The sequence below is a fragment of the Fundulus heteroclitus genome, chromosome 9 (genome assembly GCF_011125445.2).
Source record: "Fundulus heteroclitus isolate FHET01 chromosome 9, MU-UCD_Fhet_4.1, whole genome shotgun sequence".
Classification (NCBI taxonomy): domain Eukaryota; kingdom Metazoa; phylum Chordata; class Actinopteri; order Cyprinodontiformes; family Fundulidae; genus Fundulus; species Fundulus heteroclitus.
The window spans coordinates 4,600,756-4,833,118 of NC_046369.1; the positions used below are offsets into that span (position 1 = coordinate 4,600,756).

The 232,363-nt window shown below is 40.4% G+C and overlaps 5 protein-coding genes across 5 annotated transcripts; 3 read left to right on the plus strand and 2 right to left on the minus strand.

Moving 5' to 3' along the window:
* Window positions 1-11,371: 11,371 nt before the first annotated feature.
* Window positions 11,372-16,609, minus strand: c9h1orf52 (chromosome 9 C1orf52 homolog). The gene is made up of 3 exons (XM_012878072.3): window positions 16,316-16,609; window positions 12,345-12,555; window positions 11,372-12,178 (listed from the first exon to the last, which is right to left on the minus strand). Exons 1-3 carry the CDS (start codon window positions 16,607-16,609, stop codon window positions 12,024-12,026), a joined length of 660 nt encoding a protein of 219 aa, XP_012733526.1. The 3' UTR covers window positions 11,372-12,023.
* A 33,260-nt stretch (window positions 16,610-49,869) lies between these two features.
* Window positions 49,870-125,826, plus strand: LOC118564230 (collagen alpha-1(XXIV) chain). Its single transcript, XM_036141646.1, has 29 exons — window positions 49,870-50,465; window positions 64,173-64,243; window positions 68,468-69,843; window positions 77,647-77,700; window positions 81,644-81,697; window positions 85,281-85,334; window positions 89,420-89,473; window positions 93,686-93,730; window positions 94,480-94,533; window positions 94,811-94,855; window positions 97,977-98,030; window positions 100,011-100,055; window positions 100,817-100,870; window positions 101,456-101,500; window positions 106,316-106,369; window positions 106,498-106,542; window positions 107,035-107,088; window positions 107,513-107,566; window positions 109,393-109,446; window positions 112,311-112,364; window positions 112,440-112,493; window positions 113,317-113,361; window positions 113,462-113,515; window positions 115,959-116,003; window positions 118,790-118,843; window positions 122,051-122,104; window positions 124,188-124,241; window positions 125,543-125,645; window positions 125,729-125,826. Exons 1-29 carry the CDS (start codon window positions 50,413-50,415, stop codon window positions 125,824-125,826), a joined length of 2,934 nt encoding a protein of 977 aa, XP_035997539.1. The 5' UTR covers window positions 49,870-50,412.
* Window positions 125,827-126,129: 303 nt separating this feature from the next.
* LOC105936920 (collagen alpha-1(XXIV) chain) lies at window positions 126,130-168,778 on the plus strand. Its single transcript, XM_036140883.1, has 33 exons — window positions 126,130-126,249; window positions 126,586-126,639; window positions 126,835-126,879; window positions 129,830-129,874; window positions 134,746-134,799; window positions 135,453-135,506; window positions 135,647-135,700; window positions 135,921-135,974; window positions 140,803-140,856; window positions 141,177-141,284; window positions 143,024-143,077; window positions 145,183-145,290; window positions 145,515-145,568; window positions 146,264-146,317; window positions 146,776-146,832; window positions 147,340-147,393; window positions 148,720-148,773; window positions 148,923-148,976; window positions 150,469-150,522; window positions 151,208-151,315; window positions 155,540-155,647; window positions 156,845-156,952; window positions 159,769-159,822; window positions 159,928-159,990; window positions 161,207-161,260; window positions 161,396-161,431; window positions 162,085-162,120; window positions 162,414-162,440; window positions 163,526-163,591; window positions 164,411-164,582; window positions 165,037-165,146; window positions 165,369-165,605; window positions 167,386-168,778. The coding sequence occupies exons 1-33, from the start codon at window positions 126,145-126,147 to the stop codon at window positions 167,530-167,532; spliced, it is 2,496 nt and encodes an 831-aa protein (XP_035996776.1). The 5' UTR covers window positions 126,130-126,144; the 3' UTR covers window positions 167,533-168,778.
* A 2,050-nt stretch (window positions 168,779-170,828) lies between these two features.
* znhit6 (zinc finger HIT-type containing 6) lies at window positions 170,829-211,744 on the plus strand. The gene is made up of 10 exons (XM_012877947.3): window positions 170,829-171,025; window positions 171,470-171,535; window positions 175,409-175,515; window positions 176,096-176,181; window positions 177,423-177,526; window positions 193,101-193,169; window positions 193,303-193,383; window positions 195,224-195,304; window positions 207,691-207,815; window positions 211,027-211,744. Exons 1-10 carry the CDS (start codon window positions 170,943-170,945, stop codon window positions 211,482-211,484), a joined length of 1,260 nt encoding a protein of 419 aa, XP_012733401.2. The 5' UTR covers window positions 170,829-170,942; the 3' UTR covers window positions 211,485-211,744.
* An 11,389-nt stretch (window positions 211,745-223,133) lies between these two features.
* On the minus strand, window positions 223,134-225,840 carry ccn1 (cellular communication network factor 1). Its single transcript, XM_021324301.2, has 5 exons — window positions 225,624-225,840; window positions 225,245-225,473; window positions 224,621-224,965; window positions 224,312-224,514; window positions 223,134-224,191 (listed from the first exon to the last, which is right to left on the minus strand). Exons 1-5 carry the CDS (start codon window positions 225,669-225,671, stop codon window positions 223,889-223,891), a joined length of 1,128 nt encoding a protein of 375 aa, XP_021179976.2. The 5' UTR covers window positions 225,672-225,840; the 3' UTR covers window positions 223,134-223,888.
* Window positions 225,841-232,363: the final 6,523 nt, after the last annotated feature.

Sequence of the window (232,363 nt, forward strand, 5' to 3'; positions counted from 1 at the left end):
TGCCATCTCAAGGCACTTCCCAAAGTCAATTTCAGTCAGATTATACAGATTGGTCAAAACTATTTCCTCTCTATGGAAACCCAGCAGGTTACATGAAGTCTTAACAAGCAGCATTCACTCATCCTGAAGAAGCTTAGAGCCACAGTGCACAGTCGTCTGCATTGTTGATGGCTTTGCAGCAATCCCTCATACGTAGCATGCATGAAGCGACAGTGGAGAGAAAAACTCCCCTTTAACAGGGGGGAAAAACCTCCAGCAGAACCAGAACCTGACTTAGTGTGAACGGTCATCTGCCTCGACCCACTGGGGGTTAGAGAAGACAGAGCAGAGACACAACAAGAGAGACAAAAAAATAATAAAAATACCCACACACGCTTAATAAGCATGTGTATTATGTATCGTATTGTACCGTATGTATTGTACTGTATTATTATTACAGTAGCTGTACTTCTCTCCATCAGCATGAACAGTTTTGTTCTATATTCTTGCTGTCTTGTGTTTTCTTTGTTTTTTGTTAGTTTCGTCTTTTTGTAGGTGCTCGTGGTTGTCTTTCCCAATGGTGGCCGTAGGGGGCTTTTTCTGTAACAACGGACTGTTGGGTTTTGTCATTTTTGTTGCCACACCTTGTTCCACATGTTTTCTGTGGCCTTTACATGGCTTGTGGTAAATTGCAAGCAGGACTTCCTATGACTTTCTTTTAACCGAGGCTTTCTTCTTGTCACTCCTTCACAAAGGCCAGATTTTCCTTGCTCATAACTGAGCATCATCTGAATCCCTCCCCCATACATCTGAGACTTTCACAGAACAACTGAATTTATGTTCTGACTGTATTGCACTAATGTGGACCTGAATTTACTAATTAGGTGATTTCACAAGCCACTGGTTGCATGGACCTTATTTAGGGGTATCAGAGTAAAGAGGGCAGCATTAATTGGCTTCCACTTTAAAGTTATGCACAACGTTGTGCTTGTATGTCCCACAAAATCCCAACAAAACGCATCAAAGTTCATCACTGCAATGTGAGAAAATGTGTGGGTAGTTAAAAAAGAATCCAGAAGGCTGTTGCTGACAAGTCGTGAAAAGGTTAACGCGATTTTCTAATAATACATCACTATGGCAACACAAAAGCTGTCCACACGAAAAAGAAAATGCTGTATTTGTTTTCATGTAGGCAACATTCACCACATCCCATAGCCCAGGTGGTTCAGGGAGGAATTTGTGTCTCCCGAATCATCTGAGTATTTACAGAACCGGATGAGCGCCATAGAAGACAACGTCAATTAAGACTCCTCACAGCACTTCCAACTCAGAGCTCTGCAGTGAGAAATCTGCTGCGCGAGAGAAACAAGGCAAGTTTGTCCCTTTTGTTTTCCCCGTTTTATCGTCCATCAGTCACTTGTGTTCTTTGTGCAAGCAGTAGCAGAACATCTGCTTGGCTGGCCCCCTGGCCCCCTTTCAGACGGCGTGGCCAGGGAATGTACGAGGTAGAGAGCAGTGTGTGTGGGTGTGTGTACATGTGTGTGACAGAAAAGGCGAGGAAGAAGAAAATAAAAGGAACCACTGTGCAAATGTGAACTTACTTGCTCTTTTACGTGTCTGTAAGTGTATGTTGGGACTTGGGGTTTTGCAGCTGTTGGGGTTCTCCCCCTGATGATTGCCTATTGTTCCCCTAAGTCTTTCCCAGCTTGTTTATGGGCCTTCTGGTGTTTCTTTTTTTTTTTTTTTTTTTATTTCTCAGAGCACACCGCAGCTAAATTTATGCCTTGTGGACACAAGCCTTTCTCAGGGTATAAATTAGGCTGGAGGATCCTTGTCAGAGTGGCCTTGCCAAAAGCTTGCTGCTTTGAGTTCCAGACAGCAACATTATTTTCATTCACTTCCATTCAGCTAATCTAAAGGATCTCCAGTTTGTTAACCTTTTGCAGTATAACCCCAGAAACGTCTTATTTTTTTTCTAATTTTATTGTAGCTTTTAAAGCTTTTTTCATAGACAATTTTCACACAGTCTCTGGCAAAACAATTCAGTTAATTAATTATTATGAGGATATTAAATCCATTTGTACAGTGAAATAAGTTATTTGTTCTGCTTTTGTTTTAGGCAAAGTAATTACAGTAATATTACTGCGCCAATAGTTTTTTCCTAATATGTCAAATTGTTGATTTTACACTTTCATTTTGGAGATCAACAGGAACGACACAGCAATTGTAATTATGAAGTATTTTGATCAGCATATATTTTACTTCGTTGTGCTTTATTTGTCATGGTATCTACCATAGTTTACATATGATATGTAGTACAAAGATTTAAAATGACAAACCTGAACATATATGTCCTGCTGTTGTGCACATTGATAGCAATAAATTATAAAGCCTAAACATACTAGCTAGCCAAGCTATAATAAATGGCTAATAGTGGTGAAATGATGTGCAAGCGTCAAATCAGGTGATTCTTCATGTCCTATTGTAAAGAAACTGCAGATAAGACCCTACATCAACCCCTATAATCCTGCCAAACGAAGCTGGAATATTGAATAAAATTTGCTTCTAAAGTAAATACTTTTCATCAGTGTTGGTGAAAGCAAAGTTTTAAATAAGCAGAAAGTGTAAAACTGTTCAGAAATAATGTTTTTGAGGAAAAAGATACAAGGAGGTTTTTAACCCTAAAAAGACAGGTAAGGTCCCCCTTAGATTGGGCCATGCAAGGCTTAATGAAAGCAAGTGTAAGTGTAATGTAGGAGTATTCTTAATATTTAATAACGTAATACTGGATTGTGCTATAAAAAAATAAGGAACCAAAAAGTAGCAGTTTTTCTCAGTTTTCTTGCATAAATAAATATTGAATAAAAATGTGTCCGCTGGTACAAGGAAATGTCCCTTTCACAGTCATTTTTGTCATGTTTTAAAGTATACCCACCCCGCCAACCACACCTTCCCATTTCAGTATGTATTTTTGTTGTTCTAATACCTAAAAATAGAAATGGAAGTTGTTATTCTTTCATTGTAGCTGTCCATAAAACCTGTCATGCTGTTTTTGTCAGGTCATGTAAGGTATCTTTCGATGTGAACGTTGCTGACCCATGCATTAATCCAAAACGTAGAATTTGTAATGCACTAACAGAATCTGGAGACCCAGAGAATGAATGTTTTAAAAGGTTTGTTATTAATAAGCTGGTGTTGCTGGTACAGGAACTGACTGGAACACACGTTGGAACAATTGTGAGGAGAAGAGTCAGGGTTAGTGGCTGAGAACAACTCAGTGAAAGTGATAGTGCCTGAATAAAAGCCACTAACCTCCTCAGACAGCAGGAGGTTGTGCTGGCTCTGATGATTGATCCCAACGGCTCTGTCTGGGCGATTCGGATCACTGACTGATATAAATCATGACGTTAATTGGCAGGGAAGAGGCTGACGGGGAAAATATAGACAGTACTGGGGTCATACATGATGAGACGGTCCTAGGCAGAGGTTCCCAGAAGGTCAAGGCAAGGGGCAAGTCCGGGATTCAGGCGAGAGAATCGGTAAAGGGAGGCACACTCCGAGCAGAGGTTTCTAAATAGGGGCAGAAACAGTAGACAGGTTTGAGGTCCAGGCTTGGGTCGTTCACGAGAGGCAGGAGAATCCAGGCAATGGAAGAGGCAGGCAGGAGGTTAATGTCCCGAACACAGAAGCCAAGAGAAGAATCCAACAGCAGAGAGAAAGGGAGCAGAAATAACAGAATCGAGATCAGGCAGGCAACCGAGGAACGCACAAAGGCTTTCAAGAATCTGGCAGTTACACACTGGGAGAGTCTGGGATATGTAGTGATTTTCCTAGGTGTCGCAGCTCCACTTAATTGGAGATCCCACATGTGTGACTGCTCAGATCTTGATTACCTGTGCAACACAGTGATCAGGAGCATGAAGCGACGTCATGGAGACTGCAAACAAAGTCTTTTTAGGCAGGATCAGACAGAATAACGACATAATTAAGACTCCATGTGAAATGGCAAACTTGAATGGTTGCCACATAGAGCAGCCTGGGGGTTAGCTTTAGCTTGACGTGTCTCCTCAAGTGGTAAAACAGTGAAAAGTCCAGACTTACATGACAGGTTGTTGGTGCATTTAATGGGGTCCAGGTTGAAGAAGGTGTTGGGGTTAATCCACTTGAAGGTCAATGTTTTTAAATCCACATCTACAGGATGTGGCTAATCTTTATTTTTAAATTGTGAGGTGATCTTATGCTGATTTAAGTCCAGTTTTATCATTTCAAAAACATTGGGACTTAATGGCATGTACTCACTCTTTTCAAAGCCTGTCATGTACTGTATTGCACTACGGACAACCAGAGGACAAGCGGCTAGATAACTAAATTCTCTCAGCTCGTATCACCTCCATTTCTGACCAGTCAACTGTGTCCCCAAAGGCTAATTCAAACACAAACACAAACACACACACACACACACACACACACACACACACACACACACACACACACACAAACACACACACACACACACAAAGAGCCTGCGCTGTCTTAGCGTCTGGTTCATATCATTCCCAAGAGACAACTGCTGACATGTTTATTGTGAAAAGAGCTCAGTCTTCTTGTCACTGGCTACTGTTCTCCATTATCAGAGAATTGCATTTTACAAGGCCTTCCCTGAACGAGGGACATCTGTGTAATTACATGAATACTTTCTGTGTGAAAACTGCAGACATTGTCTTATTTGACCTCAATGTTTTTCCCCTTTGTTGGTGTTGTAGTTATAGGCATTAAAGGTATTCTTATGGACACTGCTGAAGGTTTTCCATTCCTCCAGGCAAATCCAGAGCTTTCCTTTTCCTTGAACATGCTCTCTAATGGATAGATAAGATATAAACTGTTGATTCTTGTTAATTTTATGCAAACAGAACTATGAAACGTTGTCTCATGTTCTCTGCACACACTCACGTTGATTACTGTTTGCAGCTACTGTTTAATCATTACTGTGTCGCTACTTCAAGCTTAATGTACATCCCAGGTGAACTTGGGTGGTATGGAAAAGTAAAACTTTCATGTCAGCATCAAAGAGGAGGAAGGGTTTGGAAATATTCGGCTGTAATCAGTAGCTCGTACCACAATGTTCCTGCGGTTTGCAGTATTATGTTCCTGTCTGACTACAGATTGGAAATTTCCATCCCAAAAAGCCCAAGAGAGAGGAAAAACTGTTGGGAATCCAAAAGTATTGGGAAAAAAAATTCTGAAGTTACTTGTGCTACACAGCTTTTTATTAGTATTTCAAACACGTTCTATAAAACATAGCTTTGACAGAAATTATAGTAACTTCATGCCAGTAATCCATGGGTTTCTGTTTTCCTGGGATATGAGTACGATGTGAGACAGAAACCTACTTCTTCTATCCACTTCAAAACAAAGAAAGGAGAAACATGGTTTGGAACTGGTTATAATGTGGAAAAACTCTCCATGCACACAGGTTGGTGGAGGGTCTGTGATGCTGGTTAATCAATGGGTCGCGCAATTATCCAAACATGGTCAAAACAACACAGAAAGGGTTTACCAGACAAAAAGTCAACTCCATGGATAAATCAGTCTGAAGTCCTCAACGTACGGAAAACCTGTCAAGTGAGCGGATGACAAGAGAGGATATGAGAGGATATGAGAGGATAGAGGACTCTGGACGATTTCGAGAGATTGAGCAAAGAGTCAAAGATCTTTTTGTTTGCTGCAACCCTTTGAAATGTTACTGAAGGAGACTTGAGTGCTGTTGTATTGTCAAAACACGGTTTGCACAAAGGATTGACGACAGCAGTGAAGTTATTTTTTTTAATCTGTAATTTCTTCCCTTCTGAATACATGTAATCAAATCAAAGATGGGATTTTACAGATTATTATGAGTGACACTATACTGCGGTTAAATATTCAATCACTTTGAGGCTTTTTACACACCTCTACCAAGGGTGCTAATGAGTGTGGAAGGTGCTGTCCCTGGCAAAGAGAAAAAGTATATATGACAGGAGAAGCATTTGTTTTCCCGCTCCAGAGAGGTTGTCTTTTCTCCCAAACATCTGTTTCACATGACCGAGCAGATTGCTGGTGTGAAAAACAACTGTTTGCCTCAAGACAACAACTCCGAATTTGTGAAGCAGCTTGGGATGTAGCCACGGATAAACACCAGCTGAGAGGACACCCAGTGTCTTGCAGAAGCGTTTGTACCCCTTCAACCTTTGTACGTCTGTATTTTTGGGGATTTATTGGGATGCTGTAGAGTTGAAGGAAACCTGAAGGATACCTGGCTTTTAATCAAAATACATCTGACTGTGGCAGGTGTTTTTTTTAAACTTTATTTTCACGATCAATTAATTGCCTTTGGATGCATAAGTATAAATAAAGCTGTTTTATTAGAGAACGTTAGAGAACTAACAGCATTATGAAGACCAAGGAACACAGCAGACTGTACGATTCAATTCAGTTTATGTATGCAGTTCCAATTCACAACATGTGATCTCAGAGCAATTTATAAAATCAATTCTATCAAAGCATCAAGACAGATTGGTTAAAAAGATTTCCATCTATGGAAACCCAGCAGATTGCATCGAGTCATTGACCAGCAGAAATCGCGCCATGAGCATGTTAGCCACAGTCGACAGTCGCTGGCATTGTGTAGTTGACTTTGCAGCAATCCCTCATATTGAGCATACATGTAAGATAAGAAAGACCCTTATTGTCCCACAATGGGGATACATGGGTATAAATCAGTAATGAAAAATTAGCAAATCTAAAGTTAGTTCTAAAGCAACAGACAATTAACTTATCAGAAAGGCAAAACTAAAAACAAAGTATTGCACATTACTGAATATGATATATTCAGATAAAATGAAATATTCAAGTTAAACAGAGGAAATATTGCAATATGCATGCTTGTACAAGCAACACCCTGACTAGCTAAAGCATGTGAAAACGTCTACATTGTCGTCAACTATCCAACTGAGCATGCATAAATCAACGGTGGGGAGGAAAACTCCCCTTTAACAGGAAGGCAAAAGCTCCAGCAGAACCAGGATCCGCGTGATCGGCCATCTGCCTCGACCAACTGGGGAGTAGAGAAGACAGAGCAGAGACACAAAAAGCACAGAAGCTCACACTGATCTTGGAATCCTTTCTATGTTAGAAGGTAATGGCAGATGATGTCACAGCTAATAGAATGCCAGACCAGATGTACCTACTATGAAGAGAAAAAAAAGAGAACAAAAAGTTAAAAGCTGAAACAACAACAAACAATGCAAATTGAAGAACAGTAGGAGAATTCAGCAGAGTGAGATAAATAGATATTGATGTCCTCCAGCAGCCTAAGCTTAAAGCAGGATAACTAAAGAGATAGCTCAGGGTAATCTAAGTCACTCTAACTATAAGCTTTGTCAAGCTTATAGTTAGAGTGAAAGTTTTGAAAGTTTTAAGCCTAGTCTTAAAAGTAGACAGGGTGTCTGTCTCACGGACCAAAACTGGGAGTTGGTTCCACAGGAGAGGAGCCTGATAACTAAAGGATCTGCCTCCCATTCTACTTTTAGAGACTCTAGGAGCCACCAGCAGAACTGCAGTCTGAGAGCGAAGTGCTCTGTTAGGAACATACGGGGTAATCAGAGCTCTGATATATGATGGAGCTTGATTATTACGGGCTTTATCACATGAGAAGATCCAGGAGCACATTCAGTGTTAGAGGGCAGAAAAAGGGTAATGGCAGGACTAGATCCATCGGTGGCTTTATCTGGGAATGAAACACAACTAAACAGGTTAGCTTTGAGCTGGTTCTCAGTCAATAGCTATGTCTAAGAGAGAAACACTCAAAGACAAGGCCATGTGTATCATCTGTAGCTATTATGAAAATAAATCAGAGAGAACATAAAGGTAAAAGTTGAAATAACAGCAAAAAATGCAAATTTGGAGAGTAGTAGGAGAATGTAGCAGAGTAAGGCAAAGTGGTAGTTATGTCCTCCAGCAGCCAGGCAAAAAGTTGTAGAAACATTTAAAGCAGGGTTTGATTAGGAAACAATATAAAAAATTTTAACCTTCACAGAACAATGTGCAAACAATGGAAAAAGTACAGCGCAACTGCAAACCTATCAGGGCATTAGCATCCACCTAAACATACAGACCAAGCATTCAACAGAAAATATCCAAAAAGACCTATGGTGATACTGGGATAGCTGTAGAGACCCACAGCTCAGGTGTTAGACTCTCTAGATGGGACGACTACTAGCCCGAAATATCTGGCCAGAAGAAAGGCATCTTTGAAATAAAAAAATTATAAATTACAGTTTGGCAAAAAGGCATTTAAGGGACACAACATGAATGTGGAAGTAGGGGCTCTCTACGAATAAGACACATTACATTAATTGGCCAACATTCTACCGATTTTAGTAACAGCCAGCTTTTTATTTAGCATCAACCAATCAGTTGGAAATGCAAATCCCATTAGTTTCATTTTTAAAGTCCACTAACAAGATCAGGTAGGGTCACTAGCTGAGTCAGGATTAAGTTTTTTAATAATCAGTAGCACAGAAAAAGTGGCTTTTTTAAATGTAAGAAAATGGAAAAACTAGCTCTGTTACATGAGACAAAAGCACCCAGCGTTTACGTGCAAGTTGCAGCCTTGTGTGAACTGTGTGACAATGTCATAAGTCAGACAGTAGCAGCTGTTGGCAGCCAATTCAACAAAGATCCCTGAAGACTTAGTGGAGATCATGAGGTCTTGACCTTCCAGTAAATATGTCAGACTGACAAAACATGTCTGTGACTCAGAAATTTCACAGCTCTTCAGGGAGCAAGGAAAACAGCCCACAGTTCATGTAAATTCATTTTCAATTTAGCACACAATCCTTGGTTGCTTTTAATCAAGTCACACCACAGTTTTTTAAAATTTGACAGAAGTGGAAGAGAAGACCGAGATGTTATCCTACTAAATTGGAAGAAACGCTCAGTCATGTGTAACATCCAGGCGGATGAAAATGCTTTCCTCTTGTGATTCGATCTGTACCAAACAAAGAGGCTACAGTCCAAGAATGCGCCGGGTATTGTATCAAAGACCGTAACAATTCACCACCAGGAAAAACAGAGCTCTCTGGGCCCGGCCCCGTTTTCAAAGCATCCATCTGGGAAGTTTCCAGCTCCGAGACTGACGCGGAGATGATTAATTCCCACGTTGGCCTCGCCGCCGGCCGCCGCTCATGCATTCAGTCCACGGAGGAGAGTTATTTGTTCGTAAATATGGCTGATAAAAATCACGCAGGCCCAGGTAGACAAGGCCAGGCACATACCCGGAGGGTGGAATTTTATCAGACGCATATTTACCACCGCTTCATGTCAACCTGTGATGACAGATACGGCAGGAATTCCTCTGATCGCTAAACTGTTGAAAAAGAGAAACTTTTTCAACACTTGGAAAACCATTACATTTACTCCAGTGGCTATAGAAATCCTGAGAATAGACAGGCAAATTATAGTCTAGCATGAACTATCAGGTCCATCGTTTAGGTTTTACCGTGTATGATTGTATAGTTTATCCTTCTAAGCACATTTTTTTAAATCTACTTTGTACATACAAATAATAAAGCTCTTAATTCATTAAGTCTTTAATGCAAACAGAGCAAGGTGTTTACACACACGGTGTAAAGACACCTCACCTCTCTCTTTTAGTCTGTTATATTAAACTGGACTGAACCTCTCAGGTTCTCTTTACGGAATGGCAAATGCTGAGCAAACATTTTTTGACAACTGGTTGAGCTTTCTTCAAATTCATTTTTTGTAGAATTCCTTTTAAACGGTTATACCTCAGCTCCAAGATTTTGTGCCTCCCTCTGCAAGTTTCTCTGTAGTTTTTGGCTGATTCCTGCAGAAGGAGCGGGTGTAAGTCACGCTTGTAGACCATTTTGTTCACTTTTTCACTCCAAAACATCAACTTTTATTATCCTTAAGCCACACAGTAAGTAATTTAGAGGTTAGGCTGGAGTCCCTTTCCAGCCAGGTTCTTATGACATCCTGGCTGACATCTTTTATGCTTCATTGTTGCTACATAATGTTATTTCCCTGTTAGGCGATCTATTTTGTGAAGCGCATCCGTTCGTGAGAAAGTGCAGCAAACCGCCCACACAACATGATTCTTCCCCCCTCATAGCACACAGTTGGGATGGCATCTTCAGGCTTGAAAGCTTCCAGTTTTTTCCACAAATTTTACATTTGTCATTTTGCCAAACACTTGAATTCTAGTTTGTTCTGGGGTTGACACACTAAATTTGCACCACAAAACAAAGATCTAAACATTTTATAGGTTTTAAAAGGTTTTTAATGACAAATGCATCATTTCTATGTAGAGTCAACAGTAAGTGTTGATCCTTGTGCCATACAAGTTTTTCCTTTCACACTGGAAAACAACTTCTGAGCCAATTCTTACCTCATCAGTGCTCACAGATGATCTTCGGTTTCTAACGGGGTTAGGATCTTGGGGGTTTGCTTACCACCATTGGAAAAATACGTTTACCACTTTGTAAGCTACTTTTTCCTTGATTGGGCATTGTTTATTGTTTATAATTGAAATGTTTTAGACATTTAAAACTTTTGTGCAAATCTTAAGGCAACCTAAATTTTGTTTCAAGGTTAAAAGTATATATATGAGTTTTATATCCATTCTTGCCTGTGATCCTGAGAAGAGTAATTCTGTTTTTCTATTTTAGACTAAATAATATATATATGTATGGAAAGACTGTTACTGTGAACCAAGATCTTCTTGCAGCAAGAAGGTTGAAGGTTTTCAAAACTCCAAACCTTTTCTTCATGGAGTTTGGATGTTCTCCCCGTGGCTCCATCCCACAGTTTAAAACCATGACTGTTTGATGAAATGGTCTTTCTCCACATCATCTCTAGGTCGTGAGGCCAAATGGTCTTCGGTGGCAGTCAGGTGGCTTATTCTTTCCAGTCATTGTGATGCAACGTGATACTTGGCTGCAAGCTTGTCTTTATAGGCAACAAAAGCAACTTAAAGAAGTAAAGACTATGGCGCAAATCCTCCATACATTCATATCTTTCACTCAGCTACCGGGACCGATGAAGAGATTTCACCTGTGGTTAAGATACGACTATGCTGAGATAAAGTTTACCGGTTGCTTTATGTCGTGGCAGAAAATTAAGAAATGATTTTGTTCCAAATTTTAAGAAAACATTTTTACTATACATGTAATCAGGCATAAAAACTGTTTTCAAAACAATGGCAAATCTGCCATAACTGCACATGTCTTCGCTGTATTTAAAGAGCCAAACTCAGCCTTAAGGCAGGGGGAAATTCTAATGCGTCTCAAGTGCGCCACCAGGTGTTCAGACAGAAAAAAAAAAACAGGTTTAAAACTGATTTTCACAAATTTATTTATTCCCATTTAAACATGTTTTTTAAAGAGCCACCATTCAGCAATGACAAGACGTTCAAGAAATGATAGAAATGACTAAATACAAATAAAGCCACAGCAGTCAAACGTTACAGTTTACTTACATAAAATACTGGAGACAGAGAAAACAAACTAGGTTTGGTGTTCAGCCTGTTAGAAGCTTAAATACGCCTTTAAATTCAGATATTTCAACTTTTCTGGCATTATATTTGCTGCTCAGAGCAGCAATATATCCATCTGCTTTACAGCCAAGTCCCATTAACTCAAAGAGGAGTAAATGTGTGTGCAATGTGTAAAAAGCTATATCCTAAAATTTGGATAATCTGCGTCGCAGGAAGCTGATTAAGGTTTAATAACCACAGAAAAACTGCAAATTACTCAAATAAGAAAAAAAATAAATCCCCAATCAGGTTTTGTCCTGGATATTAAAAACTGTCATACATATTCCTCAGTAACAGAACATTTGAAACCAAATTCAAGACAAACCTCTTAAAACTGACACGTCACGTCAGATAAATAGAAATGAACAAGTATGCTGCTTTCTTGTCCTAAATGGTGACATCTGTGAATGTTCTGTGGTGTAGTTAAATATTTAGATTACAAACCACTTGTGCTTCATTCTGCTTTTTGCCTGAGAATCCGTTTCTCCTCTTCTACAAAGTTCTTGTCAGAGGTGGCTTGTCCCAAATCCCGCTTCCTCTTCTCCTTCTGCTGAAACGTCTCCACTCGCCGTTTCTTGGTGGATATCGAAGGCTGCTGAGCTTCCTCGTCTTTTGAGGCAGAAGGACGGAAGAAAGCGTGGAATGTAATTTTTATAATGCTTTTTAGCTTCACATTTTTAATTTTGCAAAAAAAAAAAAAAAATCTTTTAAGTAAGTGTAAAGTGTAAAGTATGTAAGTGAAAAGCGGGAATGAAGAGTATCCTGCAGGACCCACCTGAGTCAGACGGCTGCTCCTCCTCAGGTAAGAACCGGGCTTTGCCAGAATACGCTTGGGGCTTGTCGTCGCCGTTGTCCTCGTACACGTTGGACCATTTTATCGCCATATCCATTCCTGGGGGAGGCCCCTTCTTCTTCTCGGGCTCTGCGGCGTAGCTCTCGGGAGGCGGCACGGCGTTCATCTTCCATGGCTTGAATTCTCTTGCAGCCTTGAAGAAACAGACCAAAAAAAAAAAAAAATGTAAAGAAAAAAAGCAGGCAAGGTGAAACAGGTAACCAAAGATGAACTGACACTTCAACTGCTACCCTGGCAGTGTTAGAATTGTCCACAAAAAAAATTAAAAAAAGCATTGCAATACAGCTGCAGCATGAATGAGGAACCTTGGAAGAAGCTATAATAGCACTTGGTCAGAACCGTAGCCTGGTGATAGAAATACCTCAGATGAGACCAGTGAGACTTGGTGGAGAGCCTCTAGGAGTATGGTTTGGATTTTTTATTTTTCATGCATCTTGATGCAGCTTCTCATTTGAAATTGTGTCCAGAATCAGTGTGAATCTGATCAAAACCCAATTCTATTGTACCACCCCGTATTTAGGGTAACAAGTAGGGCTGTGCTTAATAATCGATACAAAGATGAATAGTTTTTAAAAACGATGTAATATTGATATTCTGGCTTTTAATATCGATATACCTCCCAGCCTCTAGGTGGCGTTATTACAGCGCGCCATCACTGTTCACAGCAAGGAAGAGCAAGTGAGACAAATTTGCGGAACGGCTGACAGGATTTTAGAAGCGCCTTCGTCCCTAAAATCAGATGCTTGGGCACATTTCTGGTTTCTGGGATACGTTAAATGCATTGAACCAAATGCACTTTATTTTCCTGTTAATATATCAGTGTTCAATAAATTGAACATCAATATAATATTTGGCTGGTTTTGTTGATTGAATGACTCAATTTGAAAGTAATAAATATCGATATTGGAGTCAACTCAAATCAAGCTGAGCTATGTATCGTATCGGCTCATCCTAGATGATACCCAGCCCTAGTAACAATGTCCCACACTCGACTGGGTCCAATTATGAAAAGTCAAAGAAATTATTCCACGCGTCGGCTGTCAATCACAATATGAAGCAGCGTCCCCCGCCTCACTCATCAAATAAAATAGATCGGTCTTTGAAGACGCCAGACAGACAGACAGACGAGGGAACAGCAGCCAAGATTAATAATGTCTGTAATACTATCAATAACATTAATAATGTCTGTAATACTATCAATAACATGGCTTTTCGGATAAACTTGAAAATGAGGTAATGTTTATTTCTTCTTCTGATAATCATAGAAGAACTTTTTAAAATTTAACGGTCTTATTAAACTGACAAAAAGTGATTGTTTTTATTTTAAATAACCTTATCCTAATTTCTTGCTGTGCACTATAGGCAAAGCAGGGAGCGATTAACGTAACGTGAGACCTGTGTTAAGTTGAAATGTATGACGTCATCAGTGATGGTGTCCCACATTGTCCCTCATAAGCATCCTTAGTGTCCCACATTTGTTTTGTGTATTTTTTCCTCCGGTCTTAAGTCGTCTGCGTCCGCTTAACTGGCTTTGTTTCAACAAGCACCTCTCATCCGACCAGCCTCCCCCACAGCGTAATGCTGCCACTGCCGTGCTTCACCGTGGCCTCATCTGACTACAGCGTCTTCTGCAACACAAGGCTTCAGACTCAGACTCAGACTTCGGCTCTGTCTCATTCTGCCTACTTCTACACTTCGAACACTTAGTTTTAAGTATATAGTGTAGATAACACAAAAAGTCAGTGCACTGAGGGTACCCGGATGACCCCCTAAAAACGGTCACAAAATGCAGTGTGTAACGATGGACCCTACTCGCACTAAACGGACGCCATCTTGACTACAAAGCGGAAAGGGAGGGACTAGGGACGTCGGGAGGATGTTCCCATTTTGAAAATAATGGCGGACAATTCAGCCGGAGCTGCGACACCGCAATCATATAAATGTAAGTAATGGTGGTAATACGAGGCATCGTACTCTCGTCTAATGCATCACTTACAAAATACACGAACATACCTCATGTTCAGCCAATAGTAGGAGGATCCTGCGTTGACGTCGGAGGCGATGTATTTTCCACATGCTGTGAGTGTTAACCATTGGTTAAAGAACGTGTGTGTTTGTAAACAAATGACGGCATATAGTTTTGGCGGGCTGAAAATTCGCGTTCACGTGTGTTGCGTTCGTCACGTCATCCCGTCATTTCCGGTAAGCGTTTTAACATAAGGTTTTTTTATTATTATTATTATTATTATTATTATTATTCATAGACATAATATAAGAGTAGACGCGTCATTGGGCGGGTTCTGCCTATGCTGCGATGCGTCAGAGCGTCCGCCATCTTAAATGTGGCAAATCTGCAGTTACTCAGTCACTTAAACAGTATCAGAGGGACTTTAATCTCTGAATATATTTTGTATTCGTAGTATTTTTTTTGTAATGTTACAAGTTTATTTTCGTGTCCCTTCTGCTTCTTTCTCCTGAATTTATTCTCCTAAAGAATAAAAATATTTAAAATAATCTAACCTGGCCTACTCCAGGAGTGAAATAATTCTGCAAACTGTGATTATTCTGGAAATGTTCCCCCTTAATTATCATAATATGATGTTTTTATCATAACATTATCACTTTTGTGTTTGTTTGTTTGTTTGTTTATTTTTACTTTATTGACCTAGGACTTTTTTTTCTCATATTATTAATTTTACCTCTTTAATACTCCCCCAAAAAGTCTGTTCCTAAAGGTTCACATGTGACACGGTTTTATGAAATAACGGTTTTATGAAATAACGAAGACCACAATGTTTAGATCAATTAACAAATTGATCCGTATATTCATAACACATACAAAATAAAAAAAATAAAAAAATAATATATATATATATATATATATATATATATATATATATATATATATATATATATATATATATATATATATATATATATATATATATGCGTGTGTGCGTGTGTGTATTTATTGCAGCACAGGAATGAGGCATCTTCTCTGATCCACGTTCACAATAACAGAACTCAACTTCTTTCTGCCACATACAATATGGCGGTGACGTTGACGTGCGAACCTGCGCCCTATGACGCGTCTACGTATATGTCTGTGTTATTATTATTATTATTATTATTATTATTATTATTATTATTATTTATTTTTTTTTAAGCAAATCCAAAATACAATTTTCAAAATAGCCGATAAGTACAATTAAACATATGGCAACCATAACAGATTTTTTTAAAAGACAAAAAATAAAATAAACTTAAACAGTCACATTAAAGTTAAATCAAAAGTAAAAAGAAAATAAAACAAATAACACAGGGGTTTAGCTAAAGTATACTGTTATCAAATCTGAAAACTTTAAGGCTTTGTTATTTTCCAGTAATTTGATCGAAGCTTACAAATTCTTTACATCAATTTTGGAATGCTTGAAAATTTGGAGAAATTTAAAAAAAAAAATTGCATTTTGTTGTGTTTCAACATTAGTGTTCCTTTTGGAACAATACTAACGATCGAAAGTGGGCACTACGGCAGTAAGTGGTCAGTGCACATTAGCAGTGCACTGACGGAAGTATTCGGAATGAGACACAGCCATATACTTTAATGATCCCAGGAGGAAATTACTTTGGCTTGTGGCAAGCTGCACTTTTCACGCCTTTCTCTCAACTATGACTTTCATCTAGCCATTTTTAAACGACACTACCTTAATAGGCTTTTTTTTCCTTTATATCAATCAATCAAATTTTATTGTCAATTACAATTTGCATTGCAATCGAAAAACAAAAACACACATTTATCAACCTATAGTATATAAAACATAATTCAATAATATTTCTAGATTTCTAACGTTTTGATTTCAAGCGATTAATTGTAGCTTTCTGCTTTTTTTTACCTCTTCGGGGGGTTTGACAGTCAGGCTGTCCCAGTCTATCTCCTTGTTCAGGGGGTTATAGAGGAAAGTGGGCTTGGACACGGAGCTGAACAGCTCGTCGGGCCTGGGTAAGGCAGCTCCACCGGCTGTCCGCTTGGCCGCCGATCCGGAGGACGGTGCCCCGCTGCCCTCAGCCTCTGTCCCCGCTTTCTTCTTTCTGCTGTGTGCCTCCTCGTCCGAGTCATCGCTGCTGTCGCTTAAATCGTCGTAACTCGAGAAGAAGCCCAGCGAGCCCGGCTTGTTGTCATCTGTCATTTTGTGGGCGTTGCCGGTTTTAAACGAGAGTAAATATTTTCACGTTAGAGAGAGAGAGAAAGGCGGCGAAGACGAGAAAGGAACTGGCTTAAGTTGGCTTTGCTTAAGACGCTGCGCCGTGAGCTACTCCATTTTGAAAGAGCCTCCAAAACAGTCGTAAAGCACCTGGATACTGTCGCGCAGCGGCCGTAAAAGTTAAAGGATGGGAAATGAAACAGTCATGTTGCTTTTACTTTTAAACGCACCACGATGTTTGGATCTGCAGCGATTTTGCGTGTGTTTAAAAATTGTATTTCTTGCATTTAAGCCGTTGCCTTGAATTGTCAAAAAATGCTCGCCCGACGTGGGACTCGAACCCACGAAATGAGATTAAAAGGCTCACGCTCCACCAACTGGAGCTCGGTTAAAAAAGTGGATAGAAAATAAGGGAAGTTGTGGCTTCGATCTCGACAGTAGATCTGTTGTGTTTTAATGGAAACATTTTTAAGTGTTAATGATAAACCTAAAAGCATTAATAAATGTAGAAACCATGAGGGATTAAGCGGTTTGGAAAATGGACGGATGGATAATAAATGCAGTAGTTTGTGCAAACATGCAAAGAAAAAGGTCATCGACGCGGTATTTACCTGTAAATTGAAAGTACAGCATTCCAAAAAAAAGCTTCCTTTAAAAAAAGTTTATGTTATTAAAATAGTGCGTAATTTTGTTTTGTATTTCAGGGATCTGTTAAAATATATATATATATATATATATATATATATATATATATATATATATATATATATATATATATATATATATATATATATATATATATATATATTTTATAGATATACATTTAGATCCAACCTGGGACTGTACAATATAGGAAAAAAGCATATAGACAAAATAGAAATCATATTGATTGTTATAGATAATTATCAACAAATTCAAAACAAATGTTTTTACACAGTTGCTTAGCAATCTATTTTTTAGATACACAACACACAAACACTGAATTCAAACTCAGCCCTTTATTCCACCAACTTTTTACCAAAACTGCAAGTAAAAAAAAAAAAAAAAAAAGAATAATTAAAAACACTTGCTCTCTGAATTTTTTGAAGCGGCGGAGCTTGGTGACGGAGCGTTACTGGCTCTGCGTTTGTTATTGGTTGGTAGGATGTAATGACTGTAATATTAACCTACATGATAGGCTAAAATGCAAAAGGAAGGAAAACTGTTATTCTATTGAACTTTTTATTGGCCCTTTTATTTCTATCATCAATATACTTCTATCGGTCGATATATGTTGTCACTGAATTATCGTCCAGCCCTAATCTATCCTTCCATTTTGTGTACTTGCTTATACGTGCAGCGTTAGAGGATTGGTGCCCGGGTAGTGCCTGGACAATTCATACCAGTACATCTTAATGTTAATCATATCTAGTGCTTATCTTCATTATTCACAGCAAATTATCAGCTCAAAGTATTGTCTTTTCTGGATAGCAGCATGAGCAAAGAAGTTACAAAACCTCTGTACCAGTTGGGCCGAGCTGCAAGCCCACTGAAGCTATTATCATCAGCTGAGGCATTTTGGTGGGAGTAAGGAAAAGCCACCGCTGTGGACTTGGTTTTGTCCTACTGGTTGGCAGTTTTCTTTTTATTTTTGCCTGTCTAACATTAAATCAAAAACTAATAGACTTCGCAACTTCTTTCCTAAAGCTGTAAGGGTTATTGTCCCCTGCTGAGAACCAATAAACCACCAGCCCAGTTCATAATCTGTTGCATGTTACAAACACACTACTGGCTCCATATGTGATTGATCTGATGAGAATTATTATTATCATCACATGCAAATTTGTATTCACACGCTTCAATTTCTCAGGGATTGTCTGTTTGGACATTCATGCACATTGCACAGTTCTGTAACTTGAAGATCTAGATTTATTGCACACTACTATTGCCCGCTTTAGGCCTCTTAGGGAGTATTGTTAGTCAGTGGTCAATCAACTGAATGGGGGGTGGGGGGTGGTGGAAAGATTATGTCATGTTGTGTCTGCATGTTATGTTTAATCCAGTCTCGGTCTCATCAAAAACTCCATTAACATAACACATAATGTCAATAAAGGCTGTTGATTCTATTTTGGCAGTGAGAAGTGGGACAGCAGCAACAGCAGCTGGGAAGCTTTAATCCCTGTAACACAACAGCAGTCTCCTTTTATTATGCCACTGAATCAGGGTGGTGTGGCTTACATCCACCAGCTGCAAATCTGCTGCATGACAGCCCCATTTGCTAAAATGAGCTGCCCGATCCTAAGTCCTGAGACTGCGGCATTCCACCTTTTCTTTGGAGTGTGACGCAGAGCACAGAGGCAAACAAAATAGTCTCCACCTGTCGGCAGCAGCCTGGCAATTGGACAGATGGGGCTGTGGTGGTTAACGCGTGCCTCTTGACACTTTCAACCCCAGGAGTAAACTCATGCCCATGTTTGGGGGACCTAAACCTCCAGACCTTGTCGAACTGCTGCAGGTTCTGCTACATAGCAACAATGTTGCTCACCTAAGCAGGGAAATAAGACAATTGCACATGAGGACACAAAAACATGCAAGTGAGGAGGGTGAAGCAACCAGCAACACATGTTACTGTCATTCTGGTTGTTCAGTGTCCAAGAGGTTTTGTTCCTCACTCCCACCGGATATCCTGCCAAATTGTCCACTTTGTCCTGGTCTGGTATGCCTGAGTCATCTACACCTTATAAAAAAATAACCAACATAACCGATATTAGTGACTTAATAAATTACAGAGCTATATCTAATCATACCTTCTTATCTATAATTCTTGAGAAAACAGTTGCTATTGAAAAATGTGAACGTTTACACAGCAATGACTTATTTGAAGAGTTTCAATCAGGCTTCAGAGCTCATCATAGCACCAAAACAGCTCTGGTGAAGGTCACTAATGATATCCTCATGGCTTCAGATGATGGACTTTTGTCTGTACTTGTCCTGTTAGATCTCAGTGCTGCATTTGTGACAGTTGATCACAATATTGTCCTAGAAAGACTTGAACATACTGTAGTGATTAAGGAAAAAACATCACGCTGGCTTAAATCTAATCTGTTTCTATACCAGTTTGTTCATGAAATCTTAAAATTCTAGGGTCGCTTGTAGAGTACCACAGGGTTCAGTCCCTGGGCACACACACACACACACACACACACACACACACACACACACACACACACACACACACACACACACACACATATTTGTATATATATATATATATATATATATATATATATATATATATATATATATATATATATATATGGGATGGCTCCACATTTGACCCCGTCCCAAACCACGTGCTTCTGTCTGAGGGTTATTTTAAAAGGTAAATCCAACACAAGGTAATTATGTATGCTGACCAGCAGAGGGCAGCATAGTCACACAGATGTTTCAAAGGGACAGATGGAACTTGCGCTGACTTCATGAGTATTTCTCACATGTTAAATCACGAAACTGCTTATTAAGTTTCTTACATTGACATTACAACCCTTTTTTATGTGTGCAAAAAATTCGAAATGCCCACCAAAAAAAAATCCTTTAAAGAAGTTTTATGTTACATTGAATGGCTCGCCACACTATCTCAAACGTCCCAACTGTGACCTGACCATCTGCTAATTCTTTTAACCATTCTGACGTGCCTCTTCTCTCAGCCCTTTCATTTGATAATTAGGAGGTACTTAGGGGACCTAAAGTCTGTTTAGGTTCTTGTAGAGCCTAGACTAAGAGGTGCCAGGCTATGCCCTCGTTTTGTGCGCAGGTCAAACACCCACCGCAGTGTTCACAACAGACAATGAAACACAAATCTACCATAAATAAAGAACACTTTTTCTCTCCTCCAACTTCATACTTTCAACGTATCACAAATTCAACCTTCAGGACTTTTTTTTTTTAATCTTTCAGTTAATGAGAAAAGGTAAATCTTCATAGAGCATCTGTGCTCAGCTTTGGGAATCCCCTGATGGTCTGATCGTCTTGATCCCCTGGACTTTAAGGAAATAAGAAAAATAAATCCACAAATACAGAGAAAATATGTGATTGTCAAGTTGTTTATAAATTTGAAAAATGCCTGATACAAGTGGTATTTTATGCCTTGTTGAGCACAGTGAGGTTGAGGATCTACTGTTGCTGGTTCCTAAAAACCACATCACCACCATAGTCTGATACTTCCAAATGACCAAACACTTTCCTGATGTTTCCATTTCGGGCTTTTATGATCCTGTTATTTGCTTTTGAACGTCTTAAGGCTTCAGGTACTTCAAAAACGAAAGACCAGGACGGACTTCCGCCCACTGGCTGCTGCCATTGGCTCTTCCTTCCGCACCCTATTTTCCTCCAACTTGCATGTGAGAAATTCCTCATGGAGCCGAAGAACCGCTCTCCCTGCCTCTCTAACCATTCGTAATGTCAGCAATCAAGCACACAATCACTCATTCAGATTTAGATCTAAAATATTTTTTCCTTCCAACTAAGGGGTCCTCTTCTGACGGGAAATGAGACAGCCCTCAAAAATAAAAGAGCACTTTGACATGCCTTCTGCATGTGTCCACTGGTTTTTTGACGTTTTGCTTTGATTCATCTTTCAGAGCTTCGAGGTTGAAAGGCCACATTAAGCTGTGATGGACTGGAGACCTGTCTAAGAGGTTTTCCGCCTCTCACCAATGACACCCCCCCCCCCCACCACCACCACCATGACCCCGCATGGATAATAGTGGATGGATGGACTTTCTTCAATTCACACCGGGTCAACTCTATACTTACTGTCTCAGATACATGCATTCACACTGTATATGGATAAATATCGTTTGATAAGTTGCTTTATGGCCACAAGCTTGTTATAACATGTTATCCACTATTCATTGCAAACATGGTTAAACTCATTTAAATCGGCTAGTTTCCTGGAATGGAGCCAGCTTTTCTTTTTCTTCATATGTCCTCTTGGCATTTCAGCCATACCGTACAGAGAAGCTGGCTACCTATGTGCTCCAGGGCAGATCTGCTCTACAAAAATGAAATCTAAAAACGGTATCCTAAATGCATAACTAACTTTATTAAATAAAGCCTGATCCAGCATCAGACTAGAAAGAAAGCCCCACTGATGCAACAGCAACCTGGGTTTGTAGGACCGCCAACTATCTGGATTATTTGTGTCTTTTGTGTGTGTGTGCGTGTGTGTGTGTGTGTGCATGTGTGTGTGTGTGTACGTGTGTGTGTGTGCATGTGTGTGTGTGTACGTGTGCGCGCGAGCAAATGCATAGAACTATGCGTGTTGCTGTTGAGCGGCTGTATGTGAACGGGTTTGTCACCTGGAGGTGCGCATCTGTTGGAGTGCCGAGAACAGTAGAGGCCCCGAAGGAGAGGTGGACTCAGCGTCGGAAGGCAGCAGGGGTCCCAGGTCGACAGACACAAGGCATCACCCCAAGGAAGTCCCACACAGAGGTGGGTGATCAGTGAGCAGCAGCAGCCCTTAGGCTAAAGGGCCACAAGGTGAGATGTAAGGCACCAGGATCCTTCCTCCCCTCGATGACAAGGTGTTTGGTGTTATCCGAAAGGATATGGCAAGTTCCTTTTGTGCACAACTCTGCTCCTTAACCCAGACCTCTATGTGTCTTCTAAATGTGGCCTTATTTAAGATTAATTAGAGAAGCATTCCTACAAGATAAAAAAAATCTTTTTTGTGTGTTTAGTATATTTGAGCCTCCGTGTTAAGTTTTGTCCCTTTCCAGATCAGAGGAAAGTCATAAAAAACTAAATAATCCATTCGAAACCACAGAGCAACAGAACAACATTCATGTCAGAGACGAAGAGAAATATATGTTAATTTCTTTGTCTGATTCAGCAAAAAGTCGTTCTTTGCTTCTCGGGTTGAGCGCAATCACCTGACAAATGCATCGTTTTAGATGTTTTATTGCTGCACCTGCAAATATCTAATATTCTGGATGTTACTCACTGGGATCTTGGTTATGGACTACGTAATTAAGCGATCTCGAAGTTGCCAAACAACACCTGGTGGATAAAAATAAAAACAGAGGTTCGGTGATGTACTCGTAAAACCCAGATGTTCCCTTTTTATTTGAAAATCTTGATTTGCGGCCACTCGTGACTTCAGAATCAGACATCTCGGGAGTGAATATGAATAGTACAACTATTTTAGATCATTAAAAGATCAAAGAAGCCATAGGAGCGGTAGCAACATCTGGTTGATGCTGCTGACCTTTCACATGAAAGAGGTTAATGGAAAGAGCAGACACGTCGGCTCATGATCGGGTCTGAGTTCGCCGCACGTAGAGAGCAAAAAAAAAAAACGAGACTCAGCTGTTTGACTGGATGGAGAGTTAAGACATTCCTGTTAAAACATGCAGTGTCACATCCATAAACATTGCTTTTATTCCTGCTTCTGCAGACTTTGCATAAGATACCTTGTTTTAGCTTCAACATGTTTCTGTCCGTCCTTCTTTTTCCCCCCCACCCCCCCTTTTTTCGGCCTCCTTTGATTGCATTTCATTCCCCAGCCCGCTTGTTTTCGTGCCCCGCGGACACACGAGACTACGCATAGACTCCAGCATTGTGTTCTCGCTGGTCACCTAATACTGCTCTGTGCAACTTTAAACCGGAGAGGTGGCATTCCTTGGCTTCTTACACCAACTCCAGGCTCCGTTTGCACCGCGGCCTGTTTGGGCTTGTGGCTGGAGGCCGGAACAGGATCCAAACGAAGCGGCTAGGAGAGGAAAGGGAAAGGAGAGGAAAAAAGATGACCTAAGGAAAGGAGACGGAGGGTCGTGAGAAGGTGTGAGACATCTGGGTCAAAAGGACAGTCAGCGGGTGACTGGGGTGATCATCCTCGTCACGTGTCCCATGGCACCCTGCGGGGTGCACGTCTGTGGACTAAACACACACACAGCCCACTACATCCCTTGCTCTTCCTGATGCTATGATTCTTTTTTTCCCCCCCTGTCGTCTCCTTCCTCCGAAACGCTGCAGCCCGTGGAACGTTTCATTTATTAAAATGTGCAACTCTAATTGGACGACGTAGAGTCTGTGAGGATTGGAGATGACAGCTTCTTTTCCCCCCGCCAACCTTTACATCTTTGGGAGGATGTCAGAATGATAAATGCGATGGTATGAGCTAACCACACAGTCAGTCGGCCTCTGATTGACTATACATGTTCAGCTACTTGAAGACAGGCAGTGGAAAACTCCACACAAACAGACGCCTCCAAAAAAAAAAAATGCAGATATTTACCATAACAGCTGCACCCACAACTCGTAAACATTATTTCGCAGCTTTTGTCTCTTGTCTTTGCACTTTCCTTATTGGATTAAATGAAGGGGGGGGGGGGGGGATGACAATTTTAATTAAGTAAATCACAATTCCATATTTGTAACTGTGTATGTGCATTGCTTTTTGTTTGTTTTTTGTTCTGTGTCATGTATGATTCCGTGTGTCAGGGACCGCAGATGGAAATCAGCTCTGAGACCTAGAATCTGTAAGAAATGTAAAAGCAAAGGTTGTCCTGCTCCATACACACTGAAAAAAGAGAACTAAAAATAAGTAGAATTTTCTTGAAATTTAATGTATTTGCCCTTGATTTGAGCAGGTAAATAAGATTATCTGCCAATGGAATGAGTATTTTTACCCATAAAATAAGATAATTAGATATACACCACTTGAAATAAAATGATGGAGATGAATTGTCCCTATTGTAAGTGCAAAAATCTTATTCCATTGGCAAATAATCTTATTTACATGCTCAAATCAAGGAAAAATACTCTTATTTCAAGAAGATTTTTCTTATTTTCAGTTCTATTTTTGCAGTGCATGGTCCCTGTTCAGCAAGCCAAACAAACAAATGACCTCAAGGCATCTGTGAGCGTGACCAAAAGTAGCAGAGGGGTGCCGAGGGTTGGTGCCCATAGGCAGTGATGCCGGAGTTTCCAGCGAGCTCAGAAAGTAAAGACTTACGTGGAGGGCAGCAGGTCGAGGACCTCACAAACCGACGCTGCCTGTGAGGCAACACAGTAGTTAGTGACTGCTTGTGGCAAACAACGGTGATTATAAAAACCTGTGATTCCTGAAGCATTTGGGCGGAGGTTGCAATTTTTTGCTCCGGTTGGGACTGGTGTTGCTGCTCTGACGTGAATGGCCGTGAGCCAGCGGCCCTGACATCTTCCATCTTCGCCTCACCTGCCTACTTTATTTTAGGGAGCCGTGCCATATTTATGGAAGTCTCCCCTTCTTCTTCTTCTTCATACAACTGGTCTATGTTTTAATAATGAGAGTTTTGTTGTGCTACAGTAACGCATAATACTTTGTAAAACACAAGCCGATTTTTATTCTCAACAGACCGACAAAAGCATGGAACAGCACCCGTGGTGGTCTGGAAGCAAATTGTCGTAGTGACGGCACGAACTGCGTCTCCAGGTTTGCGTCTTTTCTTTCCTTAAATCTAAGATTTCAGTCGTTTCATGAGACGGAGGGAAATGGGGTTTCCAGTACTGAGGCCATTTATGGTGAGTCAGGAAGAGTCTGGCCTCTTCTCCTGCTATTTCCACGGAGCTCACCAGGGTTTCCTGTGAAGATGTTGTTTGGATATATGCTGCTGTTAAAAAGCCATGCATCCACTTGACAGTCCCATTTAAAAGGTAATTTGCTTATTTATAAGAAAAGCCTCTGGTTTTTGTAAGCAACATCAGACAGTGACGGGCTTCTATACGGTGCAGCAACAGAATTAAATCATCTTCCATATAAAGTATATATACTGGTGAAGATTCTCAGTAATCCAGGTCATGGTCATTCCAAAAAAAAGTAAAAACAAAGCAACTGGACTTGTTTTCCGTACGGAAAACAAGTCCAGTTGCTTTGGTTTTACTTTTTTTGGAATATAGTATGTATAGTACATATCTGGCGTTGTGGGTGTGACTTAAAAGGCTAGTTTTTGTGTCAAAAAATTGCATTTTAAAATGACTCAGTTCACTTTTAAAAGCAAAGCAAAGGAATATTTCATTTCATTGATGTTTCAATGAAAATGTGATGTTTGGCCTTTGAGTTTTGCTGCATCTCCTGAAATTATACATATAAAAAAGTCTTTATAGGCAAAACGAAAAAAAAAAAACGTCAGTATTTTGCTCTTTTACTGTAAACAGTAACATTTTCAGTGACATCGACAAAGTTACACTTCACCAGAGAGAATAGTCTCGAAGATGTCCAGACAGGATGCACGAGGGAGAAAAAAAAGAAGAAAAGTGCTCTGCAAAGCCCCCAGGTCACCGCATGGAAAAGCCTCCCTGTCTGCATGCTCTGCACATGTCACAGAAGAATGCTTTGAGCCGGAGCCAGTAACAGCTACTTCTCAACTGCATCATTTAAATTGCCCCATTAGGACCTCTCTGCCAATTATGTTTCCAAACAAAAGAGCATAATTTGGTATCAAGTGCAGATGGAAGGATATCGCGTTAAACGTGATCTTGTCGCTGTGCACTTGTGGTTTGTTTCTGTTGCATCATGGAAGTTTTCGGTTGCTTTTTCTTCCCCCTTTTATTGTTAAAAGACGGTCTTTGTTGTCAGTTACAAGACATAATTACAAATTTTTGCTTATAAAAAGACAGTCAACGAGAGCTCCAGAACGCCTTGTCTGTCTGAGCTAAAGGGAAAGCAGAATGGAAAAATATGAGCTGTGGTGGGTTGCAAATAGGCAGAGGTGTCAAGTAGCTAAGTACAACTACTTTGTTACCTTATTGAAAGTAGAATCTTTGTTTGTTTGTACTTTAGTAGAGTAATTAATTTTTAGCCTACTATTTAGTATTATCTGGACTTTCTGCTCCTTACATTTTGAAAATAGTCTCATTACTTGTATTTTATTTCAGCTTGTTTTAGTTCTGGCTTGTCAATAAAGAACAAAACAAAAACCAAAAATACTCAGATAAATAGCGCTACCAGAAACAGAGTGATTTTGATTGTGGTTGGAGGCAGTACTGCACCAAGTTGTTTGCCAAGCGCCCCAACAAAAACTTAAGAAGAAGAACAAAACGTACAAGAAGAGCACTGCACTTTTAGGATTATTTGTTATTTACGTTTTTTTCATTATTTTTCTATTAACCGCTATTATTAATCATTCGTTCTGACAACACTGTTTACTGTACACAGACGACCATACAATGATAACTGTTATAATAGGGTAATGCTCTCATTTTCACGTCCAATTTTGTTATCTTACATCTGTTGCCCTCATCAATTCCCGTAGCTACGCTTGGATGTCCATTACATTCCAATAATAACAAGTTAAAGGTTATTGATTAAATGTCTGTGAAGTTTGAAATCGGACTTTCTGCTCCATGAAACCCATGTTGACACTCATTGTTGCACCTTTAATATATTTGCATTGTACTAAATTGTTATTTTCTAATGGACTTATATATGTGGGTGAAACAGCCAATCCCATTTTTTTAATAAATATTAACATCATATTATACCATTATAGTGGTATGCGAGGGGGGGGGGGTTACTTCTACTTTAATACATTAAGTGGTTTTATATCTGGTACTTTTATACTTTTACTTGAGTTAAAGGTTTAACTTGATACTTCTACTTCCTCATAAGTATTGTTAAACCCCAGTATCTATACTTCTATGTGATGAATAGATTACTTTTGAAACCTCTACTTATTGGTCGTATTGGCAGTTGTCCAGGGCGGCATTAGAAAGGGGGCTGCGCAGGCATGAACACGTGAAACTTACACCCATGGGAGTGTATTGTTTGCAAGCTGTACTTCCCCTTTCAGCCAAGCATCAAAGAAAGAAAACATTCCCCTAAGGTTTGAAAGCTTACTGTAACAAGATAAATAGCATTTTCAAACATTGACCAAGAAATGTCTGCTTCCATCGCGCTATTTTCTATTCCCACTTGGAGGGGGCTGGTGAGTACCTTAAGCAGTTAACGGGCGAAGTACATCCTGGACGGGTTAACAGCAGATCACAGGGAAACAGAGTCAAATAGGTCAATAGGACCTGCAAGGAAGCCAGGCGACCCAGACAAAACACACTCATCCAAATGGATAAAATACAAACCTCACCCCACAAGATCCTGGCTAGAATTTTAAACCAGGATCTTGTTGAGAGAAAACAACGGTGTCAATGATGGAACCATTATACCGTCCAGTCCTGGGTTCCCACAATGTCAAGAGTATCGTCTCAGACTGAAATCAGTTCTTCTTCTCCTTCTACAGTGGTCAGAACCATAGCTTTCTGTGCCCGTACGTGTACCGGTGTTGCCTTGCTGTTTGATGAAGCTTGTAGAAAAGAAACTGGGGGGTGGGGGGGCATTTCACACCTCGGGGGCATCTTTTTGGGGGACTGACAGCTGGTGGATAAACAGAGCACACCTGGCTGCGAGCTTAAGGCCTTCGCACTGTCATGGTTTACAGATCAAAAGACTAAATCCCCTCTGCCAATCACGCACTCCCCCTCCCACACCGTCTCCTCCTTGAAGTCCTCAAAGTGCTTCAACTCTCCGGCACAGTGTTTGACAGCTTGCGAAATGCGCTCGATGAAACACTTCTCACCCTTGCTCCAGTGGATGCCAGAAGTACCTGTTTCCCCCCCGATTCCAACTGCGATCCCTGAAACCCTGATTGTGGGATTTTCCAACTCATTGGCTCTGCTCAGCCAAGTGGAGCGGCTCGCGGATTCCTTCCAGCCAGGTTCATCAACGCGGCTTGTGGCTCTCCCGCTGCGAGGTGACACGAGAAAGAAGGTTCCAGCCACTGGGCCCCGCTGCGACTTTGTTTAGTGTGAAATCAGATGAGAAGGAGGAGGACGAGGGGTGCTAATCGAAGGGGTTTGGATGCAGCGACGCAGCGCCTCACCTTAATGCGGTGCGGAGAATTAACACAGCTTAGCCATGTAGTTACAGGAGTGTTAACGCCTGTCAGTTACATGGCCGCTGGCTTTTGCAGCAGGTGTCCGGATTACCCTGAGCCTGATGCTCACTCAGGGTCCTGTCGGTCTGGACCGTTCAAAGGAAAACAGTAAATATTAAAGAAAGAGCAGCTACTTATAGTTGACGTTGGGCTATCGTCGAGTAAGGTGCACGTACGGTTCGGGCGCTGCGAGGAACCCAATTATTAAAAAAATCAGCGTGCACACTCTCATCAGCCACGCGTGGTTGTGGGGCTGGTTACCGAGGCCGTGCGGCGCTCCAGAAGATTCTCCAAGACGGAAGTTTGACAGGACGTTTGACCGGACCCCGGTCAAGCTCCCGAATTTTCCGATGCCACACAGGAAACGACGGGTGCTGGGCAGGATAAAGTTCCGGTGAATTTCAGAATTAAATCACCAACTTACGCAAACTTAAAAAGTGTAAACAAAGAGGCAAGACAGAAACACGAGGAAAGATAGGGTCTTTTGAGGATATCTCTGCACACGGATAGCAGGTTTTGCCAGATATTTATGCACAAGGATTATTATTATTATTAAGTTTATTTGGCAAGGACAGACACACATCGACATAGACAAACTGAACAAAACAGCAGTCCCATGTTTGCGTCATAGTGCAATAGCAACAGCTAATTCGCAGCACTTGTCCCTAGATGGGCTTTTAAAAAGTCATTTAAAATAGCACAACATAATATTGACAACATCTACAAACAAATAGCAACATAAAAGCATTAAAAATGGATACAGTTCTGTTTTTGACATGACCAGAGTTTTGTTTGTTTTTTGAACATACTAAAACTGGTTACAGAGTTTAAATCAACAGGAAGTGAGTTCCAAACTGCAGATCCCTTTCACGGACAGGGCACTTTGAGCAAAAGTGGTTCTTCAAAAGGGGACCTTACAATTTCTATCGGAAGCGGCTCTAGTGTTTTTGCTATTGCCCTGCAATCTCTGTATGCAATTGCTTAATGGTGTAGGTGCATATCCATTTAAACACTTTAAAATCAAATTTAAAAGATTATAATTTAAAGTCCAAAATGCCAAATTTAGCCAAAATGTGACAGTGGTGGAATCTGATTGGATTTTGATATAAAACCTTTAAAGGCTGGTTATAAAGACTTGCTTATGGTTTGAGTATAGTTTGGCTAGTCTGAGACCAGACAGTAGCTCCATAGGAAAAATGTGAAAGGATCATGGATAACAGGTTTTGCCCTAGAAAACAAAATCCATAGCTATTATTTAATCATTCATGAGAGATATCAACAGAAAGGACCACGTGAACTTCTGTTCTCATGAGCGGCCATTCCGTAGCTGGCCGCTGTTTCCCTAGGAGCAGTGTGAGTAAAGGTTTCCGTAACCTGGACCGTAGTCAGTGTGAGCCCTGGCTAAGAGTCTCAAGATGTTTATCACAGGTCCGTGGTATTCACAGCAGGATCGGTACTCAAACATTATGTTTTCTCACTCATAAAATTAAGACAGAGGTCCTGAATGTACTGCCACAAGCGATCTAACCTCTTAATAAATGTGCTGCAGTCTGAATGAATGATATGGCTGCAGAGGAGGGTATCAGAATTTATTGCTACATACTGAAACTTTGCAAATTAGCAGATTCTGGACCCAAACATTTTCAAAACTCATAGTAAGTACAGAGACTCAGTCCAGACATCCAAAGTCTTACCAAAGTATCCATGTCACAACCACACGTCTCCATGTATTTTACCGGGAGTTTACCTCTGACCATCTTCTCTGCCCCTGCTGAAAAAAAAAAAGCATCCTCACTAAATCACGCTGCTACCGCCAAGTTTCACCATGGCGAATGGTATTCAGCATTAGCTTAGCCTCTGGAGGTGGACGCTCAAGTCTTGGCAAGCTTGAAGATGTGCCGTGCTTTTTTTTTTCTTCATTTGGAGTATACCCTAATTCTACGTTAAATTTCTTCACCACTTTGTCTCTGACCTGTCTGCTTTGTTCGTTGGTCTTAGTGATCCTGTTTGTTTGCTCATGTTCCCCAACAAACATCCGGACCCTTAACAAAAATTTGCACTAAGATCAAATGAGACACTCTTTAATAACTCAGTGATGTTTGAAAGCAAGTATTTCTAAAAGCATCATCAAAGTAATGTCAAAATGTTTGGAAAATGGGATGAAAATTGGAGGATATCATGTTGTTGTAAGCCACAAAAAGGTTAATTTTGCCAAAGTTTTATATGGGGTTCTCATGATGGCATTATATTTCTATTTATTTATAGATGTATATTTAATTTTGCGGCCTACATGAATCAGGGTCAAGAGAGAGGGGGAAGCCGGGAGTCGAACCCAGGATGGCCACCTTGAGTACTAAGCCCCCCCACTCATATACTTTGCCTGCCACAGCCCCCCCTGCTGCACCCCGATGGCTTTATATTTCATATGGTTAAATCATGGGGGTAAATATGTTCCAATAACAGTTTACTTTTTTGCAAGATCTGTGTTTTAAACCCACATGAGGACAGAAGTGAGTCAGACCTTTCTATTTAGTCAGAGTTTTTATAGGCCTCAATGTTGAGCACTTAAACGAAGTACTTAGAGGGATTTGGTAAAGACCCGCATTTCCACGAAGACTTGGTCCAGCTTTGTGACTGGAAAGCTGACAGGTCAGTAAGTGCTAGACTGTAACTAGCATCTGAATTGGATTTCAAATCAAATTGGTTAAGCTCTTTATTTTAGTCTTGATCCAAAATTGCCAGATATGAAAGATTCAAGTGGTGTTTTCTTCCCCTGTCAAAGAAGCTTATGGATTTCCTTTTTTCTTGGATGAAACCTACAAGGTTTTTCTTTTCTGCTTATCCTAGAAGTACAGTCAATTGGTTGAGAGTAATATTAACTGGCTTTGAAACATAATGGCGTTGCATAGTGCAAAGAAATGTTGCCAACATGGCAATAATTGGCGTATTACCTATTAGTATAATTTTGCTTTTGCATGTTATATCGTGGAGTTTTTTTTTCCTCCCCGTGTTTGCATGAGTTTTTCCCTTTCTCGCTGCTTAAACCTGCAAGTTAGGTTAACTGGCTATTCTACCTGGAACCTAGGAATACATGTGAATGTTACAGGGGTCCTTCACCTGTTGAAGTATACTTTACAAGGATTACTACACATCCACGCTCCATGCTGGTGATGTTGGATGGAAGCTGAGTCGAGTGAGATAGACCAACACAAGGAAGTTTAAAATTGTAAAGTGGAAAGTAAATTATATGACTTCCAACGATTAAAAAATAAATAAATCTGAAAATAAAAGGACATGTACTTAGCGCCTTTGGATCAATACTTTGCAGAGCTATCTTCAGGTGCAGTTACAGCGGCAGTTCTTCTGGGGTATGTCTCTACCAGCTCTGCACATCTGGAGAATAAAAATGGCTGATTCTTCTTTGCAAAATAGCTCCACCTCAGTTAGTTTTGGCTAAAAAGTCAAACAATTCTCAATTGGAATTAGGTCTGTACTTTGACTGGGCCATTGTAATAAATGAACATGCATTGCGCCACTATAGGTCTAGCTGTATATTTAAAGCCATCCTGCTGGAGAGTGAACCTCCTTCCCAGTCTGAAGTCATTTGGAGCCTCTAAAAACACGTCTTTAAAGTGCACAACTAGTGCACTTTAAAGATTTTGCTATTTGAATTATAGATCTTTGCAGCTCCTCCATAGGTATTTTGGGGTTACATTACTGTTGCTCTCTGATGCTCTCATTGGTTGGTCTGTACATTTTGGTGGACAACCATTCACTTTCCATTTTCAGAGGACAGATTGAACAGTGCTCTATGACATATTAAGTGTTTTATAACTTAATCTAACCTTTAGCCTTTTCCACAACTTCCTCCCTGGCCTCTCAGGGAAGAAGTTCTTTGTAGTGCTTCTTCGTAGTGTTCAGTAACTCACCTAACAAACTTCTGAATCCTCCACAGAGGAATGTATTAAATTAGTCCATTATGGAATTAATAATAAGGCGTCTTCTGAAGACAAATGTTTAACAGGGTGTCTGTCTTGTCTACAGGGCAGACACCCTATCTACTTTTAAGACTAGGCTTAAAACGTCCCTTTTTTAAAAAGCTTATAGTTAGAGTGGCTCATGTTACCCTGAGCTATCTCTATAGTTATGCTGCTATAGGCTTAGGCTACTGGAGGACATCAGGGTCTATTTTTCTCACTCTACTGATTTCTACTGTTCTCCAATTGGCATTGCTTGTCGTCATTTTAGCTTTTAACTTTCTGTTCTCTCTCTTTTTTCTTCATAGTAGGTACACCTGGTCTGGCGTTCTGTTAGCTGTGACATCATCCAGGGAAAACAGATCACCCGCTATTATCATCTAATAAAGAACAGATTTCTGGGTCAATGTGTGCTTCTGTGCTTGTTTGTCTCTCTAGTTGTGTCTCTGCTCTGTCTTCTGTAACCCCCAGTCGGTCGAGGCAGATGACCATTCATACTAAGCCCGGTTCTGCTGGAGGTTTTTCCTTTCCGTTAATGGGGAGTTTTTCTTTCCGCTGTCGCTTCATGCTTGCTCAGTATGAGGGATTGCTGCAAAGCCATCAACAATGCAGACGACTGTCCTCTGTGGCTCTATGATTCTCCAGGAGTGAAGGCTGCTTTTCAAGACTTTGATGCAATCAACTGTTTCCTTAGAGAGGAAATTTTTTTGACCAATCTGTATAATCTGATTGAATTTGATTTTGGAAAGTGCCTTGAGATGACCTCCCGCTCCATCTTCCCCTCATTCGTGAACAAGACCCCAAGAGGAGTTCAAGTAACTTGGGGTCTTGTTCACGAATGAGGGGAAGATGGAGCGGGAGGTCGACAGGCGGATTGGTGCAGCGTCTGCTGTGAAGCGGGCGCTGTACCGATCCGTTGTAGTGAAGAGAGAGCTGAGCCAAAAGGCGAAGCTCTCGATTTACCGGTCGATCTACGTTCCTACCCTCATCTATGGTCACGAGCTTTGGGTCGTGACCGAAAGAACGAGATCCCGGATACAAGCGGCTGAAATGAGTTTTCTCCGTAGTGTGTCTGAGCTCTCCCTTAGAGATAGGGTGAGGAGCTCAGTCATCCGGGGAGGACTCAGAGTAGAGCCGCTGCTCCTCCACGTCGAGAGGAGCCAGTTGAGGTGGCTCGGGCATCTGGTCAGGATGCCTCCTGGACGCCTCCCTGGAGAGGTGTTCCGGGCACGTCCCACCGGGAGGAGGCCCAGGGGAAGACCCAGGACACGCTGGAGGGACTATGTCTCCCGGCTGGCCTGGGAACGCCTTGGGATTCCTCCTGAGGAGCTGGCCCAAGTGGCTGGGGAGAGGGACGTCTGGGCCTCCCTACTGAAGCTGCTACCCCCGCGACCCGACCCCGGATAAGCGGAAGACAACGGACGGACGGACGGACGGACGGACGGACGGACGGACGGACGGACGGACGGACGGACGGCCTTGAGATGACTTTTTCATGAATTGGTGCTATATAAATGAAATTGAATTTAATTGAATTAAACTTTATTTCAGATTATCAGAGAAAATGGAGCTGAATGTATTGTGTATTCACTTCACATGCCTTAGTTTAAAAAACAGTCCAGTTAACTTTTTACTGGAAATAAAAAAAGCAGTTAAATGCTAATAACGATTTTCCCCATGCATCCCAAATTTAAAACACTCTGCAGACATACCACGTTAGAAGAAGAAACTGACTGAGTTAGTTTTCTTTCTTCGGAGGCAAAACATCCTTAAAAATAGGCTCCAGTTATGAAAGCGCAGACAGACAAAGGCGGGTCATCTTGTTCCATTTAGGTTGATTCCCTACAATTCAGCTCTTATTCCCTCCTTGTTTTCCAGAGGAGAATCCACTCCGTGTGTTAAACCACCAGCAGGCAGTGTGCAACATGCAGGGCAGAGGTAATGGTTAGATGCCTTCACTGCCACAGGCAGCTCATTAGAGGATAATTATTCACAGATCGCTGTCTTCTGAAACAATTTGGTTTTTGACTTTGTACTTAACTTTGGAGCTGTTGTTGTCTTTTAGGTGGACTGCTTTCTAGGACGGTTGTCCACAATATACTTTTAATAAATTTTCTTAGTTTAGAGGTGACTATGCTTGTCAACGTGGACAGAATAAAGCCTTCTTTTTTTCATATCTGACATTTTAGCTAAGTATTTTAACCTTGGACACGAGGAATGTGTCAGGTTATGTGCGATATTACTGTGTCCTGAGTCGTTTCTTTTGTTAATCACAGAAAAAAGTAGCCTTATCACTGTAATGGCAAATTCCATGTAGACATACAAAGGAACAAATAAATGAAAGGTTCTACCGGTGAACATTTCAAGGGGAAGTTTATCTCACTTCTTTGCCTCATTAGATGATATGTCTACATCTGGATTATTAGTATGTGAGTTTCCAGTGTCCAGCGCAGCCAGTCACCTCAACACTGTGGAGGTCATGACGTTGTTGAACTCAGGTCGGATTCAAAGTTCTTGGTCCAACTCCCACAGAATGCCACTCCGGGAACTCCCCAGACAGTGGCCAACGGCTGCCTGCTGCTCCCTGAGGGATGGGTTAAATGCAGAGGACAGCTTTCATTCGATTGTATGTTGCAATGATTGTTTTTTACTAATCTCATGTTTACCTCTGCAGGACAATCGAGGTCTTCGTTTTTTCTGAAGTATTATCTGGCTTTTCTAACAGCAGAGATTGTGGGTGATATTCTCAGCACAAAGCCCAGCCTTTCCCTGAGTGGGCTTGACTCCGGTTGGGGTACCTTCGTTGATCTCAGATCTCAAAGCCTATTCATTGAGGAACATCTATTAGGAACTTTTACTTTCTGTGAATTTTGTGGTTCTGTTGACGTCCTAAACCCATAACCCTCAATGTGCACTGCACCGCACTGTTTGCAACCCTCTGTGGAGTGGTGAAGAGAAGTGTGAGGCTAGGGTTCTCAACTAAAACAAAGGTAGATAGCTCAATCTGGCTTGAGGGTCTTTGCTTCAAGTTTTGGAAAAAATATCTTGGTATCTTTTTCAAAAGATACGGTGAGGAGTGAGTATACTGTTCTGGTCTCGTGGTATGGAAGGAGCTGAGTAGAAAGGCAAATTGTCCTGAGATGTGAAACATGATCCAGAGAAAGAGATTCCAGAAACAAGTAGCTAAAATGAGCTTCCTTTCCAGGGTGGCTGGACTCAACTTCAGTGATATGATGAGGAGTTCCGTTATCTGAGTAACAACTTGGAGTAGACCCAACATTGCTCCATGTCAGCAAAGGTGATTTTGGGCATCTGAACAGAATTCCTTCAGAATGTCTACCTTAGGAGGATTGCTTTTGGGAGTGTGCGGCAGATCTGAACCCCTATGGAAGGTAATAATATCTCCTGCCATGGAAAGCCTGGAAATGCCTTGGGATCCTGCACCATGACATGGAGTGTTGCTTTGTAGAGGTGTATTCAGGTTACCCCAATGATCCAATCTTGGATAAGCAGAAGACAGTGGATGTGCGGATAGATAGACGGACAGATGGATGAATGGCTATATAAATAATATGAATGGTTTTGGTACAGTACAATCACTGAAGCAATTCTTAAAGCTATAGTTGGTAATCTTGTACAGAAACACTTTTTGTTTTACTGGGTAATATTGTCCTTCCATCCTGAAAGTAGTCAATACATTATCTATTCACAAAAAGGAGGTTAAAAAATCTTTCTCTGTAGGAGCAGCAGGCTTGTAAAAACTCTAACTAATCTTTGCTGCTCGGTCCGAAGGGCATGGAGTTGTCAAACTTTTGTTCTTGCTCTCACCCATAGATGTTATGTACTCACCTTCCTCTGTCCCTCAGGTTCCTGGGGTATCACCTTATCTATTGGTTGTCCCACATGCCAATCATCCTGACACGCTCACGTAACACCAGTGTCCGTGCTCTTTCCTTCCGAGTTTCCGCTTGCTGGCTGCACATGCGCTCTTCTAGTGTTTATGTCTCTGGCTAGCTTACCGGCTAGGTTAGCGGTTAGCCGTTCGTTGTAGCTCCACTGCTCTCACCGCAGACTTTAAACATGGCTGAGAGTCACTAGCTTTAACCTCACATTTTTACTCCAAAAGTGGAACGTAATCTTCGCTGCTCTTGCTTCTGTAAAACTGACACTGGCCCAGGCAGCCTACACATATGAGGTCATGATAATGAAGTCTTTCGCTGCAAGGCAGTCACACCAAAGCTCGCTGCAACCATGATAGCAAACAGATGAGGTAGTGGAGATTGTCCATGTGTGACTGTTGCCTGGCTTCTTAACCTGGGCTCTGGCTGACAGGTGGTCCAGCTTTGGTCTGTCAGCAAGCAGGGCAGGAAATCTGAACTATTTTTGCCCTGGTGACAACAGACGTTGACAATGGAGCAGCTGATGGATGGAGAATTATCTGATTGTGGAAACCACAGAGCCAAATCAGCTCATCTTTTTCTACAATGCTCCTAAAAGCTTCACTCTCTCCTCACTCCATGTTGCACCTAGGCTGACGACTGGGAACAATTTAGTTTGCTATTGTTTCTGATCTTTATTGGTACGCTTTGTTTTTTTGTTTTATCCCATGAGATAAAAAGACTGCCTGTTTTTAATTTCTTTTTTGTTGTAGTTGTTGTTCTTTTTTGTTTAAGTCTTCAACAAATACATTTGGACCCCCTAACTGTTTTAAAGATCATTATAAAAAAGATAAATAATCAGTCATCACTCCAAGTATTTTTTTTCAATGGTTATATAAAAATAACTTACTTTTTTATATATCTGAGCTTTTTGGCACAAGACGTCTTTTAGCCAGACTTTTTGATCTAAAGAAGTTTATTAAACCCAGAAACAGTTTTGCAAACCTCAAAAGAAGGCAGACCACTGTTGATCCATTTACAAATAGTAACCACAGCCAAGTGACTGATAGCTCCCATGTCCGATCATGATTTTTTTCTTCTATAAATACTTAGTGATGTGTCCTACCTTGCTAAAAGAAATAACAATGTGTTAATAGAGATAGACAACAGACTGAGAGAGCGGGTTGGATTTGGGTTGACCTTTGATGTAAAGCAGCTCTAGGGACAGAGAGGACATGTGAAATATTTCTGTCTCCCGTAAAGTGTGAGAATGGCAGCAGTAAGATGGTGTGAAGAGGTTTTTTTCTGAGCTGGAAACTTCCTTCCTTGAACAGGGATCACGTACTGCTGAACCCAGTTCCCAGTAACACCAACATTACTGCCCTGCAGCCCTTTTTCTGCAGTCTACTTTTGTCAATCTCATATCCGTGTCATCTCCTCAAACATATCCTGCCGGCATTAAACCTAACTCCGCAATCAGGTACTTAGGTATTAGAAAAATAACATCAACACCAGAGTTTGTCTTATTTTTGGACTAATGCCTCATTCACGGCAGACTAAGACCTTACCAGGACCACCAGGCAGGGCAAGGGAAGTTAATCACTGCAATGTCTTGAAGCAGGTTCTAAATTGCTTCAAGAAAGCAGTATGCTCCCAATTACTCAGCATGGAGCCTGTGAGTTCCCTGCCGGTTATAAGCATGCACCAAACAGAAATGTGTTGATGTTGTGGCATTAGATCATGGTCCAAGGGTCTCTGTGGAAAAAGCCTGGTGTAGCAGTGGTGGCATCCATAATATGGGTCTGCGAACGCCAAGGGGAATGGATCAATAGAAAATTTGACGGCATTAAGACAGTGGTACAACCTAATCTCACCCAGACTGGTTCTGCATTTTTCCAAACAATTCAGTTTTGGCTCTGCAACTGCATTGGATGTAATTAAAATGTGTAATTCAAATTATCTCACCAAGGAGCAGCTGCAGAAAATCCACAATCTCACAAGTAAATATAATACCATTATCACTTAAAGATGATTAAGCAGTAATGATCTCTGAGGCTGCTGGCTGGTGAGAAGCAGCTGCACCTCCAAATGACACATAGACTGTTTGGAGCTCAAATGCAAAATGTATCTGTTGTGTTTCTGTGTTTTCAGGTGCTGTTTCTTAACAAATTCATTTTGCAGAATATGTTACATTGGGGACAGGTGGAGATAGGCACCAGCAGCCCTCGCAACACCACAAGGGATAGAAAATGGATGGATGGATGGATGTTACACTGGATGCTGCAACCTGTAAATAATAGAGAAAAGCTCTTCACCGGCATCTTCTCCTGCTGGCAGAAGCCCTGATGGTGTTTCCTTCTCCGCATCAAAGCTGAAACTCACATTGTTGGTGCAGAAACATCCATTATGTGTAGGAATATTCTGTAGATTATAAACAAATATCTCAATGGAGATGTGACACCCAAAGTAGTAGTGGGAAGGTCAGGAAAGAAGGACAACGTATTTATTGTGCTAAAAGCGGGGCTTTGTTTGCCCTCACACTGGTCGGAGGTTTTAAGATTTCAGAATATCACAAGTCACGCTTGTGATATTCTGAAAACTAAAACTCAGGGGTGGATTTAGTTCAGTATGAAAGAGGCTTACGGCAGTACAGATGCTGGTTCTGTACTTAACTCGATTAAAATGCATGATGGAACTGACGTTCTAACACCTAGCTCATTGCTAGGAAACTAAACTATTTGCCTTACTCCATGGAAAAGTAATAAAATATGTCATTAAACACCTCAAAAATTAAATTTCCTAAAAGTAATATTCAGAAAATTATAAATCTTCTTATCTGTAAGAGCCCTTGTATTTTTATGGAAAGCGTTGCCAACTGCTCATTTATGCCAAACATAAATGTCGTCTGGATGCTGGCAATAGTTTCAGAAGGAATGTAGACACCGAAATGCAAATAATATGCATACGTGTGATAAGATCTGCCAAAAACAGGATATGGACATATGATAGATGAGCAGCATCCCAGAAAATGACACGTCTTTGACCCGCTGAGTCTTTATCATCACTTTATCATTGCATTAAGATTAGCATCATCAGCACTGGCATCACTTCACACACACACGCACACAAAAAGTCATGCTACTTGGCCAAAATTGCAAGGAGACTAATAGTATCACTGAGATCCGAGTCAACATGCCTTTCAAGCTGCTCTCTCAACCTTCCCCTCAAAAAAAAAAAAAATAAATGGGATTTTGTTTGAAGCACATTGTAATACGCAAGCATAAAGCCACTCTCTGTTCCATGGCCAGCTCCTCTGAGACTTCACGCCAGACAGAGGATGAGCCCCAGAGATGAAAGTGAGGTCAAGGTGCCCCCCCCCCCCCATTCGTCCTTTTAAAACCAGACTTCTTCTCTGACTGCTCCTCTCTTCCCTTTTAGCTTTAGAAAATGTTTGATCAATCAGTGCTAATGATGTAAAGCTGATCTTGACATTTCTTGGTCAAGTTCCAATTTGAAGCACCAGAAGTTTCTTGTTTACAAGTGGGACACATGTATCCTGTCAAATTTAAGCGTTTACCAAGTCCAGACCATTACAAAGAGAATCAATCAATCAGCAATGCTGACAAACGAAACAAGTTTCTATATTAAGTGACCATACAAAAAAGTAAAGAAATGTACGATATATGCAAAGGTATCGATTCTCTTTAAACATTTCCTATTTCTGTGTTAGGTCACAACAAACTGTAAGATTTCATTATGCGATATTTTTCGGACTTTAAGTCGCTCTGGAATTTAAGTCGAATCAGTCAAAAAATACGTCATAAAGAGGAAAAAAATCTACATAAGTCACACCAGACTAGTCGCATTTATGTATAAATTTCTTTTAATAATTCCAAGACCAAAAACTGACATTTAATCAGGCAAGGCAAATTAATCAATTGCATCCACAACAGGCTAAATAACATGGAACATACCTGTGAAGTTAAATGGGAAAAATTAGCACAAGTCAACTGGCAAATTACCGGGGTTCTCGCCAGCGCATGTCAACATACCGGCCCGTTACCCAGAAAATTGTCAAAATTAGACCGGGAGCTACGTGCTAAGCTAGCGGTATGACACGCATATTTGATAGCAACAAAACAAAAGTTAGTAAAGCTCTTGAACGTGCATCAACGAAGTTGTGAACCTCCCAGACACACAAGCTAATGCTAGCTTCTTGTTAGCTTCACAGACTGCCCAACGATAGGGTTCTGTCGCCGTCTGGACTCCCCTTTCTAGCTGGATCACCGCTGCCTGATTGGTTCTGAAGCAGCAAAACAACATACATATACATATGTTCAGTCTTTGTTGTCAATATGATCATGTTTTGATTACTTTTCAAGGGTTACAGGAGCAGCATATAGTTTTCACAAGCCTAGAGAGCGTTTTTGCAGCTATAGACAGTAATGTTTACTCCTTGGTCCATGTTGCTCGGTATGAATTTTCATTTAAAAATGTTATATACGTTGCACCTGACAATAAGTCACAGGATCAGCCAAACTATGAAAAAAAAGTGTGACTTATAGTCTGGAACTCGTTTGGTGTATGTCTACACCAGCTGTACACAAACAGACATAATTGTTCTTTGCAAAACAGCGTCTGGGAACGAACCAGTGTCCCCTGGAAGAAACATTAACCGAGCCATTAATATCTGTTCAAATCATTCATTGCATAATAATATTTATTTCCGTCCTCCGTGTCCCCTGAGCAGCCTCTGCATGTGAGTCAGGAAACTGCCGTAGAACAAGAGAAGATCTATGGCTGCGTTTAAAGGTCTTTGTTTGGCAAGAAGGTGAACATCCACCCCGGTCTGAAATACTTTGCCAGACTCTAACCGGTTTTCAGCAAAGATTATCCTGTATTTAGCTTCATCCGTCATCCACTGACCTCTTACAAACCCTGTCCCTGCTAAAGAAAAGCATAACCTGTCCTTGGGTGTTTGCATTTTAGTTTTGTTACGTTACAGGATTACAGTTATTTATCCTTTTTTGGGTGTGTTTTTGTACATTGAATATTTAATTATATTCAATGATTATATTTATTTTTATTTAATATGTGGATCTCTGCTGCTCTTCCAGAATTAACAGATCTGTTGGCTGCTTCTCTGATTGAAGCTCTCCTTACCCATCGGATTGGTTTAGGTGGATGGTCGCATATAGCTAATTTTGCACCTCTGTCATATGTTTTATATTCTCAAATGACTGATATATCCAAAGCTTGGCTAATTGTTTATAACCCGATCCTAAGCTTTAAACATTGCTTTCACTGTAAAAGTGGCTGAATACAGATGCACGCACAATTTGTCAGGTTTTTATCTGTTTCCGTCCCATGACATCCCACTTTTAAACCTGTAAGTTTGTCATTGCAATGTGACAAAATTGAGAGAAAGAACACTTTTGCAAGCCAGTGTACATGAAGGATGGTTAAGAGCGGTTTGTTGCCCGGTCAAACTAGGAAGAGGACAACTGTGGAACCTGGAAAAAAGAAAAGAAAACCACCAGACATTTAAAACTGGACAGAAACCTCTTTTAAGGTAAAACATACTTGACAACTGCCTCTATGTAAAAGCGGAAAAAAGCAAACCTCTCTGATCTAATGAGCCAATAAACTTAGAACTGGTGGAGATAGTATGATGGATTTGCTCAGCAGCCACAGCAGAGATATTAATTGAGATAAAAATAGGAATTAACTCATAACACAAATAGTTCCATAGAAAAAAATGACTACTGTGAGTCAGTCGTTCATTCATCAATACTGTGGTGACCCAAAGCAAACAGGCAACACTTGAGCAGCCCTGGGTGCCTGGAATAGAGCACAAACCTATTTCTCAAGATCATTGTGCTCATCAGTGGAGAGACCTGAATATGGAAGCCTGCGGGTGTTTCCCATCCCGTTTCAGGAAGCTTGGGAAGATTTGCCAGAAATAATTGAAGAAACAGCCAAGATTTAGCTGCGCAAAGCCTGTAGAGACCAAACCAAGATAGCTGCAAGCTAATGCATGATGCACATTGAATTTTATGAGAAACACTTAGCAGAGCAACTTTATGTTGAGGTTCCTCTGAATATGAAATGTGTTTAGCCGGGAGAAGGCAAACTTTTTCTTTACTCACCAAAGGTGGAGAAGCCGAGCTCCACTTTGGGTGCGGTCTGTTTTAACAACAGGTGACTTTAAAGGGGAAAATAAGTGGGGGGAATGAATTAATTACATCAACCGTAAAGCAAAAACATGTTCTTACTTTAATCTCTGCTGATTTTAATGTCAAGTATTTTTTTTGTTGTTTTATTAGATTAAATTCATCCGCAGACGCGGCTCTTGGTTTTCTTACAGCTGCTAATTAATGGCGTTGAAAAGCCGACGACTTATTAAACATCCAACATGAGCCGGGTTAATTTACGACGCCGTGGTATATGATTTTGGTTGGGCTCAGATTCCAAAGGTTTTTAAAAGTTGTTTTTGTGGGCTGGGGTTGACTTCCACTCGGCATGTGTAAAAGTAATTATACACGCACAAGCTTCTTTTCTGCTTCAGCTGCACAAAAAACGTCTGGAGAGCCGACCCGGTCTCGCAAACCCCTTACAATAAAAGAAACACCATAAAATATGTTTACGCTTAAACAAGTGGAGACTTTGAATGAGAATGGTGTTTATTTAATGAACCATCAGTGAAAGTGGCATTGTTTCTAGAAGTCATAACTGTGAAATCCATCCATTGTGCTTGCAAGGCGTTACATCTGAATAGAAAGGCGCCTGTCGGCGGCCGGCACGTGCTCCTCGTCTGTGGCCCCTCTCCACCCCTCGTGACCCCGATGGGAGCCCTCGCTTTCCCTGCATGCTTCCAAACGTTCTCCTTGCCTGAACACCCGCTTCGCCCTGCACTCCCCCGGCCCCTCTCTCCCCACTTACCCTGATCCCTTCAAAGCGCCTCTGCCCACCGCACTGCGTCTTCCTCGTACACGTGCCCTTAAATAGAACATTGTTTCAGCTATTGAGAGCTCCGTGTTTCACCATCTGCTCAGCACTCCCCCCAGCTGTTGGCCACTCTCTCCTCGCTCTCAGCAGAATGAGGGCCTTACAAGGCGGTGACACGCACGCAGGACAGAAATTACACACGGCCAGGCCTGCTAATTAGAGGCAGAGGCAGCTTTCGGATCTTGTCCGTCTGCAGGTAGTCGGCATTTAAGCAGACGCACACTGGCGTTCAAGGCACAGAGTTGCTGAGGAGACCTTGAGCTTGTAAAGCATATTTAAAATGTTTTTACAAAACAACAATTCACGGAGCGGCCGTTGCTACGGTGGCCCAGAAGTGCAAACCGACAATACAAAATGTGACAATTTGTGAAAGTGAAAACACTTTCACAAATCTTGAAACAAATTCCCATTTCAAGAAACATTTCAACAACGCACATTTTGCAATCATACATTTTATTGTATTTCAGTAGTTTATGTGACACACTGAGGCATATTCAATCGTAATTGCAAAGATGAAAAAACATTTCTATAAAAATCTGAAAAGTGTGGAATGCATTTGTTTTTTTTTTCCATCCCCTTTTCACCTGGTGCTCCTAAATGAAATCCAGTGGAAGTCACATAATTCGTAAATAAAAGGCCATCTGTGTGTAATCTAAAGTCCAACTTATTACATTTGTATGGTGAAGCCCTTAGATGTTTGTTGGAGAACATTCGCCATCAAACAACATCATGAAGATCAAAGAACACAAGGTACAGTTCATAGATGAAGATTTGGAGAAGTATTAAAGCAGGGTTGGGTTATAAAACAATATCCCAAGATATCCCAAGTTTTTAAACATTTTTCAAAGTACTTCAGTCATCTGAAAATGGAAAGAGCATGGCACAAGTGGAAAAACACGGGCATCCAACATCACTGACTTCCTGGGCATAAGGAGCATTTCATATGTGGAAACTGTGCTCTGGTCAGATCAGACCGAAATGTATCTTATTCTCTTATAATATCTGTTTAGTTCTTACTTTGGTGGATTTTGTTCTTAGTTCATTCTATGTACACCTTGTTGTATTCCCTGTTTCCCTTCAGCTCATTGCTCTCCTCTCTTCAGCTCATGTGTTTGATTTAGCTCAACAATTCCTTAGTTCTCTCCTGATTACCTGCACTTGTGCTGTCATGTTCCTTCTCCACTCCTTCCCCTTGAATATAAGCTGGCTGGTTGTCATTTCCCTTGGCCGGTTTCTCTGTTAACTTTCTGTCAATTTATGCTCTGTATTTCTCCTTTCACCTTCATTTCATCATGTGGTTACCGAGGTCCTACCTGTGCTTTGGCTCAGCGACAACCTCCCATTGACATGACACGACATGACTAAAACGTAGGGCTGGATGACAATTCGATAACAAAATATATCGATCGATAGACGTATATTGATGGTAGAAAAAAAGAGTAAATAAAAAGTTAAATAGAATAACAATTTTCCTTTTCTTTTGCATTCTAGCCTATCATTTAGGTAAATATTACATCCTTCCAACCAATCACAAACGCAGACCCAGGAACGCCCTGTCACCAAGCTCCGCCCCCTTCAAAGAGTTCAGAGAGCATGTGTTCATGTTCACTTTTTAAATACTTGCAGTATTAAAAGTTGGTTGAATAAAGGGTTGCGTTTGAATTCAGTGTTTCTTTGTGTTCTGTATCTAAATATAGGTTGCTACGCAACAGCATAAAAAGGCCAGGGCTGCACTTAAAATAAATGTTTTGAAGTTGTTGATAATTATTGATATTGATCAATATGATCTCTGTTTTATCGATGTGCTTTTCTTCTATATCATCCAGCCCTACAAAAACGTGCCTAAACATACAGCCATTGTATAGGTTAAAGCATTCCTGTGGTAAAATGGCCCAGTCAAAGTCCAGATCTAAACCCAGAAGAGAACACATGCCAAGACATCAAAACGTCTGTTTACAGATGTGGCGTTAAAAGTGTTAAAGTGAACTTTAGCTATTTTATAAAGAAGGGGAAAGGTTTCTCCCATTTTGGGGTTTGAGTATTGAGGGCCGAATACAAATTCTTTTCAGATTTTATTCAGTTAAAAAAAAACTTTTGAAAACATTATATTTTCTTTCTAGTTTATATTTTGTCAACCCTTTGTTGATCAATAACATGAACTCTTGAGTGAAACAAATTGTTTATTGTTGAAGGGGAATGAATACCAGATAGCATACTGGTTGTTTGAAGAAAAGTCTTAATAATGTACAAGTTACAGTATATTTCCTTCCAATATTACTATTTACATATTTACAAATAATATGTGATACATTAGAATGACATATAAGCAGTGGTACAACACTTAAAAGGAACAACAACACATTGTAAAAAAAAAAGTCTCAACGATGCGGAAACAAAAGTTCAAAAGCTGCCTTAAAATTGCAAGTAAAGATTTGCATATTCCCAACTTAATAAAAGTCAGGACGATTTACAACAATAAGTTTAACTTTGTAAAACACACAAACTTAAGTTTTGTGTCACAAACTCATTATAACAAGTTTAGTTTATAGGACAAAATACGGGCATTGTTAAGGCAGTTGTCCGGTTTTACAGTGCAGTGTCTGATGCGGCTCGTTGAAAAGACAAATGCACAAGAACACAACCAAAAAAGGCTAACATTTTCTCTCACAATTCACAACTGGCAGAGCCTCTTCTTTCCGCCATTCTTCTTTTTGCCTTTCCTCAGCTTGGAAGACTTCAAATCGAGGTTGAAAGTCAAGCTGCTCCTGAATTTACAAGCTGCATTTTGAAATGTTATTCTGAGAGACAGTACGCGCTCCATCCAACGCGTTTGGGTCGAGGCCCTCCAATGAGAAGCTCCGGAGCTGAAACTGGGGGACAGGAATTTGCATGTAGGAATATGTCCTCGCATCTGCCGGTACAGCGACTGAAGCCAAACCGTTTCCAAGAGTACAGATCGTTTTTCCTTTTTTTTTTTTTTTTTTCATAAATCTGGCACAGGCACATGGCAGCAAACTCAGCATTTAATAGCACACATTACACTGAATAGGGAAAGAGCTGTTTTACAATACAATTAATATCAAGGTTGTTATTTCTGAATTTCTTTCCTTCATCCGGATGTTTGGTGTTGTATTTAATCACATAGAGTAACTCTGTGACCACATGCTGATGTACCCGTAGTGAATTAGTCATGTCTGGACATTGTGCACTTCTAGAGATCATGTTTGTGACGGAACAGGTCCGCTTTAATTATGGAACATTTGCTTGCCACCTAACAGGGAACACCTCTGAAGCTTGTTTCAGAACAAAGGTCAGCATTGACTCATCTGCTTTTGGACGTTCATCATGAGAGTAGAATCAGACGTGAGCTGATTCTGATTATGGGCCACTCTGCGGGCCCGAGGCCCTGTTGCTCAGTGCGCGTCGGACTGATCAGCACACATCTGGAGGCCAGGAAAGAGAAGCAAATCACGTCGGAAAGTTTGTCTTCAAACCTTTTGAAGGATTCTTTTTTTTTTTTTTTTGGGAAAACATTTTATAATATAATAAAAAAAGGTTTTACACGGCCTCCTGGCAGCAAGACAATCTGTAACTTTCTCACAGTTTTATTGATATAACCCACATTGTTGCTTTATGCTCTCTTTTTTTTTTTCTTTTTGCATCAGAAAATTGTTTCCCGGCAGTGCAGACAAACATCTGCTCAGAACATTTCTATCCCCACATACAGGCTGATGGCAAAGCCAGAGAAAAGAAACAACCTGCGCACATCTTCTTCTGTAAAGAAGTACAGATATTTATGGATCCCCGCTTTATTTGCTGGCAACATAAAAGTTTTAAGTAGCCTCACTGTTTATACAGACAGCATGTTAGTTTGAAGTTCCTGTGTCAGTCTGACCTCTTATACGTTTGGCCATTAAACCTGTTTAGTCTTTTTGCTGTACCCAAATTGGAAAAACGAGTGCGGTGTGTTCCATTTGGCATTAGAATCAGAAACTGCAATATGGTCCCCAATGCTTCCTGAGCCGCAAACCATATGGACTGTCTCTGACTCCGGGATGAAGTTAGTGACGCTTCGGACATCCAGAGGAGGATGCTGAGCAGCGATTATAGTGTGTGTGGGGGGTGATGGGGCTCATGGGTTGGAGTCTGGATCTGGTTTGATGACTTCTAGAGCTCTGGTTGGGCAAATCTGCAGCAGTGTTCTGCAGTGATGTGAAAAGACATGATTAATAGGAAACAAAGACAAGCTATTTCAAAAGTTTATCAATGTCAGCGAAGAGATTTCATGACTCCACTAAAATGTAGGCAATCAGTGGAACTTTAATGTGTAAGTAGGTCCAATGTTGTATAGTAACAAAGTAAAAATACTTCACTACTGTACTTAAGTATATTTTGGAGTACTTTATACTTTGCTCGAGTATAACATTTTTTGATTACTTTTACTTTTACTTCACTATATTTCTGAACTTAATTGCATACTTTTACTCCAATACATTTTCAATGTTTGGTTTAGTTACTCGTTACAAAAAGAGAGAGAGAGACTCATGCACGCAAGTGTTTTGACCCTACCTAAATTCTGCCTGCACTTGGATGTGTACAATTTTAAAGTGTATTGCACTGACCTTACTTGAAGAAGGAAAACTGAAAGCTCACAAAAAGGTTGTATTTTCTGTCTAAACTTGGTCTAAATTTCTCCCGCACTTGGCTGTTTATATTATTTCAAGTGAATTAGACTTTCAAAGTTTACCAAAATCTAAAAATGTCATTCAAACTGCATTTGCTTTGTTTTACTTCTTACTTATACTTTTTATTACATTACTTTAGTACATCTATTTTTACAGTAATTCTCATACTTATGTACAAGACATTTCAGATACTTTAAGACTTTAACTCAAGTAACATTTCAGTCAGTGACTTGGACTTTTTACCAAAGTCATATTTTGGAGAGGTGCCTATATTTTTACTTGACTCCGAGATTTCAGTACTTTATACAACACTGAGTAGTCAAGCCCAAGGTCAAAGTCACTTTATTCGTACCTGAGGGTAGATTTGGTTGCAGGTAGACAGAGTGGGCTGCACACACACACACACGCTACACACAAACAACACTGACAACATTGAGGTAGGACATTATTTTGTAGTTTTGAAGGAAGCATATACATGGCCAAACGGTAACAAGCACTGTTGTGAGAGAATTCTTTTTTATTTTTCTTTACATGTAAAAAAGAAAAAAACAAGAATACTCACACGTACACACTGCTGATTCTACATTTATAACTAACTTCTGTATGCTGTGAGCGCTGTGACCGAAGTCTGTGAAGAAATGTGAAGCAGAGTTAAGTAATGTAAAAAAATAAATAAAAAAAGCCCTTTTCACTTGATAATCTTAAAATGGAAGGAGTTTGGCACAATTGCAAACTTCCATGGACTCGGCTGTCCAACCAAACTGACAGTCTGCGCCGGAGGGAATTAATGGTACAACGGAGATCCACAGGTCTGTTGGGAGAATCTGTTGACAGAGCAACTATTGGTCATGCACTTTATAAATCTGGCCTTTAGTAGGAAGATGAAACCTATTGTTGAACGAAAGCCATACAGCATCCTATTGTTAGTTTGTCACAAACCATGTTAGGGACACTGCAGATGGGTCAAATATGACCAATGTTAAACTTTATGGCTTACAAATAAAATGGCCAGCTCCAAGATGAAACATGGTGGAGGCAACAGCAGGATGATACGGGGCAACTCTGGAAGAAACCCCGTTAGACCCTGCAAAAGCCCTGAGCCTGATGTGGAGATTTTCACTTTTGTAGCATGACAAAAGTAAAAAAGCACCCAGAGCTACGATGGGATCTTTTAGATCAAAACACGTTTATTATTGACCCAGTCAAGGTCCACATCTATAAAAGTATGAGTTGAAAGTCGTGGAAATTGCTCTGTGCAGACACTCCCCATTCAGTCTGAACCATCTTGAGCTATTTTAAAAAAAAAGATTAAAAAAAGAATGGAAGAAAAAAAGATGAGTAAACTTTGAAGGATACGCCCCAAAACGCTTTTTTTAAATTAATAAATAAATTAAACCATGTATCATCTTCCACTTTACAATAATGCTATATTTGTGTTGTCTCTGACATATATTCGTTCTAAAATACATCAAAGTAGTACAAAAGATAAGATAATAATACTTGTTTTATATTAGCACAACTGGATTTGATTGAATCTCATGGTTTCTAACGTTTGCATGAGTCAGTTACCGTCCTGTCTGTTCTGACTGTGATAAAATTGATGCTTCTCATGGCGCAAACATGAAAGCGCACCGAGCGCCGGCTTAATGTAGCAGCGGTTTAATGAAGACATCAGACACCGAACAGCGCGGCCCAAGATCTCCGCGCGTGTGACGTCACGGGCAGGTCTGGTGAAACCCAACACCACCAGCTGGTCTAGAGTTGTGTGATGGGGTGAATGCGGGTCCACTCGCATCGCTGCAAGTCGAAGCACATAGCTGAAGCCGCCGCCTGGAGGAGAGGGCGCACAGCAGTCAGTCTCCTGCTGTGTTGGAGAGCAGATCCGGAGACATTTCCCTGTGTCCGTCAGAGCAGCCGCGTTGACTCGTCCGCAGATCAACTTGTCGCTGCTGTCAAAGCCGCTTTGCTTCCTTCCTCCCCGTCTGCGTGTGCAACTGTTGCGCGTCTTCGCTTAGGATAGAAACGGCCAGATTACCCTCCTGCGCGCCGCAGAGCGCACCAGCTTCTTTTCCTTTTTTTTTTTTTTCCCCTTTACTTCGTGAAAAGTGGGAGACATCTCACCTCGGGAGTGCAGGGCGATGGAGAATTTCTGATCTGGCAGCTCCGTCTCCGTTCACTGTAACGCTTCCTTTTTTTTTGGCCGCTTCCAAAGGGTTGGCCCATGCGCAGGCATCCCGTTGAGTGTGATTCTATTTTCGCCCAGATCTCTGCTTCCTGGACAAATGCATACAAATGCATTTAGGAGCCCAACGGACAAGGAGTGGACACGTTTCCGCGGCTGCAACGTAAGTTTCAAAAGACAGCCTCCGCGCACATCCCTGTCTGCAGCTACTTTATTTGATAATTTTTTTTCTTTTTTTTGTTCTGTAACCGCATTGGCATCCCCTCCTGGAAGTGGTAGCTGCACCATTCCCGTGTTTCTTGTAAAACGTTTTGTCTGACAATGTTTTATACTTGACAGCAGACGTCCACAAACCGCATAATCAGTGAGAAGCTGCAGAGCCGTGAGTGTGAAGAGTTGGAATAAAAACACAGAGGCGTGGTGCAGCAAGATGAATGGGGATCTCTGATGTATATTTAGCCTATTGATAAATAATTTGCATGAGTGTTTGTCTTGAAGGAGTGAAATGTGGGCAACCTTAAACCTAAAATTCCTCATGGAAGTGTTTGTTATCTGCGTTTGACATAGGCTATAGGTTTGGTTGTCCTGTTACATGTAGCTCTAGAATATTAGAAACTTGCAAGGCTTAAAAGGTCGTTAAACAGTAAATTCAATATTCTTTAGACTGAGTCCAACTTTGTCTTCCTGTATCATCTATAAAAGAAAGGTGAGCTCCCAAAGGCCTCTGTGCTTTCTGGGTTTTTTTCTGGGATAATTTACAGTGAAAATGAGCAACCTGAGATAACTGGGAGTAAGCGTAGACTTCCTTTAAATCACAGACTGTTAGTGTGAGTGTATCAGTCATTAACCAGCTTGTGTGGATCCAGAGGCATTGGTCCTCCACTCCTGGCAACTTTGTGACAACATACAGCCTTGCCAAAGTCTCATCAGTTAGCCAAACACTTGCAGATGAGATTTTTGACTCAAACATGTCTATCCATCCAGTGTCTTGATCAGTTTTTTGTGTGTGGGGGCTACAAGGAGCTGGTCTTTGGGCAAGAAATGGGGCATTTATTGTGCATTTCAGAATTATGGATGCATTTGTGTCTATTTTTTTATTTTATTTTACAACCAGAAACTCCAACATATATTGATTGCACTTTATTGCTTTATTTGATTCACCAACAGCAACTAGTACATATGTAGGACTTTTTTTTGTAGGACTTTTTTTTTTTTTTGCAAAACAAAACATCTTAAATGTGCGCTGTCTGTTGGTACTCAGCCCACTACTTTGTCCAACAACCTTCACTGCAACTAAAGCTGCAAGTGTCCAAGGATAAAAACTGGAATTTTTAACTCTTCTTCTTTGCTACGTAGCTCAAGCTCAGTCAGATTTAATGGACAATGTTAGTGCATATCAATTTTCCAATATTGCTACAGATACACCTGTGCATTTAAGTCCAGACTTTTTCTAATATATAAGTATACTTTCACCCAAAGCCTTCCATTGTAGTGCAGGCTTTACGTTTACGGTTGTTGTTTTGCCAGAAAGTCTTTCTGCCTGGTTTTCTTCCATGATTGTCCTGCATTTCACTCCATCAATCTTCTCATCACCTTTGACTGGCTTCCATGTTCCTGCTTGTGGGGTCTGTTCCCAGAGCATGATGCGGCCACCCTCGTGTTTCCCTGTGAGGATGGGCTGTTCGGGGAAGTGTGCAGTGTTAGTTTTCCACCACCAACCAGCCCGTGGCCAAATAATTGAATTTTGTTCTCCTCTGACCTGATGACCTTCTTCCACGTGTTTACTATGTCACCTGCATGGCTTGTGGCAAACAGTAAAAGGGACTTCTTATGGCTTTCCTTCAACACTGGCTTTGATTTGATCCTGCTATCATAAAATCCAGACATGTGGAGTGATAGTCGACTAATAGTCCATCAACAGATTCTCCCACCTAAGCTGTGAGTCTCTTACCATTGGCCTCTTGGCTGCTTCTCTTGTACACACTCGCTTTGTCTGGTGTGTCAGTTTAGGTGAATCAGCATGAGATTTTTATTTGTAAAACAACATGATGCCTGATTTCTTGTCCGTGCACTTCACAAAGATGCACTGGTTGGTCTATCACATGACATCCTATTAAAATGCATAGAAATGTGTGGTTGTAGTGGGAGAAAATGTGAAAGGTTCTAAAGTTTCAAAAAAAAAAAAAAAAAAAGCTTTGCAGGGTGATGTGGCAATGACCATGTGGTGATGAGCAATGATCATCAATGCACCCAAGTTCTCTCAACAAGACTATAAAGTGTCACCAAAGTTGTATAGTGACTAAAAACGGTTTAATATGTTTCATCTAATGCTGAAACGTCAATCCAGGCTTTTGTGATTCCAAAATAAAAAATTGAGGGAACAAATAAAATCAGTGCAGGTTTGAAAATAAAGTGCCATGCTTGGTAAAACTAAGGATAAAGTTTTTTTTACTACAGGAAGTACTTCTATTGTTGGGGCGACAGTGATGCAGGAGTTAGGGAGTTCTTCCTGCAATTGAGTTGCCAGTTCAATACCCTGCATTGACCGTCTCAGTTGTTGTCTCCTTGAGCAAGATACTTCACCTGGATTGCCTGCTGGTGGTGGTCAGAGGGCCCGGTGGCGCCTATGTACGGCAGCCTCGTCTCTGTCGGTCTGCTCCAGGGCAGCTGTGGCTGCTAACATAGCTCACCACCGTCAGGGGGTGAATGGGTGAATAACTGATTGTATTGTAAAGTGCTTTGGGGTCGTTGGACTTAATAAAGCGCTAAACAGCAGGGACTGCTATGCAGCAGGGAGAACAGTCCATGGTGGGGGTGTGAGAGGTCACTGATGATGTTACGGGCTCGGGACACGCAGCGCTGGGATGAAATGTCCTTAATGGAGAGAAGAGGAGCCCCGATGCACCATACAGCCATGTATGAGTGACTGATTGTAGTGTAAAGCGCTTTGGGGTTCTTGGACTTGATAAAGTGCTATACAAGTACAAGTATAAAGATGGTAACCATATTGGTAAATAGGAACATTTGTTTTTTGAGTTCATCAGTTGGAAAAACCTACAAAGAAACAATTGTTTTATATATCATGAAAGCACCTTTCAACAACAGTGCTAGATTACTTAATGCAAATCGGGCAACACAATCCAGTCACTGATGAGATGGAAAACATTTGTCTTTTTTTTTTTGGACGTAACCTGTCTGGTATTTTGAAAGCTTTTCCATCTTTGTTGCAATATATTTACCATCTACAGATTACTGTATGTGTGAATTCCAGCCCATCTGTGTAATTTGGTCTATTTAACCTTCCCCACATCTGCAGCTCCCGCTGCTTCTGGAAAGAAGCCAAATCAATAAAGATCAGTGGACGTTTACTCACAGCTCTTTGTCTGTCCACTGCCTTGTGGACAAAGTCAATCTTTGTCTTGGTCTGCGCTGACCCTTTGACTCCAGTTTAGCTAAGTGAATAATGAGAATATGGCATGCTGCTTCCTGACAATCACAATGATATTTGCATTTATTCATCACCATTTGCTGTTTCATGCCACTGGAGATGTGTCAGGTATGCAGATGTCTTTGGGGAAGAGCCGACAAGCTCATTTAGTTCTTTCATAATGAAGTACTTCAGATCTGGAGACGGGTACTGAAGCTGTCGTGCAGCCAGCAGGAAAGGGATGCTGGCTGGAGATCAGTTAGTTCTTCTTATCCTGGAAAGACTGCAAAACATGCAGCAGCAGAACACCTGATTTGCATGAGATGTAAATGGAATTTCTCTTAAATTCAATAATAATAATTCGATCATAATAAATACACTTCTGGATTTTCAACAAGAAAGCAGCCCCTGTTTCACCTATTCAAAATCTTGACATGGATGGGTTTAAGCTAGTAAATGTACAGCGGCCAATGCGTCTTTTGTGCAAAAAAGGCTGCACATTGGTGCAGCTGGTTGCTCTGTTGCCCTTGCAGCAAGAGGGTCAGTTAATTTCCCAGTCTGGGGTCTCTCTGCTTTGGATTGTATGTTATCTGTGTGGTTAGTACTCTGGCTTCCTCCTACAGTCTGAAAACATGATTGTTAGCTTAACTGGGCTTTCCAAACGCATGGATGTTTGTCCTGTGTGACTCTGTGATGCACTGATGACCCATCCAGTGCGGACTATGTCTCTTACACAATGACTTCTGGAGATAGGCACTTGCAACCTGCACCTGTATGAATGGTCTGAAAAGATAAAGATGGTAAATGTTTACATGGTCAGTTAGTTTTAATGATAGGAGTTCATGTCTGTCTCTGTCAGAGCACCATGTATAGCTACAACCAGATATTTACATACTCAGTATAAAAAGACACACCACCTTTTTTCCCCCTCAATGGCTGACATTCAATAAGAATGTCAGCCACTGACCAAATTTTACTTTTCCTAAATTTGGTCAGTAAGATTAACAAAGTGATTCATAAATTCTACATGCCAGAATAATGAAGCATTCCCTTAAACTTTATGACTTCAGCCAAAAGGTTTTGGGAATCCTCCTACAAGCTTCTCATAACATTTTGCTGGAATTTTGGCCCATTGCTTCTGAAAGTAACTCAGTAAGGTCTGATGGTCTGCAAATGCAGACAGGGCTGGAGCTCACTGGTCAGTTTTAAGCTTTTACAAGGAGAACTTAGCAAAGGCTAATGTTTTGACACCATCTCGCTTCACCAGAGTCAGGAGTCAAAAGCAACAATGCGCGTGATTATAGGGAACCTGAAACAGCTGTACAGAAATCATTGGAGAGAGGGCAAAGTCGTGTCATAAGACTAAGGGTCAGACTACATGGGGTTTGCGCAATAAAATCTGGCAAATGAGCATCCCCATTTTCTCCATTTGAAGGTTTGATGTCCAACATTTATGAAGTATAATAATAATGATAATAATGATTAAGCTACTGTTTTCTAGATGATGTGCAGATAGCCTTCATTTGAAGTCTGTAAGGCTACACATATGGTACCTCTTAAGTTCTGCTCCCAAATTTTCTATGAGAAAGGTTGGGGTTTTGTGGTGGCCTCTAAATAGCATTGACGTTGTTGTCCTGTAGCCACTTTGTTGTAACTAATTTGGTGGTGCGATTAGAGTCATTATACATTTAGAAGATCCATGGTCACTAATAGTTTAACAACCTGGCTGACAGCCAGTTAATTCCAGTATATTCAATTGTATTTATACAGCGGCAATTCACAACACATGTCATCTCAAGGCAATTTACAAAGTCAAATTCAATCAAATCAGACAGATTGGTCAAAAGGTTTCCTCTCTAAGGAAACCCAACAGGTTGCATCAAGTCTCTCCAAGCAGCATTCACTCCTCCTGAGAGAGCGTAGAGCCACAGTGGACAGTCTTCTGCATTGTTGATGGCTTTGCAGCAATCCCTCATACTGAGCATGCATGAAGTGACAGTGGAGAGGAAAAACCTCCAGCAGAACCAGAACCAGGCTCAGTGTGAACAGTCATCTGCCTCGACCCACTAGGAGTTAGAGAAGATAGAGCAGAGACACAGAAAGCACAGAAGCTCACATTGATCCAGGAGTACTTTCTACGCTATATGGTAATAGTGGATGATCTGCCTCCCTGGATGGTGTCACAGCTAACAGAACGCCAGACCAGGTGTACCTACTATGGAGAGAGAAAAAAGACATAACATAAGGTTAAAAGTTTAAATAACTGCAAACAAAGCAAATTTGAGAGTGAGAAACTCAGCAGAGTGAGAAATAGATATTGAAATATCACTCTAATATTTCCACAAAATGTTCGGTATCTGCTGCTGCAAGACACCGTATGCTGCTGCAAACACTGTTCTTCACAGTTGGGATGATGTTCTCAGGCTTGCAAGGCTTTCCCCTTTTTACCATTCATTAAATGTAACAATGATCATTATGGCCAAACACTTCCGTTATATTCCCACCAGATCACAGGACTTGTCTCCAAGACTTAGTGCCTTGCTTTGCCCCCTGAGTGCATTTACAAACTGTGATCTGACAGTTTGTTGATTTTATGTTGCGTCAAAATCGTGGCTTCTTTGTTTCTGAGTGACCTCTCTGCCCATGTTAGCAAAGGACTCATTTCACCATGGTTAATAACACTGTCTTCCAGGCTTCAGCCTGCATCGCTGCAAGGTCTTTTTTGACTTTTATCAAAATGCACATTTTGCACCAGAACCCGTTAAGAAAAGACACAGAACCTGTCTCCTCCCAGAAAAGCATGTTAGCTGGACATTGCTATTTATAGTTGGTAATTTAACAAAGCCATGACATCATCATCATCATCATTCCAGTTTATCAAAAGTTGTTTTAAGGCTTTGCAAACCTATTGGATTAAAAACAGGGAAAGTTTGTTTTGATTTATGTCAACAAGTTGGAATGGAAAGTATATGTGTTTGGTTTCAGCTTTTATTCTGAGTTATTGTTTCTCCTTCTTTTCTCTAGTTCATAGAGCCAAGTCCATTTTATATATATATATATATATATATATATATATATATATATATATATATATATATATATATATATATATATATATATATATATATATATATATATATATATATATATATATATATATATATATATATATATATAAAAACATTACCTTGATCAAATAATGACTGTGTGTCTATGGGAACGACTTCAGCAACTGTGCTGATTCTTGCAAACATACGCTGTACAGCAAATTAGGTTCAATTTGATTGGTGATTGGTCACTTTTTCAGACAGTACATGTCTTCATACAAATTAAAGAACGTTCACTATAAATCAAAGTAAGGAGAAGCAGCTGTTTCTGCCCCCAGCGCCCCCAACACCTACCCCCGACACAGATTGACAAAGATTTCACTCGTGTCAATTCCTGTTAAATGTCTCAGGGCTACTTGGGGATATATTAACAGATTAACATGCTTTGTTTCTCATTAACAGATTTATTTGATTGGCTGTCTGCTGAATCATACATCTGACCAACAGGTAGACAAACTGATCCCCTGATTAATGCAAAAAAATGGCTTTCCTTATGAGGGTTTTAAGCATTTTGGCTTTTAACCTGTTTCTCTTTTGAATGAATCGTTGTTAGAGAGCCAAGATCATTCTGAAAAAGGCGGTTAGTCACTTTTGGAAAGATTCTCTGCAGAAGGGGAGCTTAAAGTTGTGATTATTTATTGTCTTGACATGACACCCACTCCCCACATACTGGTATTTCCCTCAGTCAACAGAGCTCTGTCGGAGGAGCTCTGTCGTGCTTTCAGCAAAGACTGGGTAACATGCCTCACTGTTCATCCAGGGATTGCTTTCTATGCAATGTAACAGCAGCATCGATGATTCTGCATGTCTGTTTTTGTTCTTTCATTTTTATTGTTGGTAAAGTGTTATACACCAAACCAAATAATTGCTTCGTTATGTTTTTAGTGGAGGTTCTCGAGGATTTCTGACACCTAGCATGCATGTGTCACTGCAGTTGTGCTAAAACAATGACTTGAATTGTTTACTGCCGTTATTTCAAACCCACAAAATGGAGCTTATGTAAGAAAAAAACGGATCGGTATCAGATGGCCCCACACATTTAAAAAGCAATGTTCAGTTTTATGTTTGGCTTTTTGTTTTGCCTGCATTCGTCCAGAACCAGTTACATTTTGTTATTTTTTTTTTTAAACTTGATCCCCTGATTTCAGCAGTCGTCTATCCCCACTTCGGTGATCTTTATTACATTTTCTGGCTCTCCGTTGCCCACTGTGGAATGTGACACCACCTCCCTGAATGGGGAACAGGTGACAGCCAGTCGCTGTGTTGTTCCACCAGTCTAGGTTTCCTGTTGTCCTTTTCTCTCTTTTCCTGGCTTCAATTGTGTTTTTCCTCTCCCCCAAGTCCACAAAGCCACATTGATTTGAAACAAGCAAACAAAAAAAAACAAAAAAACAAAGGTGTCTGTATGTGGGTCTTCTCAAACAGGAAGCGTTTTTTTTTTATTTTTTTTTTTATTTTTTTTATTTTGCTTGTCAGTTTGAAAAGAGGATGCCTGTAAAAGATCATGCTGGTTGCTGATAATAATTTAGTGATTTACAGAGTTATAAAACCCAGTGACTTAACACTTCCTGTAGTCTGGCACAGATGCATTTCAGAACAGCGGGACTGCTGTCTCTTCATGTCTAATGAACATCTTCCACGCTGTCAGAGTTATAAAACGATGATTGGTGATCATAGCGAAGCTGACTTGTAGCCCGGGCAACACTCAATGTCTAAGGGATGGGTCAAAGGCAGAGACAAAACTTCCCCTCTGTGGGACTATGAAGGGAAATATTTGTTTTTTTTAGTTAACTACTTAAACTTGTAAAAAACTGCCGTTTATGATTGATTCGGTTACAATATGAATAATATTCTTTAAAGCTTTTCTGTTGATTAGATTTGACACTGGGTATAATATTGTGTAAAGGTTTTGAGTCATTCCTCATTGTTTTACATTTCCTAAAGATCTGTTGGAGTTTTTTCTTTTGAGTTTTTCTAAGTTCTCAGCCCAGTACCTGACCAATTTTCACCCATATTTTAAAGTAAGGTTGTACGTTTTGAGTTTTGACCTCTTTGTGGTAACAGTCAGCTAATAGATGCTTATCAGGAGGCTTACTAATAGTCTAAGTTGCAACACTTGTAAATTGTCAGCATGGCAGCATTTTGGGACATCTATCATAATCTGGAATTGGTGAAAAAATGACGGATGAGACATGAAGGATATTCTAAGCACTGTGAGAACGCTGCAACAGGCTAATAATTACCCACTAACAATACTAAAGTCAGTATCTTCTTCAGAGCCCTCTGTCAGTGCAGACAGGATTATTCTACTGTGTGGAAAAACGGGTCTTCATGTTTTTATTGGCAATCGGGCCACCTTAAAATTAGACAAGTATTAAGTTGAGAGAAGTTATTAGCTCCTCCAATGAAAATTTCATATTTTAAAGCATGTCTTAAGCTCTTTTAAAAAGAGAAACAACAAATGCTTTGTGGCGCATGTTTTTTTTGGCTAACAGCTTGCAGTAGTTTGCTCTTTTTTTTTTTAGAAGGAACACACCTCCTTAAGAATTCAAGCTCATTCTTCCTTAGCAGCTCTTTGACGATGTTTATCTTTAAAATCTTCCTACATTCTTTGTTCCTGGTTTCTTCCACCTTTACTGGATTCCCAGTGCCAGATATACTGAAATTGTATTACGGTGACATCACAAAATGCAGTCAAATCGGGTTTATGCGTCTTATTTCGTCATCTGCCACACAATGAAAAACAGTTTACCACAGATGACCATGGACACTACTGTTGCCTTCACCTTCCAGGCTCTTTCGAGTTCTTCCCTGAGACCTTGGTATTTCTCCAGTTTCTCCTCTTCTTTGTTCCTGATGTTTCCATCATTCGGGATGGCCTAATCACGACGGCTGTCCTCTGCTGCTCATCAATGATCACAATGTCCGGTTGGTTGGTCATTACCATTTTGTCTGTTTTAATCTGGTAGTCCCACAGGATGTTAGATCTGTCTTTCTCCACCACTTTGGGAGGTGACTCCCATTTTGACCTGAGGGTCTCCAGTTGGTCTTCTGAACAGATGTTTCTGTACACTATGCCAGCCACTTGGTTATGGCGTTCCATGTATTCCTTCCTTGCTACTATCTTACACCCTGCTGTCAGATGCTGGATGGTTTCTGGGGCCTCTTTGCATAGCCTGCACCTGGAGTCTTGCCTGGTATGGTAGGTCTGGGCCTCCATCACTCTGGTGCTCAAGACATGCTCCTGTGCTGCCATGATCAGTGATTCAGTGCTGTCCTTCAGTCCAGCCCTCTTTAGCCATTGACAAGAGAGATTTTTTACCCTCCTTCAGGTATTGGTGGAATTTGGGCAAACATATTTAAGTTTGGCATAATTAAGGGGGCGTCAAGTGTTGGCTGACAACTTGACGAAGCAGCTCCATAGCTCGCTGGGTGTTATCTTGACATGGCACATAAACAGCTATTATAAGGACAGAAGCCAAATTCTTGAGCAGAAGAAATGGTTTACACTGAAGCATCAGATTGTCAACCTCTGGTGAGCAATGAGTATATTTTACTGTAGCGTTTGCACACCACAAATTGTTAATAAAAATACAAAGGCCTCTGTTCTTACTGTCAATCAATCAACTCTACAGTCACATCTGAGCTATCGGCAGGTTTAGCGTCCGCTTCAGTGAACACCAGCGGTCATACTGTATTCCCAGCGACATTCCAGTCTGTTCCCTCTTGGAGTCATATTTATTTATTTTTTTACTGGATCTTGGATCATTCTGCATTGTTTCGCTGGGAGATGCTAACAGCCGTTAGCTGCTTCCTTGTTTTATCCCCTGCTGCACATGCATAGTTTTGTACTTCCTCTGTTATAAATAAACACAAAAGGCTTTATTTACTAATATATTGAGCAAAAACAAAGCATGAAACACCAAAATAGCAACTAATATGCCAGCAGGACGTGATAATCTTTCATAAAAACGTTGCATGCAACCAGAGCAAGCTACTGATGTATAAATGTTAAAAAGTCAAATAATGTCGCTATGCACCTTTAAACAAAAGCCGGCTCTTTGTGTGCTTTACTGATAAAAACGGCTCCCACATACTTGGCTGTGCTGTGCGCATACTGTGAGCTGTGCGGACTCAGTGCCGACCTTTTATCTTCATAGTCAAGCGTACCTGTTTTCTACATATCTTGTGACAAATGGGGGAAGGGATGGTTAAATTTAAATTTTAATGTTTAATTGGTATGCACAGAGAGAGGGACTGTGGTGCTGCGTGTTCTTGCGACCTTCTGCTTGGAGCGCCCCGGTGTATCAAGCTCTGTGTCACATATGAAACAGTTCAATGTGAAGACTTCTTGCCGCCGAGTAGTTTATAGTGTGACACCGCGTACGCAGACCTGGTCATAAAAACTGAGCTCTGCGCGTACCTGTCAGCGCGAAGCTCGCACACTCGTGTCTGTGCAAGTAATGCCGACTCACACATTTCAGTTCACAGAGGAATGTTGTTGTTTTTTTTAAATCAATCTTTGGTTATATGAATCAATCTTTAGGAATTAATATGAGAATTGATTCATAATTGGAAACTCTTTTTTTAACACAGGCCTGTTTCTTACAACTTGAAAACTAAACACTTTTCTGCTAAGTATTATTTTCTCTCTTTGATGTTGGAATTTTTATTTTTGCCATGCTTCAACTGATAGCATTCCCGTTTTGGGAAAAATCCATCATAGTCTGGAAGCAATAAAACTTGAGAAGGGGATGTTCTCTGCATGGCACTCAACTGCATATTCTTACATAAAAATGTCAAATTTAAATGCCTACAGAGTAAGATGAGATACTTTTCAGGGATCTACTGGTTTCTTTTTGTCACATTTTGTCAACTTTTTTATTTCTTTTCCATATTCACATATGGTTTGGTTATTTACTAGCAGCTTTGGTCATTAATAATGTGCAGATTGTAATACTGAAGAAAGACACTATGGCAATGTCCCATTGTGTTACTTTGTACTATCTCAGTAGGTCAGGAACTGAGAACCAATAGCAGTATAATCTGAAATCTGATGCTTACATTTTCTGCAGGTTTAACAGCACATATATAAGCCCTTTTATGTACATGTGTAATGTTGGAAATAGAAAAGGTGTGTTGTTGTAATACTGACACATTAAGAGATACTTAAGGTTAAATACCCATAAAGTTGAGCATTTATTTAATTGAAAGAGCAATGCATTTTAATCATTATTCATTATTTGCATTATGCTAAGCGTTCAGGTTTTCGTTTATCCAGTTTCTATCATCGGGTAATCCCAAAGATACAGGCAAGTTTCAGTTTTTCTAGATTGAACTGTGCCTCATGTGTAAGTACAAGCTTCACCAATGTGCATTCGCCACCATCCTAATTGAAAAAATGCTGCATTCTTGCAAAACATGCAGATGGAATAAGTCAATGCTGACAAATCTTAATGTACACAGATTCATTCATGAGGCAACAGTGTATTTGCTTTGTTTACTAGACATTCATCTCTATATCCTAAAAAAATCTGTGTGTCGGTTTCTTTTATCTGTTCCGTTTGATCTGCACCAAACAAATGTTCCTGCATCACCTACTCCCAGTATAAATTCTGCGCTCTTTTCATCTATCACAGTTCATGATTGGTTTTCTTTAGCAGCACTCTTTTCTTTTGTTTGTGAAGATTTTCATTTTGTTCATATAATCCTCTTTTAATTTAGTTTTTTTTTTTTTTAGCAGTTTAGTCTGGAGTCCTGATTCGGTAGACAAGTATTTTAATATCCTTTATTGTTCATTTTCATTTTTAAGGCATGCACGCCATCTATTTTCTGCCTGGATGCTTTGACATCTTGCTATAATTTGCCATTGTCCGATACCTCCTTAGGATCTGCATTCACTCTTTGAAATGCAAATTACATTGTATATTTAGGCTTGTGTGGTTTGCACATAAAAATATGTTTATATAGAAATGCCAGTTTATTGTTTATTCCACAATTTAGTTACTCTGTTTGTTCGGAAAACAAAGCTCTGTTAGGATGGCTTTATAAACAAAAATGACTTTTAAAAAGTACAAATTAAGTAAATGTACACAGTAAATCACAGCAGCTGCAAAGACAAAGGCTTCCTACACTGCAGATGTGTCCACTTTCCGTATTTGTAAAACATTCGGCATGCAAACCTGTAAAGTAAGCACAAAGAGAGCAAATCTCCACAGTCCAAGCTTTATTCCCTAATAATTAACTTTATATAATAAGTTTGTTAAATTAACATGTTCATTACAAACGAAAAGGAAATCAACATTCCTGCTAGTTTCTGAAAATATTTCTCTTTTGCACGTTGAATGAATGACAGACATGTTTCGACATGCCAGAAAAAACATAGCTTCCTTTTAAAAAACTTTCATTTATCTCTGTGCTTCCTCTGAATTAGTTTTAAACACCTTATTGTTTGTGATAATAGCTAATTTGGAACTTTCTTCACTCAGTAACAGCATCAGCACAGAGTGCCGGTGTTAGCGCAACCAGTCACTGAAATTGTAACGAAGTTGATGAACTTTCCGTCCAGTCGTTGAATTGAAAATGAAACGATTTCGATTCCCTGACAATTTTTCTGTGCATCTCCACATAACTGAGATGAAAAAGAATAAGAAGAATTAATAGGATTTAAAAGGTTTAGTGCCCTAAGTAAAAAAATTACACACATTGGTGTGTAAATCTTGTTTATTACCATGTCTGCTTTGTTTCCCTGCTTCCCTCTAAGTTAAAATGCTGCTTTCTTCTTTATTTCACTTTACTCTTTCCATAGTGTTGCACATTTTTTGCAATAAGCAATTTTTTCCACTTGGACAGCCTTGTCCTCTTCAGTGGAAGGTATAGCTTGTACAACTTTATCTGGTCCTGAGGTCTCCAAAGTGCTTTACACTACATTCAGTCATTCACTCACATATTCACACGCTGATAGTTATGTAGCCACAGCTGCCCTGGGGTAAACTGACAGAACCGGGACTGCCATACAATCGCTGCCACATAACCCTTTGACCACCACCAGCAGCCAAAGCAGGTGAAGTGAGGCAGTCGGAATGGGGGGGTTTGAACCAGCAACCCAGGACAGACTCCTAGCTCCTGGGCCACTCGCCCCCTAAGCAGTATAAGCAGTCACACATGTGTAATGTATTTCAGGAGCTAATAAAGTCTAACCCTTGTGAAACAGTCCTTTCAGAAAACCTTACAATTATTAGATTTTGAGCTTTGAGCATATGTGCTTATGTTTAACATGTTGTTGTTTTTATCATGCTAATCTGTCGTGTTAACAGCTGATTGTTTGCCCTTCTAGGTGGAACTTTCTCCTGCTCCTGTCAGTATGCTCAGCAGTACCCTCTGCAGAAGACAACTACTCTGCTCAAGGTAAACAGCAACACCTCAGATCTGATTATGCAGTTACATGTGCTGTAAATGGAGAGTTTTTTATATATTTTGTATTGTACAACGTGACTAGTTTGTTTGTAACTTCTGATAAATGATTATTATTTGTGCATATAAACACTTTATCTGTCTTATTTGCTTCAAAAATCACAAAACTACCTCAAACGTTAGCAAATGTTCATGATATTTTAATAAAAAAAAAAGACTTCCACAGTGCCTTTCTCACTTTTTCCTGTGGTAACTGGATTTATGAATGTTATCTGCATTGTTAGTAAAACGTCAAGCTAAGCATAAGTAATAACCCAGCTTCTCAAAGCCTTACATTTATGTTCAGTTTCCACTGCTGCTCTTACCGATTGACTAAAGTACCCCAAGGTTGCAGAATGTTCCATCTTGCATTGTCATTTCCCCCCATATCTAACATAAATCACATGAGCCCACTCCAGGAAAAAAAAAAATCAGTCCATCAGAATGCAGGTTAGAGGAATGCACACAGAGTGAAGGAGCAGCTTCTCTTAAAAGCATCACATGGGTCAATTGGGTTCTTGTCTAAAGTTGCCAACAGGCAAGGAATACCCAGGGCATGTTATGAGAAATACTTCTCTATCTGTGCAATGGGACTAAGTTCCATGTGAACCATGTTCTTTGTGTCTCTTTCCTGTTTATTGGAATTTCTCTCCTTCGTGTCCAACCGTGCTACTCTGAAGCGCTGCAGCTCTAACTGAGTTATTTTCTGTCTTCATCAAACACAGAGGACATGTACATTACCTTCAAAGATATTGGAACGTCTTGGATTTTTCCACATTGTCACAAAGACTTTTCAAGCATTTTGTAGTGCATAATGTAAGAGAAGGTTTTTTTTAATAAACAAAATATTGCCTTAGATCTGTGTTGGCTAAACAATGTTTACTGCAATCACCTGCTGCTGAGATTTTTTTTTGTCTTAAGCTTTTCTGTTTTTATGTAAACTGGATGCAGTAACTTGTTACAAGAACAAATGGTGAAAAGTGAAGGTTTTCTGTGTTTTTCGGTGAACAGGTTGCTGTTTTCTGTCTCCTAGTGTGTTTATAAAGCAACTGTTGAGGACAAAAAAAAATCTGTTTTACTTTGAATGATTTTACTTTTTATATAAAAATTGTATTAAGAAGCTAACTCTACAAGGATTGAAATTAATATCCCCTGAAGAGTTGAGCATTGTAAACTACTGTTGTTCAATAATGTGCTTTGTAAAGCTCAGAGTATAATAAATTCACAAGTATAATAATTTCCGTAAGGATTTGAGCTCTCAGCTGAGAAAACATCAGAAGAAAACAAAATCAGTATGGACTTGGAAAGAGGAGAAGCTGAAACAAAAAACTTTCAAAGCATTTTCGAGTGTCAAGAACTGGAGTAAGAGCTAGCATGAATTAACGTAGAGACCTGTAGCCCAGAACCAGCCTGATAGAGTGTGAAAGCAGAGGATTTTGAAGAGAATGGAGGGCAAACTTGTGACAGAGGTGTATAATAACCCCAGAACAGCTGGCCAGATGCTAATAAATGACTTGGCTGAGTCAGGAATTAAGAATAACCAGAGGTTCGCACAGGAATGGTCTAAGAAGTTAGCAGAGCAAGAAAAACTACACTTTTGCAGAGGAGACACCTTCAAGTCAGAAGTATGCTAACTAAAGACGCTTAAAATACTTAATTACTCTCACGTTGTCTTCCAAAATGACCATTATCCCAATACATACCTCAGAGCTGGTGAAGAACCTCCTGCAGAAGACCATAATGAATGTTATTGATTGACCCTCACAAAGTTCTGACTTGAATCCAACTAAAAAAAAAAAAAAAAAAAATCTGTGGGAACCAAAAATGAAAGTCCGTGCCAGAAAAACATCAGATCTGAACGAGCCTGAGAGCTTTGCCAAAGAAGTATGGACTGGGATTCTTCAGGAGATGTGTCAGACTCTCGTTGAAAACTACAACAAAGTGCTACAGGCTGATGGCCAGCAAAAATGAAACGCAAATAACCAAACGCATCGTGGAGTTAAACATGTTCTCCTCAGCTGTGTCCTCATTCGCTGACACAATTTCTGTTCTGTTGATGTTTGTGTCTCACATACCCCACCAGTCCATAGAGACTCCCAAGTTAGATCAATACAGCATGTGCTTCAAAGAAAATAAAAAAAATTATAATTTTGCTATGTATTACATTATTCGCTAAAGCAGTACTTAGTTATACTACAATTGTGATACATTGCACTTCCTGTTTGAGATATGTTGAGTTTTCTTTACTCTGTGCCAAAACTGACAAGCAAACCTGTCATTATGTAATGTTTTTTTTTTTTGTTCTTTTACCGAGCTGTTCCTCACCTTTAACAAATTAAGTGTAAATTATTCCTACATGTGAAGTTGAAAAAGAATGACAAGGCAGTTTTGTATAAATATATGATTACAGATTGTTTTAATAAACTTTAAAGACTGGTTCTCTGAATCCTTGTGCTGCCTCGTGCATTTAAAGTTCTTTCGATTCATCTGGACTGCAGCTGCGTTCAAGGGAAAAAAAAAAAAAAAACAGAAGTGGGATCATAAGAATCTGTGGGACACTGTAATTATAGCAGTGTGGTTGATTAACATCCAGATATGTAACATGTGACATGTCCTAGACTTAGATCCTGAATCAATTCTAAGCAATGTATTACAAAATGTTGGTTAATATCTTTAAACTGTAACAGAGTGAGCAAAAAGACAGTCAGCAAAGTCACACATGGACCAGTACTTTATTATCATGGTATAATAACCTTGAGTAGAACTTGAGTTTCACCATATTAAAGTCTTTACACAATAATGAAAATATGTTTCAGATGTTCTAATTAATTTATTTAAAACCAAATCCACAATTATTCCTAGTAGTGCAAAAAAATAATTAAAACATAAGGCCCAGTTAACCTGTACCATTGCTTATGAAAAATAGTTATTGTAATTTTTATTTAAATATGTGTGTAAAAAAGATATGAAAAGATCTTTTAAAAGATGGCACAGGGGTAGTGAGTATGACACATATACGGAGGCCTTAGTCTGGTTCGATTCCGGCCGGAGGTCCTTTGCCACATGTTTCCCCCCTCTCTCACACCCTCTTTCCTGCCAGCTTACAGTGTAAAAAAACGAGTCATAAAAAAAAGATATAAACTCCTGCTAAATGTATTTTTTATTTTTTCAAAACAAGTATTGTGCAGAATATTTTTCCTGTTAGCCGTTCTGCTCTTTACAGAGTAACACAATTTTGACAACCCAATGTTAGCGGGTTATAAGTATTTCTTATCATCGAAGCTCAGTTAACTAAATAATTATGGTGGTAGATCAATAGTAATCCTTTTTTTTTCAATGCCATGAGTGCCAATGTTTTCCTTTTTTATTTCTTGCCAGATGTGTCTAACTAATGTAGTATGCTACTTGAAAAAAAAAAAAGAAGAGATTTAGTGGATGAGAGGTATCTGCAGGGCCGGCGGGATGGGTGGGCATTTGGGGGGCCGTGCCCGCCCGCAGAGCCAGCTGTGCCTCCCCTGCATGGCAGCGAGCGGTTTAAACTGTACCACCACACAAAGTAATGGAATGCCCCCACCTTATTTTGTTTCTGCAGCCAGCTCTGGGTATCTGACAGAAAATCACAAGCGATGACCGTCTGCTACAGGGGCAGAGCTGTAGCAGTCAGTAATCGAACCCCAGAGGATGTGTCGAGGCCTCATAGCATATGTCTATGGGATACCTGCTTTACAGCTATGCCACACATAGTAGCTTGCTTATGGCCTTTTCCCCACTTGTTGGTGGCAACTAGCAGAAAAAGAGTGACCCAATGGTCTATACAGCCTAAAAGGAGTCTGGAGACTTTCATGCATTCTATGGTGTCTTCTAAATGACTTTTAAATGTTGTAATGGTATGATGTAACGTTGTAACAGTTGTAAAAGCATACCCGTATAAAAAGTTAGTATACCTGGATACTAAGAAATCAACCCATGCCTCAAATTGCTGACCGTAAAGGATTTAGCTTTTCTTGATTTCTCAATTTGAATTCAGTGTTATGAGTAAAATTTGCTTTAAGATATTTATTTGCCTGAATGATTAATTTTGAGAACAAAAGTATTTGGTTTTATTTTTTTTAAAATTGTTGAAATTATTTATTGAACTCATAACATGTCAATCTTACCAATTTCCTCTCTTTCCAACAGGAGTGGATATTCTCTATCAACTGGGACTTGCAAATCAAAGCAGAACAGACAATTTGTACGAGAGGACCACCTCCCCTCATGCCACTTACACCAATGGCCCCCTGCCTTCAAAAAGCCCGCTTCCTGGATACGGGGTGGTTTTCGACACAAACTCCCTCTATGAGATCCCAGCAAGCAGTCTGTTCCATTCAGAGTTTGGAGTTGAGTTTTCTTTTGTGATTAGTCTGAGCTCCTGGCGAGCCAACAATGCTTTTGTGTTTAGTGTTAAAGATGGCAGGGACAGACTGCGTTTTGGCATTCAACTGCTGCCACGAAAGGTGGTAGTCTACACTGCAGAGAAATCCTCCAGCTACTTCACCCACAGCTGGCAGGATGGACAGCAGCATGCTTTTGCTGTTGGTGTGCGAGCACGTTCGGTCTCCTTCTATGAGGCCTGTGGAGCGGTGCAGCAGCGAGAGCAGACCTTGGGAAGATCTCAGAGACTGGGAGAATCTGGGAATCTCTTCGCTTTGGGCAGGATGAACTCAAAGGCAGTTCCGTTTCTCGGTCGAATCTGCCAGTTAGACATCTATCCCTCGGCTCAAGCTGCTGCACACTACTGCAACTACCTTAAAAAACAGTGTCGCCTGGCTGACACTTATCGATCCCCGTTGCCGCATTCTGGTTTGGATTTCGAAGCTAATGACCGTCCCTCAAACCCTTCAACAATGTCCCCTGTTGGAGTAGCGGCTACCCACCAAGTTTCTATCAAAGCTACAACAGCTGAAAATGTTTTGCCAACTGGTCAAGTTAACACGCAGTCTTCAACTCTGAGCCCAACGACACAACTACATCCAAGGGAACAAAGCCACATTTCAACACTGAAACCCTTAGCCTTTTCCACCCCTTTTTTCCTTGAGCCTAACAGCCCCACACAGGCAACTCTGAGCAGACAAGCATTAGACTTTGCCCACAGTAGTACAGTTACCACTACAAAAAGCGAGTTAGCCAACGGAAGTCAACCCAAGGCAGAGTCGGACTACTCTGAGAACAGCACAGAGGAAGAAATCAGTTCTAGGAATCTACATATTCTAGAAGGTTCTCCAGCCGTTATTTCTCCATTCAGGCAAAGTCAAGTGAAAGAAGGACGTAGGAACACCTTCAGGGACTCTGGCCTCAGGCCTCAACAGACTCAACAATTTCTGGAGCCTCATCTAAAAGCCAATGGTACAACTTTGTACAGGGAAAACCAGGTGGAAACTGCAGAACATCACGCTTTGGATGGCAGCTATGAAGATGTAGACTATGGAGGATATGATTACGGATATGAGGAGCCAGACATCTTTTATGAGTATGAAGATGGTTTCCGTGGTCCCAAAGGAGAGCCCGGTCTGCCGGTAAGTAATTAAGTGTGTGATATGTAATTTTTGTGATTCTGAAGAGCGTTGTATCATGTCATGAAGCACAAAATGCGAGAAGATGTAAATTGGTTGAAGCTATCAAATTCTTATTGTAATGTTTTTTTTTTTTAAATAAACATCATTTAGCATAGAGTGGTAGTTATGAAGTGAGTACATCAAAACAGTAGTCTATTTTCATATGTGATATTTCCAATTATGACACAGGAGCATAATGTCATGTGATTCTCAAACGTAACCATACGCATATTTGTGACCATTGGAAAAGAAAAGACTCTTTAAATACTAAGAAACAACTTTATTTGCTGACTAACGAAGTTTGGCTTGTGGCCTTCATCAAAATCCTTACAACACACCAACCCTGATGAAGGCCACAAGCTGACACACGTTGGTCAGAAATTAAAGTTTTTTTCTAGTACTTCAAGCGTAGCTGGAGTCGTCACTTCACCAGATATTTAACCCTCTCCATGAACCTTGGGAGTCAGTGACGTTGTGCCCCAAACTTTTTGTGTAATTACTATTGGTTAAACTCTGTGAATATACAATGGCTTGTTACATAGTTGTAGGATGAACTGATGGCCCAGGCAAAAAGGATTTGGTATTTGCAAACAACTGCCTAGTATTCTCCGATAATGGATTGCCCCTTTTGTTTGGGTGTTGAAGATCCATTTTTGACGCACATTAGTCTAGTCCCTGTCTCTCTAATTTGCCTGAGGTATGAGTGTGTGTGTGTGTGCATAGTTCTATGTCCTGTGTGTCCCTGTGTTGCCCTTTGATGGACTGGGACATGTCCTGGGTGTACCCCGCCCAATGACCAGGTGTCAGGTGTGTTTAAGCAGATTCACATCTAACAGCTTGAGTACGTCGAACATGGAGGACGGGGGGTTGAGAAATCTGACCCCTGGTCTCTTTGTATATCCTGCTGTCTTTAGCAGGTTTTTGCTTGGCATTAGGAACTGAAAATGGGTCTTCAACCAGAATTTTGGCATTAAGTCTTATCTTAGACTTAGACAACTTCAGGCAACTAACTTCAGTATCCTCCTGCTAATGATCTAGTTATTGTGTCAGGTTTGTTTTAGCAGGTACAGATCTAACAGCCAACTAGCTTGAGACTAACAGAGCCATATGCAATGGTTCATTATTTGCTGGAACTAGGCATCAGAGATGGGTACATATTGCAATAGTTTTGCAATAATTTTGATTTTGATTAGACTAAAGTTTCCTCTTATTTCTAAACCTTCTTTGGGTCTTCCCATCATCTTTTTATCCTCACAACTCTCGGTGAGCTGTAGCATCCCAGCAGTGGTAGGCACAGTCACGCTAACCAGACGCCAGATAATTACCATGCTAACTTTTCGTTCATCGCATTTTCATTCACACTAAGTTTAGGAGCTGTTTTCCAACTGGTTAGCATACTCTTTATTTGGTTTCGATAAGTACAATAACAAAATTCAAGAGGCACACATACGTCAGGTGTGCGTGCAGGATCTTTTCTCTGAAGATGTGAGACACAGATCAAGTGACAGCCGTTGGTTAGCGGTTAGCGGCTAACATTAGCTTCCTCGAATTTCCTTACTTCTCATCGGTTTTATAGGTACGCTAATATTTTTTTTTTTTAGTTTAAGAAGCTTTTTGGTTAGCTGTGCCAACCACTGCATTCTGGTCACCACGTGTGTAATGAAAGCCAATGCAAAGTGACAAATATATAATTTGTAAGTAGCAGTGATGATTATCAGAAAAACATGTGTGGTGGTACTGTTGCTGTAACTTATGGTAGCAATGTTCAATGTAGTTTGGCCACAGCGTACGTAGAAAAAAAATGTTGCAATGTATTCTCCTGTAGTGAGATATATCAGCCTGCACTTCATCACAGTTTAAGTTACATGTTATTTTTTGTTGGTTGATCGATTTTCTTTTTTTTAAAGAATGAAGTTATTTTGACCCTAGAGCTTGTATGTTTGTCTTTTAATATTATCCTGTATGTCTTAGCTACTCTGACAGTTTAGCTGCAGGCATGTTTTGAATGTGGGGTCAGCTGCAGGTCAATGGTTGCCTCTGGGTGGTCAACTTGAAAGCATGCTGATGTGGAAGCATTTCACACTTCTGAAGGAACACACTCCTGCAAGAACAGCCGTTAGTATGCATACTACCTCTGGGTTCCCATCTAACGTTTATGGTTTTAGAAATCAGTTTTGTTTATTCAAAATAACGTTGGCAAAGACTACAGGTGACATGCTTGGAAATTTCTCATTTAATACATTGTTTATTCTGCAATAATAAGTGAAAAATAAAGAGACTGCTCAGAACCTTACCAAGAAGTTTAAATACTCACTATTTCCACTAGAACCATACAACAATAAATACTTGCGGTGTATATATATATATATATACGTGCATGTGTGTATGTGACTTGTGGTATATTTTGCCTAAAATATTTGTTATCCTGACAAGCTCTTGTCTCCTGTACATCAACATTTTTATTTTAGAATTCGCGAATCTCATTTTTTTCTCCTCTTCACAGAATATAGCAGCTCCCTCTGTTAAGGTGACTTGCATATAGGAAGAAATGCACTTCTTAAAAAAAGTTAAAGGAAGCCTTTTTGATCAGAATATAATATCTAGTCAGTCAAACTTCTGGAATATTGATCTGGTCAGTTCAGTAGCAGAGGGGGGTGTTAATCAGTCAGCCGTTCAAATGCTTATGAAACTAACAACAGGTTCACTAAAGGGGCAGTAATGATATAACCCAAAAACAGGAATGGTTGTGAAGGTGGAGGCCACAACATATTTATTTTCCATCCTCGTTATTATTTTTTTTAAATGCGTTTAAATAGTTTGCAATTTGACCAGGGTCAGTGTCACTACTGGTAGTAGGAAGCTATACCTGGACTCTACCGAAGTTACACAGGTGACCCAATTCCACCAGGATGACACATCAATATGTACCAATGACAGAAGGTTTGCTGTGTCTCCTAGCAAAGTCTCCAGTAGGTCTGGACAATTATTTCGCATTTGCAATATAATCATAGTTTTAAAAAACCCAGTTTCCAAATCGCAGAGGTCTGCAATTTTTGGCTTTGTAACAATTAATGCTTAAGACCCATCCTTTAGGTGTCGGTAATATGCATAAAGTGGGTTTGCATTAACATTGAAGGGAAGAGAGTTGCAGCAGTGAGATAATCTAATTTTATTGTTTTAGAGTTTATATAATCATACTTTTTTTTACCATAAACTTTCAGGAATCTCACCATAGCATTAAGTACTGGTCAAAGTGTTTAATACCCTGACCAATTTGCACTATATTGGGTCAATTATTTAACAATGTTCAACAAGGACTGATGTCCATCTCAACAAGCTATTATCTTGAATAATGATATTGTGATTAATAAAAACAGTTAAATTTCTTGTTTTTAAATAGTCCTTGTTTACAAACATCTTTATCTACAGGTCATTTATGTGGCTTGTGGTTAATGCAGAGAAACGTCAAAATTAAATCGCAATTATTGATGTGTTTTAGATAGAAAGAATGTATATATATTTTTAGACGTCTACTGTGTAATATTGTTTTCTTGTTTCCTTACCCCTGGGACTACAGATGGAAATTAAGCTTTGGCTAGAGTCTAGTGTGTTTACATTCATGTTGCTATCATCATGTATGTTCATTAACATGCTCTGTCCCTTTCAAATAAAATGAAAAAAATAATTATAAAATTTAAAAAAAATTTGAAATATATTTGGATTTTTGGCAAAATTGTACACCCCTAGTCTCAAGAGCATGGAGGAGATCCGAGGAGAAATGAAGTTACTCTAATCTAGGAGAGCTGGACAGGGCTGCAGGAGGTCCCTAACCCATCACCAGGTATCAGTATCTATATCAAAGTGCCATTTTGAGTTGCTGCAGTGTCCGTTAATCAAACTGGACTAGCCTGCCGCATCAGTGCTTCAGTTTTACTTTCTCTGTGACCTTGGATTAATTGTTTTATAGGTTTATAATTTTAATTTTCATCAAATGGTCTGGCATGCTTTTGTTCCAGACACTTTGCCCGTTTCATCTCAGTATGGAATTTTTCCAATTAAAATCAGTAAAATCAGATGTGGTTTCAAAGTGTTCCTTTTAAATTGTCTATCAGTGTATAATAAATATCATAATCAGTTTTTTGTTGGAGACATTTATGAACTTTTTTTGGAAAGCTTAAATTTAATATTCGATTTAGTTTTTTGGGTTGTTTTTGGTGTGGTCTTACAGCCAGAAAATAGCAGCTTCTTAAGATTATATAATGAATGGTCTCAATAAGTATGTTTACGCGGACAAAAGTAATCGGATTAAAAAGACGATTGAAATAAAAATGTGTCATGTAGACAAGCCAATCGGAATATGATGATCAGATTAAGCTCAATCGGAATTACATTGTAATCTGAATCAGAGGGGAAGTTTATGCAGATTGATAATATAATCATCATGCATATAAACGCATGCATGGTTTTGATAACTGTGCATGTCAGTGTGGTTATATATACGAATAAAGCCAGGTGCATATAAACGCATATCATGATCGGATTAATGGATTGTCTGCCCATATAAACGGTACAATCAGATTCTTTAATCCAAATACGTTTTAATCTGATCGTGAAATTTTGGGCATGTAAGCATAGCTACTGATTTGACTTAAACTGCACTAGAAATGTTTATCTTACTTTTCTTTGGGCATACCATTATGACTGCCTGTTTAAGAACTACTAAAAACAGAGAATCCTTGCTAAAACCTTTACAGAATTATTGACGCGTCTTACTCAATTTATTGCCTAAACTAATTTACATTAGAACTACAAACATTCTTTGGTTGTTTGTGTGAAACATGTCGACTCAGCAGTGGATTGACTGAACTCAGGCTATTTTTACAATCCAACCTCCACAAGATAGAAGGAAAATATTTCCGACTTTGTCACAAGGAAACCTTTTGGATTCCTATAAAAACTCCGGATCTTAGATGACCTATTGTTCCCAGCAGAGATGAGCTGAACATGACAGTATCATTGATAAAAGTCTGTCAGTCAGTCATCTCTCGCTGTACGGCGAAAAATGACAATGACAAAATTACATTACTGCTGGTTTCTCTCCTGCCAGTATAGCCATAAAAAAATTAAAATTATGACATTGCAAGGTAAATGTGTACTTTATAAACCGAATGGTTTTTTTATTCATTCATATTAAAAAGCTAGCAACTACTTCATCATGAAAGATACAACATATTTTAAAAGACTTTGTCAAGAGATCGAGCTTGTAGGTTTGTAATTTCCCGCACGATTATATATGAAAAAGCACCAATCTGGAATTTTTCACAAATTCAGAATGAAATAAAATCAAGCAATTATCATTTGACTATGTGAGAGCGTTTGTTTCCCTTGCCTGCACTGCTGTGGCGTAGGCGTGGTGCAGTGCTCACTGTTTCCATTTCTCTGTGTGTGGGAGTTTGAGGAACAAACAGCTGCTTCTTTACTGATGTGACCCCGGTGATCATTCACAGCTCTAAGAAATAATGTGAGTGCACAAGTGTAACCTGTTGGATTCCCTTGTTACTGCACAACTTTGAACATAGAAGGTCACACTATCTACTTAAAATCAAAAACATTGTGTATAGACTATTATTAGGACAATGTTCCTTTGTTTGGGCATTTGTTTTGGGGGGGGGGGTCTCTCTTTCTTCTTTCTCCCTACAATATACTGTCAGTGCACCATAATAATTAATTAATTAATTAATTAATTATATTATTAAGCAGGCAGACAAGTTTCTGCAAGCAGGACAGGTCATGAATAGATGGATGGTCAGTCCTGATGATCCTCTCTGCAGCTCTAATTGCTTGTTGCAGCTTGGACCCGTCAGGTTTTGTTGATGAACTGAACCACACAGAGATGGATGAGCACAAGACAGACTGAATGTTGGCACGTGGGAGATGATCACCTGCTCCTGAGGAAGGCTGAACTTCTTAAGTTGCCGCAGGGTCTGCTGGGCCTTCTGGCGGCTGGTGTCAATGTGCGGGTATCTTCTCAGGTCCTAAGAGAGAACCGGAAATGATCCACAGTGGTCCTAGTGTTGTTGAGGACAGCGTGTGTGTGATAGCGTGTCTCGTGACGTCTACCGTAATCTCTGTAGTCTTTGGCGGGTTTAGCTCCAGGTGGTTCCGGGCGCACCAGTGGACTAGTTGTCACCATCTTGGATCAACCCAATGACAGTCGTCTGCAAACTTTAGATGACACCATAGGTCCCCATATATCAAATATCACTGTGGATTTTATTATTAGTCTAAAAAATCGATATCAGGGCCAGGCTAGGAGAAAAATAATTTTAATTGCTAGAAATATTATTGACATGAGTATAAATATCACCCTTTTTGTCAACCACAAACATCATTGTAAGGGATTTTATGGGAGAAACCGTCGCACATCGCTACATTGTTGTGAGATAGAATGAAAAGGATGCATTCTTTTTTCACTGTTTTTCCATATGAATATCTGAGAAGTTTGACATGCAAAGGTCTTCAGCAACCCAGAGTCGCCTTCAGCTGATGTTACCTTTCCAAGTTGTCACTACCAGATTTGCACATCTGAAGACCTAATGTTTATCCCACACCTCGAGGCAAAGTAGCTCAAGCTCTATCAGGTTGGCAGGAAGGCAACTGTGAGCATCAGTCTTAAATGATTTCTCAGTAGGATTGTGTTCTGGCTTCCAGCTGTCCAAGCGATGGTGTGGTCCATCAGATGTGCAGTGTTAGTTTTCAATCACATTGAGTTTTTCTGGTTCACTTCTTCCACATGTCTGCAAACTATTAACACGTTTTAAAATAACCAGTTTTCTAGACTCCACATTGAATACTTACATTTTTTTTCTGAGGTATCTTCCGTCTGTCAAAAGATTTGCCCACCTGAGCCCTCACAGAACAACTTTATTGGTACTTAAACTTTGCATTGCAAGACTCTATTTACAGACTTCTTAAGGCATTTTGGTGGACTGGATTTTATTTAGGAGTATCTGAGTAAAGGGGGCTAAGTAGCAAAATAAAACCATGCAACCTTTTTGTTCTACTTCATAACTATGACCAACTTTGTGCTAATCTGTCCAAAACAATCTAAATAAATACAACGATGTGTGTGGTGGTAACAAAAAGTGAAACATTTCAAGGGGTACAAGTACGTTATTAAGGCACCGTCAAGAGGAGCGGTATGTTTTTTCCTGCTTTGCTTGTCTTTATGATTTTATTTTATTTTTTACACCTTTACAGTCTTTTACATTCATGTATTTACCGATCTACAAATTAGAAGTAACACGTAGAAGGTCACATTTTATAAACGGATCTTTTTTATTGACCGCTTGAACGATTGAATCAGTGACTTTTATTAACAGACTGATTTATAAATAATTTACAAATATCATACTTAGAATGAGTTACAGTCGTACCTTTCTTCCAAATGTAATAAATCTGATTATTTTATTTTTCAGTGTTTTATAAATATATATAAAAAACAGGACACGGTGTGCTTCATGACAACAAGATAGCCTATAGTTTAAAAAATAACTCATGTCTTGCTTTAACCTATAGAGTTATTACATAAGAGTGGAACATGCTCATCATAGAGGAGTCCTGAGCTGACGGGCTACATGTTATTGCTTGCCATTAACACACTCTGTCTCGTCTTTCTTTTTTTTTTCCGTTCACTCCCTTTCTCTATTGATGTTTCTTTCCAACATCTCAATCTTTCCCAATCCCTGTGTCTCCCTGGTTTAGGGTCCTCCCGGTCCGCCTGGTTTACCTGGTCCCCCTGGAAAGAGAGGTCTAAGGGTAAGTCATTCACACTTAAATGATGGCAAACTGCCAGCGATGCGTAAGGTAGATATAATTCATCACAGAGGAAGAAGCTTGCTGACATACAGCTATGTAGACGCTTTTGACTATTATGTAATTGCCATATTTTAAAGGTAAGTTATGCATTTCAGTCTGTGGCTGTATGCAGTTTATACAAAAGACATGCTATGTTTGATTGAAAATGTCGCAATGTACATGTTTCACTGTAAACAGCATTGTTGCCATTTCTGGTTTGCTTAGCAAATCTTGCTGACTTCAGGGTCGCGCGCTGATTCGGTGCAGACTTTCTGGTATTTTGAATTGCAGCCGACTGCGGAGCTGATTTGGAGCTGACGAATCACAGCAGTCGGAGCAGATGGGTTTTTTTTTTTTCGCTCTTGTAAAGGAGGGGCTGTTACTTCTAGCGGCTTCTTTTACAGGGAAAAAAAAAACTTAAACACATGGATGCAAGTAACAATCTATAAGTCCCAAACCCTGCCATCTAAAAGCATGTAACATTGCATTTTAAGGCTTTGGCATGTTATTACTTTTAAAACTGGCCTGCTCGAAATAACAGAAGTTTAAAAAAACAAAAAGAAGAGTTGCTGACGAAATGTTGACACGACTGAACTTAGGAAACAAGCTTTTGGAAGCTCGCATTAGCATGAGGTAATTCACATAATTCAGGGAGCATGAAAGTAGTTGGCTTGCTCTGAGCGTTAACATCAAAACGACCATAGTGTACCGGCTGCAACCAGTTGCTGCATTCAGGCTACATACATCTTCACTCTGATCTTTATACTACTCCTTAAGCGACTGCCAAGGCTGTCATGATGCTATGCTGAAATAATGCCGTGAGCCCCTGGGGGTTTCTTGGATTTAAACACGGGACGTTTTTGCTGAATGAAGAGGTTGCAGGGGACAATAAATAAGATCTATTAACAAGATCACCTTTGGTTGTTGCTCTGCCCCAAAACAGTAGCATCTTCACGGATAATTTACCTCAAGGAATGTACTGTAAATCTCTACATTCCACCAGTGAAGAACAACATTATTCTTTTGCAAACTTTACGATAGTAAAAACCCGCACCAGTGGCACGATTCCGTCATATTGTTATAAAAAAATGTCTTCACTGTAATATTTGTGGATGACTTCATTAGTGTTGCAAAATTAAAAGTATAAATATGGATGCAGTGATCTGCCAGTCTGCATGCAGGCATGATTTCAGACGACAACTTGTTAGTTTTATGTCTGTACGTCTGATGTCCCGCTGTGTTTATAAAGTAGAAGGCAGAGAGGCTGGTAGACAGGGAGCCAGAAAGAGCCAGCATACAGCAAAAAAAAGAAAAGAAAGAAAAACCGTTTCCTGCTAAAAGGCAAAGAAAAAATAATTATGTAAATAAATTACTTGGCTCCTACAAAGCATACTCTAAACCCCAAAGGCTAAGTGATAAAGTGGAACACAAGTGTGGCTTGAGATAATTTTCTTGGAAGTGTGCTGTGATATCTGATTATAAAAATTATCCAATTTTATGATTATAAGCAGATTATAGTTTATTTCAGTGGGTTATTAAACGTTGGAAAGTGTGTGTTACTGTCCAAATGTTACTGGAGTGGTCTACAGAATACATTTTATTCGTTTACTTTGAGGTCAGTTTCTGTTTCTGTTTAAAACTGTGATCTTGGCAAGATATAAAAATAGCATTAAATAGTTTTGGCAGCAGAGTTGACCTTAAAATACCGTATGGAAAAACTGGTGTTAAAACAGGGTTTAACTATTATTAAGAAGTAAGAATTAAGAAATGAATAAAATAAACACAAACAGGTTGAAAGCAGAAAATGATAAATCTCTGTACAACCTTCCTGTTATGTGTGTTACATCTTGTTTTCTCACAGCCTGAATGAAACACTGGCAAGTCCCAAGATTCAATAAAAAAATGCAGTTTCCTTTTAGATGCCCTCTTACATGACTATTATTTTGGAAGCACACCTACTGTCTTTACTTTTAAACACCTCAGCCATATTGAAAAGTCTCACACTGAGTCTTCGTCACTCAGTAAGATCGTCTGCGCCGGACTTCTTCATGCTTACCTGTGTTGCATTCACTTGTCTGAAAAAGAGCTGCTTTGAGGGTATTTTAACCAGTTAGGTCAGTAATCAGGGTAACACAATTAAATATCCTTGAATAAAATGACAAACATTTAATTCTATCGCAGTCTTAACACAAGAGAATAAAAGAAGAGTGTCTAACATGTTCTTGCTTCTTATAGGAATTATTTCTACTCTTGTTGAAAAATAACAGTTGTTATAATTCTAAAAAATAAATAAACAGCCAAATTTGTATTTTTTTTATAAGCAAGTGAAAAGTGTGGCACCCTTCTATCGTCTTCTTTCTCTGCAGCTCCGTTCTACTCTGGGCTCCATAAAGCCTTTAAGATGAAGGAATGGCATCACAAAACATATTGGAGATTTTAAAACCTTAACTTTTCAAATCTTTGGTATAGTTTGACAATGGAATGCAGACCATGCCTAATTGTGTTCCGTATTGATCCATTAAAAAAAGCCTAAAGGTATATAGCCATGTATTAAAAGACCAAAAATCGTTTGATCATAATAAAATAAGGTTATATAATCCAAGCCTCCATCTCAATAGTGTTTCAATGGTCCTTTTTGAAAGACAATTTGCTCTCGGATGCGATGAACAAATATAAACAGATGTAGCGCCAACTACCGGCAGTATTGCAAAACTATCATAATACTGGTTTAATTTATAAATCAAGTAAATAATGACAGACTGAGCCTGACCCCCTGCAATGCCTCTTAGTCATGACCACCAACATCATACTGTATTCCCAGCGACATTACAATCTTTTCCCTCTTGAAATCATATATTTTTTTGTGCTTTCTTTCCACTGGATCTTGGACCATTCTTCATTGTTTCGGTGGGAGACGCTCATAACCGTTAGCCAACTTCCTTGTTTTAACCCTTACGTACTTCCGGTAAAATCGTAAATAAACACAAAAGGCTTTATTTACTTACAAACTGAGCAAAACCAAAGCATAAAACACCAAAATAACAACTAATATGCCAGCAGGAATGGATAATCTTTCATAAAATAATTTGTATGCAGCCAGAGTGAGCTACTGACGTATAAATAAAAAAAGCCAAATAATGTGGCTACGCACCTTTAAAGGGTAACTCACCCCCAAATCAACTTTTTTGTTTACCAATAAATTGTTAACATAATTGTCTTATAGTGCTGTCTACATATACAAATTACTGCATACTTGTTGAAATCCTACTTATGTGTCTTAAACCACCAGTGTGGCGCCCTCCTAAGGTGGAACGGTTGACTTTCATTAAATTTCAAATCCGTATTGCTATTGGTTCAAACGTTATTGTGACGTCATTTGGAGAAACTGATGTCAGTAGCTCTGCTGCTGTGGGTCTAAAAGCAGCTCTGTCTTAAAAAAAAAAAAAACACAGCTCCGTCTAGTGCCTCCATAGTGAGCACTGTTGCACTTTTCAGACCCCTCTAGTGACTTCTTTTCACTAGAGGGCAACTAGCAACAAATCTAGTGACTTTTTATGTGTTATTGACAACTTTATGTGAAAGCACTAATTGTTCTGCAGTTAACTGTCTTGAGGCAGCACCGATGCTGGCATGAGCCCTTTCCTACTTCCCTACTTCACCTTCCTACCTCAAAAGACCAAACTGTGGTCTAACTTCCACCGTCACTCTGCTCACTCTTGATGCTCATTCTGCCCCCCCCCCCCCCCCCAATCCCCACTCACTTTTTAAAAATTTGTTTTGGGGGTGGGATCTTGCAGGATTAGCACTTTTGGAACATGTTACCCCACCTATGATGATTACCACCATGTAATATCTTCAGAAGTGAACAGAATTGACCTGTTTCTTTGTTTGTATTTTGGTCTAGGGTCCAACCGGTCCACCTGGAAAACCTGGACAACCCGGACCACCTGGTCCCAAGGTGAGAACTGCTAATCATGAGAACGAGAGAGAAACCGGTCACTCATTGGTCCTAGAAAATGGAATTTTTTTATGTCCATGCAAATGGTTTCCATTTTAATTCAATTGCTTCTTTATTTAACATGTGCAAACACCAATACGTCTCAAATCCCACCCATTGTAAACGCATTTAAAAAAATGCCTGAGCAAATTTTCTTTATTGTAGATCCTGTCAACAACTAGAAGAAAGATGAAGGAAATACGTTAGTTTTTTTTTTTTTATTTCAGGAGCTGACAGCCCAGGAAATGATTTTAGAGCACACGTGTCAGAGCAAGACTGAGGCAGCATCTGACAAACTTATTACAAAAGACTTTTTGTTCTCACTGTCTGACATTAAATCAGATTAAAGTTTCCTGTTTTGGGTCAGTTTGGATTACCAATGTCATATCTGCTAAATGTCAGAATAATTAGAGAGGGTTTCTATTAGATGTTTTACTACTTTGTAGAGTCAGAAGTTTGAAAAACATATCTTCAGTAGTTGGTCACTTTTCTCGCATGATTCATGTCAGAAAATAAAATTTACAATTTACAAGCTTTTCTCAAGTGATTCCTCCTGACAGAACTGGTGTAAAAGGTGCAAAAAATCTTTGCGTGTCTCCAAAACATTTGACTTTACAGTCTTTAAGCCATTTTGTCAACCATTTGGCACCATACTTGTAGTGATTGATCATTTGGAACAGTAGTGTGATAGAAATCCACTTATTTGCTCATGATACCATCTATTTTGTGAAGTGCACCAATTCCTCCTTTAAAATATCCACACAACACGATGCTGCCACCATGGCATGGTGGTCATTATAGACATACGTAATAAAATAGTCAGAACATTACAGTTTTACTGTCCCCAGATTACAGGACAAGCCTGTATTTGTATCTGTGTGGATTTGCAAATTGCTGTGGGACTTTTATGTTGCCCTAGGATTAGTGCCTTTCTCCGTCCCGGAGTGAGCTTTCAGCCCATGTGTCACCAACCTACAAGCACATAACCCGGTTTTAGAGCCAGACGCTGTGTTGCGCTTAAAATATTAAGCCTGGCGGTGCAGAGAGCAGGTTGCTCGTAGCAGGAAGTGACAGGCAGGAGATGAGCAGAGGCTGGAATCTGTTCAGAAGGACAGGCATGGGTCCTAGGCAGGCAAAGGCGGACAGACGAATCTGTGGGACAGGCTGAGATCCAGGTCGTGAGAACAGTCCAGGTCGTGTCCAGATAAACTGAAGGTGGAGTACATGCCCAACAGGCGCCTGCTAAGGCAGGGAAATCCATAAAACGAGGTTGTGGGCAGAAAATGAGGTCAGACATGGGAAAACAATGGATATATACCTGAAGCTTTCAAAAATCTGGCAAAAATCCAGCAATTTTGTGTCTTTTGCTTTTTGCTCTGGAGATGATTAGTAAATTTTGCAGTAAAGTAGGTTATTTTCTGGAACAAAGGCTGCACAGTGTGCCGGGCAGTAAATCCGACACTGTTGATATTAGCATATAATTGTCTGAACAGATTCAGGCACCTTAAGGCATTCGGAAACTCTAGCCAATGGTTAGAGGCGTGGCTCGTCATCATCTGGGCTTTCCCATATTGTTGTTGTCGCTACAGTTAATCTGAGCGTACGTTAACTTCTAAATTTGAAAGACGCCGATGACATAATTGTCTCTCTATATTTCCAGCTTTTAGCAAACAGAAAGAATTGTGGTAGAAAACGTTTAACCTAGAAAGAAAACATTTAATCTGTTTTAAAGTCAGACAATAAGCAATTGGTGTTAACTCTATATTTATTTTCTTGATTTCATCTTGCTGCCGTTGTCTAGCTGCATAGCTTATTTTTTTTTACGGACCTCTGCAGAAGAGCTCCACCTTGTGTTGCTTGTGTTGTTCTTAGCAGCGGTTCTCAGGCCCCGCTTTCCTACACGTTTTAGATGTTTCACTCCTGCGGCACTCTCTAAATGAATGGGTGATTATCAGGCTTCCACAGCACTTGATGTCACGCTGAGAAAGCATTGCAATCAGTTGAATTAGGTGCGCTGCAACAGAGATACATCCTAAACTGTGAAGGCCAGTGGGCCCTCAGGACCAGGGTTGAGAACCACTGGTTTGTATTATTAGACCACATCGTAGTGATGGCAGCGGGTCATTGAACTGTCCTATAAATCCTTCAGTCTAACAAAAATGTAGACACAGTTTTTATTGCGGTGCAAATGGCTTCAATTATGGTGACTGACGAGTTCGACACGCTGCTCCCTGAGGAGAAGAGAGCGTGTGCAAGTGGAATTAACCCAAACGCAGCCAGATGTGGCCAGCAATCTGAATAATGAGGCAACATGTTGTCAGAGTGTGACAGGAAAGGGAAAAAAAAAAAAAAACTTCTTGGTGGACCAGATTATAAACCTTCTAGGCAAGATCATGGTTACCCTTGTTTTAGCCACAGTGTATAAAGTCAGTTTCCGCTCCGAAGCCACACAGCTGATAAAACAAAATGAGGGGGAAAAAAAAGAAGGAAACATCTCTGGTGAGCTTTCTTCCAGCGTGGGATGAGATACAGTGTGTTGGTAGAACAAAAGCAAGGATGTGGGTAGCCCCAAGCAGATGTTTGTGGTAACAGTATTTCTAAATGACTGCCGCAGAAAGGATGCACCATGCAATCAGTGGTATATGAAGCAAGTCATGCTGCAGGCGGAGAAATAAAGGATAAGTGGGTGTTCCGTATCCTCGAAGTTATATGCTAAAAGTGATATATTATCGCTTTTAGTTTTTCAAATAAGACGTGTTTTGAATGTAGGAACTTTTAGCCATTTTTTTGAGGGGAGAGGGGGGCAGGGCTAGATGGTCTTGTTCTGCCTTTTCTGATATTTTATGATTCGCTACGCATATTTGGATTGACTTCACTCAGTTATTGTGCAATACTCTTCCACCTGCTGACTGGCTATTCTTGCCAGCTGTACGCCCACATTTTATATAGACAAGTATAAAGCTTGTCTGATACCGTAGTGGCCAGTTGATGAGTCAGTCGGATTCCCTGGAACCCGAGCAGGAATGGGATCTAGAGACTCTTTGACCCGGTTAGAGAAGCTATCACTCACTGCAATGTGTTCTGAACACGAGCAGATGAGTTAGCTGACCGTGTGAGATGTTTAAAGACTCCACTTTCAATGTAAAATAAATAAATAAAATGGGACATAATTTTGGATTTCGGGTGGTAATGTTGGGGTTAATCTTGTTTCAAAGGGGAAATTTTACCCATCATAAATGTGATGGGTAAATATGCACAGGTGTTCTAGAGAAGGTATTAAACATGGTTTGTGCATGTTTCTTTAAACTACTTTTGGATTTCATTTCAACCCCATGTTGATTACAGTGCAGTGCTTTCTAGCTTAGTGCTCAAGGAGGATACATCGCTGTCTAGAGTCAAAATGTGGTTCAATGAGTATTTATTGAGTGATTTAGTGATGCTTGTGTGGAAATCATGATGTGAATCTGTGGTCCTTGAAATTTTCCCACAGCTTGCTCAAAGCTTGCTGACTTTTTTTTTTTTTTACACCTTGTTTCTTTTGCAGGGTTCAAAAGGAGATCCAGGGCTGTCTCCAGGCCAAGCTTCACCAGGGGAAAAGGTAAATAAATCGGTTATTTTATGGCCTTTATCAAGATCCTTCTCAAGGCCCCCTTTTCAAAAGTGTAAGACTGCTCCTGCACACCAGCCAGAGCATAGATCCACCTCTTGGGGGTCATTAATATTATTGTGATGAAAGCATCTCGAGGTCCTCAGTAAGTTGTGGGGTAGCCTGGATGCAATATCTATTAAAAACACGTTGCTCTTAAAAATGAGACCTTGTGTCTAAATGAGATTTACCTGTATAAATATAGGTGAAATAAAAAAAGAACAGTGGTAGCTTGATCATGGAGTGGTGCTCCTGATTGTTGCGTGGAATGATCTGGAGAATTTGCAACGGGACAGGCCACACTGGCTTCAGGCCAAGACCGCAGCCTTATCCTGGCCACTGTGGGATGGAAACAACCCAACTAATTTATTGTAAAGCAGGGCAGCTGCTTTATTAAAAAAAAAACTGATCTTACCAAGCAGCTAAAATGAACAGTTCCCAAATACCACACCATTAAATCCAGGTCTACAAAGTTTGCAAGACCTAAAGATTGATATGCTTTGAGGTTCCCGTGAATGTTGGCACCAATCTAGTAGTTTATTTAGAATCAGCTGCACTTCATCAGTCATGGAGATCCTGGAGAAGGTAAGACAGTTTAAGTCCAAGGTTTTGACCCAGAAACTGGCTCAGAGCCTATCTGTTTAGCTTTATTTCTTTCCTAGACACAGCCACTATGGAGGTGCTCTGCCGTTGCAGAGGATTCCTGGATCAATGTATGCTTTTGTACTTTTTCTGTACTGTCTCTCCTCTAACCCCCACTCGGTCCAGACATATGGCCGTTCACACTGAGCCTGGTTCTGCTGGAGGTTTCTTCCTGCTAAAGGGGAGTTTTCCTCTCCACTGTCGCTACATGCATGCTCGGTTCGAGGCATTGCTGCAAAGTTAACGACACAATGCAAGACATGTGTTGAGATGACGTGTTGTGAATTGCCGCTATATAAATAAAATTGAAGAGGGGCCAAATGTAATGGATGGAGTTCTGAATGTTTCCAGTTACAATGAGAAAACAAGCTTTTCTGCCGCTTAATATTGATGTTTAGAAAATATTGTCCACACTTTCCCTGCTTCAATATGACCCATAACCTGTGCATCCCAATAGAAAGCAAACTAAAATATTTAAGATGAAAACAAAAAAAAACTAATATGCAGTGGCTGCAAAAGTCTGCAGGCATTGTTGTAATGATATGACTATGTTCATAAATAACCACCACATTCAAACTCATGTTAAATAGGAGCCAGTACACACCTACCATCAATCATAGAAATGCTTCTGCCTGACCCCAGTTAAAGTTCAGGTATTTTAGCCTGAGATTCTATTAGATGCATCTCACAGGAAAAGCAAGGGTCTGTAGAGAGTTTCCAAAGCATCAGAGGAATCTTATTATCAGTCGGGAGAAGGGTATACAATAATTTATAGTCCATTAAATAGACCATGAAACTCTAAAACGTTACTCAAAAATGGGTTTAAAGGTGATAGTAAAATGGTTTAGCAGGCTTCCAGGTGACCTACAGCAACTTTAAAAGTTCTGCTGAAATATTTGGCAAGTTTGACCATGTATGTATGACAATAGTCTCCTCTAGTCTTCGTAAGTCTGAGCTATGTCATAGGGTGGCAAAAGAGAAGTCTGTCTTACAAAGAGAAACATCTAAACCCAGATAAATGTCTGGGGAAAAAAAACACATTTAAAGTCTTCTAAATGCACGTAGGAAAGTGTGTTAAGGTCTTTTAAAAGCTAGGTTTAACTTTTTTGACCCATGTCCAAGATATTTCTTTGGTACTAAAACAACAGTGTGCATCCCCAAGAGAACACCATATGCACGATAAACTGTGGGAGTGGAGACATCATGCTTTGGGGCTGTTCTATTTTTCTGGAAGATTGACCTCAGTCAAGATGAAGGGAGTTGCGTGCCAGTCAGTGCTGGCACCAAACCTCAAGTTTCGGCTGAGGATGAATATTAAGAGTAACTTCACTTGTCAGCACAAAAATGAACCAAAGCACTCAACCAAATCGACAGTAGAATGGCCTCAACACAAGAAGATAAACACTAACTGAAAACACTGGCCATTTTTATGTGCCATGCTCATAGACTCCCCAAAAAATTATTAGTTTAAAGTAGGAATATGGGAAATTTCATTATTTTAGAGAGAAATAACTAAAGAGAATAGTGATGCGAAGAACTAAAAGTATCTTTTTGGATGGACTATGGTACGACGTCACACACCATCTCGCTGTGTTTTTCTCCAGCCAATTGTTTACAAAGCCGGGCCGGCCACGCGTGCACGTACGTGCACATGAACAGCTGCCACTCAGGGCTTAGCCCCTCCCTGCATATAAAATGCCACCGTCAGAGCAGTGCAGTGTAGGAGCAAAATGGCGGAGAGCGCGTCCAACAGATTGAAACATTCTACTATTAACGGCATTATGAAGTTATGAGTTACTTCTTCTCTAGACATGTTCCTACAAAAGGTGATGCTGTGTATTTATCCTTTGCAAATATGCGCATATGAGATGGGTGGTCTCATATGCGCATATTTGGGGGTTTGCAGCTGGAGTGGAGGTAGAGAGAGGCGTGGCTGGTCACATATCATATTTTTGTTTACAGACCTAGTGGTGAAATTTCACTTATTGCTCCTTTAAGGATATGCATACTAATGCAGCAACATTGTTTAACTTTTCCGTTGGGTTTCAGTTAGGTTAGAAGTTACATTAAACACAGAAAATGTTCTCAAATGATTTCAAATCTTATTTTATTATCTCAGGAAACCTAGAGATGTTAAATATTGGTGTTTATTGATATCCACCTTAACTAATCCATCATCATAACCAAAATCCAGCTTACCATTAGCAAACAGTGCAACACCCATAGAAGGAAAAAACACATTCAGATCCTATTTTTTTTTTTAAAGCAACAAAAGTTAGCTTATAACACATTGTTTTAGTTTGAGTTTACTTGGTTTGGTGCTTTGCAGCTTCTCCAGTTTGTTTGTGTGTTTCCTAATTCTTGTAGGAACGTCTTCCCTCATTCATGCATCTCTGAGTCATTCTCCTAACGCTGTTCTGTCTGGCGTCACCACAGCTGTCCTCTCTTATTCCGTCTCTCCATCCTCGACTCGTTTTCCTCCAAACTCTTTGATATCTTGAACTAATTACATGCATCCTTTCCCCATCAAGTTCAATGCTAATTTTACTTGAAAGAAAAAAAAATTACTGTGCCTTCTATTATTTTCTGAATAACAGCACATGAATGTTGAGTTAGTTTTAAACAAATTTTTTGTGTTGTATTTATTCAACGTTATATTGATGAGTCATTTTAGGTGTTTTTCAGGGATTTCCCTCGACCGTAAAACCCTCCATATGATTTAAAATGCTTACTCGGCACATGGTCTCCGTGGCACAGCAGGCACAGTATCAAGCATGCAGCACATTGCCGTAGCTCTGGACTTTAGGGGGATGAACAGTTTTAATAAAAGCAGGCTGTTTTGGAATATGAAACCCTCTGCACTCTCCTTGGGGTTGCCGTTGACCACTGTGCTGCATCGCTGGACCACAGTTAGAGACTGATGGATCGCTCAAGCTGCTGCTGCTGCTTAAATGTGATGGTCCTGCTGGTTTTTCTATTGTAGCTGGACTTTTCTGTTCTTTGACTGTTAAAAACCAGCAAATATTTCTGCTTCTCTTGATTACTTTCGGCATTTACAGTATCCAAATAAACCTTCACGGTTGCAGTCTTTTGCCGTCTTAGTTTTTATTTTCAGAAAAGCCAAATAATTATCCGTATGTTACTTTAATCAGGAGCAGCAATGTTTTAAATGGATACAGCACATGGGGGAATACTGGGAATACTGTAATTAGCTCTTTCTGTCCATGTTAATATTTTACTAAACAATGAATTATACGTTTTACTCTTAATTTTTCATAAGTAATCTGTTATTACAACATTCGTTTGCTCTGTTGCCTTTAAGTTTAAACAGTAATTTTTTGCATAATGTTAATGTGTTAATCGACTTTGTGCTACTCATCTGTTTGTGGCATTAGGGTGACAGAGGTCCACCTGGTCCGCCTGGGCTGAAAGGATTTCCAGGACCACCGGTAGGATTAAACATTTGTGGTTTTTCTTTTTGTGTGCAGCACATCATCTGCTATCTAGGCAAAACACCAGCCTTCAGATTGATGAGAAACTTTGATTAAAATTGACCTTTAGTTGTATGAAGCTACATTTAAAATGGTCTTCCCTCTTCCAAAAGTTTGAATTACCCTTAAACTTTGTAACCTAACAACTACAAACTGCAATGTTTTTTATTGGGACGAGACAGACTGACAAATTGTCTTTAGTTATGAAATGATAGGCTGAGATACATTGATTTACACATTTTTCACAAAAAAACTTTCTGAAATGTCTGGTGTACATGTGTCCTTAGCCCCCTTTACTTTGATACTCCTGATAATTAGCGAACGGACAGCATCATTAGGACCAAGCAAAGCAGGGTTAAGATTATAAAAAAAACACTACAAGCTTTGACCATCTCAAGGGACACTGTAAATCCAAAAATGGTAAAAATTATGGCACCACAGCAAAGCACTCAAGACATATTCTATTAGTGATGGTCTCCTTAAATCTAACCTTCATCAAAGAATCTGGAAGAAAGCTGATAAGAAATACACAAGATGTCCCATTTGCCAAAAGCCACGTAGGAGACATGTGGAAGAAGGTACCCAGGTCAGATTTAATCAAAATTATAGCTTTTGACTGGTTATATAAAACTCCTTTTTCCCCCAGAAACCAATACTGCACGTCACCCTGAACACGCCATCCCCATCAAAACATGATGGGAAGATGGCAAGAGCTAAATACAAGTTAACAAAGGAAGAAAACCTGGTTGAGGGTGCAGAAGAGTTTAAATCACGGTGGAGTTTCATTATCCAACAGGACAGCCACATGTATGATGGAACGGTTTAGATCAACAAATTTACTTGTGTTAGAATGGGCCAATCAAAGTCCAGATATATATCGTATTGGAAAGTTGCTGTATGGCAAGATTTGATGATTTCAAGATGTAGAAATTGATCTAAACAATAATGTAAAAGCTTCATGCTCCTTACCCAGATTTTGATAACCCATAACAATGTATCCCTGGTTGCTGTAATTCTGTTTGCGTTGCTATGCTACCCTCATATTCCGAGCTTTGGAGCAGGCATTTAGTGTGAGGAACTGCTTGGCCTCTCTTTGCACATTGCCAAAGCTTAAAAGTTCTGGGTCAGGCACAGTATTTTATTTTGACCAGATGTTGTCACAAGTGCTTGGGTCTTTTCCTTATGTCAACACGCATTACGCACAACTGACTCCCATTCTGATCTGTGAGTGCGGTCAGTGTCTTGCTTAGATGGGTTTAGTGTTGAAGTTGTTCTTGGCTTGCACCATGTAAATTCAGCTCGGTTCTGGCGACAGTAACCCGTGTTACTGCGGTGGGTTCCCGCGCCGCTCGCAGTCCTTCCCATGCAGCTGTTCAAGTGTTGTCGTATTAAAACCTACGTGAATGGTGTCTCCGCATGGCTTGCCTATTTCCTCGACCACACTGGTGTTCACCATCATTGAACTTAATCTATCCACCACATGAACTGTGTCGTGTCTGGTATTTTCAGATGAAATGACTGCCTCGGTGCTCTTTAACCCCACGCGGGTCTTTTTTACTGAGTGTGAAGGTTCGTGTGTCAGAAAGCAAGTCGGAAGCATGTGAGGACTCAGGAAGCTGTTATTACTCCAGAAATGAACTGACCTTCCAGGGATCTTGTGTTGGACGACAGTTTGTCGACAGTCGACCAAATAAAGGTTCCTAACAGCTTAAATGTTTTGATTTACACATTGATAATTCCTGTTTATAATTTATAAAAAAGGACGGATTCATTTAAATACCCACAAAGATTGATATCACTTAAAGCAGAGCATAGTGTGCTGCTAGTTGGAGGTTTTGTGTTTCTGTGATGTTCAGGATGTAATGAGATGCAAACAGTTAGCAGGGATGTCTTGGAAAAAAAAAACAATAAGGAAAATAGATATAAATCACAGAACTATTAAAGCATCTGACTGTGACAAATAAACTAATCTGGACCTAATTTGTACCATTTAAATCTTAATACAACAACCAAAAACATACAACTTTATTTACTAAGGGAATAAATGACAAACACAAGGCTGGTGGTGAAATGCACAAGTTACAACGTAGGTTTTAAAGACAAGGCAAGACTAGTTTATTTAAATGGCATTTTTCAGCAACAGGGCAATTCCAAGTGCTGTACATGAACAGAACATAAGAAAAAAAACTACAGAGGAAATCACATTGCAATCGAATAGTAGCAGCAGGTCAGATAAAGAAATAGGACAAGTTGGACCACCAACTTCAACATAAACATTTAAGGGCAACTCTAAACAAATGTGTTTTTAATCTTGATTTAAAGGAACTCAGGGTTTCAGCACATTTACAATTTTCTGAGAGTTTATTCCAGATAAGTGGAGCATAGGAACTAAATGCTGCTTGTCCTATGTTTGGTTCTGGTTCTGGTTCTGCAGAGCAGGCTGGAGCCAGAAGACCTTAGTGGTCTGGAGGGTTGATGCGCTGATAACAAGTCTGTGATGCATTTAGGTGCTAAGCCATTCAGGATTTATGGACTAACAGAAGTATTTTAAAGTCTATTCTCTGCGATCCAGGGAGCCAGTGTAAGAAATTCAGAACTTGGGTGATGTGATCTACTTTCTTAGTCTTAGTGAGGACGCAGGCTGAAGAAAGGTAGGCTGTGAACGACTGACTAAATAAATGACTGCAAGCATGATTTAGTGAATTTTTTTTTTTTTTTTAATATGTGCTTTTCTCAGAGTGCTGTGCAAAACAAGGTACAAAAGTTCTTAAATTACATAGGAAATATTAATATGAATGGACTAAAGATATATGAGCAAGATCATGGATTTTAATTCTTCAGTTTCCTTCGCACCCCAACCATAATGTACTGATTTTCCTTTAACAAAACCTGCAGTGGGTATGGTGGCCTAGTGGTTAGAGAGCAAAGTTCAATGGTTCAAAACCCAATCTGTCACTCTGGGTCCCTGAGCAAGACCCTTGACCACAGACCACTCTCTGCACGCCACTCAGTAATCGAATTTCTATAAATGTTTTTTAATGCGCATTTTGAAGTATCTCAAAGGGATTGATGGAAACGGCAAAATTCAAATTACCTCAATCAGTTAGTTGTACCAGATACCAATCCAAGTGAATTACAATTACGATTCTGCCAGAGCTAAGATCCAATACCATATTTAAAAGCTTAATTCTGACTACTCTGACTACTTTTTTAATTGATTTGAAAGATATATCTGACTTAAGACATTAAGTCAGATATATCTGACTTAATGTCAGATATATCTGACATTAAGCAGTTAGTCTTCATTATAGTCCCATACTGCTGGTGCTGATACTACTTTTACACACTGCTGGTTTAAAGTAAAAGGCTAATGTGAATAAAGTGACTCTTTTTAATATGACTTTTAAAAATAATTTAGCTCAAAACTTATTTCAATGCGGTGCAATTTAATTATGAGCAGGAAGCGGTTATAGAAACGTTTCTCCTGCTTCATAAATGTAATGCTATGTTTTGATTGTCATGACATTTAATGCCTAGGCTTTCAGTTTCTGGGCAGATTCTTACCGCCCTAACAGATTGTGGACATCTGAGCACAGAACGGGTCATGCAGTACAAACAGACAACCAGCACGGTCACTTTTTGACTGAGAATGTCCTTGTAAATATTTAGAAACACTTCAGTCGTTAGGGAGTCGTTAAGGATTATCATCAAATATGCTAATTTATAAATAAGTTCAATCAGTCTTGAGTTAGCTGTAGGATATGTCCGTAAGCTGTTCTGCTTTTATTTCACTTTAAAGAGTGCTAAACACTAACATCAGCTGCACACAGACTGTTTGGACTTGTACCTTCAGGCCGGCGCTACAGAGCGCTATTTTCCAAAAAACAGCCGCCACAGAGACAGTTTCTCCCCCCAGGCTGTCAATCTGATGAACACCTAACAGTCAGAGTGCTGAAAACGATACCATACTCTTTAGTTGAAAATCTATATTTTCATATTTGGAAGAAAGATATTTCCATTTACCTTTTTCACATACTGCACTTAAAATGTTTTAAATGAGATCAAAGTGGAACTGAAGTCCAGTCCTTTGTTGTGTGAAGCAACTTGGTGATTGAACCTGATTCTTATTCTAAGTCTGACCCTGAATGTTTTCTTTTTTTTATTTTGAAGGGTCCTAAGGGTTACCAAGGTACACCTGGCCCGCCAGGAGAACAGGTAAGTAATTTGCTTTTTATGTGACCAGAATTCGAATAAAAGCAAATAAGATGCAAAAAATGATGAATACAATCTGAAGGGTTGGAGGCACCAGATGTACTGGAAGAGCAGTTTCGTTTTCAGTGCACAATGCATTACTTTTGAAAGATTTTATTTGTAAGCGTAAGGTTAATACAGTTAAGGTTCAATTTCAGTTATTTCTTGATTGTACAATAACCTGTGGTAGGTGTAGCTGGTGAAATAGAACTAAGCTATCCAAAAAGTGTGGTTAATTACAGTTGATACTAATATAAATAAGTTCAATCAGTCTTGAACTTGGCTGTAATGCATTGAATTCAAGGTCTTGGTTCAGCTTTTTTTTCCCTGTTTGTTCCTTGGAGCTAAATATGGAGCCTTGAAATTTGAAAAATGTTGGCATGTTTGTCTATATTTAGACGAAAACCTTCCTTTGTTACATTTGAAATTCATTGTAGCAAAAAAAAAAACAACAACATGCAGACTCATGAATTTGTGTACATCGTTAAAACTCAAACAGGAACCTAACTTCATTAGCCCTTTCTCTGTCCCACCCTCAATTTATCCCCACCTTTCCTGGCTGGAAACACCTTCCAGCTAGTCAGAGTTCTAACAAACGAGGTTACTTGAAGTTGGATAAAAGAAACAAAAACACAGAGACGGGGCTGGGTTGGGTCGGGGCTTTGCAGGCGTTCACTTTCTCTCTCTTGTCGTCTCTCATTTTCTCGCTGCAGGGCATACCAGGACCTCCAGGGGAGTCTGGAGCTGCAGGTTACCCTGGCAGGCAGGTGCAGTGAAAAACACACACAAAAAAAATTTCTTCCATGAATCCCTTTTCCAGCGATCTGCTCTGCTGTTCTGTTACGTTGCCATTTGAGTTTGAGTCAAATTATTTGAATGCCGCTCTCTTTCTAAATGCGTTTTTGCCAATATCTGTAAGTTTTTTTTTAATATAGGGCTATTGAAAGTGTGGTTAAAAATTGGTTTCTCGTATAACATTGAGGTGGCATATTCTTTAAAAAAAAAATAAAAAATCTCTTGATCAAAACCTTGTTTTTCTTTCAGGGCTTAGCCGGGCCACAAGGTAGCCCCGGACCTAAAGGTGTCCGCGTAAGTAGCTTTCCGCTCTCATTCTTCCCTCTTTTCTTCTGCAGCTTTGGATTAAACACTTCATTTCCTGAAAGGATCGAGTCAGTGTCAGGTGCTTAGCTGTGCTCCACGGAGAAAGCTCAGGACAAGACTTGCATTTTCATCACGCTGCCTTAGGGGAGTCCTCGTGTGAGGGCTAGTGTGACATCGGGTTGTCACTTTGAAGCCCCGACTCGCTCTTCTCACTGCAGCCATTCTTTGCAGCGGAACGCCCCAGGGAAATACGCAATTTGCTGGGAGGAGAAGGGGACGGAAGAAACCAGATTAGGGAAAGTTTGAAAGCGGAGAGAGAGGACGTTTACATGAGCTGGTGAGCGAAAGGGACTCCGTGTGGAGAACTGCAACTGGGAGGAAAATGATAGCTAGGATTACGGTGTCAGGCTGAGGCTGGCATGGTGAAAAGGACAGACGGAGCTTTGATGAGGCCGAATGTGTAGGGGGGAAGAGACGCAGCGCGTTCGGTTCACACAGTGACATAGGCGGGAAAAAAGAACAATGAAAATGGAGGTTAAGATTTTCTTCGTTTGGGCAAATTGTTGTGTATTTCTTTCAATTTCGCCAATCGTGCAAGTTTTTGCTTTTCTTTTCCTCGGAAGTAAACATTGCATAACAAATTTTTATGAAAGATCAACACCAACTACCTCATAAATGTCAAGAGGAAGGAAAATAATGCACGCCTGCAGGCGAACTTAAAGATCTAAAAAGTGTAGGGTGCATTTATGTTAAGTCCCCAACACTCTGATACCTCTAAGTAAGTTTAGGATAACAGATCACAGAATAAACAGATTATTATATTAGTGAATATGTTCTATCTTTGTACAATAGTAATTTCCCTTGGTACTTGGAAGTACCAAGGGAAATGCCTAGTCAAAAGCTTGACAAGAATGGCATCGGAAATGGTGTTCTTGTGTAAAAAAAAAAAGAAAAAAAAAAGAGTACCATCGGAGTTTGAATTTGGGAAAGTTAGAGCCCGCATTGTAACCCCGGGTTCAGTGCCCAATATAGCTGCTCTCATACAGAATCCTGTAAAGCTGCTTGTTTATTAAAGGGGGCATGTCATGCCTTTTAGTTCCTCATTTTCACATTTAAACCCTTCAGTTGTTGACTATATGAAGTGGAACTGCTTTGCCTTGGCCTGAATTCCTCATTGTTGCCCCACAGGCCCTCGTTTACCTCTCTTCTGAGCTGCGTCTGAGAACAACTCGTTTTGGTCCTGTCTCTTTAAATCTAAAGGAGGCACTTTACTCCGCGCCCCCCTCCAGATCACACAGGCTCCACCTTTAAAATAGCTCCTAGCGCTTATTCCTTGCCCTTTCATGGGGTCAACAGTAAGAACTATATAATGGGAAGGAAAGGAGCTTCGGACTACTGTGCCGAATTCGGACAGCCTTTAACTCCGAAGTCGAAGAAAATGAGCTACAAAGTGCTCAATCTCTTCTCTCCAGATATTTTTGTTGACTTCCTTGAGGGTCCTGTGCTGATACGTCATGTCACGTAAAGAATTGTGGGATACCTAAAGGGTTCTTAGCACCAGTAAGGGAAGTCGGGGGTTCCTAGGCAAAACTAGCCACGGGAGGGAGCATACGGGCTACTTTTCCTACCCAAGGGTTTTCGGATTAAGCCAGAGCCTTTCAGTCCACCCCGTTTGGCTATTTTGGAGGCATGCTGGGGGACGGTGTAATGAGTTGTGCTGGTTAGTACACCCAACAACCAAACATTTTCACTAATACAGTTGTAGCTTCAGCATCCTTCAGCTTGGACTGAAAAATTACCGTGGAAAGATAATAATGGTGGATTTGCAAAACTGGTGAAATACTGTGATTTTTTAATTGTTAAAAATAAAACTTATCAGGGAACACAGAATACGAAGCGGATTGAAAAATATGACCCAAACAGAATATGAAGATATCTGTGCAGCTTCTGGACAGACCACATTGAACTTTTTTGCAATACTTAGCACAACATCAAACCATTTTTTTATTTTATTTTATTCCTTTGCTCAATATTTTCTCTGGTATTTACCCTTGTCTTGTACTCTTAGTATTTCTTTAGAGCTAACTTTAGATTTGCTCTTTTTTTCTCCTTCTCTTTTTTTCCCCCCCATTGCTATAACTGTGTGTAACTGTCCGTGCGTTTGCCACAATAAAGGAATTCCTATTCTCATTATAATTTTCTGACATGCAGCTAGACATCTCTCAACTCGTTCTTCCCAGCTCCAGGCTACAACTTCAGAGACAAATGGAGCCCAGCAATAATACAGCTGTTCTGCGACAGCCTCAGAACTTAGTTAGAGAGCCATAGGGAACGAACAGCATGGAAGAGTAGCGAATAGAAAGCCATTATTGAAAGAAAGTGTCTTATAAACCATCTTAAATAGGGGACGGAGTCACCATGTGGAGGAAGGTGCTCTGGGCAGTTGAGTCCAAAATCTAAGTTAATAGCTTTTATACACAGTGTGGCTATGTTGGTGTTGAAAATGAGCAATAATGCTGTGGCAGCACGATGCTGTGGGGATTGTTTTCTGTATCAGGGACAGCAACAGGGGCCAGATTTGATGGGAAGCTGAATGAGGCTGACAATCGATGAAGGAAATGTGTTAGAGGCCACAAAAAACTTGAGATCGGGACAGAGATTCACCTTCCAGCAGGACATTGGACCTGAACGTAAATTTGGAGCCACAATGGAAAGGTTTAAAATGAAAACATACAAATGGGATAGAATGACCTGGAAGAACAATCCAGAGCAAAATTCAAGTTTCATCCAACAATTGTTCCCGTCACAGATATTTTAGGCACTGTTAATCAAATTGCTGCTACGTGGTTTAAAAATCACTCCCAAACGCTCATAAATACTGCTTCTTGGCTAGCGATAGCCAACAGCTGTAAAACATACATTTTATTGCTTTTAAAGAATCATACTTTTTAAATTGAAAGCATATGTTTTTTAATATAAAACTTATTCATGTCTGTAATAAAAATATTCAGTTTTATTTCCCCAATTAAATATGTTGTAAAGGTGTTCATTTAGTTTGTTCATATTGAGCCAGTATTAAAATTATGAAGTTGTTCTTTTTTTTTTTAAGGGTTTTATTGGGCCTCCTGGTGTTTCTGGGCCACCAGGGCTGGAGGGGGAGAAAGTAAGTGTCTTTCTGTTGTTGCTGTTTTTTCCCCATTACTGTCCCTAAATCTATCCGTTACTTTGCCCAGGCTCATGAAAAAACTTTGTGGGCCTAAATATCAGACAGTAAGACGAAAAATAATTTGTGTATTTTTTACTGATGTGTAACGATCTGGTTTCTTTTTTTGCAAAATTTTGGGTAGCATGTAATCTTGTAAATTTGATGATTTATGAGAAGTAATTTTTTTCTTATATGGAGTTGAACACTGTGAAGTTGTTATCTGGTTAAATGGTGATATATAATGATTATAATTATGGAATTTTTACCATCTCAAGATATTTAAAACTTAAACAAGTAAGCATTTTATATATATATATATTAAACAATATATTCTGGAGTTTTATTCAAGGCTATGCATGCGATTATTTGTACTTGGAAGTTGAAATTTTCTAGTCTTATGCTGGAAAAAAAATAGACAAATCCAATGCTCACCAGATAATATTGTCTTCACAGAGGCCCCTCTAAAAGCTCATTGTTAGTTCAATCTAAAATATGTTCACTGAACATAATAAATGTAGTCAACACTGCAGTAATAAACATATATTAGCTTTACTGACATGATGTTTCATATGAAACAAGAGGTACCAATGCTCCCTTAGTGCAGTAGTGCCCAATATGGGCCCTTTAGGGTCGATCTTCTGCATGTTTTAGATGTTTACCTGCTTAAAATTTAAAATGACCCAAATCTCAGAAATTAAGAACAGGAAAATGTAGCTTTTGGTGTAAATCTACATTCCAGAGTTGCAGTTTTATATGCCTTGACTTTTACTGAGATGCATTTTTAAAAGGATATCTCTGCAGAAGGACATCACTAAAACAGAGTGGTTGCACTAAAGTTTTATGTTTTAGAATTTGCTTTCTGAAATACTTCAGAATTGCACAGGACTTCCTCTGAATTTAACTATAATGTATGGAATCTTATAGAGCACAACATGACCACCATAGTGACTGTTAAAAGGGAAATTAGTCCTAAATGTTTTCGTCTTTGGTCCATATATAGTGTATGGCGTATTTGATCATTTGCATTGTATACAAAAGATTAAGATAGAAGTTTCTCTCTTGCCTCAACAACAGAAGCCATTTGAATCAAATTAAGTTGTTTTAAACATGCAACCTAAAATGCTCCCAGGATTCTATGTCTTTATGTTTCACACCCTCCTGCATCTTTGTTTTAACTGGTGGTCTGACTCTATCTGCACCAAACCAGTGTCATAGCTGCACTTAGCACATCACTTATTTACCCAAACACTCCAAGGAGGGAGTGTTCCTCCTTCTAACTTCTGTGATCAGATAACCCTTTTATTCCAGTAAGATTATCAATAAAACAACCTTCCATCGTCTATCCTCAATTTACATCACAATCTTATTTGTGTTATTTCTGCAAATAACACAACTCTGCATTATATCGTCCTGAGAAGGTTTGCATTGCTGGTAAAAAAAAAAAATGTGCATAATAAAAAAAAGAAAGACATGATAATGTTCCCTGTTTGTGAACCTTTCCAGGAACAACTTTTATATACCTTTTCTGAGAGGATGATAATGATGATAGGTAGTAGTGAGTGCACAGGCAAGCATTTATTTCTTCAATCATTGGGATGGAGCGTGTGAAACCTTTACACAACCTTGCTAATTGATCCTAATATTTTCAAGCCCGAACGTTAAGGCTGTGTATTATTATTATTATTATTATTATTATTATTATTATTATTATTATTATTATTATTATTATTATTATTATTATTATTATTATTATTATTTATTCAGGCCTGATGAAATACATTCTCTTGCAAATAGCTTAATAAACCATTTAGACCAAATCCTTTCCAAATCCTGATTAGGATGGGTTGAACACACAGGTTTCATGTTTTCAAATGCCTTCCTTTATGTTATTTATATAGAAAAAAACATTGCTAATATCCTCTTGTTTATTTTTTATAGGGCATTCCTGGTCCTGTTGGGAAACCTGGCCCCAAAGGAAGACACGTAATACCGGCTCAGTTTTCTTTGTAGTCTGTTATTCTATTAATTCCTGTTTGTGATTCAGTCGGGTGCTCTCTACTGTGGGCTGGGAAATGAGAGAGATTGTCGAACTTAAGTTGAACACATCTTTGTAACACTAGAGCAATTTTTAGTTTACGTGTTTAAAATAGGTTGATTCTGATAGCCACTTGATTTGTAGGGCTTAACTGTGAAATAAATTCTGCCGTATTGTGATAGATGCGAATACATGTTATGGATTGGGTTAACAACTTAGCTAAAGGGTTCTGTTTAAGTTTGAGCTTTCATCTTCATCTTGGTCACATGTTCTCCTGTCTTTCCCTCATTGAATAGAGGCCAAAAGAAGCGAGCCTCACATATTTATACCAAACTGAAACAGGAAGTCATTAATTACCAATTAAATTACATATTTACAGTGTTTCGGTGTGCGATTATGCTGCTATATTATCAGTTTATTAATGCCTTTTAAACAGGATGTTTACAGTGAATTTGAAAAGTGTAAGATTATTAAACTTGTCCTTATTAGCGGTGCTTATAATAGATGTAGAGCGTTGTATATCTCGGTTGCCCACATCAGGTGCTGTCAATAATTAAGCATCAGGTTCACACAAAGTTCATGCAGAATCATTTAAGAAGGTGACCTAAATGCTCCTTGACCTGGTGTGATACACTTTGAATTTGAGGATGTTTTTAGGAATATGTTCCCTGAGCTTTGTGAAGTGAACATGGGCGTTCTTCTTCCACAGGGTGTGGTGGGAGACGTTGGGGAGAGGGGACCCCCTGGTCCAGATGGCAACCAGGTGAGAACTGTCATCTATGAAACACCTCTGGATGCAGATAAAAAAAAAAACATATTTAAAAATTTAGGTGAGATGAAAAAGGTGCTATAAAATTAAAAAAAATGTTCTTTAAAACACAATGTACTTAGTGGATTCTCTGCTTAATTTAACTATCCAATTTCAGGGCTGAACCGTAATTTTCCAGTTGGCATCAGTGTAGATTGCTTTAGAATCTGGTTCAGGGTTTTATTGCTGTTCTGCCTTAACCATCTTGTATTGTAGGACACCCTCTTTGTTTTCTAGAGTATAATTATGAAATAAGCAAGGTCAAGTGTGCACCCTTATCATTGGGTTTGTAAATGCCCAAGTTGCCTCTGTTAACAGATGAACGCACAGGACACAGCAGGATAACATCACGTAACATTATCAGAGCTAATTCATTGTTTTATTATTAGTCATTGGTGTGAGCGGCTTCAGAAATCAAAACTAAAATACTGTGGTGCATTGTGATGTTCAGTCTTTTGAATGTAGCGGCGCATGTTTTTGAAATGTTTCTCCAAAAGTCCTGTACGGCGAACTTAGGATGTTCCTGTTGTGTTTTAACAGGGGCCTGTCGGTGGGTCTGGAATCACCGGCTTTCCGGGTTTGAGGGTGAGCTTGAGCTTTGTCGTGTTCTCTTCATACTTGCAAACACTTTTATTGCTTGTGTTTGAAGATGCAATTGAAACCAGATATTTACACACACACGGTATAAATAGAGTCAAGCATTTTTATTCTTTACTGTCTAACATTCATTCAAACTATCCTTTCCAGTTTTGGGTCAGTTAGGATTAACCAAACTGTTTTTTTTACTTCCTAAATACCAGAAAAATAATAATAATAAAAATTATTACATTTACATTACTTATTACATTTTCTATTACCCTTGTCAAAGTTGGAAGTTTACAAACCCTACGCCACACTGAGATTTCTAGACATTTACATAATTCAGGAAAGCCCTGATGATGATGATGATGATGATGATGATGAGAATGATGATGATGATGTCATGGCCGTGCAAGTTTCTGAATGTCTTTTTCTCCATGTTTGTATTGGAAATATTCTTGTGGATTAAGGCAGAACCTCTAACAAACTGCTCTCTGGTGTGACATCATGCAAAAAATAAAATAGAATAGGCCAATTATTAGAAAGAGAAGTGTGGACCTCCAGAAGCCTGCCTCATGCGTCTGTGTGTAAATGATTTATATAATGCGCTTTACTTTGGAAATAAGTTTCTCAAAAGAGGAACTTTTCAGTAATATTCTAATTTACTGCATATTACTGTTTTATGGTTGTGAGCACAATTTATTAGCTTGGTGGCCTAAATCCTCCAAAGCGGTTTGGAAAAATAGATGATCATTCAGTTGTGTTAAAGTGTATATAATTTTTCTTTTTCTAAGATACTTTTCCACACATGAGGGCAGGAGCAACCTTAAGCACGTTGATGGATGAAATTATACAGCGATTGAGGATTAAAAAATGGCCTAAAAATGGGATTTTGTAAATTAAAGAAACATAATATACCAGTTGAGTTAACTAACAGTAAATGTTTCTATGGAAAAAAAAAACCCACGAAAACACCAAAAACATATACAACCTGTTGAATATGACTGGCTGGGAGTTATTCAAAAGGGAAAATACTCATTGTGAGAAAATGGCTTTTAATGAACTTTTATCTAATTGTCCAGCACATGCTGTTTCGCCAGTGTATATTGATTTCATGGTGCAGAGTTCATTTCTCTGAACAATTCTAAAAAACTGGAAAGACAAGAGAACATGCCGTTCAAGTAAGATTGATTGTGTATTGGTCTCGTCAGGAAATTACTTCCAAAAAGTAGCTATAGTAAGAGCAACAATTAAACAGTTTAAAATGCTGAGGATGAATGAAGACATGAGTCATCTTGTCCACACAGTAAATAAAGAAAATACCAAAAGTCACTGGAGCAAAGATGGCCGTTTTTGGGGTCGTAACAACCAGGATGTGTAATGCTGCTTGGCTTATTCAGAGGGCCCAAGTACCTTGTTTTAAAAGGGATGGTGTCATGAACATTAAAAATAACATTAACCTTGTCAGCAAGTTGAATTCTCGCAGTGTTTGTGCATTCACAAACTCTGCGAGTATTGTGTTGCTTTGCTCCCGCTTCACCCGTTTGTGACCGAACCAAAAACGGTTCAGGCCAATCACTTTGCAGTATTGTGGTTTAAGGCGGGACATACTGGTGCGACAAAAGCAAGAGCTCCCGAGGTCACAGCCAAACCTGGCAGTGCAGGAGGATGCAGTGTAGCTGCTGTTATCACATCTGTTTTATAAGCATCCACAATTTCTTTTTTGAAGAAGAAACAGCAAGAAGTGCCTTAACCTGCGTAACTTGTTGTGGTTTCTCATGATGCGTGCTGATTACGTTTTAATTTGATACCGTGATTGGCTAAAACCAAACTTTGGTAGGCGGGCACTGGGTGTCGCTTGGTCCAATCAGGTCTGAAAGTTCTGCTGGATGTCCCTCCTTTCCTCAATGGATTCAATTGGAGCAGTTCCAGATTGTTCTCCACATTATCAATCTGGCTGGTCAACATGAGGGTCGCGACCGTTAGGGGGGTTGCAGAGATACTGCAGGAGGGTTGTATATTTAGTCAATATTTTTGCATTATACATTATTAGCTAAAGACATCACTTTTAAATTTCTCAGTTTTTATTTTCAGAAGTGTGAAGGTCTCACTTTATCACTCGTTTTTTGTGTGACTTTAATAGCTGGTAATGATGGACACTTTGGTTGCTTACCTGCAGTCCCATGCAAAGTAACTGGCACAAGTGTTATTTCTTCCTTCTTTCGTTTCACTGCGCCAGTGCCAAAATGTAAATTTTACTATCTTTCAGCAACCTTTCCGTCGTGTTTGCCTTAAAACATGCCGCGCCATCATGCAGCTCATCACCAAAGTTTCTCTAGACATTTTGACTCCACTTTTGATTCATGGCAGTGCTTTCAGCAGAGTTCTATCAAAGCATGAGAAGCTGCTCCACATATTGATCGTATCAGGATGCTTCGCTACTGGCATCACAAATAACTCCATGTTCACCTTTTCCTCGCTAGACAAATGACTTTCCAGAAGCTGTCTCACTCACACACATGTTTTCATGAAATCAATGCTTGACCAAAAAATTGACTTTGTTGACCTAAACCCACCTGGGGGTACGCTTAGGGTCAGTGTTTCTTTGCATGCTTGGGTCCTAGCGCAGCCTCTCAGTCAATCAAGGGGGTTTCAGACTGACGAAGGTTTGAAGACTCCAGATCTAGAAAGATTGTGCAAAAGAAAAGTTGAAAGATCCCCCTCTCGCTATGCTCTTCCTTTTTGAAATGGTTTAGGTGAAGACTTTGTGCTGTTCTGTTGGCAAAATGGGGTTGTACAGATTATTGGCTCCAGGGGTCCAATAATTATGGCAACAGTGATTTAAAAGACTTTTTTTTAAATCTGGGTTTAATCTTTTTTTTAGACATGGAATAAATGTGGTTAAATTCAAGATTACATTCAGACGTTTTCAGTCTAAGATTATGTTACGGGGGTTAGAAATGAACTTATTTCAACGTTTATATCAGAGGTACCAAAACTATAAACTCTTAGCATAACACATTCAGATATTCATAAGTCTATTGGATCGTTTTTTATAATGCGGAATGTAATCTGGTGCAGCTTTTAGCTCATAGAGGGCTCCAGAGTCTCATGTCATGTAAACTGATACAGCTGTAAATGACTCCTGTCCTGAACCATGGCTTCAAACTTCATTCACGGCGGTAATTTGTTGTCATAGCATCGGATTTATTGGGCTCTGTGAGACAGAAACCAGAAATATAAGAGCAGCAAGTCAGTTTTCATTATCTCCCATTCTCTCATTACTGTTTATGTTATGTTTCCTTTAATACGACAGTTGGTTATTTCTCTTTGAAGTGCACCCTTGTCAACTCTCCGGTCACATTTGGCTAATTTTATTTAGGGAGTCAATCAGAGGTTGTGACCTTTGTGTCGGGTTAGATCAAGCTCACCCGGAGACAGGCTTGTTGTCCATGGTCTATAAAGAACAAGTGGTAACACAGATGTGCACTCTAGCATGCTTGAATTTGCTGCATTGCCACACAGTTCAATGAAATACATGATTTAGGATTTCAAAGAGTTTTATCGTCTAAAGCAATTTTAGTGTCTTTGATTCAAACTAGCAGGTCCGTTTCATAGACATTTAAACAACGCTTGGATAGATTCTTCAACCAGTTCCAGTGAAGACTTTACATACATTCATGTTGCACTTTCATATGGTTTTATGCTTTTTAACCACGCATTGTTATTCCTGGGAGGAAAGATTGTTCAACCTAACAACTTGAATATTAAAAAAAGGAAATTGAATTTAATGCGGATGTTGACGAATCCACACAGGCTGTGGAACAGGAAGCTTGCCAATGCTGTCAATTCGCTCCAAAAATCAGTTCAGCCTGGTTATAATGAAAAGTTCTTGTTTAGAGTTTAAAACTCAAATACTTTTAATCAAGTTCACAACTCCAGCTTTAATTAGTTCTTGTTCATTCGTCAGCTTCCCGCTGTCACATTTTGATGTTCCCCTGGGCAAGGCACCTAACCCCAAGTTGCCAATTTGCATATTGATGTGTGAGTGTGACTGGATGCCTGTGGCTATAGTGTCAAGCGCTTTCAGTGGCCTGTATGACTAGAAAAGTGCCATTTAAATTTTGTCAACTTATCATCTAGAAGCTGCACTCACCTTAAAAATACTATCTTTTCTAAATAGAAAAAAAGTGTCAGATTACATTTATTTTTTTAGTATTTGGTAAGGGTACCACTGTAGTGACTGTTTTATGAAAAACTGCTTTTTTAAAGTGTTTTTTCAATGTAAGATCAGGGTAAAAGATTTCGATGTTTGGAGGTTATTTAGACATATTTTCCAGTGATGATAATAATAATAGAGCCGTCCACAATAAAAATGGTGGCGTTTTCTGAATCAGTGTCATGCCACCATCTTTATTACTAACAACTGTTGCAGATGTGTTGAACACGGCCCAGTACGACACGTTTTCTTCCCTGAGGCACATTGTGGTGGTCCAACAGCCCTCTCTGGTTGTTTTCAATCCTGTCTGTACGGTCGGTGTAGCTGTTTGGGCTGTGAGCATAGAAGCACGCAGGCTCATCCAAGCCAGATGGGCATATTATTAACTCATCTTGTTTCTGTTGTTGGGTTCAAAAAATATATATATATATTTTTATTTTGTTGGAAAAACAAAAAAAGGGTTCATGTCAAAACACATTTCACATGGAATCAAACACATTACATCGTCTCAAGTGTTTGCCCGTAGCCTGTATCAAAAGCATGTCAATTTATTTTTCAGAGTTTTTAAAAAAGCTAATTCCCTTATCTTCTTCTTCCAACAGGGGGATCCGGGACCAGAAGGACCACGAGGACTTCCTGGTATGGTGGGACCTCTGGTAGGTTTGGTAAAGATGTTACAACTTAAGAAATAAGTTACATTAAAAAAAGTTTTGCCCCAGCATGCACTTTATTGTTTGTCGTCGTTTTTCCAAGCCTTTTCCTTTTCTTCCTGTTTATGTTGCAGGGCCCAGCAGGACACACCGGCCTGCCCGGATTGAAAGGTGATAAGGTGATTTAAATATTTATATTATTGCTGTGAACATGTGTTAAGTGTCCTTAGTCCAGTTCCTGTAATTACCCTGGATGCAACTACAAGACACCCTGTTGACATTTTGATACACACAACATCTACCACAAACTGGAAGAAAAGGCCAGAGTAGAGAAAATTGCAATCAGGGATTGGACCTGCAAGCTGAAACTGATGCCAAAGGGAATTACTTCTACGGGTCACAAGCTTCAAAATGAAATCAGACTGGAAACTTTTGGGCCTTGGGGTTTTATGTAAAAGGCTTGGTGGTCCTGCAGCTTTTTGCACAACATAACAATTGAATGTGCTTAGATGGATGTGTGGGAAGACTAAGGCTTTAAATCAGAAAAGTTTAGCAGAGCATAAAGCGCAGTACACATACGTTGCATTTTGTCTGTTTCCAGTCTGTCGTTGTATGATTACTATGGCAGGGCAGTGTTGTGTTATATCTTCTTCTGACACTGTAAAATCTAGGGTGAAGTGGGTCAAAGGGGTGAGCCAGGAGAGACGGGCTACCAAGGTGACAAGGTAAGAAGTGACAAGTTCTAAAAATGTTCTGTATTTTATCTCTCATACCAACATGTTACATTGAGTCTTATAAAGACGTGACATCTGTTAACATGTCTGCATGACTGTACGTTTTTTCCTTTAACCCAATTTATCTATCTATCTATTTATTAGATAGATAGATAGATAGATAGATAGATAGATAGATAGATAGATAGATAGATAGATAGATAGATAGAAACCATGAAAGACTTAGCAAATTAAGGAATACAGAATCCAAACAAGCTGAGAGACGTCATGTGTGTTCGGATAAATGCAGATGTTCGTTCATTAATCACATGAGATCATCGGACAATGCACATCCAGACTTGCACGCTGCTGCAATGCTACAAAACACGCTCAAAAAGCAAAACAGATTTAGCAGGATTGTGTTTGTATGTTTTAGGGTGCCGCTGGCGCTTCTGGTCCCAGTGGGCCCAGAGGGAAACCAGGACCACCGGTATGTTTCAGACATGTGCATTTATCTCTGGGGGAAACGGGGTTTGTGAATTGTGAGCAAATATTGTTAGTGGTGCGATGTTGCACTTTTTTTGGGCCAGGTTTGTTGAGTTTGGCTTAAATGTGATGGACTCGGAGACATGACTGCAATGAGAGCTTTAACTTAGTGTGTTTTAAAACTAAAACATCCTAATCAAGAAGATATGTCCCTAATGTTGGTCCAACTTGCTTAAGAATAAATATCATCCAATACTAAGTCCTAGTCCATTACTTCAGTAAAGCTTTGAAAAACTAATAGATAAATTGTTATAAACAGAGTTTCTGCAGGACAGCTGGTATGTGCTGCTCCAGCATGTGTTATCCTGGTTCAAAAAGCATCTACAATGTTCTGAAGTGTCACCTAACCCACATATAGCCCTGTCATTTGCCTCTAGAGATACACCAGACTGAACGAAGGCAGCTTCAATCTTTAACAAACTTAAGGCAAGGCAAGGCAAATTTATTTGTGTAGCACATTTCAATACAAAGACAATGCAAAGTGCATTGCAAGATTAAATAGGAAAATAAAACAGCATAAAAGCAAGTTGAAATAAAATGTAGAAACAAAATAAAACATTGGAAAATAGATACTAAAAGCAAAGATTAAAAACAGTTGGACTCATGTCTTGTTCCTGCAGACAATGTTTTTCTCTGGAGCTTAAGTATACCGCAGTGCTATGCTAACATTAGCATGTCTAGCCGCAGTTTCAAAATGACTCATTAATTAATTAATGCAACTTGCAGTATGTTTCAGTATGATTCCACTTCCTCAAATACAGGCAAAAAGTTCTCGATTCAGTTATGTTTCCAGGGTCATGACAAGTTTCACACTGTGCAGCTACCTGTCCAACATATAGGGATGTCTGTGAACACCTGAGTCTGGCAGCTAGTGGCGCTCACATTACGTAGACAAGGAGCAGCAGCCACCTCTGTCTCTCTAACTGTGAATATTAATCATTAACAGTGAAAAACACCCAAATTCAATCCACAAAGTAATGTAGAAAAAAAATAACATTGTTTTACACAGTGCACAAGAAAACCGGGTTTGACTTTTAAAAATGGAGTTTTGAATGCTACTCTGCAAACCATGATGAGGACCCCAAGTCCATATCTGAGATCGAATAAGGACACCCATGATTTATTTATTAGCATTATCAAAATACTTGTTTTTTTGATACTCAATCAGCAAGATATCCAATGAAATAGTGGGATAATTTTAGAAATACAAAATAGGATAAACAAATGATAAAATACTGGAAACATATATTACCCTCAAGCAAAAAACCTACTTAAAAGAGGACTCAATGTTCTATCATGTTTGCATTATTTGTAATGCATAGCAAAATTTGTAGTGAGGCATTCAATTTAAACAATGTGGAATGATGGGAATCTTCAATTTATTTCCGCTATGAAAAAAACCTAAGCATTTTCCGGTATGTGTTTTAATACAGTATTGCTCAAACACAGAGTCCAAAAACCCCGCAAGGTGATGCACAGTTCGTCGTTGTTAGAGTTTAATTCTGCCTGTTTATTCTCTCATCTCATAGAAACGGGAATTTTGCTTTTTTTCCCCTTAAGCTCATAAAAAATACATGTTCTGCTTTATAATGTGGTTGGTCTGTTGTTTTATACCTCCATGTGTAATTAAAATGTGTACGGAACGGAAAATATTTTTTTAAGTTATGCTTTGGCTGTGTCAGATCTTGATGAAAAACGTTTGCGCAAAAGAAAAAAAAACGACAAAGTTAAAAGCTGAAAACCAATGTGTGTCATTATTCTGCTCTAAAGGGGAGAATTGGAGATATTGGGACACAAGGACCACCTGGGCCACCAGGACCAGAGGTAGGAACTAAACAAGATTTTATGTTTAGGACGCGTTACGTTAGCAGGTTGAGATGTTTTCTGTAGAGATTTTACTGTCCCAGTGTTTATAACCAAATATATTGAAAGGTTGTCCTGTCTCCCTGTTAAGCAGATGAACTCTTTCCTGAAAGGGTTATATTAAAAAATACAAATCAACACAATTCAAATAAAAGTCAAGGTTTTCTGCTGATGACTTATGTTTACATGTGCATTTGTGGATTTTTTTTATATCTATTAGCATACAGAAGTAAAAAATATTAATATGTAAAACGTGTAATGTACAATCATATAAAATGAGAATTCAGATTATTGAACTAAATTCAACCTTTTTGGAGTCAACTAAATTGAATATAGTGCTGAAATGTATCTAATTGTGATATAAATGTATCAAATTGAGATTTTGCAGTTGGAAAACTGAAAGAATGACATAAACATATTCTATCAGATATCTTCAAGGAAACTGTTGATACCCTTAAGGAAACTCCTGTGCTGTGATTGAAGGATGTTGTTTGAGAGGGTTGAGGCGATCCTTTAAACTGTAGAAGCATTTGCTTCAAGATACACAGCTGTTCAATTAAAATACAGTACTGTGCACAGGATGTTTACTATTGCACAATATGTTTAGAAGCAATATTCTCCTGCGGGCTCCTCTGAGTATTCTTCCCCACAGGTAGTTTTTCTCTATTAATGTTGGCATTGTTACCTGCAGAGAAGAACAAGGGAATAAAATTCCGCCTTTTGATTTTTTTTCACCGTAACTGTTGTGCTAGGCTAAGAAATGCTGATGAACATGAATAACAGAATTAATGCTTAGTTTAAAAAAAAATAAAAATAAAAAAGAATTAATGCTTAGAAGCAGGCATTGAAACAGTGAAAGACTTGGAATAAATAGATGTGTACTGTGTGTCTGCCCAGACCAAAACAGCAATAAAAACCTGAGTTTGTTAAATCCTTACTCCAGCGTTTTCGGGTTGGAAGATAGACAATATATAAATTTATTTATAGATGCTTGCTTTCAGGATTACTGTTGAATGATAAGAAATGCAAGGCAAGATTGTACACCAGGCAAATGGCTTTACAGGCATTTTCGTAGCGTAAGAAAATAACAAAACCCTTACTTAACGTGCCATAAATGTACAAGTACTGCTTAAAAGAAACTTGTTAAAATGCAGATTTAAAAGGTAAAGTTTAATAGATATTAAAAATTAAATTGATTTTTAAAAGTTGATCGGATTCTAATCTTCCATCTCTCACTCCAGTTGCTCATTTGGCATTAGTCTGATTCCTTTATTGAAAGGTGCTGTAAAAACATGTTGACAGTTCTAGATTAAAAGATACTGAAGATTTTAGGCAGTTTTTGAAATCCAAACAGTCATGGTCAAAAGAAGATCCAGATAATTTACCTTGAGGCTACTATGCAATTTATTAAAATGTAACATCTAGAGGACAAAACCATACATCATATATTACTATAAAACAATCTTTTTTAATCAAACTAGTCAAAAAGGAAGTTGTTTAAAAGCTAGGTCTACCCTAAACACTCTAGATATGTGTAAATACAGAAAACACTGCAACGTAAAGGGTATGCACTATCTTATTTGGCACTCAAAATATTTTAGCTTCAGCACATGGTACTAACAAGCTTCATATAATTAAATCAAATATGACGTATTTGATAAAAGTATAAAGATGAAAAAACGTGTAGATTGCCAAGCATGACAATACACAAACACTAAGCCAATGAAACTCTTAACTCGTTTCAAAGAAAGCAAGCTACTCTGCTAGAATGGCCCAGTCAAAAACCTGACTTGTACCCAATAGAAACTTTATGAAAATTAAATGAAAATCTGTGTATAGAAAGGATCCCCAGAATCTCCAAGATTTAAAAACGGTGAATGTGGAAAAGTCCTATCTGAGAAACACATGCGTCAGATCCCTTTATATAAAAGAAACCTTGAAGTTGTCATTGCCTAGAAAGCATTTTCCACAAAGTAGTTCATACATTTTTTTCCCCATTAACTGAACTTAATTGTGGATTTGGTTGCTGTTGATTTCTGGAATTTTGTCAGTCAACCATGATTGAAATATTTAGCCATCTGATACTTATTTTACCAACTGGACCAGCTCTCTAAGTGCTCAAGATATATATTGTTAATCAGTCAAAACAGCATTTGGCATCCCAAGGAAGTAAACCTTCATTAGTGTAGACAGAGGATCTGCATAGCATAGCATGACAATAAGTAACATTACTAGGTCATTTGCACATCATTTGCTTAGCACTTATGTACATTCTATAACATTGGAGCATATGTGCAAAACAGAGTCAGAGTAGCAACTCAAGCTAGCTGGAGATAATTGCATGCATTAATGTCGTGATGAGGCTTTTGCAGTCAAGTCATTTAGTTAACTCAAGTTCCTTATGAATTCTGTTTGCTGTAGAGTAGCAATCACTGTTTTATACTCTTGCATTGAACTTTATAAATCTTTTCGTAGACGCAGATTGACTCACCTTTTCTGCACAGTATAATGTTGCTGTTGCATTATACAAGAAAGATAAAAAAAATGTCACACAAACCTTGCTTTTGGAACTATTTACAAAAATGCAGCTCCAGTTCATGAAAAGCCAGCATTAAATATTGTGCCGTTACAATATTTGTTTTTGCAAAAACAAAAACAAAGAGGTTTACTTACTGTTAACGGCTGCTGACTGCCTAAGCTACTTTGATACAATATTTCAATCTGTTAGTGGTCTCAACTGGAACTTGCCTTTTTAAAATGAAGTATAACATTGTCTATAACATTACAGCAACAGTATCTGTAATCTCTTTTATGATTCGTGTAAGGGGTTTCCTGGAGACATCGGTGTGCCAGGCCCCAATGGCCCACCTGGACCTAAGGTAGTAATGCTCAAATCAACTATAAATGCAAGCATATAGTTTATCCCACTGTATTTACACATTTAGCGGTTTCAGGGTTTACAGGGTGCAAGAGGGCCCCAAGGACCACCAGGACCAAAAGGAGTACAGGTGAGGTTGTTAACACTTAAAAACACCTAAAACATATTGCACACATTTAGACTAAGGCTTTATTGATCATAGGGTTACTTGTCATATTGGAATCAGTCACATCTTAAACAGTTGAAGCTTAGATCTGAGTTTTGTTTTGTTTTTTAATCTCAAGGCATGTTCCACCTGGTGAAGATATAATTTAAAATTGGATACGTATAAAAAACGACGTTAACATTTTTTCCAGTCCTGGAAAAATGAACAGGAGCCACTGGAAGGTGTACAACACACAAGTGTGCACGCGCGCACACGCGCACACACACACACACACACACACACGCACGCACGCACGCACGCACACACACACACACACACACACACACACACACACACAAACAAGCACTGTTTTGCGCTGTGTTGCCAGCATTGAGTTGGCCAACACCTGCCATATTCGGCTATAAAAGTTGAACTGAATTGCAGGTCTTTTCATTAAATCCAGTTATATTCATCCAGTTTGGTTTTTATTTAGAATTCCTTTCGAGATTTACTACATGTCCTAGAGGATTTTACTAACATTGCTCTTCGCTCTGTTTACGTTTAGGTACAGGAAACAGGTGCTGACAGCTTTATTGGCTGGGCTGGCATTAGTACTGCAGCTCTAATTATATTCCCCACATGTCATTACCGGCGTAAATAAGTTTTACAGGACATGTGCGTTTCTTTATATTGTGTGGCGTGCTTCTGTCAGTTCTTTGACAGTAGTTATGTCTGTAGTCAACGGTATACAGCTGTGTCTGTATGTTATAAATGTTTTTGTTTTAATGCCTGCACGGTGTTTCTGCAGGGTGATGAAGGCCCTCCCGGCCCTCCTGGCGGCATTGGCCCCACTGTAAGAACCCTCTTCTCACTATACACGTACGTATATAAACGATTTACATCTTGGATGGGTAAAAAAAAATGTCTTCTTCTTTTGAATGCTTTCTATAAAGGGGCGATCAGGGAGGAAAGGCTATGCAGGTGAACCTGGACCTGAGGGGCTACCGGTGAGTCTGTTTCACTCACACTGTGTAATTATTGTTTGTTTGTTATCAGAGAATAGTTAGAGAATCTTTAGTTGTGTTGTTGATACACCGATTGGTGGGCTTTGAGGAGGAGATGTTCACCAACAGTGGGTTAAACAATCTGGCTACTCCAACAATATGTTTGAGCAGTGTCCAAATCTGAATAAAAAAGCTGTGGACTGTGGCTGGTGCTGCATTGCATGGTTTGTTACACTCGCTGGCCACTTTATGAGGCTCAACACAGGAGAGCTACCTCCTCAGGTCAAGACTCTGCTGTCCACCTACACCTAAAGGACAAAGGACACTCTTTTGAGGACCAAAATGTTCACATTTTGGACAAAGAAGACAGATGGTTTGAAAGGGGTGTGAAGGAAGCCATCTACGTCAAGAGAGAAAGACCAACCTTAAACAGAGGAGGAGGCCTTATTCCAACTCTCAAAAACTTACAACACAGCTATAGGATTAATTCCAGCCAATCGTCAACTTAACTCTCACCCTCATTCAGGTGATTAAAACATTGTTCCTTTTAGCCAAGCCAATAACAACCCTAACGACTCCTCGTTACAGAGGAGTGGACCAGTTTCGGTCCATTCTGCTGGCTTAATGGCTTTAACGACCGCCCATTACTAAGGGGTGGTCCTGTTTCGATTGAATTTGCATGTTATCTAAGCCATTACAGGCCTTTGTTTGGTAATGGTATAAAGCTTGTTACTCCACATTACTCCAGACTTTTTGAATTGAGAAAGCTTCCGGGAGAGGAAGCGAAACGTCTTCAACTACGGAAAACAAGTCCAGTTGCTTTGTTTTTTACTTTTTTTTGGAATGACCATGACCTGGATGACTGAGAATCTTCACCATCTTTATGAGGTAGACCTAGCTGGTACTGAGCATTCCTCACACACTTTGGTCACAATAGTCCATTAAGGAAAGTGATAAAAATATTTTTTTTATTCTCTAAAAAAACTATTGTGGCATTTAGCAAATAAAAATGTGCAAAACCTAAAACAGAAAACAATTAGGCTACGTTCACACAGCAGGGAAATGCGGCACAAATTCAACGTTTTTGCCCATGTGTGACCCATATCTGTCTTTTTAACGGCAGTGTGAACGGCCTAATTCCGATCTTTTCACCTCAAAAAAAAAATCCGATTTGTGCCACTTCGATATGTGGTACTAATTTGGATATTTTTCTGTCTGAACGGTAACGTCTCATTATATCCGTCTTTCACGTCGCTCTCCTGTCTCTCACTACACATCCACACACAGTTAGCGCTCCACAGAAGACGGTTGTTAATAGCTGTGCTGCTTTTTTCTTACCTTACTTCGTCTTGCTATGATGTGGTCTTAATGTTATCGGCTCCCGTTGCTCAGCAGCTTTCTAATAATAGCGAGGAGAGATGCCGGCTGGTATCTGTTTTTTTTCTCTTTCTTTTCAAGTTTTTTTTTAACAAACTTTATTGAACACTTCCTGAAACATTCACCATTACCTCCGTCGTCAGTGCGGTGTGACGTCTCTTTCTATTGCCTGCACATGCGGGTCGCTTTGCGGTCTTGAACCGCTCAGACAGAAGTCTGATGGCGGTCGCATTTAAAAGTAGTCTGAACAGCCTCCTAAAAAAAAAATCTGATTTCAGCAAACTATCAGTATTGGACACCAAGACCTGCAGTGTGAACGTAGCCTTAGTCTAATGTAAAGTGAGACACTGAAAAAAAGGTTATGTTATATTTGTTCAGGGTATGAGCTGGTTTCATATATATTCGTGTGCCTATTTATGTATTCTTTAAAATAATTTTCTTTTATTCACTGTATGCTGGGGGGGGGGGGTCTCAACAGAGCAGTTTGCCTTTGTCAGGGCTTGAGATCAAACATGACTCAACTGGACGTTGACCAATTTAGCAAAATGCCACAGAGCTACGCCAAAGCTGGAAATCTTTACTTCACTAATAACATGTACATGTCAGAGAAACTTCATTACGTTCCTTCTGGTTCTTTCATTTTGGAATAATTTTTAGTTTTTGTGTGTTTGTGTGCTTCATTGTGTTTAATCAGCAGCAATTAAGCAATTAGCTTTTAAACCCCAAAATAAGAAGTTACATTACAGTGAGTAGGGTTTCTCTTTTTCTAGGTTGCCGTTTTGTTGTTATCTTGTGCTCGTCTCGGCTTCCATCACTTTAAACTCTACTGTGCCGCAAAGATGGTCTTAATTAAGAGGGAAAATGATTTCCCCCGTGGCCGTCATCATGCAGTGCATCACGGAACACCAAATCATTCCCAGGCCTTTGCAGTCCATGCGTGTGTTCCTTTTTACACCTCTTACAGTAATATCCTGTGAGCGTACCGCAAAATTAACAGTGGGTTGACGATGAGGATCTGTTTGACTGCATAGGCGAAATAGTTAAATTGTTTGATGTTTACTCCTTGCAGGGAGAGAAAGGGGACACCGGAGATGTTGGGAAAATCGGACCACCGGTAAGACAGTCCCACACCTTCAATTGCTTCAATGAAGGAGAACCTGCTGTGTTGGTTGCAGAGAAACTTTCTGATGTCTTTAAGATTTCCTGACCTGATATTATTGCAGGACAAAATGTGGATCCCAAATCTTAATTCTGTGAATAGATAAATAAAAATCTTGTATCTGTTAAAGATTTGAGAGTTTTAAAGCAGGAGGGGTCTCCTTTTGTGAAATTTCTAGGAACACAACTACTTCCAGAACGCCTGTCCCTCCAGCAGAGCCCTTAATGCTAATATTTGCATTCTGTGGATAGTAGAGGCAACCGATTGGGCCTCGCATGCTGGACTGGACTGTGTTGTTGCTGTGCACATATGAGAGGCATTAAGCACTTACTGAACAGAGGGCCCTTTGAAGCCAAACAGGAACCGTGGAGCTATGCAGTGAGAAAGAAACTCTTAAACATATGTTGGCTCTCTGATGAATCCCATTACATCACCTTTCAGATAAATAGGATGTGACCGAAACTGAAAAAAGGGTCCACGCAATGACGCTTTAATCTACCTGTCTTCACTAAGTGGCCCCTTATCCCTAAAACGCTTCCCATAAACTGTTTCAAGTGAAATTTTACTGACGCTTTTTAGACTTTCAGGCTTAGACTTGAAAGTTGCACGACTTCTATGCATGTAACATTAGTGGTTTTATTACCATTTCTGTAATCCGGGTTAGGCGTACTGCAGCCCCCCCTCACACACACACACACACACCCGAGCCCGATAAGCAAGACGCTGAACCCTTGTGTGACAGTGCTGTAACATAAAAGGCCTTTCTAAACATTTTTGTGCAGTTATAGGCTTCAGGCTGCCGTGTCGTCCCACTTTCTGTGTAGATTAAGGGATCTGAGGCGAATGAGGTGCTCTCGCTCTCCCATCTGCAGGCTGGATCCCATCACCGTCAGCCAGTGCTTATTTGAATTCAGCAGGGTAATCCTCCTACTGTGATGATATATGAGGAACATTTTATAGCTGTCAGGCTGCTTCACCAAGTAACAGAATAGCAAAAGGAACAAAGCTCAACAGTGTTTATGTTAGCGCTGTTTCTTGTCTCTTAGTTTGTTTCCTTATTAGACTCTTGTTTTTTTTTTTTTTTACCGCTTTCCATATAAACACACTGGGATAAATGAAAAACAAAACAAAAACAAGTGCGATTATAAAATGTGAATGTGAATTGTGTAAATCAAACTCTGCAGTGAAGCTCTGTGCAGTCAACAGAAGCCACTCAGTCTGACTACTGGGTCTCTACTCATATTAGTCTGTAATCAGGTCAGATTGTGAAATATTACAATAGCACCTCAAAGGAAATAAATCACAATTAACAAAAAATAAAGGCATTAAAACATCATATGTCTGTGTTAATCTATATGATGTGTGAACTTAGTGAACTGAGTTACTCAAATAAATTAACTTTTAAATAATATTCGAATGTAGCAAGAACTGTAAAACTGTTAAAAAACTGTACACTTGGTTAGTTTGTGGATGTGATCTAAGAACCTTTCACAAAATGTTCAGAGTGCAAGAACTGTCCCAGAGAGACTGTGTTAGTCGCTGCAGCTTCCAGTCTGTCTGTGTGAGATGACCGGTTCAAATGAAAAGCCTCAAAATGCCACGGAAAAGTGTTTCATAGGGGAAGCAAACTGCTTTTAGCCCCTAGAGGAAGTAAAAACACATGAGAGCAGAGAGAAGGTATGCTAGCGTGAGCCTCCCACTTCAGCAAAAATCCTCAGCAGAGGTTATGGAAGACTTTTAGACAAATGTCCCAAGTTAAATATTTTCCTACAAATAAAGCATAAAGCGTTTTAGGTGAAATACAACTTTATAGTAACTTTCTGAATCCAAGATAATTTCGTTTTTCAGAAAGATTTGTGAAAGTACGCACAGTGGCTCTTAAAAAAATGGGAACTGGCTAGTTTCTGTGTAATGCTGTTAACACAACTGATGAGTAAATAAAAGATACTATTATGTGAACCATGTGACGATAATGACATATGACAAATGTAAGATCCTATATGTTTTCAGTTAAATCTATTGATATTAATTAAACTTTTTTTCTTTTTTTATACTTTTGAATGTTAAAATGATGTATGTGAGCATCATGTATGCAGCCATGTGGCTAGATACATTTTCTGAAGACTACTTTTTAGTTGTCGAAATTAAATTCATACACTTTTGACATAATTTAAAATGCTTATTTATTCTTGTAGCTAAATGTATTTGTAAATCTCAAGCAGGATGTAGCCACATGGCTCTATTCTAATCCATAGCACCCATCATGTACTAATGATCTAGAAATCCCACAGCTCTGAAACCCTTTTTAGTTGAGTTTGTGGCATATTTAGTTCTTATTGTAGAATAAAATGTAACTTGTTCCTTCACTAATTCACACCTTATATTTCTACAGGTGTGTAATTTAAAGACTTAGAGTCTAATTTGCTAATACTTACAGCAAGTTTTTTTTTTTGTTGTCTAAAGAAAATTAGTCTTAAATTGCTTAAAATCACAACATAATTTAAAACATTTGCAAATAAAATTCTTGGTTTTCTGGCAAGGATTGTGGTTTTTCTAATATTTTGACTACTGGACTAATCAAACTCACCCAAGACTGTCGAAAGCAGCTCATTGGAATCTGAAGCATCTTGCATTCCCAGCATCACGACAGTTTGGGAGGTAACCCTTTGTACTTTCTCCTGACGTGTTTGTGTTTGACACTCTTTCCCGTTCTCTCCTTTGCCTCTCCTCCTTCTCTCCAGGGTCCGGCTGGCCTAATTGGGATGGCTGGGGTGATGGGAGTTCCCGGTGAAAAGGTAAGGGGTGTGTTTCTCTCTCATTAGGCTGTCAGGCGGCATCAGCTGCTTGCCTGTCAGCGGCAGACCCCTCTAATTAAGCCCACGTTAAAGCAGCCTTGACTTGAGGCCCCCAGAATGCATGCTTGTGTAAACACTCAACACGCTCACGTCCACATGAGTAACAACATTGTCACAGTCGTGTCATTGTTACCGCCTCCCGATTGCTCAGCTGTCCCCTTAAACAAGGAAGTTATGGTTGAATGTAAAATGTATTTGAAATAGCACATTTAATTGTGTCTTTTCTTCCATGCACTTCCAAAATATTTAAATAAATACCACATTCCCAGCTTACCAAGAAGCAGGAACCTGATGAGGCCTTTCAGGTGTTCTGCCTGTTTGTTATTTAGTCCTCTGAAAGAACACCCAAAGTTTAGCTTTCCATCCCCATTGTTCCCTCCCTCTATCCCAACCTGCTTGCCCTTTCTTTCCTATCCAGAAGGCCCGTTTGTCAGAACATGTTCTTGTGATGAGAAGCCATCTGCTTGTCAGATTCTTGCTTGTCCTCCAACTCCTCTCCCATAACCCCCACCCCCCACCCCTCCTGACTCAGTCTGTCAGCACCAGTCATACCCTGACAGCCTACAAATTCTTTTCACATTATGCATTTTTTTTAATGGTCTACCAATCCCATTTATAGACTACAATGTGCAAAACAATGAGTTTAAAGTGTTCAGCTCACTCACTCAGCTCACTTTAGTGTGCATCATGAAATTGGGGTCAAGGTGCATCGTGCATTTGTGGTGTTTACCTGGTTTGTGAAAAGAAATTGCATCATTTCAGTCAAAAAGGTTGTGTCTTTACTGGCTGTATGAGCAGACGCAAGTCTTTCTGTGGCTTCGATACAGCGTAATCAATGGGATTCAAACACATATTTGAGGTTGAACATTTAACCCTAATGAGGTCCTTTATTGGGGCTCCATCTTGGATCGAATAGCTCTGGGTTCAGGATTGCCATAGACAGAATATTTATTAAGAAATTTTTAATCAACGCCTGAAGTAGCTTCTGTCCTCACTGTACATAGCAATCTTTATGAACCTTATAAACGTTCAGCCATTTAATGCCAGTTTTAGCAATAAAAGTCTAATGATTTAAAAAAAGAACAAAAATATTGTATGCAGATTGGTAGATTTACATCCATCCGTATTTAACCACCAGTCCTAGCATGGTCGCTGGCGGGCTGGTGCCTATCTCCAGCGGCCATTGGATGAGAGGCAGGGTGCACCGTGGACAAGTCACCATGGACAAACAACCATGCATGCTGAGCCTTTTCTGGACTCGTTCAGCATAGACTGCTTCTAGGTCCTGTAGACTGCATCCCACAATTCCCTGTGCTGTCCTCACTACCTTTGCTATGTCCTTCTGTCACACTGAGGCACAAAATGCTTTCTATTGTAACTGTATAAAAGTTTTTTTAACAGCTTAGTGGAGAATCCAGTCTGTTTCAGTTTCCCAAAATGGAAAGCCATTGTTGCACCTTCTGTTCCAGGTGGGACGTGTTCACAGTCTAGGAGAGGTCAGGGGAGGTGTGAATGCCCAGGAATTTTACGCTGTCCACAATAGGGTGATGAGATGTCCCAATTCGTGCGGGACTGTGACTTATTTTCCCGCTTTGACTGTGGCAGAGAGCTTTTTGTCTGCCAAAGTTATTTTTCAATTTCAAGACAATGTGAAGCAACACTGTAGAAGCAAGTCCTGCTGATATATGGACTCGTTTTAACTCCAACCCAAAAACACCTTCCAGACAGCAGGAAAGATTAACTTAAACAATATTTAACTTTATGCAAAAGTTTATAAAGTTTTTTCTAATAAGCACATCCTGGAAAGGTCACCAGTTCAGTTCTAAAATGTAACACTCTTTAACTTCAAAAAAGTTAAATAATGACTTTTATAAACTTTTATAATGACTTTTAATGACAACTCGTGAGTTGTAATAATTCATTGTTGTCCAATAACAGACAAAGCAGAGACTGATTGTTTTAACGTGCAATCTGTGTTAAATTAAAATGTATGAAGTCATCTTAGCGTTGGTTATGTGTCCCACATTGTCCGTCGCAAGCATCCTGTTGTCCCACGTTGGGTTATTTGAGATCTAGTCACCCTAATCCACACACTCCACTACCTCCCCCTTTATGCAGAGTGGAGCGTGTTCAGTCTTCATGGACCTCCTGTAGTCCACCATGACCTCCTTGGTCTTGCTGTTGTTCAGGATGAGGTTGTTCCTGGAGCACCGCTGTGTCAGACTGCGGACCTCCACTCATCATTGGGGTGGGTCTCATCGTTGTTGGAAATGAGACCCACTGCAGTGGTGTCATACACAAACCTCACAACCATGTTTGTTGGGTGGATAGAAGAGCAGTCATGGGTGAAGAGGGTTAAGAGAACTGGGCTAAGGACACAACCCTGCGGCATCCCAGTGCTGAGGATCCGTGGGACAGACGTGTGTTTACCAATCCTCACTACCGAGGCCCTGTTGGTGAGGATGTCACTGATCCAATAGTAGAGCGGTTTCAATATTTGCACATTGTGGAGCTTCAAGGCCAGCTTGTCTGGAAGCACGGCGTCAAATGCTGAGCTGAAGTCCACAAATAGGATCCTAACATAGGTGTTGGGAAGCTGCAGATGAGTCAGAGCTGTGCCAGAGAGACAGCAACCTCTTTGGAGCGATTCTCCTTGTCGGTGAACTGGAGGCCAGCGGGGATGGCGTCCTTGATGTATTTTAGGAGGATCCTCTCGAAGCACGGCATGATGACTGGGGTCAGAGCAACAGGACGGTAGTCGGTGAGGCAGGTGCTGATTGTATTCTCTTGGGAACAAGCAAAATGATGGAGGATTTCAGACAGACAGGGACCATGGAGAGCTGCAGATCAAGGTTAAAGATGCCCAGAAAACCCTCTGCAAGGTTGGTGAGCACAAGATTTAGGGATCAAACCTGACACCATGTCTAGAAAAATAGCATATTCAAAAAATACATTTTGAATAGGAGTTCAATGAAGGAACACAGATTCCTCTATTAAGTTTAAAATAAAAAAAATAAAATAACTGGGAAGACTTGAAGTGGAAAACTGTGAAAATTAAGAATGACCAATTTTTTATGCTATTTGCATTAACACAACCAATTAATTTCCAGAATCCTAAATTCCTTCTTGTTTCTTGTTTTAAACCAGGGTGACCGGGGGCTACCAGGTCCAACAGGTCCTGTCGGAGAGAAGGGGCCAAGGGTGAGTAAACTCAAGATATTCCTGAAGCTTTAATTAGGTTCTGGTAGTTCCAGACATATCATACAGAAAAAAGGGACTTTTCATGATATATACCACCCCTTAAAATCAAGCTTGTGTGGATAAATATAGCCCCAGCGCTGGGCTCAATTAGCAGATGTAAACAGATGTGGTGCCACCTACCGACAGTATTGCAAAACTATCATAATGCCGGTTTGCTTAATTAATAAATCAAAATTAAATAATGCCAGACCGAGCCTGACCCTCTTTAATACCTTGCAGTAAAGCAGCAGCTCGGCATGATCAAAGACCAATTGTTATTAATTAAATAAACCAATCTACAAAAACTTTAAGAGCCTCATATCAGAACATTTACTCACATCAGTCAGCTCTGCGGTCACATCTGAGCTTCGGCAGGTTTAGCGTCTGCTTCAGTGAACACCAACGTTCAGACTGTATTCCCAGCTTATTTTTGCGTTATTTTTTTCACTTGACCTTGGACCATTCTTCATTGTTTCGTTGGGAGAAGCTAAGAGCCGTTAGCCGCTTCCTTGCTTTAACCCCTGCTGCGCATGCTCAGTACATACTTCCGTTAAAATCATAAATAAACACGAAAGGCTTTATTTACTAACAAATTGAGCAAAAACAAAGCATAAAACACCAAAATAATAACTAATACTCCAGCAGGACGTGATAATCTTTCAGAAAAACTTTGTATGCAACCAGAGTCAGCTACTGACGTATAAATAAATAAAAAGTCAAATAACTATGCACCTTTAAAACCCAAACTGCCCCCAAATAGCAGGCTCTAATGATAATATAAAGTCCCACAGCACAGGTTTGTCTGTGTTCACCGTGCTCTTTCATTCCAGTGTATTTTTATGGCCGACATTTTAAAAGTTGTTTGGCGGAACATTGAGTTCTGCACTTTAGTTCTGGACTTGATTATTGTGCATATGTCGGGTAAATAGGCATTTTAAACAGATTTTTTTGGCTTTTTTTTACAAATAGAAGGACCGTTGCACCCCTAACTTGGCTTATGTATAAACCTAAAAAGATGACAGCTTTATCCTCCCCACCCAGTTTGATATGCGTAGTAACAGTAAAATGTGCCAGGAAGAAATTGTTTATCGTTGTTGGAGATTTCAATGAAACAGAAAAGCCTCATTTATCAAGTTCGAGCGCTTCTTTTTAGCATCTGTGTCTGGAAAGTCTGCTTGTCCCCGCTAACAGGGACAAGCAGACTGGAAGAGTGTCGTGTTCTGTTCTACAGTATTGCAATTTTTGGATTAAAGCGATCATGCCTCATTGCCATCATTAAGTGCTTGTTCTCTGTTGAAGATCCGTTTTTATAAACCTTTAAGTGTTTGTAGAAACAGGATAATAGGTTATTTTTACTCGCTGCGGTGGGAAATTTGCTGGCATAGACATTATTTTGACTACTTTCGCCCATACACAAAAAACAGAGAACAGAATATCCACTGCTGCACTGTTTACGCCGTCAGCTGCAGAGCTCTGTGAGTCTTTGTGAGTGGTTGGCCTTGATCCCACACTGTCTCGGGGCCTTGGATTAACGCCATGTCTGGGGTTCTGGGCCAGAGTTCTGACCTCACCGGCTGTCCCAGCGGCTAACAGACTGTACGATGGGTGCAAGACGGGGAGATTAACTTGATGGTTGAGTGTAAATGTAAGGCTGGAGGGTTTAACGTCTCTATATAGTATTTGTGTGAGAAATGTGAGGAAAGAGGCAAAGAAAAATTTCTAGGAATTCTGTCAACTTGGTGGCATGTACTGTAAATATGATGAAACTGTTACTTTATAAATGACTGTGTGAAATAACTGCATCCACTTTGCCTATGGTGTGTTTTATTTAAGAAGGCCTAGAGTACCATAAAGATAACTATGAATACCTTTTCAACTGGACCCTGCTTAACTGTTTTGACATGACATTGATCAAGTCTGAACTCCTGTTGCAGCGTATATTTATATAAAGCCCACGCTATCTCTCTATAATGTAACAGATTTAAACAATGTCACAATGTTATCCACCTGTCTCCATCTTTCTTTTTTTTCTGTTTTGTTATAGGGATACCCAGGAATACCAGGAAGTCCTGGGGATATCGGCATGCAAGGTTTACCTGTAAGTTCTGTCTCATATTAGTAATGTGTATGGTGAAAACAAGTAATTCAGGGTAAAAAGTGGCACAAATAAATAAATAAAAAAGATACACAAATGAACAATGAAATCAAACTTTGTTTATTTGAAAAATCTTAAGCTTAAATGTCATTTTGAAAAAAGGTCAATGCTGTTGAGGAGACGTAACAGAATAAATACCCAGCATGTATATTTACTTACAGATGCTGATAATTATCATTTAGTTTTTTCTTCTACATATACCGGCCATTTCTGCAGTCTGTTGTCAGCTCAGGCACATTCCTACTCCAGATGGATCTCTAAGTCTAACCCGCCACAGTGGGTTGATCAGTCATAAGACAAGATTGGAATACCTTTATTGTTCTGCAGTGGGGAAACTCAGGCGTGACATTAGCAAACACACAGACAGTTACACACAATTATTAGCAATGAAAAAGAAGAAAAAAGACAAAACTAGTCTAATCTAAAATCAGCTCTAAAGAAAAGTTAAGAGCAGAAGATGAAAAGTAAATAAATACCACATTCCCAGCTTACATAACACACGATACTATGATATGTAATGTGCAGCATCCCGACGTAGCTAAGGCGTGTGGAAATTACCTTACATTTGGGGACAGTGTAAACAGTTAATGACTGGATCAGAACCTGTGCGACCATTAGCATTATGCTAACAGTTATTGAGTCTGTTAAGAGCAGCTAAGGTTATAAAGTCTGACTGCAGCTGGGAGAAACAACCTGCAGAAACGCTCCATAGAGACTCTGGAATGTAGTGGTCTGTCTCTTAAAGAGCTCTCCAGTTCTGCAAGAGCTCCATGCATGGGGTGGGAGACATTGTCCATCAGTGATGTGATTTACCTTACAGTCCTTCTGTCTCCCACCACCTGCATGGGTCAGGGGGGTATCCCAGGACAGACCTGGCCCTCCTGATGAGCTTATCCAGCTGCTTCCTCTCAGCTACAGATAAGCTGCTGCTCTAACAGACCACACCATAGAAGATGGCTGATGTCACCACAGAATGAAAGAAGGTCTTCAGGAGTGCCACCTGCGTCCCAAGAGACCTCAGCCTCCTCAGGAGATAGAGTCTGCTCTGACTCTTCTATAAAGAGAATCAGTATTATGACTCCAGTCCAGTTTATGGTTCAGGTGAACACCCAGAGTCCACTATCTCCACATCAGTTCCCTGGATGTTCACCTGTGTCAGGCAGGTGGGTCTGCATCCGCGAAAGTCCACCACCAGCTCCTTTGTTTTCCCTGCATTTAACCTGAGGTGGTTCTGCTGGCACCAGTCTACGAAGCTCTGGATCCACTGGCTGTACTCTGACTCGTCCTCACCTGTGAGGAGACCGACGATTGCAGAGTCATCAGAGAACCTCTGCAGGTGGCAGCCTGGTGAGCTGATGGAGAAGTCTGCAGTATAGAGGGTGAACAGGAAGGGTGCCAGCACAGTTCCCTGTGGGGCTCCCGTGCTGCAGATCAGCGTGTCAGAGACACAGCCCTGTGTCCTCACATTCTCCGGTCTACCAGTGAGGTAATCCAGGATCCACTGCGGCAGGTGGTGGTCCAGTCCTGACCGCTCCAGCTTGTCTTTCAGGAGTAATGGGCGGATGGTGTTTAACGCACCGGAGAAATCAAAGAACATGAAGGGGTTACGGGAGGCTGGCCAAACCTCAGGAAGTGCTGATTCAGCTTATTCATCCATTCCCACCACTTTATAAATACTCACATCTGCCGAGTGGAGACAGCTGATTTCTTCTCCTGTCTGGGATGCAGCAGAAAACACTCAGTTTATGTTCAAACATTTTAGTTTATGGCTGAAATACATATTTATGTAACATCGTTAGGACTCATAATGAAAACTGCTACTTTTTGTGAGAACTTACTTGTTGATATGGGTCATTTTTACCTCAATATTTATCATGAAAATTGTTTTGTTTTACAGGGTCCACAGGGTCAGAGGGGCAGTCCAGGAATCGGTGGGCCAAAAGGGAGAAGGGTAGGGCCATCACCTGACTATAATCGCTACAAATCTGCTCTGTAATATCTAAGTGTCCCTCTTTTCACCTAGCCAGAGACTATTTTTGTTGTTGTCAGTCAGATGACAACAAATTTTAATAATCACATTAGTGTGTGTTTAAATTTAGACGGTAGGCCTTTATAATTGAGTGAATCATTCGCTGGGCAGATAAAAAAGAAACAATGTCTAATGGATCATTAATCAATTGTTCAGTTCTCAATGCTCTAGCATGTCAGCTTGTGTGTGACGCTTTGAGGTTAAATGCCTTGCTAAAATTTAGCCGCCTCCTCAAATGTGTCGCATGTTGTCGTGCAGGGGCCCAGGGGTCCGGATGGCGCATCAGGAGAAGCAGGACCTGAGGGCACCAAAGTAAGCAGTATCCATATTTTATTCCCACAAACACCAATTATAAAACGTGTTGGAGGTTTCTACAAAGTGGGTTGTAGTAAAGTTCATGATCGACTTATTTATTCGTTCGACGTTAGGGATTTTTTATTGCTTTTTTTTATAGGGTAAAGAAAGTGAAATTGTATTAAAAACTAAGCTATAATGTTTTGTTTCCAGGGTGAAAAGGGTGATCCCGGACCAAAAGGAGAACCAGGATTCATAGTAAGTCCTTCGTAAATAAACATTGTTCATGCCATATTTATAGAGAGAAGTTACTTGGCTTAAATTGGTGAATGCTTATAATACTGTAATTATCTTTGTTTAAACATTTTCTGTAAGCAGATTTATTGAAAAAAAAGGGAAATATTTGCTCATCATTTAGGTAGCACTGTTTTTATAGCTACAGTACTTAGTCATCGATCTGAGAGAGATTATAAGGCAGTTTCTAAACTATTTGAATGGCATCATAAAGATATTTGACCATAATGTGCACCATAAAGTTTGGCAAAAATGAACGTGAGATCACCAAAACATCTTATTAACCATGATTTATTTGGTGGTAGAGGAGTGATGATTTGGATTTGTCCTTCAGTCACAGGACACATTGCAGTCATTGAGTCGCCCATGAAGTCATCTGTATATAAAATTATTCTAGAGTCGAATGTAAGTTCATCTGACTAATAGCTGAAGTTTGGCCAAAACGGGCTGACGGCAGTAATAAAACAATGTTGTATATAGAAAAGTGGGTCAGGCTTTTACAGCCTAACAAAGTCATAGATAAGAAAGGATTGCCACTGCAGTAGTTCCACAAGCTATTTAATCATGAGACATACTCTGTTTTTCTATTATATTCACTATTATTTCATTAATAATAACAGTGTTGAGTTTTTTGCTTTGTTTTGTGCACTTAAAGTTGGACTTAAATGATTTTAAGTGTGACACAGACCAAATCCTTTTTAGTTTATCCATAAAGGCAACGATTTACCTTTACATTTATTTGTATATTCAATTAACCTTTATCACTCTTTGTTTTTTATTTTAGCTTCTGTTGCTTGTATAACACAAATCTTATTCTTATATACTCATTGCAGGCTGGAAAAAAGCTACTTTTAGATAAATATACTATGGTAGCAGAATTAAATGCAAATGGTGCTTAACAGGAATGCACGTTATCGATTAATAAGTTAATCTAAAATTGATTGATCTCATAAACTCTAGTTTTCTCTTGAATTAAGAGAGTCTTTCCATAACATGAAGGGTTAATTTATTTATTTATTTTTTACAAATTTTAAAAGAGAGGAATCATTATATCTTAAGTTTGTTGTGGCTTATGTATTAAATACTGACTGAATAAACAAAAAAACGTGGTTTTCTCGTACATGATTAAACTTGAACAATATTTATAAAGTATAACAAAACAAGATTCTATTAGGTTACCGAATAGAAACGAATAGAATAAAATATATGAAACACTAATAATCCCAATGAAATCCCTCACCATGAACTGAGCTTTTGACATCATGTCTTTCTCTATCATGTTACCATTTATTTTTTGTAACGCCCTCCGCTTATCTGTCTTCGCGTCCTTACCTTCTGAGCACATCAGTGAGTTTTGGTTGAGAAACAGATTCTGCTCCGCCAGGCAGCCTGGTGTTACACCAGGTGTTTTCTGCGACACGTCATATTCTGCGACTCCAGAGCTTCTGAACGTTTATAATAAGTTTCATTCAAAAAGGAACAATGGCAGAAATACATGTAGGTGTGGCTTAAGTTGCTTATGATGATCGAAATGATCTAATTGAAATCTACAAACTTGTGCGTATCATAATGAACTGTCATAATGTATATACAGTAATTGGGCTTTTAAAACCCAGCCAACTTGGGTCAGACATGACTAACAGTACTGTTCAAAGGGTTTTAAAGTGCATTTCAGGCAGAGTGAATATGGAGCTCACGCACGTAAAGCGGTTTACGTTGATTGCATATTGAGGAGTCTGTGCACTTGAGGGTCACTACGTTTTTTCTGGTGGATGGCTCCTGGAATCGCAGATGGGTCACAGAAAGCGGTGTAACACCAGCCGTATGGGAGCTATTTAGCTGACAACTTAAGCTTGTGGGGCTTTATATTTAAAAACAGAACCCCATAAAGAGCATTTTGCGTCTTTGTTGTTATTAAATAGTGCAAAAATAATCCTGCACCGGATTCCGTTCATGTTGCGTCCGCCATGACAGTCTGGCTTCACTTTAGTATGACTGGCAGCACCCTTCTGTGGATGGCGACCATACTACAACACTGAAAAAAGGTCCGTCAAATCGGATGTTATCAGTTAATCGGAAAGAATAAACTTCAGTCCAGCCATTAATCTTCAATTAATCGTAAATCGATTACCGTATTTTTCAGGAATATACGTCGCATCAGTCAAAAAATACAAAGGGCTGTTACGCTGAATGTTGTCAAAATTGCACCTAAATTAGACCATTAGCGTAACGGTGCTACATGCTAAGCTAACAGTACGACACGGATGCTTCAGAGCAACATAATATCACGTGTATCAGTGAAGTTGTAAACCGCCCTGACAACAGACCTATAAACTAGCGCTAGCCCAATAACAGGGTTCTGTCACCGTTTGGGTCCCTCAAGCTGCACCACGCAACGCTCCGCTGCGTGAATGCAAATCGAAACAGCGAAACATCATACAAACGTGTTCAGTCTTCGGTGTCTTTAAGTTAATGTTTCAATTAATCTTTAAATGGTACAGGAAAAGGATAGTTTTCACAAGCCTAGCGAGCCCTCTTCTGGCTATAGACGGTAATGTTTACTCCTTAGTTCATATTACCATTTAAATTTGATATAGAAGTCGCACCTGAATATAAGTTGCAGAATCGGCCAAACTATGAAAAAAAGTGTGACGTATAGTCCAAAAATATACGGTATTTGTTTGCATCCCTAGTGCTTCAATCGCGTAGTTAAGTGAAACTCCAGTTTCATCCCTGTACGTATTTAATGTATGTATACAAGCTGCATCATCCTGTTAAAATGTTGGCAAATGTGTCACCATGCTAAATTTAAAACTAACGTCTTGGAAATATTTGTCTCATATTAAGGGGATCCAACATGACATGATTGAAACTATATTTTAATTGGTTTCCATCCTGATTCTTCTCTTCAAAGGGCAAACCTGGCATTCCCGGTGAAAGGGGCCCTCCCGGAAAGCCTGTGAGTAATGTTCAGCCTGTTGTAATTTTTCAGCAAACCTTTTCTTTTTAGAGAGATTTAATCACTGTGTACGCCTCACCGTTGCTGTAGCAACGGCGTAAAAACACTCATAAAGCTCCTCAGCATCCTGTATTCTCCCAGTCTGTAGATCCCAGTTTATCATAATTTGAGAGTTTGCTCCTGTCCTGTCATCCAGGAGGAAGTTTTTAATCAAAGAGAATACATGTCCTTTTGCTTTAGCTGTATGCTTTTAATCCCCATATAATTCTAAATTTCGCCTCTTTTATTAGTATATCTTGGTACTGTAATAAACAAAATGTATCTAAGTACAATTAAATATTCTACATATTAAAAATAAAGCTGAGGATGACTTACGGAGCCAGTCATGAGTTAACATATTCTATCCATGGGGTATAAATGCCTCATTAGATTTAGGCTTATATGATGCATTTGAACCATTATTTTATTTCTGGGTGAAATAAGAACATGTCATACAACTTGGATTTTAATACAAGCAGGTTCAAGATGTTCATTTACACCAACTAGGAGGTCCTGGCATCATTTTTGCAGCATGTCTAACCTGTTCTAGCATCAGCATTGTAAATGGATCGGTTAGATTGGATGGTTTCCTGGCACAGACCTACATTTAGGTCAGGTCAATTAATTATTTGTTTAGCACCAAATATTCACTACATATGTCATCTCAAGGCACTTTACAAAGTTCATTTTATCACATTGTACAGTTTGGTTAAAGGTTTTATGTCTAAGGAAACCTAGCAGATTGCATCCATTAACCTTTTGGTATCACATAGATTTTTTTCAAAGCAAATAAATAAATAAATAAATCATCAAATTAAAATGAACTACCGTTTCTGATAAGAAAGGTCAAATGTCCAGCCTGGATCATGAAAGATGTTTGTTGACGCCTTAAAAAAGTATGTTGTCTCAGTGCACTGTTTTGCCCCATACCACTAAATTTTAAAATGAATATGACAATGATCCTCATGATGATTGTATGTAAACATTCGCTGGTATTGTATATCAGTGATCTAAGCTTAATGTTGGGTATGATTTTGTCTTCGCAGCAATGAGTAGTAGTATTTTAAGACTAACACTAAGAAGTCCGCCCTTACTGCTTTACCTCCAAACACTCGTCCTTCTTCAACGTATATATTTTTTTGACTTTATTGTTTGTCTATTTTAGACCGCCCAGTCGTTGTCTCCTTTTAGCCGAGAAAAGAAGGCAATCTTAAAATGTGGCTTTACGAGAAACGGAGATCCAAATGCTTCTGGTACAGCTTCACCCCCACGGTGCACGGAGAGGGTCAAAGAGCTGGTGAAGTGAAGATGCTTGTGGCCTTCATCGCCTTAAAGAAGGCCACCAGCCGAAACTCGTTGGTCAGCAAATGAAGTTGTTTCTCAGTATTTCTGGCTTTGCTAGAGCCATTTTAGACCAGAAATAATGATCAAATAAAAACGTAGCTTGGCTGATCAACCTGGACAACTTTTCAACCCTGATTAAATATCGGTAGATGTCTTCATGTGGACTTCTTTTACTTTTTACACAGGCTGACATCCTCTTCTCAGTCCGTTTTTTAACAAAGTTTAGTTTGGGGAGATGTTGCAGTGACACAGATTTGACAGACTTTTCTCAGCTTCAAATTGCTTTATGCTGTAAAACTCTCCATTTTTCCAACTTAGCAGTTAATGGATTAGAATTCTCATATGCCAGGGATAAAACGTAAAAAAAAAAGAACGTTTTCCACAGATGGTAGAAAAATGCAAACAAAGATCAAGCAGAAAGCCAAAAGCAGAGCCATATGTACTGTGCAAGTGGTAACAGCTATGCTGCATCAGCAGTACAATTTATAGTTTTCATTTATTGGCTGGATCGTCTGCATAGTCCACATTACTGTGTCATATCCCTGTTTGCTTTTCTTTCCAGTGATTAAAAAAATAAAGAATTCTCAATTTTTGGAAATATCTGGATTCCTGGTAATTGCTTTTGCTGCTTTCAAGGCTGCTTCCTCTTTGTTTTTCAGCCAGGCGTCCATCAAAGCACATGCATGCATCTCTCCACTTTTCCTAACCTGCGTGTGATTAATGTTTTCGATTAGCTTGCAAAACTGTGATCCAGACATTTCTTTTTAGAGTAGCTGCAGATTTACTCTGGCTCCCCAGGGTTAAATCAGAAACACGTACAGCTTGTACACAACCGTAAACCGCATCTCCCTGAGAAAACGTGTGTTATGTGCTGCTGCCTGTTAGGAGAACGTGACCTTGTGTCAGATTTGCTGTGGAGTTATGGCGCCATCGTGTGTCGGATAACACATCCTTCCAAATCCTGCTGCATCTCAATATTCTAGGTCAAAAAAATAAATTAAATTAATTATTTGAGTAGTTCTTCCAGAGGACCTACTCATTGTTTTTTAAATCTCCTTCAAAACATAAGGTATATAAATTCTTGTGGTGTCTTAAAATGTTAGTGGTAAATGCAAATTTAAAGTTGACATACTTTGCGATGGTTTTGGCTTTTATCACAAAATGCTGCTTCTATGAATTTCCACAAGCGCTCTTGTCTCTCAAAATCTTGCTCACATGTACGTCCAACACTTACTCTTTTTATCGTGAGTCGTTGGACGTCTATTCTGACTCTTTTGTTCCGCCAAATCCTTCAGATCTTGACAGTATTTAGATAATCTTCCATTTTCAGATGAGCTTCCAGCAAACAAAATGGTACATCTCAAGTGGGAAAGACGGTATGAAAGTAGCAGAAAGTTTCACATTCATTTTTTTAGGATGTGTCGTAATTATTTGAGTCAACTTCTGAAATATTGCATTTTACACGCACAATATTTTCCTCAAGCTCAGAGGTATTTAGACTAGTCCAGCAGTTTTGTGCCCAGGTGGGATTTTCTTTGTTCAAAGCATCTCATTTATATTCTGTAAGAAGACAGGATGAGGAAAGATAAGGAAGCCATCATTACTTTGTAATGACAGACTTTAGGTTGCAGCCAAATCAACACCTTGCTACATCTTTATAAAAAAAAAAAAGAGGAATGTGCTGTTGAGCCAAGATACATAAAAAGGTCGCTGCAGAAAGTTTCCCTTACATCATCCTGCCAAGTTCAAAGTTATCTCAATGAATAGAAGGGGGATGACATAAAGGATTTGCCTGAAAAAATAAAAAACACTACCGGTGCACAATAAGTTAAATGCTAACCTTCATTAAAATATCTAATAATTATGAGAATAAATTCCTCAAACTGAAGGTGACCAGGTCCAGGCCTTTCAGTCCATGAAGCTCACAGTTGTGCTTGATCTCTTTGAGATATGAGGAAGTCCAGCCCTTTCATGCAAAGCGATCATAGAACTGTGCAGGTTTTATTTATTTTTTTCCATGCATGGGTGTTGATGATGTAGCTGCATTAAACAAAACTCATAAAACTGTGACGTGTCACTTCATGTACTGCCACTCACTGGGCAGTCAGTGTAAGTTCACAATTCAAACCCACTTGGCAGGCCGTCAGCTAGAATTCCCAAATTAGGCTGGACGATATAAAAAAAAATATCATATCGATGAAATAGAAATCAGATTGATCGATATAGATATCGATAATATCGGCCATTTTGTGCTGTTGCTTGATTGACCTATTTTTAGATAAAGAACACTGAATTCATATACAACTCTTTATTCAACCAGATTTTTACGAAAATTGTAAGTCTTAAAAAAAGAAGGAAAAAAAAGCATCAGCATGTGTTCTCTGAACTCTGTGAAGTTTAGTGCCGGAGCGTTCCTGGTTCTGCATTTCTAATGGGTCGGGGGGATGTAATGACTGTATTAACCTACCTGAGAGGCTAGAATGCAAAAGGAAAGAAAACTTTTCTTCTAATGAACTTTTGATTGATCCTTTTTTTTCTATTGAACCACATGTATATCTATCTATCGATATATATATTATTATTTAATTATCGTCCAGCCCTAGTAGGGAGGGTATAATGACTGTAATATTAACCTACATCACTAGAATGCAAAAGGAAAGAAAACTGTTATTCTATTAAAGTTTTTATTGACTATTTTTCTCCTATCATTGAAATACATCTATCCATCGATATATATATATATATATATATATATATATATATATATATATATATATATATATATATATATATATATATATATATATATATATATATATATATATATATATATATATATATTGTTACTGAATTATCATCCAGCCCTGCTTCCAAATATGTGCTGCTTGCAATGTACAAGTGTTGACCTCTTCTGTGACCACATTAGTCTTGGAAATATTTTTGAAAAAAAAAATTCCAGCTTCAGAATTAAATTGTGTGTTAAAGTTAGTATATTTTTAATTGCATAAGGCTGAAGTCCAGTGAATGACATCCAAAAGGACTGCGGCGCTAATATCAACTAAGTCGGACGCCATTAACAGTTCCTGTGGGTGTCTCGTAGAAAAGCAAGTATTAGGGATATACGGGAAGTGACTATGAAGCTGAGGAGCTAAGCAGTTGGTGAAACATAAATGTGACGCGTCCCTCACATTTTCACCCCAGTCACCTGTTGTTTTTTTAACATGCCAGCGAAATCAATATGGAAAGACGGGAAAATAAGTTAGAAAAGAAAGAAAACAACGATACAAACCCTTCATGAGGTCCATCAGAAAATAATCCTTGAAAGGGGTAGAATAGGAAACTTTTCTGTACAGGATCTAATTACGTTTAGGTTGCAAATGTATTACTTTTCTTTGATGTTTTACAGGTCTAATATTAAAGCTGTAATAAACAGTATAGCCATAAATCAATGAAATCATATGTCCAATTGATTGTGTTTTTGTTTCCAGGGTAAAGCAGGTATTCCAGGGAGCGCCGGCGAGAGGGGCCCTCAAGGGGAACCAGTAAGTATGCTCGTCTGTGGCAAGGATGCGGTAGTTTCAGGAAACTAGAATCAAACTACGCATCTACCATTCAGCCTGTCCGTGATCTGGAATGACTGCCGGAACGATGCGCAAAAAATTATAACTACTTTCAAATCCTTCGAAAAAAGCGGAAGTTGGCAGGGCTGGAAATATTTAATAAACAGTCAAGAATCTCTGTTGAGGGTAATTACTGAGAGCTAAACTGTTTATGTAGAAGATAAGTGGCCCATTAAACGTTTCACTGTGTTGCTTCCCCGCTTCCTCACACCTGAGTGCTCCCAGCCTTGCTTGGATTAATCTTTGAATTCTTGATTTTCCTGGAAATTCACCAACCGCTCCGGGGTGTAGCACGTGTCAAACAATCAGGGGCTGCCATGTTTTAAGGTGGGAGCATCCAGAAGAGCTAGAGGCTACGTTAATGTTATGAGTCTTATCTTGTTTTTGGACAATGTTCAACATCTTTATTCTTGGATTTCTCAGATTTCAAGCGACTTTTCCCAAATTACCTATTTGTTTCTTTTACCTATGTGCTCTTTTTTTCATTACTAAGTGAAAATGTCATTGAGTGTCAAAAGCATCGTTAAGGTATCAAAGGAACATTTCTTTATTTGTTGTTCTATTCATTTTCCTAGGGACCTAAAGGACCCACTGGGGAGCCTGGACCTATTGGAGAGCAGGGACTTGAAGTACTTGAACTTAACTTTTCATAACAAATCATCAGGCTGTCATCAGTTGACACTATCTCTTGAAGCAAGTTATACCTGCTGTACATCCAGCCTAAACATTTCCTGCGCTCCTCCTTTCTTTCTTTGTTCGATTATTTCAGGGTGCTCCGGGTGTAGAGGGAGGACCAGGTGCCATTGGAGAGCCAGGGTTGAAGGTCTGCGAGATTTTTGCCACAGCTTGTAAAACTGAAACAGAGGGTCTCCAATCAGAAATATGCAAACTCATGTTTGTCCCTGAAACAAAGTGTAGTCTGTTTTTTTTTTTTTTTTTAAAAAGCAGTTTTAGTTCCTGTGAGTGTCATGACTGCTGACACATACATACTTGGCGTGCTTGATGTCCAGCCATCCATGTGCTGTGTCTTGTGTTGACTGTAGGGTGATGTTGGGCTTCCAGGAGCCGAAGGGGAAAAGGGACAGGAGGGAATCAGAGTGAGTGTTTGAAAATCACGCATTTTTATCCTGTCCCATCATGTTCACCAGACCCAATTATATCTACCTTTTTTTACCTACATTTGTTGTTGTTTTTATGTGACCATCCTCTATATGCTGCAAATACAATTTCCAAAGAAAAACATTGAAGCCTTTTTTTCTAATTTGCTAAAGGACCTAAGTTAACGGCTTATTCTTAAGCTTGTGACCCTCACCGGTGACGACGTTAGATAACTCAGGTGTTCATGATGCACAGCTGCTGACTCTAAAAGAGTAATCCACAAACCAACAGATTACATAATGTGACGTGACATAAAAAAAGTTAAAAAATTATGCATAAATACATTAAAAAACATTGTCATCCCACATGTTGCTGGAGTCTCTAAAAAAAACTCAGGAGGATTTTCTCTAAACACAATATCCCCGTACATTTCAAACCAACAGGACCCTCAGACAGAGACTGGTCAATCCTAAGGACAAAACCCCCAAGCCTAAGATGAGAAGAAGTGGTCTATGTGGGTCAGTGCAGTGAGGAATGTTCTGATCTTTATTTTGGAGAAACCAAACAAGCTCTCCACAGACGCATGGCTCAACACAGGAGAGTTACCTTCTCAGGACAGGACTCTGCTGTCCACCTGCACCTCAGGGACAAAGGACATTCTTATGAGGACCAAAATGTTGACATTTTGGACAGAGAAGACAGATGGTTTGAGAGAGGGGTGAAGGAAGCCATTTACGTAAAGCGAGAAAAAACAACTTTAAACAGAGGCGGAGGGCTCAGGTTTCAACTTTCAAAAACTTACAACACAGCTATAGGTTTGATTCCTGCCAAATTTCACCACATGTCACACCTCTACACATGTGACCACAACCTTTCTCCTGTGAGCCAGGCAAACGATGAGCCTAACGACTCTCCATTGTTGGGCTGATCAGTTCCAGGTGAATCTACATGCCATCCTTCGGCTTTTCCCTTTCAGGAGTCGCCACAACGAGTCATCTGTCTCCATCTAACCCTTTCTTCTGCATCTTCTTCACTCACACCAACTGCATTCATGTCTTCTTTCACTCCTTTCATAAATCTCTATGATTCAGCATCCTTCTACCGATATATTCACTATCCCTCCTCTGTACATGTGTAAACCATCCTAGGCTTTACCTCCAATACATCTAACATGAGCTGTCCCTCTGATGTACCAGTTCATGATCCTACACATCCTTATCAGATCCCAAAGAAAACCTCTTCATCCTCATCTCTGCTACCCCTAGCTCTGCTTCCTACCTATTCCTCAGTGCCGCTGTCTCAAAACCAGACATCACTGGTCACACCGTCGTCTTGTACACCTTTCCTTTCATTCTCACTGATATTCTTTGTCACACAGTACACCTGACACTCTTTGTCCACAAGTTCCAGCCTGCTTTGACACATTTCGTCGTCTCTTTTCCACACTTGCCGTTGATCTGGACAGTCAACTATAGCCCCATTTACACTACCCTTTTTTAACCGTGCCGAGAACGGTTCGAGCTCGGTAACTGAGATAACTATCGAGTGTAAATGGAACGCGAACTGAACTAAACTGTGCCAGACACAACCGAACCGTGCTAAATCTAGACCAGTTCGATGGGTGGGCTCGGCCCGGTGTGTCAGTGGCACGGTTCTCTGATAACAAAGAGTGCATGAGCAGACCGCGTCATCTCCTTACAGTCAGCTGACTCATTTCTCAATTTCAGACATTCATAAAAATACTAGCTTCCCTACCGTGCCACACGGTTTCCAGTGATGATTCTGCTTAGCAGTGTGATGAACCTCCACGTCTGACATCGTTTCCTGCGTCTGTAAGCCCTGATTAGACGTTGGTTTGTCTTATCCACTTCCCAAAAGCCGACTCTGTCAAGTAAATTTACCAAAGGTTGCCTTCTTCGCCGGACTCTCCGCAAACAATGAAATATCACAATTATAACCAAACATAACTTCCTGAATGTTACGGGCGCCACCATTTTTATTTGCTTGATCTCCTCCTTCAATCCTAGAGAGCAGTAGTACCGTAGATCGTCACTAGGAGGCGAGGAACCGTGCTGGCTTGATGTGTAAATGGTCGTAAGAACCAAGCTCGGCACAGTTAACTGATTCAAGCTCGGTCCGAACTCGGCATGGATCGGTTTAACGAGGGTAATGTAAATGGGGCTTATAAGTCCTTAAAGTCCTCCACCTTGTTTATCTCTGCTCCCTGGGTTTTCAAGGCCCCATTCATTCACACATCTGCATTCTGTCTTGCTACGGCTAACCTTGATTCCTCTCCTTTCCCGGGCAAACCTTAATGTCTCTGGATTTTCCTCCACCTGTTCCGTGTTCTCACTGTAGATCACAATGTCATCTGCAAACATTATAGTCCATGGAGACTCCTGTCTAACTTAATCTGTTGATCTGTCCATCACTACTGCAAACAAGAAGGGTCTCAAAGCTGATCCTTGATGCTGTCCCACTTCCACTTTGAACCCCTCTGTCCATCCCTCAGGCACTCTTGCTGTCTAAGATCTCATTGAACAGCGTAGTTAAAAACTCTACTGCTGTCTCTTCTAGAAACTTCTGTCCCTTGACAGCATACTGCCTTTCCACTGTTCTATTCCAATGCCTTCCTTAGTTCACCATTACTAAACTTTACCAGTTCCTAATCCACAATGGTTTGTTCTTGCTCATTTTCCTCATTCATTAATTCTTCAAACTACTTCTTCCATCTTCCTACACTTGTTGCATCTGTCAGTACATTTCCATCTCGATCCTTATCACCCTAACATGCCAAACATCCTTTCCATCTCTGTCTCTCTTCCTCACCAACTTGTAAAAATCCATCTTTCCATCCTAACTGTCCAATCTATCATACAAGTCACTGCATGCATTAGCTACCTCTTGTTTCACTTTACTCCTAGCGACTCTCTTCAGTCCTTACAGTTTCCCACTTCTCTTTCTCTGAACACACTCCTGTACTTCCTCATTCCAGCACTAAGCCTCCTTGTCAACTTTTCTTCCAGAAGACATACCAAACACTCTCCTACCTGTCTTCCCTGATAGCATTAGCTGTGTTTTTTCAGCGATCTGGAAGCACCCCCTGGCTACCCAGATCCTGTTACGACTTCTCCCTCAAAGCCACGCAACTTCCATCCTTTTTCAGTTTCGAACACATTGTCCTCTGCTCTGCCGTTGTCTTCTCCATCTTCCTCAGCATCAGTCGTTCTACACACCGCAATCCTGTGCCGCCTGGCGACACTCTCACCTACTACTACCAGTCAGATTTCAGTCACTGGGTTCTTCAGGTTACATTGTCTACACTAGATGTAATCCACCTGTGTGCTTCTACCGCCGCAGTTGTGAGTCACCTCTGGCTGGTTCCTGCCTCTTGTGGAATAAAGTTATTCACTACAGTCATTTCCATCCTCTTTGCAAAGTCTACCACCATCTGTCCTTCTGCATTTCTCTTCTGGATAGCAAAACTGCCCATTACTTCCTCATCATCTCTGTTCCACACACCAAAGGTGTCCGTTAATATCTGCGCCAATCAACACCCTCTCATTTCTGTGGATATTTTGCATCACTGTATTTAAAACAAGACAGAACACTGTGCCCCCTTTAGGAGCTGTGTCCTATTTTAAAAACTAAAATATTAATTAACAGAATCACATGTAGAAACCCAGGGCTCCCAAAACCTTGACAGTGGCTAAACCTCCTTATGGAGTGGCAGTGACTGTCTGCTTGACAGCTGTGTAGTCATTAGTTTCCCCCATGATTGTGAACGTAACTTACATTTCTGTATCAAAAATCCTTTTTGTAAAGTTTTCATACTACTGGTTGATTTAAAATATTTTCCAGCTGAACTAAGAGGATTGTTTATGTTCAGAAATGAGACAGGCAACCTGGTTCTCTTGTCAATTCACTTAAAATGTATTTGCTGAATCCATTAAGTATGGAAATCTAACAATATGAAATACATTTAGCTCTTTTTCTCTCTTGTCTGGGTCAAGCAAAATGATATGTGCAGTAAAATGGGAAACAATAAAGAAAAACACAGTGCATATATGTAAGTACATTGAGAAAATATAACTCGAATTATCTTAAAGCATATATTATAAAATATGAATTCTTCTTGTAAACAAGCCAGAGCATCTGTAATAATTTTAAGAGCCAGAGTTCATGACTGCTTCAAGGCCACTAAATCATTGTTGGTGCTTTCTCAAATAAAATATGTCTTATAGAGCAGGAGTCCTTCACAACAGAGAGCAGAGTGGTCTACAGGTCTTCTTGCTGACGCACTAATGCACCAAATATCTTAAAGCAGGTTCTTACAATCCTCATCAATAACTTTTAATTTCCCTTTGGGATTAAAAAAGTATTTTGTAATTGAGTTGAATTGAATATTTCAAAGTACAATTGCGAATAAAGATGCTCTTTTGCGCTTTTTATTACCTCATTTGTCTACAGTCACCAGCAGCTGAGTCGGAAATGAAAGTTTCAATCAACTTAAAGCTTTTTACAGCGGGTGTATTATAAAACAGAGATTTACACTTATTATTATATTATTATTAGTTCCTCTAAAATTAGCTCTGGTCCTGTTGACATTAATTAAGTTATTATTGTGGCAGCACCACAAGGACTGATTTCCGACTCCTTTCTGTTTGGCTGTCTCACTTTTATATGTAAAGAGAACACTTACCCTCTGTCTTTACTGTACCTTATGTAAACCAGTTGAACTAATATCAGAATTGCACTGTAGCTGGTTTAGGCAGTAGATTTCTTTGCATTAAAATGTACTTGACTTTTATCAATATCTGCTCACAGGGCCCATCTGGTCCCCCGGGAGAAGATGGCCCTCAGGGGAAAGATGGAGTAAAGGTAAAAAGAGAACCTATTCTGTTTCATTAGCTTTTTGTCAGAATTTTACTTTCATTTACTGTCGAGCCCGTTGGAGCACCAAGCAGTGTTACGACATTCCAATACAGTCAAGTACATACTCCATCCATCCATCCATCCATCCATCCATTCATCCATCCATTCATCCATCCATCCATCCATCCATCCATCCAAAACTTGACAAAAAACAATAAGGTCCAAAGATTTGAGTGTGGGAAGTATGGAATTTATACATGAAAAATCTGAATCCTGGCATTATAACTTCCACCCTGAGTATGTATCATTGTCTCTATGTGTTTCAGGGTGAACCTGGTGAGCAGGGACCTTTTGGGGAGCCGGGAGAAAAGGGACCAGAAGGAGATCCAGGTCCCCAAGGACCAGCAGGAATACCTGGAAAACAGGGTTTTCGCGTAGGTTCTCTGTTGTTTTTCAAAGGTTACTGTCAGGTATTGAAAACATAATGAAAAAGAATAGAAATCAATGCACATACAGTGACTTTTGTTGTAATCTGTCAGAGATGCAAAGCTGCATCGGTCCTTTTCTGCTTCGATGACGCTTCCTTATGCCGGTCTAGGAAAGTAAGACAAGACTTGCCATCTAGTGTTTATATATACAAATTGCAGGCTGCAGTCACAATATGGGAAAATGAGGGTAAAATCCGGAACACTTAAATTTGGCTCAAAATATGGGACGTCCCGGCAAAAACCGGACAGTTGGCAACCCTACATGCCGCACCAGCGATGGTGACCTCAGCTAAGCCGTGGTGTCTCTGTAGGCTATGAATGTAAGACTCAGTGACATGCCCCTTTCTGGCTGTAATTGGCTAGCATGTTCCCTTCAGTCATTGATTTGTTTGATTGACAAATCGAAGATAGGACAATAGGAAGTTGGCCACTCCGAGGTAAAAAACAAAACCCAGCTTCAAGTCCAGGGTACATCCAGCTGGCTGTGTGGGCGGACACAGTCCCCCAATGCCCGCCCATGCAGCTGCGGCTGCTAACCCCTACCCATGTGCAGGGTATGGTCATTAGCGTTGCATATTCATGAATGCACACACACACAAAACTCATTATACACACGCAAATTTCTTTATACATCAGCTTTGTACAGTTTGCACGTCTTTTAATAAATGCAAACCTTTTGAAGATCAGGCCTTTAATGCAGAAAATGTTTTAAAGTTACTTATTGTGGTTTGATTTTTTTACATCACAAAGACCTGTTATCTTAACAGAAGTGTGTGTACTTTGGAGAACGTGTACATGGGGAAATAGAAGCTTATTTTCTGTTTATAGTTTGAAATACAATGTAACCAGATCTTGTGTTTTAAGGACAGCTAACAGTAATCTTAGCAGGGACTAGACTCCCTTTAAACAAAGACTTTCATATTTCAGAATCAGCATCAGCTTTATATGGCCATGTTTCTGTGCACGATTACAGATAGTGTTCTGTAGTGGCAACCTCAAGGTAAAAGGTCTTAACAGTTGTGTCCAAGGTGTCTGCAGAGATGTTAGCTGTCCTTTTCCTGACCCTACCCTGTACAAGTCCTGGATGGAGTGAAGGTCAGCTGCAATGATCATCTCTGCAGACCTAGTTGTTTGTTGCAGTTTGCCCTGTCCCGTTTTGTAGATGAGCAAAACCACAGCGTGATGGACAGACACTGGGTCAACTGAATAGAAGCCGTGTAGAAGATGGCCAGCACCTGCTGTGGAAGCTTGTAGTTCTATAGTTGCTACAGGTAGTACAGTCTCTGCTGGCCCTCCTTCAGAACAGTGTCTATGTGTGATAAGGAGCAGTGAGCTGCCACTGTGTGTTGAGGCTTTCTGGGGCTAAAGGTCTTGCTCAGCGTCCCAGAGTGGCAGTCTGTGGGTTTCCAACCAGGAACTTGCAGCCAACCCAGAACACATGTCTGCTGTAACCTCTAGGCACCAGTCCCTATTAAATTTAACATCATAGAGAATTCTTTTGGAAATAAAACTGTTACGATGGGCTACTTGATTGTTTATGCATCCCCATTAGGATACAAAGAATAGAAATGAGAGATGACAAAATATAAAATTCTCTCATGCAGTTAATTCAGTGGTTGTCGTTCAACGATCCAGTAATCTGTGCAGCTAAACGTTAAAAAATGTATTTGCTTTTGTTATTATAGGGACCAGAAGGAAAACTTGGTCCTCCAGGAAACAGAGGACGCCACGGAAAGAAGGTTAGGACCATCTTTGTTACCATATTTAAAGTGCCTTAAAAAACTGTTCTTACCCTTAAACTTTTGTTTACAGGAAAATACTACATGATGCCATAAGAGTTTTAAAAATACCAATCTTAAAAGCAGGTTACGTATTTGTATTCAGCCCGCTGCATCATTACTTAGCTGAAACTAAGCTTGTGTTGCCTTCAGGCAATAAATCACTGGCGTCTGTCTTTCCTACAGTTAAAACTGCAAATGGGGCAGAAATCAGGTTGTTGTGCTCATGGATTATAAACTTTCTTTCAAGCAGCACATTAACAAGCTTGTGTCGTAATTAGAATCTACGGTTGGTTTCTTTTACAGAAACAAGAGCTGCTTCTCGCAACCAATCCCAGATGACTTAATCTCATTAACATAGCTTCCTTATCTGGACAATAATAGAGGGTTGACTGACTGTACAGATGCTGCCATGACCATTGTGCTGGTTGTGGATATCCTGTTCACCGTTGTCACCTGCATTCAGCTGCTGGTCTTTCTTTTCTCTCTGTTCGCAGACAGACACACGTTACTTGTTGTCTTACTTGTTGCACTGGGACTATATCCCCTTACCTGACTGCTCTTATTACTGGGTCCCACACCCGGTATGGACTACGCTCCCAGGCATTTTATAATTTTTTTCTTCTCATAGTCAGAAGAGAACTGGATAAGAGAGCGTTTAAATACGCCTCCCACTCAGCCTGGAAGGATTTTTAGCAAAACTCTAAACCGGCAGATCTAATGGCACTTGAGGAACCAAAGACGCCACTGAAAGACCATGAGTAAGAGAGCTTTACTCACTAATGCCGCCTCAAAGGGGAAACGGTGTCCTGTGTCCTGTTTTGGGCCGGTTCTAAGCCCAGATAAATGCTGAGGGTTGCTTCAGGAGGGACATCTGGCATAAATCTTTTGCCAAATTTACAATGTGAGCCAATACGATGATCTTCATACTGGATTGGTCCAGGACCCTGTTGACAACAACCGCAGCTGGTGCTGGTGCTGGTGACCGGCAGGGTATGGAAATTAGAACAGGAGGAAGACGTTTCCATAAGCAGAGAAAGAAGAGGAAAGGCAAAAGTCTGCGACTGAGTGTAGGGACTTTGAATGTTTTTTATGCTTTTAAAACTTTACAAATCTAAGTATTGATATTTGTAAATGAAGCTGTTGTCTTGTCAGGTACCAGTTGGAAAAGATATTATAAATCTCAGAGAGGTTTTATCTGGATAGATAAAGGTTTCTATGACTTACTGTATACTTCTAAACCCTCTTGTTAAATGTATTGCAAGTATTAACTGTATTGTCTTTTCCATAATTTCATTCACAAACTGATATTTTTCCCATTGTTCTTTGCAAAAAGCTCAGTGTCAGTCAGTTGGACAGAGGGCTTCTGTGGACATCAGTTTTCAGTATTTTTCCTTATAGGCACAGATTACCAGTTGGACTTAGATCTGGGCCTAAGATCAACAACCTGCTGTCTCTTCCAGCTTCTCAGATTTTCTACCAGAACTGCCATGTTTTTTGCTTCATCCGTCATCTGATCAACTCTGCCCACTTTCCTCTATCCCTGCTGAAAATGAAAGTCATACCAACACCATAATGCTGCTGCCACCTCCATGTTTAATTTTTTTTTGGATTGTGTTTAGAGTGATGTGAAACATTAGGTTTCTGCTATGGATATGGTGTTATGAAGGCCAGAATGGTTTTGTTTGGTCTCATCTGACTAGAGCATCATCTTCTAATTTGCTGTGTCTCCTAGATGGTTTGTTGTAAAATACAAACAGGACTTCTTTTGGTTGTGATTCCACAATGCCGTTCTTTCGCTGCTCTCCCTTAAAAGCCATATTTTTGGAATGCACATGAGCCGTGGATCTCTGCAGCTCATCCAGCCTTACCATGGGTCTCTCACTGTTGTTTTAGAACCTAACCCTGCAGTACTACTTTTATTCATGATCAACATGTGAAAATGTTCGAGAGGGATGAATAGTTTTGCTTTGCTGTATAACAGAGGTGGCTTTGTTTATGGTCTGCTTTCTATTCAATCCTGCTTCACTTTTTTTGACCAGTAACGCAGCTTTTGATCTGTGCAGGGAGAGAAGGGTCCTCCGGGTCTTGTTGGTGAGATCGGCTCCCGAGGGGATATCGGCCAACCAGGCGAGCCAGGCCTGAAAGGTGCTCGGGGAACTCGAGGCCCACCTGTTAGTTCCCATTTGTTCTGTTTTTCCTCTCACTTTGGATTGCCTTAACGTCAGCCTGAAAATAATGTAAAGGGGTACAATATCATTGGATAGGGGGGAAAGGTAGCCAAATTATGAATGCAGACTTGGTTGGAGTCACGTTTATGATTCAATAAAACAAAATAAAAGGTTCATGCTAGTCCATCATGGAGTTTTTCACCATTTTTATTTTTTATTTTTTGCAGGGTCAACCAGGGGTCATGGGGCTTGAAGGGCAACCAGGACTACCAGGATATCCAGTAAGTTTTTCCATGTTTATTATATCACAAAAACCTGTTTTCAAGTGCATTCTTTTTGCAGATTCTATGCCTGAAGAATCCCACAGAGACAAGTTGTTTATGATAAAATATCAAATCTGGTTTATATAGAACAGCTAGGGTCAATATGTAGCCAGCTTATTTAATATTTATTTAATATTTTATAATAGGGCTGGACAATAATTCTACAATATATATCAATCGATAGACATATACTGATGATAGAAAAAAGGGTCAATAAAAAGTTCAATAGAAGAATGGTTTTCCTTCCTTATGCATTCTAGCCATGTAGGTTAATATTGCAGTCATTACTTCCTCCCAACCAATCACAACGCAGACCCAGGAACACTCTGCAGGAACAGATCTGCCCCCTTCAAAGAGTTCAGAGAGCACACGTTCTATTTTTCTTTTTAAAAACTTGCAGTTTTAGTAAAAAGTTAGTTGAATAAAGGGTTGAGTTTGAATTCAAAGTTTTTCTGCTTTTTTTTAAATCTAAAAATAGGTTGCTAAGCAACAGTGTAAAATGGCCAGTGCTGCACTTAAAATCTATGTTTTTTGAATGTGTTGATAATTATCAATATCGATCAATATGATTTTTATTTTATTGATATGCTTTTTTCTATATCGCCCGGCCCTATTTTATATTATGTATAAAAACCGATATTTGTCTCTTTTAGGGGCACCCTGGCAAACCTGGGCCCATTGGACCACCAGGACCTAAAGGTGAAAAGGTAACAGGATCTAAATTAGCGTTCCAAATGAAAATGCTTTACCAGTCAAAAGCTTGGACACACTTTCTCATTCAGTGGTTTGTCCTTATTTCTGTTCCTGCCTCTGGGGACCACCTCAATAAGCTCATTGAGAGAATGCCAAGATTGTGCAAGGCAGCAATCAAAATAAAGAATCTAAAATATGAAAGATGTTTTGAGTTATTTCACAATGTTTTTCTTTGCTACATCATTCTATAAATGTTTGCTTCGTATAGCTAATGTCTTCACTATGTATCTACGAATTAGAAACGCATAAAAAAGGAAAAGTCAATGAATGACAAAGGCGTGTCCAAACCTTTGACTGGTGGGTTATTTCCAAAGAATTTGAAGGTGTTGTCTAAATAAACTGGATTGAGAAGTTGTAAATATTATGTGACTTAAGTACATGTTTGATTGTTTGCTCTTGTGATGCATCTCAGGGTTATCCAGGCGAGGACAATAAGACTCCAGGACAGCCAGGGCCCTTAGGTGAACCAGTAGGTCTTGCTTTCCTTCAAACTCTGCTTTGTATGCAATCTGTATCCTATTTATGCAGTATAAAAACCCAAGGTTTTTCATCAAACCATATTTCTTGCTTGAAGCAAAAACTGCACACTTTTTTTTTTATTTTCCTTGCATTGCCATGGCTTTTTGTATTTGAAAGCAGCAGATGTCAGTGTGAGGCCTTTCAGATTGGGTTAATGCAAAATGTCACAAATAATTCTTAGATGACTGTGAGAATGGGATCATATAAGAGATTAGAGTGATAGGAGCATGACTTCAAATTTCCTATCAGTAAAATTACCTCTGAAACAGCCTTACTCTGCAGTCAGTAAATGCCAAAACAATGTGATCAATAAAGTGGCACTCCCTCTTTTGTTAAAGCTGAAAAAGTATATTGGGCTGAGAGATAATTGTTTTTCTTTTATTTAGGAATTCAGCCAAGGAGATGCAAAGCTGTTTATTTTACATGTTTTCATATACTTGCATTAATGTGTACTCAGGGGCCTCCGGGAGAGCGTGGGGAACGCGGGGAGCCAGGAGATGAAGGATACATGGTAGGTAAAACCACAGAAGCAATGGAAAAAAATATTTCATGCTATGTGTCAGAGTACAACAGCAGTAAAGTAGCTTACAGCAGTTTTCTTTATCTTTAGTTATTAATTAAACTTGTAAATCCAGTAACGAACTGTCACTAACGTTAATTTTAAACTTATTTCAATCACAGATATTTTCTTTATATTCTTTGTGCTGCCTTCCACTGCACATTGTCTTAATCAATCAATAAACCAACCAACCAATCAATCAATCAATCAATAAACCTATCAATCAATCAATCCATCAATCAATCAATCAATCAATCAATCCCCCCTCTGGGTTGGGGGTCAGTCTCTGCCTCAAGTGGACGAGTTTAATGATCTTGGTGTCTTGTTTATCAGTGATGGTGTAATTCCTGCAGGTATCAACAGACACAAGTGGCTTTCTCAACTGAATTAATTGAATCCATCTTGTTATAGATTCAAACACACCGTGAAAACTAAGATCACAGACAATACAACAATTAGCTTGACTAAAATAAAGATAATTAGCAAATAAAACTACTTCTACAACATAAACCCATACAAAATACCTCGTTAGCGGAGTACCAAGTAAGGAAATTAGGAAAAGACTTCTTTTCTTCTTGGTTTTGCTTCTTTTCTTAAACAGTTACAGGTAGGATCGACGTAATGCGGGTGCTGCTCTGGTCTGTTGCCATGAACAAAGAGCCGACCCAAAAAACAAAGTTCTCGATTTACCCGTCCATCTATATGCTGATCCTCAAAAAGGGTCAAAAGGTATGGATCGTGGCCGAAAGAGCGAGACCCTGGACACAAGTGGCCAGAATGGGCTTCCCTTGGAGGGTGGTGGGGCTCAGCCTACGGGGTGAGATCTCTGTTATCCGGGTGGAACTCAACATAGAGCTGCTCATCCTCCACATTGAAAGGAGTCAGTTAAGGCAGTTCGCACATCGGATCGGGATACTCCCTTTGGAGCTTTTCTGAGCATGCCCCTCAGAGGGGGACACCTTAGGATCTCCCAAAATGAGCTGGAGGATGTCTCTGGGGAAAAGGGTGGCTTGAGTTTGTGGCTTGCAGTAACATGTCTGTGATCGGACATTTGATATACAAGGACAAATGATTTTTCGACATGTTCTCACACATTTGTACTAGAATTTTGTAATCATTTCTGAAGAATGACCACAGTTGCCTTATCATGCTTTTGGATAAAGAAAATAAAAAAAAAACACCTTGACTAAGAAACTACCATTGTTTTGTCTTCTGATCTTGTGGCAGCTGGTTTTAAACATGAAGCAACATTGTCATATTTTAAACTCTATGTTTCAGGGTCATGTTGGTATTTTAGGACCTCGCGGGAGAATCGGACCACCAGGTCCACCGGTAAGTATACAGACTCAGTGGTAAACCTCTAAGGAATCAGCGGTGTAATCATGCTTTTATTGCACTAATTTCGATAATAGAGCATCAAATAAACATAATGTGAATACAGATAAACTGTTTCATTGTGTTTGTGTTCTTGCACGGTGAAGGGAGTCCCTGGTCGGCCTGGAGAAGTAGGCGTTAAAGGAGAAAAAGGACCTCCAGTGAGTAATTAAACATATTTACCTGCAGATTATCTTAAAAGTCAAACATTGACATGTTCGGAGTTACACAACGGTGGTAAGGGAGCAACTTGAGAAGCTTGTTATCGTGAAGTACAGTTTGACTTCTAAAAGATTTTTGTAATTTTAACCGGGTTTTTTTTCACCAGTTTTTACAAAGCTATTCCCTGCTAAAACAGATTTTAGACAGATTATAGCTCAGGGGTATGCAATCTTTACAATGATGTTATGTATAGAATTTGGTGTAAAAACAACAACAACATTGTTTCCAACCTAATAATGAGAAAATATTACTGTAGCTTTCCACATCATTCTGTTGTAGAAATTCTATGCAATTATTCAATTTAAAAAAAAACTGAAAAACTGCTTAAACTGCTTAAACTGCTTGCATCTGTAATTATATTTCTATTTAAATCATAAACATTTTGACATAGCACGAGATGTTCAATCGTTTTTTTTGACAAGATCCATTAAAAAATGATTAACAGCTGCATTCATTTGCATCCAATTTACTGTTATGTCTTCAACGGCTAAATCATTCAGTCATTTACAGTAAAAACAGAAGAATCCAGCAGTCTTTCCATCATGGACAATTTATCATCTATATTGGGAGCAGAGAAGGGTGTCCCCCATTTCCAGGGACAGTCCCCGTTTTCTACAACCTGTCCCCAGCAACTCCACAGGAGCTAATAAGTGACCTAGTCACGCTGCTGTTAGCGTTACAGAGAGAAACTAGTAGAAGAGCCAAGCATGCGAGATGCCCTCCGCCGCAAATAAACCAAGAAAATACCTTTTTTTTCTCTGTTAAAACTGCCATTATCCTCATACAGGTTACATACAGCCTTTTTATAGATGTTGGTTTTTGATAAATCTCACTTCACTCCAAATGTGAGGCCGTTTAGGAGACAAGCACTCTAGTTTTAACAGATATTACGGCAGTTTACTTGTTATTTTCTCCTCCTGGCTTTGGTTCGGTCTGACTTTTTGCAGTAGCTTTAGAAGCAACATCTGCAGGCATCTGTTAGAAATGCTCGTAATTTAATCTGACATGAAAAGATGGAGACTTTTTCTGGTCGGCTGTTTATGCCTGTTTCACATTAACAGCTTTGGTTGAACCATTCCATGGTGCAAACCTCTTCAGCTATAAATAGCTTTCAGGGATTTTTTTTTTTTTGGGTGTTTGGCCCCTCTGAATTGGACTTCCACGTAATAATGTATCGTGATATTGCTGTGCCATGTGTTGGCATTCAAGCCTCAGATATGTTTATTTGATTTGACCGAATATCATTTGAGAATATGAACCATTTACAGGGGTTTGTTAAACGTTTTACCGTCCAGGACGTTTGAAATATACAAACATTGCACAAAGTGAGTTGGTTTGAAGACGTGTAATCTACATTGACTTTGAGAAGAATCATGAATGTTTTATGAAAATTCATGTGTGCCTTATATCTCCTTTTTATTCACGTTTTAGGGCACAGCTGGAAAGAAAGGAGCGAGGGGTCTGAATGGAGCCCCTGGTGCTGAAGTGAGTGTCACAATATATCAAACTGTTGCCTGTCTTGGACAGAAAATGCTGCCAGCTTTGCCTGTGGAAAAAAAAAAAAACACATGGAGTCAGTTTGCCAAATAAAACTAACCGTAACTTAAAAATATTGGACTGCTGTCCATCAGTGTTCCTGCATTTTACTCTGCGCTGAACACCGATCGAAAGTAGCAACTCTTCTCAGGAAAATATGGCTTGAGTGAGGAATATTTTTCATTGAAACACTTTTATTTAAAAGGCGTTAGTTGAAAGTAAGGAAACCAAGGATTAGGAAATAATTACCACTCGGTAGTACACTTCTACAATGTTATATGGAGTTCCTAGACCCATTCCCTTTGCAGCAAGACTTTTTGCTATAAATAAATCTCAAATTTGAATGTTATTTAGGTTTTTGAGTTTACCTTTGTATTTTTAAAGAGAGCTTGTAAAACAAAAATTTACAAGGTTTATTTTAACACTTAGACTCCAGACACTTGTGTGTGTCACGGTGCCACAGCAATAACCCAGCCGTTGAAATGCTGATGGAGTTAGAAACCCATCAGCAATCAACAACCCAAAGTAATTTCCCTCTGGGATTATTTAAGTATGTCTGATTCTGATAAAGTGTTGGTACGTCCAAATGTCCTTCAATCTGAAACTTACTTTGAGAGATGTTTTCATTCTCCAGGGCCGAGCTGGTCCACCAGGACTCTGGGGGCTGAGGGGTTATCCAGGGCCTGATGGCCCTCCAGGACTGACTGGCTTAGTAGGTCTGCCAGGAAAACAAGGACGACAGGTAACAGTGGCCTTTTTACTACAAGCATTCTTATCTTCATGGTGCCTTTCAGGGTGGAAAGCTTTTAAGTGGGCCCTGGAGTTAGATGGAGGTCTCAGAATAGTCATTACTGAACATATATACTGATTAAGAACCCAGCATATTATGTTGTTGTCCAAACTTCAAATTGGTTACCTATTTGACCATGTAAGTGTTGTTTTTAGATGGTGTGGTGTGATCAGAAGATCGTGGCTTGTTTCATTGTTATTAAAGCTTTCCAGGGTGTTTAGAGAATGTTTAGAGAAATTCCTGTCTGGATAACCTGTACTTTACCACTTGATTTACTTAGTTAATATTTATATCATTCATACCTAAGCAAAATGAAGCTGGAGAAGATACACGAACACAAAAATAATCATCTAAACGTATACAAATGTTGGAAGATAACATCTGACCATTATGTTGTCACAGTTTTCTAATCTTACGTTACTGCATCTTTATACATGTAAGATTGTCACTTTGGTACTTTACAGGTATTACACAATTAGCAAAGCATCAGAAAAAGAAAAGTATCAGAAAAAGGATGACTAAAAACTCTTTAGATTGGCCAGTCACCAATAACAGTGTGTGTGTGTGTGTGTGTGTGTGGAGGGGGGGGGGGCAGATAAACACTTTCCTTATTTAGAGTGAGCTTTATTTGAGAAGAAGAGAAATTTGTTAAAAAAGTTTCATGTAAAGACTTCCTGCCGCTAGGCTCAACATCCTTCTGGATTCACATTGATTCTTCACTTTTTAGAGTGACACCACATATGCAGTCATACAAATTTAGCTCTGCATGTACCTGTATGCGCGGAATTCGCGCAGAGTCCGCACATACTCAAAGTTGACTCTGTCTGTGCAAGTATATGTGGGCCTTAAGTCTACAGTTCTCTCTGCTCTCCCAGATCTCCCTACTGCAGCTTTAAGTAGTAGTAGTAGTTGGATGAGTACTGAAGTGAATGAGGAAGATGGAGCACAGTTGAATGAGGAGGAGGAAGATGGAGCACAGTTGGCTGGGCTCTGTGCTCCTCTGGTTTTTGCCTTTAACGTCTGGCAAATTCATTCACTCTGACAGCCTTTTTACTGACACATTTAAGATTAACAAGCAGCAAATGTATACATTTTTCATTAATCCAGAAGCCATAAGTTGGAGGGACAAAACAACATTATAAAGTGAAATGCTGCCGTGGAGCAAACAAACAGTGTCGGCGCTCATACCTGCTATTCATCGTTTTGGTGTGGCTTCCCCTGCTGCTAATATTTGGATCACTAGTCCTAAGGTTTCCACAAAACGAGCCCGACAGTCGTCTGTACCATACGCCATACCTGAAGAACTTGGGATACGGACGTTTTGCCATTTACTATTCAATCCTGAAGTTTTGAAGTGCGCGTAATAGATTTAACACTCACCAAGATACACGGCTAAGCTGGTACGTAATCTGCTGCAGCAAGTGGACACGATGATGACTGGTGGAAATTCAGAAAGCGACAGCAGTGGATCGCGGTGCGGACAAACAGCTCCTGGACGCCTACACCAAATGGGAACTGCGCCTGTAGGTGGCCCGGCGGACCACTGGAGTAACCTGACCCAGAACTACATCTTTCCTACTGTGGATTCTGCTATTAAAGGAGGCGAGAAGGCCAAATTGGAGCAGGACTTAAAATGCGCACAACTTTTAATAACCACACTTTTTTGTATTCTTTCAAATGAATGGTAAACAGGACCACATCTATGCAAGCGAGCTTTGCTTAAAAGTAGACTTTTATGCACCCAAATCTGTTTTTAATAAATTCATTAAACGTGGCTAATAATTCCCTAATTGACAAGCATTGAAAAAAGCATGGAAAAAAAGAGTGATACAAATCCTGTAAAAATTAAACTAACAAGTCTTTTCATCCTAAAATAACTCGCAAACTGCTCCTTTGTGGTAACGAAGCAAATGTGCAAAACTTGTCTTGGATGTACAATGATTTACAGTCTCTTTCCAATCTGACTGCTATATTTATTTGCATTTTTGTGGTTTTATTTTTTTAATAATTGTGTACCATTATTTAACAAAGACAATTTTGGCCTGCATGAATAAAGTTTGGACACCACTGATTTATACTGTGGGGTCGTTTTGGAGAGTCAGGTTCTTCAGTGTGGCTTTTATTTATTTACTGAGAACATCTCTTGTTTTTTGGTAGTATGTCTCACAGAGTAATGCATATATTGCATTTAGTTAGACCCTTTCAAACATGTAAGCTACTGTATTCTAAGCTATAACTGTCATGTTTTTATATGTTCTCTACCTGGAATCCAGATTTTACACACTCCATGCAGGATATTTTACTTTATAAATGTCACTGATCACATTTCAGAAAATTCTACACCGTTGAGTCGGATGTGATGCCAAAAACCCGTGTTGATGGAACGCAGGAGCCAAATCTGCGCAGACGTTTAGTAGTTTCTCTAGTGAAGAGGTTGTCAAAGATGTCATCACATGTAATTTGAGTTGTAATGGGACACTGACTTCCCATAGTTGTACCACAACAGTGTAAATTTATCAGCCAACCACACAGGATCCTCTGTGGAGCAATTTCTATTTTTACCAAACCTTTGCGTATATTAAAAACCAGACGTGCGCTAAATTCAAGACAGCCCATAATGTCTCTTGCCTCTATGCTCAAGAAGACCTTGCAGTTTAGCATGTGTTTTAATGGGCACGGTGGGAACTGTGGGGATTTTTTTTTTGCTTTAATGCAGCACTAAATACTTACAGGATGGCCCCCCCACCCCATGTTTTGGATTCTGACCAACTCCGACCTCCAGCAGGACATCAGTCATTTTAGTCCCCCCACAACATTTCCCATAGCTCCAGTCTGCGTTATGCACATGTGTGAGATAAGTGCTAGTCGGTCCTAATTAAATCGTATGAAGTCAGCAGTTTCCACTGCTTTTATGGTTTCATGTAATTTCCATCTGGTTCTCAACTTCTCAACTCTTCCAAAATTGATAGACGAATAAAGGCCTTATCTGAGATGACAGTGACCTAAGTCTTTGTCTAAAATCAGTCTTTCCGTTCTCCAAGGTGCACATAGAGCAGGAAACCACTGTAAGCTACAAAGAGAGAAGGCAACTTAAGGAACAACTGAATTGTTTTAAAATGTTGAAAAACTAAGGAAAATAATTGATAGCAGTAAACATTAAGCTTTGCTAACTTTTAGCACGGCCACATGTATGGTAAAGCAGAATTGGGTGGTAAGTGATTGGCCGCTGGTGAGGTTTTCATGGCAACTGCTGGTGTTATTTGTTACAAGAAATTTAGCTATTCAGAAAAGAAGGAATAAGCTTGTTGAAGACATGGATGGAAATCATTTTTGTGTTCAAAACATTTAAAATGACATTACTTTGTGTTTTTGTGGCTTCAAGTATGCAAGTGTTGTTTATCATAAATATATGACGTTGATTTCCATTAACTTGAAACTAATTGAAACATTTATTATGGCTGACCCCAGGAAATATTGATCAGGACGTAATAATGTTGCAGTTGATCACAGCAATGATCATCTGTGACATTAATTCTTGTTATTAAACTGAATGCAAAAGTTTGTTTTTACCCTGCCAACTGTTTCTCTGACATATAGTTTATTCCATTTGATTTATTATCACATTTTCTTGCATGCAAAATTTATAGAAAGCCAGACCAAATTGCTTTAAATTCCAAAGTACCAGAGGTTTTGCTCCAGTGCTGATTGTTTGGGGAAAAAATCCCATCTGTGGGAAACTGGTAATAATTTAAACACTGGGAAAGAAGTGAGAAAGCCAATATTATTGATTTCAAAATGCCATTCCAAATATGATTCCTGAGTTATAGTCAGATGTTCCTCTTAAAGTTTTACGTGTGTACCTCAAGAGTCCTCAATCTTGGCAAGACCTGTTGCTAGCTTAAAATAAGCAAATACTTCCAATTTTTTTCAACTTTTGCACCATATGCGTTTTTGGCACAATTGTGGACAGCTGCGATCTGGTATAAAAACCGGCCCCAATGGCTCACATCTGGGCATGAATGCTTCTGCATCTGTTTTGTACAAAAAGAAATCAAAAGAAACAATAAAAAGCTAATTATTTAATGTACATTTATGGAAAATTATCAGTCTTACAAAGTGAAATAGCAATACGTGAACCATCTCTGTTTTCTGATCGTGCCTCTTTTATATTGACAGGGTCAGCGAGGCTCGTTGGGACCAGAGGGGCCTGCTGGACGTCCAGGTCCTAGGGGAGAGATGGGACTTCCTGGAGCACCTGGAGAAAGAGGACCATTTGGTCAGAAGGTACAACAAAAATTACAGAAAAAAGGGGGGAAAAAAAACTATTTATCTGAAGTTGATGTTTTATGTTAAAAGAGCGTAGTCACGTACCAAGACTTTGTGAATTTTTTACACTAGTAGCTCACTCTGGTTGCATACAAAGGTTTTACGGTTCAATTATTGCTCCCTGTTGGTTTATTATATTTTGTTTCTGTGTTTTACACTCTGTTTTTTTCTTTATTTGTTCTTAAAAAAAAGCACTTTTGTGTACTTTTCGGACCATAAGGCACATCGGATTATAAGGCGCAATAAATATTCTTCCTAAGTGTGTAATATCACTCCCCTCCGCGTACACCGCTCTCTCCTGAGAGGGACAGCTATCTGTCTCTGTCAGGACAGAGTAGTTGGACTACACTGCCCTGTTTCTAACATAAGGCCAAAATAAATATAACTTTTATATTGAATTAACTTACTTCGTTAATTGTTGCTAGCGTGTAGCGGGCTGCCTTACATAAATGCACTTCTACTTTCGACATTACAGTCAGGCAGTCTTGTAGACAGCTCAGGTGTCTTATCAGGTAGTGACACAGTGTACCATAATGCTTCAAATATCCATTGAGCGGAGCGGCTCCGCTGCTAACCAAAGTCGTGCTTACACATTTTAACAGATTTTTGAGCGCATTGTACCACATAAAATCAGTCAGTAAGCACAACTATAAATGCTTGCTGTGTATTATGGGGCGATGTGGCACAGAGGTTAGGGAGTCTGTCTTGCAATTGGCGGGTTGCCGGTTCAATTCCCTGCTCTGTCTGTGTCTGTCGTTGTGTCCTTGGGCAAGACACTTCACCCGCATTGCCTGCTGGCGGTGGTCAGAGGGCCCGGTGGCGCCGGTGCATGGCAGCCTCACCTCTCTCAGCCTGCCCCAGGGCAGCTGTGGCTACTAACATAGCTCACCACCGTCAGGGTGTGAATGTGTGTGTGAATGGGTGAATGACTGAACTGTAGTGTAAAGCGCTTTGGAGGTCGTCAAGACTAGTTAAAGCGCTATACAAGTACAAGCCATTTACCATTTACCATATTGTTTTATTCAAAGATGATTATATATATTTTTTGTGTTTTTTTTATTTCTGGTCAAAATACGTGACAAGGCTCCTTTAAATGAAGTATTTTTGGGCAGATCTACCACCGTTTTGATTATATTTCTCTTCATGGTGATTTAGGGAGAACTCGGTCTACCTGGAGATAGGGGGACGCCTGGAATCAAAGGGATGAAAGGGGCAGCTGGTGATCAAGGCAAGAAAGGGGATCCAGGACCTAAAGGACAACCAGTGAGTGAAACTCCAAAAACACAATAATCAATGCTGTATACAGAACCATTGATTCCACAAGGGAGCAATGGTGAAATGCCAATATTTTTTTCAAGGATACTGTTAACGTTGGAAATTTCAATGTGAAAATGTGCCTTTGAGTTTAAGTTTTGTGCCAAGTGGGTGTTTTGTTACCTTTTCCCCTCATATGTATTTATATTTCTCTGACAGCTATTCAGATGTCAAGAATGTGTGTTATTTGAAGATGCGGATGATCGATTCAAATGTGGAATTGTATTGTGGAATTGTCATTGTATTGGTAAAATGGGTTTACACTTTAAAGATAAAGATACAATGCATCACAAGGCAGAAACGCTGTGGAAGACAGGAATTACTCAATAAAAAAATATTAAATTATTCAATAATTGGTACAAGGTAAAATGACTAAGAAATGGTGTTAAAATGGTTAACAAATGGTTGATAAGAAACACAACACACTGAAAAATGGAAGCAAGAAAGGTCCAGTGTGGAAGCATTAATGACAAGCTACCTGAAGTGAGTTTTGATTTGCAGGTAAGAACAAATGAGACAGAAAAGAGAAGCAAGTTCAGTAAAGTAAAACATGTTGAGAAATCTGTGCACAGGATACGGTTCCCTGGAGTACAGGACAGAAAGATGCAAAATGCAAGTTAAAAACAAAGCAGATTCTCAAAAAAAAAAAAAAAAAAACACAAGGAAACTGATCTGTAGAAAAAGACAACAGCAAAACCCAGCAATCATACCATCACAATTTAGCTAAACTGATACCATCCTTGGAATGTTCTTGTCGAGCTGGATTATAAGACTGCTTATTTCCTTAAACCTCTCTCCAAATATAGCTTAAGGGCACATGTAACGGATATGTGTTCAGTTGAAATGTCTGTGCCTGATGGTTTTCCAGCCTGGGTAGAGCAACAAATTATTGGGGGCGAGACGTGAAATGGAAACATTCCATCTAGAAAAGTTATGTAAGAGCAGCATGCTCCCCTGAAAAAAAGAGGTGCTCCACTTTACTTATGTAACGCCTCCAAAAGAGAGAGAGAGAGAGAAAAGAACAACATTCAATTCCCCATCTCCCGTCGGTCCACTCGTTATCTCCAATAACATTTATGAAACAGAGGAGAGACTTTCACCCCTGGGTCAGATTGCTTTACACCTGTCAGCGAATGCGGCTTTCCTGCCAAAGACGCTGGTCTGCAAGCGGAGCTGTCCTAAGGATGTGAAAGACTCGCTGTACCAACACGCCGTTTGAAACACCTGGAAAGCAGACAATGCTCAGACACGGAAAAGGATGCAGACATTCCTCCTGAGAGTGAGTGTGTCTTGAATGGTATGTTGGTGGATGTTGGGGCTACTCCAGACCCAGTCACAAAGGCAGTATCAGTTCAAGAGATTTCAAAAACGTTTTTTTCAGAGCTGGTATACGGCTGTGTCTCTTATTCGCAGGGGGTTGTACGTACAGAAACACTTTGAAATGTCACATAGAGACACAAACTGATGAACATAATGCATGTTCTCATTTCATATGCCGGTTTAGTCTCACGGCTTCACAGAAGCTGCTTTACTCAAAGTTTCTTGTACTATTTTGATTTCCGTTGTCTCTGCAGCATCCACTGTAGTGGTTCTCTGGTATGTTAAACCTACTTCTGACACTGGGATCAGAGTATTTTAATTAACCCAGGACCTATTCTCTTTCTTTTTTTATATATTTTCCCCCGAAGTCAAATAATCAGGCAGTTTCGATGCATCTTATCACTTCTATGCATGATATTTAGCTCTACTGTTCTTTTAAGCTTACTGATTAACTGACTGTTTAATGTTGTCTTTGATAAAAAGTAGCTCTGTGACAACTACTAGCAGTTGAATTTTAATAAGACTGAAATCTTAATTGTGGCCGCTGAGAACTTTTATTTTGGTGTTTTAGCCTGCTCTGTCAAACCAAATGTCAGACACCTGGGTATTGTTTTTGATTGTGCCATGCCATTGAAGAGCCATTTCATGGACTAATCAGGGACAGTCTTTTTCAGCTAAGAACTATTTCTAAGCTTCAAAACTCTGGTGTCAAAATGCATGTCAGAGATGATTATTTCTTGATTACTGTAACAGCATTTTTATGAGTTTGAAAAAGGAAGATTTCGACTCCAGTCAGTTCCAAAATGCTGCTGCAAGACATTTAACCAACCACCAGTCCATTGACTGTTTTAATCTCTTTACAATGGCTTCCTATACATTTTAAGATGAATTTTAAAATGTTAGTCTTTACTATTAGAGCCCTGTGTGGTCAAGCCACAACCTATATACCTTCCAGAGCGCCACACTTCTTCTTGCAGTCGAAGAACTTCCTGTCAAAGGCTGTTAGTGGTTCCACGAACACATTTTTAGACCAAGGGGGCATCTTCCACTGTCTTGATTCTGTTGATTCTTTTACGAGGTAGATAAAGACTCATTCTGTGCTCGGCCCTCTGCTGTTCAGTCTGTATGTGCTTCGCCTTGGAAAGATTATTGGTAGCTTTGAAGAAATATATCATTGTTATGCTGATGATATCCAATTCTATTTATCTTTTAGTCTTCATAGGCCAGACAAAAGGTGCTAAATAAATAAAGTTTACTTACTATTATTTAGAATGGCTATTAACTAGTTCTATGCTGCATGATGTTACACGTGTACTGTTTTTATCTTGTTTTTTCATGCTTTATCTTCTGTATTTTTATGCTTGTTCTTATTGTAAAGCTTGTTGTGGTTTGTGACCAGTGAAATCTGCTATATAAATGAAATAGTAATAACTATGTGTCTGTAGGGAGAGTCTGGAGACTTGGGAATGGTTGGTTTACAAGGCTTTCCTGGGCCAAAAGTAAGGAACATCTCAGTTGTCAAATAATGATTTAACATATTAAAAAAAAATCTAAAAAAATATATTAACATCATAACATCAACATTTATATTTTCCTGGAAACAGGGCCCAAATGGTGACTTGGGAATGAGAGGCATCCCTGGCCCGAAAGGACCTGTAGGTTCTTTGGTAAGTTTAAATGTCATGTAGATAGTGATTTACTGTCATTTTATATATGATATCAAGCCAAGTTGGTAAGTAGGGGTGTCTTCATTAATACATTTTCAAAGGATCAGTGTCATTCCCTTATTGGTTTACAGTATGTCAGCCACACCCCAGTGAGACATGCTTAGAGTTGTCTCTAGCCGTGTTTTTGTGTTGTAGACGAGATTATGTTTCCCCCCACCCCTCCCAACCAGAGACACCTCTTCTTCTTGCTATTAATCTAATGGATGTTTTTGAAAGAACACATTGTCAGCAGTAACAAGACACAAGCTTTTTTTTTTTTGCACGCTGTATTGCTGTCTGAGTTGAGTCGGACATACACATTGGCTGGTCACCAGATGCACGGTGCGCCAAGGTTTTAAAAATGATGGTTTCACATATTATTGAGACCAGGTATCAGCAAATTTTATAGTACTTGCATCGGTTTTACTGTCAGGTTTGGTGTTGTAGTTACAGGACTTAACCGCAGACACGAGCTAGGGAGCAGCGTGTTGAGTAGTGACAGCTTATTAAATCCAAGACAACATAACTTACAGGCAGGGTAGGTGAAGACGATAACCATAAAAAAAAAAATACAGATGCTAACAAGACTTAGAGGTAGCATGACAGACGATCCGACAAAGGGGGAGAGGAGACTGGCAGTTTGAATAGGGGAGAGAACAGAATGATCTGTAGGTGGGAGGAATCAGCACAGGAGACAGAAATGAGAATGATTGAGCTGAAGGAGAGGGAAGGCAATGAGGTGGCAGGAGACAGGAAGGATAGAACATAGAAACCACAACGAATAACCAGAGTATGACAAAATAAACTCACTAGCTAAACTAAAGACAGGCAGACAGGGAAGTAAGGATCTAACAAGAAACAAGAATAAACAACTTAAATCATAATAAGCAGCAAACTAATGACAGGAGGCAAGAAACCAAATCTACAGACAATAAACAATATTAAAGAGGGGAAGATCACAAACAGACTGCACGATCCCCAGGAACCTAACAATAATCAAAGACCAGGAGATCATGACAATTACAGCTGACAAGAGCCTGACTGGCACATTCACAAAATAAAAATGTACCCAAAGTACATGCATGTTTTTTTCTATGGCGGCTAATGACGAAAACATTGCTTTGTAATTGTAATCAGTATGTGTTATTATGATGTAAAACTGTATTCCATCTTTCAGGGATTTGCTGGACCTGTGGGCCCTGAAGGACTGATTGGTCCACTAGGGAAGCCTGTAGGTTTTAACTTGCTTAAAGTCATTTCTAAACATTTTTTTAAGGAACTTATAAAATCAGTTTATTACTTCGTATTTGATGATACAGTGAAAGGTGTGTCACCAATATTTCTTCTTTTTTTCTAATTGCTTTAGGGCCCAAAGGGTCCAAAAGGGAGCAATGGGGAAATGGTGAGTATGTTAAGACTGTGCCAGTGATTTTGTGCTATTCAAAATATATTGAAAATAGATCCTCTGCATGATGCAACCAACGTCATGCATAACATTTGGTACGTTCCAACTTAGTCATAGCCATTGTACCTGATTACCTCAATCCTGGTTTTATCTGTTCATAAATACCTTTTCAAAAGGCATTTGGCTTGCCAGTTGTGGCCAAGCTGGAAATGTTTGTTTCGTGTGAAGAACAGTGACACTGATGTTTCAACATCTTCTAGTTTAGGAATGGTTTTAGCCAAAGCTGTTGATGGCTTGTTACCAAAGATCCTGACTAATTTCGTTACGTTGGAGGTAGTTCTTTGGATCAGGTGATTCAAACTTGGGCACATTGTGTGTTCCAACAGAAAAGTGATCCCAAACACACATCAAAACTTGTTTAGGAAAAATAATTCATGCTGATATTAAGGGTACTGTACACACTGGAGCCACTGTGTGTTGTTTTGACCCTGTGGGGATTAAGGAAAGTTGCCCTAAGTTCAAAGCTATGTACCCAATTTTGGTTTTTGAAATTATTTTAGTAAGAATTCTTCATTGGAAAAAGATTGGATCAAAATCAATTCAGAACCTGTAACACTGTAACCACTTTATGTTTTATGGTACAATTTCAGGGACCTCAAGGACCACATGGAAGTCCAGGACCACAGGTAAGTGTTAACTTCAATATCACATGACAGCCATACAAATATTGTATAGAATTTACAGCATTGAAATTATGAACTGCGGTATTAAAAACCTCTAATACTTAAAAACACCATTTTATACATATGTTTTAAGTATTAGTTTTCCAAGTCTGGATAAAGCTGTAAAATCAGTATCTTCTAGTTACTGCAAAGAGAATATATTAGTACATAAACAATTGACTAAACCGGAAACTGAACAGAATGGGATCCTTTTCTGCCTCCAACTCATGTAGCCTTTATTTTTCTTTCCTCCTTAGGGACCCCCCGGCCCCCCTGGCCCCACAGTAAGTCTTCTGTGTACACCCGCATTTACATTAGTTTGACACAGGAATCAACAACCTTTACATTATGCCATCAGTCCAGCTAAAGAAAATGTGTTAAAAGCCACAAAAGCAACAAATTCAACAAAACCCATTGTTTCTATAATGCCTATTATAAGAAATGCTTCGATTTTTAAATTATAAAAGAAATATTTGCTTCTTCCTTTCAGATTTAATACACATGCTTAAATGAAACATTGAAAATTAGGTCATAAAAGTGCATAGTTTGTAACCTATTTCCAAAGATAATTCATTTAAAAAAAGAATATTCCTTACATGTATGGTGTCATTCTCCGTGCAAATGTTATGCATATATTGTATGAAAACACCTAAGGGGAAAACAAAGCTAAACCCAGCAGTTTTACTACCTTTACATTTTAAAACTTTGCCCAATTCTTTAGTATTTTTGGCCAAAGTTATTAAGAATCACAGTGGAGTGTCTAAAGTACCACATGCGGCTCCGCAGCGGCAGGTTGCAGACCCCTGGTTGGACAGTATAAAATGGAAAATGCTGAATTGGGAAACATGCATTTGGAGGTAACCAGGTTACAATGTTCCTATGTCGTGTTAAAATATGGTCCTTACCTCTAGAGACTTTTCAGAGAGAAGGTCAAAATGAAACTAAGAAACTGTCTGAGAGCGGAGGGGGTTATCGCTTTGCTCGGTCTACATTAATCAACATTTTGTCTTTTAGCACTTGCCAAAAGGAATCATTCGTAAACCGCAAGATTATTTTTGTTTCCATTTGGCGAAACTCTTAGAAATACAATCAGTTTAACAAATGCCTCTTGGTTTGCATAAATTAAAAATCACCTGTAGTGTTTATGAAGAGCGGATCGTTCTTTATTCTGCTTTGATCGTGAATATGAGAGCCCATTTAGACTTCTACTGTTTTTCTCTAAAATGAAAATAAATGGTGACTGTAGAACTTCTCTTCAGACTGAGTGTGACTTGCTTCTTTTTTTTTTGTCAGTGAAGTAGGTCACAGCAAAGCATCCAAATCTGTTATGGTCTGAGTGTCGCTAATAATGTTGCTTCTGAATCTACAGAGATACATTTACGATGACTCGGATTTCCACAGTCAGTCGGACGCCGATGCTGCCCTCAGGACGGAGGTAAAGAACGTAAAGAGAGCTATAAATAGATTAGAATATCATTGTAGGGTAATTTGTTTCAGTAATTATATTCAACAATTGAAGTTTATACGGTCCTATTATATAGTTCCTTAACTCTCTGAGGGATATATTTTAAATATCTTAATATATTTTGCCCATTAAAATCAATTTGGGTATTAAATAGGACCAATTAATGACAGCCTACTGTACAATACGTGAACTTAATACATTAATAAGGCTTTTGCATGAATTACTGCCTCAATGCAGGCTGTGGTTCTGCTGAGGCATTAAGGAAGCCCCAGGTTGCTTAGAGAGGATCCCTGGGCTTGTTTGCAGTGTTGGGTCTGGTGTCTGTTTTCTTCTTCTTCACAGTAGATTATCTGTTGGGTTTAGGGCTAAAGGGCTTCACAGATAAACTGAATTATTATGGTCGTCTTAATGATCAATCCTAGGGTGTCAATGACTGTCAAGTCAAAAGTCTTCTCCATGTTTGGAAAGGCCATACCCTAAGATTTCTGCTTTAAAAATACTTTTTTTGTAGTCTCATGTAATGTTCAAATTTGTAGAGAAATTGAGTTTTTGGTCTTCATTACCTTTAGGCAATAATCCATCTATATATGAATGTCACTCTGTGAAAATAACCTATAATTTTAGACAAGTTTCCCTTTTTTAACTGAATTAGTGCCGTTACCTTTCTGATGATGCTCGAATTTACTGAGGTGCAGCTAATACAAAGGGACGAGTGTGTTATTTAAAAGCATATTTCAAATGAAGGTCTTGGATTCTCAATATTCTCCTTTGTCTTCCGTCCATAACCAGACCTTTCAGAACATTCAAATGAGCCTCCGAGACCAAAACATGGAGATACTTAAAACCCTGCATTACCTGAGCGGCGTGATTGAGAGCATCAAAAAGCCTCTCGGCACGAGGGAAAATCCGGCTCGCGTCTGTAAAGACCTCCTGGACTGTCGGCACTTACAGCTCAAAGATGGTAAGCTTTTTGGGACACACACTGGAGAGATTAGCCGAGATTACACGATACATTAACGTGCGTGGACTGCTCTCCCTGGGTCCGCGATCAGGTCTCTGCTTGAGTTTTTGGTTTTATGGTGTCGTTTTCACAAGTAGCGTTGTGCAGGAGATGGGTAGATAGACTGAGCCCTTGTCTGCAGCGATGTTGGCGCTGCTCTGATTTATCCTGGGGATGAAGAATCCTTGATAAATGTGTCTCGGTTTCAACCTTTACCTGTTGTCACGAGATATGGATCATGAAGGAAGAAACACGAGCCCGCATACAAGTTGCTGGACTCTGCCTTAGAGATGGGGAGAGGAGCTCCCCACTGGATGAAGTCGATGGACCGATGTTAAGAAGATTTAGTGGACTGACATGTTGCATCTCTGTGTCATTGAACATTTTTTTTCCCCCTTTTAATTGGGACTTTCAGATTGGTTCTGGATTGATCCAAATCTTGGCTGTACGTCTGATGCCTTCAAGGTCTTCTGCAACTTTACTGGAGGTGGACAGACTTGTTTACACCCGGTGGCCTCCAATAAGGTGAGTGAAGAAGTGAAACGGTAAACATAAAGTAAATTAGATTGAGTAAACGTAAAAGGATAAAATCTGCATAAAGATCTCCTCTGACTCTTTGCTTCTGGATTTACCAACAAATGTTGTTCCCCTTTGAGGGCGTGTCAGGAAGTTTGTGAAAGAGATCCCCTCTCATTATCTCTTTGTGCTTATGATAACATGGTCATGCTCTCTGCTCCTCTTCCATAGCTGGAGTTTGGAGTTGGGAAAGTCCAAATGAAGTTTCTCCACTTGCTGAGTTCGGAAGCAAGCCAAAGCATCACGTTTCATTGCCTGGGTGATCCAGCCTACAGCTCTGACGACAAATTGAGCTCCACCGGACCCAAGCAAAGAGAAGAGTCCAAGCCCCGGTTTATTGGTTGGAATAAACATGTATCTGAAAAAGACACACTACTTGAACCCAAACTGATTCAGGATGAGTGCGAGGTAAAGAGCTGGATTGAAGGGATCAGGTGGATTTAGCTTAACCCAGGCCATGGCTGTTTTCTCCATGGGGCAATCATTAGAACGTTTTCTTCAGAACCTTGGATATTTCTCTATTAGTGGATCTTTTCTGGTGGAAAATATTATAGTTGAGCGAATTAGTTGTCATATTTGAGAAATTGTAGTACATTGCATACTGAGCGTCCACACTTATTGGTCCACACGATTAAAATTTGTTTAACAGCACATTTTGTTTAATAGCAATATCCAACATTTAATTTAAAAAGATTCAACATTTATTCAGTGGGCAAAGCAATTCAACGTCAGGATGTAAAGGTTGTTGTTTTTTCCAAGTCACTGGTTCCACTTTTAATGGTGCCACAATTCAGAAAAAAAAGGATGTAGCAGAATCAGTTTATCTATACTTTCCTTTTAACGCAGAGGCCCATTTTTAGCAGAAAACAAGGATCAAAGTTTATCTTACCCAGAATGCTCAGGAGGAAGGATGGTGAATGAGGACGAAATACTCTCAAGATTCCCCTCACCAGAAGAAGTGATTTCAATTCAATTCAATTTTATTTATATAGTGCCAATTCATGAAACATGTCATCTCAAGGCACTTTACAAAGTCAAATTCAATCAGATTATACAGATTGGTCAAAAAAATGTCCTATATAAGGGAACCCAGTTGATTGCATCAAGTCCCGACAAGCAGCATTCACTCCTCCTGAAGAATCATAGAGCCACAGGAAGAGTCGTCTGCATTGTTGATGGCTTTGCAGCAATCCCTCATACTGAGTATGCATGAAGTGACAGTGGAGAGGAAAACTCCCCATTAACGGGAAATAAAAACCTGCAGCAGAACCAGGCTCAATATGATCTGCCTCGACCGACTGGAGGTTAGATAAGACAGAGCAGAGACACAATAAGAGAGACAAACAAGCACAGAAGCAAACATTGACCCATAAATCTGTTCTACATTAGATGGTAATAGCGGGTGATCTGTTTTCCCTGGATGATGTCACAGCTAACAGAACGCCAGACCAGGTGTACCTACTATGAAGAAAAAAAGAGTGAGAACAAAACGTTTAAAGCTGAAATGATGACAAGCAATGCACATTGGAAAACAGTAGGAGACCTATGCCTGGAAGTTATTTGCATGCAAGGAAAATACTTTTTTTATTTTCCATCACAAAAATAAATATTTTGAGATTACCAAAGGCTACTGCCATTAAGCGCTTTGGTTCAAAAGGACCTCACGTAAAGTGATAATGGTGTCGTACTGTGGCCCTGGGAATATATAAACTCATGAACTCTTGAAATACCACAACATTTAAAATAAATAACGCAATAAAAATAAATCTAATTAGTTTATTTATAACATACTGGCAACCTGTCCAGGGTGTACTCCGCCTCTCGCCCATTTGACAGCTGGAGATAGGCACCAGCAACCCCCGCGACCCCATGAGGGATAAGCGGTTTGGAAAATGGATGGATGGATGGATAGTTTATTTATATAGGGCCAATTTCCAACACGCCATTGCAAGGCCCTTTACAGAGTCAATGCAATCAAATCAACCAGGTTAAAAAGTTTTCTAAGGAAACTTGCAGAAATGTCCTGGGTTAGCATGTAGTGACAGTGGACACTTATTTTAAAGAACTGTGGAGGCTTCTGTAAATGTGATCTGAAAAATTAAAATCCTTAGATTTGTTTCTGAAGTGCTGCAAATATCTGAACCATGGAAAACTGAACATATCAATCTTTTTTTTTTTTTTTTTTCAGATTCAAGACGGCAGCTGGCACCAGTCTCATTTCTTCTTCCACACTCAGGACAGTCGTCAGCTACCTATTGTAGACATCCAGGAATTTTCTTCTTCACTGCTCCGCTATCAACGACACATCGAAACCGGTCCTGTCTGCTTCCTCTGACCCCAAACGTTGTCCTGTCGCCTGCTCCCGTTAAACCACTCGAGTCCGCAGAAGCTCAACCGCACCTTCCTTTCAAAGAGATGTCGTCTCAGCTCCGTCGAAGGATGGGTTCCACTAGAGTCGGTTGTTTTTATTGAACAGCGTTATCGAAGACTTTGTGAGAGTAACAGAATCCAGGTGCCGAGAACTCAAACCTGGTGGAGCGTTCGTGCCAGCTAGGCCAAAAGAAGAACTGTGCTTTCAGATATTTTGTCGAAATGTGCAAGCTCTGGTGTGTTTTGACATTTTTATAGTGCTTAGGATCACTGCATATGGGCCTAAATTAATCCCCAAATACTGGGAACGGGCCTCCCAACGCAGCTGCCAACCAAATTGCAAACCTTACACAAAAAAAAGCACACCAAGACCATCCTTTGCAGGGGTCAAACCAGAAGGATCGCGCCATGCTTCTGCACTGAGCACTGTCTTACAACAGTGTATGCATGTGCAATAGTGTGTGGATACTATGTGACTGCTTTAAAATGCAAAGTCTCGTCTGAGGCAGAGTTTTAGATGGCCCTTTTGCTCTTTGGTCTTGCCCAGTTGGACTTTTACATCTTGACCAATGGTGCTCTACCTCTCCCTGGTTATTTGCCTCCTAGACTAGTCGCTAATGTCAAAAAAAGTCTTTATTAACGCTGTGTCGTATGTACCGGTTACATCAAGATTTTCTTTATTTTATTTTTTGTGTTATATGAGTACTTATGTTGGTTTGGTCATTTCTAATTTATGAACCAATTTCGGATAACACAACACATTTTTGTAGCTTTTTTCTCTTCTTGGTAGGTCCCTGTGAACCTATCATCGGTGCTGCGACAAACAACAATTCATCGATAGTTTCCTGTGTATATATTGTCAGCATATTTTTATTTTTTATTTATAATCTTGTTTTTTTGTTTTTTATTCACATTGCTGTAGCACGATAAGTTATACACTCTCAGAAGAACTGTTTGGCCGATCACAACTCAGTTATTTATGTCTAAAAGGTACATTTGAGAGTTCACTCGTGTGACTGTTTATCAAACTGTTGGTCACGTTGAGAGGGGGGGTTTGCTGACTGGCAGCTATATTTGGCCACAGGCAAACAGTCACAATATTCTTAAGTTATATTACCTTCACCGAAAGTGTTCTGTAAAGTTTGTGGAGGATAACGGCGGATGGAAATGTGTAAATAAAGATTTGTCAAATAAACAAATGGTACATTTTATCTACGGATGGTTTGCTGCTCTTTTTGGACAAATGAAATACGTGCATGATAAAGACTGACAAAACAAGGTTTCCACATTACAAAAAGTATGGGAAATAAAATTGTATTTGCAGTTTGCTCGTTTTCTTATTGTCAAATACTTTTTTAAAACTAGTATGGCTTTTAAACTTTTTGTTTTGCATAAATTAAGTGGATTAAATAGTTGCATGTATATTTTATCAGCATAATTATAAAAAAACATAATTATACTAAGAAAATGTAAACTATATTTTACAGATTCTCTACTTGTAGATTGATTACTGTTTTTTTTTAATACAATACACTTTGACATTTATGCAGTGATTTAAAAAGTCAGCACCACAGTTGAAATGTAATTTTCTGAGAACGAACCAAGAATAAATAATTTTAGCGTTTTTCCTCTACATTTAACGGGACCTAAAACCTGGTCCAACTCAACTGAAGGTTAAAGGTCCTTTTTTTTAAAGGTTAGAAATAAAGCAGAGAAAATCTGGCTGTAAATCCACTAAATATTGTAGTTGCTTAAGTTTGCACACCCTCTGAAAACTGTCGCTGTGTTTCTAAAATAACCCCTGGCTGTCATTTAAAGGTCCTCTGATTAACCCCAAATAGCGTCAAGTGTTATGAATATTGAATACTATGAAAAGCCATGGTCTGGAAAGAACCTTCAAAGCGTCAGAGGGGTCTCATTGGCAAATGTCAGAAAAAGGTTATATCATAATTTCAGACATTAAACATGTCATGGAGCATGGTAAATACACACATCATCAAGTTGGGAAACTGTGACATCACAGTGAACTGGACGTTTCCCCAAAATGAATGAAACAATGAGACAAAAACTGCTCAGCAGGCTGCTATGGAACCTACAGCAACATTGAAGCCTCATTTAGGTCTGTGCTTCCTCAGCTGGAAACGTGCCGTCAATCAAGGTGGAAGGGATTATGAACATTTTCAAATACAGTACCGATCCATGATGACACAACACCTTCAGGCTTCTACTAGAAAGATGCAGGGAAGATTTGTAGACGAAAAGGGCGTACGACCCAAAGCACACATTTAACTCAACATAACCTGGGAAAATACAGAGATTTGAAATGGCCCGGCCAGAGCTCAGTCCTGACACTGAGACAATTTTATATATAGGGTGATCTGAAGAAGGCTTTGCTCACTTTTCAATCTGAGGGATTTAGAGCTTGGGCTGTTTGCAGTGAGGCATCAACAATTACCGTCATGTCAAGATGTACTAAAATGTTCCAACTAAAAAAAGACTGAAGGCTTTAATGAAACTGTTAAATCCTTTTAAATTCCCTGTATATGAACAGTGCAGGAACCTTGAAATCCACTTGAGCGTAACATGATTAAATAACTGTTACTGTAAATAATAACTTATTGAGCGGCAATGTAGATCTGCATGGGAGCTTTCTGGTATAAAAGCATGCGATCATGAATGTGGTGCAAAATGTAAAAAAAGAAATAAAAATCACAAGCCACTTTAGTGGAAAATGCTAAAAACAAATATTAAATCTCTATCTGAAATATATCTAAATATACATGTTATCTTACACAGTGAATTGTTTTTCAATAACTGTTTACATTCAGACCCCATAATTATGCAATCATGAGTTTGACTTAATTTAATTTAACAATAACTATGGCGGGGAAAAAAGTCCATAGTGGTAAAGGGATATAATCAAATGTTCCTTTAAAATATCCCTGGTGACTTTTTTCATCAATCTTCCATCCAGTTTATCCAAGTAAATCAGATGGAGACCAACTCCTTTTGTACTTGTTTAATCTAGTTCAGTCAATTGCTCCCCAAAGTCTTATTAGGTCCATTGAAATAAAATAAAAAAGTTGACTTGTTAATCTATTTAGTTTCACTACCACGCTATTTAGTCATTAAATACTGTCCAAACACCCCATTTACAGGACAACTTTGCACTTTGTTTGGACATAACTTGATAAAGTTGTAGTTCTCCTCACCAACACAAGAGGGCACCAGTGAAACTTCAAACCGGAACTTGTTTCCACGTGCTCCATCGGCTCGGACGGAAGTGGGTTTGTTTTGATGCCGCCGGGAGCCTGAACAACGTGCTGTTGCGTTTTTCCTGCTTTCCAAGCAGTAATCTCATAGAAAACACATAAAATGTCCACCGAGGAGGGGGAAATCGACAGCTGCTGTCCAGAGGAGGAACAGAAGGTCGCGAAACGAAAGATTTCTCTCTCGAAGTAAGTAAACAGGCAGCTGGGTCCTCGGTGCAAGGCTTGAAACAGCAGACTGTACATTTGAGCAACTGTTTTTAATTTCTTGAACGGGGTTAATGGTTATTTTGATATATCTAAACTGTCATATACTCATGTCTTGTTTTTTGTCGTTGTATCCCACCCTAAAAACACTAAACTTCCTTTTACAGCTTTGCTTCGAAGCTATAAGAGACACTCCTTTTGACTCTAATTTTGCCTATTTTTATACTTGGGTTGTGAAATATTATCAGTAAATAACCCTACATATTATCTGAAAGATATTCCTGCTTCCATCTCTTTATTAGTTTTATCTGATAATTAAAACATGATGGCGGATGCATTTTTAGGCACGTTGTCATGTTTTGTTTTTGATGCACTAAATACCTGCAGTTTGCGTGCTTTTTGACTAATTGGTTGTTTCTGGTTTAGTTGTGGAGTCTGTGGCTCTGAGGAAGCGAAGTATACATGTCCTGCCTGCTTCAAACACACTTGCAGGTGAGTTATTGTTATTTTACCTGCGAGTGGTATTTGTTTATCTACTGAAGTGAGTTATGTTTTTAATTTCCCAATTATCTTTTTTGAAAAAGGCAAAGACAAAATAAAAAAACGTATCCGAATGTTAAAACGTACAAAATTCTCACACTCTCAGTTATCTGGGTCACAGCGACAGCAAACAGGCTTACGTTGGAGGCGACATTCCCTCTGTCACACTGGAGAAACTAAAAAAGAACACAAATGGGTCAGGAACTCACTCGAACTGGGTGTTTGTCAAATCGGCCAACAAGGGTGACAGAAAATTAACAAACACACTGTGTCAAACACAGAGGAGAAAACGGAGAGAAACAAAACCCTTATTGTACTGTAATATAGAATATAACAATTTTTGCATAGTATGATAAATATATATATAACATTGGTTTTCAACTTGGTTAGAAGCGAGACCACGATAACCCCTAAATTCTCTTAAATAACAAGAGTGAAACTCTGGCATTGTACAAAGCTTTGGGTGTACGGAGGTTTTTGTGGATGCGGGGGGACTCCATGTCTCATGGAGTCTGTGTCATACCACCACACTCAGATTATCTAAACCAACTTTAAATGACTTCTTCTAAGGTGTGAACTGATGGATGTCATCTTATATTACAGCACATTATTGCCACTTACTGAAATATTGTCCCATAATGGGGAAATTTGAGCATGACAACAGCAAAAATACATAAACAGTTACACTCTATATCAATAATAAAAAAAACAAGCTGATGTAAAGTTAGTTCTAAATTAACAGAGAATGAACTTATCAGAAAGGCCAACAAGAAAGTAAAAATAAAATAAGTATTGCTTGATATGGTAATTTGATTTTTTTTTTTTTTTATGATTTTGATGTTTTGTTTAGTACCTTTTATTTTAGCTTTAGTAACCTGTACCTGATAATATTTCATAATCTGTGTAAACACTCTGGAGCAAAAGTATCTTTTATTTTATACTGCAGAGCTTTTTTAAATGCCTAATTGTATATACGTACTTTTTTTTTTGTCACAATTCTTTCTCCAGTACTTCCTTCATACTATGTTTATGCCTTATGATTCAGCAGCATAGGAAGACTGGTTGCCGTTGGAAAACAAAGCTCAGCGGGCCTCTTCTTACAGCGCATTTGACACTGTAACATACAACATTTCAGCACTAGAATAGCCGACTGCGACAGTTTGTTTTGGACATGTCCAAATGTTAAGCTGCATGAACGTCAAAGCTCTCTCACACCACGCGTAGCTTAAACATGTACCACTGTCATAGAATCGACACAATATGGCAGCAAGATCATAGCAAGACGTACAACATGACATAATATTGCTGAATGTTACGATGACGATGTGTTGCAATAGATATATAATTTAAAAATGTTAATGTCTGTGTGCTTCAGCAAGCATAGGCTTAATTGAAAAAGTTTTTGTCTTTGAAACAACTTAGTTTCTTAATGTCTGGACCATCCTTTGACCTCTTTGCCACCTGAAACCTTTCATGCTGCAGTTAAAAAGTGGTGCTAATATATTAGAGATTTAACAAACCTAAATGTATGGTACTTGAATAATTAGCTAACGCTCCTAACAGTTCTTTCCAATATGCATATTGCATTCAGCGAGATTGCAATAACACTAAATTTGTGTTATTTTGTGCAGCCCTAGCAATGAACCAATAATGACATAACGGGATCTCATGCAACACTCTGCAGATGCTCGGTCTGTGTCGGTGAATATTCTCTTACCTTAACACGGAAACTAAAATGTATTACCTGCATCATGATTGATCTGGCTAACAATTATGTGACCACTTTGGGGAACACTCATGGAGCATGGAAATTTAATTCCCAAACAGTTCAAGTACAAGTCAGGTTTATTTTCATTTTGACACATGTTAAGACATGAGGTGGAACAAAATTTGTTTGGCTGGTCCCAGTGCAAGTTCAATATCAGCATCAATAAAATGTATAAAGTGGAATAAAAGGAGCTAACTACGTATAAGTACAAATAAGCAAGCTAGAATACCCAACAAGCCAACTAGGTAATATAGACAAAGGAAACCAAACAGTATGGAAGTATATGGACAAAGATAAAATGGTGGTGATACTACTGATGCAGCACAGCTTTGTGAATTCCACACCATTAACTGCAATATACTTGTTCATAATGGGAGCACATCAGAACTTCCCTTTAAAGATGTGACTGCATTGGATAATACCCCCCCACCCTAAAAAAACAAAAAAAACAAATAATTTCCTCGTGTTCAGTTCCGTGCTGCATTTCTTTCATTACCCCTCAATAAAAGGCAATATATGAAACACTGACAGCAGTTTGAAAGAAAATCGAAATATCTTCAGCAAAAAAAATGTAAGCCTCAGGGTGTGAAAGTATATATTGGTGATTGCAGCTGTCTTTCTATGGCTCCTGTTTTGTGTCGATATTCTGTGTTCTCTGTTTATATTTGCGCAGTTAAAGCAGGTATTTACTGTTTTTGTCAGAATCTGACTTCAAACTCAGCTTACGGAAGATTTGGTGCCATAGCAGCAGTAGAAAAGAAGGACATATTTGTTGTGTTCACCATGAACGATTCACATTAGACTTGCATAACAGCAGTCGATAAAAACTCTGCACCTTTTTTGTGCGGAAACCTTGAATTTATGATCAACCCCTGGCCGTGTTTTTGTTTTTTACTGACTGAACTTTGATCCATGTCCAGCAACGACCTGCCAGTGGGAACGATTCACGGCCTGTTCCTAGAGTTCTGCGAATGCTGAAGTATTTATAACCCAACCCTAAAAATGGCACTGGAGAGGTCCTACCTGAAAGTTTCATTTGGCTAAGGCGTCCTATCAAATGTCCTTTCCATCTCTCCTTTTTGCCTGTTGGTTTTGGGTTCTGTTCAGCAGGCCCTATTGCAGTTTTCTAAGGATACAGGCTCTGTTTGACACCAGCCAGATACCTGAATGTCTGTAGTAATCTGACCACAGTGTTTGTATTATTAGAAAACACTCAGCTGTGACTGGAGCTTTCAGAAGATATTTCCCACTTTGCCAGTGTTTTTTTTTAACAGTGGTTATGGTTGATAAAAGTAAGAAACTGCAGAACCAGACCTTAAAAACTTGTCCTAGGTTCTGTATTCTCTAGTCCAGGGGGTCCCAAGGTGGGGGTTGGGACCCCCCGGGGGATTGCGAGACATTTGGGGGCTGCGAGATGATCCAAACTTTCTGACTTTAAAGATATACCTATTTTATTATAGCAAATGTATGTCTTTAGTAATGGGGGGGGGGGGGGGGGGGGGGGGGGGGGCAACTTTTCAACATCAAAAAATATTTTTTTTCCACAAATATGAGAAATTAATCTAAAGAAATTTACTCCTCCATCTCAAATACTTTATTTTCTTTTATCTAAAATGGCCATAAACCAGTTTTTTTTAATAAAGCCATAATATTAGGTGTACAAAATTAAGAATATTTCAAGAATAACATTGCATACAAGGATAAAGTTGTAATATTACCAGAATAAAGGCACACAGTTGTTTGCACAATTGTTACAAACAGGAATCCGACAGGTTCAAACCGATTACATGCGTTCTAACTGATTCCAGTTACGCGTATGAAATGGGAATTAGTAAATGTCCATCCAGGGAAACCATTACTCATGCTAAAGGTGTCGCGGAGGTAGCGCCAGTGTGAAGCACCTGAAGTCAGCATTACATTCACACGGTCGTTTTCTCAGTATTTATCTGGACGTCTTGTTTTTTATGTTTTGAAATTATATTGCTTGTCTTTGTACTCTCTGCTTGCAACAAACTACATTTGTGTGAGTAACTTTATTTTGTGTATTTACTTCCCAGTTTGCTGTGCGTGAAGAAACACAAGGACGACTCGGGATGCAGTGGAGTTAGGAATAAAACAGCTTTTGTCACGCTGTCTCACTTTGACGAAATGGCACTTCTCAGCGGTGAGAAATGTTATTAACAGTTATTAATGAGTACGCTGACAGAATTGTCCACGTACAGTACCTTGCAATAGCTTTTGTAACCTTTGATCAACAGAAAGTAGCACATAATTGCAAATTGGAATGAAAAAGATGGATTAGTTGTAGTATTTTTTCTTTTTTCTTTTTTTTTTTACCAATAAATGAAACATATGCAACATTTCTTATGTACTAACTTTATGTTGGTTTGTTAAATACAACCCTTTAAACCTTTAAAAGCTTAGATTTTATTTAGGGGTATCAAAATGGAGAAGATATGGATGCCCCACATTCAGATTATTTGGAAAAAGTATTAAAACCCACATTTGTCTTGTTTTTCTACTTCAGAATTATGTGCCTATGTGTCATATAGAATCCAGATAAAATCTGGATTTTCTCTCCATGAACCGAAGCTGCAGTCGCCGTGTGTTTAATGGCTTTTAATAAGGCCTGGACTCAGAAAGACAAACAAAAAAAAGACTAACAATAACCGATGTTTGTTGGCTGCATGGTATTCCAAACCCACGCTGATGCAGGTACTGTTCCCCCTCTGCCTGCCGTGTAGATTACAGGTTTCTGGAAGACACCGGCAGATTTGCTGATGGCGCCACCAGAGACAATCTCATCCAGGCACCGCGTACAACTTCCAAAGTAAGTCTGGGATTCTACATTTCCTTACGCCATCCTTTATTTTTACAGCCACCGTGGGTAAATATGAGTAAAAAGGCTTGAAATGCATGAATATTTTACTGAAATATAGTTTTATGCTGAAAACATTTAAAAAAATCCATGTTTCGAATAGATTTATTACACTTGCATACACCCCTAAAAATTGCAACATGATAATGCAATTATTTTTGTGATATAAACTTTCTTTATATTCACCAGTGTCTCTGTGCAACTTTAATTATTAATCCATGTCTTTCTGTTTCCCTTGTTTATTAATATGACTTGATACAGTTGTCCATTTCACTAAGTTGTGCTTCAAAATGGGAAACACGACAGATAAACAATAACTACAAGAAAAATAGCTACTCTTCCTAAGCAATAATTAAACAGTTTAAAAACGTGACAGGAAGTTAAAAAAAGTCTCCAAAGCTCACTGGAGCACAGAACGACATCTCTGGGTCCACAAGTCCACCATAAAACCACATTTTTAAGGTTTTTGCACACATTATTACCAGGAGCACTTTTACAAACTAGGAAATATTCTAAAAAAGTATTAAAAATCAACTTCAGATTTGCTTTAATTGAAAACCTCCGCTGAAAACTCAGAACAGAGAGCTTTCAGGGTTTGTGTTGGTGAGCAAGTAAGACTCTAAAATAGTGAAATAATCAACTGTTCATGCAACATAAAGGCTCCACTTGATCTTTTTAGGCTTCGCACCAAAGCCAGTTTGGTTTAAACAAAGTATAGGAGCACGATAAAAGAAATCCGTTTTAAAATCTAGTATTCTAGTGTGAGTATTTAGTGTAGGAGATCAGAAGGTTTCAGTTTTTTTTTCAATTTCTTAAACTTTTTATCCTGCAACATCTATTTTTATTGCGCAATACTTGAGGCAAATAAATGCAAAACTCAAATTATCATTCAATGCATGGTTTTTGGGTTGTCTCCTAAACAGTAAACTGAAACTGCGTGGCTGACAACTGTTTGCAGTAAAATATTTCTGAGGTCAATATTTCTTTGACCTAAATGAAAGTGACGGGTATGATAAACCCAGCGCCATGTTAGTTCCACTAATTGCTTTATACTGTAAGAGGAGACTAAATAGTTTATATCGAGATGATCTATGTTGCGTTATAATTATACTTTGATGTATTCCACTAGGTTATTTGTTAATGTCACTAATTGCTTTATAGGATAACAGAATATTTGATCTCCTTTTGAACAGGCAAAGAAGCTGGCCGCCCAGGCTAGAAAGATGAACATCACCCTGAAATTTCTCCCTGTCACCTTCAGCAAGAGCAAAGAAAACTCCACCTACTTTCTTTCAAAGTAAGAAAACGTATCACGATAAAGCTGACCTTAAGAATGTTGTTTTTAAATGTTAATCAAACCCACAGGAAACCTTCATCAGATGCAGACACTTATTAATAATGGTTAATACTACATGGAGGAGCAGCTACTTCAGACTTTCCTATCCTCTCTACTAATTTATCGTCTCCGGATCTTAAATGTTCAACCGTATTCTTTTTTTCTTTTAAAATGAATTGATGGTGTTTTCATAATCCTGTTTAAAACAAATAATGGACTTTTGTAGGTGCCGTCATATGCAGGTGTTCTGGTTGCTGCTCCTAGTAAAAACACAACAGCGGCGAAGTTCTTGCAGTTTTATGTAAACATTATTTAGGTATCCACTCAGTCACCTGGAGGACATAAAATCCCGACCCATGTGTTGTATTGCCACATGATGGCACTCTTGTTAAGCCGTCGGTGTTCTGTCCTAGCTTTATACTGCAGCAGTCTTCTGGGTGCTGATGTTTCCATGTCTGCAAATATGTATCATCTATTCTAGGGTAATTGAGCAGTGGTTGATGTTATCAGCTGTTGTTATTTCGTTATTGTTAGTGTGGTTTGTCTATTGAACCAGAAATGAATTGGCTTTAAAAGAAGAGACTTGTCAACTCTGTTATTGTTTTACTTTCTATTTTTAGTCGCGTCATTTTGACGAGCACTTTAAAGGACTGATGTGGACCCTAATCACCAGCTATACCCTCATGTCATGTTGGCAAAGACAACACAATATTTCTGTCATGGAGTTTTAATCAAAATGATCAGAGTAAAGGTATTTATTCCCTTTTTAATCAATTTTCTGAATTCTTACTGGAAATAATTATTATTAGTAAATATAGGGGATATCTTTACATTGATCATTGATCAGAGGGACTTTTAGTTCACAATGTGTCATTCTTTAAAACCCAGCAGCTTTACAAGTCCGTAAAAGAACAAACTACATTTAATCAGTCTTTTTGTATGGCTGACTGATTCAGCAATGTCTTTCAGTCTCTGCTGTCCATATTTCTGGGCTGCTGGTGGCCGCTGATGTGAATTCTAAGGCAGAAACACCAACAAGAAACATCAGGAGTTCAGTTTAATCAGGACCTTTGATGTGCAGTCTTAAAATGTCATGCTTCTGATCATTATGTGATATTTGGGATCAGATTGTGACTTCACAGTGAATCATAATATAAGGAACCTAATGTATTGATGACTCTAACTACGTGTTTTATGGATCCTACATTTCTGCATCATGTCCTTCGGCACATTTTTTGCATACATTTTTGCTGATGACCTGGTTAATTGTAGCTAAACTGCATTCATTTGAATTTTGTGACGGATTTTTAGCTTTTTTGCAAAATGTTTTGCAAAAAAAAAATAGGACAATTCTTTGCAGCGTTGCGACTGAGCTGAAAGTAAACAGGTGACAACTCATTTACTTTCACATTAAAGGCGGCCGCACGCTCTGTTTTACTGGGCACAACGCAGACTCTCTGCGGACATTAAAAACTTCATAGCCGAGCGCACTTATTGGCTACATTTCTTGTGACCAACTACATTTCCCACAGCAGGTGTCCACCACACACCTGTCGGTCCGTGGCACAGAGGCTGACGCCGCAGGTGCTTGAGTCACATCAACTTCCTTGGAGCAGCTCGATGTGAAGACTTCTTCCCGCCGAGCGGTTTATAGTGCGACGCCGCGTACGCGCTCGTAAAACTGAGCCCTCTGCATACCTGTCCACAAACTCATGTTTGCCCTATTATGTGGGAGCTCAGCGACAAAAATAGCTCAGGATGCAATCTGGTGCTATTTAGAAAGGCTAATAATTTACATAAAATCAACTGTGAACACGCACAGGCGTATAATAATTTACTACATGCTGTGATGTCCTGGGGGGGTCGCTTGTAGAATGGCAGGAGAAACTCTGATGCCCACAGAGCCTTAAACCAAATAATGAATGAAATAATGACAAACTAACTACAATAGCTACATATACAAATTCCCAAAATGAATATGAATTACAAATGACATAATAATTTGAAGGAAAGTAAATCTAGCAAGAAGAAATTAATATGAACCATAAAGCATACCACAATATAGATTGAGGCTCCTACACTCACAATGTCTTTTAAACGGCCGTGTTTCGTTCAGAGGCCAGCAAATGAACATCCAGTCTGGGACAGAAAGGTAGACAATTATCAGGCTGGGATTATGTGAGAATGTGCTTCAGAATGTACCAAGTACATAATATAAGAAGCAGATGTGGGAGCTGTGTGACTGCAGCTGTTTAGCGACCTACTCATGCTACGTCCACGGCTGCCAGAAGAGGATCAACCCTGACAAACAGCTGAGTGGAAGGCTTTCATGCCTGGCGACGCTCTGTGTGCGTGAGTTTGTGTCCTCGATTGAAATGCTACATGATGACGGTGCATCTGCTTTTGCTTTTATTATTGTTTGTACCGGCATCTAACTTTTAAAAGGTCGTACAAACCAAAGCAAGATTTACAGACTGGCTCCCGGTCCAGCCTTTGGAGGGTAAGTAAGTATATAATGGCTGGCATTTGGCAGAACATTGGGAGTAGTTGTGTTAGGTTGGAATGGTGTGTTTTTTTTTTCTGACTCAGCCTGGCATAGCTGGACTTTTTCCTCACAGACAGCCTGAGTGGACTTGACAACACATTCCAGCAGCAGTAACTGTGGGTAATAACTGAGCATATTTCTATAATAACTTGAGATAATTAGCAATATGAGCTGGTGTGGTTTTGTGGCCTGCATATTATTTTCCTGTATATTGGAAATCAGGCCCAATTAACCAAGCTTTGTGGGCTAGAGGCAAACTAATTTTGTTTCCAGTTATTGACAGGTGTTGAACACCACCAAACGGTAATTTTAAGTAGCTTTTTATTCATAGAAGTGGAAAAAAATAGAAATTAGTCAGTTCAAAGACAGATTTGCACACTTCAAAAGTATTGTGGTGACCCAACAACATATTCCATTTTTTTCCTAAAAGTTACACTTCAAAGACGTAATAGCTATTACTATTGCAGCTCAAAATCTGTGACAGAAAATCTCTTATTTATAGTTATTTACATCATTAAATCCTTTAATCCTTTCTTGTAAGTATAAAGGAGCCTTAAGCAGCCTTTTTTTTGCTGTGAGCTGTAAATATTTATAACAAAACCAGAGGCAACATCATACCATTGATGTGAGAGGGAGCTGGTTGTGTGTTACACAGCTCTGCAGTTACAGAGGATTTAATTTGCATTTCAAAACAAAAAATGCTAGCCCTATTAACTGTAAACATCAGTCTTTTTATGTAATCCTGGTAGAGTTTTTAGATCCTTTGCTAAACTGAGTGATTTACCCCCAGAATTTCCTACATTTCCTGAACCTGCATGTTCTGAGACAGAATTGCATTCTTCAGATGGATGAAATAAGGCAACTGTTCTCTAATATGTTCAGCTTCTTTTTTTATTGTCTGACCAACTGTGTAAAAGTAGCAACATGAAGAAATGGCCGATATGGCCCCGTTAAAAGAAAAAAGTGTCTATCACCCTTTGTTCTTCCTATGCCTTCGTTTTCAATTTCCTCACAGATGACAAAAATGCATCTATGCATCTTCTTTCCTTCAGAACAACTTCCACACTGAAGAGTGTTGTCAAACCAACTCATTAGGAATCAGATATCATGCATTCCCCAATTCTAAAAAGATCCCCGGTCCAGGGATATAATCGTCCAAGTCCAGTCACAAACTCATTTCTTAGCATGTCCTTAGTGCATGCATTACATGTTAAAATGCTAAATATAGAGATAACAGATGCCACCTTGGTTATCTGCCATCAGAGAGATCAAATAGAAAAACACGTTAACGGTACTTTAGTTTGTAAAACACCAAATGCTAAAATAAATGTAAGAAGCACATTACCCTGGTCCTGCACACATTCAAGAATCATTTTACAGTCCAGTGTGTCCTTTCTAAGCTTTATGCCATACCATGTGTGGTTGCCAGTGTCATTTGTCAAAGTTTTCACCAAAGCTCAAGTCAATTTAAAATGCATTACATCATTAAATGGACGCTTTTGTTGCCCAGGGCACACTTGCTGCCATTCACATCATGGCGTCACTCCCATATTTGCAATGGAAATACTGTAACACAAGGGCAAAAAAAGCAACCCATGAGGAGAAAGGCTTCAGCAGAGTTCATTACATGTCTTAAATGAGCAGGTTAGTGTCTACAATGCTAAATGTTGCTGTTTCATATTACTGTCAGGCGTAGAGAAAATATCACAGATTTGCAGTTATCCTTTGCAGTGGGCATGCTGTGGAGGTTCATATGCGCATTTTAACAGCCAAGCCGTAATTTTGGCACCTCCATTAGACCTATTAATGCAATTTCAAAAAAAGGGGCTTTAGTTTGGTTTAGTTTTGACATTCATCAAAGGTTTTTTTGAAACTTGCATGCCGGGTGAATGATTTCATGTGATGGATGACTGCACAAATTGATTAAAGCGTAAAGAAAAAAAATCATATTTTTCCCTGTGATTGGCACGCTATGAATATTCATCAGTTCCCCCTCATGCGCGCTATTAACTCTACTTTCCAAAGACTCAGTTTAACTTTAGTCAGTATTGGTAAGCTCTCGCAGACTACATTTTGGCTTTTATTGGTTGATGCAGAGCAGTCTCTTTTAGCTGCTGTTGGAGGCAAATCTTATATCAGACCGACAAACCTAGTCGGTCTGATATAACTGGCTTATTGCCTACAGTCCCAGTGCTTTCTAAACTGAATTAACCAGGAATTTGTCCATCTTTTCTGTTTAATCAGAGGGCAAAAAACATACAGTGTTGTTAAGATACAAAAATAAAAACATTTAAATGTTTTTTACATTGATTTTCATGTGCTTAGGTTCAAAAATATTTTCTTTTGAGATATCTATAATGAAAATATACCATGACAGCTTAATTTAAATAACTGCAACGTGGATGTGAACCTTGTGTAAAAACTTCCCTCACTTTTTTTTCATCACTGTTCCTTTTGATTCAGTTGAATCCCATTAAGTTTGTGTCTACAGTGCCAAATCACAACAGATGTCATCTCAAGGCACTTTACAAGCGAGTTCAAATTTTATACACAAACTAGTTCTGTCTTAATTAGGAATTCAATGTAATTCAATCTAATCCAGCAGACCCACAAGGAGTAAAATTAACTTAACTAGGTCTTTAGTTGCGCCTTCATTTATCATTTAACCTATCTCTTTCCAGTCTTTTTAAGTTGTGTCCACACCTTAAAAAGACTGGAAAAAGACTATTCCATTTTCTTTTTGTCACTGCTACGTTCGGGTTTTCTTTTTTTTTTAAGCAAAGGCCTCAAATCCCACCATGTTTTTCTATTAGCACCCAGTTTCCACCCAAATCCTGGCTTGTGCTTTAGAAAAGAGGAAAGCACAGCACAGCACACAAAGCTGCACGTATAGCAGCATTCTCGTTGGATCTGTCCTGTCTTTTATCCATCCAGATGGATTTCAGCTCCCGACTGCCAGATTTCCAGTCAGACCTTCTGTTCAAGTGATGATGGCACAAGCAACTCCAATTACTTATTTAATCAACAGTGTGTGCTCTTGTTAATGAACTCATCCATCTTCGTCCGAGCCTGCTTTATTTCTTAGACAGTTTTGTGGCACCCAGGACGCAACCGTGGCAGCCTCACTAAATTTTAGCTGAAATTCTTCTGGGTTCAACACGCCTAATAAAAAGAAGTTTAAATAATATGTCCATGTAATAAAACAAAATCATGTTATGTGGTTGTTATGCTGCCTTCTACAAAAGCAGGGAAACAACTAAGACGTGCACAAACCTAGCCCTAAAGGAGAGGAACTACCCAGCTCAGGTCTTCTAGATATTCTCTACGAGACAGCAAGACAAAGATTTGTAGACGTTGGATTCTAACAGTGTGTATCTTCTCTGTAACACTGGAAAAATATGTGAATCCATGGTTATTATTATTATTTTAGGTGACTTTCATGTTTACATTTTATTGTTCTTGAGATGGTAAGTTCTTCGTTACACTATCTTAAGCATCGGGGTCCCCCTGGGGTGTGTTTCCCCCCAGACTCCTTGTCCCTATGCACAAATGACTGCACCTCATATGGCCCGTCTGTGATACTCCTCAAGTTTACAGATGACACCGCCGTCATTGGTCTGATCCAGGACTGTGAGTCTGCATACGGACAGGAAGTATTGGCCGGTCCACCGGTGCCGTCAAAACCACCTGGAGCTTAACCCACTCCAGAGGGTGGAGACGTCAGTGGACTTCTGGAGAATTTCCCCCACACTACTCCTCCTCACCGTCCCCTGGATCACTTCCAGTTCCTAGGAACCACCCTTTCCTGGGAGCCGAGCTCGTCCCCGCGCATAGACACTGTTCAGAAGATCACCCAGTAGAGACCAGGCTTCCTGTGGTAACTCAACAGGACAGGTCCAGGCTACAATGAACAATTAGGTCTGCAGAGAGGATCATGAGGGCTCACCATCCCTCCATCCACGACTTTTACACGTCTAGGGTCAAGAAAAAGGACGCAAACATCTCTGCAGACCTCGTACATCCAGCGATGTGACGATCACCATGTTATTTCTGGACAAATGATTTCTCAGATAACTAGGCATAAGATTCATAAAGAAATAACCTTCAGCTGTTATTTCTTGCCCTTCCAGCGGAGTTTTGGTGTTCCCTGTCTTGTGCAGAGATCAGGTCTTTACTGTCCTTATCAAAAGGCCATTGCCAGAAATCTTAGCATTAGTCTGAGCGCGCTTGCACCCACGCGCCGCTAACGTTGAGAAAGCTCGCCACTGGTTGCAATATGTGTGCGAGGAGAAGTTCCTGGCTTTTCCCAGACAGGAAAAGGATGCCATGGACGCTTTTTATTACTGCAACCGAACTTCTCACCTCATGAAGACGCGGGAAACTGTTCTTTCATGTGCAGAAATCTTAGCAGCTATATCAGTCAATCAACATTCAGTTCACCGTATATGTAGGACATATAGATGAATCATACTGCTGCTTCCCTTTCTCAAAAAAATTTAATGATTAAAACCGAAAAGAAGACTAGGGTGAAAATCCAGCGGCAGGGATAAGAGGGGGAAGGTAGGGAACAGAGTTTAGCTTCCCGACAGCCCGGTGGATAAAGCTGTCCAGGAGTCTTGAGGTGGGGACTCGGAGGCTCTGGGCCCTACTCCCTGAGGGCAGGAAGTTGATGAGGAGGTGGGACGTCACCGGCATTGCTGATGGCTCTGCGGGTGAGGCAAATGTCAGAAGTGTTCATGAGTGAGAGCAGAGTGGAGTCTGTGATCCTGCTCCTTGTTCGCTACATGTTGTACCGCCTGGGAAGCACACAGTGATGCAGCCAGTAATGACGCGCTCCATGATGCCCTGGTAGAAGCAGCACTGATGGAGGGGGTCCTTCTTGGCCAGCATTATGTGTTAGTCCAACAGAGATCCTGAGAAATGTACTCTTCCAGAAACCCGGGGCTGCTTAGCCTCTCCAGCAGCGCTGACGATGGTTAGTGGGGGGTGATGGGGAGAACTTTTTAAGTTTCTTGGCATGAAACAAATAAACAATTCCTCTAAGCAAAGCAATGATCAATGGCAATGTTGCCAACACAAGAAGATAACGATTTTAAGTTTATCTACCACTTGTGTAGCAATCAGTGTTGTAATTAGAGTGATATGGATTTTGCTTTACTCTTCGTGGCTTCATGTGTAAAGTTGGCAGATATTTTTTCTGACAGGGTAAAATACATTTATGATTTTTCTTTTTTCATGTTTTGCTTTAAAAAATAAATGTCCTAATTATGAATGAATGCAAATTGAATCACTCTTCTCACGGGTTAAACATGAACTGTCGTGGAAAATAAAGCTGCAAAGTTGAAAAAGCGCAGTGTTTGCGCCGCTACCAATATCTGTGGCCATAACTGTAGAAAACTGTTAAACATGTTTGTATCAGGCAGAATGGCTGACAATTGATCTTTCGGTCATGACTCGGGGTTACAATAATGACTTTTCAGTTGCAAAGTAATCAGTGACATCCTATATAGTTTATAATACACAGCTTTAAGTGGAAGTTTTTATTGGCCTGTCAGTTTTAGAAATTGGTGATAAAACTTTCAGAACACTTCTAATAATTAGAGGTCAGATAGACCTCTAAATATTTTGCTTCATAGAAGGTACACCTGGGGTCCGTTCTTCGTACGCAGCTAACTCAGTTAGCAGGATTTCATTGTTGACGATTTGGCATGATCTTGGATCGATTGGTTCTTCGAAAGACATCCTGCACTTGTTGTCATAGCAACATGTGCGCCAGCTTAAGCCTGCTCGAGAGCAAGCTTATTTCATGTAAACAAGATTAGATCACGGCTGTATACGCGGAGGAGATAGGGAAGTCTGCCATAGCCATGTCCATTTATACGACTGCGACCTGTTGCGGAAGATGCAAGAATAATTTGCAGAGTTTTTCGAATTAATTGCGTATTGCGCAATAGACAGGATCCTTTAGCGCAGCGCGACAGTGTAATTGTAGAGAGATTTTTCTTGGTGGCTGTTATAAACAGACAAACACATCATTTAACATTGGCTTTTAAAGAGGAGAAAGTGGTGTTGGAGCCATAAATCTAAAATATTTAAGTTATTTGTATGATGGTTTGCTTTTTATTTTTATCATATTCAGTAAGTACGTCATATTATTGTGAAGTTTAGTTTACTTTGAAAGGCTTGCTTCCTGTCGAGCCGTATATTGTATTAGAAAAAAACTATGGGTGGATTATCTAGCCACGGGGCAATACAGTTTTTGACCGTGTAAACTGTGGATGACTTGGAAAAGGAAGATTTTCATTTTTTATGGATAAAGATTTTTTTTGTTAAAATTCCCAGTTTGCACATGTCCTTTACTTCCCGTCTCTAAGGAATGACACTGAAATTTGGATCTCTTGACATAACAAGTGCCTTTTTAAAATAAAGTATAATAATTAAAGGCTACCATTTTGTAGAATATTCTTGTACTTCACTTTTACTTGTCCCCATGTTCTAGTGGGTTCTGTGGAGGCTCTGATATAAAAGAACAAAGTAAATATGAAATTATTAAAATGAAAAAATTCATACTGTAGAAAGTGATAGAAACATCTACCATGGACAGTATTTACGCATTAATTTGTCTGCTGCTTTTTGCCAGCCCTCTCTCCTGGCTTTAACAGATTTTGAGGTGTTTTAATGGGGTACCGCGCGCGAGCTATTTTTAGAAACACAACGTCACGATGACGTCACATCACGTGGTACGCAGTGGGGCAAACTCCGGAAAGCCGCCGTTGTTTTGCTGTAAAAGAGACGTGCGTTACCCTTGGTTTTACTCGGTAAACGAGTGCTTTTTCCAAATCTAAGACCATGGTTTTTAAACATTGTTGCTATGGAACGTGCAACAGCGACTCGAGTTACGCTGATCGGCCACATATGAAGGATGTTTTCTTCAAGACTGCCAAGGAGAAATGTGTGCGCTTGGAACACCGGGGCGGTCGGCCTACACAACAGTTCAACCCGGAAAAAGTTACCAAATTCAAGTACATATGTAGCAAGCATTTTGTCGGAGGAAAGGGCACAACCGAAGAACATCCTGACCCAATTCCAGCGACATCAAGTCAAGGTAAGAGTATTTTGGTGGCCGACATGTTAATAAAGTAGCGCCTGCTACCATGATAGCATATAGGCTATCATGGTAGCAGGCGCTAACATGATAGCCTGCTACCAGGCTTACTCAAAAACATTTCAAATGAGACAAACATTAAACATATACCCATTCCTGGACGGTGATTGCAAACAAAAAAAAAAAAAAAAAAAAATGGCCGACGCTGCCATGATCGCCGCGCAGGAAAAAAAAAACAAAGCTTACCGTTCATCAACTCGGCCAGTTTTCCAGTCTTTTTAAGCCATCGAACCTCAAGCCATCGTTTGAGCTGAAGGTTGGTGTGTTCTTCGACAGTGCGACCAGTAATCCGTGTGCCTGGGACATCGTCTTGGGAAAGTTTAACGGCTGTAAAGTCGGTCATATCCGTTATCCGTGCGTTCTCTCCTGTATGCGTTCTCTCCTGTATGCCCTACCTAAGCGGCAAAAGGGGCGTTGCTCTTGAGACGGTGACGTCACGTGCGCGGTACCGCATTAATGACTCAAATTCGGCATAACCTTCCAAGCTCGTGTTCTGCTTGGGAGACAAACTGTGGACGTTCTTTGGCCATGCTGAACAGCCAATAGCAGCGCTGCTGATCAATGTTTCTACTATCGATACATTTCCCCTTTTAAACAAACGCATGAACGCGCAGTTGTCTCAGATAACTCAATCCAGCCATACTAATCGTAAACAGGTGTGTTCGAAGAACCCATTTAGCCGGATCATGATTAGCCGGATGAAATCATCTTGGATGTCTCATTTGATCTTGGATGTTTTAAGCAACGTACGAAGAACAGACCCCCTGTCTGGCGTTCTGTTAGCTGTGACATCATCCAGGGGAGGCAGATCATCACCTATTACCATATAACATAGAAAGGATTCCTGGATCAATGTGTGCTTCTGTGCTTTTCTGTGTCTTTGCTCTGTCTTTTCTAAACCCCACAGTTTATGGCAGCTCTTATTAATATTTTTCATTGTAAGGAATTTGTGTTTTTCAGATGAATTGTATAGGATAAAGAGCACATTACATTTGGAGGGGGAAAAAGTTTTGAAAGGAATTATCGTTGGCTTATTTATTTATTTATTTTTACTACATCCCAACATCCTGGCATCTTTGAACGGGGTATTTGGAGTTTTGAGTTTTGAAAGCTGTTGTATACAAGCTGAAAACACAAAGGGAATTACAGAAATTAGTAGCTCAGTCAGAGCATTAACGGAGATTTAAAAAGATCCAGTTTACTCCCTGAACACGTGTGTTGCCTTAATGATATTTGTTTACATTCTTTGAAACATTTTCTGACCTTGTAACAATCCTCATTCATTCAGAAAGACTTTGTTTCTGTGTGATGAATAATCCCTTTAAAGCAAAAATGTTCTTAAGTCAGGGCCATTTAAGGTAGCAGACAGCTTATTGCTAAGAATCCTAGGCCTTTCATCATAATCTTTGCATAGTTCAAAGGCTTGTTCTCTAACAGGCTTCCCCCCCCCTCCCCCGTTACACATCCATAGCCTAATACTGTTTGTCCTGCTTTAGAGTTCAAATTCTGTTAATGAACTCAGAGGTGTGACCTCTTTTGCAAGCTCTGGAATGCAAACCTTTGCTGTTAATGCTTCTGTTCTGACTTTTTATGCTGTTGTTCTTCTTTTTTCTTTTTTTTTTTTTACCCATCAATGAGTGATGGCACTTATCCCAGGAATGCATCGTGGCCTTACCCAGTGTGATTGCAAGCTTCTTTGGGCAAGTCCCTATTCCGAGGAAAGACATAGTTTCCATTTGATGTAATGACAGAATAATGGTTTCGATCACACCTGGTGCTCCACCTCCTGTATGCATTTGCAGGTACAAACATTTACGTCTGCAGACGTGCACTCAAGGGTGAATCGCTGATGAAACCGAGCGAGCATATTCATTTCACTTTCTAAGGAGTGAAAGGTTTTCTGTGTCTTTTAGAGGCAATCCCCTGCCGGCTCCTTGTTTACACTCCCAACAGCTAATGCTCTCACTATCACACTAAACACCTTTTAGAGTATTTTTAAACACAAAATCTTTCTCCAAGAGTGTCCAATTGACCACTCAGAGGGAATGTTGTGTTCTAAATTCACAAATAAACGTCACATGCATATAAGTGAAATATTACTGTATGATTTTTCCATATTGTTTTTCTGCTTAATTGGTTTTTCTTTCAAATGGGGTCTGTTATTCTTCACTGTTGCCCACTGCTTACTCAATATGAGGAATCGCACATATGTGCATCTCAAAACATTTTATCACCAAAAAGCAAAATTTTTTTTGTTTTATTATTTATTTTATTTTTTTAGAAAGGGGATCTGGTATATATATATATATATATATATTTTTAAACATAAAATTGCTTACCTACTTTGACTCTGATATCAATTTAAGTGGCATCCCATTCTTAATCCATAGGGTCCAGTATGACGTTGGTCCAGCTTTTGCAGCTAAAACAGTTTCCGTTCTTCTGGGAATGGAGTCCACACGGTTTAGGAGGTTACGGGAATCATTCTTCCAGAAGTGCATTTGTGAGGTCAGACACTGATGTTGGACAAAAGGGCCTGGCTCTCAGTCTCTGCTCCAATTCATCCTAAAGATGTTCTATCTGGTTAATGTCAGGACTCTTTGCAGGCCAGTCAAGGTCATCCACACCAATCTAGCATGGATGAGATCATCTCTTGGTCTGCTGAAGCATTTAGAGTTCCTTTCACTGAAACTCTTACAAACTTAACACTTGGCATATTGCAGTCAGACAAGTATTGTTATCTTGGCAACCACCAAACCCTGACTTGTCCATCAGATTGCCAGATGGAGAGGCAGGATTCAATAAGATTATACAGATTGGGTCAGATTATACAGATTGGTCAAAAGATGTCCTCTCTAAGGAAACCCATTAGATTGCATCAAGTCTCTCCAAGCAGCATTCACTCCTCCTGAAGCAGTGTAGAGCCACAGTGGACAGTCATCTGCATTGTTGATGACGTTGCAGCAATCCCTCATTCTGAGCATGCATGAAGTGACAGTGGAGAGGAAAACTCCCCTTTAACAGGGAGGAGAACCTCCTGGAGAACCAGAGCCAGGCTCAGTGTGAACGGTCATCTGCCTCGACCCACTGGGGGTTAGAGAAAACAGAGCAGAGACACAAAAGAGAGACAAAAAAGCACAATAGCACACATTGATTCACGAATCCTTTCTACGTTACATGGTAATAGCAGATGATCTGTCTTCCCTGGATGATATCACAGCTAACAGAACACCAGATGAGATGGACATACTATGAAGAAAAAAATCCACAGAGAAAGAAGAGGTAAAAGATTAAATATCAAGAAGCACAAATTGGAGAACAGTAGGAGAACTCAGCAGAGTTAGAGAACTGGACCCTGATGTCCTCCAGCAGCCTAAGCCTATAGCAGCATAACTATAGAGGTAGCTCAGGGTAACATAAGCCACTCTAGTTATAAGCTTTGTCAAAAAGGAAAGTTTTAAGATTAGTCTTAAAAGTAGACAGGGTGTCTGCCTCACGGACCAAAACTGGGAGTTGGTTCCACAGGAGAGGAGCCTGATAGCTAAAGGATCTGCCTCCCATTCTACTTTTAGAGACTCTTGGAACCACCAGCAGACCTGCAGTCTGAGAGTGAAGTGCTCTGTTAGGAACATACGGGGTAATCAGAGCTCTGATATATGATGGAGCTTGATTATTAAGGGATTTATACATGAGAAGGAGAATTTTAAATTCTATTCTTGATTTAACAGGAAGCCAATGAAGGGAAGCTAAAATAGGAGAAATATGATCCCTCTTTGTCTGTAGGAATTGACTCTGCAGAAAGTTGTCGACCTCTGCCCACTATGTGCCTCAGCATCCGATGTCCCCGCTCCATCAGTTCACATGATCCACCACTAGTGGCTGAGTTACTGTACTTCCCAATTGCTTCCACTTTAATGTAAGAGCACTGACAGCGGACTGTGGAATCTATGATGATTGCAACTCATTACATTTAGGAGCTTACAGTTGAACTGACCACTACATTAGTACAATGAACAAGATATAAAAAAATATTAGACTTGCACCAATGATGTTTTTCTTTCTAATTCACTATCCCGATTTCATCTGTTTTTTTTTTAAGATCTATAGTATGCTGTGTTATGATCACTTCCATGGCCACAGGTGTATAAAATCCAATATCTGTGGAAGAATAGGCCGCTTTCAGGAGCAATAAGTTCGGTGATTTCCAGAATGGTAGAATGGCAGTGGTTGCACAACATGCATCATTTCTGGACTTTGGAGCTGTGGAGGCCTGTTCTCTGGAGTGAAGTATCACGTCTCTATCTGGCTATCCAACAAACATGTCTGGATTTGGCGGTCGACAGAACATTGGCACTTACCTTTACTGCATAGTGTCAAGTGTCAGGTTTGGTCCATAGGGCAATATGGTGGCTGTTTTTCTGAACTCTGGCTCTCCCACTCAGTTGCAGTGAAAGGAACTCTTAATTATTATGCAAAACAAGACATTTTGGACAATTTCATACTCCAAACGTAGTAGGAACAGTTCGAGGATGGCCCCTTTCTGTTTCAGCATGGCTGCAAATCAATGCACAAAGTAAGGCCCACAAAGAGATGGATAAATCATCTTTGGACTAAAAATGCTTGACTGGCATGCATCGTCCCAAGTTCAGCCTGATTGGACACTTTTGGGACAAAGAATCACCTTACGGACCACCTAAAGTAAGCAACAGCCAGTCTTCTACACAGTAAAAATATTCACCGACCAGAAAAGAATTGAGTAGATCACTCAGAAATCTGGCCGATGTTGGACACCGGCTGCTCTTTCTATGCATCTATAATTAATAAAGTAAAAAATAGATAATTTCATCAGTGTGTTGTTGGTCTCCTGTGTGAAGATGCCTGAACCACCCCTTCAATGTGGATTGTGTCCTCTACTGCCAAGATGTTTGAAATTTGTTTCCAGACATGTTTTTTTTCACCTCTTGGAATCCAAAGACACAATTCTTGGCTTTTCCGTTCTTGTTTTTTCTCTCTGTGTGTGTTTAATTGCTCATCCATGCCGGTTGGAGAAATGATTGCACCTTCCAACTCAGTTTATTACAGTTTTTATATTTTGAGAGTAACCAGCCTCATTTTAGGATCGTTAACTCGTTTGCAAAAAGAAACCACATTTTTATCCCGACTCAAACCGGGTTCATATCTCCACTAAAGTGGCTGTGCAGAAATGTAATAATCAAAAAGAGCTACAGGGGAAAAAAATTATTTGCATCAAAAGAAATTTCCAAACTATGTTCTGAATCGCTCTTGGTGAGTACAGAAGCCGTAATAACAAGGCGTCTTGGTATTGCCTTACAATTACGCGTCTTCGTCTTTCTGAGGTTATCTTTGATCTCCATCTCATGCAACAAGGCCTCGCTCCTTTTAAGAAACAGTCGACCAACCAGCTCCATCTTTAAGTATAGTAAATTATGTGGTTTTGGTCAATCAAGTCTTTGTAGTTACGTTCAGCACGTGTTGCATTTGGTTTTTTACTCTGGAAAGAAGAATTTGGTGCTTTTATTAGTTTTTTTTTCTGTACCAGAAACTTTTAGCACCTAAATGAGTCAAATTCTCTGATATTCGTCTTATTATTTTGTTCAATCATAGAAGCGGAAAGTTGGATCTTCATTGTCAGGTTACGGCTGAATCGGTTGTTTATACTGACTTTAGATAAGGATATGTGTGTTTGATTTTTGAAGGGATTAAAGAATACGCTGATAATATTGTGTAGTGGTTTAAAAAAAAAAGCAGGCAACAAAATGATTACTTTTTGAAATTGAAAGTGATATTTTCTGCATCCTATTTAGGGACAAGCAATTCCTGTGGCATCTGAAGCTCATATTTCCTCAGAGCAGCTCGGAGTACATTCAGAGAAGGTAAGCTGTAAGAAATCAAGATTTCTGCTTATCCTGTGTTATCTATCAGACGACACATTATATGAATGCTGATTTGGTTTTGACATTGTTGAGCTCCGATTCTTTTTCCACCTCACGTTTTATTTTTTTCTAGGGTGTCTGACAGCCAAACCTTGATCCAGATCCTGACTGCTTATATTCACCCCACTGAGTCAGATCCTGTAGCTCGTCAAAAGTGAGCTTCTACCTGTTCTTACTAAAAAGACTTGTTTGTATTTTTTTTTCTTTAATCTTTTATTGCTAGTACTTTTGCTTTTCTGCAGGGTTTTAAAAGTGTGAAAAGTTACAGTCACTTATAAAGCACTTTTTCAGTCATACTGACCATTTAACAGTAGCGTCACATCACTAACACTGTCTACACCAAAACACAGATCAGTTGGAAACTTGGGGTTAAGTCCCTTGCCCAGGGGCACCTCAACATGTGACAGGAAGCTGGAATTTAACCCACAACCTTCCGATTGCAAGACGACCAGAAAAAAAACCCGGATGTCTGAAAAACGACATTGACTTAAAGTCTTCTCGAAAATGTTTTTTTTATTACATGGTTGTGTTTGCTTTGCCATAAGTCAACTCGGTTTCGGTTTGCTTTTCACTTCAGGTGCCATTTTCTATAAATCGGCGGTAAACGTTCTCACATAATGTCCTGCTGAGAGAACATGAAACAGTGGTGAACTTTCCAAGCAGAGGCCAGCATATCCAAAAACACTCCAAAAGGGGGATGATTGAAGAGGTCTTACCCGGACCCAGACTAACATCTAAAGCATTGAGGCCCTGCAATGACGATTTGTTGCAATGACGATAAAAGATGATTTTGTTTTTCTTTTTCTCGTCTGGGAAATTATTTTACTGAACCTACGGAGACAAAATGTCACTGATTAATCCTTCCAAAAAAAGGTAAAAAATAAAGCAACTGGACTTGTTTTCCGTAGTTGAAGACGTTTCGCTTCCTCTCCCGGAAGCTTTCTCAATTCAAAAAGTCTGGAGTAATGATGAGTAACAAGCTTTATACCATTACCAAACAAAGGCCTGTAATGGCTTAGATTGTTTGGGAATGGTATAAAGCTTGTTACTCATCATTACTCCAGACTTTTTGAATTGAGAAAGCTTCCGGGAGAGGAAGCGAAACGTCTTCAACTACGGAAAACAAGTCCAGTTGCTTTGTTTTTTACCTTTTTTTGGAATGACCATGATCTGGATGACTGAGAATCTTCACCAGCATATGTCACTGATTAACTGCTGGCTTTAAAGGAAACGTGTTCTTCCAGAGCAGACAAGCATTTCTGATCTGAGTCAGCATCAAACAACTGATCTGACTCCTCTGACCCAGCTCCTCTCGTAATAAACGGTCCCCAGAAGTTGACCATGGACGGTTCACTTGGTCTTAGCCACGATTTCAGAAGCAGGCCCTGATTTTTATTCAACCCGGTGAGGCTTAACTTCTCAAAGGCAGTTGGTCTGCTGGGTTTCCCCTGCAGCGTCTGTACTTGTATGACGGTGTGACTGCTGTCCTGCTGGAGGCCGACAGGCGTTTTTCACTCAACCTCTTAGACTGCTCTAACGCAGAGTCCGGTCTTCAGCAGTCAACTGTGCCGGTAGACATAACCTCCGGCGGAGATGGAGAGCAGCACTAGACAAAATCAAAGTACTCTATTCAGTTTTGGAGAAAACATCAAGCTAAAACGCTCCCTACAGTAAACCGAGCGTTAGATCTCCAGCAGAGGTCACAACCCTTCCGCGTGTATAAAGCCTCTTTAAGAGGGGAAATCCCTCCTGATTTGGAAACTGAAATTTCGGGCCCTGAAATGTCGGTCAGGATATCAGAGTCTCGGCTGTGCGGCGCTCAGTCACTGAGCTCTTTGTCTGTCCAACTTTTCTGTGACCGCCTGGAAAAAGGTCACCTCAGTCTAACGTTAGTTTTCCAGTTCAATTGAAAATACTTTATTATTAATGCCAAGAGGAAATGCAGCTTTCCGAGATGTTGACGTTTCTTGTATTACTGTGAATTTCTGTTTCAGGTTGAAGATGTACGTGCATCATCCGTTTGATGATGTGAAAGTTTTCATGAAGGCAGAGGGGCGAAAGGCTAACTCTGTGAGGTGAGACATTCTTTTGCACTCTTACTTTTTAATTAAAGAATATTTGCATCCTAATGTAGAGACCCACAGTCACACAGTCAAAAGGGATTTCTTGCAGATTGGGGCGCAGCTGAATGTATTTTTGTCAGCTTTCTGCAGCTTTATTGTTTTATGGTTTCCGGAGCCCTTTTGTAATCCTCACAAAGCCCGTCAGAGTCCTATTAATCATCTCACGCCCTGTTCGTGTGACTGCGCTGACCGTTCGATCTTCCTAATCTGGAGTGATTTGCTCTGTATGGTTGAAATTAAAATACACAGTTTATAGACATGATATCAGTGCCTTGTAAATTCCAGCTAACTTACGAAGAGCTTTGGCAAGAAGGATTTAACAGCATCAGGAATTTTATTTTCCTTTTTTTTTTTTTTTTTTTTTGTGTTGCCTTTTTGCTTGGATTCCAGGATGCCTGTGTTTTATCTGCATCCTAAACCCAAATCACTTGTGTTGTGTCCAAATCTTCAGTGTCTGGCTTGTGTACACCTTTTCTTCTTTCTTTGTAGTCTTGCTTTGCCATAAGGAGGAGATGAGGCGGTTATGGCTCCCTTTTACCTCTCCCACTTTTAATTCCTTTAGCTGCTTTCTATTTCCGTTTTGTGACAGAGTGACTGATGATCATGAAGTATTCATAGCCATCACCCCCGGCCCAAATGAAACGTCATGCAGCCTCCCATCCCATTTTTCCTCCCTGTAACAGGCACAGATACTGGCTTCTTTTATTTGGTCTGGTGGGCTGGGCTGCACCCTTACTTCCAGGCTATAAATTTAATTTTATGACAGCATGGTTTGAGAAATGACTGAATGATGAGTGCACAGGCCATCATGCTGTATTAACCCTTCTTGGGAATAAAAATTTCCCTGTTATGCAGCACCTTTAAAGTGTTACCCTTATAATAACAGTCATTACAAGCTGGTATTTACAATGAAAAATGACATGCTATTACGTTAAATCGCTATGTCAAACCTATTATATAAATGCCACATCTCTGTTTCTGGGGAAAGCTGTTATGTTCTTCCCCTTTGAAGACGCTTGCTGCAGTTCTGAATATTTCCTATTATGTTAATGAAATTCTGTCCGTATGACAACAGGAAGTATTTTGCTCGTTCCCCAGAGAGGAAGGCAAAATACAAAATACACTAACTGGACACTTTCTAAGCCCCACCTTCCTAGCTGGACCCTCGTCTTACCTTCAGAAGTGCTTTAATTGTTTGGGAGTTTAGATTCAATGAGGTGACAGAAACATTTGATCAAATATCGAAAATACTGTTTCACCACATCCAAAAGGCACTGTGCTGGATTTAGACCTGCTGGCTGTGCTGTGAACTCATTTAAATTTTTCCATGAAACCACTTAGAGATGATTTGAGCTTTGTGACGTTGTGCAGGAAGTAGCCCCCAGCTGTTTACTCAACTGCTTAGGTTTCTGTGTTGAAATCTAAATAACAATAAATAAATCCTGTTGTTACTTTTATTGTGACGGTCAGTATTTGACTATTTCAACAGCAGAAAGAATAATGGTTGTTATTCTGCTTGAAATGAATGCAGTTAGATCATACTATATCTGTTTTATTGTTATTTTTTATTCAAGTTTAAGATACATTGAGAATATTATGATGATCAAAGCTTCTTTGCATGCACATCCTTTTGAGGTATATGTTGATAGACCCCAGGGGAAAACCCTAGTTGCCCTTCTAAGAATTGGAAACATAGCATTTAGTCAGTCTGTAATAACTGACGCATGGCAGACATAACTGAATGCATGGAAGTTCTCGATAGAAATCAGCAAAAATCTCAATCAGGAACGTCACGATTGGACTCACCTAGAACCACGGCCAAGTAGGTATTAGAAAAGGTACCAGAACCTAATGGAAAGCCCCGATAACCAGACGATTTGAGTCGAGTAAGTGCTTATTGAACATGTTAAGATGCACGTTAACTGTAGGTCTTATATCAACAGAATAACACTCCTGAACACATGGCAGTTTACAGCCGTAAGCTCTTTTTCTTTCTTACGTTTTCCTTGTGGTTGTAACCAGTACGAAATATAAAAAGACACAGATACACTTTCTTTCTCACACTTGTTTTTTAAACATTTCTTCAGATTCTGACATGTACTTCTATTTTCTTAGTATTAGCCAGAACAGTCTTTACAACAGGATTAGTCGGATAAAATGTTTTCGGTTTCGGTGCCGTTGCGCGTGACGCAGACACACGTTTACGTTGAAGTGAGGTATTCATCCTGAGCGCATTTGCGATCCGTAATCTTGTCTTTTTCTGTTGCTTTTGAAGGTTCTCCTCCCTGCATGGCCTTTCCGCGCGTGTCAGTACAGGATTCGGTTCACTGTGGATAATGACTATCTTACCTGCTTCACTCAGCACCTTCACAAGGTCTCCTGCTTGTGTTCAGTGGTTGGTGCGCACATTCTGCTCCAAAACCCGTCGATCTCAGGGACAAATAGCAAATAGCAGGGACAAATTGACTAGAAACACCAACTTACAACTAATACAATACAAAATCCTTCACAGAGTACACTACACAGGACAAAGATTATTCAAGATGGGTCTGGCACAATCTAATATCTGCCCACACTGCATAGGCAATCATCCTGATAATTATTTTCATGCGTTATGGTTATGCACACCAGTCCAGAGGTTCTGGACACAGATATGTAAGGACTTATCAAGGTGCTTGAGCTGTAAAATTACACCATCCCCATCAGTTTGCCTGCTCGGTAATTTTGAGGAAAGTCCTCTGAAAAAAGAAATAGTTTACATGGTTTTTACTGCTTTATGCATCGCAAAGAAAACTATCCTCATGAATTGGAAAAGTAAACAAAATCTCAGTATCAATCAGTATAGAGATCTTTTGTTGGATCATATTAATCTAGAGACAGCATCTGCTTCCACATCTGATTGGTCTCTTTGGGCTCCTCTGATCAACACCATCACTTAGTGGAATAGGGGGCGGTGGGTTGCTTCCTGCAGGGCGCAGTGGCTGGATGGAGGGGTTCCTGGGGCCCTGGGGGCACTTGGAGTAGGGCGCCTGGTGGATCCGGCTCCGGGGTCTGTTGCCCCCATCTGGGGGGAGTTTGGGAGGCCTACGGGTGGCCTACAGCAGCCGCTTGCGGCGCTCTTTGTGAGCTGCGTGTTGACGGACGTGGGTTACTGACCTGGTAGCTGTGCTGCCGCTGGGTGGGGCCGGGGTGGGTCCGGGGGTCTGGGGTCCCTGGGGCGCACCGCCCTCGGGCGCGGGCCCCGGCGGGGCCTCGGGGGTTCCGGTTCCGGGGGGTGTGCCGCTTTTGGTGTGGGCCGGCGCGCGCCCGGGTGTCCGCCCCTGCACGGGGCCTCTGGTGCGCTGGGGGGCCTCGGGGCCCGTTGAGCTGGTAGGGGGGCATGGTCATTAACACCTCTGGGCAGATGCTCTTCTCCTTCATTGGATAGGCACTCTGCCAGTGGGGGGAGGGGGAAAGGAGGGGGAGTAGGGATCTACCCAGCCTGGATGTCTACTGTCGAATGTATGGTGAGTTGTTTGAACGTTAGTGTTGGGGAGGGATTAAATCCACGGGTGGGGGGGGGGGGGGGGGGGGGGGGGGGGGGGGGGGGGGTTGGGGGGGTTGACGTTATGGTGGGCTTGTGTCCAGCCCCCTGTCACGGTCCTGGTCCGTGTCGTCTTCCGGTGCGGGTTTCACCTGGGGGGTGGGGTTTGGGATGGCTCGTGCGGGCTGGCTGGCCAGGGTCCCCCATCCTATTAATTTATTTATTTAATTATATATTATTATTATTATTATTATTATTATTAACAATTTTTTTTTTTTTTTTTTTGGGGGGGTTAAATACAGTAGGCATGGGGGGCGGGCTGGGGGAGGTAGAGGTGTTGGTCCTGGTGGGTGGTTGGCTGGCGGGCCCTGCGGCCTCTCCCTGGCCCCCGGGCTACGGTGGTGCCGCTGGCGAGGCCCCCTTCTCTGGGTGGGGCTTTCGGGGAGCGGGGGTGCCTATTGGAGTCAGTAGGGGAGCTGGCTCCCTGGGTTGGCTTCCCAGTCATTTGCTCCCCATCCCCGGACTCCTCCCTCTGCCTGCTCCATCACGCCGCCACACATGTAGGTCATGAGGGAGGGGGCGTTACTGGAGGTTGCCACTTTCTGGTGACGCCCCTCTCCCCAATTTTATCATGCATCTTAGACACTTTCACTTGAAACATTTTTCACATCGCACACTCATATAGGCCATGGTAGGGGGGAGTGGGGGGAAGACGTCTGGGGGGGGGCTTATGTTGTGTGGGGCCTCACCTCGGACGGCTCCCTTCACCTCCTCTCCCACTTAGACATTGAGGGTTCTGGGCAGTCACACGGAGGGGGTGCGCTGGCAACAGCTACCTTCCGGAAGGGGGGTGGGCTGTGCCGTGCATCCCCTTCGGCGCTCCCAGTTTTTAAACGCACTTGAGAACAACATGCAACAACACAACATTTGAGCAGGCGTAGGGAGGGTCGGGGTCTTCTGTACACCCCCGTTCTCCGATGGCGGCAAGGAGTCTGGGGCCTGGAGGAGGTGCGGGCCACTGTGTCCGGAGTCTTGGCGGGGGGCTGCGGTGTGCAGTCAGCGGCTTGCCAGGTCTGGGGCTGATGCCTCTGCTCCCCCCAGGGGGCGGGGGGCAGGGATGGCAAGGGTAAGGTGGGGGGAGGGAGGGGGTTTATTGGGTATTTAGGGGGAGGGGGGGCTCTGGCCGGGTGGCTCGTGCGGGTCGTGTTGGCCCGCCCTCTTGGGGGGGGCCCGGTCCGGGGGGCGTCTGGTCTGGGGCCGGGGCCCGGGGTCGGGCACAGGCAGTCGTATAGTCGATTTGGGGTGACCCCCCCCCCCCCCCCCCTTTGGTCAGTGTTGGATGTGAGTGTTATGTGGGAATGTGTGTACAGCGTCTTTTTTTTTTTTTTTTTTCTTTTTTTTTTTTTTTTTCTGTGTGTGGTGAGTGGGGCACAAGGGAGGGATGGGGTGAATGAGTTTTTTTTTTCCAGGTATGGGTGTGGTCCGCTCCCTCTCCCAAGAACATCTCAAGTCTCCGCTAGGTGCGGAGCCCATCCCCCCACGTCCTGCCCTCCTCCACTTCGTTGGCGGGCGCCTTGGCCCCCTGGCGCATTGGTTGGCTTCGGGTTTGGGGCGGGTTTCCCGGGCGTGCGCCGGCCCACTCCCGGCGGCCTCTTCGCGGGGCCTGGCCCCCCGGGGGGCGGCCGGGGCCCTCGTCGCGGGGGCGGGGCGCCCCTGGGGCCTCTGGCCCTCAGGGCCCATGGCCGGGACCACTTCAGCGGGGCTAGCTGCCGGCGGAGCCCACGGGCTCGTCTCCGCGGCTCTTGAGGGCGTCGGCATTGCGGTGGCTGGGGGATTTCCTCGGGGTCGTCTCTGCTCCTCCCTTGGGGGGGGGGGGTTGCAGATATCCTGTGTCGGCCCCTCCTGGGCGACCTGCTTTAGGGACCCCTTTGGGAGTCCGGGGTTACGGGTCCCCTGACGCCTGCCTCTGTGCTCGGGGAAGGTGGGTCTTCGGTTCTCCACAATCACTATCAAGCTATTTCTGGATAATCTTCACCTAAACTAGTGCACTTTCACATCTTCCACAGGTGCTGGGTCCCAGGTATTAAGTGTTCACTTATATACAGTAATCTTATAATTTATTTATTTATTTATTTATTTATGTTTTTTCACTTTCTTTTTTCAAATATCACATTACACATGTCAGCTTACATAATAATATATATGATTTAGTAATGGCATCTAGGTGTTATTCGAGTGTATCTGTTGCTTTATGTCTGTTGGTTGTGCTGTTCTTTTTGTGTCTCTTTCCAGGTGATGGAGCAGACAGAGGACGTTTTATCATTTTCTTCCTTTTATCTCCTCTTTCTTTCACCTCTACTCTTTTTTTTCTTTTCTTTCACTCTTTGTTCTTCCTTTACTCTCCCATTGTCATGTCCATATAATTTGAAATTCTCCTTGCAGGAATCATAATAAAGCTATTTACAAGCATAAATCAAGTGGAGCACTATGGCGAAAGCTGTTTGCCCCACTTGTAAAAGCAAAATCTGTCGAGCTCTACCTGGCATTGAGATATCAATTCCTATTGCCATATTGCTAGACAGGACACTGGGAGAAAAAAAAAAAAAAAAAAAAAAAAAAAAAGGGACAAATAGCATAAAATTCATTAAACGACTGATTGCTTGATATTTCCAGAGTCTGCGGTATAAACAGAGCAACGTGGCACCGGTCCACAATTCTTTTCTTCTATCTATTGTTTTTTTATTTTCCCACATTGTCACACAAGAAAGCATTTTGTTTGGCGTGTTGCCTCAGTACACGTCCCAAGGCTTGACTCTGTTTAACTCAAACGTCGTGAATTAACCCCAGGAGCAGAAGCTTCGAAAGCCAAGACATCAGCATCTAGTTCTGGTTATCCGAACGGATCTAAAAGCGGAAACATTTAGGCCGATTTAACCTCGGACAATGAGACGTCAGAGGTTCTGTGTATTTCTATGCAGCGTATTGAACATAACTGAACCGGATTTATTATAAGACCTGGTATCAGGCTGAGGCCTTTTCTTTCTTTCCTGTTCAGATCTGTTCGTGCCGATGAGTCACCCTCAGCGTTTGTTTCTGTTGGACTGACACATTATGAACGACTCCTAATCACTATTAGCCTTGTTTTTTTGTCATCGGCGTCGGACAGCGAGTCTAAAAAGAATGTTTTGCGTGTGTCGGGTCAGGTCTACGGTAATGAGTCACCGGGTGGTATAAATCATTCTCACTCCCTTTTATTTTCCTTTGGATGTCTGCAAACCTTTCCTATCCCACCTTAATATCTATCAGCAAGTTGTTGCGCAACGCCACGCGGAGTTTGTTAGTGAATATTAATGAGCGGCGTTAAGGGTGCATGTCATGGGAATCGCTTTACATTTAGTCGGTGATTCCAGCTGGGCCGCTACAGACTGAAGTCTCGTCCGCTAAGAGCTCGAAGCGTTTCGGTCCCAAAGCGACCGGTTGTTTTTGAAAACTGCCTTTCTGTCACGGCCGATTTAATGAAGTCATGGATAGTGGCGGTAACGGCTTCTAGGCGGTTGTTTACCACAAAGGGCACGGCTGCGTGTTGTTGCTGAACGGCTGCGGGGAATATGGGCACCGAGCAAGAAAGGAGTCCTTGTGCTTAACTAAACATCGCCGTGTTAGCGGCATCCTCTTCCTGGAAAAGAAGGCTGCGCATCAAGAGTGCCATTCACACATTCCTGCATGTTTGTTTGTGTTAATTTTTTTTCATGTTTGTTTTTTTTATTTTTTTATTCCACTCCTGTGATCCAGAGGATGCCTTCTCCCTTTTTCCCTGACTCCTGCTTTTCCTCTCAGCCGGCCAAATCCCACACAGCATCCATGACTCCCGATGTGTATGTGTCATATTGACAGAAGTTGTTTTTACATTTCTGGCTGAAAAAGGAAACACCTGTCTGTACTTTCTTTTTTTCTTTTTTTATTTACTTATGCCATGGCCCTGTGAGACAGGGCTGTTTTTGTCCTGTGTAAACGGAGCTTTCTCTTGCACATTTGTGGCAAACCTTTTCCGGAGCTCGTTGATCGGCTCTTGTCCATCTTCCCCCGAAGCTCATATTTATTTCTGCTCAGCAGATGCTTCCTCGTGTCTCCTGATATGAACGTGTGGTGCTGTTATTGAAACAGTTCTAAATTTACCGGAGAGAATATTCCATTACGTTTTTTAACTTGCGTCATGCATGAAACATGAAAGCATAATAATGTTTGGATTATTGAAACTAGTTTATGTCACTCTGCCTTGGGAGTTTTGCTGTATTTCTGAACATCAGTTCTCTGGTCGACACAAAGAGCTGCTGCTGTTATTAAAGATAAGAGAAAGGCTCACAAAGTCTGGAAAAATGTGGAACTGCTTGGAACTACTTAATACATTAGTTCAAAGGTCCATTCATCCGTCCGTTATTCATATTTTAATAGTTAATGTCCAAGGCATCTCCACTATAGAAATATTTACCATAAATTCACAGCAAACTTGTTAAAATCTAAAAACGAGCTACAAAGGGTTGCATTTTTTTTTTTAGAAACTTGAGCCTCCTATAGGGACAGGAGCATAGCCTACCTTTACCCATAAAAAGGACTTTTCCTTTTTTTAAATTATTATTGAAAATACCAACATGAGATAAATGACGTCTGTTTTTGTCGTAAATTTCAGTGTCGATACATTTTCGGTTTAGCGGCCAGGGTTACTAGTGACCTTGAATTGGGGTCTTCTGTTGTTTTGTTTTTCCCTGATCTTGGCCGCCATGACAGGCCGGTGGAGTTGGTTCTTTGGAGAAAGCATTTGATGTTATGTTCAAAGTATCAGCTAGAAAGCTGTCTCAGTAGCACGGAGGACTTGGACAACAGTGTTGCCCTAGTTAAAAATATGTTAAAAATATGTTCCAGCTATAAAGTTAATGAACTTCTCACCCTCCCTGGTGGTGCTGGAAAGCAGACGTGCGATGATTGTTGAACCTCGGATTTAGGAGCATCGACGTGTCACCGTGAAGTCCTGGAAGGGGGAGCGTGTCTTGATCCTCAAATCCAAGCTGTATACGACCATTGCATTAGCCTGTTATGGTGACAAAAGAGCTGAGCCAACATGCAAAGCTCTTGATTAAGAAAAACTCAAACATGGTTGAGACATCGGATCAGGAGGCATCCTTGGTGCTATTCTGCAGAGGTTTTCCAGGAGGACACAGAGGGGTAGACCCAGAATACCCCTCATGGCCCTGGAATCCTGCAGAACAATCTGGAGTGCCGCTGGGGAGAGAATGTCCACCTGGACTTTTTACCCCTATGACCCAATCCCAGAAAAGCCGAAGATAATGGCTGGACAGATGGATATTTAATAAAATGTTGAGGTTTTTTTTTTTTTTTTTTTATATAAACCTTCCGACTCAGATATTAGATAAAGTTACTGATATATTTTTAAACACGAGTTGAGTTGAACAACTTCTGCACTGACTGAGTTAATGAGCCCATTGTACTTATTTATCTAACCGCTGCGTATCAGTTTATATTCCTTTGTTGTTGAGCATTTTCATGACCTCTGTTAAAGAACCTCAAATGTATTTAAATTGTAAAATATTTTCAGAAACGTATTATTATTCCTTATTTCCAGTTGTTTTTGTTACGATCCCTGTTTTTGGCCAGTTGACTTTTAGGAGTTATAACATAATATGACCCCTGATCAAACTAAAGGAACCCTGATTTTTCTTTTCATAACCTACTCCCAGTTGTACATTGAAGTCTTTTTGACTCTTTGTAACCTTTGTGCAAGCTGCATTATGCTTCAGCTAAAGATGTAAACGGGAAATCATCTACTGAAGATGAGGGACTCTTCCAAAGACAGCTGAGTGAGCCGGGATTCACCAAAAGACTCTGTGATCCGAGAACAAACAGTCCCATTCAGTTCCGTTAATACTGTGTTTAATAAAGTCAGATCAAAAAGCAGCACAAATCATTATAGTTTAAAGATTAGCCATTCAGGGTTTTAGACATAGTTTAGTATTATACCATTTAAAGACTTCTAATCCTCAGCAATAAGAACGTTACAGAGTTACATAGAAATGATTCCATCAAGCTGAGTAAATTAGGTCACCATGAAAATGCAACTAGTTCCAACAACAGTCTAGCCCATTTAAAATGTAACAGTCATGTACCTGTTTCTATTAGTTTCTCAAACTAATGAAAAGATTAAAGCCGCTTTTGACTGAACGCTTGCCTGTTTGAACTATTTCCAAATGTCCAAACCAGTTGGTCTAAGCTGCAAAGCTGCAGAATTGTAGTAAAGACTGTTTGGTTCCAGCAGCATCTTAACAGCTGGGATTTTTATTTAAAATTGCATTTTTTTTCTTTAACTATAAATAATTAGTTACAGGTAAGATGCCATCTAATGACATTTAATGCAATTACCTTTCAATACTGTTTACTTACCGTTTCACTAACAGGCTGGTACCAGCTTGTTAACAATATTGAATTGTAGTCGTAGTTTGCATGACGTTACAATGATGCGCCATAAGGCTGGACGATAATTCAATAACGATATATATCGATCAATTGATGCGTGGTTCAATCGAAGAAAATGGGTCGATGAAAAGTTCAACAGAAGAAAAGTTTTCCTTCCTTTTGCATTCAAGCCTATCATGTAGGTTCATACTAGTTATCACACCTTCCCAACCAATCACAAACGCAGACCCAGGAAATTTCCTTCACCAAGGTTTAAAGAGTTCAGAGAGCACGTGTGCTTTTATTCCTTTTTTAAGACTTACATTTTTGGAAAAATGTTGGTTGAATAAAGTGTTGTGGTCTTTATTTAAAATTAGGTCAATAAGCAACAGCATAAAATGGGCTGCACTTAAAATATATGTTTCAAATGTTCTGATAATTATCGATATCGATAAATATGATTTCCATATTATCGATATGCTTTTTTCTATATCGTCCAGCCCTAATACAGCACACTATTTGTTTAGAGTAGTTAGAAAATTGTTTCTCCCTTTTATGCCTTTTAATCAGTTTTTTTTAGAGGGGTCTGAGCAGAACGTAGAAGAAAACCCCACAACCTCGCCTTGAAGGGAGCGTGAGCCCAGCGTTCTATAGACAGCAGATGGGTGCATGTTTTTGCTGAGCTGCACAGCTGTGTGTGTGTGTGTGTGTGTGTGTGTGTGTGTGTGTGTGTGTGTGTGAAAGTGGACAGAGGTTTAATCATCTCATCGACTCCGCAGGGAGCCGCATTCTGCCTCCTTTAATAGTTGTTTACAAACAAGTATGATTTATTTTTTTCTATTTATTAGATTTGAACCATAAACTAAATGTCATGGCAATAAAAGGCGTCCTGTAAGCACATTTTAAATAGAAGTTTCTGCTTTTGATTGGACCTGTTAGCTATTTTTACTTGTTTACTTCTTCCTGAATTAATTCCAGCTGATAATCCTATTTTTTTTTTCCATTACTAAATAAACTTCACACATTTCACGTTCTAGGTTTACAATCGCCTGGAAATGTGGCATTATTAACACAGAGTTGTTTTTTTAAAACTTTCTCTTATTTTTACCCTCTCAGATGGCGTTCTTTAGTCATTTGATATGCCCGATTCTCGGAAGCTTCATATGAAACTGTTCTACCAGTGAAATGTATTTTATGGGCTTGTTTTAACAACGCTCTTGGATTGTTTTTGCCAATCAGAGGTTACCTGGGTAATTGTGTGACTGAGCAAAAGAAGCTAGAAGCCCAAACTCATTTGGTCAGTTTCATTTTAAAGGTTCTGTGTTAATATCCATACATTGTCCATGATTTTCCATAACTGCATATTATTTTCATATATATATATAATTATTTTTTATATATAATATATGGGTGTGCAATAGTTCTATATCAATATATACTGTGACATAACTTTATGCAGTAAATGCGATATGACATTTTCAATATTTCAATATACATAATAGTCTGTGATTACATCATTTGTCACTGACTGGCATTCTGGGTTTTATGTAATTTTATTATCTTTCATGGGACAACACTGAAGAAATTGCACTTTAATACAATTTAAAGAAGTGTGAAGGTTTCACAACAGATTAAATGTGACACACAGCCATTAATGTCTAGAACACATCAAAAATGAAAGTACAACCCAAAGTCAAAATAAACACATCAAAAGTTTATCATCCATGTTGCAAAAAAGGCACAGAAAAAGTTTTAAGATTATCAGCAGGAAACAATTAAGGCAAAAGGTGTTTAAAAAAGGTAAAAAATTGCTGCCTTTACTTTGTACTTGTATCAGTGTCATGTCTTCATCGTTGTACAGTGAAAGATTTAGTCAATTATTTACACAAATGTGAGGGGCGTACTCACACCTGTGAGTTACAGTATAGATAAATCCTGTATATAGATGTAAATCTGACACATCTTAAGTTACAGCATGCCTGCTAATGAACTGTGTCGTCCTGTAAATTATGACCGAATTGCTCTGAGAAACCACTGATGTCATCTTGTACAGATGGTTGGAGCAGGGTGGGGAGAGCGGCCCCACGAGCCTCCATGATCCTGCTAAGTCTCAGCTAAATACTGCATCTGTCAACCTGGACGATGCCAGAAAAGGATGTTCGTTATGCTGTTGAAAATGAAAATCTTCAATGATGATTAATCCCTTGATTATTATCCACAACCAAAACAAAACAAAAACTGCTAATTCTTGTAAGCCTACATGTTTTAGAGCATGCTGAAGTGATATTACCATGTAATTACCTCCTGTTGTGCCTGATTTTGTCTTATTTTTTCCTTTGATCTGACATAGGTACCACCAGCTGGAAGTTGAGAAAAGCCTTAAGGATAACCTGAGCTACAAAACAATCATTGAGTATCCTGTGCTGCATGTCGTTCTCAGAGATCACTGGGAGGACTACCCACTTAAAGGGCCAGGTAACAAAACCCCTAGTGATGTGTTTGTGGCACACCTTTGTTAATGGAGAAATAAAAGGAAATAATTACTTTACATTGTGGCTAACTAACAGTGAGGTTGACTGTTCTGCAGTTTCTGGTTCTGCACTAAATCAAAGGTGCTATTTTGGTGTTTTTAAAGAACCTGGACCGTATTGGACCACTGTAGCTCGAACTATATCAGACCTAAATCTGAATAGGGCTTCTTTAAAACACAATGTGGAACACAATTTGAAACTTTAATGGTATTTGTGGAAGGACCCACATTCAGTGATGTATATACATGTAGATTCTCATCATGGAGTGTTTGTGTGTTTAGTTGTGTTTGGGATAGCCGGAGGAAGGGCTCACCCAACGCAGCGTTTCTGCCAGAAGTGCCACTGTCACGACTTCTTGTGTTTTTGCTTTCGCGCTCCTAAGGAAATGTTGCGCACACCGACCGCCATGAGTCAAAACCCAGCACAGTCCCAGAGTCTCTCGTCTCTCGTCTCTGCCGGTTCCAACACCATTGTATCATGTCCTTCCTTCTCCAGCTGGGGCCTCTAAGGCGCTCTGTTCGCTTATTTTTTCTCTATGGCAACGCGTTCACCCCAACGGAAATGAGCGTGTTCTGCTCAGGATCAGGCACACCAGCTTAACCTCGACGGAAACGGTAGCCAAAGAGAGGATCAAACACAGCTGGCTTACTCAACGGTGACTTCAGGTTGTCCTGAAAAGGCGAAAAGAGGACAGCGGTGTTTGTTTTCTGCCCCGCTGCCTCTGTCCCAGAGGTGTTTTCAAGTCCAGAGGTGGCAGTCGTGTGAAAAGACCGCTGCGTGCCGTGAATGGGCGCGCTTCGTTGATGGATCTCCTCTCAGTCCTTCGCACAGGACTAGAATTGTGTGTAGTGCGGATGAATGTCATAGTTTTAGTCTAGAACACAATCCTTGTTTCATTACACTGCCAGAACAAACTGTCCACATGACAAATGAGCTCATTTTAGTCTGAGTGTGTGTTTCCAGCGATAAGGCCCTGGTACCACGCTGCTCTGCTGTAAACATAGCAATAGAAACATCCTGATGGCTACGCATGCCAAGCTCTGGGAAGCAGGGCGGGGAGTGATAAAGAAGCAGTCAGATACTGCGGCAGAGGCACGTCTACTGAAGGCGGATTCATGCCGAGAGGCCTGCAGTCTCCAAACAGCATTCAGCCCAGAACTGCAGCCCAGTCTCTGCGCATAACCTGGCTTCAGGTGTTCCTGAGAAATAATGTTTCAAGGCCTGAATCCAGAACTCTGTGCTCTGCAACGTCAGCAACAATACATGATTTGTCTGAGCTCCTCGACAAACTGCAATAAAGGAACCGAAGGCTTCAGCTCTTCTTTAGCCAAACCAAGGTATTCAGCGGGTGAGCGAACCCATAGAACAGCCAGTTTTCCCACAGAAAGTCAGTTTTACATTTTTAAATAAGGAAAGCCGCTGACTCGGATCCTATTTTGCACTGGGATTTATGCAAAGGTAAGCTTTCCATCGGTGAGAGTTTGACTGCAGCTGATAGCTGTGCGGTAATTGCCCCGAAGTTTCTTTTCAGGAATAGAAAAGGAAGAAGTGGACCTTTCATAGTAACAAGTGAAATCCTCATCATGTGCACAGCTGCAGCTTCCATCGGCTGTGGTGATGCTTCTGTCTCGTGCTAAAATCAGGGTAAAAGTCAGATGAAACGCTGTGATCCAGCAGAGTGGAGCCCTGGAAAAAGATCTGTTTCCTTTGCCAAAAACGGCTTAATTGCACTGCGGCCAAAGTTCAGTTTTTAGTCAACTTTGACTACAGCGCAGTGCAAGGGTCACCGAGCAGAATGCAGGCCCAGCATAAAGCTGCTGCAGGGCATGCAATGCTCCGGCTGCAGAGAGCAGAGTGATCGCGGCCGCTTTCATCCGAAAATCTGCACAAAATAATCCCACATGTTGATCTTTCTGCGCGTCCTGTAGATGCCTTTCCTTTTATCCACACTTGTGTTTTATTTCTTTCATTATTGAAACTATTCCACAGATTCCCTCCTTGAACCATAACTGTGCTGTTTATTTATGGTCCTCTATGGGGGCTTTTGGAACGTATTTTGTCCTCTAAGCTCATCCATTACATTCTTAAATGATATTTAAATATTTACATATATATTATGTGCTTTATTCTGAACGGGGGATGTTTAAAACGTTACTAAGTCTGGAAACTTCAATGCGTTTCGTTTTAATAAAAATTAACAATTGTTGCAGCAAAGCTAAGCACATGAATTTATGATGCATAGAGAAGAGAGAAGATGGATTGTAATGCGTTGCTTGTTAGGTTTTTTTAATGTAACTGTCATGATTTGTTTACCGAAGAACTCAGGAAGCGCACACGGGACTAAACTTTAAGAGTTTTATTTAAAGGAAGTGTGGTGGATGGCAGATGATGAAGACCGGAGGTTCAGGGCTGCAGAAGGTCAGGGATGTAGGTGATGGCAGGAGCTGACGGCCCGGAGCGAGAGTCCATAACAATCTAAGTGGCCAGGAAGCTCAGTGCTACTTAGTTAGCAGATTACAGCTAACTGAAGACGGCCCAGTGCTGAACTGAAGACAGAGGGAGGTTTAAATAGAGCACTAACAGGTGAAACAAGGGTCTGGCTAATTAACAAGCAAATGATTATCAGGTGTGACTGACTGCTGAGGAGGTGAAGTGAAAATTGACAGAAAATAACTGATGACTGAAAACAATAAATAAAGTTAAACCTAACTCAAAAGAGATGAAAAATGAAAATAACAGAAAAACAAAGCCAAACCAAAACTCAACCATGACAGTAAGGTCTTGGTTGACAATAGTTGTTTTTTTACTTTAATAGAATATAAAATGTGTTTTAATATCTTAAGTTAATAAGTTGGCTGTTTTTTTATATGTAGAGCCACTTTTAATTATAGTTATCTTTCTCTGTACCCTTACCTTTCCTCATTGACCCAACCGTGATACATAATTATTAAGACGGCGCCCTCTTCCAGCCAAAAAGACGATTTCCACCGTGTCTTTGCTTCTTTTCCTTCCATCTCTTTGTTCTGTTAGTGAATTCTGTTAATGCAACCATCGTCGTGCGGCTCGTCATTGATCACTGGTACACATGTTCAGGCAAGACGCAGTTTTACTGGTTGCAGCTAACATGAAAAACATTGTTAATCGTGTCGTTTCAGCTGAACCTGTATCAGCCCGCGCAGGTTGTGCAACAAGGAATGCATCAGGGGACCAAGAGGAGGAGGAGGAGGAGGAAGAGGAAGAGGAGGAGGAGGAGGAGGTCCAGCTTCCACAACCAATAGAAGGGGAAACCAACTTCTGCACGAGAACCCAAGACACAACTGCTGAGCCGGAACCACCACTGCAGAAAAAGGCCAAGAGGGACTCAGGGGAGGAAGAGCAAGAGGAGGGAGAGATCGTGGATAGCAGTGATGAAGAGGAGGAAAATATCAGCAGGGATCCGTGTTTAAGAAAAGACCTTCCTGACGATGACTCAACTTGTCGAGAAAGCTCTGAAGTCAGAGTGACCGAGGAGAACCCTGTCTCCGACTCGTCCGCTCTCAGCTTGGCCGTGAGTCAGCAGCTGCTTCAGGCAGCTGTCCACCAGAGTGACGATGGGGCGAGAGAACCCTGTTAAACTCGGTCTGTGCCGTCACTCAGCAGAACCCTGCAAACAAACGGGCTGCGTGAAACGAACAAACAAATCTATTTTTAGATGGATCCACAACCATGTGTTTGTCTGTTTTAAATTTTCTCAAATAAAACCGTTCTTTTTGGAATAATTGTGTTGAAGTCCAAGTGCGTTCGCCTCAAAATAAAATGCAGGAAGGGAGGGCGGCGAAACCCATCAGAATGTTCTTCGAAATGTCATGTTGTGTAATAAACCTGGAAGACAAATAATCGTTGTTTTTATTAGAAAACGGCCCCTTTTAAAGTTTAAAGAGGACATTCCTTTCTGTTTAGCACTCGTTAGGTAACGGGTCCCTCTTGATTCTTTTTCAGTAAGAAAGGAGGCCAAAAATAAGCCTCTGCGGCCTTTGAAGCTCAGAGCATCCCCCCGTGTGCCGGCTTCGCTCAGATCATTAGGCTCCCTTTTCCATCAACCAATAAAAGTTCATGTTGACATGTTCGCCTTTCGGACACCTCTCCCAGCGTTAATGCACTCGCGCGCGCAGATTCTCGCTGTGGCGTTTTCTTAGCTGACGTTGCCTCATTATGACGGCGAGCCGGCCAGTAATGACCGACGCAGGGGCAGCTTTTATGGACGTGTTTTTAAAACCCCTGCTAACCTCTTTTTGGCGTTATCCCTGATGGATGGGGCCCTCTTTGATCTCTGGCCTGGGGTGACGCACTTTCCGCCCTTCGGAGTCGGGGCGTTGAGCTCACATCTGTGCGTCCTCGTCCCACACCAGCGGTCTCGTTTTTTTTTTTATGTTGCTGTGCAGCAAGCTCATGCTGCCAATGCCATTTAAAGGGATTCCAAACTGGAATCCGTTTAAATGGCATTGGACATGATAGTCCAACTCAGTGTTTTACTCAGCTGTGAAATTTAACAAAGGTATTAAGTGGTTTTTCAAAATCTAAACATGGGGATCTTCAACTGCCTTTGTGTTCGGATGCTTTTACTTTGATGCCCTTAAATAAAACATGTCCTCAGTCAGTAGTGAATGGAGTCAACCATAGTTTGACAGCCCCACATTTTTACGTAATTAAGGTCATCCTTGAAGAAACTAAACAGTTGTTTGTCCCAAAAACCTCGTATAGCTTTGAATCAAGTAATCTTTCTCCAAAAATATGTAATTATAAATATAACCCTAAATGTAGTTATAGCCCTGCATGAAGCGCTGCCGGGCGCGCTGCAGAACTGTCATCTATGCTGACCGTGTAAAAAAAAATTTACCGTTTCTTTTTTTTTTTTTCACTTTGCTGGAAAGATTGGAAGAGCAAATGGCAACAAGCTAATAGAGAAAGCTGGGTCTGTTTCTAGAACCTCTGGAGATGATTTTACAAGGAACAATTCTTCATAAACTGAAGAACATGGCGGACGACGCTGAGCATCCTCTCGATCGAACTGTCGTACAACAACAGTGTCTTCAGTCAGAGGCTTGACCCGGCCGCTGTGAGACAGACCGCTACAGGAGACCCTCTGACCTGCAGCCGTCAGCATTTACAACAAGTCGTTGCAGAGGCCCCTAAAACAGGCGTTACACCAGCACTTATTTTCTTTTGGGATTAGAAGTAGAAGAAGTATTTTTTTAATAAAATTGTATTAAATTCTATGCATCCATGTTAGGCTGACGTGATTGAGGAAGTTTCCTCCTCTTATTGTGGACAATAAGGTGTTTTAAACGCACAGTTGGTTCACTTGAAGCCCTCAGACAGACTTTGGAAAACAGCTTTGATGAGCTGTGGAGTACGGTAACTGAAACTTGCAAACGTTGCAATATTTCTACCATTGCCAAATCGAAAAGACCAAAGGAAACAACTTTAAACAGCTAAGGTGCCTTTAGACTTGCTAAATTCCTTCCTATTATAGACTCAGTGATGGCTGAGTTGGGCACTCATCGAGGGGTAGAAGCATTAATGTCATCAAACAATGACTTTCTAAAGGAGGATTTGGTGTTTTAGCGGCGGAGGCCTATGGCGCTGACCCGCTAGACTCGAAAAAAGAGTTTTAATAGACTTGAAGAGAAAAAAAAGCAAATGTCAAGGTGCTTCCATCCCGTCTGACCGAGTTTGTGACGTTCTTTGTACCTTTTGAGGAAGTTTTCTTTCGTTCATATCCTGACAGATATGAACAGTCTGCCTACGCAGTTTGTATTTGTTTTCTGTATCTATTCCATATTTATTTTGGGAGACATTTTCTTTGCATTTGTGCCCAAAAAAACGTATTCGTCTTGTCAGAAGCAATAATGATAGACGTACAATAAATTATTTTTAAGTGTTTTTTGTGGATATTTTGTTGACTCGATTTGCATATAGGGGCCCCCTTACCCCTGCTTTGAAATACCACAAAGGACTTGCAGCAGTAATTGCAGCAGATGGTGGTTCAGGGGGGCTGAACGCAAGCAGCCACATTAAAGAAAGACATATTTGTAAAAATCGAAGCATAAACAGTGTTATCATTCTCTTTCCACTTCACAATTATGTGCTACTCTGTGTTTGACTCTATAATAAATCCCCTACCCCCCCGAAACATCTGTTAAAGTTTGTGGTTTTGACAGAAAATGGAAACTAAAGTTCAAGGTGTATAGGTCATTTTTTGCAAAGCACTGTGTTTTGGGCTGTATTCAAATGAGCTTGCTGGGTCGGTGTCACTCCTGTTCTGATTGTTGGCAAAACGCGAGCAAATTGTTTAACTTGTTATGTTGTAAAGATTTTAAAACTAATATGCAAGCCTTTCAGCTGTTCACTGTATTAGATAAGCCCATTTTACAGCAACTTGAAGTCAGCGTCTGCCTTCTGGAAAAGCTGTCACATGCAAACAAAGTCATTCTTTATTTTCAATGAGCCCAGTTGCAACGATGTTAAGGCTCTCTTGTGCCAGGTTTGGGCAACTCTTGCAATATTAAATGTCACTGATGAGTATGTTTGTTCACCAGCCTCCATATTAGATTGCATTTAAAATCTGTTTTCCATCAAGGATCAGAAACCTGCTGTGAAAACAGATCCTTATCGGTTGAAAAGCTGATGTCATACCCAGCAACACCCCGATGAAAGCATCATTTTCTAATCTGTGATGCCTAAACATCTGTTTCTCCATTTTCTTTTTTTTTTTTTTCTTTTTTTTTACAACTTTGTTGAATTACCGCACACTTCATTTTATCAGATCTTTTAACTTTCTGTGTCCATAAAATGACTCAATGAGACCACACAAAAGCTAGTTTTTTTTTGTTTCTGTTTGCTGTTAAAAGTAATGGTGAGCTGTTTTTAGTCTTTGGACCATGCAAGCGTTGGAAATAATGCCTCAGTTTAACATAATTGTGCTTTGAACTTTCTGAAATTGGTTTCCACTTGATTTGCCTTAATTTGGTGGGTAAGGCGCGATCATGCTCCGTGCAGAGCGGGTTGCTATGAGGCTGCCTGTAACGATATGGCTTTGCTTCGCTGGCCTCAACAATGGATTGGTTGGGCAGGGATGGAATAACAACACATCGGGCTTCCAACAACCAGTTCAGCACCAACGTTTGCTTTTTAGGAGTCTAAACAAAAAGTCACAGTTTTGCGTGGGATCAAGGCTTATAACCGAGCGGAAAATTTCCATTCTGCATTTCAAGGCTTTAAACTAACATTCAAATAGCGTAATGAGCCTGAAGTGAATAATGACAAGCACTTATAAGGTTTATTGTCACACAAATAATAATTACGATCTGCTGGTTGGGATCACCTCGTTATACGTCTTTTTTTCTTCAAATCGCTAAACTTATTAAATCCTATTTAAGGAAAGAAACACTTCGCCCGTGGACTTCCTGGTGGGTCCTAGAATATTTTGCCATACAAATATAAGAGCAAGGATCTTTAAATCATAAATGTGGACTTACTGAGTAGTATGTCAATATTCTAGGGCTCCTCTTGCATGGATCTGTGGATCCATGCAAGAGGAGCCCTTGTGCGACGTGGCATGGAGGCATCAGCCTGTTGCTCTGTTTAAGAGTTTAAGAAGTCCAGGTTGCTCCAATAGCAGCGTTCAAATCGTCTCCATCATTGGGTTTGGGTGTCTCCCATCTTCCTGTTGGCATCGCTCTATAGTCTCTCTGTGGGTTCTGGGTCCCAAACCCTTTGATTCATAAGGGCTGTGGGTGGTGCACCTTTTTCTAACCGCACGTTTACCTTCCGTTTCTCTTTCTTCATTGGTTCATAAAGCTGTTAAAAAGGAACGTGCCAAAGAAAAGTAAAAGCCGTGCTGAACAATTTGCTTTGAAAAAAGTTTAAGCGAACTAAAAATGAACAGTAAACGTTTGAAATCAGTTCTAAAAGAAACTGGAAGCAAAAGTAAAGAATTTAAAATCCAGCGCTGTGTGCACAGCTGACTTCTTTGATAGTGACCTTTTATTTGGTATATTGTGGAGCCTGTCTGCTGTACAACAGTCAAGCCTTCCCAGTGATTGTTCAGTCCATAACATGTCCATGGCGCATAGGTCTTCTTTTATCTGTGAGCCATGATCATGGAATTTAGCAGAAATAAACGCTTGAAATAATGTATATAACTCGGTGTTCACTATTCTCATACTATCTATAACTGTCGCTTTTTAGGATGAATTATTTAAACAGATTGCATTTTTATGAAATAAGTTGCATGATGTAAATCACCTGTTAGGTAAGAACGGTGATTACTACTGTTGACTTAAATGGTTTGTACTTCTTTAGTCTTGATGACCTCCAAAGGGCTTCACACTACAGCTTTAGTCGTTCACACCCCGACGGTGGTGAGCTATGTTAGCAGCCACAGCTGCCCTGGGGCAGACTGACAGAGGGGAGGCTGCCATACACCAGCGCCACCGGACCCTCTGACTACCACCAGCAGGCGATGTGGGTGAAATGTCTTGCCCAAGGACACAACGACGGAGACAGTCAGAGCACGGGATTGAACAATCGTCCTGCAATTGGTGGGTTGCCACTCCCGCACCACTGTGCCACGTCACCCCAAGACAGCAAGAAGTTCCCGGATGTGAGTCTGGACTGGGGTCTCTCTGTGTGAGGCCTGCGTGTTCTCTGCCTGCATCTATTGGTTTTGCCCTCGGGTGTGCGTGCTTGGTTTGCTGTTTTCTACGGGGGACAGCTTGTCCAGGGCACACCCTGAAGTCTGCAGGGATTGGCTCCAGCCTCAGTATGACCCTCAACAGAATCAAATGGGAATAAATAAATAAATGGATGACCATTCTATATCAAGTCTTGTTTGCTTAAATTAATTAGATATTTTTTCCTCAATAAAATAAAGGCCAAGACTATCGTCATTTCCCAATGTCAGTCACTCAGGACGTCTAGTTAAAAATGCACATAATGCTTCCTTTATAGACGTTACGGTATTACGGTTGAACTCATTGTGATTTCTTTTTTTCTTTCTTACTGCTCCTCAGTAGCTGTTGCCAAGTCTTTGCGGGCTTTGTCTAAAAATCTTCACCTCCCCTTGACTCACTTTCTCGAGCTGATTGTTTTAGCAACACAGACATTTTTATTTAATTTTTTTTTACTGCATTCTGACTAAACTTGATCCAAAGGGCTTTTTCAGTCTTCCACTCATTGACTGTGATTCATGTGAGCTACCATGTCTGACCATCTGGTAAAACTTATCAGCAATGTCACAACGGGGGAAACATCTTGTGCACAGGGATAGTTGAATATTGAATCATCGGCCTGATCAAATCCACATTAGAAGCAGGTTTTTTTTTTTTTCACACAATGCAGTCAATCCTAAGATGTTTTATTCACTGTGTCTGCGTGCCATTGCGACTCTTACACCAGATGCACAAATAGATCAGGTGCAGGTGGCAAGTAGAGTACAAAACCGTAATTTTCTTCTCTGAGACCAACACATTCACCTCAGTTATATGTGCCGGTAAAGACGATGCGGCTTCAGAAACACAGACCCTCTGCATGTTGAATGACTTGTGGCACCACCAGACTGAGACAGCTGCTCATCCTCATGGCCTCGGTTAGTCTAGTCCCGCCAGTAGAGAACATGGAGACGCAGACAGTGATTCTCAGACGTCCCAAATGCGTGTCTCTCCAGTGTGTGTGAATATTTTGAAGCCCCCTAAGCGAGACAGAGGGTGGGATTGACTGCATGGGGGAGCTGTGCATGACTGACGAGGCAGCGAAGCGGGCGTTTAGCTAATGTACAGCCGCATCTGAAGCTTCATTTTTAGTCATGAGTTCAACACTTTCAACACATCAAAAGGAGAGTCAGAATGGAGCTCTTTAGCATTTAAAGAGACCAAAACAGAGTTAATAGGCTGCCTTCGTCTCGCTGCAGCGCAGCACTGCATCGGTTTGACAGAACTGTCATGGTGTTCTCTCCGGTGTGGGATGTAAAATTTATTTAATTAGTGGGGTTTATGCTGAGAATTTGGAAACTTAGCTCAATATTTTTATATTTGAGTTAATGAAATGAAAAGCGTGATAAAGATTCTCAGGGTTACGTTCAGGGAGCAAAACCAGTTTAGCTTTTTACTCTTGAGATTGTGTTTTGTGTCTGTTGACACTGAAATTCAGATGATTACTGTCTGAGCAGTTGTCTAAACATGTTTTTTGTGTGATAGTGCAAATATGCGTATTTGTTTCACAGTGGAATAGCAGAATCCTCAGGCTGTATGGTGTTTGTCCATTTTGTTCATCAGAGAGACCGCCTGGTGGAGGAAACTGTCTCTGTGGCGACTCTTTTTTTTGTAAAAAAGTGCTCCGTAGCACCGACCTGAAGGTAAAAGTCTAAACAGTTCATGTGCAGGAAGCCAAGGTTCGGCTGAGATGTTCGCCGCTCTTTTTCCTGACTCTGGACCTGTCCAAGTCCGTGATGGAGGGAAGGTCAGCCCTGATGACCCTCACTGCAGACCTGATTGTTCACATGGTGGAGAGCCAGAAGAAGAAAAAAACTGCAATACTGCATTTAAATACTGTATTTAAAAATAAAATGAATTCTGCAGTTACTTTGTAAATAAATAAAAAACGGCTTGTTCTCGTGGACCGGTTCTAAAACCAGAGTTCTGGTTTAAGAACTGTCCCATATACTAGTTCTGAAACTAGTGTCTGTCAACTCTCAAATCAAATTCCCTGTTTGTACCCATTAACTTGGTGAATATAGTTCTGATTTGGATTATGATATTTAAACTGGAATGTGGGATGGCTAGAAGGTTTTGTCTGGATGGCTCCTAGGGTGTCGGTGTGTGATGACGTTTTGGTTCTGAGATGTAGGAAGGAGCTTGTCTATTCGAGGCAGTAATGTTTAGAGAAATAACCTCAAAACAGTCTTTGGCGTTTACTATTTTACAGGCATGAGTAAAAAACCGCACAGTGGATTGCTGAACAGTTTGGAAACAGTCAAGATCTTTGTTTTTCAAAAACATTTAATTACTGTTGCCATAACTAAGTCATGATCAACTAAAGTGTGTATTGGCTAAGCATCTCCACTTTTGCTTTTAACACCTGAAGCCTAAGCTTTGCCATTGTCCTTTACTATAATGTTTAGTTTCTTACAAAATGTTAAAAATTATCTAAAAGAAAAATAAAAAAAATCAAGTCCAGGTTCCTTAGACTCAGCTAGTTTGGGGATTTTATGATATGGGACAATGATTAAGGTTTCTGGCCTGCCACAACATAGTTGTAGATGTGTTGATAGAGGACTGTTTTATCACCTGCCCTGGAGGAACCACATTTACTGCAGAAGCAACAGAGAAGGTCCTAATACTGAACCCTGGGCTACGACGCTGGTCAGTACGGCACCAAGTGATGCAGTTTCTGTACGATGGCTTCATGTGAAACCCCCACTTTTCCAACCTTATTAAGGTTTTCTATGATAAGGAGAACTCGCTCGGCTATGACTCAGCTATTTGGGATAAGAATGATAATTAAGAGCCAGCTTCTGCAGCCGAGGATCGGAACGCAAGGGTCCCCGCCCTTGACTGCCACCCATTTCACAACGCACCCAACCCCTTTGGCCACTCCTACAGGTGGTCAACCTATTCAATATATCCCTTCTAATAGGTTTGTGAACGAATGAGGGGAAGATTGAGCGGGAGATCGACAGGCGGATTGGTGCGGCGTCTGCTGTGAAAGCAGCAAAGCTCTCGATTTGCCGGTCGATCTACGTTCCTACCCTCATCTATGGTCATGAGCTTTGAGTCGTGACCGAAAGAACGAGATCCCGGATACAAGCGGCTGAAATGAGTTTTCTCCGTAGTGTGTCTGGGCTCTCCCTTTAGAGATAGTGTGAGGAGCTCAGTCATCCGGGGAGGACTCAGAGTAGAGCCGCTGCTCCTCCACGTCGAGAGGAGCCAGTTGAGGTGGCTCGGGCATCTGGTCAGGATGCCTCCTGGACGCCTCCCTGGTGAGGTGTTCCGGGCACGTCCCACCGGGAGGAGGCCCAGGGGAAGACCCAGGACATGCTGGATGTCTCTCGGCTGGCCTGGGAACGCCTTGGGATTCCCTCGGAGGAGCTGGCTCGAGTGGCTGGGGAGAGGGACGTCTGGGCCTCCCTACTGAAGCTGCTACCCCCGCGACCCGACCCCGGATAAGCTGAAGAGAATGGATGGATAAGTAAGATGTTGTGGCGCAGGTCTGTAGTGAAGGTGCTGTGCCAACCAACAAAGAGAGCAAGAAATGTGAACACCAGCTGGGATGAAGTTGCTCACCTCTTAAGACACCCAGAGACAGAGTCTGAGCTTATAACCTCCGCAGGAATGAGCAGTCATCTGGACACAGCCAGAGACAGGCCTGAAGCCTGGGAGGAGAAAACTGATTTGGCCTTCCCCGCCTGCTCATCAGTGATTTTCTTTTTACGTAATAACAGCTGGAGGGGGGGGGGGGGTCAGAGGAGTTGCATCACTGTCCACAATACTTGTGTGTCTGCGCTCGTGCTCGTCGCAACGACTTTCGCTCAAACCCTTTCTCGTAGATCCTGCGGTGAGATTTGGCAGCGTTTTACATCACTTACTTTTCAGGTCGAGAAGCTGAAAATGATTTTTTCAAAGACGCAGAAGCAAGTAAGGCACGAGCAAGATGTCTTTAGCACAAATGTGAGGGTCAAGCACGAGAATGAAAGCATCTGCTGTTCCAGCCTTTGTCCAGCAGATGGTACTTTATGCAACGAGAAGCTGCGCTCCTGTGCTTTGTGACCAGCCTCCAACCCTGCCTTCACGGCAGTAAATATTAACTGAAGGTTATAGTCTAGGGGGCTGTAAAATTGTTGACATCAGACTTCAGCAGCATCCAGCATGCTGTAATGGCCCCTCTTGGTTCTCTCCGCTGCTGGTTGCACACGGCATTACGTAGCCCTTGATGAAACCTAAACGCAAATGTCTTCATCATGGAAACACGTTTTGGGTTTAGGGAATGAGGTAGTTGGGGGGGGGAGTGGGGGCACCCACGAGTCGCTGTCGCATGTTTGCGCTCTGTCCGCAGCTTTCTTCCTACTGCGGGCCCGGGCGATGGGCTCCCTGAACTTGCCGGATGGCCCCGTCACGAAGGAATGCTACAGTTGGCGACATCGCTCACGTAACCTACAGATCCCTTTACATAACCGAGTGGCCTGCATTCTGCTATCGGGACAAATAGATAGTGGGACGAGACGGAAAGTTTACTCTGCAGGAAGCGGCGGAGCAAAAGCAGGGCACCCTGAAAGTGTTTTGACTGTAAACTCTGGCTGAGAGGGGAGAGGGGTGGAGGGGGGGGGGCTGCCACACATCTTTGTGATTAGGTAAACCTCAGAAGCCTTTCATGTGAGCAATCTGTAAAACCTCAGTCGGTACATCCTGTGAGGCATTCAGCTCAATCAAAGGCCGTGTCCTGCTCAGCCTCTTATTAAACCCGCTTGATTGAGATTTACTGCGGGCGGCCTCGCCAGCAAAGATAACAGAGATGCCATATAGTGTCAGATAGACAATTCCTTAACTGTGGCGTGGGGGGGGGGGGGGGAGATAAACTGCCTTTGGTTTACATAAGTTGGTTCTTGGGAGCGCCTGTGTGAATTTGGAGAAGAATTTCCCAGCTAAAGTGAACATGTTGCTCCGGAATATTTTCCAACATCTGCCGCCCATCAGGATGTCTGCTCTCTCTGAGCCACTGCTGCATTCCTGAGCCGCTCCCTCTACCTGGGTCTGAAAAGAAACCCTTCACTGCCGCTGGCCCTCAGCTGTGCTCTGTGTGCGCCAGTTCAACGCCTGCTGCTGGTGGCGCGAACCAACACCAGAGCCGGGCAGGAATAATAACGATGATAACAACAACAACAACAGCAGCAGCGCTGTTCAGTTTGTTGTTGTATTCTTTAATCATTAAGTTTATATTATGCAGCTTGGATAGCGAGGGTCATAAAACGATAAAGAACAGAACAGCAGCGTGAGGTTGTGTCTAGTGTTGTGGCAGTAGCCTACATAAGCACATAGCAACCACGTTTTCTACCTGTCCTCTGTTTTCTCCTTTTGATAGTATCTGCTAATGCCTCCTGTCTGACATTTTGCTCTTCCACCATTATTGCCTACCTTCTCAGTCTTTTTGTCAATGCCTGACTTTTTTTGGGGGGATACAAAATGCAGCTGCTATACGAGGAGTAGTTTTTGTCACCGGCAGCGATTAAAAGCGCATTTCTGTAATCTGCTCATGGTCTACTGAAACCAGACATGTTTTTTTTTTCTCTACACCCATAGACAATGTCTACCAGCAGCCGGTTACTCACTGTTTGATCAAGAGTCAGCTGGCCTGAGTGAGGATAAAAACCAGAGCCGTAAATAGGATGTGAAACAGACTTTTCGGAAAACTAAAATACGGTTAAATCGGTTAACTTTTCCCCCCCTCTCTTTTGCATCTTTAATGAACATACTTTAGCGCTGGGGGAAAATGAATATGTAGTAGTTAAGTGGATGGGTATGAAAGGGGCAGAATGGGTTGAGTTGAGCCAAAGCCAAAAAGGGGAAGACGTGAGCCTTCTCTGCTCCTGAGGGCTGTTTAAAACTGCTTAGAAGACCCCCTGCAGCTCAAGAGCCTCAATGCACCAATGAAACTAACTCCTGTTTAAAGGCAGCTGCTAATGAATTAGGTCAATTTGGTAGCTCTCTTCCCATACGTGAGAAGAAGAAAAAAAAAAAAAGAGCAAAGAATGCATTCATCAGATACAGGCTATTATGCACAATTATAGTCTTTGTCCGTGTTGCATGGTGTCTAATCCCAACACACTGAGGGCAGCACTTAAGATTCTTGGCATACTCTTGGACTCATTGCTACCCGTGGACTTAATCTCTCTCTCTCTCCCTCTCTCTCTCTCCCCCCCGAACCCTTCTCAGAATCAGTCAAGTGAATGGCTTGGACAGATCAAGTGCAAGCAAGCTAGGTCCCAGCAGAATGGCATTCCGGAGCAAAGAAAGTCAGTGGAGGGAGACTCAAAGGTTGGGTTATATAAAAACACTCTGACCCCGCTCGTTGTCTGCCTGAGAATCACTCGGCTCTACGGCATGACATAACAGGAGGAGTTCCTCTTCGGATATCCTCCCCCCACCTCTTGTTTTCGTTGTTTGTGTGTTCGTTTTTTTTTTTTTTTTGGTTGTTTATTTTTTTCGTTGTGACAAACCAAAGGAGCCAAGTGTCATATTTCATAAATAAATCAGTTTTATTGTTGCATATAAAATTAAATCATTTTACAATTTATTCCAGTATTACACATAATATCCAAATAAAGTAGCTACATTTATTAGATAAATAATATTAATAACAATAATAAAAACATTCATCCTTTGACATGTTTCGCTTTGTCTTTTTTTTTTTCTCCTTTCGTTCTTCTCCATGAAGGGACATCAATAGCTGCCAAAGAACATGAACAATAATGCCCACGTCAGGAAGGAATGGAACCACGCGGCCTGTTGGACAAGTCGCCGAGTTACATTTTGTTGTCTTGTTCTTTTAACAAAAATAAAATATACACAACATGGTATGCTAATTGAAAATTGCGCGCGCGTACATCCACCTATACACACGCAAGTCTACAGTCTGGGTCATATCGGAGAGAGAAAAAAGATCGAAATATACACTGCGAATAGCATCAGCAACTAGCGTGAATGTACAATTATTAATTACAACCTGCTCCATGACGAAGCTACTTTCAAAGCTCCAGTAGTATGAAGCGAATCATATTAAGAATGCTGATGTAGCCACAGCAAACAGTGCACTTCTTTGAGTCCTCGTGATGTAAGTCCACAATTCCTTAGGAATCTAGTTACAACAAGAAGATGGTAGTTGGCTGCTGGTTCTGCCGTCACCCCTGCAGTCGTCTGGACTGCTATTGGCCGCCAGTTGTGCAGCTGATCTCGTTCTGGCTGAGGGGACAGGGTGCTCTGGCGCCAATCAGTCTCTGAACTTGTGGATGTCGTTGGAGAGGCGGTAGAAGGGGTACGAGGCTTCGTTGGCGTGTGGACAGTTGTAGGTGCACTTGCAGGACTCGATCATCATGACGTTCTTGTGGAAGGTCTCGCCGTCCTCACAGCGGAACCTCACCCGGATGGTTCTGGTGTCGTGGGGGCTGCAGCAGCGGCCGTCCACGCAGGCTCCGCAGTACCTGGGTCGGTATTTCTTCAGGCTGGAGCAGCCGGCGTAGTTGAACTTCACCGGCTGGATGGACTTCTTGGTCCTGCTGCACTTCTTTCCTTTCTGTGGAGGGACGAGAACAAGAACGTTGGGGGATCAGTGGTGTGCACACAGCCTGTAGGAAGATCTTTTCTGTATCATGCGTCTCTCCGCGTCCTTCAGGCGGGCTTGGATGGAGCTTACCTTTAGACTGGAGTAGGGCGACTGGGTGCAGGGGCGCACTTCACAGATCCGTGTCTCTTTGACCAGTTTGCACTCGCTGTTGTTGTTGGTGACTCTGGTGGAGATGCCGGTTCCGCAGCTCTTGGAGCAGTGGGACCACGGTGTGGTCTGGACGATGCATTTCTGACTGTCGAGCATGTGGACCTCAGGATGTGGTCTGAATGCTGTGAACGGAAGAAGTAAAACAAGTCAGCGAATCCATTTGTGCTTCAAATGTTAGAGACAACACATGCATCCAATCCAGACAGGAGGGACGGAAAGATTTCTTACCAGGTAGGGACTTGAGTCCTCCCTTGAAAATTGCAATGAGCTCATTCTTCTTGGTGAGGTCTCTCTCCAGCTCTTCATTCGGCATGTCTTTGCCAAAGATCTTTTCTAAGATGTCTGTCTCCTTGCCATCGTCGCACACCCACTCCTCGCAGCACTGGCCAGGAACTTTCACCAGCCTGGGATTGGCACAGCCCAGATTTGGCAGGGAGAGCTCTTGCGGACAAAGCGGGACACATCCCACCGCTCCATCAATGCATGTGCATTGGTGTTTACAGTTGGGCTGGAAGCTCTCGCCGTTCTGGTAGATCCTGCTGTTGTACTCGCAGGGTCTGCCCTCTGACTTGGCTGCAACGGAGAAAAGAAGGAGAAAAAAAAAGAGAAAGAAAGGAATGTTATTCTTTCCTGCTCTTCTGAGAGATGTCTGCTAAAAACATCCCACGGCTGCCAGATAAGGATCAGCTCAACTGAGAAATTCTGCCCGAGGAGTCTCTCTCCCCTCTACAGTGGGCTTTGAGGTTTAGACTAGTTGCATTCCACAGTGCTGAAATCACCCAGGTCCCACTCCTCTCACTTACGGAGAAGGGGAAAAAAAATTCAAAAAGCAAGCACGGTCTGAACACCTACCACGACAGATGCCCCGAGTTGTGGCGGCAGCAAAACTGGCCCCGAAGTTACACTCCAGGCCCTTGGTGTGGTCGCAGGGCTCGGTCAGACCGCAGTCCTCGTTCAGCTGCCTGGCGCACACCTTGCAGCAGCCGCAGCCGTCCAGGACCACGCTGACGCCGGGCGCGCACTTGGGCATGTCCAGGGGACACTCACACACGGACGGACAAGAGGGGGACGAGGAGAGGACCTGCGCAGTTGACGGGAGAAAAATGTCCTGACTTAGACTTGAAATCTTGATTTCACATCAGTTGAAAAGTAGGGGGGGGGGGGGGGACTTTTCGTTTTACCAAATATAATAAGTGTTGGAATAGAATAAAAATAAAGAATAGAAACTCACCAGATGAAGGCTTCCGAGGAAGAAAACGGCAAATGTGGACATCAGCATCTTGGACAAATTTCCTGTGCGCAAAAAGAGGAATCCTTGAGAAAAAGTCTGCGCCTTGGGTAGTATTCCCTCGCTCGGTCGTTTGCTGGTAGTCTCTGGGACGTTAGAGGCTCGCTTAGAGCAGCTGCGACTCTCGGTGAAGCAGTTGCTGTCTGCTGAAGCCTGGCCACCTCCGCGCTTTTATTCGCTCCTGGGAAGCTGACGTCGTCCACGCTGAAAGGCGGCCAAACTATGCCAGGAATGTTTCTCGGCGCATTTTCCATCCAAGACCCAAGCTCCACCCTGTCTACACCTTTCTCTTTTTTTTTCTTGTTCGGATGGATTTTTCCCCCCGCTTGGATCCCAGCTGAACGCTCCTTTCCGTCCCACATTCTCTCCACTTGTTTATCCCCTCTTTCATTATGTTCCTCTTCTTGCTTTTCACGTCTATCAACTCGACTTTTACTGCGCTTTTCTTTTTTAAACAGATGACTTAAGATGCTTTCGAGCCCGCTTCATTACCTTGTAAAACTTTTATTTGTATTTTTTTTGTCCTTCAAGTTGCATAATAATGTATATAAATAAATGCCACAACATTTAAAGAGAATATGCAGCTGGCTGGGGGATAAAACAAAACGCCATTAGTGAATAATCTCCCAATGTTGCTCATGCTGATGAAATCCGTTCATGTTTATAATGTGTTGCAGACCATGTCTAAACTAAAAAAAATGCGTTTTTCTCCCTGTGAGTGTTGAAGGTGTGCGCAGAAATACGTTTTACAGAGTCTATTTCTGGCTCTCCGGTGCCTTTATCCAGAGGAGCCTAAGCGTTTCCAGATGCGCACCGAGAGCTCAGACGTAACATTATTGCCATATTTGGTATGGCAGTAGCCTATATTTCTCCCTCTTCAGTCGGCATTCCTGACAGCTTAAAGGCTGGTAAAATATGTTCCCCACACAGGGGGATGTTTTTTTTTTTTTTTTTTTTTAACATTCATTCTTTGAGGGTTCTGCCGACTTCACGCAAGCTATCCAGTTTATTTGGGAAGAGGGTTCGGCGTAAAAAAAAAAAAAAAAAGAGAGAAAAAAAAAGTAGGTCCTGTTGTGTGTCCATCTTTCCACATGATGCTGGTGGGGTGTACAGAAAGACAAATACGTGTCTACGCTTTGCTTTGAGGGTCTCAGTAAGTCCCTGCCACACGAAACCATTCCGATTCATTGAAAGCTTTCCACCAGATGAGGAAAGCGGCGCGTAAAGACACGGCAAGAGCAGGTAACGCGCTTCTCTTAAACAGCCACAGACTCCCCAAATGTTGCTAAGGATCGGAGCTTTTACTTCAAATAGCTTTTTTTATGTTTATAATTTGAAGAGCAGCGCCGATCAAGACGGCTGAAGAGCCTCTGTGGTGAGTTTGGACTTCTTTTGTTTTTCTTTTTTTAAGTATACTCAGTGAACTTACTCCCTTTACATAAATCTGACCTCTGCTCGTTGTTTTTTAAAGAGTTCTGACATAGCAATCATTATTTCATATGATCTTTGCTTGTTTATGATGACGTATTGAAGCATTTCCCTCCCACTACACGTGGGCTGGATTCTTTTCTCCGTCTTCATGCTTCCAGTTGAGGACACTAGCTGGTGGATGATGTGCTTTTTTTTTATTTTGGGACATGCATGGCATATCATCGTGGTTACACGTACTGTAGACCTTCAGTGCTGATGTCTGCGTGTTTGGAGTTGTGAGCGAGTGAGAGAGTGATTGCACCCAGCCTGTTAGGGTATAGGGGGCGTGTCTTCCTGAGCACATGTGTGCTGTCCTGGAATGCGATGCACTTGTCATGCAAATTGGAATAGGAATTTTTCAACTTCAAAGGGACGTTTCGTGTATGTCACGGTGCTCTGAAAGAATTATTTCTATAGATTTTCCAAATGTATTTGTCATATTTCACGGCGATGTATTCAGAATGTGCCATGTTAGTTTTATTTGTTAGTACACAGTTAGTACACAGCTTCTTCAGAGTTACCATGGGCCTGTTTTCTGTCTATGTGAAAATTGCAAAACCCGAATCTGAAGTGTTCGCACAGCGGCCTGTTTTGAAAAATAAGAAAATAAATATTCCCATTCTGAGACTGAAGTTCACTTCTGAATGCGGCAGATTTTATTTGGGAGTGTCGGATTAAAGGGGAATGAAAATAGATGCGAGCCAAATTTTTCAGATTTCTGTGGTGAAAAGGGTTAAAAAACATACATTATTTAGGAGTTGTGATCAATTTTGTGGTCTGTCTGCATGGAGTTTGCAGGCTCTCTCTGGGTGATCTGGATCCCTCCCACAGTTCAAAGTCTTTACTGCTTGGTTAATTGATCCCATGAGCAATGGATAGATGGATTGCATTAGCTAGGCACCTCTTTTGTGAAAGTCTCTCTCGCTGTTAATCCTTTGGGATTCATTTAAAGGCCCGATTGAACAGTAGCTGCATTGTGCCGTAACTGTACATAGATCTATCTGCACTGTGTGACACGGTGTTTGTGCTCCAGCCCTTTGTTAAAGTCACAAGAAACAGTGTTTTGATTTTACGTCAAAGGACAATAACATCCAGGAAGCTCTCCAGAAGACCAGTGTGTGTTTCTCTGTCCCAGATGCCAAATAGTTTCCAGCGAAGCTTTGTGAGAACCTTCGACAATTGTACAGCACGTAGTAAAGACCCATTTCACTGGGGAGTAAATGTTCTTCATTGTACCTATCCGAGGCGTTTAAGAACATTCTCTGGTTTTCCCACTCCAAGAGATTGCGTGACTCCTTATATCTGAGTGTTATGGAAACCTGTTGTCACATCCCATCGTTCAGAAAGCAGCAGCTCTCACAATCAATGCCGAGGAAGTCTGCGGCCAAAAGCCCGCCGGCATCTCCATTGAGAGAAACAGAACAGGAAGGTGTCGCGTGTTTGGACAACAGATTCCACTGTGGCGTTGGAAGGATTGAATGTCATAAGCAGAATACTTTCTGTATGAGCAACACATCCTTTCGCTGCCGCCGGAAGAAGAGAAGTGACGGTGTGCTCTCATATGTCCGGCGGCCCGAGTGAGTCCAGCAATCAAAGCAGACTCAAAGGCTTACGTTGACGGAGCTTTTACACTTTATCCCTTTATGATACCGTTTCACTGGAAAGGATTAAGAGGCAATCCAAGCCGATCCCTGTTGATATGTCCTTTTTACTGGGGCCATAAAAAAAATGATTATTTCAACAATAAATACCAGTAACAAACAGGCTTGTTTGAAAGACTGTTTACATGAGGATATTACATAAGAAGTATCATCTGGCTGCATGGAGAGAACAGAAAACGAGCTTTGTTCTGAAAACATGACAGCGCCAGAACGAGAGAAAAACCTTTGTGTATGAATATCTGGTAAATAATGACAAAGTGCATAAAAGGGTGTTGTTTTTTTTCTTTCCCCAGAAAGTGGGGCAAAGAGTTTGGTGCCTGCAGGAGTTCAGGTCAGAGGAGTACTTTCAGAGCAATCTGAGTTTTTTTTTAATATCATTTATTGCTGATAATATGATCACTAATCAAATATAAACTCCCAGAGATACGTAGGTAGTGACGGGACTTCCCGCAATTGGTCATATTGTGAAGGTTAAACCAATTTCTCATACGACATTATATAAGACAGTAAGATTCTTATCTTAGCACCTAAACAGCTCTCCCATCAGTCACACGGTGGGAGAAGGAGCTGGTGGGTCTGTACTTTCAGTGATTTTCTGCTTGGAAAGGGACTCCAGTCCTGCAACGCTGTCTTCACAGGATGAGGAAAAAAAGGTGGATGGTCGCTAACTAAAGGCAGGTTCAGGGATAAGTAAAGAAAAACCTAAAGATAAGCAAAGAAAAACCCAAAGACAATTGTATTTTGTATTTTGCATCATGGAGTTTAAAGCGACGGAATGCACTTTTTCTCACTTTACTCCATTCGCCAGTTTTAATTTATGTTTTGAAGTCAGGCTCTTCTGTGTGCTCAAGGGAACAGGGTCAAATACTGCTCTGTGACGAAGAATACAAAATGAAATTACTTTAGTGTGTGTGTTACCGTACGTTCCCGACACTTAGCGTCTGCTGAAATGACCCGTTTCAGAAATATGCGACAAATGGGAGAACGATGTTGCTCAACCCTTCTGAACCACCATCCATATCGTAATCCTCTCCAAAAGAATGTGCCAGATGAGATTTTGCGGGGTTGGAAGCGAAAAGGAAAAATCCCTGTTCAGTCTTTGGTGACGGGTTTACTTTGGTGTGGAAAGCACACATTGCTCCACTGTGAGGAATGTGTGCAGTCAGCTATGATGCTAAATACCAAATTTCAGCATCATGGTGATGCTTTCCGTTTGTCAACTGCTCTAGCTGATCGGGCCCTAACATTAACAAATCCAAAGGAAGCCACCACCTTGCAAACCGTCTCACATTTTGTCACACAGCGATCCTAAACCTCTTATCTATCTTACAGGACATTATCTGTATAAATATAGCTGCTCTGTAAAGGTTTGTTAATTAACATTATCAGAAAGCATTTAGCACAACTGCAAGCCTGCCAGGAGATCTTCGTCTGCCTAAATCGGCACGCCAGACTAGGAAAACGTTAATCAGAGAAGCAGTTGAGAACTATTTTGTGTTGGTCTTTACGCAACATCCATCTCTGGCTACTAAATTATACCTGAGTTGTCTGCAGATTATAAAACAGGAACCTCCTCCTTATCAGAAACATGCTTTGATTATCGTCCACAGATGTGGATCTGTTTTTTTTTTTTTTTTTTTTTAACTAAACAAGGCAATCTATTAAAATATTACATCTTTGGAAATAATTTAGAGGTCAATATGTGTTGATGAAAGCTGACAAGTAAAGTTTAACCTTCTTCAGCGCCAACTCGCTCCCAAAGTGTAACAAGCGCCTTGTTTTCAGAGACGCTTTGGAATTACAAAGATGAGGAATTGTTAAGCAAATCGAGTCCCTCTAGAAAACGCCTTTTTTCTTCATAATTTCCACTGTAATTTCACACAAAGTGAGCATTTCTCAGCTGAAAAAAAAAACCTTTTAAAATGGCCAATAAAGTGTTGGCCAATGAGCAAAATGTAACATTTATTCTTTACATCTTATCTTAAGGTACAGACAAAACACCAGCCTGATTAAAAAGCTGGAATTGACCCGACTTCATTCTTGACAGCTTTCTGGTAGCAGCACAACATATTAACCTTTTATGTGAAATATTAATTCGATTATAATCATGTCTTGGGATGCTAACGCAATATTGACCCATCCTCCAATTGCTCTGGCGCAAACATCGAAAATGAGTGATATGTTCTGGGTTACTTTAACGTCAAAACTGGATTGGAGTTTGATCAAAAGATGGCAAAGACAAGTCCGATGTTCAGGCATAATAACTCAAATTTTCAACCAATAACCCTGTCTGAGGTGAATTGATAAATGATGCTAAGTCTTCCATCGTCTGTGTTATGGAGGAATAAAATTAAGAAACTCTCTTCTGTTGAAAGGGAAAAATGCTTGGGCCATATCCATTCAGAATGCAGACTAATGGAAAAAAGAAGGGGGGGCCGAGTCGGAGGCAGGTGGCGGTATTGGGAAGTGGGTGGGCAGTGTTTGGTGATCCTGGCTGGAGTGGAAAATGGAATGTGGGGCTCCACAGAATGTGCTGGAATGTTTCGAACAGTTGAGGATAATTGAGTGAATCTGGAACAAGAAAAGACAAACCGAGATCTCGCGGTGGAAAAAAAAAAAAAAAAAAAAAAAAACAGTGCTTCTGGGATGTCTGAACAAAACATTCCATCCATTCAGACAGCCAAGCCCAGAACCTTCCTTAGATGGCACTGTAGGGAATAGGAGCCCCCACCCGCCCTCCATTCCTCCCATACTTGCCCTACACTTCACACAAGCTGAAAGCCCCTTTTGATATTATTTGCCCTTGAAGTTTGCCTGTGTTTTCTACTTGAAGTCTGCCAGGAGCAAAGCTTTTAAACACGAGGCTCAGGAACGACGTTGGGCCCTCATCTTCTTGCTTTTGAAATGAATTTTCTTCAACATGGCTGGAATAAGGAAAATCGGCGCTGCAGGATTCAAGTACGTTTATTTTTTCTAGCCACACACTTTGCATCACTTGTTTATAAAGGCGTGCACGCATTGTGATTATTGTCAAACAATTTTCTCATCCAAGGACAAACGTAACTTTTATATTTTCAAGTTTATCGAGGTGAATCTCCTCAGGCTCAAGTCCTTTGCAGTCTCTCACAGGGTTTCTTCAGGAGGTGCATGTATGTAGCTTAATCCATCTTCCCATTTACTCGGACCAACTACTGTACAAACGTGTCCACACAGCACAATACAGCCGCTACCATGTTTCATGCTGAGGATGGTGTCTAAAGAGTGATGTGCAGTGTGTCTAGCATTACGCATACAGGCCAAAAAGTGGCATTTTGGTCCAAAATGCCCAAAGCGCCCTTTTCAATTCAATTCAATTCAATTTTATTTATATAGCGCCAATTCATGAAACATGTCATCTCAAGGCACTTTACAAAGTCAAATGCAATCATATCATATATAACGCTGCAGAGCTTTCAGCTAACTGTAGACATTGAAAATGGAACTTCTTATGGCTTGCTTTCAACAATGCCTTCTTGCATAAAGGAGAGTCTGGCGGCATGCATACCAAAGGGA

Coding starts and splice junctions, on each gene's coding strand:
- c9h1orf52 (XM_012878072.3), bottom strand. CDS start 16,609: ATGACAGATGACAACAAGCCGGGCTCGCTGGGCTTCTTCTCGAGTTAC. Junction 12,556..16,315: donor CTGTCAAACCCCCCGAAGAG/GTAAAAAAAAGC, acceptor TGTTTCTTCAAG/GCTGCAAGAGAATTCAAGCC. Junction 12,179..12,344: donor GGAGCAGCCGTCTGACTCAG/GTGGGTCCTGCA, acceptor CTGCCTCAAAAG/ACGAGGAAGCTCAGCAGCCT.
- LOC105936920 (XM_036140883.1), top strand. CDS start 126,145: ATGGGTCATTTTTACCTCAATATTTATCATGAAAATTGTTTTGTTTTA. Junction 145,569..146,263: donor CAGGACTACCAGGATATCCA/GTAAGTTTTTCC, acceptor TGTCTCTTTTAG/GGGCACCCTGGCAAACCTGG. Junction 156,953..159,768: donor CAGGACCTAAAGGACAACCA/GTGAGTGAAACT, acceptor ATGTGTCTGTAG/GGAGAGTCTGGAGACTTGGG.
- LOC118564230 (XM_036141646.1), top strand. CDS start 50,413: ATGCATTTAGGAGCCCAACGGACAAGGAGTGGACACGTTTCCGCGGCT. Junction 109,447..112,310: donor CTGGGCCACCAGGACCAGAG/GTAGGAACTAAA, acceptor GATTCGTGTAAG/GGGTTTCCTGGAGACATCGG. Junction 112,494..113,316: donor CAGGACCAAAAGGAGTACAG/GTGAGGTTGTTA, acceptor GTGTTTCTGCAG/GGTGATGAAGGCCCTCCCGG.
- znhit6 (XM_012877947.3), top strand. CDS start 170,943: ATGTCCACCGAGGAGGGGGAAATCGACAGCTGCTGTCCAGAGGAGGAA. Junction 193,170..193,302: donor TCGGAGTACATTCAGAGAAG/GTAAGCTGTAAG, acceptor ATTTTTTTCTAG/GGTGTCTGACAGCCAAACCT. Junction 193,384..195,223: donor GATCCTGTAGCTCGTCAAAA/GTGAGCTTCTAC, acceptor TTTCTGTTTCAG/GTTGAAGATGTACGTGCATC.
- ccn1 (XM_021324301.2), bottom strand. CDS start 225,671: ATGCTGATGTCCACATTTGCCGTTTTCTTCCTCGGAAGCCTTCATCTG. Junction 225,474..225,623: donor TCCTCGGAAGCCTTCATCTG/GTGAGTTTCTAT, acceptor TCAACTGCGCAG/GTCCTCTCCTCGTCCCCCTC. Junction 224,192..224,311: donor CGCCCTACTCCAGTCTAAAG/GTAAGCTCCATC, acceptor GTCCCTCCACAG/AAAGGAAAGAAGTGCAGCAG.